Source organism: Schistocerca gregaria, chromosome 5 (assembly GCF_023897955.1).
Source record: "Schistocerca gregaria isolate iqSchGreg1 chromosome 5, iqSchGreg1.2, whole genome shotgun sequence".
NCBI lineage: Eukaryota > Metazoa > Arthropoda > Insecta > Orthoptera > Acrididae > Schistocerca > Schistocerca gregaria.
The window spans coordinates 644406113-644694470 of NC_064924.1; the positions used below are offsets into that span (position 1 = coordinate 644406113).

Genomic DNA, 288358 nt, shown 5'->3' on the forward strand with positions numbered 1-288358 from the left:
TCCTGAGTTACCAACGTCGCCTCAGCTCTGTTTACATTCGTAGCCTCACTTCCTTTTGTTTACAAACATCTCCTCTGTTTACCAACAAACGCCACCTCTGGTTACCAACATTAAGCTTTTTATTTACTCACCTTCGTAGCCTCACTTTTTCCTAATATCGAGCTAGCCAAACACTATGCTCATTCTTTCTCCTTTTCTCACATATTTCTCTTCATTTGACAGTCAGTCCTGCTGTACTGTCCCTTTAACTTAACTTCCTTTACCCCTTTGACAGTCAACCTTGTTGCACTGTACCTTTACTCATTTTACCACTAAATCCCCTCCTGAGGCTCTGACTTCATTGAACAGACAGTTTTGCTGTACTGCTCCATTTCCTTTCCTAAACATTAGCTTAATGCTACGTCTTAACATATCGTTCTGTTACTTAACAAACAGCTTCAATGTTCGTCACCATATTTTCTGAGGCTCTTACATTTCTTAGTTATTTTACCTTTCTAAGGGCATTACTCACACCTTAGGCCAAACATTTACTTTACTGAGACTTATTACTTATCTGAGGTATCTTAATCCTTTTTGATTTTCTCTTACACTCATTCCTTACGCTTAACCTATACTGCACTGAAGTTCTTTCCTACTCATTACTTAAACACTTTATCACTTAAAAACTACGATAGAGAAGAAGGAAAGACGATAGAATTTTAGTTCTGAATGAAAGAAGAGGTAGGTTGACAATACGGAAAAGAAAGTGGAAGAAATATTGTCAAACGACTCGAGACCTAGTGCTCGTCACGCACTTAGCTCTGCAAAGAGTGCAAAGCTCTCTGAGGTATCTACTCACTCCTGGCCACGTCTCTCTTTTGAACATATCTTTTCAAATCCACAATGTTCCTAAGCCCTAACACCTTATGTGATTTCACAAACTCCAGTCTATAAGCATTTGGGTGAAGCTTCTCTACGATTCTAAATGGGCCCACGTACTCATCGGTAAACTTCTTTGTTTCTGACGTAAGTTTCTTAGATCTTTCCCTAGTTTTCACTAGCACTAGATCCCCTACCTGAAAACTAGTGGGATCAGCTCTTGCGTCATGCCTTCTCTTTCTTTCCAGGGCCTTCTTTCTTATATTAATACGTGCCAGTCTCTCCTTCTCTTCGATGGCTATGTCTGTGAGATTTGGAAACTCGACCAGGTCGAATAAAATATTATTCGGCCTAATGTCACACATTAGCTCTACTGGTGCATATCCTGTGGCTTCATGCTTCAGATGGTTTATTACTTCTTCGAAGTATTCAATATAATTGGCCCAAGCGGAGTGTTTTTTATGACAATATGTTCTACACAATCTGTTTAACTCCTTCATAATTCGCTCACACATGTTCCCTTGAGGAAAGTACGCGGAGATTTTTATGTGATCGATACCTCTCTGTTGTAAACATTCACTAAATTTCTTAGAGATAAACTGGGGCCCATTGTCTGACAATATTGCCTTTGGCACTCCTATCTTCCCAAAATAGTCCTTCTCCAACTTATTCACTAATACTTTAGAGTTGGCTTTCTTAATTGGGTAAAATTTTACGTACTTAGTAAACCCATCCACCATCACAAACACATATTCACATCCCCCTCTAGACACTGGTAGTGGACCAAATAAATCTACAGCTACTAAATCCAGCCGATTTTGTGGTTCTACTGAATACATCTGTCCTTGGATAGTTCTATTGTTGGCCCTAACTTTCTGGCAACGATCACAGGATTCTAATCGCTGTTGCACCCTTCTCCACATATTATCAAAAATTACCACTTCACTTAACTTAGCTATACATTTACGAGCGCCATAATGCCCATACTTACAATGTACGTAGTCTATAAGTGCATCTACATGTTGCTCCGGAAAACATATTTTCCAATTCTCCTCACTGTCTTTCCTGCGCCTAAATAAGACATCTTTATGCACTTTATAGTAGACCAGTAATTTTGGGTAGTCTGGATGACCTAATCTACTCTTTACTAATTTAATGTTGTCATCCTGGTTCTGTTCCCTCCGTAGGTTCTTACAAATGCGCTTAATTAAGCCATCGTCCTGGAGCTGCATGATGGCCAACATTACTTCATTATTATCGGTATTTCTTAAAGATTTCCCTTCTTGTCCTGTATCTTTCACACTTCTTGATAAGGCGTCCGCCACGATGTTCTCGGAACCCTTAATGTATATCATCTTATAATTAAATTGCTGTAAATACAGGGACCACCTTCTTAATCTAGCATGTTTTAGCTGACATGAGTCTAAATATGTAAGGGCACTATGGTCTGTGTAGATCCAAATTTCATGTCCTAAAAGGTACTTTTCAAATTTTTGCAGGCCGAAAATAACAGCTAATGCTTCAAGTTCAGATATACTATAATTTTTCTCGGATTGTTGCAATGACCTGCTCGCAAAGGCTATGGTCTTGTGGACTTCCTCTTCTCCTTCTTTTTCCAACTGAAATAGTTCAACTCCTAACCCGTAACCACAAGCATCAGATCCCAGACAAAATGGTTTCGAAAAATCGGGATGGTTCAAAATCTTACTATTAATAAGAGCTTCTTTCAATTCTTCAAACGCCTTCTGACACTCAGAAGTCCATTTATAAACTACATTTTTCTTTAAGAGTTCTCGCAGGCATTGTGCATTGAATAATTGTCCAGACACAAATTTTCTATAAAACCCAAACAAACCAAACATCCCCTTTAATGCTTTACGTGTTGTAGATGCAGCATAATCCCTTATTGCTCTAATCTTTTCTGGATCCGGCATGATACCATCGCCACTCACTATGTGCCCCAAGAATTTAATTTCTTTCTTCACAAATTCAGTTTTGTCTAGCTTCAATTTCATACCCCCCAATTTTATGGCCCTCAATACTTCATCCAATAACATACAGTGTTCCTCCCACGTTGGTGTCGATATCAAAACGTCGTCTACATACACTGTAATTCTTCTTAGTAGATGGTCCCCTAATACCTGCGACGTAGCTCTTACAAAGGCACATACACTTATATTTAAACCAAACGGCACCACCTTATACTGATAACATCTACCTTCGAATAAGAATGCCGTGTACTTTCTTGATTCCTTTGCTAACGGTAGGTTCCAATATCCACAGGTCACATCCATGGATGTAAAGAACTTAGCACCTTTAAACTTTTGTAGCAGTTCTTCAATATTCTCCGGACGGTCACTCTCAGGTAGTACTATTTTGTTTAATGCTCGAGCATCCAACACTAGTCTAATTGAGCCATCCTTCTTAGGAACTATGACTAGCGGGTTATTGTACACACTAACAGCCCTTTCAATAATTCCCCACTCTAACATATTTTGAATTAAGTCACGTACTGCCTCCTTATGTACTTCTGGGATTGCAAATGGTTTTTTGAAGAAATGAGCGTCTTTCTGCACTGTCAAAAAACACTCATAATCCTTTACTAGCCCTGGTTGATCTGAGAAAACCTCGGCATGTTTGACTAGTATTTGTCTTAAATCGTTTTTCCTTGCTTCATCAATATCAATTAATTCTAGTAATTTCTCCTCGATCCTATTTCTGACACTCACAAGCTCAGACGGATCCTCTACTTTTTTGCCACCGTACTCATTATAGCCCTCCAAGAATTTCTCTGTTTTACAAATACATATAGGAAAATCATTCTGCTCAGGATCCTCACATAGCTGATTACCGATGAAAGGTATAGTAATTAGTTTACCCTTAATTTTTACCATAACATCATTGGTAGAAAAATTCACCCATCCTTCATATTTATTCAAAAAGTCAGCCCCCACCAATATGTCTACACTCAGTCCATTTATAACTAAGAAGTTCTGTCTTATTTCTACTTCCTTAAATGCTATGGGTAGAAACACTTCCTGTTTTACTGTCTTCTTAGTCTTACCGGTTGCTACTACAATGTTCAAGCCACTTACTGGCATCTTAACAATCTGTTTACTGTTAGGGAGTTCATTTACCAAGTTCTGGGATACTGCACAGACTTCCGATCCAGTATCTATCAAACATTTAACTGGTTCATTTAATACTCTTAGCTCTACTATCGGTTGCCCTAAGTACTCTTTATTTATTTTGGGTTCTGCTTCCTCCAATAAATCTTGCACAATTTCTCTCCTTTCGAAGCCTGTCTTTTGGATGGCAATCACATTCACACTTACAGGGTTTATTTCATGCTTATTATCACCCTCAATTCTAGTGGCAGCTCCTATTAGCCTATCCACTATTGCTAAGTCAAAACATTTTTCCAATGTTTCCCCCTCTTTCTCATTAACCTCCTTTTCTACGACCCTATCCAAGGCGTCGTCATTAACCTCTACCTCCTCCTCTAATCTATCCTCTTCTTCGTAACTATCTACAACATCAATTATCTTATCAAGCACAGTCACAACCCTGCCATTATTACTGTTCTCACCCCTATCCGACAGCTCTTCATTAGTTTTACTGTGCATAATGTCTTTCTGATTATTACCCTTATAACTAGTACTTAGTTCTTCAATAAGTGGCTTCTTATGATTATTCTTACAGTTAATTGGTTCATTAACCTCCACTTGACTTAAAGCTACTATCTCTGTCTGTTTTACGTTATCCTCCCTAAATTTTGTAGCAACAACATTTATGTTAGGTGGTCGTTCAGGCTGCTTTCTTATGAATGGTTTTGCCAGCGGATTTAACTTTAAACGCTGTTGCCTACGATCGCCAGCACACTCGTAGACAATTAATGGTTTTCCGAGCGCGGTGCGTCATCACTATGCCTCCAGCTGACCGCCTCACCTCCTGACATCTGTCGGCCGCTGTCATACTGCTCGCGTTCATTGAACCTGTTAACATATGTTCTTCCTCTACCACGTGAACTGCCACGGTATCCGCCGCCTCTCTGAACACCCATCCTATTAATGTTTACATCCGCGCGATTGTCATTCTGCCTAGCAGGCGGGCGATGCTCCCTCCTCATGTTTTCTTCTTCTTTTTGGACGGATTCAACCCTTTCTAAATACTGTACGAACTTGTCAATGTTATCTCGGGGCGCAGATATGATCTTAGTTTTCCAGTTCCACGGTAGCTTATTTTCTACCCCTAATATGATCTGTTCTGTTTCTAACTTATTACTAAGGTAGGACAGAGTTGTTACCCACCTTTGAACAAATCGTTTGATGCCCTCTCTCTTGGGGTCATACTTCTCTCCCGACCAGAACCGATTAAGAACATCCATCTGCTTTCTCTTTCCCCAGTATTCCTCAAAGAACGCTAATTTAAATTCTGACAATTTCGCGTATTTTTCAGAGGCTAAATTCCCCCATACTCTGGCCTCTCCCATCAAATTTGAAGTGATAAAGCCTATCTTTTGTTTATCGCTCCATACTTTCGGCAAAACGTCTTCAAAATCGTTCCAAAATTCTCTGGGGTGCATGTTCTTACTTGGGTCAAATTTTAAAAACTGTCTGTGGGTAACATACGCAACCTCGGTAGATTCAATTATTCCACTGGAAATTATACTACCACTATGGTTAGAAACACACTGTTCTACTTTGGTTAGTCTGCATTCATGCCCACAAAGTTGCTCATTCACACTTTCACTGAAATGGCTTATGTGAGTCTCTAAATTATTGACCTTATTTACAACTTGCTCTCCAAGTTTCTCACACCGAATTTTGGTATCATTTACTTTACATTCTAAGGCGGCATGATTAATTTCATTGGAATTCTCTACCACTTTTATGTGCTCACATACTTTATCTAATTCTGCATCAACATGGGATTTAAATTGCTGTTGATCCTCAGTAACCTGTTCGATTCGTGTCGTCAATTCACTTTGCACTTGAACAATATTTTCTGTACATTCTAGTTTAACCTGCTGTATTTCAACATTTACTTTACTACTGAGCACTGCTAAATCTTGCTTCCAACAGTCTCTGAGATCGGATATTTTGGAATCTAAATCAGCGCCCATTTTAGTCATCTCATTACTTAAATCAGATCCTAATTTAGACATTTTTGAATCCATTTTACTTGACATATTAGTTTCCAATTTTGATATACTGGAATCCATCTTACTTGACATATTGGAATCCAACACGTTCATCTTAGTTAATAGATTCATCAGCATACTGGCGACATTATCCTTCGCCCCCTCATTTGCTGATACAATGTCCCTATTAACATTAACTACCGGCATGGGTAACTGTAACTCACTGGGCACTGACATATTTGGATCTGACTCCAAACTATAATTAACATAGGATGAATCAGTCAAACTACTACTGAAATTGGGTTGAGACACGTCTAAACTAAAATTCATGGGGTCATTTTCCCCTGTCTCCATCCCACTATCACAACTTAGTTCCGCCTTTTTGTCACTTGGTTGAAACTCAGCCATTTTTCTCAGTTTGACTCCACAAACACACAAAGTTTTCAAAAGCACTGTACTTAACTTTGTGCTTCGGCGTGCTGCGTTGCTGCTAGATGAAACTGCGGGTCCGTTCACCATACACTGCAATGCTGTACCAGTTTCCGGGCCCCCGCTCGAATCAGCGCTGCCAACTGCCACTGCTGTCGTCGCCTCTGCGTAGTCTCCGTAGCTCGTCGTCTGCCAGACGCCGTCGTAGACTGCTATTCCAATCGGCGCGTAGTCACCGAAAAATTCTTCCGTTTCGTACAACACATTACAGTTCACGGACACTTTCACTGTCCTTCCTATTCACGTGGCGATATCAATTTGTACGCTACACAGTTCCTACACATAGCGAGCACTTCTGTATTGTCCGGTGATTGTCACTACTGCTTTTTTTTGAAATTCACTGGAATTTACTATTTTTATTTCCCGGCCGATGCACCACTTGCGACGGGTCAGGCTCTTATCGCGCAGTTTCCTTTCCCTGTAAGAAAATCCACCTACCTCGTTTCTTAGGTAGTTGCTGCACTTGCCTCTCCTGATAGCAGCTACTGGAAAAATTGCAGAAAAGCAGTGTTGAAGAAACTGCAATTTAATAGCCGCTCACCGGAGGCCGCGATACATGTTTGCTGAAATACAATCTATGAGCAATCTTCCTAAATAAATTGAGTTATTGGAATGGTAGTAATTGTTTACTCAAACGAGAACGCGAAGTTGGTAATTCTATTTAAGCTCTTTATTGTCTTTAAGCCTGATCATCAGCCCGCTAATCTACGTTTGAAGAAAGTTCAGTTCACAATTCTATCCACACTCAAACCCCGCCAGAATTAGCTTTCAAAGTTACGGAATTTACTTAACTGCAACACAGACGATTTTCTAACATACACGTTTGCAGTCGATGTTCAATAATAGTTCGTTTTTTAACGTTAATGCTCGCCATAAGCACTTAGTAAAAGTTTACGAAGTACCGCCACGCTTTTAATTATTAAAGTTACTCGCGTCTTTCGCGGAACGAAAAGTCACAACTCGCTCAAACTCACACTACGCGTTACTGGACTCTTCCAGTCTCAAATCGCACAGTACCGAACCGATGAAGCCGCTTTATGACTTCATTTTACACATTATTCGCGAGGACACATCAAGCATGTCTCTTCTCGATCACAGTTCCTTCGCGACCCCTCATCCACTCGCGACTCCCTCTCCTAGTCTGCTAACCGTCCTCGCATCTCATTGGCTCACACATCACACAGCCAATCAGAATTAACTCTTTGGGTGCGCCTCGCGCCAAAATCTAGCACGCACCAGTCATGACTTCTGAATCATTTACGTCATGATTTCTTGTTACACAAAATTTACTGTATAATTTAACAAACCGAAAGGAAAACTAGACTTTACTTTATTTCCAGAAATTATTTAAATACTCGCGAACGTTCTGGCTGCTTGTACAATACCATACACTCTTGGACATCCGACATTCACTAAGATGGGGAACCACTGGCGACTCTGTTCCCACGGTTACATCGTCTGAACACTTGCGAGTTCCAACCTAGATTTTATACACTTGCAAAGAATGGCGAATGTCCCTCTTTCATTCACTCAGGCACACTCATTCACTCTCACCTACTCATATAAAATAACTGTTCACAAAAATTCAAAACATTTATGGTTTTAACAAAGTTATAGGTGAATTTCTAAAAGTAAAATTCTCAAAATAAATACAAAAGCACGGAAGGTGATTTTGTTTCATAGTTGGATGGTCACTGAAGGTGATCTATACATAATGGTATTTATTTAGACTCGAAAATTGTAGAAATTTGCGTTTTCTGTAAGATTTTTCTAATTTCCAAAATATGCAGGTTTCAAAGCTCAAATTTGGATGACTTATTTTTATTCATAACAGAAACTAGTATATTAACTTTTAATTTCCTCAGGTTCCTCAGTTAGAAGTTATTAAAGATGAAAGTTCCACGTTATACACGCGGCTAGTTAGCGCACAGGTCTTACATTCTCACGGTACAGACATGCCATATGGTCGTGACGTCAGACGAACGGACACCGGTAATCTGCCCGCTACAGCACATATGCTAATCTGATGGCTACTTTACAGTCTGTCTACATTTCACAGTAAATATTTGATAGAAAACTGTGCGCTCGCACTAGTTGCGACGCCACAAGTGTAGTACTCCATGCTCTAATTTAGAACAACCAAAATCAAGGGGGTGACTATTAATGCATTTTTTTATCGTCATCACTTCGCTCACTGGGAATCCCAGAGAAATATTCGTACTGATGACTAGTTATGACTTTATATTTTAACTACTGTAGAAGAATTAATTTCTGAGATCTAAGAGAAGACATATGCTCTAGCAAACGGCACTGTGTTTGGCTGCTGGTGGCTGTAGAACGGTGTTGTGCATTACGGAAATCTCCCCAACAGAGAGTATATTGCAGCTGGAATTTTTGCCGACAGCTAAGATCTGTATTGGCCACAGTCTAAGAAAAATGACCTACAACACGTCATCACACATTGATGTTATACGATAACGCATGTAACCTCCCCACAGAGGAAACATAATAACCTCCCAACAGTAAAATATAATTATTTATATCATTCACCCCCCACCCCCCCATTGGAACCATGGACCTTGCCGTTGGTGGGGAGGCTTGCGTGCTTCTCGATACAGATGGCCGTACTGTAGGTGCAACCACAATGGAGGGGTATCTGTTGAGAGGCCAGACAAACATGTGGTTCCTGAAGAGGGGCAGCAGCCTTTTCAGTAGTTGCAGGGGCAACAGTCTGGATGATTGACTGATCTGGCCTTGTAACATTAACCAAAACAGACTTGCTGTGCTGGTACTGCAAACGACTGAAAGCAAGGGGAAACTACAGCTGTAATTTTTCCCAAGGACATGCAGCTTAACTGTATGGTTAAATGATGATGGCGTCCTCTTGGGTAAAATATTCCAGAGGTAAAATAGTCCCCCATTCGGATCTCCGGGCGGGGACTACTCAAGAGGATGTCGTTATCAGGAGAAAGAAACTGGCGTTCTACGGATTGGAGCGTGGAATGTCAGATCCCTTAATCGGGCAGGTAGGTTAGAAAATTTAAAAAGGGAAATGGATAGGTTAAAGTTAGATATAGTGGGAATTAGTGAAGTTCGGTGGCAGCAGGAACAAGACCTCTGGTCAGGTGACTACAGGGTTATAAACACAAAATCAAATAGGGGTAATGCAGGAGTAGGTTTAATAATGAATAGGATAATAGGAATGCGGGTAAGCTACTACAAACAGCAAAGTGAACGCATTATTGTGGCCAAGATAGATACGAAGCCCACACCTACTACAGTAGTACAAGTTTATATGCCAACCAGCTCTGCAGATGACGAAGAAATTGAAGAAATGTATGATGAGATAAAAGAAATCATTCAAGTAGTGAAGGGAGACGAAAATTTAATAGTCATGGGTGACTGGAATTCGAGAGTAGGAAAAGGGAGAGAATGAAACATAGTAGGTGAATATAGATTGGGGCTAAGAATTGAAAGAGGAAGCCATCTGGTAGAATTTTGCACAGAGCATAACTTAATCATAGCTAACACTTGGTTAAAGAATCATAAAGGAAGGTTGTATACATGGAACAACCCTGGAGATACTAAAAGGTATCAGATAGATTATATAATGGTAAGACAGAGATTTAGGAAGCAGGTTTTAAATTGTAAGACATTTACAGGGGCAGATGTGGACTCTGACGACAATCTATTGGTTATGACCTGTAGATTAAAACTGAAGAAACTGCAAAAGGAGGGAACTTAAGGAGATATGACCTGGATAAACTGAAAGAACCAGAGGTTGTACAGAGTTTCAGGGAGAGCGTAAGGGAACAATTGACAGGAATGGGGGAAAGAAATACAGTAGAAGAAGAATGGGTAGCTTGGAGGGATGAAGTAGTGAAGGCAGCAGATAATCAAGCAGGTAAAAAGACGAGGGCTAGTAGAAATCCTTGGGTAACAGAAGAAATATTGAATTTAATTGATGAAAGGAGAAAATATAAAAATGCAGTAAATGAAGCAGGCAAAAATGAATACAAACGTCTCAAAAATGAGATCGACAGGAAGTGCAAAATGGCTAAGCAGGGATGGCTAGAGGACAAATGTAAGGATGTAGAAGCTTATCTCACTAGGGGTAAGATAGATACTGCCTACAGGAAAATTAAAGAGACCTTTGGAGGGAAGAGAACCACGTGTATGAATATCAAGAGCTCAGATGGAAAACCCAGTTCTAAGCAAAGAAGTGAAGGCAGAAAGGTGGGAGGAGAATATAGACGGTTTATACAAGGGCGATGTACTTGAAGACAATATTATGGAAATGGAAGAGGATGTAGATGAAGACGAAATGGGAGATAAGATACTGCGTGAAGAGTTTGACAGAGCACTGAAAGACCTGAGTCGAAACAAGGCCTCCGGAGTAGACAACATTCCATTAGAACTACTGCCGGCCTTGGGAGAGCCAGTCATGACAAAACTCTACCAGCTGGTGAGCAAGATGTATGAGACAGGCGAAATACCCTCAGACTTCAAGAGGAATGTAATAATTCCAATCGCAAAGAAGCAGGTGCTGACAGATGTGAAAATTACCTAACTATCAGTTTAATAAGTCACAGCTGCAAAATACTAACACGAATTCTTTACAGACGAATGGAAAAACTGGTAGATGCGGACCTCGGGGAGGATCAGTTTGGATTCCATCGAAATGTTGGAACACGTGAGGCAATACTGACCTTACGACTTATCTTAGAAGAAAGATTAAGGAAAGGCAAACCTACGTTTCTAGCATTTGTAGACTTAGAGAAAGCTTTCGACAGTGTTGACTGGAAAACTCTCTTTCAAATTCTAAAGGTGGCAGGGGTAAAATACCGGGAGCGAAAGGCTATTTACAATTTGTACAGAAACCAGATGGCAGTTATAAGAGTCGAGAGACATGAAAGGGAAGCAGTGGTTGGGAAGGGAGTGAGACAGGGTTGCAGCCTCTGCCCTATGTTATTCAATCTGTATATTGAGCAAGCAGTAAAGGAAACAAAAGAAAAATTCGGAGTAGGTATTAAAATCCATGGAGAAGAAATAAAAACTTTGAGGTTCGCCGATGACATTGTAATTCTGTCAGAGACAGCAAAGGACTTGGAAGAGCAGTTGAACGGAATGGATAGTGCCTTGAAAGGAGGATATAAGATGAACATCAACAAAAGCAAAACGAGGATAATGGAATGTAATCATATTAAATCGGGTAATGCTGAGGGAATTAGATTAGGAAATGAGAGACTTAAAGTAGTAAAGGAATTTTGCTATTTAGGAAGTAAAATAACTGATGATGGTCGAAGTAGAGAGGATATAAAATGTAGACTGGCAATGGCAAGGAAAGCGTTTCTGAAGAAGAGAAATTTGTTAACATCAAATATAGATTTATGTATCAGGAAGCTGTTTCTGAAAGTATTTGTTTGGAGTGTAGCCATGTATGGAAGTGAAACATGGACGATAAATAGTTTGGACAAGAAGAGAATAGAAGCTTTCGAAATGTGGTGCTACAGAAGAATGCTGAAGATAAGGTGGATAGATCATGTAACTAATGAGGAGGTATTGAATAGGATTGGGGAGAAGAGAAGTTTGTGGCACAACTTGACTAGAATTAGGGATCGGTTGGTAGGACATGTTTTGAGGCATCAAGGGATCACAAATTTAGCATTGGAGGGCAGCGTGGAGGGTAAAAATCGTAGAGGGAGACCAAGAGATGAATACACTAAGCAGATTCAGAAGGATGTAGGTTGCAGTAGGTACTGGGAGATGAAGAAGCTTGCATATGATAGAGTAGCATGGAGAGCTGCATCAAACTAGTCTCAGTACTGAAGACAACAACAACAACATATCATTCACATTCAGCGTAACCTCCCAATGAATAAATTCTGTAGCCTACCAATAATACAATGTGAGTAACCTCCAGATAAAAGAATGTGAGTCATAGATAACCTTTCGAAAATTGACTCTGAATTTAAACTGGTAAATTTTCGACGTCATCAGTGCTGCGTCGTGTCCCTGAAAGATCATACTCTATAAACTGAAAATTCTTACCTCAGTCAAGTCGCCAGATAACGAATATATCTGCTCCTATATGAAACTAAACTTTTCTGGGACAGCCCTGTGCAATGCTGGACGTTGGATTTGTCATGTATAAAAAGAAACAACTGATTTTTCTTTACAATCATCAGGATGACCATGGGTTGGAGAGATTAGTAAATTCTTTAAATTGAAATGAATAATTGTCAAAAGTTAATTTTTTATGAGAAAGATTATTATTAAGAATTTTTTTAAAACATGTTACATGGGATCTGATATAACAATAGTACATATGCGTGAGGCTGCTTTTACCTTATACTACAATGCTCAGGCACCGCCATCACTCCACACGACCGGCCCGGCCAACTCCATACACCAGACTGCTAGCTACTACTTACTCCAGTTGACACAGTTCCTACTGCATACAACACTGTTCTCTGGTCTGAGATTCTGTTATAGCTTACATATCGCAGGCAGCGCGTGAGCAATCCATCGAAATTACATCTGCTCGAGTGCGCTAGCAACAAATTCCTTAATCATGGCCCTCTTAAACGCAGTCCACCGATTTCATGAAGAAAACTACCCACGAATCTGGAAAGATATCAGTGACATACTTATTCTTCTGACGTTAGCCCCTTAAATGTTTACCTTTCACTTAGAACATTTCAGCTCCTCAACACCAAATTAAAACGTTCCACTTCAATTTGTTTGCACTTATAGCGATCCCAGCTTCCTCAACCAAATTACAACGTTGCATTAGGAGGTGTCTGCTTCGTGCAAAAGATCTTGAGTTCATATTGACGACAACAAGTAATTCTTCATTACAGGCGTTTATTTACAAACAGAACTGACAGACTTCACAGACTCAACAACTGACTCTCAGAGCTAACCGCACTGCATATCCGAACTGGCAACTGACAACTCCTAGGTGTATTAATATCTTTCTAAACAATGAGAGTCTTTGTCAATGTTTTGTTTACAATACGATAGCAATTCACGACTTAAAACTAAATTAGACATTACAGAATTTTAGTACAGATTAAAGTAAGTAAAAGGATCAGTACATATAAATTCTTACAAGCATAATTTTCATATAGATATTATAACATTTTTCTACCAGCTTCTGGATAACCTTCAGCAGATTTGTACCGATGTTTCCAGAAATATCTTGACATTTGATTCTGGATATTTCTTGAGTGATTTAGAACAACTATTTATATGTAAAATGATTTAAATCGTGTTTCAAAACGTAAATAAATCTTTTTAGCAATATTTCTTGATACAAATCGTCTTTCGAAATTAGGTTATGAAACAGTTTTCACAAGTTTTCGTATTTTTGCGATCATAATATAGAATTTCTCCATAGAAAGTTCCAGAAGTGTGCATTAAACGTTCATTTACAGACTTTCTCTTTATCTGGTGAGTTTTTAAAAGTATCTTGTCCATATTATACGAAACAATTTAGCTCAAAACTGATAATTTTTACAATTAATCAGAGCTACAGCAAACAGTGAGTCTTTCTTTTATAAAATGAAATATAATTACAAAATTGAATGAAAATAGGTTACTAACACTAATATATATTTACATTAATTCTATTTTTGTTCTTTTTGTGCAAAATGTCCTAATATTGACACAGTACAATATTTAAACATCACCAAAGCTTCCCTTTACATTTTGCATATCTGTATCGACATCCCCTAAAAGTCTACAGTATGAAATACTTCAATATGTCCCAATATGTCCTGTAATGTTACACACTCCTTATCGAAAATCAGTCAAGAAAATCGCTCTATGGAAGACAATGCACTTCAAACCTGGTTTGACGACATCTTTAACTCAGATCCAGTAGGTTTGAACAGGTATGAAACTGGTAAACTACCTGACCTTTGTCAGACTGTTTAGGATAATAAAAGATAAAAACTGTTGATGATCAATTGCCCTTTAATGTTTACTGTCGTGTTCAATAAAATAATAGACAATACTTTTAAAATAGGCACTGTAATCAAATTCAGATTTCCACGATATCCTTTCGATGAAAGTGTATTTTAATGAAACAAAGTATCTGTAACAGAAGCGTGCCTGTATCAACGTGAATTAGTAAGATGTTACTCATACTGGACTACAGAATGGTCTCTGTTTACCTGCCGTCCTGTGTCACACTGAAGTAGTATGGAAATGTGGCATTTCATAAATAAAATGAATAAAATATCCTTGCTGATTTTCAGCCTGACTGCTTGCAGCTCTGTCACAAAATGGCTAGAAATGTACCCTTCAGCAAGATTGGAACGGGAACCACGGCAGCCCACACATGGCAGGTAAGCTCGCAACATAAAAGACAAGATCAGTTTCAGTTTCCACATTAAATAACTTTTCTGGACTCAAAGCCATAAACAGATAACCTTATTTCACATGTTATGTGAAAATCACTCAGATTATTTAATGGAAATGATTCGAATACATCAAGTGAATTTTATAGGATAATCGCGTGTCATCCAGGAAGTAACTCATCGCTCACAGGGTTGCCACACATATCCCGCAGGGTTGCCAAGATTCTGTTGTTCTTCCAGCAGGAAGAATACTAGCCTTGAGCGGTCTGGGAGGTGACTACAGTTCGTGTCTCAAAGACGTGTCGGCTGAGACCCAATATACTCAAAGTGAGTGTCAACGAGTCTTATTTGAGTTTCTGTAATGGGGTTTAGGGACTATAGCGTTGTAATTAATAATACTCCAATGCGCTACTGCAAACTAAACGACACGAATCTTTAACTGTTACATTAGAGTTTTTCTGCCTTAAGCAAGCTGAAACTAAAAAACTCATCACCAGATATGTTTAACACATTTAGAATATTTGCAGTAGTGATATTGAAAACTTTATGGGTAGGTAACACATCTTTTAATAATAGTGGACTTGGAAAACATTTTTTCTTGAGATCAAAGTCAATGGCACTATCGATGAAAGACAAGCATCGATTGCAAAACGTAACATCCACAGGGAGACTTCGTAAGCTGCGAGAAACATGAAATTCCAAAGCAAGAAGGGCTATATGCAGGAAAGCATAAGAAATGACAGAAAATTCAGGCTCTAAATTCCGTTGATAATTAAACTAGTGGATATACGCAGCGTAATTTCGATTCTAGATTACGCTAACGTGAAAGGAAAAGCAGTTGCCGTCAGAAAGCGGAACAAGGAACAGAAAACGCTATCAGTAATGCCTTAAGTAAAACTGTCATTCACTCCATAAATACTAAGAGGAAGATACGTATCATCTATTCGTTACGATTCAAATGAATTGGCTATTGACGTTGTGTCAATCAAAGTGAAAAGCGCCGATGTTGAAAAGCTATTCAACGTGCAGTATACTCAAGACAAAAAGAATCCGAAATAACAACTCAGCTTCACCAAGCTGAGTGCGGTGGTGAGATTCTACGCATCTCTTCCGAAGAGTATTTTTAATTTACCTCTAACATCTTAATATTAACGACATCCCTAAGGTACCACAATAGTCGCATGAGAAATATTGAGTTCTGTTGTAGCGGCACAGATGGGCAGCTACTTTTATTTATTTAATCGCGTCTAGCTACACTTGTAATTCATTAATAGGCTATATACACTAGGTTACAAATACAACTAAATAACAGCAATACATTCATATGTATATTCATGATCTTCACATATCGTAAGTAGTCATTATTGTCTATAGCAAGGCTCATTCCTCTCTCCAGTGTTCGGCACATTTCACTGCAGCGTCGTTGGCCAACCACAGTTGAGACTATCCATATCCCTGCTGAATCATAACTCCAAATTACCACTATATTAGACTACAGGACAAGAATTGGTCAATAGTCGGTGAATAGTATCAGCACTTCTAACCGCTCACCCTGAACACAACACAGTTCCTGTGCCAATTAATCTCTGAAAAATGCTCTCTGCTCTGCTCTGCCAACGACTGATTTCTATCCCAGGATTATCACCATCGTTCACATCCACCCCCCCCCCTCTCCCACTACACCCACTGTGGATGTCTCATGAATTATGACATCAAACCTAAATTAATCAGCTTCTTATCAACTTTTTTTGACTGACTGTTCCGCCTTTGTTCTGAAGAGAAATACTTAAGGTAAATACGATAATTCTGTATGGCGATGATCCAGTGTTTCCATTCTTCCAGGTCCATTATTCGAAAAATTGTGAAAATGAGCGACAGAAAAGGACCTGTGAATTAAAAAATAATGATCAGTGAAATTTGGCATACTCTATCAGTCATCTGATTATTATAAAAAATTCCTTTTTGGCCTACACAACACCGAAGTACAAACTTAAGGTTTTCGTAGGAATCTGTTACTTAAATTCGTTGCGGTCTTTAAGATAGAGGATGAGAGAAAAGTCAGACTTTTAATATACTATTCCAGCGGGGTTTGAGCCTGTGACAACAGTTTTAGTAGCATTCAGCGACTGAGAAATCAAGAATGTCAACAGTCTTCCATTGGTGTAGCTCACAGTAAGACAGCAGTTTATTTCGTTTATGTTTAATTTAACTTATTTAAACATGTTTCAAACATGTTTAGCTCATTATCAGGCGCTTATGCATACAGAAAACTGTTATATAAAGATAAATTATCCTAATTTATCTTAACGTAGAACATGTCTAGCTCTTATGTGGAAACTGCCTGCCCAAAACCCGACAGTTTGGCTAATTTTTTATGGTGTTCTGTTCTCAACGGACCCTACTGACATTTAAGTCAGTGAATTTCTGAAGCATGAGTAGTGCTTGATGATGCAACTGCAACTAACAGATACTCACATTTTACTCCTCCGACATCACGTTTAATATTTCGCTGTGCCATATCTATTTTTCTTACAATCGTATGTTCTCAGTATCTCTATTTGTTTGTTTCATACTTTATGATTTATTCCGTTGACATTTTCTGTTAATTTAAATCCAAAGCAGTCTATGGTGCTGCCTTTCTACCTCATTCTTAAGTTTGTTATTTTTTTTCCTTTCATCCACAAACACGTGCACTTCTTGACTCATACATGGCTTCTTCACATCTGCTTTAGCTGTATGTAGATCGACCTGTATTGCCTTAAAGATTTTCTTCTTTTGGTTTGGCAATTTTTTACTGGAGCAGAGGCTTTCCACATCGCCTCATTCAGTTCAAAGTTCTCAGTATTATTTGTCATTGTATACCACCTTTTCTTTACCTTCTGGAATTTCAACAAACAGTTCATTACTACTAGATCTATGTCGGCTGCTGGATATGATTTGCACTCCAGAATTTATATTCTAAGCCACACTCTTAACTAAGACGTAGTTCAATTGATGTGTGTCCTTGTAACGTAACACGTGATTTGTTACATCAAGAAACGGCTAATTGAGGACACATGAAATCGAATAGTTCGGTCGTAACCTGTATTTTGTCCAACAATGCCTTCTTCTCTTGAGATTTTTGAAGAGGTTGTAACTTACAGCAGATTGTAACTTACAGCAGGTTGTAACTTACAGCAGGTTGTAACTTATAGCAGAACCTTAGAATCCTCTTTTCATTCCTATTCCTCCTACTCCCTCCCCCCCCCCTCTCCTCCCATCAGCCCACATATCCCATCTCACCTATTTTCCGTTCCCTCTCCTACAATAACATTATACAACTATTAAATTTCTGTCTTCTTTCCAATATTTCATCAACCCCTTTATTTCCTGATCAATGATGAAGTCGGATGCAGTTTTAAAAATTATTTGTTTCTAAGGCTCCCCTATAGTTGTAAAAATCTTTTACTTCTGAAAAGAGAACACAAACCGGTTTCAAGGCATGTATCCAATCTCTAGTTGCATCTGGAAAATTATAAAGCAATAATGACATATGTTCATACAGTTAAGATAATTGAATCTAAACGGACCCGACAGAAATACTTAGAAAAAAAGAACCCTGTATGTACATTAAAATGTGAGTTCACAAAGGAAGCATAACTAAGGCTAAAATTTATATTACAATATGCTAAAACAGTGCATCGCTGGTACATGGCATGCACGGAATATCCTCTTCCATCCTCTGCCTGACAGAAAGCCCCTCGCAGAGAAGGACCTTCATAAAAAGAACAAACCAGTAAATGGAACGGCCCGACGTCTCAAATTCCCATTACAATACTCACAACGCTCCGGTCTTAGAGGCGTGCCACACACGGATACGCGTACAGAAAGGCGATCACTCGAACACCAAAAGAGCAAAAAAAAGGGTTATATTTACTGTACACCTGCAGGCATGTGGGGAAACGATGTAAACTCCGGAATAAAGTTCGCGAATCACCCGTGCTGGAGAGACAGCATCAGACCCGCACGAAGCGCAAGGCGGGGCATCGTAACTTCCATTCAGTACATTGTAGGAGTGAGCGGTGGTATCTGTTTTGGAAATAGAAAGGCTTAGAAAAGTTTCCAAGGGGCATTGATGGCAGTAATTTGTGTGTTGTTTGACATTTGGGGAATCATCAGTAGAGCCAAACGTTAGGGAAGCAATGAACATCCTGGAGTAAATCTGCAGGTGAAAAATTTATGGAATAACAGAAATGCACCCTTCTTGATATCTGAACAGCGTTTGCATCAGAAGAGACACATTTTCCATATAAATACAAATTTTGATTACTGTGTGATATACTTGAATTATTTCACAACTGTCACTGAAACAAGTTTTTTTCATCACATCAAATTTTTCACCGTAAGATAAGCGTATAATTCAACTGCATTTTCTGGTACATTTCAATCATAGTGATAGAATATATGCTTCAAAGATTCTGAAGCCATTTTCTGCATGAGCAATTGCTACATGAGTAACTTTGCCGTACTCTATCGAAATTTTATGACACCTGCATTAGCAGCTATTAAGTTCCCGCACTCTCTCACACACGGCATCTCCAAAACAAGCAGCTCTGAACAAAACTTGAGGAATACCTAATGTGTCACTTTCAATTATCCTGTGTTCTTCATAGCTCCGTTCATGGAATTCAAAGTCAAGACTGTCTGCATTTCCGTCGAAGACGCACTGTGTCGCTTTCACTCGCTGCAGCATTTCTTTTTCATGGAAAAATTGTAGCATCACAGAATATGATACCATTCTGTAAGTGTTGCGTATGCGATTGGTAGAATGGCATATTGGTTAAGGCGGCCACTTTCTAATCTGCAGGTAAGGGGTTTGAAGCCTGCAGTTTCATAAATTTTGATTCGTACTATTATTTGCGTAGGAGAACAACGAAAATTATTAAGTAGAGTGTTTTTAATTTTAAAGTATTCTGCAGTACATAACTGAGGATGTAGTGGACCCAAAGATCTGACTTTACGTGTGCACCGCTAATCATGCAACACTTTTTCTCTTTACGTGTCTTTATTTCTGTTTCGCATTTAAATAAATCGTATCTCCTTCCTGCTTTCGTCGCCGTTCTGCTTGCGAGTTGTTAACATAAGTTTAGTATACTTCTCTAGAATATAAAGTTCTCAAGATTGAGAAAACATAAGCTTAGATTGTAGCTGTAAATAAAGAGAACACAAATTAATATGATGCTTGTTCTCAACGTAAAATAACTAAATGCTTTCTCTTTGATACCTTCATTGGCACTGACGTCATGTGCCATGTGACAAATAATCCCAATCTTTGAGAGGTGGCACAAGCCCCTTCTCATATTTCTGTCTTACTCTGAATAATTCGATCTCCCTCTCTAATTGCATGCTGTGAAAAGTCGCTATTCCTTCACACGCGGACTTCCCACGCAGCGTCTCTCGTCAGCCGGATGGTCCGGTGACAGGCGGGCTCTGCTGATCTTGGAAGGGTTAAGCCGATGGGCGTGAGGAAGTCGAGTGAATGCTTTCCCAGACGCCGACATTGTCATAAGAGCGGCGGCGACACGCCCAGAGGGGCCAGAAGGAGCAGCTGGGCTAGAGATTCCGTTACTTCGGAGAAACTTAGTGAAAACCGTTTCTTGCGGGGTACCAGCGAGGCGTGGGAAAGACTTGTGTTCCCAGGCAGTCTTGGCGGGCAAATTCCCGCGTTTTCTGCAAAATCGTAACTGTGATTGGCTTGCTTAGGGCATAGCTCCGTGACGTAGCAAAATCGGCGCAGAAATTGGCGCCAAGAATCTCCATTGGTGGAAAGGTAGTGCTTCGGCAATAGAGTGGAATTTTCTGCCGGTTTTCGAGTTGCTGATTGGAACGTTTCACCACGACCACTGTCGTGGGGGAGGGAATGTTCTGTGTTCGGCTTGTACGGGTGCTCTTGAGAGGCTCGGCTCTCGCCTTTCGGTCGGGATAGTTTACAAGGCTGAGCTCTCGCTGCTCTGCACAGCCTGCCTTTCGTTGGCTGTCTAATATACTTTTGTTTAACTGTAACTGTTTGACGAAGTTGCTGAAGTTCCGACTTCAGTGTAGCTTTCCGAGTACAGTTGGCAATTGAGCGGCCTATGTTGTCTGTCTTGAGCAGTTTTGGCTAAACTTGACTGTATCAGAGTTACTATGTGACTTCGCTTGTTAAAATCAATCACTGTACCGTCAGTAATTGGGTGGCGAGCCTTCTTTGTCTCCCTCAGAGGCACATTTGTATTGCTAGGAAATCTTTAGTCTGGAACAACCAGACCAGAATAATTTGTTTCGGGTCTAAGCAACCAGCCATCGCCTCCAGTAAGCCAGATGGTGTTCTTGCAGTTAAGAAGACAGCTTGGTAATGTATGTCCGCAGCACCAGCACCTTAGGGATTTTCCTAGGTGATAATCAGAGCTCAGCAGAGCTCGCCTGTTCGTCTTTTTCTAACTTTGTTCTGTCTTGGGTGTTCATTGTCTGAGTTATCACTACTGTAGCAGCAATTAATGTTGGGTTGGCTGTGTGTTTCTCTTAAGATTTGAGTTGCAAGGAATTGGCTCCACATACCACTTCATCATAAATGTCACAATCTAGTTTAGCGACAACTTCACCTTCACAGCATTTATTTGAGTATCCAATTTGAGCCAATTTGATGTATTGTAAATGTTTCATGTGTTTTGTTTATTATTTTGAGTTTAGTCATAATAAATCATATTGTTATTTTGGACAGAACTTTCATTCTGTTAATCGGTAGAGCAACCCTTTCATTTCTCACTACTTTAATGAAACTTTCCTTTATTTCACTTATTTAGCAAATTAAATTATTGCAGGTGCCAAAATCCTTTCTGCTCCACTTGCAGGGTCGATTGCAGTCAGTTCGCATTTCTTTTTAATCCATGGGCAACAGCAAAAGTAGGAGTTAGGGTAGGGGGGGCTTAGAGCATGATTTATGCATGAAGATTCTAGAAGAATTTAGTGTTAAATACACTGACAGCCCCGGCACCTTGCATCTTTTTGATCAAAGGTCGTTTAATAGATATCCAGTCTCCGCTTTTATGTGTAATCTGTTTCTCCTCTCTTCTTTTTTTTAAAAAGAAGAGCGGGAAGAAAGGAACGAATAATCCTCTTCTTTAAGGGAAAACAAAATGTTCATTTGTCACAAACAAATACCATAAACAAAATTTTCTTCCGAATGACGCAATAATTCAGTACCGTGTCCTGTTTCCGTCCTCCTCTACAACTGCAATTTTGCCACCCGTGAATATAGGCAAAAATCTTCTCGAAGAACCTGTCATTCTGTGACAACTCTTCCCAAGAGTCATGAACTGCTTCGGACATCGCTGGCTTGCTTGTCAGTGCTGGTCTTTTACACCTAATAATTTTCTCCACCTCTTCCCATACATGCTCTATGGGACTGAGATCAGCACATTTGGGAGGTCAGTCGACCAGCTCAGCTCTCCGTTCATTTTCAACCAGTGTTTTACACATGAGAAGGTCATGCTAGAAGATTATTCTGCCTCCCAGACACCTCTGGCGAACAGAAGGAACCAATGCGTTCTCCAGCATTTCGCAGTAGTAATGACGGTCCAGTTGCCACTGAAAGCCGCAACCACTTCCTCACATCCACCTGCAAACTGTGACAGCAGTTCTGTGACAGCAGTTCGTCCTCACCTTTGCCCCTCTTTTGTAGAATTTTAGAACATGTTTTTGCTCGCGTATCATGTCGTTTTTGAAAACCCAGAATCTACTCTGTAGGAATCAACATGGATTCTGGAAACAGCGATCGTGTGTGACCCAACTCGCTTTATTTGTTCATGAGACCCAGAAAATATCAGATACAGGCTCCCAGGTAGATGCTATTTTCCTTGACTTCTGGAAGGCGTTCGATACAGTTCTGCACTGTCGCATGATAAACAAAGTAAGAGCCTACAGAATATCAGAATGGCTGGATTGAAGAGTTTTTAGCAAACAGAACACAGCATATTGTTATCGATGGAGAGACGTCTGCAGACGTTAAAGTAACCTCTGGCGTGCCACATGGGAGTGTTATGGCACCATTGCTTTTCACAATATATATAAATGACCTAGTAGATAGTGTCGGAAGTTCCATGCGGCTTTTTGCCGATGATGCTGTAGTATACAGAGAAGTTGCAGCATTAGAAAATTGTAGCGAAATGCAGAAAGATCTGCAGCGGATAGGCACTTGGTACAGGGAGTGGCAACTGACCCTTAACATAGGCAAATGTAATGTATTGCGAATACATAGAAAGAAGGATCCTTTATTGTATGATTATATGATAGCGGAAGAAAAAATAGTAGCAGTTACTTCTGTTAAATATCTGGGAGTATGCGTGCGGAACGATTTGAAGTGGAATGATCATATAAAATTAATTGTTGGTAAGGCGAGTACCAGCTTGAGATTCTTTGGGAGAGTCCTTAGAAAATGTAGTCCATCAACAAAGGAGGTGGCTTACAAAACACTCATTCGATCTATACTTGAGCATTGCTCATCAGTGTGGGATCCGTACCAGATCGGGTTGATGGAGGAGTTAGAGAAGATCCAAAGAAGAGCGGAGCGTTTCGTCACAGGGTTATTTGGTAACCGTGACAGCGTTACGGAGATGTTTAGCAGACTCAAGCGGCAGACTCTGTAAAGAGAGGCACTCTGCATCGCGGTGTAGCTTGCTCACCAGGTTTCGAGAGAGTGCAAGAGGTATCGAGTATATTGCTTCCCCCTACTTATATCTCCCGAGGAGATCACGAATGTAAAATTAGAGAGATTCGAGCGCGCACGGAGGCTTTCAGACAGTCGTTCTTCCTGCGAACCATACACGACTGGAACAGGAAAGGGAGGTAATGACAGTGGCACGTAAAGTCCCCTCCGCCACACACCGTTGGATGGCTTGCGGAGTATAAATGTTGATGTAGATGAAGATGGACATGTGTGCTGTAGAATCTTGTCTTGGTCGATATACAAGGACTGAAGTATTTGGTGTTGTATAAAACACCTTCCAGTCCGGAAACATAACTTTCTCCCAGCAAGTAAGCGGTTTAATTCTGTACGCCATTGCGAAGTTTAATCTGGTAGCCTTATGTTGCTCCTTGCGATGCCAGTATCCGAATGTACTGTAATATTTTTAGACCATGCGGTATGGGACGTCTGGAAAGCAGCTACCGCGTGTAATAAGGCTGAATAGCTTTGCTATGTAGTTCAGACTACTACACGGAATTACTGAATAAATATTGGCGATGGCGTACACGAAATCGAATGTTAAATAAATTCTGATTTTCATTAACAAAAATAACCTCTTTGACGTGACTGGACAGAATGTACTAACTGGTGTATGTTAATCATGCCTAGCCTGGGAACAACATTTACTTAACACAATATACACACACATATGATAAACACTTGAACTTGCTGTAAGTTACATTGATCTACACCAACTGTCAGCAATGATTTTAATGTTACTGAATTTGCATTGTACTGAAGGTACAATCAGTACTGTGGTGGCAATAAATTCTTTAATTTAATAATCAATGAAGGTTATAGAACTGATGGTTACTAGAGATGTTAAAAACATTACTTTAGAATCTTTTTGTTCTAATGAAACTGTATGAGTTTTTACATTGATAATGTACTGAAAAACCACCACATCTAGTTGAACTGTAATTAATGTGGCACAGTACCTGGCGTCTTCTGTCAGTTGTATAATCCGGCGTTTGTTGGAAATTTTCGGCTTTAACTCCGATTGTATCCTCTTGTTGCATTAATACGCCGATACTCACCTAATATAGCCTTTTTACTGGTAGTGCTGCACACACAGTGATGGATTTGGGATAATAACGAACTATTTTCTGTAAATAATTGATGACACTCATGGAATGCACTTTGAATCACAAACTTACTATTTCACTCAAACATTACACTGTAGAGAACTTGACTTGATAAATACATAAACTGGTTCTCTACAGATAAATGTACTTGTTATGGCGGCAGCGGTATAAAATGCAGTGTTAATAAAAACACTGTCGTACGATAACCACTAGTTCGTTGCTTGTGCTGGTGTGAGCTCATCAATGGATCTCATATGGTGGTAAGATCACATTGCAACATTAGCTGCAGAGACTGGTCACTCCACTGGTCGCTGCAGTCCGTTACGCAGACTTCCACAAGGCGTGCCATGTGCTCTTTGAGCGGGAACAGCAACTATATCGCTCACAAGCCGTCGCCGTCGAAATGTCGCATCCTGCAAGCCTTATTGTCCATTTGACTTGCTGACACACCATAAATCCAGTTCGTGTTTGTTGTAAGCTCACTTTTAACTGTCTATAAGCAACGTTACCGTACCGTACTTAAACCGTCACTTTCGCGCCGCGTAATCTCTGTTCTGCATCTGGACAGTTCCAGAACACATCTCTCTCTACTGCGAAATTCACGCGCCAACCTGCATTGTCCGCGTTCTCGGGGATTTCCCTCACATTTAAACATTAATTTACACTATGCCAAGTTCTCTATTTACAAATGGACATACCATAACAAATTCAATTGCAGCCATTATATATATATATATATATATATATATATATATATAATATTAAATCGCAGCACTGTTCAGATACTGTCTTACTTGTAGCGCTATTTCATTTGACTGCCGCCAGGCGGAAGCACCTGTGCTTTCGTTTGCCCAACTATGCAACAGATGGCATGAGCGTTCACTTATTCAACTGCTGCGCCTTGGCTATGCTTCGTTGTGGCATTACATCCTTCAACATATACTTAACCCCTAGTTTCCGCTGTACCTTTCATTCTCATTGACACGACAACGAATGGTCGACCTGCTTTCACTTAGCTAGAGAATGTTCGTAATTTCTGTGCTAGTCCTGAAAGGGTCTTCATCTCTGTAGTGGATCATGCAGTTGTCTTGATGTTCTGTGTTAAGCCGTGAACGTCCAGGGCGATGACGACGTTTGACATGGCCATTCTCCGCCATGCAGAGCTGTATCTTAAATTTGTTGTATATCCTAGGGCACAGGAAATGGCGCTGATATACTACCCACCTTCCTACAGCGCAATAATGCGACCTTTATCAAGTTCCTCAAGTTGTGACATTTCGCAAATAAGAACCACTGACAAGGCAGGAGGAAACGAAGTGCTATACAAGGTGGAGAGCACTCCCGTCGCCTCAGAAGTCAAATTCATTACCGATTACATGTTTTGAAAAAAGATTGGATAAGTTAGTTTCTTCTGAGTTTTGCTTAGAGTAGCATGTAAATTAATTTGTCTGAAACCATCATATGCAATAATGATAATCGCACCGTTTTCAGAGAGTACAGGTAAATTTTAGAGGCACTTTGTGATGCACGTCATGTTGCTCCGGCTATAGTTTTTTAGACAACTGTGTTATCTCACATATTACGCTACACTAGTCTGCAACAGCGCATAATAGAAATGGTAGTATAGTGCAGTTGATAAAGCGTTGAGTTTGTAATCACTTGTTATTGGGTTCGAATCCTGCCACTTCGGTGTAAACAAAGAATTGTTATGTTAGGAGGACAATGTCAATTATAGCTGTCAAAGTGCTCGTAGTTTTGTAAACATTTGTGTATTTGGCTTCCAATGCTCGTTGGAGGAAGGCAGTGACAAGCAGTCTTCCCTGGTTTCCCTATTATAAATACATCTCAGTTTGAGGATTAATGTAACTCATCTACATCACATTCCGCAAGCCACCTAATGGTGTGTGGCAGAAGGTACTTTTTACACCACTGATTGAGCCCACCGATCCTGTTCCACTCGCGAAGGGCGCGTGGGAATAATGATTGTCAGTAAGCTCTGTATTGGCTCGAATTTCTCGAATTTTCTCGTCATGGTCGTGTCCGATTCTTCCCGGAAAGGGCACTCTCTCGAAATTTCGATAGTAAATCTCTCCGTGATGCACAACGCCTCTCCTGTAACGTCTGCCAGTGGCGTTTGTTGAGCATCTCCGTAACGCTCTCGTACCGACTAAACGATCCACATATTGCGTGACGAAACGTGCAGCTCTTGATTGGATGCTTCTACATCTTCTATCAATCCTGTCTGGTAGGAATCCCAGAGAGATGGACAGTACTCAAGAATCAGTCGGACAAGCGCCTTTCTTCGTGGATTACTTTCATTTCCTTAAGATTCTTCCTATGAATATGAGTCTCACGTCTCCTTTTCCCACTATTTTCTTCTTTCGTTTCACCCTCTTTGGGGTACGTTGGATCAATCATTTCTTTGTGCGTTGTTCTTTTCTTAGGGCCCAGTATTTCTTCATTCTTTCTGATCTTCTCCTCTCTTCTTCCGAGATGAAGGATTTGGACTTTTGTGTGGATTTGTCTTGGAACCTTATGTTTTCATCTTTTAGTAATTAATTTAGCAGTTCGTTCAATTAGTGAATTTTCTGAAATATTTGATTCCACTAGGTCTTTCCCACTTTCTTTAAACCAGTTGGGATTCGTTTTTCGGTTACGGCAGGAGCCAAAGATTTGTTTAGTTAATCTGTTGGAATTCATTCTGAGAAGATTACCATAAAAATTTATTCTCCTTTTTCGCACAGAATCTGAAAGTTTTTCAATTTTCTTGTAAAGAGTTTCATTTTTGACGTGTATAATCTTATTGTCTTGAAATTTTGGCCCAATGATTTTTCTTTCCTTTACCTCAAGTTTCTCCATTTGGCCTTTGAAATTCATGTTAAGTGTTTCTGCTGCATACAGTGCTTCTGGCTTAATCACTGTCTTGTAATGTGTAATTTTGGACCTCCATGAAAGGGATTTTTTATTGTATGTATTTTTTGTTAGTTGGAAGGCCAATTCAAGTTTATTTTTTCTGGATTCCATTGCTTTGCTTTCCCCAGCATTCCAACTAATCCATTCTCTGAGATATTGGAATTCTTTTACTATTTCAATCTTCTGCTCTTGAACTTTGAGGTATTTACATGAGTGCTTGATGTTTGTCAATATCTTAGTTTTTTCAGAGGAGATGTGAAGACCAATTTTAGCTGCTTGTTTCTTTAGTTCAAGGATTTGCTCCCGTGCGTCTTCCATTGTTTCAGCAAACAGGGCCATATCATCTGCAAAAGCAATGCAATTTACTTTAAGGTTCTTGTTTTTGCAACCCAGTCTTATACCACTTTTAATATTTGTGTTTCATTCTCTGACTACTTTCTCAAGCGCACAATTGAACAGCAACGGTGAGAGCCCATCGCCCTGTCGCACTCCCGTTTTTATTTCAAAGGGTTCCGATAGTTCGCCCATAAATTTAACTTTCAAAAATGTATTTGTAAAGGTCGCTTTTATAGTATTAGTTGTTTACTTATCCAAACCCAATTCTTCCAGGACTGATATCAGATATTCTCTATCAATCGAATCATATCCTTTTTTGAAATCAATGAAGGAGATTACGTATGTCTTTGCCCTTGATTTTTGGTATGCCATAATGTTTTCGAGGTTTAGTATTTGTTCCGAACATGGATCTGCCCTTTCTAAAACCTCCCTGGTATTCCCCGATTTGCGGATCCAATTGAGGCTCTGCCCTGTTCAAAAGGACTTTAGAAAGAATCTTGTACGTTATATCCAGCAGTGATATTCCTCTGTAATTGTTGGGGTCTGTCTTCAAACCTTTCTTGTGGATAGCTGTTCTCCATTCTGCGGGGATCTCTTCTTAACTCCAGATTTGATCGAAAACACACTTTAGGGATGTAACTGCATTTTTGTCAGCCTTTTTCCATAGTTCGGCCATTATTCGATTTTCTCCGGACGCCTTGTTGTTTTTAAGTTCTGAAATGACCTTCTGTAGTTCTTCAGTCGTCGGTGGTTCTGAATCCGGCTTCTCACGGTTGTTTGGGATGGATTCAAATTTTTCAAGGATAGGTTCGCAATTCTAGAGTTTCTCAAAGTAGCCTGATAGTACTTTACAGTTTTCCGTGTTGTTGTGAGCGATGGTCACATTTACATCTCGAAACTGGAGGGTGGGTGCTTTGTATCTTGATAACCTTTGTTTGAAAGTTCTGTAAAAGCTCCTTGTGTTGTTTTTAGCAAATTCATCAATTTCGAGGAGAGTTTTGTTTTCGTGTGTCTTCTTAATCTTTTTTATATTTTTCTCTACCAGTTTTCTAACTGGTTTCCCACTATTTGTTATACAGGGTGTTACAAAAAGGTACGGCCAAACTTTCAGGAAACATTCCTCACACACAAATAAAGAAAAGATGTTATGTGGACATGTGTCCGGAAACGCTTAATTTCCATGTCAGTATGTACTGTACTTCCTCGATTCACCGCCAGTTGGCCCAATTGAAGGAAGGTAATGTTGACTTCGGTGCTTGTGTTGGCATGCGACTCATTGCTCTACAGTACTAGCATCATGCACATCAGTACGCAGCATCAACAGGTTAGTGTTCATCACGAACCTGGTTTTGCAGTCAGCGCAATGTTTACAATTGCGGAGTTGGCAGATGCCCATTTGATGTATGGATTAGCACGGGGCAATAGCCGTGGCGCGGTACGTTTGTATCGAGACAGATTTCCAGAACGAAGGTGTTCCGACAGGAAGACGTTCGAAGCAATTGATCGGCGTCATAGTGAGCACGGAACATTCCAGCCTATGACCCGCAACTGGGGAAGACCTACAACGACGAGGACACCTGCAATGGACGAGGCAATTCTTCGTGCAGTTGACGATAACCCTAATGTCAGCATCAGAGAAGTTGCTGCTTTACAAGGTAACGTTGACCACTTCACTGTATGGAGAGTGCTACGGGAGAACCAGTTGTTTCCGTACCATGTACAGCGTATGCAGGCACTAGCAGCAGTTGATTGGCCTCCACGGGTACACTTCTGCGAATGGTTCATCCAACAATGGTACGTTCTGTTGCTGTGTGTTTCCATTCCATGATTAATGTGATTTGAAGAGAAGTAATAAAATGAGATCTAACATGGAAAGTAACCGTTTCCGGACACATGTCCACATAACATATTTTCTTTCTTTGTGTGTGTGGAATGTTTCCTGAAAGTTTGGCCATACCTTTTTGTAACACCCTGCATGTGCTCATTCCATTTAAGGTCACTCTGGACAGTTACTCCTACATGTCACCAATAGTGTAGTTATACAGCAGTGGATTTCTTTTTATATGTATGTGCAATATGTTACATTTATTTACCTTCTGGGCTAACTGCCAGAGCCTGCACCATTCATCAATTCTTTGGAGGTCATTCTGCAAATCGTTACTATCATCTAGCGTTGCTACTCTGTTATAGACAACAGCATCATCTGCGTAAGAGAGTTTTCTACAAGAGCATTTATATACATCGTAAACAGTGGTGGTCTATCACACTCCCTTGGGGTACTCCGGAAACTGCCTTTATATCTGTCGATTTTGACAGGTTAAGACCGACGTATTGAGTTCTGTCTGCAAGGAAGTCTTGAAACCAGTCGCCAATCTGCTCCTTGTCAAACACCGTTCTGAAGTCAAGGAACACAGAATCAACTTAAGCGCCATTTTCTATTGCTCTGTCGATCTCACAGATGAACAAAGCGAGCTGAGTTTCACTGGATCTCTGTTTGCGGGATCCTTATTAATTTTTATAGAGGAGATTTTCCTTCTCCAAGAACGTCACGATTCTTGAGCATAAAACATACTCCATAATTCTACAACAGATTGATCAACAATATAGGTCTACAATTGTGTGCATCTGTCCTAGGATCCTTCTTAAAAACGGGAATCACCCTCACTTTCTCGCCAGTCGCTTGGTACCCTTCGTTACTCAAGTGATCTATGATAAATTACTGCTAGAAGGGGAGCAAGTTCTTTCGAATAACCTTTGTAGGATCTTACAGGTATTGAGCCGCGCGTGGCTCCTGTTCGCCCCATCATGTATATATACCCAGTTTTTAACGTACTTGTACCTCACCACGTTAATTTAAATTACTACTGTCACTGAGTTGTTGCTTTGCCTGACCGTGAGCGGTGATAGCAGCGCGTATCGATGTATCCCCTTTCATAGTATTGGAGGGTGACTTTCTATTGGGGTAGTGGCCGGTATTAAACAAGAATAAAATATGTTATTAATATGACAGTGACGGCTAACTACCACCTACTACTGAATCAAAAACGATATTGTAAATGACTTGTATTTATTGTAAATTATGTCACGATAGAAATTAGATCATATTGAACAAATCATGAATGAAAACAAATTAAACAAATTGTACACTGTTCATAGACATACTACACTGGTAAGATTGACTCTCAGCTCTTAATGTTAAGTTGATGCGAAGTTAGATTTAATTATGCCCCTGGATGAGCAAATTGTAAATGCGATCTGACTGCATTCCTATAATCTCAATGTTAAGTTGATGCGAAATTAGATTTAATTATGCCCCTGGATAAGCCAATGGTAAATGCGATCTGACTGCGTTCCTATAATCTCTTTTGTGTCTGAAATAATACGCACTTCGGACACCACCACCAAGGAACAAACCAAACAACATGTAAAAAGACAAATAACCAATAACGAATCGTAAGCAAAACTGCACGGATGCTCAGTGGATGGCCAGAACACGATCCAACAACTATTTCTGAACTTTACTGCCGCCGATGCAAGTTTTACAATACCGTCTGCCAGCGTGCTGGCTCCCTCGATACTGCTGGGGCGACGACTGCAGCTGCGAAGTCGCTGAATTAAGACAAGTCTCTCAAATATCTTGAGCAGAATAAACAACTCAGAAACTGCTAATACCACAAGCCCTATATTTCCTGTAAATGGCATACAACGGTTTCAAGACTGACTCAACAACCTTTAAGGTGTGTCTTGTACTAACGTGCAATACCAGTATGATAGCTCTGTGCGCTGGTTGACTACGTTCAATGGTGACTGCCAGCCTATAAGATGGAATCAACTGCAAATATACTAGTAGTCAATGCAATGCCTATCGTGGACGCTGATGTCCTACTGTAGCTGCAGACTCTAGATAATACACAGCACAGTATTCAAAATCTAAGTCCCTATGTCAGAGCTACCGAACTTTGCGACTGTCCACTTTCACGGCACAAGAGGCTCTCCTCTTGCCTCACTCTCCACGATGCTCTTGCGACAATCTTGCCACCAAACTCTAATCAGCCAATCGCGACGCTGCAAAGGCCTCTCACATCTCCCTTGTGGAGTGATACAATTTCTCCACCTATCCAAAATTTTCTCAGTCCAAAAAGCGGGCGTTGACCCTCAGCGTTTCCCCCACTTTCGTATGAACTGACCAACCAGGGCTCAGCCCATTTGCCGCTAAAGCAGCGCGCGACCGGGCGGCGGCAGCGCGTACGTTGCACGCTCTCTGTCTGCTCAACATTTCCCTCTCTCTCTCACCTGGCAACCGGCGGCGTTCCTTTTGATGGTTGCAGGTCAGTGGCCTCATCCCCTGGGACCCCCGGCCCCTGCACAAAGCTCTTCTGGCGCTCACCGGCCTTCGCCTCCCCGCCTCCAGTGGCAAATCCACTTTGCTTACACCTACAGCACGCAACTAAATATTGCCATTACCAAAGCCCGTATTATTTCAGGCATGTGTTTAATCATCACGTATCTCTCTTTCTAACCCACCTAATAAGACTAATTAACCATTATATGGGTTGATTTACTCCAAATATGCAGAATAATTTGGGAAATGAATGTCACAAATGAAAGCCACCTTTCAGCATCTTTGATCGACTGCTATTACGTCCCGGTCGTTGTCTGTCGTAGTTGAGTTCGGTAGGCGAATTTGGGTCGCCACTTCGGGCGGCCAATCAGTCGGAACTTGCGAGGAGGAGAGCTCACGGCGGCAGCTCGGGTCGTGAGCTGGGCCCTGGCAGTCAGTTGCAACGAGTCTGCAGCGCAGCCGGCTTGCAGCAGCAGTGAGCCCTGCGTGGGCGTCGCCCGCCTGCCCGTTACCGCCACGCATCGCTTATGCCAGGCCTGACTTTTGGTGGATTGTTGGTCGGTCGGTTGGTCCGAGGACATCTCCGTGCGGCGTCGTCCACTGGCCAGCTGGCGGTCTCTGCGCAGTGTCGGAGTCTGCCTGGAGCTGTCCGATCGGTACGAGCATCGTCGCTCGCGTGACGTGAAGGTTGAGTGGTTTTGGGCATTACGTTGTTGGTTCCGGCGTTGCTGTTGTGGAGGTTTTCCTGTGAGCAACGACGAGTGAAGTGCTCGAGATCTACATCTACATCCATACTCCGCAAGCCACCTGACGGTGTGTGGCGGAGGGTACCTTGAGTACCTCTATCGGTTCTCCCCTCTTCCCCTCTATTCCAATCTCTTATTGTTCGTGGAAAGAAGGATTGTCAGTATGCTTCTGTGTGGGCTCTAATCTCTCTGACTTTATCCTCATGGTCTCTTTGCGAGATATACGTAGGAGGGAGCAATATACTGCTTCACTCCTCGGTGAAGATATGTTCTCGAAATATCAACAAAAGCCCGTACCGAGCTACTGAGCGTCTCTACCGCAGAGTCTTCCACTGGAGTTTATCTATCATCTCCGTAACGCTTTCGCGATTACTAAATGAACCTGTAACGAAGCGCGCTGCTCTCCGTTGGATCTTCTCTATCTCTTCAATCAACCCAATCTCGTACGGATCCCACACTGCTGAGCAGTATTCAAACAGTGGGAGAACATGCGAACTGTAACCTACTTCCTTTGTTTTCGGATTCCATTTCCTTAGGATTCTTCCAATGAATCTCAGTCTGGCATCTGCTCCACCGACGACCAACCCTATATGATAATTCCATTTTAAATCACTCCTAATGCGTACTCCCAGATAACTTATGGAATTAACTGCTTCCAGTTGCTGACCTGCTATATTGTAGCTAAGTGATAAGGGATCTTTCTTTCTATGTATTCGCAGCACATTATACTTGTCTATACTGAGACTCAATTGCCATTACCTGCACCATGCGTCAATTCGCTGCAGATCCCCCTGCATTTCAGTACAATTTTACATTGTCACAACCTCTCGATATACCACAGCATCATCCACAAAAAGCCTCAGTGAACTTCCGATGTCATCCACCAGGTCATTTATGTATATTGTGAATAGCAACGGTCCTACGACACTCCCCTGTGGCACACCTGAAATCACTCTTACTTCGGAAGTCTTCTCTCCAATGAGAATGACATGCTGCTTTCTGTTATCTCGGAACTCTTCAATCCAATCACACAATTGGTCTGATAGTCCATATGCTCTTACGTTGTTCGTTAAACGACTGTGGGGAATTGTATCGAACGCCTTGCAGAAGTCAAGAAACACGGCATCTACCTGTGAACCCGTGTCTATGGCCCTCTGAGTCTCGTGGACGAATAGCGCGAGCTGGGTTTCACACGATCGTCTTTTTCGAAACCCATGCTGATTCCTACAGAGTAGATTTCTAGACTCCAGAAAAGTCATTATGCTAGAACATAATACGTGTTCCAAAATTCTACAGCTGATCGACGTTAGAGATATAGGTCTATAGTTCTGCACATCCGTTCGACGTCCCTTCTTGAAAACTGGGATATTCGCCGCCAGGTGGAATTGATCAAATTAATTTATCCATAGTCACTTGCACCAGCGGAATTTTCTGCCTTGTGGCCGTTAGTGTTCTGGTTACCTGCCCTGGCCGCTAACGTAGTTTTTAGGCAGTGTCTTTTCCTCACCTGTTGTTGCTGCCCAACATGGTGTGTAGTTTTGGCAGCTCAGTGCACATACGCGTTTGTTTGGGGATAGTGATACTTGTAATGTTTTTTTTTTTTTTTGTGGGGGGAAGGTGGGCTTGAATTCTCGGGTACTCCGTCGTGGCAAGCAAGCGGTTGGTCGGTCGGTCCGTGACTGTCCCTTGGTTGGGTACACACGAATTGAGTGTAGTTCGACTCACCACCTGTCTGGCCTAAGTGAACGAAGGCAGACAGATCCACTGGACTCTCCTCAGTGTCGTTCTCTTAATTATCCTTTTGACAGTGTTAATGTTGTTGTAAGTTAACTGTATTTTATATTTTTAATTTGGCGAGGTTAGCTGTGGGCCTTCAGCCGTGGAAACGTGTTCTCACACTTTCCTTCAAGTCCAAGCATTATCACCTTCTGCTTTTGAAAGGTTATTGTAATTTCTTCTGAAAGATTTTAGAAATTATTGTAGGCCTTCCGCCGTTTGTGTTGCAAAAAGGAAATTTTAAAACTTAATGTATTGTTTTGCCGATTGTTGCAATATATATTTCCTTGACTTTCATAATTTAACTTTGCGGCCTTCAGCCATCTTATTGCGTTTGTTTATCTCTTTCTGTGCGACTTGTTGCTATCAGCCCTGTTAGCGTCTTAAAACACTGTGGACTTCTGCCTTCAGTAATCATCGTAGTATATTTGGAATTTTGAAGATTTCATCCGGCAGCCTTCAGCCGCTCCGCATGCTGATCTCATGTATGTGTACGGTTTATCTTATTCGCAAATTTAACTGTGTGTCATGTCTTCTCAAAATTGACCTTATTCTAAAACATCTGTTTGGAGGTCTTCTGCGGCAAAGCAAATTTAATTCTTTCAAACGTGTATTTGTAAACTAAATAATAATAAATTAAAATTGTGAAATGAATCCGACCGCAACTCCCTTGGCCCTTTCCATAGTCCTAATTACCTGTTGTCCCTGCGTGATTTAGCGGGCGTTTCAGGTATCTCATCTCGTCTCATCTCGTCCTGACGCCTTTCCACCACTGTGGAAATTGTAGTGGTATCTCATCTCGTCTCATCTCGTCCTGACGCCTTTCCACCACTGTGGAAATTGTAGTGGTTTCTGTTCCCTGATCGGTTACCTCACTACCTGCCATTTTGAAGTTCGTACGACAACTGAAAGAAGGGGCCGTGTTACAGTCTTCCACCGTGAAACCATTTCGGGAGACAGAATTCAGTATTTCGGCCCTCTCTCTGTTAACTTCCGTTTCGGTGTTGATCCATTTACGGGTTTTACATACGACCAAAACCTCTTACGGTTTTTACTCAGATCGGTTAACAAAGTTTTACTTTCAAAGTCAATGAACGCCTCCCTAATTGCTTTCCTTACGCTCATTTTCGCTTCGTTCAGCTTTTGTTTGTCAGCTGGTTTTTACTCCCCTTTAATCGTTTTGTATTTTTATAAATACCATACCCTTAGATGTTAAGCTATGTTTCCACTAATGATTTTCACAGCTACAGGAACACAACGTGTGATACCTCCTAGGCAAACTGTAATTCAGTGCTATCAGGCGAAAAGGTCAACCTGGCGCAAACTGTGGAGACTTTGTTTTTAAACCTTTTTCTACATGGACAACAAGCTTTGCTTGTTCGGCAAATTTGTGAACGCTGCTGCCTAAGACGTCTTAAGATTCAACTAAATTCCTTCGCCCGTCACAACGTTAAAAGAAATAGTAACAACACTAAATAGCTGTTTGTGAATCTAGTACTAGCCGTATTTTGCCGCATTTCGACGGTTAGAAGGGAAAAATTTTACTGACCAGGAATCTCCCGGAAGGCGAAATGACACCTCTCATCTTCGGAGGTCACATGACTTTTAGTTACAAGGGAACCTCCACAACCCCCCCGCCCCCCTCACAGATTTAGTTATAAGCTGGCACAGTGGATAGGCCTTGAGAAACTGAACACAGATCAATCGAGAAAATAGGAAGAAGTTGTGTGTAACTATGAAAATAAAGTAAAATATACAAACTGAGTAGTCCATGCGCAAGATAGGCAACATCAAGGACAATGTAAGATCAGGAGCGACGTGGTCCAGTGTCCGCCGGCACGGTAACTCAGCGTGTTCGGTCAGAGGGCTAGCTGCCCTCTGTAATAAAACAACTGAGTTAATAGATCAACCATGAACGGAATCGGGTGTCTTCCGACGTCCGCCCCGAGCAGATACAAACAACGAACTAAAAAAAAAAAAAAAAAAAAAGGAGTTTAGCGTGAGCAGATGCGGAACGAGAGGTCCATGGTTCAAGTCTTTCCTCCAGTGAATAGTTAATTTTTTTTATTTTCAGTCTACACATGGAAAAACTTGAAAACGTTAAAAACATAAGTTTTGACAGAGCACAGGGTAAACTGTGCGAGTGTGAAACTGTTGTATTAATTTGCTGCAGTTTATGTGACAAACTCTTATGTTTTCATCACTTTCTTCGGAGTGGCTATCACATCCACAAGAAAACCTAAATCGGGCGAGGCAGAAGAATCGTTTTACCCATTCGCCCAAGTGTACAAGTTAGCTGGGTCGACAACATATTCCTGTCATGTGACGCCCATGCCGTCACCAGTGTGCTGTAGAATATATCAGACGTGTTTTCCTGTGGAGGAATCGGTTGGCCTATGACCTTGCGATCAAATGTTTTCTGTTCCCATTGGAGAGGCAAGTCCTTTCGTCTACTAATCGCACGGTTTTGCGGTGCGGTTGCAAAACACAGACACTAAACTTACTACAGTGAACAGAGACGTCAATGAACGAACGGACAGATCATAACTTTGCGAAAACAAAAAAATTAAACTTTTAACTTGAGGGAAGACTTAAACCAAGGACCTCTCGTTCCACAGCTGCTCACGCTAACCACGGGACCACGGCGCTCCTGATCCTACATTGTTCTTGATGTTGCCCATCTAGCTCATGGACTACTCAGTTTGTATATTTTGCTTATTTTTTTTCATAGTTCCACACAACTTCTTCCTGTTTTTTCGATTGATCTGTGTTCAGTTTTTCAAGGCCTATCCACTGTGCCAACTTATAACTAAATCTGAGGGGGATGCTATGGGGAGGTTCCCTTGTTAGTGATTACACAATCATGTGGAACGAACACCAAAGTTTGCATTACGAGCACATTGTTGGTGTCAGTATGACGTTGCAGTACCTGGGGGCTAAAATGACGCAGAGCCAGTTTAGGTCTGAATACACAGGCCTGGAAGCCACGACACTATAAAATTCTGCAATTCGTATGCATTGTATGTACATGCAGTTGCTGTCGCAGTTTAGCTACAGAAGCCAAGTGAACTGCATATTTCCAGGTGAGAAAGAGCAGTGACAAATAGTCTACACTACATCAGTTTACTTAAACTGATTTCCACAGAGTTAGAATTCCTGGCTGGCGACTAAGGCGGACTCTGAGGCGGACGTGAATTATGCAACATAAATATTTTTGTACACTACTGAAGTGGATACTACAGTTACAGTAATTCCCAAAAATATGAACTTGGGCCATGTAGAATGAGTTTATTGCGACAGGAAATAGTTGATTTTCTGCTGTATCTTCTTCCTCATACTACTTAAAATAGTTAAGCCGACCATGTCATCTGGAGAGAAGGATCGTAACGTTAAACGAAAGACATAAACATCCTCTGGTTTTGAAAATGGCATTCACCACCAGTTTTAGCATTTTACAAGCGTCGCAGCTAAACGCAAGTAAATGAAGTAATGCAACACAATGTCTGTTATAAACTAACGTCTTTATCAGTTATTTAGTTTCAATGTAATCTATGAATAATTGGAAATGTCCGATATTAATTTGAAAAGTGTTCCCCAGGCATGGAATAATAACTGTTACGTTTCAACTGTCACGGAACGCCGCAACCATTTGCTGCGAACTAAATATTTACCTATCTTCGGACAATTGCTTCTAAAAACTACCAGAAGGAATTTAATGCTTCCTTGAGGCATGCATGCAGCAGCAGCGGAATGAAGTTAATAGCAATAATGGAAGTAATAATCGACGTAATTGTTAACTTTATACCGTGCAATGGTATTTCTCGAGAAATTTTTGGAAACAGTGAACATTTATAAATGGCTTCAAACCCAGGTTATGGTGGCTAAAAGCGTCTTTACATCCCGCTGACATGGGACTAGCGTAATCAGAAGCGTGCTGGTAATATTTTACACCGTGTCTAATTTGTAAGCTAAGCGCATCGTGCCTTACGACACCATCAAAGTCTTCTTCACATTTAGTAATGCAAAGTGAAGAACGTCAGAGAGCCCCGTAGTAAAGAATCGGCATTAAAAACATCACACCCCTTCGTCACCAACTGCGACAGAGCCTGTTTAGGTAGGGCCACAGCAGAGTCAGAAGTCGCGGCAATTATAAATTCTATCGCCAGTGAGCTTCCTTACACTAGAAACTTTATTTTATCTAATGAGCCAATGGTCATTTAATGTCACCGGGCCCTTATTTTATATGAAATAGAGACGTTAAAAAATTTGGTGCTGGACTGGGATCCAAATTCGGGACTTATCTTTCGTGGTATCTGATCTACGCGGAATGATATACAGTATAACCTCGTTAGCGCGAACTCGCATAAGACGAACTCGCGGTTAACGCGAAAAAAAAATATTGGTCCCGCCAGGAATACATTAGTTCTCATAGTATGTTTTATCGGTTAACACGAATTTTGGTTAAGGCGAATTACGAACTCTGTTTCAGTTCCTAGCGTAATTAAATTTCACTGTAACACAAACTTCCGACCTCAGAGTATTCTGAAGCGTAATTTTTTTCCGAAATGAGTGTAGGAAATGTAGCTACAAAGCTAATTATACTTAATGTTTACTCGTTTTTAACGTATTGTAGGTCGGTATCCGCGATTATCACCTCAACAATCAGCGTGTGCTGTACATTGTAAGACATTCAATAACGTGTGCAGCAGCATTTAGGAATGTACTCAGTGCCAGATTTGACAGGTGTTCTGTTAGTCGTAGCCGTATCGAGTTCGGATAGTGAATAAAAACTACAGTTCAACCAGTACCGTAGCACGCGAAAGTGGCAAAGACGAAACAGACAGCTCGAAATGTACAGTTAAAGCTTAAGATTCTAGGTGAAGTGGACCGTGATATCAAGAAAACAGCAACTGCAGAGCAGTTTAGAACACCTAAATTTACTTTATCTACGATTATTAAGAATCGAGAAAAAATTATTAATTCTGCGGCATCAGGTTCTGGAAACAAATCTAAACGACTTCGTACCGCCAAGTATGAAGTCATCGAGACGTTACTGCTAGAATGTTTCAATCATGTGCGTGCATCTAACATACCTTTAACTGGCTCTGTGATTCAGTTAAAAGCAAATGATACTGCTAAAGATATGGGCATCGAAGAGTTCCGTTGTTCTGCTGGTTGGTTGTATCGGTTCTAAAAGGGACTTTTAATTTCATCTGTACACATTTGTGGTGGAGCAAATAAAGTTGATGAAGGAAGTGCGAACAGCTGGTTTCATGAATTCAAGTAAGTGAGGGAAAAGTATGCCTCATGTGATGTGTTTAACATGGATGGAACTGGATTTTTCTACAATCTTTTTCCAAATCACACTCTGATGAGAAGAGGTGATAAGTGTGACGGTGGAGCACGAAGCAAACCTGTGGCTGTTGTACTGTGCTGTAATGCTGACGCAGTGAGAAGTTTCGTCCCTGGGTTATGTTTTAAAAACATAAATATGGACACTTTACCTTGCATCTACTCTCACCACAAGAAAGCTTGGATCGATGGCACATCATTTCGCAAGTGGCGTCTTCGTTTCACCAGTCGAATGCTTGCTCAAAATAGACGTTTTCTTCTTACATTGGACAGATGTACTGCCTATAACGTTCATGATCTGAACCCATCCAACATAAATGTTCAGTTTTTTCCACCCAAGGCCACAAGCTGCCTTCAGCCTTTGGACAAAGGCATAATCCCTCTCATATAGAGAGCCTATCGTAAACGACTTGTAAGAGCTGTAACTCGTGCTGCTGAAAACAGTAGTGCAACCCCAAATTGGCATCTGCTTAACGCAATAAAAGCCATCGCAGCAGCCTGGAACTCAGTATCGGCACACCATATAGGGAAGTGCTTTAACAGAGCTTGGAGAAATAGCAACACTGAAGATGTCCACGAGTTAGAAGATGCCACTTCACCTGATGAATGGACAGTTCTGCAGGACGTTGCGAACCCTGGCATTAGTTTCGAAGAATTCATTAGTGTAGACGACGGTGTTGCCATGTGTGCTTCTGTGGAAACGGATGTGCTAAAAGCTGTGAACGAGGTGCAAGAAGGGCCAGCAGAAGAAAGTGAAGAAGAAGAGAACAAAGATACCATTCCACCTACCCGTCAGGAGATGTTTACAGCCTTGGATTCTTTAGAACGGTTCGCTTCAACATCCGACGTCACTGCTGGGTTTACGGACGCTGTCATTACAGTTGGTTGTGAAATTACAAAATATTATCGTTCGCATGAACGTCAGCGAACCATGACCGAATTTTTTCCAAGAACGTAACGTACATAATTTGTGAGTACTTGGATTTTAGAATCACTTTATAGTGTTAAAGTCTACAATAATGTGATTGATAGTGTAGTGTATTACACATTAGTGTACTGCTGTACATGTATACTTATTAAAATCTGTATTTTTCACTTAACACTAATTTTTTTAACACGAACTCCTGATTTTTCGGTCCCTTCGGATTAGTGTTAACGAAGTTTTACTGTAGTTCGATCACGTCGATGTTTTTCCGAACACCGCATACTCATCTCGGTCTCCACGAAAGTCACGTAAGTGGTTTCGAATCCTGGTCCAGCACAAAAATATTCTTGGTTTCATTTCAAGCCCTAACACATGCACCCTGAATTACTAGTGGTAAATAATTTTCATTTCTAATGTATTTTCATGTGATGTAAATAATTTCCCTGTCAAGCAAAAAAATTGTATCGTGATTTTGGTTTCTAACATCTCGCTGCTGATGAAAAACAGAGGTATCTAACATCTGATTTTACTTAGTTATCGGTCTGATTACGTACTGGTTTCGAGCCCCCGACACAAAACTTTACGTCATGCCATCTCGTTATAAAGATGTGCAAACATTGTTACTTGAAATTATATTAAACTTTTTCGTGGTTAGTTAATAGGGTGATAAGGAACTTGACAGGATTTCAGGCAAACTACTACGATTTTGAAGTTCAGGTCTGCTAACTGACACTGGTGAAAATCTCGGTATTTCACGATTCTTAATGCCCAGTCAGCAGTGACGAATGTTGCTGTGATCGAGCCTCGGTCACACACGAAAGCTGAGTTACAATGGCTATAGCTGGTTGGTTAAAATCAAGCTACAAAACAAAAAAGTTCATTATGTCGTTGAAAGTTAGAACATGAGCACAATAACTGTTCGGTCATGAATAAAGAGAAATTACTGGTGATGCAATGTTAATTTTGAGGTTTCCATAGAACGCTTGCGGTTGTTAATCGAGTTGCTTTTAACTGATTAATTCAACATCCAGTGCATGACAAACCACTCATATCCTGCAGGAAGTTTCGCAGGTGTGGGGAAATCTTTTAAAGAGCAAAACTACTTCCAATTTTCATAGTACTTTAGGAATACAGATATTGTCTCTAAATATCTTCTCGACAAAAATATTTAATTTTGCATAAAGATGACTTACGTGACAGTGTTAATTAACTCAATTTCTAATGGGTGCTGCTATGAGACGAAAAGGTCGGCACAGGATAGAAATTCGTTGTCGGCCACATCAAATCAGTCAGAAGACTGATGACTCAAAAAAATAAAGAAAATAAAAAAATAAAGAAAATAAAAAAATCTGATTGTCTTCGGAGGAATGGCAGCCCACTCTTCCTGCGGAGTCGAGAGAAGAAAGTGATGTCCGATGCTTTTCTAACTCATCCCAAACGTGTTCCATTGAGTTCATCTTGGACTCTAGCCAGGCCAATCGATTTCAGAGATGTTATTGTCCACAAGCGTTTGCTCCAAAACTGCTGCTTTATGACAAGCTGCGTTGTCATGCTGATAAAAACTACCATCGTTTGCGAAGTGTTCTTCTGTTAATGAGATTTTCACTCTGAAGCGGAGTGTGCGATATGAAACTTTCTGGCAGATTAAAACTGTGTCCCGGACCGAGACTCGAGCTCGGGACCTTTGCCTTTCGTGGGCAAGCGCTCTACCATCTGAGCAACCCAAAAGCACGACTCAGGAGACGAGCTACTGGCAGAATTGAAGCTCTGAGGACGGGGTGTGTGACCGTGCTTGGGGTGGCTCAGATGGTTGAGCACTTTCCCGCGAAAGGCAAAGGTCCCGCATTCGAGTCTCGGTCCGCACACAGTTTTAATCTATTGTTCGCAGCATACAATGCTACAAAATGTGTTCACACAGTTTCGCATTTAGAGTTTTCTTAAGCACAATAATGGGACCACAACGTGACAATGAAGAGTATCCCCATAACGTAACACCACCTCTATCATACTTCACTGCTGACATTACACATGATGCAGGTAATGTACTCCTCATATCGGACTGTGACAGGGTACAGCGTGACACGTCATTACACTCACTCGTTGCCAGTTATCCACAGTGTAGATGCGTCGCTCATTACACCATCTCTACATTTACATCCACCTCTACATCTACACACACACTTCGCCAGCCGGTGCGTGGCGGAGGGTACCCTGTACCGCTACTTGTCGTTTCCTTTCCTGTCCCACTCGCAGATACAGCTAGGAAAAAACGCCTATCTAAATGTTTCCACGTGAAACCTGCCCTAATCTGTCGTATCTTCGAGGTCCTTACGCGAAATGTATGTTGACGGCAGAAGATTCGTTTTGCAGTCAGCTTCAAATGCTGGTTCTCTAAATCTTTTTAGTAGTATTCCTTGGAAAGAACGTCGCTTCCGCTCCAAGGATACTCGCTTGGGCACATGAGGCAGACCCGTAACACTTGCATGTTCTTCGAACCTACTAGCAACAAATCTAGTTGTATGCCTCTTAACTGACTTGATGTCTTCCTTTAATCCGACCAGGTGCGTATCTCAAGCACTCGAGCAGTACTTAAGAACAGATCGCATTAGCGTCGTATCTGTCGTCTCGTTTACAGATGAACCACACTTACGTAAAATTCTCCCAATAAACGGAAATCTTCCATTCGCCTTCCCTAACACATTCCTCACATGCTCATTCCATTTCATATCGCTTGCAACGTAACTTCTAGACATTTAAACCAAGTACTGTGTCAAGAGTTACACTGCTAATGCTGTATCAGAACATTGAGGGTTTGTTTTTCATACTCATCAGCATTAACTACCATTATTCTGCATTAAGAGCCAGTTGTCATTCATCACACACACTAAAAATGTGGTCTAAGTGTTCTGGTATCATACTACAATCCCTCATCTCCTCCGACATCTTCCCGTGCACCACAACGTCTTCAGGAAACAACAGAAGATGGCTCCCCACTCAGTCTGCCAGATCATTTATGTTCATAGAAAATAGTGGCGTTCTTCACACACTCCCTGGGGCACTCTTGACAATACCATTGTCTCTGAGGATCATTCGCCTTATGGGACAACATACTGGATTTTATTACTTAAGAAGTCAGCAAAGGCCTTGGAAGAGCAGTTGAACGGAATGGACAGTGTCTTGAAAGGAGGGTATAAGATGAACATCAACAAAAGCAAAACGAGGATAATGGAATGTAGTCGAATTAAGTCGGGTGATGCTGAGGGAATTAGATTACGAAATGAGACACTTAAAGTAGTAAAGGCGTTTTGTTATTTGGGGAGCAAAATAACTGATGATGGTCGAAGTAGAGAGGATATAAAATGGAGACTGGCAGTGGCAACGAAAGCGTTTCTGAAGAAGAGAAATTTGTTAACATCGAGTATTGATTTAAGTGTCAGGAAATCGTTTCTGAAATTATTTGCATGGAGTATAGCCATGTATGGAAGTGAAACATGGATGATAAATAGTTTAGGCAAGAAGACACAGAAGCTTTCGAAATGTGGTGGTACAGAAGAATGCTGAACATTAGATGGGTAGATCACATAACTAATGAGCTGGTATTGAATGGAACTGGGAAGAAGAGCAGCTTGTGACACAACTTGACTAGAAGAAGGGATCGGTTGGTAGGACAGGTTCTGAGACGTCAAGGGATCACCAATTTGGTATTGGAGGGCAGCGTGGAGGGTAAAAATCGTAGAGGGAGACCAAGAGATGAATACACTAAGCAGATTCAGAAGGATGTAGGTTTCAGTAGGTACTGGGAGATGAAGCAGCTTGCACAGGATACAGTTGCATGGAGAGCTGCATCAAACCAGTCTCAGGACTGAAGACGACAACAACAAAAACAACAATAAGAAGTCTTGTAGCCGTTCGCACACCTGGTAACCTATTGCGTTTGCTCATACCTTCGTTAGTAGTCTGCTGAGGGCTACCACGTCAAATGCTTCTCGGAAATCGAGGAATATGGAATCCGTCTTTTGCCCATCTGCCATAGTTCGCAGCACAAGTGAGAAACGCCAAGCTGAGATTCTTACGTGCATGGCATTCTAAAACCATGCTAGACTGCGGACATACGCCGTACAGTCTTTATGACGTTTATTGTATTCGAACCCAGGATGTGTTCCAGAATTCTTCAGCAAAGTCGCGTTAAGGGTATTGGTCACTCGTCGTTTAGCACTGACTACGAAAACGTGTGATGAGCTGTTCGAGTACTGTACTCCATTGTCTTAACGCCCTACGCTCGGTCAGTGTGCTAGCTGGTACCAATTTGGAGCTCACGTGTCATTCTTTCCGGCGATTTCACGTGATTTTTTTTGCAAACATCCTCCGCAATGGTCTATGATGCCTGTAAGTCAATACATGAGACCTGTGACTCTGACTGGTCTGGTTTAGCTGCGTGCTCAGGTGAAATCCAGTGACTAGTCCACATTCGAAGCCCGTGAACTATCCTGAGCGACCAAATATTGTGATAACGCTTCTTTCTTGACAACGCGGTAATTCACGCCTATTTTTATACTGATGGGTCTGCCTCTCATGACATCTAATAGTCCATAAGGGAGGAGAGGCACACAGCTAGCAGTCGCAATCCCATTAGGTTTTATTACTCAAGTGTATCTCGATTTCGGCACTTACAATGTGCTTGCTCGTATCATACGAACAAGCACGTTGTAAGTTGTCATTTCTTGAATATTAAAAGTGATATGCAGATATGCTCGTTGATTTTGAATGTTATAGAAAAGAAGGGGTTTTAAAGGACTGTATTGAAATGAAACTCTGTTAGTTAATTTGTAAGAGAGGGCGTTACGTGCACTACTTGACGCAAACTAAAGCTGCTGTGCTTGCTGTAAAAAAACTATCTCAGTTTCCATCTGCCTATTATTATTGTTATCATTACTATTATTATTATTATGTTATTCTCATGTCAGTAACATACAGGCACGTGTACATATATTTTACCCAGTTATGATAAAATTACTTTCGACCAAAACTTGGCGACGTCCAGTGCATTTTCTGTTGCTTGTTGAGGATCAGCTTCTGCACAGGAGACTGGGCACAATCGAGACAAAAAGAAGGGCCTAACTGTCTGTTCTTCTCTACAGTCGCTCCGAAAATCATTTGCATCAGTGTATCCCCATCTTGCCAAGTTGACTGTTGATCTTCCAACTCCGGATCTCTGTCTATTCAGGGACTTACAAGTTGTCCATTCCCCGTCATGGCCTGGAGGTAAAGCTTCAACAACTCTTTCGCAACGAGGGGGAAGGCAGGTCATAGCCGTCCACCGTTGTAACCCAGCTTTTTCGGCAGTGGTTTTAGGTTCCTTTGATGTCCTGAGGAAACTCTTCCTTGACCTCTGTCGTTGCGGGTGCGGTTCATGCTCATACAGAGGACGGTTAGTTTCCTGTTCCACTGTGTTTCTCTCCTTGTTCGCAGCTATCTCTCTTCGAACAGATTGTGGTGCTATTTGCGGTATCGACAGCTACGATGCCACGGCATAGGTGCAAGTTCGCAGGTTGGCACTACGACACCGATGCCGACGGCAGCGCCCTCTAGCCGGCAATGTCCAGCTCTACGAGCGCCGCTGCAGATTCTACGCATTTTGATCAAGCTTCGCTTCAGCTTCGCTACATATAGAGACTTTGCTCTACTTATGACGGGTCTAAGATTTCGCACCTACGTGCTCGTCTGTAGAAAGTTATGTATGCCTCTGTATATATTCATGCACCAGGAAACCACTTTTACTTCACTTGCTCCTTCTCGCTTCCTTCATTCGGCCAACCTTTCAGGTTTCAGGAGCAGACCCACCCGCCGCCTTCCTGGCGTGATACAAAACTATTCCTGCGAGGTGGTAAAGCCATTCGACTGAAGTGGATTTCAGGCAAAACCTGTCACAATTCTGCAAGCTTCGTTGAGAGCTAATCCACCTGTTTGACATGAGCTGAATTATACCAAACAGGACAGGCATACTCTTCCGCTCCTTCTGCCTATACTCTGCCTATGGTGTGGTGTGATGTACTGCCGCGACTTCCTTGGATTGTAACTCAAATGGTGTGTTGACCAGAATGGGTAGTTGCTGTTGGCTAATATCGTGTTTTAATTATCGTTCTACAAAATAAATTAATTCTGATTCTGTAATTTCCTTGTATATCAGCAGTAAAGATAGCTATTTATAACCGAAATCTAGATACGCAGGAGTAAATAGAAATATTAAAAAAAAGGTAGGAACATTTTTCTGTTTAGCAAAAGTGACAAAAAGCAGATTTCTGAGTACTTGACGGCTCAACACAAAAGTTTTGTTTTAAGTACAGATAGTGTTGTGGACCGCCCCCCATGAACCATGGACCTTGCCCTTGGTGGGGAGGCTTGCGTGCCTCAGCGATACAGATGGCCGTACCGTAGGTGCAACCACAACGGAGGGGTATCTGTTGAGAGGCCAGACAAACGTGTCGTTCCTGAAGAGGGGCAGCAGCCTTTTCAGTAGTTGCAGGGGCAACAGTCTGGATGATTGACTGATCTGGCCTTGCAACATTAACCAAAACGGCCTTGCTGTGCTGGTACTGCGAACGGCTGAAAGCAACGGGAAACTACAGCCGTAATTTTTCCCGAGGACATGCAGCTTTACTGTATGATTAAATGATGATGGCATCCTCTTGGGTAAAATATTCCGGAGGTAAAATAGTCCCCCATTCGGATCTCCGGGCGGGGACTACTCAGGAGGATGTCGTTATCAGGAGAAAGAAAACTGGCGTTCTACGGGTCGGAGCGTGGAATGTCAGATCCCTTAATCGGGCAGGTAGGTTAGAAAATTTAAAAAGGGAAATGGATAGGTTAAAGTTAGATATAGTGGGAATTAGTGAAGTTCGGTGGCAGGAGGAACAAGACTTCTGGTCAGGTGACTACAGGGTTATAAACACAAAATCAAATAGGGGTAATGCAGGAGTAGGTTTAATAATGAATAGGAAAATAGGAATGCGGGTAAGCTACTACAAACAGCATAGTGAACGCATTATTGTGGCCAAGATAGATACGAAGCTCACACCTACTACAGTAGTACAAGTTTATATGCCAACTAGCTCTGCAGATGATGAAGAAATTGAAGAAATGTACGATGAAATAAAAGAAATTATTCAGATAGTGAAGGGAGACCAAAATTTAATAGTAATGGGTGACTGGAATTCGAGTGTAGGAAAAGGGAGGGAAGGAAACATAATAGCTGAATATGGATTGGTGCTAAGAAATGAAAGAGGAAGCCGCCTAGTAGAATTTTGCACAGAGCACAACTTAATCATAGCTAACACTTGGTTTAAGAATCATGCAAGAAGGTTGTATACGTGGAAGAACCCTGGAGATACTAAAAGGTATCAGATAGATTATATAATGGTAAGACAGAGATTTAGGAACCAGGTTTTAAGTTGTAAGACATTTCCAGGGGCAGATGTGGACTCTGACCACAATCTATTGGTTATGACCTGTAGATTAAAACTGAAGAAACTGCAAAAATGTGGGAAATTAAGGAGATGGGACCTGGATAAACTGAAAGAACCGGAGGTTGTACAGAGTTTCAGGGAGAGCATAAGGGAACAATTGACAGGAATAGGGGAAAGAAATACAGTAGAAGAAGAATGGGTAGCTCTGAGGGATGTAGTAGTGAAGGCAGCAGAGGATAAAGTAGGTACAAAGACGAGGGCTGCTAGAAATCCTTGGGTAACAGAAGAAATATTGAATTTAATTGATGAAAGGAGAAAATATAAAAATGCAGTAAATGAAGCAGGCAAAAAGGAATACAAACGTCTCAAAAATGAGATCGACAGGAAGTGCAAAATGGCTAAACAGGGATGGCTAGAGGACAAATGTAAGGATGTAGAAGCTTATCTCACTAGGGGTAAGATAGATACTGCCTACAGGAAAATTAAAGAGACCTTTGGAGAAAGGAGAACCACGTGTATGAATATCAAGAGCTCAGATGGCAGCCCAGTTCTAAGCAAAGAAGGGAAGGCAGAAAGGTGGAAGGAGTATATAGAAGGTTTATACAAGGGCGATGTACTTGAGGACAATATTATGGAAATGGAAGAGGATGTAGATGAAGACGAAATGGGAGATACGATACTGCGTGAAGAGTTTGACAGAGCACTGAAAGACCTGAGTCGAAACAAGGCCCCCGGAGTAGACAACATTCCATTAGAACTACTGACGGCCTTGGGACAACCAGTCCTGACAAAACTCTACCAGCTGGTGAGCAAGATGTATGAGACAGGCGAAATACCCTCAGACTTCAAGAAGAATATAATAATTCCAATCCCAAAGAAAGCAGGTGCTGACAGATGTGAAAATTACCGAACTATCAGTTTAATAAGCCACGGCTGCAAAATACTAACGCGAATTCTTTACAGACGAATGGAAAAGCTGGTAGATGCAGACCTCGGGGAGGATCAGTTTGGATTCCGTCGAAATGTTGGAACACGTGAGGCAATACTGACCTTACGACTTATCTTAGAAAATAGATTAAGAAAAGGCAAACCTACGTTTCTAGCATTTGTAGACTTAGAGAAAGCTTTTGACAATGTTGACTGGAATACTCTTTTTCAAATTCTAAAGGTGGCAGGGGTAAAATACAGGGAGCGAAAGGCTATTTATAATTTGTACAGAAACCAGATGGCAGTCATAAGAGTCGAGGGGCATGAAAGGGAAGCAGTGGTTGGGAAAGGAGTGAGACAGGGTTGTAGCCTCTCCCCGATGTTATTCAATCTGTATATTGAGCAAGCAGTAAAGGAAACAAAAGAAAAATTTGGAGTAGGTATTAAAATTCATGGAGACGAAGTAAAAACTTTGAGGTTCACCGATGACATTGTAATTCTGTCAGAGACGGCAAAGGACTTGGAAGAGCAGTTGAACGGAATGGACAGTGTCTTGAAAGGAGGATATAAGATGAACATTAACAAAAGCAAAACGAGGATAATGGAATGTAGTCAAATTAAATCGGGTGATGCTGAGGGAATTAGACTAGGAAATGAGACACTTAAAGTAGTAAAGGAGTTTTGCTATTTAGGAAGTAAAATAACTGATGATGGTCGAAGTAGAGAGGATATAAAATGTAGACTGGCAATGGCAAGGAAAGCGTTTCTGAAGAAGAGAAAATTGTTAACATCGAATATAGATTTATGTATCAGGAAGTCGTTTCTGAAAGTATTTGTTTGCAGTGTAGCCATGTATGGAAGTGAAACATGGACGATAACTAGTTTGGACAAGAAGAGAATAGAAGCTTTCGAAATGTGGTGCTACAGAAGAATACTGAAGATAAGGTGGATAGAGCACGTAACTAATGAGGAGGTATTGAATAGGATTGGGGAGAAGAGAAGTTTGTGGCACAACTTGACTAGAAGAAGGGATCGGTTGGTAGGACATGTTTTGTGGCATCAAGGGATCACAAATTTAGCATTGGAGGGCAGCGTGGAGGGTAAAAATCGTAGAGGGAGACCGAGAGATGAGTACACTAAGCAGATTCAGAAGGATGTAGGTTGCAGTAGGTACTGGGAGATGAAGCAGCTTGCACAGGATAGAGTAGCATGGAGAGCTGCATCAAACCAGTCTCAGGACTGAAGACAGCAACAACAGTGTTGTGGATCAGTGGACAAAGTTCAAAACCATCGTACAATATGCGTTAGATGAGTATGTGCCAAGCAATATCGTAAGAGATGGAAAAGAGTCACCGTGGCACAACAACCAAGTTAGAAAATTGCTGCAGAAGCAAAGGGAACTTCACAGCAAACATAAACATAGCCAACACCTTGCAGACAAAGAAAAATTACGCGAAGCGAAATGTAATGTGAGGAGGACCCTGCAAGACGCGTTCAATGAATTCGAAACTGGAGTTCTATGTACTGACTTGGCAGAAAATCATAAGAAATTTTGGTATTTTGTCAAAGCGGTAGGTGGATCAAAACAAAATGTCCAGACACTCTGTGACCAAAATGGTACAGGAACAGAGGATGACAGACTAAAGGCAGAAGTACTACATGTGTTTTTCCAAAGCTGTTTCACAGAGGAAGGTTGCACAGTAGTTCCTTCTCTAGATGACAAAATGGTAGATATCGAAATATACGACAGAGGTATAGAGATACAATTAAAATCGCTCAAAAGAGAAAAGGCCGTTGGACCTGATGGGATATCAGTTCCATTTTACACAGAGTACGCGAAGGAACTTGCCCCCTTCTTGCAGCTGTGAACCGTAGGTCTCTAGAAGAGCGTAGCGTTCCAAAGGATTGGAAAAGGGCACAGGTCATCCCCGTTTTCAAGATGGGACGTCGAACAGATGTGCAGAACTATAGACCTATATCTCTAACGTCGATCAGTTGTAGAATTTTGGAACACGTATTATGTTCTAGCATAATGACTTTTCTGGAGTCCAGAAATCTACTCTGTAGGAATCAGCATGGGTTTCGAAAAAGACGATCGTGTGAAACCCAGCTCGCGCTATTCGTCCACGAGACTCAGAGGGCCATAGGCACGGGTTCCCAGGTAAATGCCGTGTTTCTTGACTTCCGCAAGGCGTTCGATACAGTTCCCCACAGTCTTTTAATGAACAAAGTACGAGCATATGGACTATCAGACCAATTGTGTGATCGGATTGAAGAGTTCCTAGATAACAGAACGCAGCATGTCATTCTAAATGGTGAGAAGTGTTCCGAAGTAAGAGTGATTTCAGGTGTGCCACAGGGGAGTGTCGTAGGACCGTTGCTATTCACATTATACATAAAGGACCTTGTGGATGACATCGGAAGGTCACTGAGGCTTTTTGCGGATGATGCTGTGGGTATATCTAGAGGTTGTAACAATGGAAAATTGTACTGAAATGCAGGAGGGTCTGCAGCGAATTGACGCATGGTGCAGGGAATGGAAATTGAATCTCAGTGTAGACAAGTGTAATGTGCTGCGAATACATAGAAAGAAAGATCCCATATCATTTAGCTACAATACAGCAAGTCAGCAACTGGAAGCAGTTAATTCCATAAATTATCTTTGAGTACGCATTAGGAGTGATTTAAAATGGAATGATCATATAGGGTTGATCGTCGGTGGAGCAGATGCCAGACTGAGATTCATTGGAAGAATCCTAAGCAAATGGAATCCGAAAACAAAGGAAGTAGGTTACAGTTCGCATGTTCTCCCACTGTTTGAATACTGCTCAGCAGTGTGGGATCCGCACCAGATAGGGTTGATAGAAGAGATAGAGAAGATCCAACGGAGAGCAGCGCGCTTCGTTACAGGATCATTTAGTAATCGCGAAAGCGTTACCGAGATGATAGATAAACTCCAGTGGAAGACTCTACGGTAGAGACGCTCAGTAGCTCGGTACGGGCTTTTGTTGAAATTTCGAGAACATACCTTGACCGAGGAGTGAAGCAGTATATTGCTCCCTCCTACGTATATCTCGCGAAGAGACCACGAGGAAAAAATCAGAGAGATTAGAGCCCACACAGAGGCAATCCTTCTTTCCACGAACAATACGAGACTGGAGTAGAAGGGAGAACCGGTAGAGGTACTCAAGGTACCTCCGCCACACACCGTCAGGTGGCTTGCGGAGTATGGATGTTGATGCAGATGTAATAAAAGGTAACCTGATTGCGACAGATTGTTGTGTGCCTCTTCTTCCTTATAGTCTAGGATCGCTGTGCGTGACAGTTATTACGGAATCAAAAGTGATCTAGTAGTCCACTCTGCTCTGCATAAGGGTGACCGGATATTTTTGGTCAGGTATTGAGGGCTGCAGGTGCGACGTATCTGGGGATCCTGCACGCTGAGAATTCCCGTGCTGCCGGACACGGCAGCTCTTGGTGGCAGCGCGTGGTCGTCGGTAATCTGCGGCGCGATCTCTGGGGGCGGTGCCGTGCCGCGCTGAGCCGTATCACGGGGGCCGCCGCCGCCTCCGCCCCCGCAGGCAGTCTGACGGCGGCCATGGCTTCGGCGGGTGCTCTCCTGCTGCTGCTGCTACCGCCGTTGCTGCTGCTGGCTTCTGCTGGGGCGGACATCCAGCCAGGTCCGTAGCCCAGTGACTGCTCCGCATCTGCACCTTTGTATACAGAGCGCAGCCGATGTGCAGTGCGTGGCGTAGCGTACTTCGTGCTAGTAATATCGATATTCTGTTCACTCCACTCGTGTACTGAACGAGGGAACAATGACTGCCTACAGCAGGGGTCTCCAAACTACGGCCCGCGGGCAGAAACCGGACCGCGACGGCCGTGGAAACCGGCACTCGTAAGGCTGTCCGGACATCCCCCATATCCGGCCCGCCAACAATTGAGTTTCTATGCCTATCGCGAACAATACACCGCGACATTGGCTCTGCTATTCGCTACAAGACTACATAAGTAAACTTGTTGCGCCGCTGGAAATAACAATGCGTTGACATACTCTACCTCTGTTACGTCTTGCAGTAATAGCGTTGCTAACAATGATTTTGAGGTTTTGTTAACTTTGCAGGACGCTTGCGTGAAGAATGTGCAGTGGCATACTTTTTTGTCGACGAAATTCGCCAGAACAAAATACGCCAGAATTTCGGTCTGGTACGTCCACCAAGGAAAATTATCTAATTAAATAAAAATCGTAGTTCGTTTCAGTGCTAGCTATTCCCACAACCTAAGATTTTTGCGATTTCATCTTTCCTTTAGCCTTACATTACGGTAATCGTGGAGTGCTAGGGTGCTTTAGTCCCACTAGGTACATCTTGGCCCTTATGACTTCGTGGAGGAGTCAATGTGGACCGCGGAATAAAAAGTTTGGAGACCCCTGGCCTACAGCATCAACCCGAGCTTCATCGGCAAAATCTCATTTTAGTATGAGAGACACTGGCCTCTGGTTCGCGTCAAAAATGAATTGAAAATCGGCCTGATTTTTATCTTCATTTATGTTTGTACCAGTTGTGGTGTTGTGATCTTCAGTGGTTCGATACAGCTCTCTATGCTACTCTATTGTGGTGTGCGTACTGTAAGACCTTGAGTATACACACCATCAGATTATTTGACTTGTCGCTCTAACGAAGTAGGCGAGTGTCAGCAATAGGTCTCGTGGTCTTATCGTGGCGTGCTTATCTTCTGCCGTTAGGTCAAACGATATAAATGCCACTTGCACGCCTAGAGTGGCAGATTGACGCTGACCAACTTTAAACAGAACTTGAATAATTTTCACACACATTTATTAAAATAAAAACAAGCATAAAAATTACTTAACTTGGTTCTGGATGCTATTCACAATTGACAATCTGAAGTTCTTTTGGTATTGGTACGTTAATCTTATTCTCGCATGTATCTCTGATACTTGACAAAAGTGTCTATACACTTATCTTCGTGGCTATGTACAGGAATATGGTAATCTTATTAGGTGCAGACTGAAACTTGACTATAGACTGGTGCAGACAAATGCAGACTGGTACAGACTGGTTCATGCTGGTGCAGACAAATGCAGACTGACTAATCGGAGGTCTGTACACTCGTTCATGTATCACTGCGCCAGTGTGATCCGCGAGGAGAAAAGTTTCTACGTTAACAGCAATCTCATTGGCTGCGTTTCATACTAGTACGCCGATCGGTGGAAGCAGCATTTGGTCCGTCTCTAAGACAGCGCCACCTCGTAGTGCGGAGACGGACGAGCGCTGCGCCTGCGCTGTTGTGCTTAGCGGGGCGCACTCTAGTGGGAAAGTCGTGTACGCACTGACTACTTGGAACTATGTACACAACATGTATCCTATGCAAGCATTTTCATCTTCAAATTACTACTGCAACTACATCCTTCTGTGTTCATCTCTGTTTTCCCCCTCTACAATTTTCACTCCCACTGCCCCACTACCACTTCCCACTAATACTAGCCTCATGATACCTTCATGTCTCAGAGTGTATCGTATCAACCGATCCCTCCTTCTAGTCGTGTTGTGCCACAAAATTATTCTCTCACTAATTATATTCAGTACATCCCCACTGATTTTGAGATCTACCCAACGAATCTCCAGTATTCTTATGCAGCACCGTCTTTAAAAAGCACGTATTCTCTTCTTGTGTAAACTGTTAGTTGTCCATGTTTCACTTCCACACATTGCTACACTCTAGACCAATACCTCCAGAAAAGGTTCTCTTACACTTAAATGTATATTAGATGTTAACAAACTTCTCTTCACCAGAAACACTTTTCTTGCCATTTCCACTATTCATTTTATATCCTCTCTACGTCGGCCATCTTCAGATATTTTGCTGCACAAACAGAAAAATTTATCTACTACTTTTAGCATCTCTTTTCCTAATCAAATTCCCTATGCATGACTCACATTCCATTCCACACTCCATTATCCTTTTTGCTTTTGTTGATGTTCATCTTTTCATCTTACATCCTCCTTTCAAGACATTCCCCATTCCATTCAACTGCTCTTGGAACTATTTTGCTGTCGCTAACAGACTTACAATCTCATTGGCAAATCAACAAGTTTTAATTACTTCCCCTTGGACTTTAATTCCTACTCCAACTTTTTCTTTACTTTCCTTCACAACGTGCTGTATGTACAGCTTGAATCATGTCATGGATGGGCTACAACCCTGTCTCACTCTGTTCTCAACCAATGCTTCCCTTTGATGGTCCTCGTCTCGTACAACTGCCTTCTTGTTTCTGCACAAACTGTAAATAGCCTTTCGCTCCTTGTATTTTACCCTTGCTACTTTCAGAATGCCAAAGAAAGTACTCCAGTCAAGATTGACAAAAGCTTTCTGTGAGTCTACAAGTGATATAAACGTAGGCTTGCGTTTCCTTAACCCATTTTCTAAGAGATGTTGTAGGGTCAGTATTGCCTACATTTCTCCGGAATACAAACCAGCCTTCCCCGACTTCTATAATTTTTTTATTTCTTCTGTAAGAAATTCTTCTTCTTTTTATTATTATTATTATTTCGCAATCATGTGTTATTAAACTGATAGCTCGGTAATATTCACACCTGTCAGCTCTTAGGATCTTTGGAATTGGAATCATTATCCCTACCAGTACTTCGGTGAAAATATCGGCACAACGACTCAAGCATCAACGGTACGCACCGTGTGTCGTTTATTGATAGGAGACGTGTTCCATTCCTTCGCAATGCTTTATGTAAGCAGTAATCCCACCGTGTTCTTCTCCCTCTAGTTCGCATTCGGCACTGCTCGGTTCTATCTCGAGTTAGTTTCTCCAGCAGTGTTAGTTGTACCTTAACAGTGATATACACAGTATTGATAGGTTTCCTGACCGAGTGGCTGTACCCCTCTGATTGTTGTTGCATTATTCAGTGTTGTGCGCTGTATATTGCAGGCTTGTAGCGTTTATCTCTTTTGAGAATGCAAATTAAACCTGGGACATTTACCGATGTCGCTTCTTCTTGCACTGCTACTTAAGTAAAATTTCGGATCGCGGAAGATAATTCAGTTATTCTGTTGCTAACATATTTTCAGAGAAGGACGTAAATGGGATACCAAACCGAATATAGTACACTACCTGATCAAAACTGTCCGGACATCCCTGCGCAGAGCGGAATTGAGCACTAGATGACACGAAAGGCGGACCCGCCAGTATTAAAGGAGACGGGTACCACTCTATTGTCAGTAGAGAAACAGGAGCAGCACAATCGATCAGGAAATCTCAGTGGCTTCGAATGTGAATTAGTCACTGGATGTCACCAGAGTAACAAATCCGTTAAAGACACTTCAACACTTCTAACGCTGTCCAAATTGACTGTTGATGACGTGAAGTGGAAACGCGAAGGTACAAGGTGTCACTACTCACTTCCAAAGTGTTACTACCACTCCATCTGGCACAGTGACTGTGCGTAGGGACTTAAAAATAATGGAATACAAGGCTCGAGCAGCTCTTGACAAGTTAAAGGACGTTGTGGTGGTGTAAACTGTGGCACCATTCGATAGTGGATGACTGGAAGCAAGTGGTTTGGGTTGAAGAATCTCGCTTTATCCTGTGTCAGTCCGATGGAAGGGTTTAGGTTTGGCGAATGCCTGAAGGACGTAACTTGACATCGTGTGTAGTGCCAACAGTGAAGTACGGAGAAGGCAGTCTTACGGTGTGGATGTTTTTTCCGTGGTGAGATTGTGGCCCCCTCATTGCGCTTAAGGAAGCGCTAAATGTGGAAAGATACGAAAACATTTTACAGCATTGTGGACTGTGTCTTCCCTGTACAGTAGAAGACTTGTTCGTAGACGATGTTTGTATCAGCATGACAGTCCATCCTATAATAAAGCAGAGAGAGGCAATGGTTTGTGGCCAGTAACATTCCCTGAAATGACCTGGCCTTTCCAGAGGCCTAACATGAATCCAATGGAACACCTCTGGGATGAATCAGAACGTCGACTTCGCTCTAGACTCCAGCGTCCTGCACCACTACCTTCTCAGGTCTCAGTTCTTCAGGAACAGTGGTTTGCCGTTCCTCCATAGACATTCAGACACCTGTCTGGAAGCGTCCCCAACAGAGTTCAATCCGCCATACAGGCAAAGGGTGGACATACCTACACTGATGTCCACTAATAAGTGTTCTGATACTTTTGATCAGAGACTGTACATTATTGTTGTTGTTGTTGTGGTCTTCAGTCTAGAGACTGGTTTCCTACAGTGTATAAAACCAGAAGTCCAGTTGTGTTTCACAACCACGAAATTTTCCGAGCCCGTGATCAAAATTATCCATACACCCTCAAAACATACATTTTTCATATTAGGTGCAGCGTCATACCACCTACTGTCAGGTACTTCATATCAGTGACCTCAGTAGTCATTAGACATCGTGAGACAGCAGAATGGGGCGTTCTGCGGAACTCACGGATTTCGAACGTGGTCAGGTGATTGGGTGTCACTTGTGTCATATGTTTGTATGCGAGATTTCCACACTCCTAAACATTCCTAGGTCCACTGTTTCCCATGTGATGGTGAAGTGGAAACGTGGAGGGACACGTACAGCACAAAAGCATACAGGCCGACCTCATCTGTTGAATGACGGATATCGCTGACAATTGAAGAGGGTCGTAATGTGTAATAGGCAGGCATCTGTCCAGAACATCACACATGAATCCCAAACTGCATCAGTATCCACTGCAAGTACTGTGACAGTTAGGCAGGAGTTGAGGAAGCTTGGATATCATGATCGAGCGGCTGCTCATAAGCCACTCATCACGCCGGAAAATGCCAAACGACGCCTCGCTTGGTGTAAGGAGCGTGAACATTAGACGATTGAATGGTGGAAAAACGTTGCGTGGAGTGACGAATGACGGTACACAATGTGGCGATCCGATGGCAGGGTGTGGGTTGGCGAAGGCCCGGTGAACGTCATCTTACAGCGTATGTAGTGCCGACAATAAAACTTAGAGGCGGTGGTGTTATGGTGTGGTCGTGTTTTCACGGAGGGAGCTTGCACCCCTTGTTGTTTTGCGTGGCACTATCACAGCACAGGCCTACACTCCTGGAAATTGAAATAAGAACACCGTGAATTCATTGTCCCAGGAAGGGGAAACTTTATTGACACATTCCTGGGGTCAGATACACCACATGATCACACTGACAGAACCACAGGTACATAGACACAGGCAACAGAGCATGCACAATGTCGGCACTAGTACAGTGTATATCCACCTTTCGCAGCAATGCAGGCTGCTATTCTCCCATGGAGACGATCGTAGAGATGCTGGATGTAGTCCTGTGGAACGGCTTGCCATGCCATTTCCACCTGGCGCCTCAGTTGGACCAGCGTTCGTGCTGGACGTGCAGATTGCGTGAGACAACGCTTCATCCAGTCCCAAACATGCTCAATGGGGGGACAGATCCAGAGATCTTGCTGGCCAGGGTAGTTGACTTACACCTTCTAGAGCACGTTGGGTGGCACGGGATACATGCGGACGTGCATTGTCCTGTTGGAACAGCAAGTTCCCTTGCCGGTCTAGGAATGGTAGAACGATGGGTTCGATGACGGTTTGGATGTACCGTGCACTATTCAGTGTCCCCTCGACGATCACCAGAGGTGTACGGCCAGTGTAGGAGATCGCTCCCCACACCATGATGCCGGGTATGGGCCCTGTGTGCCTCGGTCGTATGCAGTCCTGATTGTGGCGCTCACCTGCACGGCGCCAAACACGCATACGACCATCATTGGCACCAAGGCAGTAGCGACTCTCATTGCTGAAGACGACACGTCTCCATTCGTCCCTCCATTCACGCCTGTCGCGACACCACTGAAGGCGGGCTATACGATGTTGGGGCGTGAGCAGAAGACGGCCTAACGGTGTGCGGGACCGTAGCCCAGCTTCATGGAGACGGTTGCGAATGGTCCTCGCCGATACCCCAGGAGCAACAGTGTCCCTAATTTGCTGGGAAGTGGCGGTGCGGTCCCCTACGGCACTGCGTAGGATCCTACGGTCTTGGCGTGCATCTGTGCGTCGCTGCGGTCCGGTCCCAGGTCGACGGGCACGTGCACCTTCCGCCGACCACTGGCGACAACATCGATGTACTGTGGAGACCTCACGCCCCACGTGTTGAGCAATTCGGCGGTACGTCCACCCGGCCTCCCACATGGCCACTATACGCCCTCGCTCAAAGTCCGTCAACTGCACATACGGTTCACGTCCACGCTGTCGCGGCATGCTACCAGTGTTAAAGACTGCGATGGAGCTTCGTATGCCACGGCAAACTGGCTGACACTGACGGCGGCGGTGCACAAATGCTGCGCAGCTAGCGCCATTCGACGGCCAACACCGCGGTTCCTGGTGTGACCGCTGTGCCGTGCGTGTGATCATTGCTTGTACAGCCCTCTCGCAGTGTCCGGAGCAAGTATGGTGGGTCTGACACACCGGTGTCAATGTGTTCTTTTTTCCATTTCCAGGAGTGTATATTGATGTTTTTAGCACCTTCTTGCTTCCCATTGTTGAAGAGCAAATCGGGGATGGCGATTGCATCTTTCAACACGATCGTGAACCTGTTCATAATGCACGGCCTGGAGCGGAGTGGTTACACGACAATAACATCCTCGTAATGGACTGGCCTGCACAGAGTCCTGACTTGAATCCTATAGAACACCTTTGGGACGTTTTGGAATCCGACTTCATGCCAAGCCTCACCGACCGACATCGATACCTCTCCACAGGGCTGCACTCCGTGAAGAATGGGCTACCATTCCCCAGGAAACCTTCCAGAACCTGAGTGAACGTATGCCTGCGAGAGTGCAAGTTGACATCAACTCTAAGGGTGGGCCAACACCATATTGAATTCCAGCATTACCGATGGAGGACACTACGATCTTGTAAGTCATTTTCAGCCTCGTGTCCGGACACTTTTGTTCACAATGTGTAGTATTGTGTCAATAAATCGTCTTCTTCGGTCTACTTCATAATGCTCCAAAGCAGTGTCTGTGTGTTACAAAATCGTCAAATTGATATCGATCATATTAGTTATAATTCGTGGGATGACTTCCAGTTCATTTCCTGTGCATTTGTGTGACCTGTACAGCCTTCCACGCTCTAGGTATGGGTTTCTCTTCCCGTGAGTTTGTTAAAAGTTGAGCCGTTTCATCAGCATACTCAGAAAGGAATCGAAATCGTTTATAGCCTGGATTGAAAGATCTTCCTTTGTATGTGACTTACGTTGCTTCGCTACACTGCGGATATATGCTTCTAAATTACTCATGTTGTCAACTGTTCTTCAGTAGAATTCGGGAATGCGTACTACATCCTCCTCGGTGAATGTATTTCGAAAAACTGTGTTTAGTAACGCCACTGCAGCGGTTGGTGAAATGTACCAGTCTCTAATTTAGTACATTTTGTTACCGAGTACGTTTCTTTTCATTTTTTTTTAAATTTCAATTTAACGCAACGTAAACCCAACACACCACACGGGTTAAGCTTCATGAATCCCTTCGGTAAATACCTGCTTGATATAGCAAGCGGGTATTGCCGTTGTGTTATTTCAGAGAAATATCTCAAGAGTGCTAATTAATGGTCAAGTTTTAACTGTCTGTTTCTTTCTTTGCTCGACAGTGTACGTTTAATTTAAGAGTGTAATTATATTACATGCGCCAACGATGATATTGCGTCTGCTACAGTACAGCAGCTACAATAGAAGGTCAGCAACTGGAAGCAGTTAATTTCATAAATTATCTGAGGGTACGCATTAGGAGTGATTTAAAATGGAATGATCCTATAAAGTTGATCGTCGGTAAAGCAGATGCCAGACTGACATTCATTGGAAGAATACTAAGGAGATGCAATCAGAAAACTAAGGAAATAGGTTACAGTACGCTTGTTCGCCCACTGCTTGAATACTGCTCAGCAGTGTGGGATCCGTACCAGAAAGGGTTGATAGAAGAGATAGAGAAGATCCAACGGAGAGCAGCGCGCTTCGTTTCAGGATCATTTAGTAAAAGCGAAAGCGTTACGGAGATGATAGATAAACTCCAGTGGAAGACTCTGTAGGAGAGACGCTCAGTAGCTACGTGTATCTCGCGAAGAGACCATGAGGATAAAATCAGAGAAATTAGAGCCCACACAGAGGCATACCGACAATCCTTCTTTCCACGAACAATACGAGACTGGAATAGAAGGGAGAACTGATAGAGGTACTCAAGGTACCCTCCACCACACACCGTCAGGTGGCTTGCGGAGTATGGATGTAGATGTAGATGTAGATGCTGATAAGTGACCTCACGATAAAATATTTTAAATCGCGGTGCTCTTGTTTCTGCAGTTCTGCCCCAACCATCCACTCGGACCTTACTTTTCTGCTCGTAACAAATTTAAAAAAGAAACTAAATCCACTCAGCCGAAAAATTACACATCTGACTACTATTGACTTAAATTTATTGCATGAATTTCATTAACAACCTGAAAAATTTTGGGAGCTTCTCCTACCAAAGACGGTCTTTATCATGAACAGCTGCCTTCACAATTGAACTATGTCCTCATGCTTCAACAAAATCTTCTCAAGTTTACAAGCAGAGTCACTTTGAGTAAAACACTCGAGGTTTCGTTCGCTGCCTCCAGCATCGTCATCATGAGTTAAAATCACGGACTGTTGAGGTTGACACGGTGTTTGCTTATATAGATGTAATGGCAGCATCTGAAATCTTCCAGAGAGGGCAGGAATGGCGCATGTGCGGAAGGGAAATTCGACAGCTGCTAGTAGTTCTGTTACGCCTCGGGACCGAGTGACGTGTCTCATAGGGCGAGGGCCGCCGCCATGTTTGAAGCCGCCATTATCGCGTCCCTACAATCGTCAAAACTACGTCCGTGCTGGCGCTCAATGTCCATAGCCCGCCCCCATTCCATACTAAGTGTGTAAAAAAAACTGGTCTCTGTTAAAGTTGTTTCTGATTATTCTACGTAATGAAATACTTTAGCATCATTATGACAATTTTTTTCGTTATGAGCATAGCTTTCTATGACGTCTTTGAGTTTTTAAAAACATTTTAACTGTGGAAGGCTTGCAAGGAGACCACTCGGTCATGGGATTTTTGTGATTTCTTTCATTTAGAATACGTGACGTTCAAAACTCAAAAAACGCTGTCTCACAGCTGTTCTATACAACTCTCAAAACTTCCCGAGAAAATCGACTTTGAAGATTCGCGAGGGACTTGAAGCTAAGGTGGTATTTCACGACAAACTGCGTAGCTTACTCGATAGTGTCGGAGAGCTGTAATTTGGTAATCAGTGGCTCGCTCGTTCGAAATTTACTATCGTCTTTCTTTCTTGTTTTGGTATTTTTCCTTCAGTTCGAGTACTTGCATCATTTAAATATAAAATTCGTGAAATATATGTTAATTAATACAAATATAATCATTTTTAATGAAAATGTGCATCTCGTTTATAATTACATATCCAAGCATTGTAAATATAAATTCTTAATCATCGATATTTTGTAAGAGATTGTTAACAAAGACGGTTTAAATTTAAAAGGTTACAATTTAGTAACAATCTACTGTAGACTACCGAGTTAAGAATTTATGTTTGCAATGAAAACTAGAATTTTGCATCTGATATGTAATTACAATCAAGAAGCCCTAGATTTCTCATTAAAAAATTAGGGTTGGATCTGTATAAATGTTCGAGCTGAACGAAAAATAATGAAACAAAAAAATGACCATAGCGAGATTTGAGCCACCACTCTATTAGGTTATCCAGTTATCATTCTGCAGAGATTCGGGTTGCGTTATTAGCTATTCTGAGTTAGTGATACAGTACAGATATGTTACTGAAAAAAAAGAGGCTGCTTATTTACCTTCTCCCCCAGCAAATATTTATCAAAAATCTCTTCCGCAGCGAATATTCCGATGTGACTGGGAAAGAACACAAGTTAATTCTTATTCCGAAAACGATAAAAGATCGGACGCTCAGAATAACATAACAGTATCACTGAAGTGCGTGTGTTGCATGATCGAACATTCACACGTTCTTGCAGGTCAACAAGCTACTCTCTAACAATCAGCATAGATTCAGGGAAATCCGCCTTACCGCGGGGTCTCAAGCATCTTGTCACGCTCCGCGCGGCTCCCTTCTTCGGAGGTTCGAGTTCTCCCTCGGGCATGGGTGTGTGTGTTTTACCTTAGCGTAAGTTAGTTTAAGTTAGGGACTGATGACGTTAGCAGTTTGGTCCCGTAAGTCCTTACCACAAGTTTCCAAATCCTCCTGGGTGAGACACAGCCTGCTTTATTCGGACACGGTGTCTTAAAAGATACAGGTGGGCAGGTAGATGGCGTCTTCCTGGATTTCAGTCAGACGGTCACCATTGTGTCACGTCATAGGCTACCAATCAAGGTCCATCTTGACAGTTACTCTACTGGCTCGGTGAACATCTGCCCAGTTCGTTATGCTGGACGACAAATGACCGGAAGAAACGAAAGTATTTGCTCCATGGAATCGATATGTAACCCCTAATGTTGTCAAAATAAATAAAATATTAATGGGTAGGATCAGCAGCACTATGTACAGAGTTGCCTATAAGAAACTGTCTTTGTTGAACGACAGTCAAGGACGAAAAAGTTTTCACTTTGCATAATGGAAGTTGATAAATGTCTCCAATAAATACAAAGAACCTGACTGTAGAAGATTACAACACACAAACACACACACACACACACACACACACACACACACACACACACAATCGCATGCACGTACACGCATACACACACACATAAACAAAAGAAAAGCCGATGCACTGCGAACGAATTCTCCGAATGGGACGGAAATCAGTAGAAGTGATGTACACGTACAGACAAACAAATGATTACAATTTCAGAAAAGGAGAAGAAGCCTTACTAAATAGAGCTTGTCGAGAACACTTTGGTCCACATCTGTCATAGTGCAAGCAGTTATTCCGTTTATCGTTGGTTAACGGAGTTGTTAGAAGTTTTCCTAAGGGATACCGTGCCAAATTGTGTCCAATTGACGCGCCAGATCATAAAAAACCGCAGATGGTAGACGAGTCTTGCCCATAACGCTCCAAACGTTCTCAGTTAAGGGGAGAGATGCGGCGACCTTGCTGTCCAAGGTGGAGTTTGGGAAGCGTGGAGACGAGCTGTAGAAACTCTCACAGTGTGTGGGTGGGCATTATCTTCTTGCAATGTAGCCCAGCATGGCTTGCCATGACGGGCAACAAAACGGAATGTAGAGTATTGCTGTAAGGATTCTGCGGATGACAACCAAAGGGTCCTGAGATGAAATGAAATGACATCCCAGACCATGATTCATCGTTGTCGGGCCGTATGGCGTGCGAAAGTCTGGTTGGTACCGTCCCGACGTCCGGGTTATCTCCAGACAAGTCGTTGCTGTTCGTCGGAGCTCAGTTCGAAGCTGGGTTCATCGCTGAACACCATCAAAACGTACTCGAGTCAATGAGATTCCAGGGCGAATGTGCTCGACACCACTGCAAAAGGCTTTTTGTATAGAAGTTGAAAGTTTACCGTCCAACCTCCTTGCCTAGGGAAGCCAGATGAAAGTTGGTGTCGTCAAGCCCTGAATGAAAATTGCACAACGGATAACTGGGGAGGAGCTTGAGAGCGCTACCTAGAGAGCGTGCCCTTTCTGTACGATACTAGGCAAGGGGCTGGAGGGCTCACACGCTGATGTGTGGGTCCCTGCATTCTGTAGCTTTTATTTTAAATAAATTCCTTTAACTTGACTTCTTTGTGATTTTTATGTTATGTTAAAGATTGATGACAGTTGATTACCTATTTATTTTAAACACTATCACTCGACTTTACAGCGATTGCAGCAATTGTTTCGGTTTACAGATATTACAATTTTACAACTTATAGCTAGGGTATATTATATGCTAATCTGCACGAACATTTATACGGGTGAGACGGAATTGCGTTGGCCAAATGTATACCACCAAAGTCTCCCAATATTTTACATGGGACATCCACTACATGAGGAGGATGACGGGCAAACTGAGGACCAGATACTTTAACACAGGGGGTCAAATTTCCGGAATTAAACGAGCACATTCATTTCCTTACACAATCCGAAGCTGGAAATAAAAGAATTAGTATAAATATTCAAATACCTTTCTTCCATGCGTGAACATTGAGACAGACGCACTGAGGGCACGTCTGCTCACTTACCCGTCTTATGTAACACTCCAAGAATGTGACGGGCACCCGGAGGTCTTCCTGGGCCCCGGTGGAGGGGGTGGTCGAACCACTTGGCCGGGACCAACCTCTCCACCCCAAATCTTGTCACACTGGAACGTCTTTGACTTTTACCTGCCTGTGCTGTCTCTTTGATGGCCTACCCTGGAGTAAGGTTGGCACTACTGTACTACAGAACTACTTCCCAACAAAGATTTGGCCACGCTTTACGGAAACGTGTGAGGAGGATTAGGAAAGTTCATGTGCAGATTCACATCCACGTACAAGAAATGCATAATACACGACATATATAAATACGTATTATGAAGCCTGACACGTTTCTTTCCACCCGTCCACATGGGTTCTGTTGCACCCGCGGCCGGCCGCGTCGTGTAATAAAATTGGCTGCGGAGCCGCCTCTGTTTCTATTTGCGGTGCGAGCGAACAGCGAAACCTGTTGCTTATAGAGCGGAAACTACTGTACCGTTTCAAAGTCAATGGCAATCGGCGCAATGAAAAAAAAAAATGTAATTTGTGGTAAGGTCTTATGGGACCAAACTGCTGAGGTCATCGGTCCCCAAGCTTACTCACTGCTTAATCTCTTAATCTAACTTAAACTGGCTTACGCTAAGGACGACACACACAGCCATGCCTGTGGGGGGAGACCTCCGAGGGGGAGGTGGGGTGAGGCGCGCGGCTCGGCCCAATGAAAACCGTGATGAGCTCCCCGGTACATTGAGCCGCCTATTAATGGTCCTTGTGACCACCAGTTAAGGCGTCAGATATATCATAACGAAGAATCCGAGGCTCTGGTGATTTTTCGACCCTCTCGTTCTTCGTCTCTCTAGGTCAATCGCTTCCTTCTTGAATTTGTGTCCCATTCCTGTCAACATCGTCGAATAATGGTATCCCACCAGTTCAAATGTCGAGTTATTCACCGATTACACCAACCAGCTTTTTTGAACCCCATATACACGTCCTTTCTCAAACTATATGACATGTGCGTTTATTGATCACTTGCCAGTCTGCGAGGCATAGTTACTGTCCAACTGAGTACACGGAGTTAAGCTTACAGAGAATTTATGCCCCGGTTTTCTTCTTAGATAAGCGAGTAATTTTGTTATTTATTTATTTGTTTATTTTCCTAGAGTGTATTTCAGTTTTATACCGAAACTCGATATAAAATTGCAACAGAATCAAGGAAGACTAATGGAAGACTTAGATTTCTCAGAAAGATTTCTGGGGAAGTACAGTATCTACATCTACATGATTATTCTGCAATTCACATTTAAGTGCTTGGCAGAGCGTTCATCGAACCACAATCTTACTATCTCTCTACCATTCCATTCCCGAACAGCGCGCGGGAAAAACGAACACCTGAACCTTTCTGTTAGAGCTCTGATTTATCTTATTTTATTTTGATGATCATTCCTACATATGTAGGTTGGGCTCAACAAAATATTTTCGCATTCGGAAGAGAAAGTTGGTGACAAATTTCGTAAATAGATCTCGCCGCGACGAAAAACGTCTTTGCTTTAATGACTTCCATCCCAACTCGCGTATCATATCTGCCAGACTCTCTCCCCTATTACGTGACAATACAAAACGAGCTGCCCTTTTTTGCACCGTTTCAATGTCCTCCGTCAATCCCATCTGGTAAGGATCCCACACTGCGCAGCAATATTCTAAAGGAAATCGACTACAGAACGCAAATGAAACCGATTTTAGAGTATTATTTCTCTGTTTGGGCTGCTTATCTCGAGGGCGTGACTACATAGTCACGCAGCTAGGACAGTGACGGGTTGGTATACTTTGCTGTAGTAATTCGGTGCGAACGGAAACAGTCGCAACGCTGACTTTTGCGGTAAATCATTGTAACTAGAGGCACTTTGCTCACTTTGCTATTCGTTCGCCTACAGTAACTGACCAAAATTCGTGTTGCAAATAAAACTACCGCCAAGTATTAAATCTATTTTTTATTGCAAAAATCTTAAAGCTAATAGCGTTAAGAGCAAAATTTAAAACTGATGAAACGGATTGTGAAAACAGACTTTTACAGTATCTCAGCAAAAAATGGTTCAAATGGCTCTGAGCACTATGGGACTTAACATCTGTGGTCATCAGTCCCCTAGAACTTAGAACTACTTAAACCTAACTAACCTAAGGACATCACACACATCCATGCCCGAGGCAGGATTCGAACCTTGGACCGTAGCGGTCACACGGTTCCAGACTGAAGCGCCTAGAACCGCACGGCCATACCGGCCGGCATTATCTCAGCTGTCGCACAAAATTCCGTATATTTCTACGGTCGTTGTGCATAAGACCGTGACTGAAAAAATAATGGCACCATAAATTTTATACTCATTCGATTCCAAAGCTCCTTCCGAGGTCAATAATTGTCAACTGATGGCTCCTTCATTGGTCTTCCTTTTACGATAGGGAAGGAGAAGGCCTACTGAGCAGAAATGTAAAAGTTATGCACGTCACCAAACGAAAAAGCATAGTATCCTATGATTAGAAATCAAAGTGTGGTGTCACCGCGAGACACCACACTTGCTCGGTGGTAGCCTTTAAATCGGCCGCGGTCCGGTAGTATACGTCGGACCCGCGTGTCGCCACTATGAGTGATTGCAGACCGAGCGCCGCCACACGGCAGGTCTAGAGAGGCTTCCTAGCACTCGCCCCAGCTGTACAGCCGACTTTGATAGCGATGGTTCACTGCCTACATACGCTCTCATTTGCCAAGACGATAGTTTAGCATAGCCTTCAGCTACGAAATTTGCTACGACCTAGCAAGGCGCCATATTCAGTTACTATTGATATTGTGAATCATGTACCGTCAAGACCGACGTTCATCATTAATGGAATAAAGTTAACTATCAAACTAATTACGTCCGCTTTCTGAATTCTAATTCCTTGTCATATTCCAGACGTCAGTATAGATCTTCCCTCCTCACGCCAGCCTGCGTGAGCTAAACGCGTGCATAGTAACACGGTGTTGGCTCTTCAGCCAACACAACACAATGAGTCTCAGCTGTAATCGGTCAACTCATGCTGGGTGTAACAATTTGTAGCGATAATATTGGAACGACCACTTAGGGTCGCCGTAGGTAAAGGAGGTGACAGATTGCGTTTCATTGAGTAGTCTACCAAGAAGGCTGCATGCGGAACACTCATGCGATCCAACCTAGAATACTGCTCAAGTTCGTGGGACCCGTACCAAACAGGAGCGAACACTGAACGGATACAAAGAAGGGCAAAACGAATGGTCACAGGTTCGTTCGACCTATGGAAGAGTGTAATGAAAATCCTGAAAGAACTGAAATGGCAGACGTTTGGAGATAGACGCAAACTGTTCTGTGAACACCGCCTCAGAAAATTCCTAGATGAACCTAGGAATGTACTACACACTCATACGTATCGCTACCAAAGGTGGCGCGAAGATAAGGTTAGATTAATTGCAGAACTTAGAGGGGCATTTTGAAACGTCCCCTTCGAAAAATTTATGAATTACTGTGCTGATACAACTCTTACGCCACTTGATTTTCAAACAGTTCTTTACCTATTCTGATCAACACTAAACTGACACACAATATTTTTAGCGCAACGCAGTCTGACTTTCAATAATCCCTACAGAAGAATGGCCCTGACTAACATTAACCTATACCTTTCACAAATCACTTACCTCACAAAAACATTCGTTACTCGAACTACTACAATACAGCGAGCGCCACAACTGCCAGCTAAATAAAAGATACAAACTACTGAAGGCACTAACTACTGACAGGCATAGTTAGCAAATGAAAGATTTTGATAGAGAACAAACAATGTATTTACCTTAATAGTGTTCAAATGACATCCAGTCTTACAAATTTACAGTCTCTGATGGACACACGTCCAGATCATCCGCTCTCAAAACTCCGCCACTTCTCTCCCCACATCCACCACTGCTGGCGGCTCACCTCCAACTGCGCAATGCTACGCGCTGTTAACAGCCAACTGCCCAACACTACAATAGCAACCAACAATGAAAATCAGTCACAGACTGCACACAGCACAGCCAGTGATATTCGTACAGAGCGCTACGTGGCGTTACCAACATAAAAACCTAAACAGCCTACTTACAATTTAAACAATGACGCTTCCCGCGATCCATGCTTGAATGGAATGAGGGAAAGCTCTAATAGCTTGTACAGTGGGACGGACCCTCTGTCACACATTTCACAGTGATTTATAGAGCATACACTGAGGTGACAAAAGCCACAGGATACTTCTTAATATCGCATAGAACTTCCTTTTTCCAGGCGTAGTGCAGCAACTCGACGGTGCTGGGGTGGGTGCATGAACTGACGTCCCGATTATGTCCCGCAGATGTTAGACGGGTCGCCAAATTGTTCGCTCGAACTGCCCATGATGTCTTCCAAACAAGTTGAAAAATGTGCAGTTGTCATCTATAAACATTCCGTCGTTGTTTGGCTGCAAATGGTCTTCAAGATTGGACTAGATTAGATTAGTTTTTCGTTCCATAGATCCGTGCTGAGGAGATCCTCGTGGATGTAGAACATGTCATTTTTTTAAAAAGCTGAAATAACAATACTAATAGTATGAATATATACAATACATCATTTGTTTCTATTAAAAAATTCGTCAATGGAGTAGGAGTTGGCTCCAAGTAAGTCCTTCAGACTCCTTTTAAGAAGATCTTTATTTGTAACTAAATTTTTTATGTTTGCTGGCAAATTATTGAAGGTGAGTGTTTCTGAGTAGTGGACCCCTTTTTGAACTAAAGTGCTTTTAAGTCCTTGTGCAGATCATTTTTGTTCCTGGTATTGTATGTATAAACTGAGCTGTTTGTAGGAAAAAGAGATATATTATTTAGGGCAAATTTCATTAAGGATTAAATATACTGAGAGGCAGTAGTTAGTATACCCAGTTCTTTGAAGAGGTTTCTACATGACACCCATGAGTTTACTCCACAAATAATACGTATTACACGCTTTTGGACTCTGAAAACTTCTGTTTGACTTGAAAAGTTACCCCAAAATATTATACCATATGGCATTATGGAATGAAAGTAGGCAAAGTATGCAAGCTTTTTCATTTTTATGTCGCCTATGTCAGCTAACACTCGAATTCCAAATACAATTTTGTTAAGGCGTTTCTGCGGTTCTGTGGTGTGTTCCTCCCAACTGAATTTATTATCAAGTTGTAATCCCAGGAATTTAAGACTGTCAACCTCTTCTATCTGCTCTTCTTCATACTTTATACATATGCTGGGTGGAAACCTCTTACAGGTTCTGAATTGCATATAGTTAGTCTTTTCGAAGTTTAATGTCAGTGAGTTGGCTTTAAACCATTTATTAATATCCATAAAAATATCATTAGCAGATCTTTCTAGAACTACACTCGACATACTATTTATTGCAATACTTGTGTCATCTGCAAACAAAACGAACTCTGCTTCTGGCAGTGTAACTGATGAAAGATCATTAATGTACACAAGAAAAAGCAATGGCCCTAAGGTGGATCCTTGTGGGACACCACATGTAATTTCTTCCCATTCTGATGATGACTGATAACTTAATTCATTATTACCTTGCACTGACACCCTTTGTTTCCTGTTAGTGAGGTATGACTTGAACCATTTTGAGGCACTGCCTGTGACACCATAGAATTCTAATTTATTTAAAAGGATGTTGTGGTTCACACAATCAAATGCCTTTGACAAATCACAGGAAATATCAGCTGCTTGTAATTTGTTATTTAATGAATTAAGTGAATTTTCACTGTAGGTGTAAATAGCATTCTCGATGTCAGAACCCTTCAGAAATCCAAACTGTGTTCTTGGTAATAAGTTATTTGTGTCAGATGGTTGAGAAGTTGCCTGTTCATTACGTTTTCTAAAATTTTTGAGAATGCTGGCAAAAGTGAAATCGGTCTGTAGTTTGATGGTATCTCTTTATCCCCTTTCTTGAATAGAGGCTTAATGTGTGCATATTTTAGCCAGTCAGGAAATGTCACAGTTACAACTGACTGGTTACACAAGTAACTTAGAATTGTACTAAATTCACAAGAACATGCCTTAATTAACTTTGCTGATATTTCATCATAACCACTAGAATGCTTTGTTTTCAAAGATTTTATTATGGAAGTTATTTCTTTTGCTGAAGGTATTTGTAAAGTGTAGTTTCAGATATTTAAGGGCATTATTTACTGATGCTGACAATCCCATTCTGTCTGTGACGGATATAAAGTACTTGTTAAATAGATTTGCCACACTATGCCCATCGGTTAACAATGTGTCGCCTACCCTCAGTGATATTTGCTCCTGTTCCTTTCTGGTTCTACCAGTCTCCTCTTTCACTATATCCCATATTGTTTTTATTTTGTTCCCTGACATTGCTATCTTCTTCTCGTAGTGCATTTGTTTAGATGCATGAATTACTTTTTTAAATAATTTACAGTATTCTTTCTATTTAGCTAAATCATCAGCGTTGGAGCTATTCTTGGTCGACAGATACAGAAGGCGAGCATATCCATTTCCAGTCGCTGATCTGTTCAGTTGGACCAGACAACCCAGAGTATTCCATGGTAACACAGCCCACAGCATCATGAAGCCACCAATAGCAAGCACAGTGCCTTGTTGATAACATGGATCCATGGCTTCGCGGGTCTGGGTAACACTCGAACCCTACGATCAGCTTTTACCAACCGAAATCGGCACTCATCTGAACAAGCCACTGTTTTCCAATCGTCTAGGGTTCAACCGCCATGGTCACCGATCCAGGAGAGGCGCTGCAGGCGATGTCGTGCTGTTAGCAAAGGCACTCGCTTCTTTCGTCTGCTGACATAGCCCATTAACGTGAAATTTCCCTACACTGCCCTAACGGATACGTTGCTTTGCGACGGATTTTTTTTTACGTGCGTGCGTGCGATGTACCAATTGCAACGGATTATACGTTGCTGCTGCAATGCAATTTCGTTTATAATTTTTGTTCACCTACCTCTTTACAGCGGTAGATCTTCGCACGTAAACTCCTGACTGCAGCTACTTACAAGATCACAGGGAAGCACTGTTGAGGAAACTGTAACCTCATAGCTACACGCCGGAGGCCGCTATAAGTAAAATTTGTTGAACATTTTCTATATAATTTAAAGAAATGATTCGGAAAGGGGATGTCACTCGTACTTTAAACATGAAGTTCAAATTTAAACCTTCAATAGATCTTTATTGCCGTTCAGCAAGATCATCAGCCCAAATTTACGAAAATTACTAACGTTTCTGCTCACAGTTATCACCATACCTAAAACAGCCAGAAATTTTACCTTCCCAAATTCCTAAACCAATTACTTGAAACACAGTCAATGATCGGCCAATTAATTCTGCACAAGATATTCAGTGGTTGTCTTTAGTAAAAGTTTATGCTCGCCATAAAACACTCATTAAGAATATACTCAATACCGCCACGCTATATAATTCAAAGTTCACTCGCGATTTTCGTCGGAACGAATTATCGCAACACTCTAAAGTTTTCATAAATAGTTTCTGGTCACTACCAGATACCATTAACACTGGACCATAACGCAGAAGTCATCCCAAGACTTCATCTTACACATAATGCGAAAAGTCACATCCAACATAACCGCCTCCAATCAAAGCTAGCTCGCGACTCTCCTCTGACTCTCCCTCACGCAAAACTATATCTCCTCGCTAGGCGGACAACCGTCTCGCTTCTCATTGGCTGTCAGCACTTGCGACCAATGAGAACTCCCTTCTAGGGCGCTGCTCGCGCCAAAATCTAGCAAGCACCAACCACTTCTCTAGGCTCATTGACGTCATCAAATTAAGTAACGCAAAACTCTCTAATTAAATAAACAAAACATACTGAATTATAAGCTTTACTCTACATCTGGAAATTTATTATGTAGTCGCGAATGTTTTGGCTGTCTTATACATAAGCATACATACTTGGACATCCGACATTCTCTAGTAGGGGAGCCACTAGTGGATTCGTCCCCACGTTACAGAGTTGGAACACTTGCCAGTTCCTGTACAGAATTACATGAACGATTTTTAATAATTGCGAATGTCCCACATACTCTCACGCACGCATTCTCATTCACACGCACCCTAACACACAATACACATATTTACTTAGAATTCTTGAAATTATTATTACAGAAAAGTCACAGAGGTTTTCCGAAACTAAAACCTTTCCAAATTTATATATGAACACTTAAATTATTATCAGATCATCGTACATAGTCACTGAAGGTGAACTATTACATCACTGTATTTATTTAAATTCTTGACTGTCGGAAAATTACGTTTTTTTATGGAATTTTGCTAACTTCCAAAATACAACTATTTTGATCTCAGACTTTGACATATTGTTTGTTTTCACAACAGAAGGTTGTACATAAAAAATGACGTTCCTCAGGTTATTCCTTTATTAGTTGTTAATATTTTTAGTTTCGTGTAATGTAAGTGGCCTGCCAGCGCTACTCCACTGCTGTCACACGTGCAGCTGCAACAGATGGTCGTGACGTCAGTCTGCAGGACACAACTCGTCCGTTACTGGCCGTATAATACTCTACCGGCTTACATTGCAGCCCACATACATTCTGAAGTAAAGCTTTTAATAGACAAATGGGTGATCGCGCACTGGTTGCGACGCCACAGGTTGTACGTCCCATATTGGTTTCTGCGGTCATTTCACACAGTGTTGCTTGTATGTTAGCACTGACAACGCTACGCAAACGCCACTATTCTTGATAGTTAAGTGGAGGCCGTCGGCCACTGCTTTATCCCTGGTAAGAGGGAATGCCTGAAATTTTGTATTTTCGGCCAAACGTAGATCTCAGAATATGCAATTCTCTAACAATTTCCGAAATGGATTGTCCATTGCGTGTAGCTCCAACTGCGATTCCTTATTCAAATTTTCTTGAATATCAGACAGCTCCGCCAGTTCACTGCCCTTTTATACTTTGTGCAGACAACACTACTACCATATTAAGACGTGCACATCGCTATCCGATGACTTCTGTCACCTCTGTCTTGATGTGCATCTAAATGTAGACAGAATACACTCCTGGAAATGGAAAAAAGAACACATTGACGCCGGTGTGTCAGACCCACCATACTTGCTCCGCACACTGCGAGAGGGCTGTACAAGCAATGATCACACGCACGGCACAGTGGACAGACCAGGAACCACGGTGTTGGCCGTCGAATGGCGCTAGCTGCGCAGCATTTGTGCACCGCCGCCGTCAGTGTCAGCCAGTTTGCCGTGGCATACGAAGCTCCATCGCAGTCTTTAACACTGGTAGCATGCCGCGACAGCGTGGACGTGAACCGTATGTGCAGTTGACGGACTTTGAGCGAGGGCGTATAGTGGGCAAGCGGGAGGCCGGGTGGACGTACCGCCGAATTGCTCAACACGTGGGGCGTGAGGTCTCCACAGTACATCGATGTTGCCGCCAGTGGTCGGCGGAAGGTGCACGTGCCCGTCGACCTGGGACCGGACCGCAGCGACGCACGGATGCACGCCAAGACCGTAGGATCCTACGCAGTGCCGTAGGGGACCGCACCGCCACTTCCCAGCAAATTAGGGACACTGTTGCTCCTGGGGTATCGGCGAGGACGATTCGCAACCGTCTTCATGAAGCTGGACTACGGTCCCGCACACCGTTAGGCCGTCTTCCGCTCACGCCCCAACATCGTGCAGCCCGCCTCCAGTGGTGTCGCGACAAGCGTGAATGGAGGGACGAATGGAGACGTGTCGTCTTCAGCGATGAGAGTCGCTTCTGCCTTGGTGCCAATGATGGTCGTATGCGTGTTTGGCGCCGTGCAGGTGAGCGCCACAATCAGGACTGCATACGACCGAGGCACACAGGGCCAACACCCGGCATCATGGTGTGTGGAGCGATCTCCTACACTGGCCGTACACCTCTGGTGATCGTCGAGAGGACACTGAATAGTGCACGGTACATCCAAACCGTCATCGAACCCATCGTTCTACCATTCCTAGACCGGCAAGGGAACTTGCTGTTCCAACAGGAAAATGCACGTCCGCATGTATCCCGTGCCACCCAACGTGCTCTAGAAGGTGTAAGTCAACTACCCTGGCCAGCAAGATCTCCGGATCTGTCCCCCATTGAGCATGTTTGGGACTGGATGAAGCGTCGTCTCACGCGGTCTGCACGTCCAGCACGAACGCTGGTCCAACTGAGGCGCCAGGTGGAAATGGCATGGCAAGCCGTTCCACAGGACTACATCCAGCATCTCTACGATCGTCTCCATGGGAGAATAGCAGCCTGCATTGCTGCGAAAGGTGGGTATACACTGTACTAGTGCCGACATTGTGCATGCTCTGTTGCCTGTGCCTATGTGCCTGTGGTTCTGTCAGTGTGATCATGTGATGTATCTGACCCCAGGAATGTGTCAATAAAGTTTCCCCTTCCTGGGACAATGAATTCACGGTGTTCTTATTTCAATTTCCAGGAGTGTAATAACTGCTGACGAGACGTGGGTTTAACGTGGACACAAAAGCGCAGTCAATGGAGGAAGTACGTGGAAACACTGAAAAGAACAAGGGATAGGATGAAAGGGAACTGTCTCGCGAAAAAAAACACGAAAAAGCCCGCTAACCTCCGTCAGTCGGAAGTTTTATGGAACGTGGAATCAATTGTGAAGTCTACTGTGCGACATAAATAAAACTGTGGAGAGCCATTCTAAACAAGCGACGTAGTTTCTTGATTGCGGGCGTCGTGTTTTTGCACGACAGTGTTCGTCCATACCCTGCCTGATGAACACTAAACTTGTTTCGGCAGTTCAGATGAGATGTTTTTGAACATCTTTTCTACAGCCCAGGACTGGATCCAAGTGATTTTCACGTCTTCATGGCCACGAAAATAATGTTGTGAGTAATTTCTTTGTAGCCTAATAGAGACTATTTTACAATAGCCCTCTTATGTATACGAGATGTCTGTATCCCCTTACAGCATTTTCCCTCGACGGTTCCCTCTAGTACCATGGAAGCCATTCTTCGAACTCAGTCCCTTTCATCCTATCCCTCCATCTTGTCAGTGTTTCCACGTACTCACTTCCTTGGTGATTTTGTGGAGCACCTCCTAATTTCATATGTTACCAGGTTACTTAATTTTCAGTTCCTATTGTAACATCACAACTCAAACGCTTTGAGTCTTTCCTTCTACTGTTTTCCATTAGGCTATAGCTCAATTCTATTCAATGTTTTTTTCCAAGAGTACATCCTCACAAATTTTATTGTCAAATTAAGAGTTGTATTTTATGCGAATAGATATCTTTTCGCGAGGAATGCTTGTGTACTGTGTCACTTTAATAATAAAATACGATTTATAACTTACTTGAATAACCCTGCACAGCTAAGTACGTTCAGTTTGATTGTCACTGTATGGTGAACGTTTTATGCAAGTGAATATAGATTCTACAGCACAGTGGAGTTGTTATACTTGTAAGCATTGTTAACGCATTTGACTTTCTGTACTATCATAAAGATTATCTAATTCTTAAAGTAGAACTAGTACTCGAAAGTTATCACAATTAAATATTGGGTTTAGAAACCACGTTGGAACTGAATTACCTGTATAACAAAACTGTTTCCAGGTTTTCTCGGCGTGGTTAATTAACAGTGAACTCCCAAGTGTTCAGCCGAATTGTTTCCATTTCCGGCACAATATTTCGACAACAACCCAGCCAACTTCTTCAGCAGTTGTGAGTTTTGCTGTTATGTGTACTCACTGCATGGACTGTGAGCTATCGTTAGTCTCACACCACTGCTTATAGCCGAGTTCAATTTCACTACGCCCTTTGATGCTCTTCTGTTTCACAGAGCACGCTGTGGTACTCTGTGAAACGCAAATTCTCTCAGCGTTTTCCAGCTCTGATGGATGTCATGGTCGGCGAGATTTTAATAAATTGAGTGCCGGACTCCAAGCGTTATTTAAATTGAAACTTCCATTCCTATTTATTAGGCTTGCTGACATTTTCATGTCGATAGGCTCCTTCATTATACTGTCACAGAAACTTGGCGTTTGCACCGCAATGCTGGTCTCATCTTATTTCATTTCGTGATTACAAGCTCAGCGGCAGCTGATTTGCTTGGTAGTTTTAGTCTGGTATGTTGCTGATGTTTCTTGCATCTCTCCTCGCCTGTTCTGATAATCTGCTCAACGTAAAATATGCCTTGGCTTTCGGAGATCTAGACCGTCTTTAGGACACAAAGAAAAGTTTTTATGTTAGCTCAAGGGACTGAAATACACTGGATTCCATGTTTCTGTAGGAATCAGTGAGTGATTTGCAAAACAAAAGAGCATCAATGGGCGCCGTGAAAGTCGGTAGTCGAACCCAGCTATAAACAGCGGTGTGAGACCAACAATAGCTCACAGTGTGGCAGGAGTCCAGGCAACACGGGGGTGAAACTCATACAGGGACTTCCGCGGCTGCCAGACCATTTGGAGTGCTGCAAGTTTATTAGTCCACCTTCTCACTTTCGTGTTGGCTGATTATTAGTCTTCCATGTTTGTTTTCGTTTCGTAGTTAAGCTCCTTTCACCGTATTGGGCTTCTGGTTACGACTTCTTATGTGTACTGCACTCTTTGAATTGCGTTGTAAATATGTTACTCGTATTTTGATTGATTCTACTCGCATCTGTTAATATTGGGTAGGTTAATTGATTTCATATTGGGTTTTGTTTCACACAAAACAGAAACTGGTTTCATCAAATGATATTCTGTGGACTTTTGTGTATTTGTTATTGCCTTCAAATCCCTGTGTCAACTGGCCGATTTAAGTGAATGCAAAGAATATAGCTTTTATTCTGCTTTATTTTGGTTGCATCTGTTTTCCATACTTTCTCGCATTTAATGGAGAACTCCATGTCAGCAGGTTTTGAAAGTAATGGTATTCAACTTTATTACATTTTGCAAGAAATGACTTTGCAATTGCGCTTTGGATGGTGTTACTTCTTGCCACTGAGTGTCATGCATTTCTCGGTGTTTTACTGAATATGAATGTAGATGTAGATGAGTATGCTTTGTAATCTTGGTGATTAGTGCATTCTTCCTTGCAAACGCTAAAAATGTGTCAGTAATCAGGTAAATGTTTCCATATGATATTAACCTTTTCAGAGATTAAACTACAGACCAAGTCAGCGATATATCTTGCTACCTATACCGTTTTTCTTTTAATATTTGCCTGCCATTGTGGCCGAGTGGTTCTAGGCGCTTCAGTCCGGAACCACGCTGCTGCTATGGTCGCAGGTTCGAATCCTGCCTCGAGCATGGATGTGTGTGATGTCTTTAGGTTAGTTAGGTTTAAGTAGTTCTAAGTCTAGGGGACTGATGACTTCTGATGTTAAGTCCCATAGTGCTCAGGGCCATTTTATTTTTTTTATGTTTGTTTTTATGAAAGTAAATCTGATTTCCTCTGCTTTTCTGTCTTTGCTGTAGGCGGTTAGTTTGTAGTATTAATGATTTGAAAGGAATATATGAATCAATGCTTCTTAGTTAATCTCCTTTAGTAATAGTTAGACGTAATATAATTAAACTCTTCGGCACAATTTTATCGCAATTACGGCCAACCAAACGAATATTGAATATCTTTGTTTTATTTGTTAGGACTTACTCAAGTTATAATTTGTAAACAATTTTTTGTCTTGGTTTCATGAAATAAGTCGTTGAAGGGCAATTTACTTTGAACCAAATTTCTTTTTAGTTACTTTGCTTTGTTTTGTCTCCTTTATTTGAGATTTCGACGCCGCCAATACGACGTAAGTGAACGATTATCAGCAAGAAATACAAGTCCCCAGTGAAGGAAAACATTCATCAACAAAAAGGAAAACAAAAGGCGGCCGCTGTGGCCGAGCGGTTCTAGGCGCTTCAGTCCGGAACTGCGATGCTGCTATGGTCGCAGGTTCGAACCCTGCCTCGGGCATGGATGTGTGTGATGTCCTTAGGTTAGTAAGGTTTAAGTATATCTAAGTTCTCAGATGTTAAGTCCCATAGTGCTTAGAGCCATTTTTTTTTTTTTTTTGACAAGCCTAGGTCGAACTGATAGTACAATTGTCCTCGTCCTTATCTGCCTTTGCTATCTTCGAAATTGTGTGGATAATGTTTTCTGCAAGTCTGGCTATGACACCAGTCTCTTAGACTCTACACGCCAACTTGAACAGTCATTTTGTTACCACTTCTCTCACAGAGTATAGAAATTCTAATAGAGGGTTGTCTATTCTTTCTGCCATATTCGGTCCCACATCTTCCAGAGCACTTATAAATACTGACTCTTATACTGGGTCCCCTATTTATAACACAGAGTGTTACAAAAAGGTACGGCCAAACTTTCAGGAAACATTCCTCACACACAAACAAAGAAAAGATGTTATGTGGACATGTGTCCGGAGACACGCTTAATTTCCATGTTAGAGCTCATTTTAGTTTCGTCAGTATGTACTGCACTTCCTCGATTCACCGCCAGTTGGCCAAATTGAAGGAAGGTAATGTTGACTTTGGTGCTTGTGTTGGCATGCGACTCATTGCTCTACAGTACTAGCATCAAGCACATCAGTACGTAGCATCAACAGGTTAGTGTTCATCACGAACGTGGTTTTGCAGTCAGTGCAATATTTACAAATGCGGAGTTGGCAGATGCCCATTTGATGTATAGATTAGCACGGGGTAATAGCCATGGCGCGGTACGTTTGTATCGAGACAGATTTCCAGAACGAAAGTGTCCCGACAGGAAGACGTTCGAAGCAATTGATCCGCGTCTTAGGGAGCACGGAACATTCCAGCCTATACTCAAGACTGGGGAAGACCTAGATTGACGAGGACACCTGCAATGGACGAGGCAGTTCTTCGGGCAGTTGACGACAACCCTAACGTCAGCGTTAGAGAAGTTGCTGCTGTACAAGGTAACGTTGACCACGACAGTGTATGGAGAGTGCTACGGGAGAACCAGTTGTTTCCGTACCATGTACAGCGTGTGCAGGCACTCTCAGCAGCTGATTGGCCTCCACGGGTACACTTCTGCGAATGGTTCTTCCAACAATGTGTCAATCCTCATTTCAGTGCAAATGTTCTCTTTGCGGATGAGGCTTCATACCAACGTGATCAAATTGTAAATTTTCACAATCAACATGTGTGGGCTGACGAGAATCCGCACGCAATTGTGCAATCACGTCATCAACACAGATTTTCTGTGAACGTTTGGGCAGGCATTGTTGATGATGTCTTGATTGGGCCCTATGTTTTCCACCAACGCTCAATGGAGCACGTTATCATGATTTCATACAGGATACTCTACCTGTGGTGCTAGAACATGTGCCTTTACAAGTACGACACAACATGTGGTTCGTGCACGATGGAGCTCCTGCACATTTCAGTCGAAGTGTTCGTACGCTTCTGAACAACAGATTCGGTGACCGATGGATTGGTAGAGGCGGACCAATTCCATGGCCTCCACGCTCTCCTGACCTCAACCCTCTTGAATTTCATTTATGGGGGCATTTGAAAGCTCTTGTCTACAAAACCCCGGTACCAAATGTAGAGACTCTTCGTGCTCGTATTGTGGACGGCTGTGATACAATACGCCATTCTCGAGGGCTGCATCAGCGCATCAGGGATTCCATGCGACGGAGGGTGTATGCATGTATCCTCGCTAACGGAGGACATTTTGAACATTTCCTGTAAGAAAGTGTTTGAAGTCACGCCGGTACGTTCTGTTGCTGTGTGTTTCCATTCCATGATTAATGTGATTTGAAGAGAAGTAATAAAATGAGCTCTAACATGGAAAGTAAGCGTTTCCGGACACATGTCTACGTAACATATTTTCTTTCTTTGTGTGTGAGGAATGTTTTCTGAAAGTTTGGCCGTAACTCTTTGTAACGCCCTGTATATCGACTACAATTTATTCCTATATGACGTCAATGGACAAGTGCTCGTCGTCGTAGACGCTGTCAGTGTACTCTTTCCGTCCATTTGCGCCCTACTCTGCGCTTTAATTTCAGTGACACTTGTCTCGACTTTCTACATTCTGAGTCAGTTCTCCCGTTTCTACATTCTGAGTCAGTTCTCCCGACGGTCATTTATTTCCGATTCCTTCACATTTTTCCTGCAGCTTTTCCGCCTTGACTGAGCTGCACTTCTGTTTATTTCACTGCCAAGGGAATTATATTGCTATATTCCTGTCTTACCCCGAACATTTTTTACGTTTCTTTCTTTCCTCGAGCAACTGAAGTATTTCTTCTGTTACCGAAAGTTTGCAGTTACCTTTCTTGCGCTTACGTTTGACTATCCAACGTCTGTGATTGCTCTTTTAGGGATGTCCACTCCACTTCAACTGAATTACCTAGTCTGGTATTCCTTAGCGCAACATTCACATACTTACAGGGAGACGGCACGAGCGTGGGGTCCGAGATTTGTCAGAAATTTTGTGTGGTGAAAGAGGACCCCTAACAACTCACGGGGTTAAAATATTAGGACCGCACTACCCGGAAAATCCCGGGAAAAATCGATCCAAAGTTTCTTAGGTGCCTTATGAGTATAAAATGATAGTCCATTGCCGAGCCACTGTCTGGCCTAGATGTTCAGGGCTTGGATTATTTCCCCACTAGTCTCGGGTTCCATTCCTCCTCTGGCACTTTTTTTCTTCTATTTCATTTTCTTTTGTTATTCCACCAATTATTCCGAACGTTTGCCAAACCTACATTATCTTTAACAAATTAGTTACATTATTGAATAAAAATTATTTTCGTTTTGTCCAACAACAGAATTCATGGCGGTGGGTTTTCCATTTTTCATTGTAAAATATATACGGAGAATCACTGGGTTTTTAATCAGAATAACAAATTCTGATTGGGAAACGTTCAATCTTTATACATATAATAATAATAAACAAGAACCGCAGGGGTAATTACCGTAAAAACAAACAAAGCAATAATTTTTGCGACTTCTTGCACAACATATAGAAGCTGATTTTCTACAATCACAGGGCGTTTGCAATAAATCTGTACAAAAATATGCCCCATTGACATTTACGAAAATGTTTTGAGTTTCTGATAATTTTGAGGCAAACCAGGCATATTGAATCATGTCTTGGAACATTGGTGACGATAACTGATGGTGAATAATAGAATGAATTTTTATACAGTCTTCGCGGGAATTAATTTGACGATTCTCCTGTAACAATGCGCTGTAATTTTGCAAGCAACAGAAGGAAAAAGAAGCGCCGGAGTAGGAATCGAACCCGAGACCTCCGGCGTAAGGGTCCGACCGCTAACCATATAGGCGGCTCGGTAATGGACTAATATTTTATACTCATAAGGCATCTAAGAAACTCTGGATCGATTTTTCTCGGGATTTTCCGAGTAGTGCGTCCTAATATTTTAATCACGTGAGGTGTTAGGGGTCCTCTTCGACGACACAAAACATCGGATAAATCCCCGACCCCACGGTCGTGCTGTCTCCTTGTTAGCGAACTTCAAGCGTGTCTCATCGTTCCTCAGTATTTCACTTCCCTCGACACTATTTTACTGGACGGTTCTCTTACATTTCAGACTACTCTTTATCACTATTAAATTGTGAACCGAGTCTATACGTGCTCCTGGGTCTGCCTCACAATCAAATATCTGATTTTCGAATCTCTGTCTGACCATGACGTAGTCCAGCTGGAATCTTCCCGTGTCTCCGTGTCTTTTACAAGTAAATTTCCTCCTCTTTTGATTCTTGAACAGATTATTCATTACCATTCGAAATTTATTGCAGAACTTAGTCTTTCTTCTCCATTGTTACTACTGCCAAGGCCATATTCGCCCGTCACCCTTTCTTCTATTGCTTCCCTTACTACTACGTACGAATCCCCATGATTATTTGGTTGTCCCCTCTCTTAACATACTGAGCCACTAGATCAATATCATCATATATTTTCTCTGTCGCCCCATCTTCTGCATATGATGGTGGCATATATTCTTGATCTATCGTTTGGTCTGCTGTCGAATGTGATGAGACAACCCTATCACTGAACTGTTCGCGGTAGGTCACCTCCATCCCAATTCCTATTCATATCGAATGTTACATCCGTTATATCGTTTTGTGTAGCTGTTAATATCACCCTTTACTCGTCTTTCCATTTCACTTCACCGACCACTACTATATCTACATTGAGCCGTTGCATTCCTTTTTCAGATTTTCATACTATCCTACTTCGTTAAAACTTCTGACATTCAGAGTTCCGAGCTACACTATCGTTGGTTATGCGATCTTTTTCTCGCCTCCCCCTTGGCAGTCTCGTGCCGAAGATCCGAGTGAGTGACTAGTCTGTAATCTGTTGGCAAAGGGGTGATCATCATGATACTTTTTCAATTATATGTGCTGCGGACACACATTGTGTGTCCTTAGTGCAGTGTTTTCCATTGCCTTCTGCATCTTTATGCCGTTGGTCACTGCTGATTCTTCGGCCTTTAACAGGTGGTTTGCCACACCAAGGTCAAGCGAATGTCTTGAACCTCGGTCCTTTCTTCTTTCCTGTCCGACAAGGGCATTGGCAGAACGAAGGTGACTTCTTATGCCGTAAGTATTCGGGCTCCATAGCCAACTTGCTGAAGACTTTTACTCAAAACTTAAGCAATGGCTTGGTTAAAAAGACGCTATCCTTAGTTTCGTTTCTTTTTTTGTGTGCCTTCATGATATGTTTAGCACAGTATTTGGAAATATTTTGAATTCAGCCCATACAAGTGTTGTATAATATACTGAAGCTATTTGGCAGATACCGTTAATTTTTAAAACTAGCTATAAAACTTGTTGACAGTTAAGCCCTACTTCGTCGCTTGTGCGCCATCTTGTATCTTGAAACAGAAGAAAGTATTCTAACATGGAACACGTGCTATTTGCAAATAAACTGAGTTTCTTTAATGTTTCAACGATTTAACCTTTCTTGAAAATGGAAATTTGTGTTGGTCTCCAGTAGCTGCTGTTTCAAAATGTTTTTAAATCTGATTTTTAGCTAATGTTTCTACTTAATATGGTTTCACTTACTGAATATTAGCCTATTCTTGATTAACTATGCAACAAATAGTCTGCTAAATACAGTGTTGACAGTATTTTCGCGACTGCAACACTTTTCAATTGCAATAGAAATCGTTTTCTGCCGTATATGACAATTTTTTCACACTTGGAAAAATTTTTCTTTTCCAAAGTAACTTTTGTAACTTCAGAAAAAGACTAAAGCACACAGAAAGCGAATGTTGCAATTTAATAATGGATTAGAAAATGATTAAACTTCTGTTACAGAATTGGCTAGAAGGGAAAGCCTAAAATGTGTTCGATGGTACATCAGTGTCCACTACAGGGTACTAATCTGACTATTTTGAGATGAGGAAAAAAGATTGGAGTTGTATATGTAAGGACTTACGGTATCTTGAATGAACTGAGTGTGTCACACTCTTGTTTCCAAACGGCTTATATTTCATTAAAAGTAACGTCCTATCGGTGGCACTGCTTTGAAAAGCAATACGCAATCTACTGGAGTGTGGCTGCAGGTGGAGCACTTCTCGTTACATAAAATTGCAGACAGGAGTATAACCTCCACTGTTACATGGTGTGGTGTGCGTACTGTAAGACTTTCGGTACACACACCATCCGATTATTTGACTTGTCACTCTAACGAAGTACGCGAGTGTCAGCAATATGTCTTGTGGTGTTATCGTGGAGTGTTAATCTTTTGACGTTATGTCAGACGATAGAAATGCCACTTGCACGCTTAGAGTAGCAGATTGGAGGTGACCAACTTTAAACAGAACTTGATTAATTTTCACACACATTTATTAAAATAATAAAAAGCGTAGGCATTACGTAAATTGATTCTGAATGCTGTTTACAATTGACAATCTGAAGTTCCTTCGGTCTTGGTACGTTAATCTTATTCTCACATATCTCTAATACTTGACAAAGTATTGGAGTATGGTAATTTTATTAGGTGCAGACTGAAACTTGACTATAGACTGGTACAAACTAATGCAGATTGGTACAGACTGGTGCAGACAAATGCAGACTGACTAATCGGAGTTCTGTACACTCGTTATAATACTTCGCAAGTTTAGGTATCACCGTGCGAGTGTGATCCGTGAGGAGAAAAGGTTCTACATTAGCAGCAATCTTATTGGCTGCGTTACATATTAATATGCGGATCGGCGGAAGCAGAATTTGGTCCGTCTCTAAGGCAGCGCCATCTCGTAGTGCGGAGACGGACGAGCGCTGTGCCTGTGCTGTTGTGCCTAGCGAGGCGCGCTCTACTGGGAAAGTTGTGTATGCACTGACTACGCAGAACTATGTACACAACACATGGTGTACTGTAGTGCTCAGAGCTGAACGGATGTAAGTTTCACGACATGCTTCATCCTAATTGAAAGAAATTTATCGCTGGGCATACAATATACAAGAAACCAACGTTGAGGTTGTTAAGGTTCTCGATAAAATAGCTGTACATGCAGTGAAATATGAGGAGGCGATGTTGGAGAATATCCATCAAAAAGTACACATTCAGGGGCCCTTGAATCGCACACTGCGAAGAATACGGTATGGAGACGATGCAGAGGACAGCCATGACACTCCCATAGTAATCGACGAATGAAAGAAATGGGGTAAATGGTTTTTAACTCATAAATCAGTTACCGCGCAGTACTGAACTGCTTACCGTTTATATTTTTCACTTATGGTGTCTCTCTCAACAATAGAGGTGTTTTCAATTGCCGCAGTACCCACGTATAGAGTGTTTAGATCTCTTATATCACTCTCGTCTCATATCAGCACCAACGATTTTCGAACAGTTAGTTAGAATTGTACCACATCAGCTAGTATGATGTAACTTGCTGCAAAACCGTTCGTACAGCACACGTCACTAAGTGCTCAGTCAGCGTGTGTTGTTAGATTGGTTGAAGACTGTACATCTTGTCCTCTGCGGGAGTATGTGGTTCCAACACGTCCGTGCGCCGGCCAGAGTGGCCGAGCGGTTCTAGGCGTTAACAGTCTAGAACCGCGCGACCGCTACGATCGCAGGTTCGAATCCTGCGAATCCTGCCTCGGGCATGGATGTGTATGATGTCTTTAGGTTAGTTAGGTTTAAGTAGTTGTAAGTTCTAGGGGACTGATGACCTCAGAAGTTGAGTCATATAGTGCTCAGAGCCATTTGAACCAAGTCCGTGCACTACGCCACTTCGACATTAACGTCATTGCGCACCTGCACATCAGATATCGTTATCGTTCCACTTGAAGTGGAGGTCCAGTCCCATGATCAGAATTGTCTCCGCATCTCATTTCTACAAATGTAGGAAATCCAAATAGAAATATACTATATTCTTTCTTCTCGTCTGTACAGCTGGAATCACGGCTGGAAAACGACGCAGGAATGTATGCCTAGTAGCTCTACAGCGGATCTAACTTATTAACGAAATTAAAGATCAGAGTTGCCATTTCAGGTCTCACTAACATCAATAACGTGCAACTCTTTGCGGATACGACTACAAATAATGCACATTGTGTGCAGGCCGTGCCGCTACACGCATTATCGATGAATCAGTTCATAGGGAAAGTGCACGAATCGGAGTTTGGAGACGCAGTTCTAACCTAGCGCGAAAATAACACACCCGGGCACCGACTCAACTCTGACTGAATTTTGCACAGGTTAGCTTCAAAAAGGGCAAGGTTTCTCCCTCTTAAATTATCGGAAATGTTCGGGGGATTCCTGGTAGCAATGCCAGTTGTTTCGAAAATTTAAATGTTTACCTCCTTGTTTCATATATAGTGAGCTATCAAAAACTTTCCGTTAGACGGCGCTGCTACAGCGTACATGCAACCCAGTACGATTCCGATGCCGGTACTTAAGTGCCGACAAGTGATAACTTTCCTTTTGCCCTCTTAATTCATCATCATAGTCTTTCTGTTTAAAAGAAAAATTTCTGGTGGGGTGCTCCTTTACTGAAACGCGTCTGCCTCTTATCCCACAAGAAAAACTTTCCGGCTTAATTTTTCCCTTCTGTAAAGAAACTGAAGTACGTGTGACGTGACCAGAAATACCACGGAGTGGTGAGGTACTAAGTGGCTGGATCGCAGCTGTCTGTATCACTGTACATCATACTCGTACATCAGGAACATCTGTCAGCCTCCGGAAGCTGAATGGTCAGCGTGACGGATTGTCAATCCTCTGAGCCCGGGTTTGATTCCCGGCGGAGTCGGAGAATTTTCTCCGCCCAGGGACTGGGTGTTGCGCTGTCATCATCGTCATCGTCCTATCATCCTCATCGACTGCAGGTCGCCGAAGTGGCGTTAAATTGAAAGACCGGCACCTGGCGAACGGCTTGCCCAATGGGGGGCCCTAGCCATGCGATTAAATAAATAAATCAGGAATATCTCAAAGCTTGGAGGACTGTCGCCATTTTGAACAGCTGCCGTGGACTTACGTCTCTGCTGTATCATTTGAGTTGATTATATAAACGAAATACAAAGTATTTATTCCCGAGTTCCAGTTCTAAACGTCAAATTCTTGAGCTTAGGCAACACACGACGTAGGCTTCTAGAATAATGTAATTGTTCGTGCTACACTTGTAAACCTGTCTGCCGAATACCACATTATAAACCACAAAACATTACTTGCAAAGCTGTACAGAACTTTCATAGGTTACCGTTTGATTCACTTTATTCATACGGTGCTTTCTAACAGACGATACAATATTTGATTTGATGACAAAAAAACCCAATCCATAAATCAGAAGAACTGTATGCGACAGGATAAAATACCAGGATCAGCAAAGAATGTTCAAGACGTATGCAAATAATCAGCAAATTGCTCACGATGCCAGACATTTTCTTCATGCAGATTTTCTTTCACTCTGTTTACGACATTGTACATTTCAATAGGTTGAACACTTACACTTTACAGAAATTATACACTGACAGTCAGGCTAAATTCTTTAAGGAGTGAAGTGTGTGTGAGCGTTCGATATCGGCATGACGATAACGTAATGAGTTGCTAAAACGTACTTTTCCAGATAATGGCGTTATCTTAAACGATCTCTACCACGAAAGTAACTTTGTGAGTATACTATTAAGAAAGTCGCAACAAGCAACAGTGCCTGTAGAGTACTGTTGTTTAGCAAATGGACCTAAGCAATCTTTATCTCAAACGAGCATTCACTGGCTTGCGTTTCTCTGTATCCAAATATATCTGGCAAACGTGAACACATTCGCTGACAAGGAAACTGGATGTCGTCTTTAACAAAACATGTCGCATAATAATTGTTGCATGAAGGTCCTACCTTGGACAATCTCTACAAGTTAGCGGGCGACAATGAGTTCGAGAAAACAATGAGAAATTCAAGCAGACCTTTGATTAAAAGCGTGTCTCGTTTGGAACTAAGAAGGGCATAACTAAATTTAAGGAGGGCTCTCACGTAACAAACAGTTCACCATAAAACCTCCAAGGTGGTACCTATTTGGAAGGAGTGAGGGTCCTGTCCTTTTAAACTTCCATTAAAGCCGTGAAGAATGCTCAGTTGGCTACGAGCAAGTACAGTGACAGTGAAGGCCAGTCTACCAACGTGGATCAGAAGGACGACGACATGCGTAGAGATTGCGATCAGGTCCAATAGATGCTGTATACGAGGGATATTCAAAACGTAAGTTCTGGTCAGTCAAGAAATGGAACCACGTTGGGAAATCTAATGAAACTTTGCACATACGTGTTCAACACTCTCTGTAGTACCGCTGTCGGTTGTATCAGTTCGCTGTTTTCAGTTCTGAGTGCATGGTGATCACATAAAGATGCGGAGAAAATAGTGTCTGCCGCCCAGTATGAGGTCCTGGTGAGAGATTTCGCCTGATGTTATGCAGCTCAAATTGCTGAACTGTCATATGGTTCCTACTTCGTGACAATTCTCGGTCGCAATCTGCAGAGGCAATGAAAATGCTCCAGCAGAGTTTCCGATGGGAAGTGTTGCGGCGCGGCACGTTGCTTTTTACCGCCCTGCCAGTGTCCAGCAAATGTTCATTTGTCTAGCTAAAAGCTGTAGTAGAAAATACTAGACCACTACTGTCTACTGCAGGTCGCAACATACATAGAATTGTCCGGTAAACGGGATATGGCTAGGTACTGAAATAAAAGTTTTAACTTGGCAAATGTAAATTTGCAGGTGTATTTTTACGATAAAGATCACAGTTAATACTGCCAAGTCCGTACCAAGTGGCAACACAATGTAAAGTTCACACGCACACCACAAACACACACACAGCCTGTTTATGGTATTTACACCTATTACCGGAGTTAATAGAGTTCGCCGGATCGTTTAGTTATGAAAATGCTCGCTCAGATGTTGTGCACTCTGCTCTACACGTAATACCTGTTCCGGTCTTAGCTCGCACAACACGTCACGCGGTTTTAACTAACAGTCAAAAGCAATAATTTTGATATTCCGTCCGAAATTCCACACGACTTCCACTATACCGTTCACTTAAGTACGCTTTGTACTGCTTCGCGAACTCGTAATTAGCATTTTTCCACGATTTTACAGAACTTTCGTCGGAGCTGCTTTCAATGAGATGTTACTAGTTCGAACACTCAGCCCCGACTCCCCTAGATCACACCAAAGGCTTTGTTCCCAGCATAGATTGGCGCGAGCCTGCATTTTTCTGATTGGCTGGTATCACAAGCAGCAAATCAAGTTGCAGTATTATCCCACGCTAACCCGCGCTTTACTTCAGTGACCAATCATAGTAAAACATTTCTTTCTGTGGCATTTGCTAAATAAATAAATTTAGAAAAGTATCAAATATAAAATTACTCCTTCTGAAATTACCGATTTATTTGTGTTCTGCTCACGGTTTATTAGTACCATAAACTGAGTGCATATTTAATTATAGTAAATCTCCTGTGTAATATAACTGGTACTTCGTGAATAAACAAAACAATTTTCATTTACTTCTGTTCTTCTTCACTCATACAACACACACACTGCTAATTACTACACATATAAAACAATTATAATTATGCAAATACATTAAATATTAATCAAACGTAGCTTTACAACATTGTTTTGACTATGACTGCTAGCACTGTCCGTCAACTGCTGACATCTGCCGCCTACTAGTACAACTACGTGCAGCTCTGTAACTCAGGTCCATGTCAGCTGGTGACATCTGTCGATGACTCATGCCTATAACGATATCGTCCTAACAAGTGACAGGAGCGATGCGAAGGCGCTACGCCTCAGTGATTTGATCACCTGCACTACAGCCGGTAATTGGCTCCCTCTGTGTTTCATCTCTGCTCACATTAATTACTGGCTATGAAGACAACATTTTCGCACAGACAACGAGCTACAGACGACCGTAAAAAATTGGCGGGAAGCACAGGCGGCTACCTTTTATGACGAGGTTATTGGAAAGTTGGTATAACTGTGCGACAGATGTCTTAGCGGCGACTATGTAGAGAAAAGTAGCTGGAAGGTGGAGCCAACTGTCGCAAATAAAACATTCCTGATTTTCGATGTAGTTTCCATTTCGCTACTGATCGGAACTTACTTTCTGGACAAGCCTTGTATTCTGGCCTTTGATAATCTACGGGAAGCAAAAAAATATGCAAATGAGGTAGCCGAATAATGCATCGAAAAACTTTAAAAAAGGAAAAAGAGTTTGATCCTTTTCTATTTTGACTCCAAAGGTCAGAGTTTATGGAGAGGTATCGAGAAGGAGGCCCTGGAGACGGGACTTCCGCCTACATCGACTGTCTCCCGCTTGTTGGCTGACCTACGACTCCTGACCTTGCTTATCTCGGCAGGTGGCCAGCAGCCCTCGTGTCCAGCAGCTCCCGGACCAGGCGGACGCAGTGCGGCGCAGCGCCTGCACCACGACCTCTTCTGTGGCTACGAGACGGCCGTGCTGCCCATCGCGGACGTCAACAAGAACATAGAAGTCTCCATCAACGTCTGGCTGCACAGCATCGATATCGTACGTACTCTCCCCACGTATAACTGCTCACCACTCTAGCATTTCGTACTTTGTTGGGAAAGGGATTATACAGCCTTTGAGGGTATGACGCTGAGCCTGAATAATGTATTGAGCCTTGTACCCCACCAGCCATTTCAGTGGGTGCTGGGCTCCAGGTCGCAGAAGGTAAGGTAACAGTCATATCCAAACTTATTATAATGATGGACTGTCGCATATACACTTAGGTGGCAAAAGTCATGGGTTACCTCCTAATATCGTGTCGGACATCCTTTTTCCTGGCGTAGTGCAGTAACTCTACGTGGCGTGGACCCGACAAGTCGTTGGAATTCCCCAGCAGAAATACTGAGCCACACTGTGTCTACACCTGTCCATAATGCGTCCACTTCAAAGGTCAGTCTGGAACAACCGACAAGAGGTGCACAAGTCACACACAATCCTAGAAACGGATTGCACCTTATATGTAAATAGTTAACAGCACCTCCATGTCTAATAAGAGTACCTCTTCAAGGGACCTACGCCTCCTGGTAAGAGGCAGCGCACGGCCTGGATGGAAGGATCTTAATTGTGGTTCCTCTCTTTTGAGCCCAACCCGACGGATACCTATGGTAGATCGGGGAAAACCACCGTTCAGGTCGTGTTGTCGGCGGGGCTTGCGCCTGATGTACTCTACTAGGAGCCTTGTAGGCTCAACACAAACCGTTAGCGTCATTACCTTTATTACTATTACCACAAGAACCCTTTCATTAGCAGACACGAAATCAGATACCTCTGTATTGTATATCGTAAATAGTTTAGCACGCTGGACATGGAGGTCTTAATCTTCGTTTCTAGCTTTAACGTACCCTAATCTCTTCTAGTTAAGTTAGTTTTTAGGATGGTAGATATTAAAAGCATGGTGAGCTATGGCCAGCGTCTTGAGGGTCATTCCAAGACCAGGGCCGCCGCCCACAACCAAGTGACGTGCAATACTATACCTATCTGTCTTCTATTCAATTCTCTTCCTTCCTTCATTCTAAATATTTAATTTCGTTTTATTTATTAATATCTCACTTGATTTTGTATTAGTTATAAGTTTTTCTTATGCTGCACAAAAAAGATATCAAATGGATGTAAACAAATAGAGCCCATAATTGCGAAGGCGTTACCAGTGTAAGATTTTCTGCACGAACTGATCTCTCGATTACCTCCCATAAATGCTCGATGTCGGGCGATCTGATCAGCCAAGTCATTCACTCGAACTGTCTAGAATGTTCATCAACCCAGTCGTGAACAATTGTGTCCCAGTGACAATTTTGTAGGTGTTTGGGAACACGTTGTTTGGGAACTCGAAGCCCATGGTCTCCAGGTAGCCGAATATAGCCATTTCCAGTCAATGAACAGCTCAGCTGGACCAAAGGACACAGTCCATTCAGTCTAAACACAATCAATAGTGTTAACGATCCACCACCAGCCTTGTTGACAATTTGTGTCCATGGCTTCGTGGGGTCTGCGCCACCCTCGAACCTTACCACCTGCTCTTACCAATTGTAAGCGGAGCGCACTTGACCGATCCACAACTTCCAAGTCGCCTAGCGTCGAACCGATATAGTCACGAACCCAGAAGAGGCGCCGGAGGTGACAAAGGCATTTGTGTCGGTCGTCTGCTACCGTAGCCCAGTAACGCCCACGTTTGGCGCACTGTCCTGGAGAAAACGTTCATCGTAAGACCCACATTGATGTCCACGTTTATTTCACGCTGTCTTGCTTGTCTGTTATCACTGACAGCCCCATGTAAACGACGCTGATGTCGGCCGTTAAGTGAAGCCCGTCGGCCACTGATTTGTCCGTTGTGAGAGATAGCGCCTGATGCACACTCTCGGAATACCGAATTCCGTAACGATTCCCGGAACTGAATCTCTTATGTATCTAGCTCCAACTACCATTCCGCATTCAAATTCTATTAATTGACGTCGTGCGACCATATTCATGTCGGACGCCCTTTTACATGAATTACCTGAGTACAAATGACAGCTCCGCTAATACACTGCCCTTTTATATCTTTTGTACGCGTTACTGTCACCATCTTCATGTATGCATTTCGCTGTCTCTTGACTTTTTCACTTCAGTGAATACTGTGTAGCGGTTGAAACGTCCCCTTAGAAAAATTATAAATGACTGTGCTTAAACTGACACACAATATTTTTAGCGCAAGGCAATCTGACTTTGAATAATCCCTACAAAAGAATGGCCATGACTAACATTAACCTATACCTTTCACAAATCACTTACCTCACAAAAATCTTCGTTACTCGAACTACTGCACTACAGCGAGCGCCACTACTGCCAGCTAAATAAAAGATTCAAACTACTGAAGGCACTAACTACTGATAGGCACAGTTAGCAAATGAAAGATTTTCATAAAGAACCATCAATGTATGTACCTTAATAGTGTTCAAACGTCATAATATATATATATATCAGTTCATGACATCCAGTCTTATAAATTTACTGTCTCTGATGACACACGTCCAGATCATCCGCTCTCAAAAATCCGCCATCTCTCTCCCCACATCCACCACTGCTGGCGGCTCACCTCCATCTGCGCAACGCTATGCGCTGTTAACAGCCAACTGCGCAACACTACAATAGAGAATATTCCCTCAATGCCCACCAGCCACAGACTGCACACAGCACAGCCAGTGATTTTCATACAGAGCGCTACGTGGCGTTACCAACATAATAACCTAAACAGCCTACTTACGCGGTTTGTGAAGATGACGCTGAGCCTCAGTTTATGTACTGACCTTCTTACCTGGCAGCCATTTCAATCACTGCTGGGCCCCTGCTCGCTGAAGGTAAGATGGTTCAAATGGCTCTGATCACTATGGGACTTAACTTCTGAGGTCATCAGTCCCCTAGAACTTAAAATTACTTAAACCCAACTAACCTAAGCACATCACACACACTCATGCCCGAGGCAGGATTCTAACCTGCGTCCGTAGCGGTCGCGCGGTTCCAGACTATAGCGCCTAGAACCGCTTGGCCAGCCCGGCCGGCGCTGAAGGTAAGAATGATATCCATAAGTATTCTAAATATGAATGTACGTATACAGGATGGCCCACTTAAACGTTTCAGTGCCATTATCTCTGGAACAACAATAGACAGCGAAAAACGACTTTCACAGGTATGAAAAATAAGGCAGCGGATCGTGAAAGGAAATACTGTGAAACATTCTAAAACGTAAGCATTTTCAATGCAAATTTATGTATTTTTATGAACAGCCCGTATTATTCGTTACACAATCAATAAAATCACAATACGAATCGCGTTGGTTGCATCGCAATACGTCAGTTATATCACAAGAAATTGCAAAGCGAGTTGACGCTTGAAATAAAAGAAACGCGCCGCTATTACACTTCCAGAGATACAAGCATGAACCACACATTGCTCGTAGTCGCGATGTGGCTGATGTACTATAATGCAACGAACGCTATACTTATTGCTGTTTACACTTTTATTACGTGGAATGGAAACAATTGAGATATCCAGTCACTCAAATGCATACAACTACCGTTTACACTTCTGTTAGATGCTTGGTCAGTCACAAATTATGTTTACCTGGTCGGTGGTATCAGGTTTTTCGTTACCGTAGTGTCCAGTTTGTATTGTAGTAAAGATCAGTAAAGCACGAACGAGCGAACCCTTTTCATTAAATTTCATTGTGTGCGCTGAAACGTTTTAATGGACCGCACTGTATAAGTATGTATGTGTATATATTCCACGTTTTCTCTTAAATCACTGGACCGAATAGATTCAGGCTTGTTTCACATATCACTTACTGTCTGGAAATCATCGCTGCGGGGTAAGAACCACCTATCTCGAAATGGGTGAGGGTGAAGAGCATTGTAGACGCGCGAATATCCGTTCTTTAGTCATCCACTGTTAAAGAATGAGAGCGCTTAGAAACTTACAAGAAACTTTATACATAATTTCAAAGCCTTTACGAAACTGATCCTCTTTGAAGGTCCTCACATAATTATGAAAGTAGAAATTACTACATTTTCGGTGTTCATGCTGTAAAACTGCGGCACGAAACATAACGTTTTAATTTATTTTTTCGTTACTAACACCTCTATTTATAACACATTTCGCTGACAGTAACCTTTTGTATGTCACTGGATGTATCTGCAAAATTAGATTATTTTACAGCATATGGTTCAGGAGAAGCGTCGTCATAAGCTTTGAGCCGTGCAAAAATGTAACTGCAGGGCGAAATTCGCCTGAGATTCAGGTGAAATATGAGTACAAACAATTGTGAAAAATCGTACAATTTAAGTTTTCACGGCCGCTATTGTGAGTGCTATACGGTCTCTCACTCTCGAATTAGCTAGGCACGTTGCCTCGTTGCTGCAACCTTTCATATTGATCGAACTATCATTTCATATCATTTCGTCGAAAAATTAAAAGAAATGCACGTGGGTCCAGGTGATATCCTTGTTAGTTTTGATGTTGTGTTATTATTTACCATGATTCCGATGAATGAAACTGCTCATGTACAGCGGATATTTTTCCAGCAGATATTGTGGAGTTATTCAGACACTGCCTCGCCACAATCTATTTTCAGGACATTAATGATTGTTATGAACAGACTGACAGGGTGTAAAGGGGCAGTCCTCTTATTCCGGCTGTGGCCAATTTGCTTATGGAGGTCTTTGATAGGGACCGATGACCTCAGTAGTTTGGTCCCTTAGGAATTCACACACATTTTTGAGGTCATGGACATTGCAGACTGCCAGCCAGGTAGATTCGCTATGTCTATGATACCTTCGTAGTATGGACAAATGATGCAGCGGAGTTGAATACCCTCCTGAGACATTTCAATAGTATCAATCTGAAAGTACAGTTTACGATGGAGAGGGAGAATAACGGCCAACTGAATTTATTTGAATGTGTCTGTTATCAAGCGAGGAGTCGGAACTTTGCGCCATATATAGAAAAGTCACTCTTACTGATCGTTACCTTTTTAAAGAGTCTAACTGTGGTGTCACCGCCAGACACCATACTTGCTAGGTGGTAGCCTTTAAATCGGCCCGGGCCGTTAGTATACGTCGGACCCGCGTGTCTCCACTATCAGTGATTGCAGACCGAGCGCCGCCACACGGCAGGTCTGGAGAGACTTCCTAGCATTCGTCAGTTTTACAGCCGACTTTGCTAGCGATGGTTCACTGCCTACTTACGTTCTCATTTGCCGAGAAGATAGTTTAGCATAGCCTTAAGCTACGTCATTTGCTACGACCTAGCAAGGCGCCATTATCAGTTACTATTGATATTGTGAACTATGTACCGTCAAGAGCGACGTTCGTCATTAATGGATTAAAGTTAAGTATTCCACCAGATACGTCCGTTGTTCTAAATTCTAATTTCCTTGTCCTGTTCCAGACCTCACGCCAGCCTGTGTGAGCTAAAACGCGTGCCTTTCGGCCTCCTTTAACCATACGGTTGGCTCTCCTGCCATCCACAAAACTAACCACCACTCCCAACAAAGAAGGGGTGCCATTAAAACCTTGGTAGACAGAGCGTACAAAATTTGTGAGCTTATTTAAAAGATGAGGCTGAACATCTACGGTGGACGTTCAAGAAGAATGGTTGTTCTACAAGAAGATAGGTGGGGCACTTCGCTCTGGGAAGAGCATCAGGATCGACGAGTAACAAAGGCTGCTCAAGGGGAAAGCTTTCCTTCCTTTCATCAGTAAGACTACAGATCGTATTAGGAAATTGTTGAACAAGTAGGTGTGGAAACTACCTCCACACTTACAAGGAAGATAAAAGAATGTTTAAGATTGGCGAAAGATATACTACATCTTTTGGCTACACGGGTGTATATAAAATTCCTTTTAGTTGTGGACAGGTTTATTTTGGTATCAGGAAAAAGAGTGTGAACACCAGTCTGGTTGAACACAGGAAGAATTGCCGCCTGGGACGTAGAGATAAATCTGTCGTAGCGGAACATGTTTACCAAGAGAGTGATCATGACATACAATTCAGTGAGACGAGCGTCATATCGCAAACATCGCATTATCATGCACTTATGTATAGAGAGACTATTGAAATTTATAAATACCTAACGATTTGAAAAGAAAAGAGGAAAGTGTTAAGTAAGATAAAATTTGGATGTTAGCGTTGCAACATAAGAGTGACGATCGATTACTTTCAGTCGAGAATGTTGGCATTACTGAAGCTAAATTCGTAGCCGACATCACGTGATGGAGAGTAGGGCCCTCTACTTTGTCCATATATTTGGGATCTCGCGAATTGTGGTTGCTGTTCGCCGCTTTAGCTCTGAAACTGTCTCCTGCAGTCGGAGAGGGAACGTTACGAGAAAGTTTTATATACCGATCTCGGCCTGTTAGCAGAGGTTTTAAACATGACATGCGAAATATGTTAAACATATGTGAGTACGGAGACAAAGCCAAGAGTAAAAAGCTCATCCAAAATCACTGGAACGATATGGAGTAGCTGACAGTAGGTGGCAGCACAATGCACCTAATATAAAAACGTATGTTTTTTTGGGATGCCCGGATACTTTTGATCACATTGTGTTTGGTTTGGAATATTCAGTGTTATTTACGATCCGTCTGATTTGAGAATGAAGGTTGAAATTAATATTTAGTGATTTCCAAATGTGTGGTTAGGCAGGAACCAAAGGGGAAAGCTTTAATCTGCTGCGTGTGAATCGCGGAGCAATAACATTCATATTCGTTGTCACGAAGTCGATATCCGATCATGCGGTCGTCGATATTGCGTGTGAATCAAAATGACGTCACGTTTGCGGGAACTAATGTGAAACGAGCGTTACCCATATTGATATCCCATGGAATAAGTGTCCCTAGCTACCAGAGAGTACATAGCTAACACACTGCAGCCACTTCTGTATCATCGCTGCGCGCTCGGCCGCGTAGCAAAGCTTCACACACACACATATCGAGAAACTCATAGAGGGATGGATATGGTATAACAGTGTCTCTGGGAGCTTCACCTTATTTTAAAACGCAGTCTGGCTCTCCTTAAGTACCTCTTGAAATTTCCTTTCATCCTCTCCAACACTATTCTAATCTGTGTGGGGTGTTAGATTATTTGTTCATTTTTTAACATTTTTTTCAGTCTTGCCTTCGTTAGCAGCGTGACACACATTCCACTAAATGTCGTTGTTAGTTATCCACCTCATAGACACTTCCTAGTGATTTTTGTAGCTCCAATTATCGATTCCTGCTGACGTTATTCACTGCTCTATATAACTGTGCCCCTTTGTGTTTATATTAGTTATTTAAGGTAGCGAATTAGTGTTTGTTAGTTATTGTAAAACAATTTTGTTTTCAATCGCAATAGCAAATTGCCAACGATTGTGACTGAAAATAAAACTGTCTCCCATGTTTATGTTTTCTGTGTCTATCATCCATTTCTTCCAGATCAAACTCATACCCACTTTTGACCCACTTTTCCGTGACACAAATGTCGTAGAAGCTCCTGCCATCTGCCCGGCGCACCCTCAACAAAATTTGAGTTCTACTGCCACCTGATACCTCATCATACCAAGGAAATGGTTTCAGAGTCGCCGATGTAGCATTTGAGCTCAGTGTTAATTGAGTAAGGATCGAAAAAGGTAATCGGATGATACTTAATTGCAAAATTAATTCCGGTAATATATTTTCCATGGCCAACAAGCTGTTAAAAAAAAGAGTTTTGTATCGCCGGCACATCTGCGAACACGTGTGTGTATAGGCTATAGCGTTTTAGGGAATGAAACAATAAGCCTACTGAAAAGTTACCTTTACTGTGAAATAAAACAGAAAACAATAATCGAAATATAGGCAGACAGTCGGAAAGCGTGTAAGCTGCCCGGGGGCTTCAAACGGATAAAAATTCACTGCTGCTACACACAATGTCACGTAACACAGGGGCACGCCGATCGGATACTTTATGACCGTGAGCCTAAATCGGCTGTACTTTGTATCCCCCGACGCTTGTTCTCCTACAGCTGCCACAGCCAAGCAAAGTTAATGCTGCAATGTTAATTACCTGCATGTGGGATTATTTAAACAACGAGTACCACACATATTGGCACGAAAGACTTAAAGGGAGGTACCGGTGAAATTTTGATCCGATAGTAAAAAAATCACAAGGAGCTGAAAATTTGTTTATAACATATCTTGGCAGGCTGAATAAAGCTAATTTGCTAAACAAAACTTTTTTCGTATTTTTGGATTTTTGAGTGTAGAAAAAATCATTATTTTTTTCAGTCCCATACGTGAAGCTATTGGTTATCACTGATTGTCTTCACAAAAAGAATTTGAACCAAAATTGTGTAGAAGTGACGGAGCAGTAAAATATTTTGTTTTGGCATTTTGATTTTTTTGTGAGAAACTGAAGTATTGTGACCTTTTTTAACACTATATACAAACAAAAATTGTAGATAAATTACAAAACTTTCTTTTTATGATACATGATAAGAATTTAGCGTAAAATAGATTTACTACGACAGTATACCATGTTTGGCCAGTATGAATGAAAAAGAAAAAAAGGCGACTCGATACGTTTGAAAATTGTTTTCTATATTTTCAGTTTATATATCACATGGCATTTGCACCGCATATTAGTGAACAATACGCCATTACATCAAAGCAATGCGGCACCGTAGGTTTAGCATCACATTCGGATACTGCTTCTTCTCCTTGATGTTTGGCAAAATTAATTTTTCGACGAATTTTTTTGTATTTTCACTTCATCGTGCTGCGATGCTACTTTGTGCCTTCTTTCTGATGCTTGTGATGCTACATAATCGCATTTAAGTTCAAATTTTGTCATTATTTCTGAAAGAACTCTGTCAGATCCAACATTATATTCACAAAACTGATAGAAGCCCCTACTTTTACTCTCACTGCAAAAACATAGGTCTCTTTGAGATGCCTATTCCATATAATACCATGTAAACTCTCATTAACGTTTTGAGTTAGACATCCAGCATATCGTGTTAATAGTGGATCGTCAGTTAAACAGGTATAAAGCGGTAGTATATTGTCTAAACAAAGTTGATTTACTGGTGTTTTTATATTAGAAGCATGAGATCCATACTCAATTTCTTTTGCCAATACTGACTGATAAAAGCACTATGTTGACTGTCCTTTCGAGTAGCGTGAATATTGAGGATTTTTGTCAGCAGAAGCAAAATGACATAGTGCATCTTTAGTACTCTGTAAATAATAAATTATCTGACGCTATTGCAGCTGTAAAATGTCAATCATATCGAAAAGTATGGTTGTACGTACCTTTATAACACCTCTATACCTATATATTGCTGCTTTAAAAATACTCTGGCATTTTTTTTCCGTAGTGTCCTTCAGTTGTCCCGTGACACTTGCCACCAAACGTATCAAATCGTCTTTTACTGATTTTTCCTTCATACTGGGCCAGGCATTGTATAACTTCGTAGTAATTCAATTGTAGCTAAATTCCTCTCCGGTATTATACACTCCTGGAAATGGAAAAAAGAACACATTGACACCGGTGTGTCAAAACTACCATACTTGCTCGGGACACTGCGAGAGGGCTGTACAAGCAATGATCACACGCACGGCATAGCGGACACACCAGGAACAGCGGTGTTGGCCGTCGAATGGCGCTAGCTGCGCAGCATTTGTGCACCGCCGCCGCCAGAGTCAGCCATTTTTTCTTGGCATACGGAGCTCCATCGCAGTCTTTAACACTGGTAGCATGCCGCGACAGCGTGGACGTGAACCGTATGTGCAGTTGACGGACTTTGAGCGAGGGCGTATAGTGGGCATGCGGGAGGCCGGGTGGACGCACCGCCGAATTGCTCAACACGTGGGGCGTGAGGTCTCCACAGTACATCGATGTTGTCGCCAGTGGTCGGCGGAAGGTGCACGTGCCCGTCGACCTGGGACCGGACCGCAGCGACGCACGGATGCACGCCAAGACCGTAGGATCCTACACAGTGCCGTAGGGGACCGCACCGCCACTTCCCAGCAAATTAGGGACACTGTTGCTCCTGGGGTATCGGCGAGGACCATTCGCAACCGTCTCCATGAAGCTGGGCTACGGTCCCGCACACCGTTAGGCCGTCTTCCGCTCACGCCCCAACATCGTGCAGCCCGCCTCCAGTGGTGTCGCGACAGGCGTGAATGGAGGGACGAATGAAGACGTGTCGTCTTCAGCGATGAGAGTCGCTTCTGCCTTGGTGCCAATGATGGTCGTATGCGTGTTTGGCGCCGTGCAGGTGAGCGCCACAATCAGGACTGCATACGACCGAGGCACACAGGGCCAACACCCGGCATCATGGTGTGGGGAGCGATCTCCTACACTGGTCGTACACCTCTGGTGATCGTCGAGGGGACACTGAATAGTGCACGGTACATCCAAACCGTCATCGAACCCATCGTTCTACCATTCCTAGACCGGCAAGGGAACTTGCTGTTCCAACAGGACAATGCACGGCCGCATGTATCCCGTGCCACCCAACGTGCTCTACAAGGTGTAAGTCAACTACCCTGGCCAGCAAGATCTCCGGATCTGTCCCCCATTGAGCATGTTTGGGACTGGATGAAGCGTCGTCTCAGGCGGTGTGCGCGTCCAGCACGAACGCTGGTCCAACTGAGGCGCCAGGTAGAAATGGCATGGCAAGCGGTTCCACAGGACTACATCCAGCATCTCTACGATCGTCTCCATGGGAGAATAGCAGCCTGCATTGCTGCGAAAGGTGGATATACACTGTACTAGTGCCAACATTGACATGCTCTGTTGCCTGTGTCTATGTGCCTGTGGTTCTGTCTGTGTGATCATGTGATGTATCTGACCCCAGGAATGTGTCAATAAAGTTTCCCCTTCCTGGGACAATGAATTCACGGTGTTCTTATTTCAATTTCCAGGAGTGTAGAAACCAAATTTTTATACTTCATCTACACTTTTCGTTTGTATATAATGTTAAAAATGTCACAATTAATTTCTTAGAAAAAATAAAATGACTGAAACGAAAAAATACTGCTCCTCCATTAATTTTAAACATTTTTGGCTCAAACTTTCTTGGGAATACATTCCGTGATAACCAACAACTCCACATAAGAGTGTGAAAAAATAATTTTATTTCATAACTCAAAAATCGAAAAGTGTAAAAATAAATTGTTTAGCAAATTGGATTTACCCACTTAATTCAAGATGCCAAGATATATCATTAAGCAAATTTTCAGCCCCCTGTGATTTTTTATGATTGGCTTGAAATTTCACTGGTACTTCCCTTTAAGGACAAAGTAACTTTCGTATGATGTGACACTATCAGGTAACATAGCTCGTTGAAACTTCGACCGAAAATAGAAAGAACTGCTACTTGGTGTTTGCATACAAGATGGCCGCCGAGTGAGATCGCAGGTATTTTCTTTGTCCACCAAAAGAACTTATTTAAGAGGAAATAGTGTCAAATTTAAATTTTCCTTGTTTCGTATACTTGCTGTAGTGTCTGTTCTTGTCATACAACTAAATATTTGCGTCCCAGCGGAGCTTGTTCTTGAAAAAACTTCGTGTTATCTGAAGTCCCGATAATCGCGACATTACCCAAAATTTTGCGTGACAAACACAAGAAATTCTATTCAAGTTTTCTTGATAGCGTGAAATTCGTTAAAAAAAGACAGCTACTAGTTTCATCAGTGTCTATTCCCGCAATAGTGTCTAATTAAACGTTTCTAGATCGTATGTAACTAACACATTCAGTACTGTTTACTTGTTAGATAGATGCGATCTAGGCCTAAATTTTCCGAGCTATAAACGTTTAAAAATTGACCAAACACGCTTCATAACGTAAATTATCTAAACGCAAAGTAATTACTACTTCATTCTTCTGTCATTGTATCTCTAAATCAGTACAAAACCAACAACAACCACACATAAGACCCTTGTGTCGTTTTTTGTGTTTACATACAGCCAATCTCCCGTCCTTGACACATTTAAAACATCATTTAAACTTAATTATTCTTTAGAAACTGACCGTGATTGAGAAATGTGGGAGCTGTTGTAGGGTAGTGTGTAGAGGGATTGGTTGCCAATCTTGGAAATATTTTCACTGTGGAAGATGCAGCGGGGAGAATATTCGGAGAAGAGGCTCTCTCCTGATACAGCAGTGTATGCAGTAGGAACATTTTGCTTTGGGAACAGGAAACGAAAATCTGTGCCCTTCAGGCGCAATTGGAGGAAGCAACTCATAACGATCAAGGGAGATGGGGAGAGGGGGTGGTTGGGAACTGGCATCTGGTAGCAGGATAGGAAGAAAGGGAACGCGATCTTTACAGTTTTATCATCAACACCAAAAACAGGTATCTACAACTGCCAGTGTTAAGTGGAGAAGAGCCTCAGGTGTGACGAGGAGGAAATGTGCAGCACACTTCACCTGAGGCCAAGAAGCCTAGTGTTATGAAGAATAATGTGTTGCTGCTAGGTAGTAGCCATGGGCGAAGTGTAGCCCTCTGTTACAGGAAAATTTAGGGGCAGCGTACCAGGTGACCAGTATCTTCAAGTCAAATGCAGGACTAAGTCATGTGATAGAGGATCTAGAGTCTTTATGTAAGGAATTTACAAAAGAGGACCATGTAGTGATAGTGAGTGGGGCAGGAAACAATTTGGACAGGGATGGGGCTTATGACATAGGTGGTGGCCTGCACAAGATAGCTTCCCTGACTCATGGCACCAACGTACACTTTGTTCATCCGTTCCGAGATCGACCACACCTTGATGGAGCTGTGAGGCAAATCAATGTGGGGTTAGGGATGCCTCTGAGGGCAGTCAACTTTTCTCATGTTTCTCTGGTGGCCGTCGTGATTATCAACGGATGGGGTTTCACTAGACATGGCCTACACCTAAACAAGACTGGGAAGGGCTGATTGGTACAGCTGATTCATGAAAGTATAGGGGGTGGGTCTTGGGCCACACATGTTCAAATACCTGTTGTCATTGGTAGGAAAAGTAAGTCTTTTTAGGATAAATCCAGACAACAAGTTCTCCTGCTTAAAAAGTATCTCCAGCAGTTTAAAAAATACTAAAACAATCACTCACAAGACAGATTTTAGCACTCTGAATATCACACATACCAGATGTCACAAAGAAAAACAAACAGTTGGAAAGGGTAACATGGAGCATTTCACAGATTTAACAGTCCTTCATCAATACATGCAATAAATAAAAAATAAAACAGCTACTGAAATTTGAGGGCAAATCTTTGAACTGCACAGTAGTTTGTGTTACTGAGCACTGGTGTAGAGACACAGAAATTCTATATGGAGAATTACCATTGTATGAAAGGGCAAACTCTTACTGCAGAACTGCTTCAAGGGGTGGAGGAACATGCATTTATATCAGAAAAGGAACACAGTTCAAATCAAGACATGACCTCTGTACATGAAGTGAAGACAGATATATTGAAATATCGTCTATTTTATTAATGAGGCTTGATATCACAAAAAAATTAATCATTTTATGTGTGTATAGATCTCCCAGTGTTAGTGTGGACACGTTTCAATAAATTAACAGAAGTTCTAGCTAAAGTCTCATGTAACAAGAGCAAGACTCAACTTACATTTACCATGAAAAAATAAACATAAAACTCAAAACAGCATTTTCTACTGAGGAATAAAACTGTACAATAAATTATCAAAAGTCATTAAAGAAATTGCAAAAATACACTTATTTAAAAAGGCAGCTAAAAAGTACCTGTTACACGGTACATTTTATATATTGAAGGATTACTTTGACAAAACAGAGTAGGGGTCTGGTTAAAAAAATTTATACAAATAAATAATAATGATTATAAGACATCCAGCATTCCACATAACGCCTTCACACTATGTTTTTCCCTTATTTTTTCCTTTTCTAGAAAAACTTAGCCCCAACCTATGTATATACCTCTTCCTCTTTCTGAGATCAACATCTCACTCATTACAAAGGGATGCTGACTCAGTTTTTCAGGATTGCAAATGGGAAGCTGCAGTACAGAAAATGGCCCAGAGATCACCAGTGTGTGTGTGTGTGTGTGTGTGTGTGTGTGTGTGTGTGTGTATACACAGCACAGAGATCTACGGATGAATAAAGATGCTACTAGAATAGTATGTACAGTATTATGTAGTACATTATAGAAGGTAATTGAAAGACTCAATGAGACGAACAGAAATGAGATATTTCGTTAAAACACAGTGATTACACTGAAATCACCGTAATTTATGATGGTCCCCTGGACATTATAAAGGAGGGTTGTGGTTCTTAATAGGGCGTGTGGTCACCACAGACAGAAATTCATGCTATGTAATGCGCTCCGATGCTCGCTATAAGGTTGGTAAGGAGTGCTTGTGGCAGGAAGTTCCTTTCTACGACCATCGCGGTTGACAGCTGGTGAAAGGTCGTCTGTGGATGTGGACGTGCTGGAATGCGTCTCTCCAACGCACCCGACATGTACTCGACGGGATATGAGTCGGGGGAATGTGAAGGCCAGTCAGTTCGCGAAATATCCTTGCGTTCCAAAGGTTCTTCACCAGCGTTGGTCGACGCTATCGCGAGTTATCATCTATAAAAATGAAGTCAGGGCCAAATGCACCCCTGAAAAGATGCACATTTGACAGGAGGACAGTTTTAACAACAACGTTAAATGCCGAGTGCGCCGCATTCAGAGATGTGGGAGTCGGGATGCCAATGAAACCTCATACCTCCCCATACCACAACACCTGGACCTCGTAAAAGATCATTTTCGACAAAGTTTCTGGGAGTATCATGTGTACCCACCTCTCACCATATGAAGGTTCGTCCAGAACCACGACTCACAAGGAAACAGTCCAATCCAGGATATCGAAACCTACCCTGAATTTTATTTCTATACGGGAATAATACACCGAAGGAAACACAATGTCGAAATTGTAGGTGCTAAGACAGACTGCAAGTCTTTTTTTTTTTTTTTTAAACGTTGTAATTTGCCGAATTCTTAGCTCGCCAGGCGGCTTGAGAAATTTACACCTCAATCGTAGTTGTAGCAGACAGTCCATGTGCAACACGCGGGCACATGTCCTCGCTTGACGGCACGTTGGTAAACATATCACAGTACAAGGTGGTTGTAGTTTGTAAACCGAATTTAAGTTTCCTGTGATAATTTCTCTGACAATTGTTCACAGTTAGGCTACTATTCGACTGAATTTGCAAGTCATTTAATATCGATAATAATTAGCAGTTGCCTCTGTCGTGTCACTGAGCAATAATGGAAATAAAACTGAATTGATTGTCTTTGTGATTGCTTGGAATACACTTGCTAATAGCATCTGTCTTTGTGCAAGTTTCATAATTCCACAGTAACGTGGAATCCAATTAATGTTTTCAACCTTGCAAAGATGAAATGTGAAGAGCGTGTTACAGACGTGAAATCTGTTGTGTACATAGTACCGCGTAGTCAGCGCGTACACAAATTTCCTTCTAGAGCGCGCCCCACTAAGCAGAACAGAGCAGGCGCATCGCTCGTCCGTCTCCGCACTACAAGATGGCGCTGCCATAGAGATGTACCAAATTCTGCTTCCGCCGACCCGCGTATTAATATGTAACTCAGGCAATGAGATTGCTGCTAATGTAGAACCTTTTCTCCTCGCGAATCACATCGCGCAGTGATACAAAAACGCGCGTGGTATTATAACGAGTGTACAGACCTCCGATTAGTCAGTCTGCACTTATCTGCACCAGTCTGTACGAGTCTGTACCAGTCTGTACGAGTCTGTACCAGTCTGTACGAGTTCTACATTTGTCTGTACCAGTATATTGTCAAGTTTCAGTCTACGCCCAATACGATTACCATATTCCTGTACATAGCCATGAAGATAAATGTATCCAGACACTTTCGTCAAGTATCAGAGATATATGTGAGAATAAGATTAACGTACCAATACCAAAGGAACTTCAGATAGTCAATTGTAAATAGCATCCAGAACCATGTTAAGTAATTTTTATGCTTGTTATTATTTTAATGAATGTGTGTGAAAAATAATCAAGTTCTGTTTAAAGTTGGTCATCATCAATCTGCTGCTCTAAGCGTGCAAGTGGCATATCTATCGTCTGACCTAACGGCAGAAGATAAACACGCCACGATAAGACCACGAGACATATTGCTGAGACTCGCCTACTTAGTTATAATCTGATGGTGTGTGTACTGACGGTCTTACAGTACGCACACCACAAAATCGAAATCAATAACTTCTCCTGAGCGTCTTTGATGTGTCAGCATAGTACGGAATTCAACTTTTACACAAAGACACAAGCTCAGCACAATAGGCTGTGGGGTGGTATGACTGGACCACGTGACACATCAGGCAATCAGTTGCATTGAACATTTATTTGGCACATTTAAACAAGACAAATAACGAATAAAACATCAACACATTTTTAAAATTACCAGTTAGGAGAGAGCAAGTAACTACAAAATTTAAACATTAATAAACCTCGCTATTTATGGCCTATTACATATTTAGCGAAATGAGTTAAAAATTATTTACTCAAAAACTATGATCAACTTGAAGAACAATTTACTAAAATTTAACGAGGGAAATGTAGTCTTTCGTTACTGCTGTGATTGGTATTACCAAAGTAATGCAGAGTACAGGCAACAACAAATCAGATACAATGGCATACAACCACGTCACTTTAATGGCAGCCACCCTACAATGTAGGACATAAAATATAAAATTTCGAGCGACCACGAAACCTCGTGGGATTCAACAAACTATGCCCAGAAGCGGACGCCCGCTCACTCAGCTGTTTCCAATACAGGCTCAGCATGGACCCCCAAACGGGAGCAGCAACGGTCACAAATAGGCACGAAAAATCCCAGAACTAGTGGGTATTACAACAGACTAACATCTGCCTTAAGTAACGAGAAACACAATAATTCATTACAGCACATCAGCTAAGCAGTACAAAGCTATTATCTTATGTGTGTAAGGCTACTTATATATTAAGCCGCGAGTGAACTAGATACACTACCAGCCGGGAGGCGCTGGCAGAGGGGGGGGGGGGGGGGGGATGCACAAGCAGGACGCAACCAAGGACCCCACACCCACTACCAAAACAAACAGCAGAAGTCCCGATAAAACGAAATCAAATGCAAGTAACTAGCGTGCAATCTAATGGAGAGAAGTCTTCCGAAGTAAGAGTGATTTTAGGTGTGCCGCAGGGGAGTGTCGTAGGACCGTTGCTATCCACAATATACATAAATGACCTTGTGAATGACATCGGAAGTTCACTGAGGCATTTTGCGGATGATGCTGTGCTATATCGAGAGGTTGTAACAATGGAAAATTGTACTGAAATGCAGGAGGATGTGCAGCGAATTGACGCATGGTGCACGGAATGGCAATTGAATCTCAATGTAGACAAGTGTAATGTGCTGCGAATACATAGAGAGATAGATTCCGTATCACTTAGCTACGAAATAGCAGGTCAGCAACTGGAAGCAGTTAATTCCATAAATTATCTGGGAGTACGGATTAGGAGTGATTTAAAATGCAATGATCATATAAAGATGATCGTCGGTAAAGCAGATGCCAGACTGAGATTCATTGGAAGCCTAAGGAAATTCAATCCGAAAACAAAGGAAGTAGGTTACAGTACGCTTGTTCGCCCACTGCTTAAATACTGCTCAGCAGTGTTGGATCTGTACCAGATAGGGTTGATAGAAGAGATAGAGAAGATCCAACGGAGAGCAGCGCGCTTCGTTACAGGATCATGTAATAATCGCGAAAGCGTTATGGAGATGATAGATAAACTGCAGTAGAAGACTGCAGGAGAGACGCTCGGTAGCTCGGTACGGGCTTTTGTTGAAGTTTCGAGAACATAGCTTCACCGAGAAATCAAGCAGTATATTGCTCCCTCCTACGTATATCTCGCGAAGAGACCATGAGGATAAAATGAGAGAGATTAGAGCCCACACAGAAGCATACCGACAATCCTTCTTTCCACGAATACGAGACTGGAATAGAAGGGAGAATTGATAGAGGTACTCAAGGTACCCTCCGCCACACGCCACCAGGAGGCTTGCGGAGTATGGATGTAGATATCGTTCGCGACCGCCCCCCCTCCCCCCCCCCCCCCCCGACGCAATACACAAGGCGACTTAACAACAAATAATCACACTTAAATCTGTGATTGAATCAGAATTAATTACCATATCCACATATTGTCATTGAAGGAATTCTTGTACTTTCATTAACATAAGCAGTTTCCAACTGTTTAAACACACAATGACAACTGGCCTCTCAGTAAGTTGTAAGAATTTATGAAACTACTCATTTGGAGTGAGACACGTGTCTCTCAGACATACTAAGACTTCAGATAGAAACGTAACAGTAATGTTATTACAACTCGCTGCAAAATACACCCAGGGAAAAATTTTATACATGTACATCTATAGCAATTGGCCAGCTTAACTCCCTCGTGTGATTTAAATAAAAAAACCAGCAGGCACTTATACAAGGACCAGCCAAACTGTTTTCACTGGTGGTTAACACTGACAGTAGCAATCTACAAACAGAATGTATCAGCACTCCAGGCTCTAGTAAATGTTAATCATCCCATCACATACAGCTCTCACTAGAACCTTGCGTACTCGTCGTCGTCGGCTGATACTCATATCCGAGGTTTCATTTCTCCCCTGAGATTTCCTTTGTCACTGTTCAGGCGTGGAAGTGTCGTTGATGGCTTAGCAATCCAATCCTAGCGTCGAACAGGCGGCCACAGACATTACAGCTGATTGAAGGTGGAGCACGTGGCTGAGCCTGGAGGAGTTTACGTCTCCGGCGTTTGTCATTCTCCATTCTTCGACGTTCCAGCTCAAAGTTTTGAAGAGCATTTGAGGTAACTCAGCGCCAGCGACTTCGATCTTCTGCTTTTGTGGACCAGTTACTCGGAACGATATTCAAGTTCTTCAGAATTTTCTCGTAGTGATCCTTATAACGTTTGAGAGGGGCACCTCGTGGCCTTTTACCTGTGCTCACTTCGCTGTACAGCATTTGGCGTGGAAGTCTGGCATTTTTCATCCGCTGGACATGTCCGACCCATCTGAATTGATGCCCAATGATAAGAGCTTCCATGCTATACATTTTGGCTTTCTAAAGAACAGCTGTGTTGGATATGAAGTCATCCCATTTCAGGTTCATGATATATCTTAGCTTCTGTTGGTTGAGGCGTTCTAGTTGCTTCAGATCACAGCAATATAACGTCCAGGTTTCGCAACCATATAGCAGGGTGGAAATGACTACATCTTTGTACACCACGGTTTGGTGTACAGTGTTAGATCTTTATTCAGGAAGACACGCTTTCTAAGACGTCCAAATTATACATAGGCAGCACATAATCTATTCTCCACATCTTTTCCAGATGAGCAGTTAGATAACAATATACTTCCTAGGTAGAGGAAATGGTCCACTTGTTCCAAGGGTGTATCATAAATGGATATGCTGAAATCAGGAACGGAGGAGCTAGGAGTTGGCTGCGCCATCACCTTTGTCTTTGGAATATTGATGGAGAGACCAAATCGTTCGTATGCCCTGCTGAAGGAATCAACTGACAGCTGCAACTCTGCAGGTGAATGAGCTGGAGAAGCATTGTCATTAGTGTACTGCATCTCTGTCACACGAGTGGTACTGGTGAACATTTTTGAATGGAGTCTGGACTGGTTGAATAATCCTCCATCGAACCTGTACTTTAGTTCTATTCCTGCATTGTTTACGGACGTCTCGTAAAGCATAGCTGCCAGATAGAATGCAAATAATGTTGGTACCAGAACGCATCCTTGTTTAAGCCCACTTGTTATTGGGAATTCACCAGTTGTTTCGTTCTGGCAGAGGACCTGTCCATTCACATCGTCGTGGAGAGCTTCAATTAAGTCAACAAAATGTTCAGGGCAGCCGAAGCGTTTTAAGACCAGCCACATGGCTTCTCTGGGAACTCTATCAAAGGCCTTTTCTAGATCGTAGAAAACAAGTAGTAAAGGCTTTTGCTGTTCCTTGCACTTCTCCTGTAGTTGTCGTGCACAGAAAATCATGTCAATTGTCCCTCTTGATGGTCGAAACCCGGATTGAGACTCAGGTAGTATAGTCTCTGAAAGTGTCTGGAGGCGATTTAAAAGGATTCTTGCAAAAATTTTGCCAGTGACAGAGAGTAGAGATATTCCCCGTTAGTTACCACAGACGCTTCTGTCGCCCTTCTTGCGTACTAAGCAAGTTGAAATTAACACATTCGAGGACATACTCAGTAGGAGCAGCAACGGCCGGCCAAGAAAATGAAGTCAACAGCACAGAACCCAGTAGTCGATTCCGGCCACCATTTACAGCACAAGCAAGGCCCTTACCCTCTTGCTTGTTCGACGAAGCCAGCCGCCGCAGATCCCGTTGCCAGGAGACACGCAGGAAGTGAAATACACCAACGGCTTCCCAGTAACGTGACTGCTTCCACTCCGGTGATATTTGCTACGGCGCCGTCACCCGGGTAAACAGCCCCTTTTAGATGTGCTCTTCCTGCTGCCTCTCATGGCACCTGTACTGTCTGCCACACTTCCCAAACGACGTTACTGCTGTAGTTCCATTCTTTTATCTTAGCGGCTCGCGCATGCCCGCCCAGACGTGGGAGATTGCTGCGTTGCCAGTTGTACGCGCCAAGAGAAACAGCGCGATAGTATAGTTTAGTTCGCAAACTTACGTTTAGGGGGGAGCGCGTAGTTTATGAAGTAAAGCCACCATGGCCGCATTAACCCTTTCGCTGCTACAAAGACGTGCTCCCCGCATTCCGCGCTGTGTGCCATTTTGTCATCATTGCACTGCTCGCCTGTGCAGACACATTTTGTTTCGACTGCTTTATCTCACTTTATCATTCGATTCCACAAAAACTATTTGGCACAAAAATTTGATTTTTACACATCTTCTTGACTGATACCTTCCCCCCCATAAATGACTTAATTTTGTTTCGATGTTCAACGCAGTTATTGTGCAGCATTAGATGTAATAAAGCATTTCACGAAATTTTGAAGAGTTTGCAGAGGTAAAAGTCCAAAGCGTATACTTTCCATATAGTCGATTTTAGTTGCTACTAGAAATTTAAAAAAAAAAGACATTCAAATGAATAAAATTCATGAAGCAAGACACTTCGATATTGTTTTTAAATAAAGAAAATATTAAGCACAAATTAAGGTTTGAACTTAGAACCTTTCATTTAGCAGCCACATACTTTAACCATTACGCTAACGCAGCTCGCAAATAAGTAGAACTCCCGGAGGACTTTAACATGTCATGCAAAATACTAACAAACACTGTTGGTATGACAATGAAGTACGTTTTGTCGAAGTACAATAGGAAATTGCGAAAAAGCGGTTAGTCAGAATGATACAAACACCTTTCCTTGCTATCTCCTGAATTAGGAGGCTTATTGCTTGTTTGATTTAATTAATTAATAGAATATGAAGCAATTGGTATAAAGAATGCTTTTTCCAAACTTTCTATAAAAGAAAGTCTGCTATGAAGACATTACTTTTGTTCAGTTATTTTATTTATGACTGAACGTTTCTAAAAATGAAGACAATCGTCCGTGCTCTGCATTGCAGTCGAGCTCTGGCAACGTCGCTCTCTGTTCATTGGCTGACTGTGCTTTGTGACGTCAGATGCGCAGAACGAACCTAAACTCGGCCGTCGTCGTAAATGACGCGCACTTAAGGCGTTGCTTGCTACAGCTTACCCCTCGCTCCCCGAACGGCCCAGTATATGGCGCTACCGCGCGCTGTGCTCAGACAAGCGGAAAGGTGACCCATCCTGGCGGCGGTAACATCGCTGCTGCACACGGCTCGATCTTATTAGTTATTTTCTTGGACATTCATTCAAATCATAATCAATACATCGTTAGAAATTGTGGAAACTTTAGAAGAAATCTACATCTACATCTACATGACTACACTGCAATTCACATTTAAGTGCTTGGCAGAGGGTTCATCGAACCACAATCATACTATCTCTCTACTATTCCACTCCCGAACAGCGAGCGGGAAAAACGAACACCTAAAACTTTCTGTTCCAGCTCTGATTTCTCTTATTTTATTTTGATGATCATTCCTACCTATGTAGGTTGGGCTCAACAAAATATTTTCGTATTCGGAAGAGAAAGTTGGTGACTGAAATTTCGTAAAAAGGTCTCGCCGCGACGAAAAACGTCTATGCTGTAATGACTTCCATCCCAACTCGTGTATCATATCTGCCACACTCTCTCCCCTATAACGTGATAATACAAAACGAGCTGCCCTTTTTTGCACCCTTTCGATGTCCTCCGTCAGTTCCACCTGGTAAGGATCCCACACCGCGCAGCAATATTCTAACAGAGGACGAACGAGTGTAGTGTAAGCTGTCTCTTTAGTGGACTTGTTGCATCTTCTAAGTGTCCTGCCAATGAAACGCAACCTTTGGCTCGCCTTCCCGACAATATTATCCATGTGGTCCTTCCAACTGAAGTTGTTCGTAATTTTAACACCCAGGTACTTAGTTGAATTGACAGCCTTGAGAATTGTACTATTTATCGAGTAATCGAATTCCAACGGATTTCTTTTGGAACTCATGTGGATCATCTCACACTTTTCGTTATTTAGCGTCAACTGCCACCTGACACACCATACAGCAATCTTTTCTAAATCGCTTTGCAACTGATACTGGTCTTCGGATGACCTTACTAGACGGTAAATTACAGCATCATCTGCGAACAATCTAAGAGAACTGCTCAGATTGTCACCCAGGTCATTTATATAGATCAGGAACAGCAGAGGTCCCAGGACACTTCCCTGGGGAACACCTGATATCACTTCAGTTTTACTCGACGATTTGCCGTCTATTACTACGAACTGCGACCTTCCTGACAGGAAATCACGAATCCAGTCGCACAACTGAGACGATACCCCATAGCTCCGCAGCTTGATTAGAAGTCGCTTATGAGGAACGGTGTCAAAAGCTTTCCGGAAATCTAGAAATACGGAATCAACTTGAGATCCCCTGTCGATAGCGGCCATTACTTCGTGCGAGTAAAGAGCTAGCTGCGTTGCACATGAGCGATGTTTTCTGAAGCCATGCTGATTACGTGTCAATAGATCGTTCCCTTCGAGGTAATTCATAATGTTTCAATACAGTATATGCTCCAAAACCCTACTGCAAACCGACGTCAATGATATAGGTCTGTAGTTAAATGGATTACTCCTACTACCCTTCTTGAACACTGGTGCGACCTGCGCAATTTTCCAATCTGTAGGTACAGATCTATCGGTGAGCGAGCGGTTGTATATGAGTGATAAGTAGGGAGCTATAGTATCAGCGTAATCTGAAAGGAACCTAATCGGTATACAATCTGGACCTGAAGACTTGCCCGTATGAAGCGATTTGAGTTGCTTCGCAACCCCTAAGGTATCTACTTCTAAGAAACTCATGCTAGCAGATGTTCGTGTTTCAAATTCTGGAATATTCCATTCGTCTTCCCTGGTGAAGGAATTTCGGAAAACTGCGTTCAAGAACTCCGCTTTAGCGGCACAGTCGTCGATAACAGTACCATCGACACTGCGCAGCGAAGGTATTGACTGCGTCTTGCCGCTTGTGTACTTTACATACGACCAGAATTTCTTCTGATTTTCTACCAAATTTCGAGACAATGTTTCGTTGTGGAACCTATTAAAGGCATCTCGCATCGAAGTACGTGCCAAATTTCGCGCGTCTGTAAATTTTAGCCCATCTTCGGTATTTCGCGTTCTTCTGAACTTCGCATGCTTTTTCCGTTGCCTCTGCAACAGCGTTCGGACCTTTTTTGTGTACCACGGGGGAAATAACTCTGTCGATTCCGTGAATTGCGGCTCGAACGACGATTCAATAACTGCAGTTCAATGTAACGCTCTTACGCCACCTTACTGGACGAACGTGCATGCCCGCTTGGTACCACTCCACTGGTAAACGTCAGACGTAACGTCTTGCTACATCGATAACCTTCCCATCAGCCACGTACTGTCTTCAGCGGAGTGCATATTTCATTAGATGGCTGTAGGAAGGTGCCAGATCCGGCCTGCAGGGTGGACGAGGAATAACATGCCAATGAAGTTTTGTGAGATATCGGATGTGCAGACTTGTGTGAGGTATTGCTTTCTCACAGAGAGGTTCGTTTGCATTTTTGTGGCGACGAACACGTTGGAGACGTTTCTTCAATTTCCAAAGGGTAGCACAACACACTTCAGAGTTGATCGTTGGACCATGTGGGCGGACCATCAAATAGAGTGCAAAACACTGTCGCATGGCCTTAAGCCGCCGGCACACGGACCGTGCATCCGAACGTTGAGCGTGCCGAGTTTCTGACGTCATGGCGTGGAATAGCACGTTCGGGAGTCTTTCCGAACGTGCAGAGCAATATCTGGCATGTCAGATGTTCTGAGCGTGCGCCTGAGCGTTGACCAATGAGATGGCACAACGCCACATACGTCACAAGCACGCCATCTTCCTTCAGTACAGAGTTTTGAGACGCCATATTGGCATTAATTTCAAGCCTACATCTATGTATGGCATTCCGAGCACCAGAAAATTGAGAATCACTGCGAACCCCGTTGTTAACTGTGTGATTCGTTCCAATAAAATAATGAGACACATCATATTCGTGTCAAAAGAATTATTGTAACTTGCGTATAATGAGAGTAGGCTATTTGAAGGCAGCAACACAGTGGAGATCGACCCAAAATGAATTGTTCTTGGAACAATTTATTATAATTACCTTTCCGTTAGTAACATATCTACGATTACGGTTTTTACGAAGCAGTAAGATACTATGATCTGCAACAAAAATGTTAGAAGTTGGTTTAGCGTATGCCGCCATGGTAGCTCAGCGTGTTTGGACAGAGGGTTAGCACCCCTCTACAATAAAAAAAAAAAAATGAGTGGCTCAAGAATAAACTTCAACGGGCGTCAGGGGACGTCCGCCACGAACAATTACAACGAACTATAATGAACAAAATGAGATTACAAAAAAAAAAAAAAAAAAAAAAAAAAAAAAAAACGTAATGAGCAGAGCCTCTGTCCGGTATAGAGTCCTGTCACAATTACATTTTTTTCCTAACATTCGCGTTTTTATTGCGTTCTGATACTTTATTATTAGTTTAATATAAGTATAGACTATAATATTTGATGTTATGTAAACACAAGTTCACCTTTTTTTGAGGGGTGACTTTGTTCGATTGGCTTGATCTACAAGACACCTTGCGCTACTTGTGTAAAGCTATTTTGCTCCTTTCTCTTTTACGCTTCGTAGTTCACGCGTTGCAAAGATTCTGCTACTGGGTAGGAACAGTGATCAAGTAAGATTGACGTTGGGGTTTTACTAAAATGTGGGAATGATGAAGTAATGTTTATCTTATGCGGAGAAGTATTCAAATTTGTACCGCACTGTTTGTAATGGAACTATTATATGTCTCTGTCATTACTGATTGGACGTGGTACTTTCCCTTTCGTGGACGATGGAGGAAATATGCGTTTTAATAGAGCTAACGTGGGAATTTTACGCGCGCCCGTTGAGTAAACAGCGTGGTATACGAACTAGAAGCATCCCTCAACTGTCGCTGGAGTGCGTTGCGATCGCATATACTCAGTTGTGGCCCACGTACCGTGTGCACAAGTCGCATCGTTCCTGAGCGTTCAGCAGCACGCTGAACTTGGCTCGCTCAACGTTAACGTTCGACAGCACGGTCCGTGTGGCGACGGCTTTAGGAACTGAGGGTGCGGCTCTGAACTTTCTCTTCGGAGTAGAGGTGGTGTGGCGCCACTCAATGGACTGCTGCTTTGTTTCCGGTTCGAAGTGATCAACCCATGTTTTATGGCCTGTGACAGCGTACGACAAAAAGTTGTCACAATTAGTCTGGTAACGCGCAAGCAACTCCACACAGATGGTCCTTCATTGCTGTCTTCTGTATGGCGGTGTGGAACCCAGCGGGTCCACACTTTTAAGTATCCCAGCGGGTGTACGAAAGTGTGTGAGCACTACCGACAGAGACGTCCAGTTGTGCAGCAAGATCATTGATTGTGATCCGTCGATAACCTCGATTGAGTGTGGTCACAGAACTGCAGAAACGCCTTAACAAATCTGTATTTGCAATTCGAGTGTTAGCAGACACTGGCGACATAAAAATGAAAAAGCTTGCATACTTTGCCTGCTTTCATTCCATAATGTCATATGGTATAACATTTTGGGTTAACTCTTCAAGTCAAACAAAAGTTTTCAGAGTCCGAAAGCGTGGAATACGTATTATTTGTGGAGTAAATTCACGGACGTCCTGTAGAAACCTCTTCAAAGAACTGGGTATACTAACTATTGCCTCTCAGTATATTTACTCCTTAATGAAATTTGTCCTAAATAATATATCTCTTTTTCCAGCAAACAGCTCAGTCCATACATACAATACCAGGAACAAAAATGATTTGCACAAGGACTTAAAAGCACTTACTTTAGTTCAAAAAGGGGTCCACTACTCAGGAACACTCATCTTCAATAATTTTCCAGCAAACGTAAAAAAATTTAGTTACAAATCAAGATCAGTTTAAAAGGAGCCTGAAAGACTTACTAGTGGCCAACTCCTTCTACTCCATTGAGGAATTTTTTAATAGAAACAAATGATGTATATATTCATCCTATTAGTATTGTTATTTCAGCTTAAAAAAATTGACATGTTTCACATCCACGAGCATCTCGTCAGCACGGATCTATGGAACGAAAAACTAATCTAATCTAATCTAATCTTATCACATGTTCCAACATTACTGGAGTCACAACTTTGTGCGGCCGACCGACTCGCGGGGGATCGGACACGTTTGCGCGACGTTCAGACGATGATGACAGACACATCGTCCAGCGACTCACCGTGCTTTTGTTCACTGGCAGGTCTCCGTAGAAATTCTTCAAGCGCCTATGAATATCTGCGATGCTCTGGTGTTCCGCCAACAGGAACTCAGTGGCAGCTCTCTGCTTAGAAGACACCTCTGTTACAGAGCCCATTTTGACGGAGGCATATAGCACCGTCTCCTGCCGGAACTACAGGGGTTGAAGCGGGAATATTCCACGATGTCCCACCATAAATTCCACCGAAACTGGCCGAGAAAAGAATGTGTTGCGTTACTTATTGAAGTTCCTCGTAGTTGATTCCAGGTTCCACGAACTGGGCACGATGAGTCTGTGCGTTATCGTCTGGGAAGGCGAACACATCGCCGAAATGACGACTGTACGTCTGGACAGTAGGTTGGTGGACCCTGTAACTGTTCTGCGCAGCCCTCAAATTACCCTCGACAGCGATGAGACGCTCCAGGCATTTGTATGTGATGCCAGCCTAACCTAAAAAATTACTCATCTACTTGTGACTGCATGCTTAAGATGTGAAATTAAATATTGTCATGTATGTACTTAAATGCCATATTTTAATTAAGACTTTTATTTTTTTACAGAACGAGTATTACCACGAATCGTTGCAAGTGAATACGTGGATACTGATGGTAAGTTCAAAAATGGTTCCTTGCCATTATTACTCTATACTTAGCCAATAGAGACCAAGTGCCTCTTATACCAAGGTATTCAGAAACCATCCCTGAAAAGCCTCCGGACTACTATTGGTGGATTTCAATGTCGCTCTTTATACTACGCAAGGCACTGCACACTCCGTGGCGGAAGTTTACTGAAAATATTAACGATGTTCTATCCCTTTCGTATTGTGCGAGGGAAAAGTTGCCGTCTATATGTTTGTGGCCACGCGCTAACCTCATGTACCTTTTGTTCACGGTCCGTATCCGATAAATGCAGTGGTGGTAGCTACATTGCTGCACAGTGTTCAAATGGTTCAAAAGGCTCTGAGCACTATGGGACTTAACATCTGAGTTCATCAGTGCCCTAGAACTTAGAACTATTTAGACCTAACTAACCTAAGGACATCACACACATCCATGCCCGAGGCAGCATTCGAACCTGCGACCGTAGCGGTCGCGCGGTTCCAGACAAGCACCTAGAACCGCTCGGCCACTCTGGCCGACTGATGGTAAGTGTACCATAGTGTTATGCCTATAAGTTTCAGTTCACGAAATTCATTATTCCGAAGGGACTTCAAGAAGACCACTGCATGACGAGAGTGTCAGAAACGAGTACATGTTCTGTGTTTCACGCTGTCACAGTTCTACTGTGGTACGGGTAACAGATGCACCACTGTTTTGGAATGAAATGGTGCAGCAACTGGAAACGTACGTCAAAGTTGAAGTGTGGAGGGTAGTACGATTATTTTGGGATAAACATCTAAATTGCACATAGATTAACCTTAAAATTCTGGCAGAATTAATTTAGTTTTATTTTTACGCGATCAAGCCCAACACAGTGGTCGCTGCTACAGGTTTCCTTCTGCATTGTCTTCTACACATCGCTACCACCCGCCAACCGCCCACATCAGTCGCAGGTATTCATAGAGGCCATACCGCGACCTTTTCCTTGGTCTTCCTGGGATTCTCCTGCGTGTGGGGATGAAATCCAAACGCTTCCGTGGCCAATTGTATCTTTCCATCCGAGCCACATGTCCAGGCCACTCTAGTCACTTGCATCTTATGACTTCTGTATACTGGCATCTCGGTACAGTTACTCTAGTTCATAGTTGTGTCTGATTCTCCATTCATACTGTTTGTGTCGAACAGTGGACCGACGATCTTCCGCAGCAATTTCTCACTCAACTATGAGAAGTATTGGCAGTTTATTGGACTCCACTGAAGCAGCCCAGGACTGTAGAACACTTATGAACAGAATTGGGTCGTGATAATGTGATGAGTTCGCGAGAATAGGCAGTTGGCAGCTTACAGTTAGTCATATATCATCAAAAGGCAAGGTATTTCATTGGCACTTACTTGACTAAACAGGTATGAGATAATTTTAAAATAAGGGCAGCCACAACTACCGTAATTATACACAGCTGACTGATCATTCATATAGTATAACACAGAATTTTACAGACAGTTGCCATAACTTTTAAAACACACAACTGAATTAAAAGCACAACAGGTCACAATACCTGCATTTACTGAAGTCAATTAGAGACACACACAACCGGTTTCGCAACTTTTAAGTTGCATCTTCTGCTGTACATCTGTGCAAAATTTTTTATTAATTAATGCTGTGCCAATGGGGAAATGAAGTTATCTGAGATACTTTCAAACTGCACAGTGAATAGATTTAAATAAGGAAGAAAGTATTATGCATCTGCTTAGGAAACCAGCTGTGGATCACATTCCCTCAATAAGGAAGGGGTCTGTTCGTATACAATAAGATCTGTGATTTCATGCCGGAAGATGGTTGCTTACAATGCTATGTCGTTTGCTATTGCGAGCTGTTACAGAATAACTGTTGGCGTAGCTAGGAAAAGTTCTCATCCTTCGTCGTCATCAATGATAAATGTACAGTCTACAATAAAGAAGGAATGGAATACCCCCTATAAGGAAGGGGTCTGTTCGTATATAATAAGTAAGATCTGTGATTCCATACCGGAAGATGGTTAGTTACAGTGATATGTCGTATGGTATAGCGAGCTTTTACAGAACGCCAGAGAGTAAGAGTTGGTGTAGCTAGGCAAAGTTCTCAGCCTTCTTCGTCATAAATGATAAATGTACAGTCTATAAAAACCCAGGATTGGAATTGGTAAAGAGAAACTGATGGTGGCTAAAAACAGTGTAGTAACTAAAACAAAACGGAGATGGGGACATTCTACTGCAACGTCAAACAACTGACGAAAACGGAACAGACCTGTGTTAAAATTACGTTGAACTGTCATCGCTTGACCGATTTCAACACCATGCTGAGGGCTTATGTTAGGCCTCGGACGGGGTGCCTCGTAAATGTTATCAGAGAAATTGTTGGGTCTGGAGTGATTGAAGAATAAAAAATAGGTAAAGTTCATTATGGAAACTAACCAAATTAATATATGAAAATACACTGAACAAAATTACAGTACTGGCCATTAAAACTGCTACACCACGAAAATGACTTGCTACAGACGCGAAATTCAACCGACAGGAAGAAGATGCTGTGATATGCAAATGATTAGCTTTTCAGAGCATTGACACAAGGCTGGCGCCGGTGGCGACACCTACAACGTGCTAGCATGACGAAAGTTTCCAACCGATTCCTCACACACAAACAGCAGTTGACGGCGTTGCCTGGTGAAACGTTGTTGTGATGCTTCGTGTAGGGAAGAGAAATGCGTACCATCACGTCTCCGACTTTGATAAAGGTCGGATGGTAGCGTATCGCGATTGCGGTTTACCGTATCGCGACATTGCTGCTCGCGATGTTCGAGATCCAATGACTGTTAGCAGAATATGGAATCGGTGGGTTCAGGAGGGTAATACGGAACGCCGTGCTGGATCCCAACGGCCTCGTATCACTAGCAGTCGAGATGACAGGCATCTTATCCGCATGGATGTAACGGATCATGCAGCCACGTCTCGATCCCTGAGTCATCAGATGGGGACGTATGCAAGACAACAACCATCTGCACGAACACCAACTGAAAACGTCTTGTCAATGGTGGCCGAGCAACTGGCTCGTCACAATACACCAGTCAGTAGTCTTGATGAACTGTGGTATCGTGTTGAAGCTGCATTGGCAGCTGTACCTGTACATGCCACCCAAGCTCTGTTTGACGCAATGCCCAGCCCTATCAAGGCCTTTATTACGGCCAGAGGTGATTTCTCAGAATCTCTGCACCCAAATTGCATGAAAATGTAATCACATGTCAGTTTTAGCATGACATATTTGTCCAATGAATACCCGTTTATCACTTGCATTTCTTCTTGGTGTAGCAATTTTAATGGCCAGTAGTGTATTACTAAAACCTTTTGGGGGCCATCAGTGAAGCAAAGGAAGAAGATTATGCTGAGGGTCAGATTTACCTGAAGACGACAGGGTTATGTGTGTGTGTCACCAGCACAATAGTAATCGTAACGGATGACAACACAAGCTACGAGGGGTCCACATGATGTTGCCGGGGTGTGTGCAGTGACCACCAGCTTGCACAGTGCTTTGTTGATAACTCGGGTCCATGGCTTTGTGGGAGCTGCTCCTCACTTGCACCCTACCGTCGGCTATTAGCAACTGAAATCGGGATTCACATGACGACGCCACGGTCTACCAGTCGTCTAGAGTCCAATGTATGTGGTCAGGAGTCCAGGAGAGGCGCTGCAGACGATGTCGTGCTGTTATCAAGGACTCTCGCACTGGTCGTATGCTGTCGTAGCCCATTAACACCAAATTTTACCGCACTGTCCTAACTGATACGTTCGTCGTACGACCCACATTGATTTCTTGCTTGTCTCTTAGCACTGACGACACTACAAAAACGCCACTGCTCTCGGTCGTTAAGCGAACGCCGTCGGGCGCTGCGTTGTCCGTGATGGCAGGTAATGTCTGTAATTTAGTAATCTCGGCACACTCTTGACACTGTTGATATCGGGTTGTTGAATTTCCCAACGATTACCGAAATGGTATGTCCCACGTGTCTACCTCCAATTACCATTCCGCGTTCGTAGTCCGCCAATTTCCGTCGTGCGGCCATAATCACATCGGAAACCATTTCACACTAATCACCTGACTATAAACGACGGCTCCGTCAGTGCCGTGCCATTTATGCCTGGTGTAAACGACACTACCTCCATCTGTAGGCGTGCATATCGCTACCACGTCACTTTGATCACTTCAGTCTACATTGTGCACTATAATTTATTGGTTTTAAAAAGCTTTTTCTCGTAAAATTAAGACTAAATTTCAGGGACCAAGCAGTAATTACAAATATCAGAGCATTGCGTCTTATTTACAGTTCACATTTTGCTTTAAAAATTAATATTGGTGAGCTCTAACAGGATCAAGTCCAACATAAGCAAACGTATCTAGATAAGATATTCACTACCGCAATGCCGTTACGCTGGTTCAGCGTACATCACTTTCAGGGACACCCGAACAGTAGTTACGCCGACCGAGTTCATTCGTCACTCATCTATTATAATTGCATTGTTTCTGGTAGTCATGTCAACGCGTTAGGTGGAGCAAAACAAAATGTCCAGATACTCTGTGACCAAAATGGTACTGAAACAGAGGATGACAGACTAAGGGCCGAAATACTAAGTGTCTTCTTCCAAAGCTGTTTCACAGAGGAAGACAGCACTGTAGCTCACTCTCTAGATTGTCGCACAGATGACAAAATGGTAGATATCGAAATAGAGGACAGAGGGATAGAGAAACAATTAAAATCGCTCAAAAGATGAAAGGCCGCTGGACCTGATGGGATACCAGTTCGATTTTACACAGAGTACGCGAAGGAACTTACCCCCCTTCTTGCAGCGGTGTACCGTAGGTCTCTAGAAGAGCGTAGCGTTCCAAAGGATTGGAAAAGGGCACAGGTCATCCCCGTTTTCAAGGAGGGACGTCGAACAGATGTGCAGAACTATAGACCTATATCTCTAACGTCGATCAGTTGTAGAATTTTGGAACACGTATTATGTTCGAGTATAATGACTTTTTTGGACACTAGAAATCTACTCTGTAGGAATCAGCATGGGTTTCGAAAAAGACAATCGTATGAAACCCAGCTCGCGCTATTCGTCCACGAGACTCAGAGGTCCATAGACACGGGTTCCCAGGTAGATGCCGTGTTTCTTGACTTCCGAAAGGCGTTCGGTACAGTTCCCAACAGTCGTTTAATGAACAACGTAAGAGAACATGGACTATCAGACCAATTGTGTGATTGAATTGAAGAGTTCCTTGATAACAGAACGCACCATGTTATTCTCAATGGAGAGAAGTCTTCCGAAATAAGAGTGATTTAAGGTGTGCCGCAGGGGAGTGTCATAGGACCGTTGCTATTCACAATATACATAAATGACCTTGTGGATAACATCGGAAGTTCACTGAGGCTTTTTGCGGATGATGCTGTGGTATATCGAGAGGTTGTAACCATGGGAAATTGTACTGAAATGCAGGAGGATCTGCAACGAATTGACGCATGGTGCAGGGAATGGCAATTGAAACTCATATGTAATGTGCTGCGAATACATAGAAAGAAAGATCCTTTATAATTTAGCTACAATATAACAGGTCATCAACTGGAAGCAGTTAATTCCATAAATTATCTGGGAGTACGCATTAGGAGTGATTTAAAATGGAATAAGCATATAAAGTTGATCGTCGGTAAAGCAGATGCCAGACTGAGATTCATTGGAAGAACCCTAAGGAAATAAATCCGAAAACAAAGGAAGTAGGTCACAGGACACTTGTTCGCCCACTGCTTGAGTTTTGCCTACTATTGTGTGATCCGTACCAGATAGGGTTCATAGAACAGATAGAGAAGATCCAACAGAGAGCAGCGCGCTTCGTTACAGCAGCATTTAGTAATTGCGAAAGCGTTACGGAGATGACAGATAAACTCCAGTGGAAGACTCTGCAGGAGAGACGCTCAGCTCCTCGGTGCGGGCTTTTGTTGAAGTTTCTAGAACATTCCTTCACCGAGGAGTCAAGCAGTATACTGCTCCCTCTTACGTATATCTCGCGAAGAGACGACGAGGATAAAATCAGAGAGATTAGAGCCCACACAGAGGCATACCGACAATCTTCCTTTCCTGGAACAATACGAGACTGGAATAGAAGGGAGAACCGATAGAGGTACTCAAGGTACCCTCCGCTACACACCGTCAGGTGGCTTGCGGGGTATGGAGTAGATGTAGATGTTAACTGCACATATTCTCTCGATATTGTCCACCGTTAACCAGTAAGATTCTGTTATCAAATTGTGGTATTATTAGTTGGGCAAACACCTAGGATTATACATATGGCTTCACTTGTGGTTAAACTGAAGGCTCCGTTCACCCCTTTTCATAATCACCGTAAGATTATTCCGCATAAAGCATAACAAAGCTGATGGGCCGATATGCCTTCTCTGAACAGATCAGCCAACTAGAACAGGGGCCTCCAAACTACGGCCCGCGGGCCGAAACTAGCCCGCGAGAGCCGGCAAACCGTCCCGCGTTATCTGGCCGGACATCCCCGGTATCCGGCCCGCCAGATATTTGAGGTGGTACCAATACTGCCAACAACTGAGTTTCGAGGCCTATCGCGACCAGTACACCGCGACATTGTCGGAGCTCTATCATAACAAAGCGGAAGATCATGGTTAAACACAATAAACAGACAGACCATTCTCCATGCGATAGGAAAAAAAGAACGGTTAACAGACTAGTTTGTCGAAAACATTTTGCATTTTATTCTACTCACGAGTCTGGTGTAAGTCTTTCAAATGGATACCACTTCGGCGACTATCCTTAGTAATCAATCATTATGGAAGATGCTCCTTAAGCGAGTTTCACTTTCTTTTGATTACGTTGTAAAATACATATGGCAAGTAAATCGTTCAAAATATTTTTATTTAAAGGCAATTTAAAGAAAATACTATAGCTGGTGTACATAATGATATTGGATATTTTAGTTGTAATTGATGTATAAAAGTAACTGTCATTGATTTATATCTTGAAAACTCACAGTGTTAGAGTATTCATGTAAAGCAATTTAACATCTTAGTGATAATTAGTGACTTTAATGTAGCTGTAGCTTTCCTTTCATAATTACCTCCAGTTGTAGATCAAGTCCACTGGTACAGATAATCATTGGCGACTTAAAATGCTCATCACTTAATTTTGATCTGTAAATACCTTTTGCATGTTTCATTTTTGAGAAAGTTATTTCACACAAATAAGTAGTGCCAAAAGCGGAAAAAAAGCCACGGGCAAATTTGGAAACTGTGGATGGAAGATACCTGTAAAATTCCAGTAATGTTGACTTTGAATGTTTTTCTTTAAAACAGTTGCTACATTGCAAATCAGTAATTTCAAACTGAAGTTCTGCGGGTAACGCTTCTACAGTCCTGGAAATTGAAATAAGAATACCGTGAATTGATTGTCCCAGGAAGGGGAAACTTTATTGACACATTCCTGGGGTCAGATACATCACATGATCACACTGACAGAACCACAGGCACATAGACACAGGCAACAGAGCATGCACAATGTCGGCACTAGTACAGTGTATATCCACCTTTCGCAGCAATGCAGGCTGCTATTATCCCATGGAGACGATCGTAGAGATGCTGGATGTAGTCCTGTGGAACGGCTTGCCATGCCATTTCCACCTGGCGCCTCAGTTGGACCAGCGTTCGTGCTGGACGTGCAAACCGCGTGAGACACCGCTTCATCCAGTCCCAAACATGCTCAATGGGGGACAGATCCGGAGATCTTGCTGGCCAGGGTAGTTGACTTACACTTTCTAGAGCACGTTGGGTGGCACGGGATACATGCGGACGTGCATTGTCATGTTGGAACAGCAAGTTCCCTTGCCGGTCTAGGAATGGTAGAACGATGGGTTCGATGACGGTTTGGATGTACCGTGCACTATTCAGTGTCCCCTTGACGATCACCAGAGGTGTATGGCCAGTGTAGGAGATCGCTCCCCACACCATGATGCCGGGTGTTGGCCCTGTGTGCCTCGGTCATATGCAGTCCTGATTGTGGCGCTCACCTGCACGGCGCCAAACACGCATACGACCATCATTGGCACCAAGGCAGAAGCGACTCTCATCGCTGAAGACGACACGTCTCCATTCGTCCCTCCATTCACACCTGTCGCGACACCACTGGAGGCGGGCTGCACGATGTTGGGGCGTGAGCGGAAGACGGCCTAACGGTGTGCGGGACCGTAGCCCAGCTTCATGGAGACGGTTGCGAATGGTCCTCGCTGATACCCCAGGAGTAACAGTGTCCCTAATTTGCTGGGAAGTGGCGGTGCGGTCCCCTACGGCACTGCGTAGGATCCTACGGTCTTGGCGTGCATCCGTGCGTCGCTGCGGTCCGGTCCCAGGTCGACGGGCACGTGCACCTTCCGCCGACCACTGGCGACAACATCGATGTACTGTGGAGACCTCACGCCCCACGTGTTGAGCAATTCAGCGGTACGTCCACCCGGCCTCCCGCATGCCCACTATACGCCCTCGCTCAAAGTCCGTCAACTGCACATACGGTTCACGTCCACGCTGTCGCGGCATGCTACCAGTGTTAAAGACTGCGATGGAGCTCCGTATGCCACGGCAAACTGGCTGACACTGATGGCGGCGGTGCACAAATGCTGTGCAGCTAGCGCCATTCGACGGCCAACACCGCGGTTCCTGGTGTGTCCGCTGTGCCGTGCGTGTGATCATTGCTTGTACAGCCCTCTCTCAGTGTCCGGAGCAAGTATGGTGGGTCTGACACACCGGTGTCAATGTGTTCATTTTTCCATTTGCAGGAGTGTATATCGACGTCAAAGGGATTTTGAAATATCTTGATATCGCTTGAATTAGCATCTATATCTGAAAAACGTGATTCAAAATTAATTTTTAAAGCCCCCAAAACTTCAATTAGGAAAGTTACAGGAAACAAAATCTCAGTTTGCTGACTGAATGTTTTGCATGTATTAAAATGCGTGATGCATATTTTGTTCACCTGAGACTGAAACAAATCTCTCTTTTGTCGAAAGGACTTAACATGCGTGTATAAATCAAGCAGAGGCTGGTTTTCAATTTAGCAATTTTAAATTAAGGTCATTCATATGTTTGGTTAAGTCTGTATAAAACATAACCACTAACCGTTCCGTAACTAAGCCAGAAGGCGATTCCTTTCGTTCAAAAAAATTTCAGTTACTGTTCGGAGTTCAAAAAAACGGGTCAGAACTTTACCGCAGCTAAGCCAGCGCACTGCAGTATAATATGGCAAGTCCCTTTCCTCAAGATCTTCAAGAAACTTGCGGAACTGGCGATGACTGAGTACATGGGAGCTGATATATTTAACAATTGAAATAACTGGCTTTAAAACTTCTGACATATCTAAATGCTTTCCACACAAAGACTGTTGGTGAATAATACAATGCACTACTAATGGTTTTGAGCCACCGTCATTTTCTACGGCCATAGAAAGGAGAGCAACAACACCTTTATTTTTCCCACTGGGTAGATCTTGGCTCTTATGACTTCGTGGACGAATCAACATGGCCCGCGGGCTAAAAAGTTTGGAGACTCCTGAACTAGAAGATCGCATTGCCCTCTTAGCAATGGGGATATTTTTAATCAGTGTTGACCGTTTGTGCTTTACGATCATTATGTGATTTCCAATTTCGATTCTTTTAATTCCGCAGCATATATTTACTTAATTAAACTTCTTCCAGGAGCACATGTTTCGCAGGATAGATTCTGGGAAGTTTGGTACGTAGGAGACGATGTACTGTTGGAAGTACATCTGTGAGGATGTACATCTGGTCAGATGTGCTTGGGTAGCTCAGTCGATAGAATACTTGCCTACCAAAGGCAAAGGTCCCGAGTTCGAGTCTCTGTCCAGCACACCGGTTTAATCTGCCAGGAAGATTCATATCAGTGCACGCTCCGCAGCAGAGTGAGAATTTCATTCTGGAGAATTAAATTTATTTGCACGCTTTATTATTATCCTTACCTTATTAAGCCTCCGAACCTTATCAAGCCCCCTATTTCCGCCAAATCCGAAACGGAAAAAAATACAAATGAAGAAATCTGCAGAACGTATTCTGGGATCGAACACGTGTCGCTGCTCTGCAGCCAGATGCTTTGATCGCCACACCAGCACTTCCATCAAACAGCAGTTGAAACTTCCTGGCCGATTAAAACTGTGTGCCGGACCGAGACTCGAACACAGGACCTTTGCGTTTTCGCGGGCAGGTGCTCTACCAACTGAGCTACCCAAGCACGACTCACGCCCCGTCCTCACACCTTCACTTCTGCCAGTACCTCGTCTCCTACCTTCCAAACGTGCCCGTGAAAGGCAAAGGTCGTGAGTTCGAGTCTCGGTCCGGCACACAGTTTCAATCTGCCAGAAAGTTTCATATCAGCGCACCCTCAGCCACACACCGTCAGGTGGTTTGCGGAGTATGGATGTAGATGTAGAGTGAAAATCTCATTCTGGAAACATCCCCAAGGGTGTGGCTAAGCCATGTCTCCGCAATATCCTTTCTTTCAGGAGTGCTAATTCTGCAAGGTTCGCAGGAGAGCTTCTGTAAAGTTTGGAAGGTAGGAGACTAGGTACTGGCAGAAGTGAAGTTGTGAGGACGGGGCGTGAGTCGTGCTTGGGTAGCTCAGTTGGTAGAGCACTTGCCCGCGAAAGGCAAAGGTCACGAGTTCGAGTCTCGGTCCGGCACACAGTTTCAATCTGCCAGGAAGTTTCATATCAGCGCACACTCCGCTGCAGAGTGAAAATTGCATTCTGTAAACAGTGGTTGCTTTACAGTTATATAGGCAGAAGTCGCAAAAATTTCTTTCCTTAATTTCTACGACAATATGCGTTTGTGGACCCCATATATCACGAGGAAGAATGCTCCGTTTTCAATTACCAATAAAACCAAGCAATTTTTGGGTTGTTTTTCACATAAACTGGGGTGATTGACCCAAAATATCTTAATCTTTCACTTTAGGTTTTACGCAAACTATCCCCAACATATAAGTCGAATCTGTCGGCTACATCTGAGGCCTTTCCCTTTAAAGTTGCGGGCGTTCACCATATAAAATATTTCGTGGAAAGAAGGTATAATATGCATACATTATCATTTACTGACATATTACGGCAGTGAAACAGAATGTATCACAATCTGTCGTATTTTACAGGACTGGAATGATGATTACCTTCCGTGGGATCCTAACGTGTATGATGGCATCCAGGATGTGAGGCCAACACCCGACGAAATATGGACACCTTCCTTCATTGTGACTGACCAGTGAGTTACATCATTACACAGTTCTACTGACTGCTAGCAATGTAAATCAAAAGATAATGTCTACAAAATTGTCTGTTTTCAGAAATGATATTGATAGTGTCATTTATGTTGAAAACACCCCAACAGCATAGATTATGCAACTGCATACTCCTCAGGCTGCTGTTTGAGTTAAGAAAATGTTTCGTTCAGTTTTAATTTCACGTTAATTTATTCAACACATTTGTCGTCTAATACACTTTGAGAATAGTTTTGCTGACATTCGACTACCGAGTAATATCAACATCAACGCGTTATAGCTTCTTCCAGTTATGAGATCTGCAAGTAAAAAATACGCCGCCACTGTGACTGATCATTTCTGCATCCAATGATACATTAAAAAACATTAATCGTTGGTTAATATGGATGTGTTTTTACGCGTTCACCCAGTCCCAGTTGCACATTTTATTCATCAAATTCAAAAATTTCAAATGTTGTCGTAATATACTCATTAAGAGCCAAGCAGTGGGCGAACAAGTGTACTGTAACCTACTTCCTTTGTTTTCGGATTGCATTTCCTTAGGATTCTTCCAATGAATCTCAGTCTGGCATCAGCTTTACCGACGATCAACTTCATATGATCATTCCATTTTAAGTCACTCCTAATGCCTACTCCCAGATAATTTATTGAATTAACTGCTTCCAGTTGCGCTGAGCTGGTATATTGTAGCTAAATGATAAGGGATCTCCTTTATGTTAAACTTTTAAAATAATAAGTACTGAAGTCAGAGACTGTTTATATGTCTTCAGACAGTGAAGCTCAAGGTGCGCAAATCATCCGGTATTTGAAAAGAGAGCGCTTAGCGACTTCCAACAGACTCTACAAATAATTTCAAACATTCTGGAAACCCTTTATTGATGACAAAGCTTACAAAATAATAACAGGAAAAAAACTTCAACGATTGCTACATTCTCGCCGTTTATGCAGTAAAACTTCAGCATCAGGCATGATGTTTTAATTGAACTTTAAAAGCAAGGGTGCTAACATTAAGAGTCCACACTGAAAGCCTCGATGAGGGGGATATAGAAGAACAAGAGTCGATTTAGAGGAGATTGGGATCCAGTATTAGAATCAGAATTTGAAAGAGCTTTGGAGGACTTACGATCAAATAAGGCAGAAGGGATAGATAACATTCCATCAGAATTTCTACTATCATTGGGGGAAGTGGCAACAAAACGACTATTCACGTTGGTGTGTAGAATATATGAGTCTGGCGACATACCATCTGACTTCCGGAAAAGCATCATCCACACCTCACAGTTCCGAAGACTGCAAGAGCTGACAAGTGCGAGATTTACCGCACAAACAGCTTAACAGCTCATGCATCCAAGTTGTTTACAAGAATAATATACAGAAGAATGGAAAAGAAAATTGAGGATGGGCTAGATGACGATTAGTTTGCCTTTAGGAAAGATAAAGGCACCAGGGAGGTAATTCTAACGTTGCGGTTGATAATCAAAACAAGACTAAAGAAAAATCAAGACACGTTCATAAGATTTGTCGACCTGTAAAAAGCGTTCGACAATGTGAAATGGTGCAAGATGTTCGAAATTCTGAAAAAAGTATGGGTAAGCTATAGGGAGAGACGGCTCATATACGATATGAACAATAGACAAAAAATGTTCAAATGAGTGTGAAATCTTATGTGACTTAACTGCTGAGGTCATCAGTCCCTAAGCTTACACACTACTTAACCTAAATTATCCTAAGGACAAACAAACACGCCCATGCCCGAGGGGGGACTCGAACCTCTACCGGGACCAGCCGCACAGTCCATGACTGCAGCGCCTCAGGCCGCTCGGTTAACCCCACGCGGCGTACAACAGCCAAGAGGGCATAATAAGAGTGGACTATCAAGAACAAAGCGCTCGTATTAAAAAGGGTGTAAAACAAGGATGTAGCCTTTCGCCCCTAGTGTTCAATCTGTACGTCGATGAAGAAAGGTTTAGTAGTGGAATTACACTACTGTTCATTAAAATTGCTACACCAAGAATAAATGCAAATGATAAACGGGTATTCATTGGAAAAATACATTATGCTAGAACTGACATGTGATTACATTTTCACGCAATTTGGGTGGATTGATCCAGAGAAATCAGTACCCAGAACAACCACCTCTGGCCGTAATAACGGCCTTGATACACCTGGGCATTGAGTCAAACAGAACTTGGATGGCGTGTACAGGTACAGCTGCCCATGCAGCTTCAACACGATACCACAGTTCATCAAGAGTAGTGACTGGCGTATTGTGACAGCCAGTTGCTTGGCCACCATTGACCAGACGTTTTGAGTTGGTCAGAGATCTGGAGAATGTGCTGGCCAGGGCAGCATTCGAATATCTTCTGTATCCAGGAAAGCCCGTACAGGACCTGAAACATGCGGTCGTGCATTATCCTGCTGAAATGAAGGGTTTCGCAGGATCGAATGAAGGGTAGAGCCACGGGTCGTAACACATCTGAAATGTAACGTCCACTGTTCAAAGTGCCGTCAATGCGAACAAGAGTTGACCGAGACGTGTAACCAATGGCACCCCATACCACCACGACGAGTGATACGCAAGTACGACGATAACGAATACACGCTTCCAATATGCGATCACCGCGATGTCGCCAAACACGGATGCGACCATCATGATGCAGTAAACAGAACCTGGATTCATCCGAAAAAATGACGTTTTGCCATTCGTGCACCCAGGTTCGTCGTTGAGTACACCATCGCAGGCGCTCCTGTCTGTGATCCAGCGTCAAGGGTAAGCGCAGCCGTGGTCCCCGAGCTGCTGCAAATGTCGTCGAACTGTTCGTGCAGATGGTTGTTGTCTTGACGCAGGGATCGGGACGTGGCTGCACGATCCGTTACAGCCATGCGGATAAGATGCCTGTCATCTCGACTGCTAGTGATACGAGGCCGTTGGGATGCAGCACGGCGTTCCGTATTACCCTCCTGAACCCACCGATTACATATTCTGCTAACAGTCATTGGATCCTGAACAACGCGAGCAGCAATGTCGCAATACGATAAACCGCAATCGTTATAGGCTTCAATTCGACCTTTATCAAAGTCGGAAACGTCATGGTACGCATTTCTCCTCCTTACACGAGACATCACAAGGTTTCACCAGGCAACGCCGGTCAGCTGCTGTTTGTGTATGAGAAATCGGTTGGAAACTTTCCTCATGTCAGCACGTTGTAGGTGTCGTCACCGGCGCCAACCTTGTGTGAATGCTTTGAAAAGCTAATCATTTGCATATCACAGCATCTTCTTCCTGTCGGTTAAGTTCGCGTCTGTAGTACGTCATCTTCGTGGTGTAGCAGTTTTAATGGCCAGTAGTGTAACATACAGGTACTGTCAAATGGGTACTCCGTGCGTTTTTTAAAGCATAAGTCATCAGTGTAGCTTTAACAGTGCATTAAGCAGAAGAGAAAATTTGCATAGAAGTATCTGAAAGATAAATTTGTTGCCACACGCAACCAGTACACATGGCCAGTAGTGTAAAATTCAAGGTGAAAGGATATCGGTGATACGATTCGCTGATGACATTGCTATTTTGTGTGAAAGTGAAGAAGAATTACATGATCTGCTGAACGTAGTGAACAATCTAATGAGTACAGATTATGCACTGAGAGTAAATCGAAGAAAGACGGAGGTAATGAGAAGAAGTAGAAATGAGAACAGCGAGATACTTAACATGGGGATTGATGGTCACGAAGGAGATGAAGTTAAGGAATAATGCTACATAGGCAGTAAAATAACCAATGACGGACGGAGCAAGGCAACATCAAAAGCAGACTCGCTATGGCAAAAAAGGCATTCCTGACCAAGTTTACTAATATCAAATATCGGCCTTAATTTGAGGAAGAAATTTCTGGGGATGTACGTCTGGAGTACAGCTTTGTATGGTAGTGAAACATGAATTGAGGGAAAACCGGAACAGAAGAGAATCGAATCATTTGAGATGTGGTGCTATAGACGAATGTTGAAAATTAGTTGGAATAAAAAGGTAAGGAATGAGAAGTTGTGCGCAGAATGGGAGAGGAAAGGAACATGTGGAGAACACTGACAAGGAGATGGAATAGGAAGCAAGGACATTTGTTTAAACGTAAGGGATCGACTTCCACGGTACTAGTGGGTGCCGTAGAGGGAAAAAACTCTAGAGGAAAAGAGAGACTGGAATACAGCCTGCAAATAATTGAGAACGCAGTTTGCAAGCACTACAAAAAAAACCACTAATTCTATTCGCAACACATTTCACTCACAGTATCCGGAAGAGCCAAAAAAATAAAAAATAAAAAGTTACTGGTATAGGCAAACATATTCAAATGCAGAGATATGTAAACAGGCAGAATATTGCGCTTCGGGGTCGACAACGCCTATGTAAGTAACGAGCGTCTGGCGGAGTTGTTAGATCGATCACTGCTAAGACAATGGCAGGTTATCAAGACTTACGTGAGTTTGAACGTGGTGTTATAGTCGGCGAACGAGCGATGGGACACATCGTCTCCGATGTAGTGATGAAGTTCGGATTTTCGCGTACGACCATTTCACGAGTGTACCGTGAATATCAGGAGTCCGGTAAAACATCAAATATCCGACATCGCTGCCGCCGGAAAAAGATCCTGCTATAACGGGACCAACGACGACTGAAGTGAATCGTTCAACGTGACAGAGGTGCAGCCCTTCCGCAAATTTCAATGCTGGGCCATCAACAAGTGTCAGCATGGGAACCATTCGACGAAACGCCACCGATATGGACTATCGGAACCGAAGGCCTGCTCGTGTGCCCTTGGTGACCGTACGACACAAAGCCTTACGCCTCACCTGGGCCCGTCAACACCGACATTGGCCTGTTGATGACCAGAAACATGTAATTCTTCATGCTTTCCCGGCGATCTGTTGACATCTTCGATATTAGGGAATCCAACCGGATGTTCGCGTCGTTGTCGCACGATATTTCAACAGTGTGCCTCGCTGTCTTCTTCAGGTGCTACCTGAGACTGGTCCTTGGGTTTATCGAGTCCAGTATTTATGCCTGGGAGGAGTTGGGCGTTCCATAATCGGCCCGCGTCGAGTCGAGTGTTCCATCTGTGGTCCGCGCGCGCCAGACTCGGCTTCAACGGACCCCTCCAGCCGCGGATGTTCCGACTGCCGTCGGCGCCCGTTTTGGCCGTCCTCAACGGTTGTGGTTGTCATCTGAGGTGTGTCAGACCCAATATGATATGTTGGGTCCTCTATCTCATGACTGTTACTATGATTTCCACGTCTGTTTCCTGCTGGGCGCTCCCTAATCGGTCCGCGCCGCGTCGTGTGTTCCATCTGAGGCCCGCGCCCGCCAGACGCGGCTACATTGTCCCTCTCTGGTGGCCGGTGTTCCCTCCGCCGTCCGCGCCCGGCCTGGCCGTCTTCTGAAGCCGAGTTCATGATCTGGGGTGTGTCAGATTTGGTCTCCAATGTCCGACACCTTGTCTCACGGCTGTTCCCTCGGTCTCCACTTCTATTTCTTGCAGAACGCCGAAGTGTCCTGCGCTGAGTTTTCACAAGCTCAAGCGCTGGATTCCAGGCAGTGCTGATTTGGTATCCCGAGTCACGGTTGATTAGATTGTCTGTGACCTTAATCTCAATGGCTTCTTTAATGACACTGTCCCAAAATCTTGAGGTCTGTGTCACAATCTTGGTGTCATTGTAATCCATTGAATGACCAAGTTCCAGACAATGCTCTGCTATGGCTGATTTAGTTGCCTGCCTGAGTCTGGTATGTCTCTGGTGTTCTTTACACCTGATGTCCACAGTTCTGGTTGTCTGGCCAATGCATGACATCTAACACTGGCATGGTATGTTGTAAATACCTGGCTTGCGTAGGACCAGGTCTTCTTTTACATTCCCCAGCATAGCCCCAATTTTGGTGGTTGGGCAATATTTCTGGATGTCATATTTGTGGAAAATCCTGCTGATCTTGGCAGAGATAGGTCCGGCGTATGGCAGGTATGCAATCTTCTTTGCCTCTTCTGGTTCTTCTTCTGGATCCTTTGGCCGGTTGGCAGGTTGAAGTGCTTCTGGATATCTCTAGAGGAGTACCCTGTCCTCCTGAACACTGATTATAAGTATTCTATTTCTGTGGCCAGACTATCAGGATCTGACAGAGTTGGTGCTCTGTGGACCAGTGTTTTGAGCACTCCATTCTTCTGTGCCAGATGGTGGCAACTGCTGGCTTGTAGGTATAAGTCAGTATGCATAGGTTTGCGGTACACACTGTGTCCAAATGTGCCATCTGCCTTTCTCTTCACCAGAACATCCAAGAACGGAACTAGTCCATCCTTCTCCATTTCCATTGTGAACTGAATGTTTGGATGGCAAGAGTTCAGATGTAGCAGGAACTCATCTAACTTCTACCATGGGGCCAGATGACAAATGTATTATCCAAATACCTAAAAAAAGCACTTGGGTTTATATGTGGCTGAAGGAAGATGTTGCCTGGTCGGACGAGTCTCGTTTCAAATTGTATCGAGCGGATGGTCGTGTGTGGGTGTGGAGACAACCTCATGAGTCCATGGAACCTGCATGTTAGCAGGAGACTGTTCAAGCTGGTGGAAGCTCTGTAATGGTGTGGGGCGTGTGCAGTTGTGGTGATATGGGACTCATGATACTTCTAGATAAGACATTGACATGTGACACGTACTCAAGCATCCTGTCTGATCACCTGCACTCCTTCACGTCCACTGTCCATTCCGACAGACTTGGGCTAATCCAGGAGGACAATGCGACACCCCACACGTCCAGAATTGCTACAGAGTGGCTCCAGGAATACTCTTCTGAGTTTGAACACTTCCGCTGGCCACCAAACTCCCCAAACATGAACGTTATCGAGACTATCTGAGTTGCTGCTCCGAAAAGATCTCCACTCCCTCATACTCTTACGAATTTATTGATAGTTCTGCAGGATTCATGGTTTCAGCTCCCTCCAGCACTACTTCAGACATAGTCGAGTCCATGCCACGTTGTGCTGCGGCACTTCTGCGTGCTCTCGGGCGCCCTACATGATATTAGACAGTTGTACCAGTTTCCTTGGCTCTTCAGTGTTTGTCACCAAATATACAAACAAAATTACAGGGTGCTACAAAAAGGAAGGGCCAAACTTTCAGGAAACATTCCTCACACACAAATAAAGAAAAGATGTTACGTGGATATGTATCCGGAAACGCTTAATTTCCATGTTAGAGCTCATTTAATTTGGTCATTATGTACTGTACTTCCTCGATTCACCGCCAGTTGGCCCAATTGAAGGAAGGTAATGTTGACTTCGGTGCTTGTGTTAAAATGCGACTCATTGCTCTACAGCACTAGCATCTAGCACATAAATACGTAGCATCAACAGGTTAGTGTTCATCACGATCGTGGTTTTGCACCCAGTGCAATGTTTACAAATGCGGAGTTGGTAGATGCGCATTTGATGTATGGACTAGCACGGGGCAATAGCCGTGGCACGGTACGTTTGTATCGAGACAGATTTCCAGAACGTAGGTGTCCCGACAGGAAGACGTTCGAAGCAATTGATCGCCGGCTTAGGGGGCACGGAACATTCCAGCCTATGACTCGCGACTGGGGAAGACCTAGAACGACAAGGACACCTGCAATGGACGAGGCAATTCTTCGTGCAGTTGACGATAACCCTAATGTCAGCGTCAGAGAAGTTGCTGTTGTACAAGGTAACGTTGACCACGTCAGTGTATGGAGAGTGCTACGGGAGAACCAGTTGTTTCCGTACCATGTACAGCGTGTGCAGGCACTATCAGCAGCAGATAGGCCTCCACGGATACACTTCTGCGAATGGTTCTTCCAACAATGTGTCAATCCTCATTTCAGTGCAGATGTTCTCTTTACGGATGAGGCTTCGAACGTAATCAAACTGTAAATTTTCACAATCAACATGTGTGGGCTGTCGAGAATCCGCACGCAATTGTGCAGTCACGTCATCAACACAGATTTTCTGTGAACGTTTGGGCAGGCATTGTTGGTGATGTCTTGATTGGGCCCCATGTTCTTCCACCTACGCTCAATGGAGCACGTTATCATGATTTCATACGGGATACTCTACCTGTACTGCTAGAACATGTGTCATTACACGCACGACACAACATGTGGTTCATGCACGATGGAGCTCCTGCACATTTGAGTGGAAGTGTTCGTACGCTTCTTAACAACAGATTCGGTGACCGATGAATTGATAGAGGCGGACCAATTCCATGACCTTCACGCTCTCCTGACCTCAACCCTCTTGACTTTCATTTATGGGGGCATTTGAAAGCTCTTGTCTACGCAACCTCGGTACCAAATGTAGAGACTCTTCGTGGTGTATATCGTTGTACAACACATAGTTCAAGAGATAGGTCTTTTCTTAAAATTGACTGCAAATTACTCACACTATACTCACCCTGTCTTATGTCTTATTCATAGCCTCATTGAAGATTGGGGGAGGGTGGCGTTACATGTCTATTCGAAGCGCCCTGAACATAACACTTTCATGCTCTAGCCTTAACCACATAGTTGACTGATTTAACAAATATATATTGTACCGCGAAAATACCAAGGGAATTTGCCAGTTTTGGTTATTTCTATTGTTAAGAGAAATTTATGGCCTTTATGTTAACCTTAACTGTTAGAATTCCCTAAGAAGTCATTGTGAACGGATTCAAACTCATAATGGTTAATGTTACCCACTTTTTCCTTTTATTGCTACCTGATTCTACTGCTTTCCTCATTAACCCAGTTGAATTTTCCTAGGCCACACAGATCCTACACAGCTTCTTCGGCAGAGAACTATGTTTCGTGAATGTTCTCCACACAACTAAATTTCTATGATTATTATCAATAATTTATGAAATAGGTGTATGTTCTCCTTCTACCAATTTAATTGTGAAAGCCGCGCGGGATAGCCGCGCGGTCCACGCCGCACCCCCGTCGGAGGTTCGAGTCCTCCCTCGGGCATGGGTGTGTGTATTGTCCATAGCTAAGTTAGTTTAAGTTAGATTAAGTAGTGTGTAAGCTTAGGAACCAATTACCTAAAATATTACCACAAATTTACAAAATTTTTACAGCTGTGTAAATATTCCCAATACGCCATATTTGTCGAGTCATTTTCGCTTTGTATTTCTGGATCCTGGAGTCTTAATTTCTAAATTACCGTCAAACGCTTATGAACTTATTTTCCTTGGAACTCTCCACCTCTACAAGAGTAATACTTCTATCCTCCATTAGACGATTTATATCATGTTAATGACTTGTCACACCATCTTTGCTAACAAGGATGATTCACATTATTCCCTCTTCACAACAGCAATATGTCAGATTCGGCTTTTGTGACCAAGCAGCACGTTCCTGTCAATGCCACCCTTCCTTTTCAATCTCATTTACAACTTTTCCTTCCCCTTCAATACTTGTAAATTTAGTTTCATCAACTTTTCGCGTACACAATATTCGTGACTGCTTGCATTTATATCGTCTATTATCATTTGCGTACTCTGTAGCACGTCATTATCTTTCTGATTTGGTTCAAATGGCTCTAAGCACTTCGGGACTTAACATCTGAGGTTATCAGTCCCCTAGATTTAGAACTAACTAAACCTAATTAACCTAAGAATATCACACACATCCATGCCCGAGGCAGGATTCCAACCTGCGACCGTAGCAGTAGTGCAGTTCCGGACTCAAGCGCCTAGAACCGCTCGGCTACAGCGGCTGGCCTTTCTGATATCACGTCATCCACTGTATGCTGTCTGACTGAATTTACCGCTCTCACAATCTTTTAAACAGAAATCCTTGACATTTAAAGAATTTTCATAATCTTTAAATTTACTACACGTTGTTCCGCGTCAGCCTGCAACACGGTATTCAGTCCAAATCCACATGATTTACTTGCAAGTTTGTGCTCTGAACTACCCATATTTTCCACCCCACGCATGTTTTCTCCACCTGGAACATGTATCAGCTTCCCATACGAGTTACAGATTTGAATAATCTTTCATCTTTTTCCCCAGGACCCTTCAGATAATTATTTCCATAGCTAACTGATAACCTACTCCCCCAATGAACCATGGACCTTGCCGTTGGTGGGGAGGCTTGCGTGCCTCAGCGATACAGATAGCCGTACCGTAGGTGCAACCACAACGGAGGGGTATCTGTTGAGAGGCCAGACAAACGTGTGGTTCCTGAAGAGGGGCAGCAGCCTTTTCACTAGTTGCAGGGGCAACAGTCTGGATGATTGACTGATCTGGCCTTGCAACATTAACCAAAACGGCCTTGCTGTGCTGGTACTGCGAACGGCTGCAAGCAAGGGGAAACTACGGCCGTAATTTTTCCCGAGAGCATGCAGCTTTACTGTATGATTAAATGATGATGGCGTCCTCTAGGGTAAAATATTCCGGAGCGTGGAATGTCAGATCCCTTAATCGGGCGGGTAGGTTAGAAAATTTAAAAAGGGAAATGGATAGGTTAAAGTTAGATATAGTGGGAATTAGTGAAGTTCGGTGGCAGGAGGAACAAGACTTCTGGTCAGGTGACTACAGAGTTATAAACACAAAATCAAATAGGGGTAATGCAGGAGTAGGTTTAATAATGAATAGGAAAATAGGAATGCGGGTAAGCTACTACAAACAGCATAGTGAACGCATTATTGTGGCCAAGATAGATACGAAGCCCACACCTACTACAGTAGTACAAGTTTATATGCCAACTAGCTCTGCAGATGACGAAGAAATTGAAGAAATGTATGATGAAATAACAGAAATTATTCAGATAGTAAAGGGTAATGAAAATTTAATTGTCATGGGTGACTGGAATTCGGCAGTAGGAAAAGGGAGAGGAGGAAACATAGTAGGTGAATATGGATTGGGGGGAAGAAATGAAAGAGGAACCCGACTGGTAGAATTTTGCACAGAGCACAACTTAATCATAGCTAACACTTGGTTTAAGAAACATGAAATAAGGTTGTATACATGGAAGAACCCTGGAGATACTAAAAGGTATCTGATAGATTATATAATGGTAAGACAGAGATTTAGGAACCAGGGGCAGATGTGGACTCTGACCACAATCTATTGGTTATGACCTGTAGATTAAAACTGAAGAAACATTTCCAGGGGCAGATGTGGACTCTGACCACAATTTATTGGTTATGACCTGTAGATTAAAACTGAAGAAACTGCAAAAAGGAGGGAACTTAAGGAGATATGACCTGGATAAACTGAAAGATCCAGAGGTTGAACAGAGATTCAGGGAGATCGTAAGGGAACAATTGACAGGAATGGGGGAAACAAATACAGTAGAAGAAGAATGGGTAGCTTTGAGGGATGAAGTAGTGAAGGCACCAGATAATCAAGCAGGTAAAAAGACGAGGGCTAGTAGAAATCCTTGGGTAACAGAAGAAACATTGAATTTAATTGATGAAAGGAGAAAATATAAAAATGCAGTAAATGAAACAGGCAAAAAGGAATACAAACGTCTCAAAAATGAGATCGACAGGAAGTGCACAATGGCTAAGCAGGGATGGCTAGAGGACAAATGTAAGGATGTAGAGGCTTATCTCACTAGGGGTAAGATAGATACTGCCTACAGGAAAATTAGAGAGACCTTTGGAGATAAGGGAACCACTTGTATGAACATCAAGAGCTCAGATGGAAACCCAATTCTAAGCAAAGAAGCGAAAGCAGAAAGGTGGAAGGAGTATATAGAGGGTCTATACAAGGGCGAAGTACTTGAGGACAATATTATGGAATTGGAAGAGGATGTGGATGAAGATGAAATGGGTGATACGATACTGCGTGTAGAGTTTAACAGAGCACTGAAAGACCTGAATCGAAACAAGGCCCCCGGAGTAGACAATATTCCATTGGAACTACTGACGGCCTTGGGAGAGCCAGTCCTGACAAAACTCTACCATCTGGTGAACAAGATGTATGAAACAGGCGAAATACCCGCAGACTTCAAGAAGAATATAATAATTCCAATCCCAAAGAAAGCGGGTGTTGACAGATGTGTAAATTACCGAACAATCTGTTTAATAAGTCACAGCTGCAAAATACTAACACAAATTCTTTACAGACGAATGAAAAAACTAGTAGAAGTCGACCTCGGGGAACATCAGTTTCGATTCCGTAGAAATGTTGGAACAAGTGAGGCAATACTGACCTTACGACTTATCTTAGAAGAAAGATTAAGGAAAGGCAAACCTACGTTTCTAGCATTTGTAGACTTAGAAAAAGCTTTTGACAATGTTGACTGGAATACTCTCTTTCAAATTCTAAAGGTGGCAGGGGTAAAATACAGGGAGCGAAAGGCTATTTACAATTTGTACAGAAACCAGATGGCAGTTGTAAGAGTCGAGGGATATGAAAGGGAAGCAGTTATTGGGAAGGGAGTAAGACAGGGTTGTAGCCTCTCCCCGATGTTATTCAATCTATATATTGACCAAGCAGTAACGGAAACAAAAGAAAAATTCGGGGTAAGTATAAAAATCCATGGAGAAGAATTAAGAACTTTGAGGTTCGCCGATGACATCGTAATTCTGTCAGAGACAGCAAAGGACTTGGAAGAGCAGTTGAATGGAATGGATAGTGTCTTGAAAGAAGGATATAAGATGAACATCAACAAAAGCAAAACGGCGATAATGGAATGTAGTCGAATTAAGTCTGGTGCTGCTGAGGGCATTAGATTAGGAAATGAGACACTTAAAGTAGTAAAGGAGTTTTGCTATTTGGGGAGCAAAATAACTGACGATGGTCGAAGTAGAGAGGATATAAAATGTAGACTGGCAATGGGAAGGAAAGAGTTTCTGAAGAAGAAAATTTGTTAACATCGAATATAGATTTAAGTGTCAGGAAGTCATTTCTGAAAGTATTTGTGTGGAGTGTAGCTATGTATGGAAGTGAAACATGGGCGATAAATAGTTTGGACAAGAAGAGAATAGAAGCTTTCGAAATGTGGTGCTACAGAAGAATGCTGAAGATTAGATGGGTAGATCACATAACTAATGAGGAAGTATTGAATAGGATTGGGGCACAACTTGACCAGAAGAAGGGATCGATTGGTAGGATATGTTCTGAGCATCAAGGGATCACCAATTTTGTATTGGAGGGCAGTGTGGAGGGTAAAAATCGTAGAGGGAGATCAAGAGATGAATACACTAAGCGGATTCAGAAGGATGTAGGTTGCATTAGGTACTGGTAGATGAAGAAGCTTGCACAGGATAGAGTAGCTGGAGAGCTGCATCTCAGGACTGAAGACCACAACAACAACAACAATAAATGAACGTAAAGTGTTATTTCAAGGACAAATCATTGAAATAATTATTACTGAAACTCTTAAAACATTTTTAGGGAAAGATCGCGGTAGATATATAAAACGAAAAAGAATACTGAGTCCTTTAAATCTATCAGCACCAACTGACAGATTTCTCTTCTAATAACAAATAGTCGGTGGTGTTCGTACTGTTGTAGGCGAGATTTCCAAGTTATGTGTTTGGAAGTGAAAATGTGCTGGACAAACATTCGTTTCAGTACTTTAAACAGCCCCATCACATTTAAACCGATTCTCTCTCTGTTCCACAAAGAACCGTTTACGATATATAATCAAAAAAATTTACAATTGCACAGTAACGATTACAATGGATTCTTCCGAGTTTTTATAAAAACGATACCTCCATGTCAGATTACTATTTAGATTACATAGCATTACAAAATCCTAGCAGTACCATCTAGCGGACTTCTTCAGTATATGCGGTATTAGGGAGCCTCTGCAGACTCCATTTTTTTATGTGTAGTGTGGACTGAAGAGATCATCCTTGATGACTTATTCTTCTAGGATGGGATGTAAGGATAAAAGGAAAACACTTTATTTATTACAAATTCAGTTAGGTTTGGGCACGCAATGGGTCATTTAGCCTGCTGTCTTTGGTGATGTCTGTCTCCTGTGGAGGGTGAAATGTGTCAAGGCTGTTATGTGTGACTGCTCCCTCGTGTTAGACTGCCTATGGGGGATGAAACGTCATTGACTTCGGTACTCTATACTTGTGCCGTATTGCAGGGTTTACCGTTCCTACCGATTCTAATTGTCGAACTTCGTCCATAATTGCATCGATCTTGTCAAAAACTCGTAGAGCCTTGCCATGGACCTTCTCTTGCATAGTGGTCTCGTGGAGTGCCGTGCGGATGTCGACGTTTCTTGTCCACCATGGAGCTCCTATGATCCATCGATAGCAAATGTTTTGCAGCGCTTGGAGTTTGTTGTAGTTGGAGACGCACGTTGTTCCCCATGAGGTGGAGCCATACAACATTGTGGGTTCCACCGTTGCCTTATACAGTTGGAGTTTAGTCTTAGGGTTGAGATCCTTACTCTTCAGGAACGGAATCAATGACCTGGCCATCTTCTGGGCTGCTGCCTTCTTGTCGTCAATATGCTGCGTAAAGAATAATTTTTGTCAAGGTAGACTCCGAGATGCTTCACTCCCGCCGACCATGGGATAAATTGGTCAGCTATTTGGAGTCTGTCGCTCAGAACTGGTTTCCTCCGTGTGAATAGAACGGCTGCCGTCTTCGTCGGGTTGATGGTTATCTTATTTTGCAGCGCCCAGCGTTCCATTACAGCAAGTCGCCGTTGCATCCTAGTGACTAGCTCTTCCAAGTGTCGTCCAGTTGTTAGAAAGGCCGTATCGTCCGCATAAAAAGTCGCCGTAACAAAGGGGACTGTTGGGATGTCATTTATACACTCCTGGAAATTGAAATAAGAACACCGTGAATTCATTGTCCCAGGAAGGGGAAACTTTATTGACACAGTCCTGGGGTCAGATACATCACATGATCACACTGACAGAACCACAGGCACATAGACACAGGCAACAGACCATGCACAATGTCGGCACTAGTACAGTGTATATCCACCTTTCGCAGCAATGCAGGCTGCTATTCTCCCATGGAGACGATCGTAGAGATGCTGGATGTAGTCCTGTGGAACGGCTTGCCATGCCATTTCCACCTGGCGCCTCAGTTGGACCAGCGTACGTGCTGGACGTGCAGACCGCGTGAGACGACGCTTCATCCAGTCCCAAACATGCTCAGTGGAAGACAGATCCGGAGATCTTGCTGGCCAGGGTAGTTGACTTACACCTTCTAGAGCACTTTGGGTGGCACGGGATACATGCGGACGTGCATTGTCCTGTTGGAACAGCAAGTTCCTTGTCGGTCTAGGAATGGTAGAACGATGGGTTCGATGACGGTTTGGATGTACCGTGCACTATTCAGTGTACCGTCGACGATCACCAGAGGTGTACGGCCAGTGTAGGAGATCGCTCCCCACACCATGATGCCGGATGTTGGCCCTGTGTGCCTCGGTCGTATGCAGTCTTGATTGTGGCGCTCACCTGCACGGTGCCAAACACGCATACGACCATCATTGGCACCAAGGCAGAAGCGTCTGTCATCGCTGAAGACGACACGTCTTCATTCGTCCCTCCATTCACGCCTGTCGCGACACCACTGGAGGAGGGCTGCACGATGTTGGGGCGTGAGCGGAAGACGGCCTAACGGTGTGCGGGACCGTAGCCCAGCTTCATGGAGACGGTTGCGAATGGTCCTCGCCGATACCCCAGGAGCAACAGTGTCCCTAATTTGCTGGGAAGTGGCGGTGCGGTCCCCTACGGCACTGCGTAGGATCCTACGGTCTTGGCGTGCATCCGTGCGTCGCTGCGGTCCGGTCCCAGGTCGACGGGCACGTGCGCCTTCCGCCGACCACTGGCAACAACATCGATGTACTGTGGAGACCTCACGCCCCACGTGTTGAGCAATTCGGCGGTACGTCCAACCGGCCTCCCGCATGCCCACTATACGCCCTCGCTCAAAGTCCGTCAACTGCACATACGGTTCACGTCCACGCTGTCGCGGCATGCTACCAGTGTTAAAGACTGCGATGGAGCTCCGTATGCCAAGAAAAAATGGCTGACACTGACGGCGGCGGTGCACAAATGCTGCGCAGCTAGCGCCATTCGACGGCCAACACCGCGGTTCCTGGTGTGTCCGCTGTGCCGTGCGTGTGATCATTGCTTGTACAGCCCTCTCGCAGTGTCCGGAGCAAGTGTGGTGGGTCTGACACACCGGTGTCAATGTGTTCTTTTTTCTATTTCCAGGAGTGTATATAAGTTGAAAAGCAGAGGCGAAATGACAGAGCCCTGCGGAATTCCTGCGGAGATCAGTTTGATTTCGGAGTTTTTGCCGTCGACTCGGTCATACAGTTTCCTCTCCTGCAGAAAGCTACCTGTGAGTCTAATGTCACAATCCGCAACAGGGGTAGTGCGATGCATTTTGACGATAAGGTTGGGCCGCCACACCTTATCGTAAGCTTTTTCGATGTCAAGGAAGACACCAGTCGTGAAGTGCTGCTTGTTCTATCCGTCTTGTATCCGTTCGGTGATCCGTAGAAGTTGAAGTTCGGCAAATAACTTGTCCTTGAAACCGAATTGTTCGGGTCCGATAACATCATGCGCTGTAAGCGTGTCATGGAGCTTCTTCAACAGCACTCTCTCTAGAACCTTGCCAAGGGTCGGCAAGAGGTTAATTGGCCGGTAACTGTTGGATTCTGCTGGGTCTTTATCTGGCTTGGGTATTGGAACTATTCGAGCCGTCTTCCATGCCGTAGGAAAATATCCCTGCAGGAGACAGCTGTTGAGAATTCGGGTAACTGGGCAACTGTTTCAAATCGGTGTTGCTTATGGAGTCGTTGCCCAGCGCATTATTCCGAGTCTTCAGGATAATTTTACGGATCTCTGCTGGTGTGGTGAGTTGTGGGCGGCTCTGCACAGGCGCAGTACGAAAAGCAATCCATTCTGCTGTAACGACGGCTTCCTGTTCTTGCAGGCGGACGTCGTTCACGGGGGCCGCTGGTGTAGACATCTGTTCTTGGTAAGTCGTAGCATATAGCTCCACCTGGGCGAGTTCGTCATAGAGGAGGCCATCTGGTCCTCTGATGGCTCGTTTAGGTGGCCGCTGGTGTCGTATGTTCTTGACTACATGCCATTCGTTCTTGGTTCGAAGTAAGAACTCATCCATCTTATCTTCCCAGACCTGCTGACGCCACTCGGCTACTCTCCTGTGCAGTACTCGTGTTAAGACGTGTGTTTCTCGTCGATCGATCGGGTTTCTATAGAGGAGCCAACGTCGCCTGCTCCTGTTTCTCTGTGTCTTCAGTTCTTGGAGTAGAGGCGGGAACTCGTCGAAAGCTACTACAGGGTAGACTGTGTGAGTAGTTGCCCTCAGTTTGGCTACCTTTATCTTCTGCGTCAAAGTTTGTATCGCGATGTCGATGGCTTCTGGTGTTGAAACGTCCTGCGTCGGGCAGATATTGTTGTCAAGATATCTCCGAAATTGACCCCAGTTTAGAGTTTGTGAGGTTGGGGGCGGAAGATTAGGCGTTGCGTTTTCCACTATGCTGATAACAGGTCGGTGGTCAGACGAAAGATTGTCGACGGTGCGGAGCTGGAGGTTCGTCTCAATATTTTTGATGATAGCAATATCTAGGATGTCTGCTTCTTGCCGATCGACGTAAGCAATCCGCGTGGGCTCTCGTGGGCCATGGACTGTGATGCCCAATTCTTCTTCCATAGCAATCAAAGTTCGTCCACGAGGGTTCGTACGCCGGGAATTCCACGCGACGTGCTTGCTGTAAAGGTCACCTCCTAGCAAGATTTTGTCAAAATTGGTGAAGATACTCCTTAGGTCGTCTGGCACCAGGTTTTTACCGGGCTGTTGTACCCCGCAATGAAAGTGATGTTGCCTGCCTCCGACCGAACCGTTACTGCTGTTGCCTCCATATGTTGGAGGTGTGGTAGATTTTCATGATGGTGCCGCAGTTCCCTTTTAACCAGAACTGCGGTCCCTCCACCTCATTGGCCTTGTCTGTCCGTTCTATAGACGTACATGTTACGAAATCTGAGCTCAGTTGTTGGACGAAGGTGCGTCTCCGATACAAGTGCGATGTCGATTTTGTAACGTTGTAAAAATTCGGCGAATACTGTTTTCTTGTGTTTCATTCCATTGGCGTTCCATATACAGATTTTCAGGTTTCCCGTGGTCCCAGGGCGATCCATCTTAAGGTGTTCCAAAGCCTTCAGTACACTTTCGATTAAAGAAAGTATTCCTACTAGTTGTTGCTGCACGGCGGTGAGACGTTTCGCGACATCAGAGAGCGCTGGAGCTATAGATTACATCAAATGAGCTGTTGAGACGTAGGTTTCCAGTTCCGGTCGGCGTGGTGATGCTGCGTGGGCGTATGAATAATGCTGGCGGTGCTGTCGGGGTGGGCGTGCTTCAGGAGGAGGCTGTGCTACTGGCTGCCGTGTCGCCGCCGGCTGTTCTTGCGGCGTTTGCTGGCGGTGCGGCGGAGGGTGTGTCGTCAGGCTGGAGTTCCGTATTATACGAGTCGTCCGCTGAGAGGGCTGCGGGGAAGACCGTTGTCTGTATTTCCTGAGAAGGTCCTGGTACTTCTGGCAGCCACGCCACGTGGCAGGATGGTCCTTTTCACAGTTAGCACATTTCGGCGGAGCGCCTCGGGGATGAGTACATGCTGAAGATCGGTGTTGCTCTCCACATCGAACGCAGCGAGCAGGCAAGCTGCCATAATTAGCCGTACGTTCAAACCGCTGGCAGTGGCGACATTGAACAGGTCCTTCTTGTCTGTTGTTGGTTTCAATAACGACTTTAGTATATATAAGGTATTTGATGTCGTAAATCTTGTAGTTTTCCTTTTAGGCTGGGAACGTGACACGGTTAGCATCTTGAGGTCGTACTTCCTTCGTGTGGTCGTCTCGATTTTTAAACTGGTTGACGCTGATGACAGGGAAACCCTTCTCTATCAGAGCGGTTTTCAGTTCTTCCTCCGTAACTTGTCCTCCGCCGCCTGATGTGTAAAAAAGTGGATGTCATTCGACACAAAGAAATTGACGGCCCGCCGTTGATCTTCATAGGAGTCAAAGTGATATTTGATCCTGTCTCGTTGGTAGATGGCCTTAAGACTGCCGTCAATGTTCGCTTTCAGCGCCTTGTTGAGTTCCGTGTGGTTCTTGGTATGGTAAATGTAACGGGCGGGACTTTTCGTAGTAAGTTCCGGCCAGAGCCATCTGTCCCCTCTTTATCTGCTTCGAGATTGACATCACTCGTCTGGTGCATACGTTCTGGAGCATCCGTATTATCTTCCGTCGCAATAGACGCATAACGGTTGGAAGTTTTCAGTTCTTCTGGACGTTGTCGCTTCCGAGAGTTGTTCTGCTTAGGAGAAGCGTTGAGTCGTTTCCTTTGGCGAACTAGTGTAAAATCGCCCTCTCCGTCGGTGGGCTGCATGGTCCAACTTCTTCAGAGGAGACCCACTCCATTTCGTCGTCTTCTGGAGGAGAAAAGTGTTCCACGTCGTCTACTTGTTCTTCAGGCGGTGAAGTATGAACTGTACTAGTGCGGTTGTCGTATACTTCCTGACTTTGCAGAATCACGTGTTGTATTTCACGTCTTAGTTCCCGTTGTTGCCGATCGTTCTGTGTTAGCTGACGTCGCTCGTCAGAGGGGTTCGATGTACGTTGTCCTCCGCTCTGCATTCACCCCAGGACCCGGGAGTAGACAACATTCCAATTAGAACTACTGACGGCCTTGGGAGAGCCAGTCCTGACAAAACTCTACCATCTGGTGAGCAAAATGTAGCAGACAGGCGAAATACCCTCAGGTTTCAAGAAGAATATAATAACTCCAATCCCACAGAAAGCAGGTGTTGACAGGTGTGAAAATTACCGAACTATCAGTTTAATAAGTCACAGCTGCATAATACTAACACGAATTCTTTACAGACGAATGGAAAAACTAGTAGAAGCTGACCTCGGAGAAGATCAGTATGGTTTCCACAGAAGTGTTGGAACACGTGAGGCAATACTGACCCTACGACTTATCTTAGAAAATAGATTAAGGAAAGGCAAACCTATGTTTCTAGCATTTGTATACTTAGAGAAACGTTTTGACAATGTTGATTGGAATCCTCTCTTTCAAACTCTCAAGGTAAAATACAGGGAGCGAAAGGCTATTTACAATTAGTACAGAAACCAGATGGCACTTATAAGAGTCGAGGGGCATGAAAGGGAAGCAGTCGTTGGGAAGGGAGTGAGACAGGGTTGTAGCCTCTCCCCAATGTTATTCAATCTGTATATTGAGCAAGCAGTAAAGCAAACAAAATAAAAATTTGGGTAGGTATTAAAATCTATGGTGAAGAAATAAAAACTTTGAGGTTCGCCGATGACATCGTCATTCTGTCAGAGACAGCAAAGGACTTGGAAGAGCAGTTGAACGGAATGGATAGTGTCTTTAAAGGAGGATATAAGATGAACATCAACAAAAGCAAAACGATGATAATGGAATGTAGTCGAATTAAGTCGGGTGATGCTGAGGAAATTAGATTAGGAAATGAGACACTTAAAGTAGTAAAGGAGTATTGCTATTTGGGGAGCAAAATAACTGATGATGATCGAAGTAGAGAAGATATAACATGCAGACTGGCAATGGCAAGGAAAGCGTTTCTGAAGAAGGGAAATTTGTTAACATCGAGTATAGATTTAAGTGTCAGGAAATCGTTTCTCAAAGTATTTGTATGGAGTGTAGCCATGTATGGAAGTGAAACATGGACGATAAATAGTTTGGATAGGAAGAGAATAGAAGCTTTCGCAATGTGGTGCTACAGAAGAATGCTGAAGATTAGATGGGTTGATCACATAAGTAACGAGGAGGTATTGAATAGGATTGAGCAGAAGAGGAGTTTGTGGCACACTACACAGATTCAGAAGGATGTAGGTTGCAGTAGGTATTGGGAGATGAAGAAACTTGCACAGGATAGGGTAGCACGGAGAGCTACATCAAACCTGTCTCAGGACTGAAGACTATAACAACAGCAGCTTTTGGTCTCGGAAGCCCTTGAAATGCAACCGCTTTTGACCAAGCCATCATGTAGGGAGTATGTTGGTTGTGGTCAGCAACAGTGGCTCAGAGTGACGTTCTCCGATGAATCCTGCTCCACAATGGCTACTGATGCTGGTCACCAGTTAGCGTGGAGAGAGAGGGATACGCGCTACACATCACAGAACGTTCACCAACGACATCGGTATGGCCGAGGCTTTATGGTATGGGCTGGCATTATGGATGACTGCGGAACACCGCTGCATACCTTTGCGGTACTTACCGTTACGTCACAGTGGTGTTGCAGGGAGATTATTCTCCATCTAATCCGTCTGTTTAAGGGAACGCTCGACCCAGACATTTTGTTTAATGGACGAAAATGCCCGCTCACACATGAGCGCTGAAGTGTTGGAAATACTGAGAGGCGAAGGTCAATGTGTGGAATGGCGTGTGTACTTCCCGGACCTAAACCGTCGAAGGTGTACCTCTCCCTGGACCGTGGAAGAACTGAAAATGGCATCGAGAGAAATGTGGAACAATATATCCCAAGGACTCCTCAACATATTGGTAGCCAATACGAGTAACAGATGCACAATACAGGGTGTTACAAAAAGGTACGGCCAAACATTCAGGAAACATTCCTCACATACAAAGAAAGAAAATATGTTAGGCGGACATGTGTCTGGAAACGCTCACTTTCCATGTTAGAGCTCATTTTATTACTTCTCTTCAAATCACATAAATCATGGAATGGAAACACATAGCAACAGAATGTACCATCGCGATTTCAAACACTTTGTTACAGGAAATTTTCAAAATGTCCTCCGTTAGCGAGGATACATGCATCCACCCTCCTTCGCATGGAATCCCTGATGCGCTGATGCAGCCCTGGTGTGTGGCGTATTGTATCACAGCCGTCCACAATACCTGCATGAAGAGTCTCTACATTTGGTAACGGGGTTGCATAGGCAATAGCTTTCAAATGCCCCCATAAATGAAAGTCAGGAGGGTTGAGGTCGGGAGAGCGTGGAGGGCATCGAATTGGTCCGCCTCTACCAATCCATGGGTCAGCGAATGAGTTGTTGAGAAGCGTACGAATACTTTGACTGAAATGTGCAGGAGCTCCATCGTGCGTGAACCACATGTTCTGTCGTACTTGTAAAGGCACATGTTCTAGCAGCACAGGTAGAGTATCCCGTATGAAATCATGATAACGTGCTCCATTGAGCGTAGGTGGAAGAACATGTGGCCCAATCAAGACATCATCAACAATGCCTGCCCAAACGTTCACAGAAAATATGTGTTGATGACGTAATTGCACAATTGCATGCGGATTCTCGTCAGCCCACACATGTTGATTGTGAAAATTTACAATTTGATCACGTTGGAATGAAGCCTCATCTGTAAAGAAAACATTTGCACTGAAATGAGGATTGACACATTGTTGGGTGAACCATTCGCAGAAGTATATCCGTGGTGGCCAATCAGCTGCTGATAGTGCCTGCACATGCTGTACATGGTATGAAAACAACTGATTCTCCCGTAGCACTCTCCATACAGTGACGTGGTCAACGTTACCTTGTAGAGCAGCAACGTCTCTGACGCTGACATTAGGGTTATCGTCAACTGCACGAAGAATTGCCTCATCCATTGCAGGTGTCCTAGTCATTCTAGGTCTTCCCCAGTCGCGAGTCATTGGCTGGAATGTTCCGTGCTCCCTAAGACGCCGATCAATTGCTTCGAACGTCTTCCTGTCGGGACACTTTCGTTTTGGAAATCTGTCTCGATACAAACGTACCGCGCCATGGCTATTTCCCCGTGCTAATCCCTACATCAAATGGGCATCTGCCAACTCCGCATTTGTAAACATTGCACTGACTGCAAAACCACGATCGTGATGAACACTAACCTGTTGATGCTACGTACTGATGTGCTTGATGCTAGTACTGTAGAGCAATGAGTCGCATGTCAACTGGAGATGGGCAAAACTGTTCTTTTCAAAGATCGGAGCAGAACTGTTCACTCCCTGAAATGAACTAGCTCTTTTTCATGACTCACCACTCATTCACAATAGAAAATAAATGGAAGGCACATTGCCCTTTAAACTTGGTTTATTCCAGTACTATACCTGTATTTTGATCTTATTTGATCTTATTTTGAAGTAACACAGATAATGAGTAAGAATTTTGTATTGTTTATTGAAATTTCCACGATATGACAAAGTTTTTGATTATTGATTTATTTTGCGCTATCGTGGTTTTTTGGGTGATCGGGAAATGTTGTAACTTGAGATTTACATTAACAATATATTTGGCTATAACGTATTAAAATTTCATTAACCTCATACAAATACATCACAAGCCATATATTTTTAAAGTGCACGTTTCCTTCCGAAGACGCCAAAAATCACAATATCTGTACCAGAATAAGAAAAAAATATAAATATGACTGTAAGACTAAAGTGCTGTATGTAGCCTTACGCAGAATAAAACAAGGAAAATATTGGTGTATCACATTTTGCGATACGTTTTTTGGTTGACTCGTAATTAAAGAGTAAATTCGAGTGTCCATAATAAAAATCCTATAGGAAGAGGAGTCGTCAGGAACATAATCTGATCAGTTTAAACAAATAAAAATAAATTAAAAACAAATGATGTATACATAACATAATAATGTAATATACATAGCAGTATTACTACGAAGAACAATATGCAGTAGAGACAAACTCTGATGCACAGGCGCTGAGTCAAGCAGATCGAGCCGCGAGCTGTATTTCTGCGTGAGCTAAGACTGCAGAGACCAGAGTGACACCTGAGCTGCTTTGCTCAACGCTCTGGCTAGAGTCGAGAACGGTGGGGTGAGCGCTGAGCGGGCGAGTTCCGAGGGTGGGGGGAGCGGTGAACGGCCACCAGTCACCCGCTCCAAGACAAATCGTCCGTTCTCTTGCGAGCAGGGTGTTGCAAGTAGTTCTCCGCTAGGAGGCTCTCTGTCCTGTTGCTCGCATCAACTGCCCAGAGGGCAGGACGTGCGACTGAAACGATCGCCGACGGAGTGCGATGCTAAGTAAGCTACGCCAGACACTGCACGTGGCAGAGGAAGCACAGAGACGGCATGGCATATGTGAAACACAAAATCTAATGGGGCACTGCACAATGCAGGCAGAGGCAGAGGCCGGCGCTGGCTGTGTTGTGTGGCATGTAGTGTGCTCTGACCAGCAGAGGCCCCGCTGATATGCTCCGTCTCTCTCTCTCTCTCTCTCTCTCTCTCTCTCTCTCTCTGTGCTGTGGGAAACGTTTGGAGCTACCGTTCTTTTTTTCTGAATCACTGATTGTTCACTCCTTTGGAAGATTCAACTCTATGAATCAGTTCAGGAGCGGATTCCCCGTCTCTAATGTCAACACAAGCACCAAAGTCAACATTACCTTCCTTCAATTGGGCCAACTGGCGGTGAATCGAGGAAGTACAGTACATACTGACGAAACTAAAATGAGCTCTAACATGGAAATTAAACGTTTCCGGGCACATGTCCACATAACGTACCTTTTTGTAACACCCTGTACAGTGTGTCTACACGAATGGAGTTACCTGACCATTGTTAAAGCGCTAGGGCTAACTCGACTTCACTGTTTTTGGCAGGAACACCTCACAGTTATTGAACGTGACTGGACAGGCATAAAACGTAGTATGTAGGGTCAGGACTGTAATAATATAAGAAGGAAACGATCAAAGGTATCTGACACCACACATGACTCAACAAAACATAGATTTTTTGCAAATATCAGGGAAAACAATCGTTTTGGGAAAAACGTATCTGAATATCCAACAATCAGAGTTGTGGCAGCTCTGAGTGTATGCAAGACACACCTGTGTTCAGTTTCCTAAACTACTTGTTCGCAAGACTGTTGGAGACTGCCGCAGCTCAGCGCACGATACCGATGAGTGCGGACAACGGAACGCGCGCGTCCGAGCCAGCCGGCTGGATCGCGCCGGGGCCGGGCGCTGGCCTGCCTGCGCCGCCTGCCGGCCGTCCCTGCGGCAGCTCCCAACAGGGCGGATACAACGGTGACGACCCCTGCCACGGCAACGGATTGTGAAAGGCAACATCATGAGGACAGGACCCCAGGTCTTTGAGGGCTCTGTCAAACTCTTCACACAGTATGCTATCTTCCATTTCACCTTCATCTACATTCTCTTCCATTTCTATAATATTGACCTCAAGTACATCGACCTTGTATAGACCCTCTATATACTCTTTCCACCTTTCTGCTTTCCCTTCTTTGATTAGAGCAAGGTTTGCATCTGAGCTGTCTTATTTAATAGCCTCGAGCTGGTTCTGTCAGAGGGACGTGCACAGGTAGCGGTTGCTAGGTCTGTAACGATATGTCTAGGAGTGAGAAGGCTAATCACTTTCGCCACTAGGGCCACACATCGATCCTCTTGCGGTGCGGTAGTCCGTCTACGTCCATCAGCATGCCTTCATACACCATTTCCAGCACTTTTTAGTCGCACAGTGATACGTTTGGATACAGCCACTACTGTGACCACAGTAGTGGCACTTTGGCCGACTTCAAGCCGTCCAGCTACTCATCCACGATCGAAAGGACTCAAATGACCTCTTCCAGAAATGTTGCCGTACCACACGGAATGACGCACAAACCCCTTCCATAACCTTCCTCAAATGATGTACTGTACGGAGTGTCGAAGGCATGTAGATTGTTACTGCACAGTCTTCGCTGCAGTTAAAATGGCCCGGCCTCCCCCTGAAGCAATTATCGGCCTCTGCGTAGTGGCTGTTCTTCCTTATCAAGTGTTACTAGTTCCTCAGCAGTTGTCAGTCAGTTTAATATAGGAAAAAAAAAACTTAATGTCTGATAGGAGAGCAGCAATCACTGATTTTACAATGTTACTTGTAATCCGTCTTGATTGCAAAATTTTTGTTCATTAGGAACCATCTTCAGATCTGCAAAATACTAACACGAATTCTTTACAGACGAATGGAAAAACTGGTAGAAGCGGACCTTGCGGAAGATCAGTTTGGATTCCGCAGAAATGTTGGAACACGTGAGGCAATACTAACCTTACGACTTATCTTAGAAGAAAGATTAAGGAAAGTCAAACCTACGTTTCTAGCATTTGTAGAGAAAGGTTTTCACAATGTTGATTCGAATACTCTCTTTCAAATTCTGAAGGGAGCAGGGGTAAAATACATGGAGCGAAAGGCTATTTACAATTTGTACAGAAACAGGATGGCAGTTATAAGAGTTGAGGGACATGAAAGGGAAGCAGTGGTTGGGAAGGGAGTGAGACAGTGTTGTAGCCTCTCCCCGATGCTATTCAATCTGTATATTCTGCAAGCAGTAAAGGAAATAAAATAAAAGTTCGGAGTAGGTATTAAAATCCATGGAGAAGAAATAAAAACTTTAAGGTTCGCCGATGACATTGTAGTTCTGTCAGAGACAGCAAAGGACTTGGAAGAGCAGTTGAACGGAATGGACAGTGTCTTGAAAGGAGGATACAAGATGAACACCAACAAAAGCAAAACGAGGATAATGGAATGTAGTCCAATTAAGTCGGGTGATGCCGAGGGAAGTAGATTAGAAAATGAGGCACTTAAATTAGTAAACTAGTTTTGCTATTTGGGGAGCATACTAACTGATGAAGGTCGATGTAGAGAGGATATAAAATGTAGACTGGCAATGGCAAGGAAAGTGTTTCCGAAGAAGTGAAATTTGTTAACATCGAGTATAGATTTAAGTGTCAGGAAGTCTTTTCTGAAAGTATTTGTATGGAGTGTAGGCATGTATGGAAGTGAAACATGGACGAGAAATAGTTTGGACAAGAAGAGAATAGAAGCTTTCGAAATGTGGTGCTACAGAAGAATGCTGAAGATTAGATTGGTAGATCACATAACTAATGAGGAGGTATTGAATAGGATTGGGGAGAAGAGAAGTTTGTGGCACAACTTGACCACAAGAAGGGATCGGTTGGTAGGACATATTCTGAGGCATCAAGGGATCACCAATTTGGTATTAGAGGGCAGCGTGGAGGGTAAAAATCGTAGAGGGAGACCAAGAGATGAATACACTAAGAAGATTCAGAAGGATGTAGGTTGCAGTAGGTACTGGGAGATGAAGAAGCTTGCACAGAAAAGAGTAGCATGTCTCAGGACTGAAGACCACAACAACAACAAAAATAATACTATTACCCATAGGTGGTGTCTGGTACATTTGTTACATTACACATGCACATACTGTACTCAGTAGATTTTTATGATTAACTTTTATCTCCAAAAAAACTTAATTAAAATATGTAGGTTAAAATCTGTGTTAAAACACACAGTAAAATTATAATTATTATACGATCTAAAAACGTAGGGCGATTTCTATATCTATGGCGGTGGTGCAGACTTGTTTTCCTCCACGGTCTGCTTGTGTGGTTCCCGCCATTTCGTTGTTGTGCCGCAGTCCACTCAGTTGTCTGATGTCCACCGCCGTCGGCAAGAGGCCGTGCAGAATGGTCCCGTCAACGACGCCAGGCGCTGCACGCATCTTCCAGCTTCTCTATCACGCACCATGTTTCATCCCTCGGCCTGGACCCCCACACGCAATAGTTGTCATCTTAGTAAGTCGTGGTAAATAATAAAAGAGGCGTTGTGATTGAAGGGTGAGAGATGGTGCGTGGTAGAGAAGCTGGAAGACGCGTGCAGCGTGTGGCATCCTTCACGAGGCCCTCCTTCGCGGATCTCTTGCCCACGGCGATGGACTTCAGACAACTGAGCGGATCGCGGCACAACACCGAAATGTCGGGAACCACGGAAGAAGACCATGGAGGAAAACAAGTCTACACTAGTGCCATAGATATAGGATTCGACCTATGTTTTTAGTATGTATAAAAATTATAATTTTACTGTGTTTTGCCGACAATGTGGACACGCGGTTCTAGGCGCTGCAGTCCGGGATTCGCGGTACTGGTACGGTCGCAGGTTCGAATCCTGCCTCGGGCATGGATGTGTGTGATGTCCTTAGGTTAGTTAGGTTTAAGTAGTTCTAAGTTCTAAGGGGACTGATGACCTCAGAAGTTAAGTACCATAGTGCTCAGAGCCTTTTGAACCATTTTTACTGTCTTTTTTAATTTTGATATGTATAGATTTTAATTTTGAAGTCTACAGATTTTATTTTTGGAGATAAAAGTTAATCACAAAAATCTACTGAATACAGTATGTGCATCTGTGATGTAACAAATGCACTAGACGCCACCTGTCGGTAATTGTATTATAATTAATATAAATGACGTGCACTTTGCCAACCAATTTTATATGGCGCAGCATGTGAAAGTTGCTGGATTTGGACGTGTTACTCCTGTAACCGAAATATCAGGTACGTTCTGGTAGATTTGATGATGATTAGGTAGGACGAAAAGGATTCGCATTTGTGAAATAGTAAATTAGTACCATTATCGTTACAGATCTGAAGATTGTTCTAGATGAACCGAAACCGGTCATATGAATAAAAATTTTGCAATCTACAGCTACACCTACATGATTACTCTGCAAATCACATTTAAGTGCTTGGCAGAGCGTTAATCGAATCACAATCATACTATTTCCCTATCCTCAATACCATTCCACTCCGGAACAGCGTCCGGGAAAAACGAACACCTAAACCTTTCTGTTTGAGCTCTGATTTCTCATATTTTATTTTGATGATCATTGCTACCTATGTAGGTTGTGCTCAGCAAAATATTTTTGCATTCGGAAGAGAAAGTTGGTGACTGAAATTTCGTAAGTAGATCTCGCCGCGGCGAAAAACGTCTTTGCTTTAATGACTTCCATTCCAACTCGCGTATCATATCTGCGACACTCTCTCCCCTATTACGTGATAATACATAACGAGCTGCCCTTTCTTGCACCCTTTCGATGTCCTCCGTCAATCCCACCTGGTAAGGATCCCACACCGCGCAGCAATATTCTAACAGAGGACGAACGAGTGTAGTGTAAGCTGCGTCTTTAGTAGAGTTGTTGCGTCTTGTAAGTGTCCTCTAAATGAAACGCAACCTTTGGCTCTCCTTCCCCACAATATTATCTGTGTGGTCTTTCCAACTGAAGCTGTATGTAATTTTAACACCCAGGTACTTAGTTGAATTGACAGTCTTGAGAATTGTACTATTTATCGAGTAATCGAATTCCAACGGATTTCTTTTGGAACTCATGTGGATCACCTCACACTTTTTGTTATTTAGCGTCAACTGCCACTTGCCACACCACACAGCAATCTTTTCTAAAACACTTTGCAGCTGATACTGGTCTTCGGATGACCTTACTAGACGGTAAATTACAGTATCATCTGCGAACAACCTACGAGAACTGCTCAGATTGTCACCCAAGTCATTTATATAGATCAGGAAGAGCAGAGGTCCCTGGACGATTCCCTGGGGAACACCTGATATCACTTCAGTTTTATTCGATGATTTGCCGTCTATTACTACGAACCTGCAGCCTTCCTGACAGGAGATCACGAATCCAGTCGCACAACTGAGACGATACCCCATAGGCCCGCAGCTTGATTAGAAGTCGCTTGTGACGAACGTTGTCAAAAATTTTCCGGAAATCTAGAAATACAGAATCAACTTGAGATCTCCTGTCGATAGCGGCCATTACTTCGTGCGAGTAAAGAGCTAGCTGCGTTGCACCAGAACGATGTTTTCTGAAACCATGCTGATTGCGTGTCAATAGATCGTTCCCTTCGAGGTGATTCATAATGTTTGAATATAGTATATGCTCCAAAACCCTACTGCAAACCGATGTCAATGATATAGGTCTGTAGTTCGATGGATTACTCCTACTACCCTTCTTAAACACTGGTGCGACCTGCGCAATTTTCCAATCTGTAGGTACAGATCTACCGGTGAGCGAGCGGTTGTATATGATTGCTAAGTAGGCAGCTATTGTATCAGCGTAATCAGAAATGAACCTAATCGGTATACAATCTGGACCTGAAGACTTGCCCGTATCAAGCGGTTTGAGTTGCTTCGCACCCCCTAAGGTATCTACTTCTGAGAAACTCATGCTAGCTGCAGTTCGTGTTTCAAATTCTGGAATATTCTATTCGTCTTCCCTGGTGAAGGAATTTCGGAAAACTGCGCTCAATAACTCCGCTTTAGCGGCACAGTCGTTGGTAACAGTACCATCGGCACTGCGTAGCGAAGGTATTGACTGCGTCCTGCCGCTTGTGTACTTTACATGCGATTAACGTAACCGTGAAGTCACACCACACGGGAAACTACATGCACAGTGACTGGAGGTGCAGATCCCCACACTCGGCAATTCTGAGTGTTGACCTCACGCATCAGGGAAAAATGAGCTTCGTCTGTCCACAGGATGGCTCAGGGCCAGCCCTCGTCAACTGCCGTCCTTGTGAGAAGTGGAGCGCGAAGCTTACACGCCATTGTGCGTCCCGTGATGGAAATAGCTTCACATTTGAGGAAGTGGAGAAAATGGCCAATAGATTGCAATGCAGTAAAGCAGCTGGGGTGGATGAAATTAAGTCGGAACTCATCAAATACAGTGGAATGTCAGCTCTTAAATGGCTACACAGGATAACTGAAATGGCCTGGCAGTCGGGACAGGTTCCATCAGACTGGACAAAAGCAGTAATCACACCAATCTTTAAACATGGAAACAGAAAAGATTGTAACAACTACAGAGGTAACTCTTTAATCAGCGTTGTGGGTAAAATCTTCTCAGGTATTGTTGAAAGGAAAGTGTGAGTATTAGTTGAAGGCCAATTGGATGAAAATCAGTGTGGGTTTAGGCCTCTTAGAGATTGTCAAAACCAGGTCTTTAGCTTACGGCAAATAATGGAGAAGTGTTATGAGTGCAACAGGGAACTGTATCTATGCTTTATAGATCTAGAAAAGGCATATGACCGTGTTCCTAGGAGAAAGTTATTGTCAGTTCTACGAGATTATGGAATAGGAGGCAAACTTTTGCAAGCAATTAAAGGTCTTTACATGGATAGTGTAGGCAGCAGTTAGAGTTGACGGTAAATTGAGTTCATGGTTCAGAGTAGTTTCAGGGGTAAGACAAGGCTGCAACCTGTCTCCACTGTTGTTCATATTATTTATGGATCATATGTTGAAAACAATAGACTGGCGGGGTGAGATTAACATATGTGAACACAAAATAAGCAGTCTTGCATATGCAGATGACTTAGTTGTGATGGCAGATTCGATTGAAAGTTTGCCAAGTGATATTTCAGAGCTAGATCAGAAATGTAAGGACTATGGTATGAAGATTAGTATCTCCAAAACAAAAGTAATGTCAGTGGGAATCAAATATATACGGATTGAGTGCCAAATATGAGGAACAAACTTAGAACAGGTGGACGGTTTCAAGTACTTAGGATGCATATTCTCACAGGATGGCAACATAGTGAAAGAACTGGAAGCGAGGTGTAGCAAAGCTAATGCAGTGAGCGTTCAGCTACGATCTACTCTCTTCTGCAAGAAGGAAGTCAGTTATCTGTGCACCGTTCAATCTTTCGACCAACTTTGTTGTATGGGGGGGGCGAAAGCTGGGTGGATTCAGGTTACCTTATCAACAAGGTTGATGTTATGGAAATGAAAGTAGCTAGGATGATTGCAGGTACTAGTAGATGGGAACAATGGCAGGAGGGTGTGCACAATGAGGAAATCAAAGAAAAACTGGGAATCAACTCTATAGGTGTAGCAGTCAGGGCGAACAGGCTTAGATGGTGGGGTCATGTTACACGCATGGGAGAAGCAAGGTTACCCAAGAGACTCATGGGTTCAGCAGTAGAGGGTAGGAGGAGTCGGGGCAGACCAAGAAGAAGGGACCTGGCTTCGGTTAAGAGTGATTTTGAAGTAATAGGTTTAACATCAGAAGAGGCACCAATGTTAGCACTGAATAGGGGAACATGGAGGAATTTTATAAGGGGGCTATGCTCCTGACTGAACGCTGAAAGGCATAATCAGTCTTAAATGATGATGATGAAACGAAGTTCCTGTGTGTACGTCAGACGGACGAAGAGGACTCAGAGGGTTGTGGTGCGCAGGTGGCAGGGGCCCTTGCTGCAGGCGCAGCGACCGACGGAGGAGTGCGTGGCCACCCACTCCGGCGAGGTGGAGTGCATGTGGCCCGCCTCGTTCAGCCTCGCGTGCCAGCTCGAGTACGCCCTCTGGCCCTTCGACTCGCAGCTCTGCGAGTTCTCGCTCATCTCCATCAGCGACAACTCCAGCAAGCTGACGCTGCACGTCAACAATCAGGCGAGTGTCTGACTTCGATTTGACTCTTGCTTGTGGACCGTCATTTACTTTCAAAGAAAATTCTTAATTACAATGAAATGAACACCCTGAGCTGCTTACAGGCGTTGAAATACGTCAACGGGGACAGCTGAATATGTGTGCCCCGACCGGGACTCGAACCTGGGATCTACTGCTTACATGCAGACGCTCTATCCATCTGAGCCACCGAGGGCACAGAGGATAACGTAGTGCCCTCGCCCAATGTAGCGCGGGACAGTACGTTGAGAAAGTGGGTTTCGCGGGAGGCGTGCCAGAGACAAATCCCTGCTGTCGCGCTATCCTTTGTGTCCTCGGTGGCTCAGATGGATAGAGCGTCTGCGATGTAAGCAGGAGAGCCCGGGTTCGAGTCCCGTCGGGGCAGACATTTTCATCTGTCCCCTTTGACGTATGTCAACGCCTGTCAGCAGATGAGAGTGTTCATTTCATTGTAATTTCATTCTAACGATCTGCATGGTCACCGATGGTATCTGTTCTTTCGGACATGTCCGAAAGAAGAGATACCATCTTAGTATATAAATATTCTTAATAATTTATTTTATTTACTAGCAATTCATCAAGAACATTAACACATTTAATCGTTCTATGTAAGTATGGAAGTAGTTGCCAGGGAGTAACTGATGAAATCATAACCAAATTCCTTTTAACGAATATGAATTTTATTCACTTTGATAGTACAGCCTTTTCAGTAGTTGCAGGGCAAACAGTCTGGATGAATGACTGATCTGGCCTTGTAACACTAACCAAAACGGCCTTGCTGTGCTGGTACTGCGAACGGCTCAAAGCAAGGAGAAACTATCGCCGTAATTTTTTCCCGAGCACCTTTACAGGCGAAATACCCTCAGACTTCAAGAAAAATATAATAATTCCAATCCCAAATAAAGTAGGCGTTGACAGATGTGAAAATTACCGAACTATCAGTTTAATAAGTCACGGCTGGAAAATACTAACGCAAATTCTTTACAGACGAATGGAAAAACTGGTAGAAGCCGAACTCCGGGAAGATCAGTTTGGATTCCGTAGAAATATTGGATCACGTGAGGCAATACTGACCTTGCGACTTATCTTAGAGGAAAGATTAAGGAAACGCAAACCTACGTTTGTAGCATTTGTAGACTTAGAGAAAGCTTTTGACAATGTTGACTGGAATGCTCTGTTTCAAATTCTAAAGGTGGCAGGGGTTAAATACAGGGAGTGAAAAGTTCGGAGTAGGTATTAAAGTCCATGGAGAGCAAATAAAAATTTTGAGGTTCACCGATGACATTGTAATTCTGCCAGAGACAGCAAAGGACTTGGGAGAGCAGTTGAACGGAATGGAGAGTGTCTTGAAAGGAGGGTATAAGATGAACATCAACAAAACCAAAACGAGGGTAATGGAATGTAGTCGAATTAAGTCGAGTGATGCTGAGGGAATTAGACTGGGAAATGAGCCACTTAAAGTAGTAAATGAGTTTTTGCTATTTGGGAAGCAAAATAACTGATGATGGTCGAAGTAGAGAGGATATAAAATGTAGACTGGCAATGCCAAGGAAAGCGTTTCTGAAGAAGAGAAATTTGTTAACATCGAGTACCGATTTAAGTGTCAGGAAGTCGTATCTGAAAGTATTTGTATGGAGTGTAGCCATGTATGGAAGTGAAACATGGACGACAAATAGCTTGGACAAGAAAAAAATAGCAGCTTTCGAAATGTGGTGCTACAGATGAATGCTGAAGATTAGATGAGGAGGAGGAGGAGATTAGTGTTAAACGTCCCGTCGACAACGAGGTCATTAGAGACGGAGCGCAAGCTCGGGTGTTGGAAGAATGGGGAAGGAAATCGGCCGTGCCCTTAGAAAGCAACCATCCCGGCATTTGCCTGAAGCGATTTAGGGAAATCACGGAAACCTAAATCAGGATGGCCGGACACGGGATTGAACCGTCGTCCTCCCGAAGATTAGATGGGTAGATCACATAACTAATGAGGAGGTACTGAATAGGATTGGGGAGAAGAGGAGTTTGTGGCACAACTTGACTAGAAGAAAGGATCGGTTGGTAGGACATTTTCTGAGGCATCAAGGGATCACCAATTTAGTATTGGAGGGCATTGTGGAGGGTAAAAATGGTAGAGGAAGACCAAGGGATGAATATACTAAGCAGATTCAGAAGGATGTAGGTTGCAGTAAGTACTGGGAGATGAAGAAGCTTGCACAGGAAAGAGTAGCATGTAGAGCTGCATCAAACCAGTCTCAGGACCGAAGACCACAACAACAACAGCAGTGCCTAAAACATTTTTTAAAAGAAACAGATTTAAATTATAGTCAGAAAGCACCCTCTAAATATCCAAGTTACAATTTATTCAGAGGCAGTAAGAAACAAGTTTGACTGTATGAGCTTTCGGGCAGAGAACCTTGCCGCTCCCTTTTGACACGGCCGTAGTTACGTCTGCTCACAACAGCCTCTGAAAGACTACACTGGTGCAAATCTGCAAGACACCAGTTTACTTTAAACTAAGAGTTTTAACAATTTACTCAAGCACACAAACTATGCACCCCCCGTAGGAGGGATGGAAATGGTACAAAACACTAACAATTAAAATATTAACCTTGCTACCGAAGGTGCAACTTGTTTTTATCATCTAGGAAACGTCTTATGGTGAAAGGGTGGCAACTTTATATACTAAAATGATCATTTAAATAAAAGCCCATGAAATGGAATCTTATATAAAATTCTATAAGGTTGGCCAAACAATAGTTAAGATGCTCTACAGTACACAGATACCGCCTCTCGAGATCATAGGCAATAATAACAAAATTTCAAAAGATCAAAACATATTTCAGGTATTAGGCCGTTACACTCCAAGTAATAAATTCGTTAACACACCAAATCCGACAAACATGACAGAGGCAGCTACTAATAACGTAAGGTAGATTGATAGGGAGATTACCGAACAACCCGAACCGCAGGTTGCTCTAACCCGTCCCTACTCCACAAGGGAAAAACGGACCACCCAATTTATAAACAACCAACTTCCCGTGGGTGCACAAACGGAGAAGAATAGTGGGACGACCGCAAAGCAAGACGGCTGGTGACCTAACCAAGAAAACAAGCAGAATTTAACAAGAGTATATCGAACAACATATCACCAATCACTTTCCTAATAAACTGCGATTTCTCGAGAAGACTTGGCGCAGCACCCTCAAATCGCTCTCCCGAACCGTCCACTGCCAGCCGCTTCAACGGACGCAGGAAGGCGCACCGATCTCCCGCCCCACGGCGTTGCAGCTCGCACGAGCCAGACTGATTTCGTGGTTTGACGCCTGTTGCTCTTGTGTCGACCGCAAAGTCACTACCCCTCGCTATACGCCGCGGCCCACTGGACTCACGTGGCGACCTCAAATGAGCCGACGCTCAAGACGGACAAGTCATCTTGTGTCTCAGTGCGCGACCGACCAACCGATCGATCCAACCGCCAATGACCATTGCCTGAGCAAACTAGAGCAGACTGGCGGCCTAACGCGCAGACTCATGTAGGAGCTAAGCCCCGACCGGGCGATCACTCGCTGAGTTCTCTTACTGGCGGAGTGGAAAGACTCTCATTTTGCCGGCTTTAATGGTTGATCCGAACGACAGACATACTAGCACTCCGAACGACCGACAGGCACTAACTGCCTAACAAATGTGGACGAGAGACAGACTAGCAAGTTGGGGACGAGAGTCTGACCTCCTGCCGAGCTCATAGCGCCCCTTAAATGCACGTGAACAGGCAACCTTTGCCCTTACCCACCAGAGGGAGAGACCAAAGCTGCGATTGCCACAGCGGCGCCACCGCCAGAAACGGAGGGCGACTGCTTCGCACTAAACGCTGCGGCGTACCCTTCAAAACAGCAATTTTTACCACGGCTCAGCTTGCAGCGGTACACAGCTTCTCGTTGTAGTTATGTAGTGTGGTCATCAGAAAATTCAAAAGTGGCCGTGTGAGTAAAAAAAAAAGAAAAAAAGGGAGTCACTCAGAAGGGGAGGAAAAAACGAAACTAAACTTCACGGGTCAAGAGTACGTCATGAAATTTTTGTGATTCCAAAGTCCAATGAAAGAGTTACAAAGAACTTGGCTGTATGAACCCTTTCATCAGTACGACATTATACCCCCCTCTAGCCAGGATGCATACGGTCATCCGATTGTGAGGGTGTCATAAAGACATTGTTTCATCTCCTCCAGCAAGCTACACCACAGCTATTGTAACACGTCCATGATATCCTAAACTCTGGCGCTGGGACAGAACTTATGTCCGAGCTGGTCGCACACACGTTCTATTGGGGACAGATCTGGCGATCTTGTTGAGCAGACTTCAACGTCGAGCAGACTTTTCATTGACACGCATGAACATTGCGATGTTAAAAAATGGCACCTCGATACTGTCACATAAGAGGTAATACAGAAAGTTTACCGACATACCGCCTTGCCTAGGGAAGCCAGATGAAAGTTGATGTCGTCAAGCCCTGAATCAAAATTGCGCAACGGATAACTGGGGAGTGGAGCTTGAGAGCGCTACCTAGAGAACGTGACCTATCTGTACGATACTAGGCGAGGAGCTGGAGGTAACACACGCTGATGTGTGGGTCCCTGCATTCTATAGCTTTTATTTTAAATAAATTCCTTTAACTTGACTTCTTTGCGATTTTTAAGATATGTTAAAGATTGAGGATAGTTGATTACCTATTTATTTTAAACATTATCACTCGACTTTACAGCGATTGCAGCAATTGTTTCAGTTTACAGATATTACAATTTTACAACTTATAACTCGGGTATATTATATACTAATCTGCACGCACATTTCTACGACTAAGACCAAATTTCATTGGCCAAATGTATACCACCAAAGTCTCCCAATATTTTACATAAGACATTCACTATGTGAGGAGGATAACGGGCAAACTGGGGACCAGACACATTAACACAGAGCGTCAAATTTCCGGAATTAAACGAGCACATTCAGTTCCTTACACAATCCGAAGCTGGAAATAAAAGAATTAGTACAAATATTCAAATACCTCTCTTCCATGCGTGAACATTGAGACAGACGCACTGAGGGCACGTCTGCTCACTTACCCGTCTTCTGTAACACCCCAAGAATATGGCGGGCACCCCGAGGTCTTCCTGGGCCCCGGTTGAGGGGATGGTCGAACCACTTGGCCGTGACCAACCTCTCCACCCCAAATCTTGTGACACTGGAAAGTCTTTGACTTTTACCTGCCTGTGCTGTCTCTCTGATCCCCTAACCAGGAGTAAGGTTGGCACTACTATACTACAGAACTACTTCCCAACAAAGATTTGGTCACGCTTTACGGAAAGATGTGAGGAGGATTAGGAAAGTTCATGTGCAGATCCACATTCACGTACAAGAAATGCATAATACACGACACATATAAATACGTATTATGAAGCGTGACACATTTCTTTCCACCCGTCCACATGGGTTCTGTTGCACCCGCGGCCGCCCGCGTCGTGTAATAAAATTGGCTGCGGAGCCGCCTCTGTTTCTATTTCCCGGTGCCAGCGAGCAGCGAAACCTGCTGCTTATAGAGCTTATAGACTTATCTTAGAAAATAGATTAAGGAAAGGCAAATCTACATTTCTAGCATTCGTAGACTTAGAGAAAACTTTTGACAATGTTGACTGGAATATTCTCTTTCAAATTCTAAAGGTGGCAGGGGTAAAATACAGGGAGCGAAAGGCTATTTATAATTTGTACAGAAACCAGATGTTGGTAAGGGAGTGAGAGAGGCTTGTAGCCTATCCCCGATGTTATTAAATCTGTATATTGAGCAAGCAGTAAAGGAAACATGAGAAAAATTTCGAGTAGGTATTAAAGTTCACGGAGAAGTAGTGAAAACTTTGACGTTCGCCGAAGACATTGTAATTCTGTCAGAGACAGCAAAGGACTTTGAAGAGCAGTTGAACGGAATGGTCGGTGTCTTGAAAGTAGGATATAAGATGAAAATCAACAAAAGCAATACGAGGGTAATGGAGTGTATTCGAATTAAGTCGGGTGATGCTGAGGGAACTAGATTAGGAAATGAGACACTTAAAGTAGTGAAGGAGTTTTGCTATGTGGGTAGCAAAATAACTGATGATAGTCGAAGTAGAGAGGATATAAAATGTAGACTGGCAATAGCAAGAAAAGCGCTTCTGAAGAAGAGAAATTTGTTAACACCGAATATAGATTTAAGTGTCAGGAAGTCATTTCTGAAAGTATTTGTATGGAGTGTAGCCATGTATGAAAGTGATACATGGACGACAAATAGTTTGGACAAGAAGAGAATAGAAGCTTTCGCAATGTGGTGCTACAGAAAAATACTGAAAATTAGATGGGTAGATCACATATCTAATGAGGAGGTATTGAACAGAATTTGGGAGAAGAGGAGTTTGTGGCACAACTTGACAAGAAGAAGGGACCGGTTGGTAGGACACTTTCTGAGGCATCAAGGGATCACAAATTTAGCATTGGAGGGCTGCGTGGAGGGTAAAAATCGTAGATGGAGACCAAGAGATGAATACACTAAGCAGATTCAGAAGGATGTAGGTTGCAGTAGGTACTGGGAGATGAAGGAGCTTGCACAGGATAGAGTAGCATGGAGAGCTGCATCAAACCAGTCTCAGGACTGAAGTCAACAACAACAAGAACAACAACCTCTCATCACGGACACCGTGGCCAACAGCCTTCACTTAACGACCGAGAGCATCGGCATTGGCGTAGAGTTGTCAGCGCTAACAGACAAGTAACAATGCGTGAAATAACTGTAATCAATGTCGGACGAACGACGAACACATCCGTAAGAACACTGCAGCCAAATTTGGCGTTAATGGGCTACGGCAGCAGACGAATGACCCGAGTGCCTTTGCCAACAGCACATTCTCGTGACCATAACAGTTGATCTCTAGACGACGTTAAATCAGTGGCTTCGTCAGATGAATCCCGATTTCATTTGGTAAGAGTTGACTGCAGGTTTCAAGTGTGGCGCAGACCCTTCGAAAACATGGACCCAAATTGTCAACAAGACACTGTGCAAGCTGGTGGTGGTCCCATGATGGTGTGGGCTGTCTTTACATGGATCAACTGGGTCTTCTAGTCCAACTGAACCGACCGTTGACTGGAAATGGTTCAGTTCGGCTATTTGAAGACCAGTTTCAGCCACTTATGGACATGTTCCCAAAGTACTATGGAATTTTTGTGGATGGCAATTCGGCTTTTCACTGGGGCACAGTTATTCGCCACTAGTTTGGAGAACTTTCTGAATAAATCGAGCGAATTATTTGACCACCTGGATCCCCCGACATGAACCCCGTCAACATGTGTGGGACATAATCGAGAGGTCAACTCATACACAGCATCTACATCTACATTCATATTCTGCAAGCCACCTGACGGTGTGTGGTGGAGGGTGCCTTGAGTACCTGTATCGGTTCTCCCTTCTATTCCAGTCTCGTATTGTTCGTGGAAAGAAAGATTGTCGGTATGCCTCTGTGTGGGCTCTAATCTCTCTGATTTTATCTTCATGATCTCTTCGCGAGATATACGTAGGAGGGAGCAATATACTGCTTGACTCCTCTGTGAAGGTAGGTTCTCGAAACATCAACAAAAGCCCGTAACGACCTACTGAGCGTCTCTCCTGCAGAGTCTTCCACTGGAGGTTATGTATCATCTCCGTAACAAAAGCATTCCCAAAATAACTTTTTTGCTGACGTCCACCTGTGGAACAAGCTACCCTGCACTCCACACAAAATTAAATGGTCTGTCGCTTTTGGGAAATACTGAGACACTCCTGTTCCCTTCATAAACTTTCCTCAATAATTAACACGTGTGGCCAGTTGTCTCTCTGTCAAGCAGAAAAGAAAAGAAGAGGTGGTGAGTTGCTGGGCCGAAAGTACATTACGCATTTAGCTTAAAATATTTCATTACACAGAAATTGAAACTGCCGTAATAAAACCTAAAAACATTGTTTAACTTTCACTAAACGGATAATACATGCTCTGTACGTCGTAATATAAGGAAGAACAGTTTAGCAGTCTGATGGTGATACACGTGAAATCAAGTTGTAACCACAAATTTTACACAATGTCTGTTGTTGTGGTCTTCAGTCCAGAGACTGATTTGATGGAGCTCTCCATGCTACTCTATGCAAGCTTCTTCATCTCCAAATAGCTACTACAACCTACATCCTTCTGGATCTGCTTAGTGTATTCATCCCTTGGTCTCCCTCTACCATTTTTACCCTCCTTGCTTCCGTCCATCACTAAACTGGTGATCCCTTGATGCCGTAGAACGTGTCCTACTAACCGATCATTCTTCTAGTCAAGTTGTGCCACAAATTCCTCTTCTCCTCGAATCTATTCAGTACTTCATCATTAGTTGTATGATCTACCCTCTAATATTCAGCATTCTTCTGTATCACCACATTTCGAAAGCTTCCATTCTCTTCTTGTCTGAACTACTAATCGTCCATGTTTTACATCTGTACATGGCTTCACTCAATGCAATTACCTTTAGAAAAGACTTCCTGACACTTAAATCTATACCCGACGTTAACAAATTTCTCTTCTTCAGAAACGCTTTTCTTGCCATTGCTGCCCTACATTTTATATCCTCTCTACTTCGACAATCATCATTCATTTTGCTCCCCAAGCAGCAGAACTCATCTAATACTTTATTTGTCTCATTTCCTAATCTAATTCCCTTAGCATTACCTGATTTAATTAGACTACATTTCATTATCCTCGTTTTGCTTTTGTTGATGTTTATTTTATATCCGCCATTCAAGACACGGTCCATTCCGTTCAACTGCTCTTCCAGGTCCTTTGCTGTCTCTGACAGAATTAAAATGTCATCGGCAAACCTCAAAGTTCTTATTTCTTCTCCATTCCTACTCCAAATTTTCTTTTGTTTCCTTTACTGCTTGATCAATAGCGCTGACTACATCTCACGAAAAGAGAAGGTGTCAAAACTGAAATGAGTTTCAAAGACTTTAGATAAAACTATAAAATGACAAATGCGCTTGACGTACAAGTTAAACACTTAGTTGAGCAACGTAACTGTGCTTGCGAAATTTTGAAGCAATCCAGTTATAATACTTCTGCTTGATCAAGCTAATATGAATTTGTACAATATAATATAAATTATTAAATTATTAAAATTATAGAACTTTGTAAATGGTGTTATGTCCAAGTTCAGTGCATGGTACATATACTATAGAAAAGCAGTAATTACATAACGTCAGTTAGTGAAAAACTCTTAAAATTTAAATCGTCAGTACACAAATACGAAATAACATTAATAACAGACGTACAGCCTCTTCAAAATGGAATGCACCTCCAGGAGACAACAAGGCACTCAGATCAGGCAGTTCAAAATCCAGTAACGGTAGCTCGCAACTAAATAGCAGACTTTTGTAACGAACTGTTCCCACAGTACACAGAACATGAATAGTGAAGGAATAATTGCAATTGACTAAATCACAGTAGGATGACAAATTTTTAAAAAGAAGAAAGAAACACATTAAGAGCCTAGCTCTAAATAATTCACTATTGGCCATTAAAAATGCTACACCAAGAAGAAAAAGAAAAAATGCAGATGATAAACGGGTATTCGTTGTACAAATATATTATACTAGAACTGACATGTGATTACATTTTCATTCAATTTGGGGGCATAGATCCTGAGAAATCAGTAACCAGAACAATCACCTCTGGCCGTAATAACGGCCTTGATACGCCTGGGCATTGAGCCAAACAGAGCTTGGATGGCGTGTACAGGTACAGCTGCCCATGCAGCTTCAGCACGATACCACAGTTCATCAAGAGTAGTGACTGGCGTATTGTGACGAGCCAGTTGCTCGGCTACCATTGACCAGACGTTTCCAATTGATGAGAGATCTGGAGAATGTGCTGGCCAGGGCAGCAGTCGAACATTTTCCGTATCCAGAAAGGCCCGTACAGGACCTGCAGCATGCAGTCGTGCATTATCCAGCTGAAATGTATGGTTTCGCAAGGGATCGAATGAAGGTAGAGCCACGGGTCGTAACACATCTGAAATGTAACGTCCACTGTTCAAAGTGCCGTCAATGCGAACAAGAGGTGACCGACACGTGTAACCAATGGCACCCCATACCACCACGACGAGTGATACGCAAGTACGACGATGACGAATACACGCTTCCAATGTGCGATCACCGCGATGTCGCCAACGACGGATGCGACCATCATGATGCAGTAAACAGAACCTGGATTCATCCGAAAAAATGACGTTTTGCCATTCGTGCACCCAGGTTCGTCGTTGAGTACACCATCGCAGCGTCAAGGGTAACCGCTGCCATGGTATCCGAGCTGATAGTGCATGCTGCTGCAAACGTCGTCGAACTGTTCGTGCAGATGGTTGTTGTCTTGCAAACGTCCCCATCCGTTGACTCAGGGGTCGAGACGTGGCTGCACGATGCGTTGAAGCCATGGGGATAAGATGCCTGTCATCTCGACTGCTAGTGACACGAGGCCGTTGGGATGCAGCACGGCGTTCCGTGTTACCCTCCTTAACGCACCGATTCCATATTCTGCTAACAGTCATTGGATCTCGACCAACGCGAGCAGCAATGTTGCGATACGATAAACCGCAATCGCGATAGGCTACAATCCGATATTTATCAAAGTTGGAAACATGATGGTACGCATTTGTCCTCCTTACACGAGGCGTCACAACAACGTTTCGCCAGGCAACGCCGTCAACTGCTGTTTGTGTGTGAGAAATCGGTTGGAAACTTTCCTCATGTCAGCACGTTGTAGGTGTCGCCACCGGCTCCAACCTTGTGTGAATGCTCTGAAATGCTAATCATTTGCATATCAGATCATCTTCTTCCTGTCGGTTAATTTCGCGTCTGTAGTACGTCATCTTAGTGGTGTAGCAATTTTAATGGCCAGTAGTGTAACATACAGGTACGAGCCTCACTGTCAAATGGGTAGGTACTCCGTGTGTTTTTTAAAGCATAAGTCATCAGTGTAGCTTTAACAGTGAATTAAGAAGAACAGAAAATTTGCATAGAAGTATCTGAAAGATAAATTTGTTGCCACACGCAACCAGTACACATAAAACATAAGGGAAGGGCCGGCCGGAGTGGCCGTGCGCTTCTAGGCGCTACAGTCTGGAGCCGGGCGACCGCTACTGTCGCAGGTTCGAAACCTGCCTCGGGCATGGATGTGTGTGATGTCCTTAGGTTAGTTAGGTTTAATTAGTTCTAAGTTCTAGGCGACTGATGACCTCAGAAGTTAAGTCGCATAGTGCTCAGAGCCATTTGAACCATTTAAGGGAAGGCACTTGTACGCTAAACAAGGGTCGATTTGGTTGTATCTGTGGCACAAAATGGCTACCGATCTAAAAAGTAACAAAACGTGACCAACTTGTTGTCACCGATACTGTTAAAAACTTAACAGGAAATTAAACATATTACTCTAACTTTAGGTGTAACCAGAGCGCGGGAACGGTACATAAGCACAATAATTCTCACCAGCTTTTGGAAAAGCCGGGAAAAGAGAGCCACCACACAATAGCTTAGTTCTTAAGAGCAACTAGAGATAGCATGGTGGCCAAAGGCTACCAAGTGAAGAAGAACTGACAAGTCTCCCGTAATAGTGCGCCAGCTTGTTACCAACGCACTGCGGGTTCCACAAGACTCCAAGTCACAGAATTCTGTGTTACCACGCAGCACCTTAACTTGTTCTTCAGGGTGCTGAAAGAGCCCTTCGAGACACACCTGCCTCTAGCAGTCGTGAAAGCTGCCGACGCTATTACCCAAGTGACCGCCGCGCTTGGCACACAACAGTGGACCGCTCCTGTCCGGCCCCTGTCGACACACTCCGCGTTACTCGAAGCACCCCGCTTGGAGCCGCCAGACAAACCAGCCGCTGCAATCCAAGACTCTCCAACGGCAAAAGCGCACGCGCCGGCGGGGAAGTTTCGAGAGAACAATCGGATCAACAAAGGAGGTGGAAGGCTGTGATGTAACAAAATGAAAGTGATGATGTTATTCCATGGAAAAGTTGGAATTTGAGATTTCTCTTACTGTTTTATCAATCACAATTGGCGTAAGAATCACGGATTGACCATTGTCATAAAATAAGGCATTATGAAATGTGAATAGTTTTTACTTGCAGTTTCGCGTGGCTTGAAGCAGTTACAGCTAGCATGCTATTGATTAAGAAATTGCATTATCGTCTTTCTAATTACTTCATGATCGTAGGTACGATCATACCCGGTTGTGAAGTTATTGTTATGACAAAACAATTTCCTAAGGGACCAGAAAGTTCTCAAGGGCGCAAAAACAACTGTAACGTCACACAAAAGGGAAATTCAATATTGAAGCTGATGCAAAAAGACGATAAAACAGTATTGTTTTTATCAATGTAACACGCACATTGGACTGCTGATCTTGGTGTCTGTAATCTTAACAAAATGCATAATTAAAATGAAACTAATACTGAGGAGATGATAAGAATGAGCACTGCTAAATGATTCAGTATTCCCAGAACAAATATTTATTATAACTAAAATATATATCGTACCTTAAGCTTAGTACTGCAATGACTGTAGATTTTTATGTCCGTTTCATGTCCATTGAGCGCTCTTTTATATAGCCATTGTCCTCTTGAGTCACTCGTGGGTCGTCAAGGTAAGTTAAAACAGTTCTTCTTTTTTTACACTTCACTCAAATTTAGACGTAACAAGTTTTTATACATTTAGTAAAAGTGCGATCAGACTGCTACAAATCTACGTCCGTCTTGCTTAAGAAAAACAGTACAACTCTTAAGCGCTGAAGGCTTCATTTGTTCTCCAGCGAACAAAATAGTGAAGGATCGCATATCTATCCGAATGTTGCTGCCTAAAGACGACGAATTACATTATGTAGGTAATTCCACCGTCACTATGCGACGCCTTATTATACATTAATCATTCTTTATAAACAATATTTGCCTTCTGGCTGAAAGTTTTAACTATTTGCTGCTTTAATGAAGTCAAAAATAGCGACTATCCCAAGGCGCAGTCAGACCATCGCAAAAACGATTTGCTACAAGCTAGCCACGGATGGCTTAGCTCTCACCCTCCCTTTCACGTTTCTTGCTCTTTTTATTTCTCAATCAGTCTTTTCGTTTTTTTTTCTATGTTAATAAACTGTTTTAACATGTTCCTCATTTTCTCTTCTTTTATGTCCATTGCTACAACTACTTCCCTCTAAATGGTCTCTGTTGTTGTACTCATGAACGAAAGTAGACTGGGTTATTTCTCTTTCTATGTCAGAGATAAACTTACGGCAGGTCTTGTCATGGGGAAGCCTCGTCAGAGAGGTCCACCGCATGAGCGTCTAGGGAAGTGATTCCAGTGGTGGGTTCCCGTTGCCTTTCATTGGTGATAATGAAATGAAAATGAGGACAACACCCAGTCTCTGAGCGGAGAAAATCTCCGACCCATCCGGGAATCGAACCCGGGCCCTTGACGTGACAGAGCGCCGCGCTGACCACTCAGTTACCGGGGCGGACATGTCTGACATAACTTATCGTATAGAATGTAGTCCAAAATACACCACCGAAAACAAATCGCAACATCAAAAAACAATTAAATGAAATTTCGGGAATGCATTTATGTAGACAACATATTTAAGTGATTAATATTGTAAGATCAGATGTTAATGTAAGCGCGGTATAAGCCATTGCAAATGTGAAATGCTGATACATTAATAACCGGTGCAACTGCCGGAATGTCGAATAGAAGCATGCAGACGTGTGTGCATCGTTTTGTACAGGTACCAGATGTCAGTATGTGGGATGGAATTTCATGCCTGGTGCAGGAGGAAACCCAAAGAGATTCTGGTCGTATGTCAAGTACACCAGTGGCAAAAGCAGCCAATACCGTCACTGCGCGATAGCGATGAAATTGTTACCGACGATAGTGCCACTAAAGCGGAGTTACTAAATACAGCTTTCCGTAATTCCTTCACGAAAGAAGATGAAGTAAATATACCAGAACAGCCTTCAGCATTAGTGACATAAAAGTAGATATCTTAGGTGTTGCGAAACAACTCGAATCACTTAAGAAATGCAAGTCTTCCGGTCCAAATGGTATACCAATCAGGTTCTTCTCAGAGTATGCAGACATAATAGCGCCTTTCTTATAAGGCTACCTCTCCATCGCACACCCCTCAGATTTAGTTATAAGTTGGCACAGTGGATAGGCCTTGTAAAACTGAACACAGATCAATCGAGAGAACAGGAAGAAGTTGTGTGGAACTATGAAAAAATAGGAAAAATATACAAACTGAGTAGTCCATGTGAAAGATATGCAACATGAAGGAGTGTGTGATCTCAGCAGCGCCGTGGTCCCGTGGTTAGCTTGAGCAGCTGCGGAGCGAGAGGTCCTTGGTTCAATTCTCCCCTCGAGTGAAAAGCTTAATTTTTTATTTTCAGGCAATTATTACCTGTCCGTCCGTCCGTCCGATGCGAGGTAACTGCGCCGTAGTATGGAGACGCTACACCTAAACGGAAAAATTTGAAAACGTTAAAAACATATGTTTTGACAGAGCACAGGAAAAACTGTGCGACTGTGAAACTGTTGCATTCATTTGTTGCAGTTTATGTGACAAACTCTTATGTTTTCATCACTTTTTTGAGAGTGATTATCACATCCTCAAGAAAACCTACATCGGGCAAGGTACAAGAATCTTTTTACCCATTTGCCAAGTGTACAAGTTAGCTGGGTCGACAACATACACTCCTGGAAATGGAAAAAAGAACACATTGACACCGGTGTGTCAGACCCACCATAGTTGCTCCGGACACTGCGAGAGGGCTGTACAAGCAATGATCACACGCACGGCACAGCGGACACACCAGGAACCGCGGTGTTGGCCGTCGAATGGCGCTAGCTGCGCAGCATTTGTGCACCGCCGCCGTCAGTGTCAGCCAGTTTGCCGTGGCATACGGAGCTCCATCGCAGTCTTTAACACTGGTAGCATGCCGCGACAGCGTGGACGTGAACCGTATGTGCAGTTGACGGACTTTGAGCGAGGGCGTATAGTGGGCATGCGGGAGGCCGGGTAGACGTACCGCCGAATTGCTTAACACGTGGGGCCTGAGGTCTCCACAGTAAATCGATGTTGTCGCCAGTGGTCGGCGGAAGGTGCACGTGCCCGTCGACCTGGGACCGGACCGCAGCGACGCACGGATGCACGCCAAGACCGTAGGATCCTCAGCAGTGCCGTAGGGGACCTCACCGCCACTTCCCAGCAAATTAGGGACATTGTTGGTCCTGGGGTATCGGCGAGGACCATTCGCAACCGTCTCCATGAAGCTGGGCTACGGTCCCGCACACCGTTAGGCCGTCTTCCGCTCACGCCCCAACATCGTGCAGCCCGCCTCCAATGGTGTCGCGACAGGCGTGAATGGAGGGACGAATGGAGACGTGTCGTCTTCAGCGATGAGAGTCGCTTCTGCCTTGGTGCCAATGATGGTCGTATGCGTGTTTGGCGCCGTGCAGGCGAGCGCCACAATCAGGACTGCATACGACCGAGGCACATAGGACCAACACCCGGCATCATGGTGTGGGGAGTGATCTCCTACACTGGCCGTACACCTCTGGTGATCGTTGAGGGGACACTGAATAGTGCACGGTACATCCAAACCGTCATCGAACCCATCGTTCTACCATTCCTAGACCGGCAAGGGAACTTGCTGTTCCAACAGGACAATGCACGTCCGCATGTATCCCGTGCCACCAAACGTGCTCTAGAAGGTGTAAGTCAACTACCCTGGCCAGCAAGATCTCCGGATCTGTCCCCCATTGAGCATGTTTGGGACTGGATGAAGCGTCGTCTCACGCGGTCTGCACGTCCAGCACGAACGCTGGTCCTACCGCATGGCAAGCCGTTCCACAGGACTACATCCAGCATCTCTACGATCGTCTCCATGGGAGAATAGCAGCCTGCATTGCTGCGAAAGGTGGATATACACTGTACTAGTGCCGACATTGTGCATGCTCTGTTGCCTGTGTCTATGTGCCTGTGGTTCTGTCAGTGTGATCATGTGATGTATCTGACCCCAGGAATGTGTCAATAAAGTTTCCCCTTCCTGGGACAATGAATTCACGGTGTTCTTATTTCAATTTCCAGGAGTGTATTCCTCTCATGTGACGCACATGCCGCCATCAGTGTCGTATAGAATATATCAGACGTGTTTTCCTGTGGAGGAATCGGTTGATCTATGACCTTGCTATCAAATGTTTTCGGTTCCCATTGGAGAGGCACGTCCTTTCGTCTACTAATCGCACGGTTTTGCGGCGCGGTCGCAAAATACTGACACTAAACTTATTTCAGTGAACAGAGACGTCAATGAACGAATAGACAGATCATAAGTTAAAGAAAGTAAACTTTTCACTCGAGGGAAGACTTGAACCAAGGACGTGTCGTTCCGCAGCTGCTCACGCTAACCATGGCGCTCCTGAGCTCAGACTATCCTTGATGTTGCCTATCTTGCGCATGGACTACTCAGTTTGTATATTTTGCTTATTTTTTCATAGTTCCACACAACTTTTTCCTGTTTTCTCGATTGACCTGTGTTCAGTTTTTCAAGGCCTATCGACTGTGCCAACTTACAACTAAGTCTGAGATGGGTGCGATGGGGAGGTTCCCTTGTTAGAAGTCATATACAGCCGCTCACTTGACGAAAGGTCTGTTCCTAAAGAGGGGAAAGTAGCACAGGTGACACCAATATTCCAGAAGGGAAATAGGAGTAAACCATTGAATTACAGCCATATATCACTGAACTCAATTTGCAGCAGGATTTTGGAGCATATACTGTACTAGAACATTATGAATCACCTTGAAGAAAATGACTTATTGATACATAACCAACACGGATTCAGAAAATATCGTTCTTGTGCACCTTTGTACGTCAGTCTGGTGATTCGACCCATCCTGGTACCATTTATGAACAGCACTCCAGGGGGCAAGCATTCACTTGAGCACGAACAACTGCTACAATTCCGCACTGGTATGTAATGTTAACATTAAAAGACAACGATGTGATGGACTATTAAATTTTGTAAATCATATTGTAATATATACTCTCGTATTTGTTTTAGCATTGGTAATAACCTCCCACAGGTCGAAATCTGATCTGCGTTGTGACTATAAATGTCATATTAAAGCAACTTAATTCTACGACTGATTGCTGCTCTAGCTAACCCAGCGTAACCACAGTCGTTGCGTGCAGCCACCCCATGGAGGGCAACCTGATGAATTTCATACTACTTCTCTACCATTCCATTCTCGAACAGCGCGTGGGAAAAAGGAACAACTAAATATTTCCGTTCGACCTCTTATTTCTCTTATTTTATTATGATGATCATTTCTCCCTACGTAGGTGGGTGTCGACAAAATATTTACCCATTCATAGGAGAAAGCTGGTGATTGAAATTTCGTAAATAGATCTCGCCGGAAAGAAAACCGCCTTTGTTCCAGTGACTGCCACCCCAACTAGCGTATCATATCAGTGACACTCTCACCCCTATGGCGCGATAACACGAAACGAGCTGCCCTTCTTTGCACATTTTCGATGTCCTCCGTCAATCCTACTAGGTTAGGATCCCATACCGCGTAGCACAGCAGAGGACGGACAAGTGTAATGTAGGCTGTCTCTTTTGTGGGTTTGTCGCATCTTCTCAGTGTTCTGCCAACAAAGCGCAGTCTTTGTTTCGCCTTCCCCACAATATTATCTATGTGGTATTTCCAATTTAAGTTGCTCGTAATTGTAATTCCTTGGTATTTAGTCGAATTGACAGTCCTTATATTTGTGCGATTTATCGTATACCCAAAAATTATCGGATTTATGTTAGTGTCCATGTTGATGGCATCGCATTTTTTTAGTCGCGCCATACAGAAATTCTCCCTAGATCATTTTGTAATTGGAACTGATCGTCTGATGATTTTACTAGACAGTAAATTACAGCGTCATCTGCAAACGATCTAAGGGGGCTGCTCAGATTATCACCTACATTATTTATGTAAATCAGCAGAGGGCCTATGGCACTACCTTGGGGAACACCAGATACCACTTCTGTTCTACTTGCTGATTTACCGTCTATCACTATGAACTGTGACCTCTCTGAGAGGAAATCACGAATCCAATCACACAACTTAGACGATACTCCAAATGCACGCAATTTGATTAATAGTGGCTTGCAAGGAACGGTATCAAAAGTCTTCTGGAAATCTAGGAATATGGAATCGATCTGAGATTCCTCGTCGACAGCACTCATTCACTCATTACTTAATGGGAATAAAGAAGAGACAGCTGTGGTGATCGAGCAGGTCAAGGCAACATGTCGACACTCTGTAGAGCACTTCTGCTTACAACAGCGGCATGTGGGTGCACGTTATCCTGTCGGGAAACGCCTCCTGGAGTGCTGTTCATGAATGGAAGCATGGCAGGTCGAATCACCGGAGTGACGTACAAATGTGCAGTCAGCGTGCGTGGGACAACGATGAGAGTGCACCTGCTGTCTTACGAAATAGCACCCTCTACCACACACCAGGTTTTGGTCCAGTGTGTCTAGCATGCAAACAGGGTGGTTGCAAGCTCTCAACTGGCTGGCCATCACTGGCATCGAGGCAGAACCAGCTTTCATCAGGGAACACAACAGACCTCCATTCTGCCCTCCAATGAGTTCTCGCTTGACACGACTGAAGTAGCAAATGGCCCTGGTTTGGGGTCAGTGGAATGCACGGTACATGGCGTCTGGCTCAGAGATATCCTTGAAGTAATAGATTTGTAACAGTTCTTTGTCACTGTGGTGCCAACTGCCGCTCGTACTGCTCGTGTACACGCAGTACGATGCATCAGAGCCATTCGCCAAACATGATTTTCATCCATCTCTTTACTGCCACTTGGCGGTCCGGAGCCCAGTGTTCTTACGACCGTACATTCTCTTGACCGCCGATACCAGTAATCATCTACACTGTGCTATATGACTGCTCGGTGGCTGTCTGCTGGTTCTTTATATATTTTTAATTTATATTGAACCTTTGTGATCATCTCCTCGCGTTACCTTAGAGAATTATACTCGACTTTGCGTCCTGGCTGCTAATATACCAGGCCCATAAAAAATGGTATCTATATTTTGACCCTTATTTGATTAATTTGGTTGCCGGCCGCGGTGGTCTAGCGGTTAAGGCGCTCAGTCCGGAACCGCGCGACTGCTACGGTCGCAGGTTCGAATCCTGCCTCGGGCATGGATGTGTGTGATGTCCTTAGGTTAGTTAGGTTTAAGTAGTTCTAAGTTCTAGGGGACTGATGACCACAGAAGTTAAGTCCCATAGTGCTCAGAGCCATTTTTTATTAATTTGGTAAAGAAATTATTTTAGAAATGCGCGCAACGGAAACTGGTGCGAGTTTCTCTAAGATAACACGTTCTGGGGCGGTTCAACTTAAAGCCGTCACTATAGCAGCTGGTAGCCTATCTAAATTCACATTGCAGATTATTTCTGTCTTTCATTAACTTTTAGAAAATCGAACTGAATAAGATACATCCTACCCATTTCATGTGTCGGGTGACTGAGGGAATACTTCTTAACTGAAATGCTGACTCTCATTTAATACATTTATTTTCTACTTAGATGAAAACTTTAGAAGCCGACACATTACAATTTTTCTTTAGTTACAGAACTTATGTCTGAATCAGCGTTACCTCTCATGGGTAGGACAATGACAAAACAAAAACACTATACGAATAATTTGATATATGACACATAATTTCATAATAACACAAAAAATATGACACATAATTTCGTAATAACACAAAAATACATAAGTGGGCCACTCCGTCTTTAGCGGGAAAATCGTCATTCATTCTTTAAGACTCGCTTATCTACATCTACATCTACATCTACATCCATACTCCGCAACCCACCTGACGGTGTGTGGCGGAGGGTACCCTGAGTACCTCTATCGGTTCTCCCTTCTATTCCAGTCTCGTATTGTACGTGGAAAGAAGGATTGTCGGTATGCTTCTGTGTGGGCTCTAATCTCTCTGATTTTATCCTCATGGTCTCTTCGCTAGATATACGTAGGAGGGAGCAATATACTGCTTGAATCTTCGGTGAAGGTATGTTCTCGGAGATTTAACAAAAGCCCGTACCGAGCTACTGAGCGTCTCTCCTGCAGAGTCTTCCACTGGAGTTTATCTATCATCTCCGTAACGCTTTCGCGATTACTAAATCATCCTGTAACGAAGCGCGCTGCTCTCCGTTGGATCTTCTCTATCTCTTCTATCAACCCTATCTGGTGCGGATGCCACACTGCTGAGCAGTATTCAAGCAGTGGGCGAACAAGCGTACTGTAACCTACTTTATTTGTTGTCGGATTGCATTTCCTTAGGATTCTTCCAATGAATCTCAGTCTGGCATCTGCTTTACCGACGATCAACTTTATATGATGATTCCATTTTAAATCACTCCTAATGCGTTCTCCCAGATAATTTATGGACTTAACTGCTTCCAGTTGCTGACCTGCTATTTTGTAGCTAAATGATAAGGGACCTATCTTTCTATGTATTCGCAGCACATTACACTTGTCTACATTGAGATTCAATTGCCATTCCCTGCACCATGCGTCAATTCGCTGCAGATCCTCCTGCATTTCAGTACAATTTTCCATTGTTGCAACCTCTCGATACACCACAGCGTCATCTGCAAAAAGCCTCAGTGAACTTCCGATGTCATCCACCAGGTTATTTATGTATATTGTGAATAGCAACGGTCATGAATGAATTACACCACTAGAAATTTAAGGTAGGCCACTGCTGAAGGTAGATAACCTCTATCAGAGAAAAGATTCTGGGCAAAAATGATGTACTATTGGCGCCAAAATGAAGTGCGAACTGAACTCACAAAGAAAGTACCAAAAATAATTAACTTCAGCGACAGAAATTTCTCGATCTACCATCCGATACGCAATCTGCACTCATTGAGCTAAAAGTGAAGCTTATAACTCGGGAAATAGCTACGTGAACTGATGGTTCCTGTTGCATGCTCACTACCATAAAGCAAAATTTCACACATTTCAGAGAAAACTATTGCAAATAAATTAAAACCGTAACCTGTACCGATGAAGGTATGTTTAATGCGTGCTATGAGCAAACCCTGTCGTGAATTTTTAGCCATATTACCTCATTTCTATCTCACCAAATCTGCGAGCTGCTGTGCTCACACGTCAGGTGCGTCTCATGGCTGGCCCCACAGTGGTCTCGACGCTCCAAAATCCGACCAGCGTTCCTATTCAAACGTGGTGGTGGCGAGACTCACCTCACCCCCGCACCAACTTTGTAACCTACCCTCGTGGCTGTTTCCATCTTTGCCTGCTGCTCTGGCCCACCTGCCGTTATTCTTGTAATGTTGGCAATGACTGTTATTCCCTTAAACTGTTCCCTTTGGTCCATGCTCCCGCTACATTTGACTTCCATTCATACCCATGCACACTCATACAGGATGGAACAAGGAGTATACATACAAACGGCGTGTGACCCCTTTGTGAAATGATGAAAAGAAATAAACAAATGCGTCAAATATTCCTTTCACCCAGCCAGGTATTGAAGATGCTAGCAATCAAAGAAAAACTTACATCTCGATGTGGAAAACATAAATACTTCCTACTGTAACCTGAGGTAAAACGGAAATAACGCCTCAGCTGACGTAATCCCCTCGTTGGTGAGTGGTCAGCGCGACGGAATGCCATGCCTAACGGCCCGGGTTCGGTTCCCGGCTGGGTCGGAGATTTTCTCCGCTCAGAGACTGGGTGTTGTGTTGTCCTTATCATCATCATTTCATCCCTATCGACACGCAAGTCGCCGAAGTGGCGTCAACTCGAAATACTTGCTCCAGGCGAACGACCTACCCGACGGGAGGCCCTAGTCACATGACATTTCCATCTACAATGGCTACATTCCTGCCTTCACTTTCTGCAATATCGCAAAAGGAACAAGTTTCTCGCATCCCTATAACACGACCTCGTTCGAACTCAGAAAGGTGTTGGTAATGGCGTCTTTGTCGCCTTAAAGGCATGTCGTTGTTGTTATAGTGGTCTTCATTCCTGAGACTGGTTTGATGCAGCTCCCCATGCTACTCTGTCCTGTGCAAGCTTCTCCCCAGTATCTACTGCAGCCTACATCCTTCTGAATCTGCTTAGTGTATTCATCTCTTGGTCTCCCTCTACGATTTTTACCCTCCACGCTGCCATCCAATACTAAATTGGTGATACCTTGATGCCTCAGAACATGTCCTACCAACCGATCCCTTCTTCTGGTCAAGTTGTGCCACAAACTTCTCTTCTCCCCAAACCTATTCAATACTTCCTCATTAGTTATGTGATCTACCCATCTAATCTTCAGCATTCTTCTGTAGCACCACATTTCGAAAGCTTCTATTCACTTCTTGTCCAAACTATTTGTCGCCCATGTTTCACTTCCATACATGGCTACACTCCATACAAATACTTTCAGAAATGTCTTCCTGACACTTGAATCTATACTCGATGTTAACAAATTTCTCTTCTTCAGAAACGCTTCCCTTGCCATTGCCAGTCTACATTTTATATCCTCTCTACTTCGACCATCATCAGTTACTTTGCTCCCCAAATAGCAAAACTCCTTTACTACTTTAAGTGTCTCATTTCCTAATCTAATACCCTCAGAATCACCCGATTTAAGTCGACTACATTCGATTGTCCTCGTTTTGCTTTTGCTGATGTTCATCTTATACCCTCCTTTCAAGACACTGTCCATTCAGTTGCTCTTCCAAGACGTTTCTGTCTCTGACAGAATTACAATGTCATCGGCGAACCTTGAAGTTTTTATTTCTTCTCCATGGATTTCAATAACTACTCCGAACTTTTCTTTTGTTTTCTTTATTGCTTGCTCAATATACAGATTGAATAACATCGGGGAGAGGCTACAACCCTGTCTCACTCCCTTCCCAACCACTGCTTCCCTTTTATGTCCCTCGACTCTTATAACCGACATACTTTCGGTACAAATTGTAAATAGCCTTCCGCTCCCTGTATTTTACCCCTGCCACCTTCAGAATTTGAAAGAGAGTATTCCAATCAACATTGTCATTACCTTTCTCTAAGTCCACAAATGCTAGAAACGTAGGTTTGCCTTTCCTTAATCTTTCTTCTAAGATAAGTCGCAGGGTCAGTATTGCCTCACGTGTTCCAACATTTCTACTGAATCCAAACTGATTTTCCCCGAGGTCAGCTTCTGTCAGTTTTTTCATTCGTCTGTAAAGAATTCGTGTTAGTATTTTGCAGCTGTGACTTACTTACTTACTAAATTCACTTACTTGACTAAATTCAACCAGTAACTGACGCTCACTAGAATTAGAACGTTTATTTAAAGCAAATCAGATTTACATCTTCCTAGAGACGCTTGGAGCACCATCTTATGCGACTGGCGCGAAATTTGAATAGACATCATGTTGCGTACGTAGAAACACGGCTACTAACTTTTGTTTATGTCGCACCTCTCCTTTTTGGTACTGAGCATTTTTTCCATCAGTGTGTGTAGACTATTGGGTTAGATGTAAGAAATCTGATGGCTCTAATGTCCTCAGTTTTTTTTTTTTTTTTTTTTTTTTTTTTTTTTTTTTTTTTTTTTTTTTACAGTTGCGACTAGTTTCGGTATTAAATTATCAGGCTGACAAATGTTGCCACTATAGCAAGTGGGTAAAGTCCGCAGATATCAAGAGAACAGGTCGAATACAAGAAGTGAATGTATCAACCATCATGGCTTTATCAGTATAGATCAGTTTGTTGATTTCTGGTTAACATGATAGGAGTGCCTACTGCACCACGGAAAAATGGCTTTGAATTTTTAATTAACACTGAAATTAGTCCAAATCATAGTAATTATTTTCGTATCAGCATTTCGTGGTTTTATGACATCTTTTCTGAGTTATTCTACTGCACAAGTATCAATATTGAGCCGTGAAGTATGGATGAGATGGGGCGTGGAACACCCGACTGGTTGCATCGGAACTGTTTGTCTCTAGGACTGGCGTACGTCTCCCTCTTCTCTGCAAACCTTTTATGACACCAGCCTTGGGACATACTCTGGCAGATTCCTCGTTTGGCCACTCGCGAACGAGTTTTTTTCGAAGTGACAGGAAAATTCACCTGCTGCTGCAGGCGTGTTATCCAGGCCGCTACATTTACATATTACTCGGCACGGCGAAGTAGTAACTTCAACATGGGGGCAGCGTTGGCATGTTTATGCCCGGAAAACAGGGAGGGGGACGCAGTACTGGCGTACACACCAGTAACCTTACAAGTGGAGCACTGTCACACGCTGTCCTTCTGTAACCACGTTTACACGCGACGCAATCTGCGGAGGCGAATGTTTTTTTTTTTTCCTTTTTTTAATAAAAGGAGGAGATTGTTCAAGAAGACATTTTTAAAAATCTAAGCCTGGGAGAGTTTATTACTTCCACCAGAACACACACATTACTGAAAATATTGCGAATTGGTCACTGGTCGAACATTATTATGATCAAACATTCTGAACACTTAAAAATAGCTGTAAATATTCTGAATGGATAAAGACTCTGGGAGTAATGGCTGAAAAAGAATTTTGTTTCATGGCTTGACCCTTAAAATTAATAGTATTGTAGACACTGGCGGAAAATCACTCCTTAGAAGTTATTATTTTTAAATCTTTATCAAAATCACTTTGACCATTATTTTTAAGCTATTAACTGTATTTATTTTATTTCTAATCATTTGTAACATCATTTTTCGAATGATTTGTCACCCGCACAAGATGATGGACGAGAACGCTCTTCAGTAAGCGAGAGTGGAATAATGGTCACAAACTAGTCTCCTACTGTTGCCACCGATTAGTTTAGTTTTCTTAATTCATAAAATAGTTCAGTATTTGTAGATCTTCCTTTGTCAAAGAAAGGTAGAATATGATTCTCCTCAGATACGTGGAAAAAGACGTCATGGTCAGCACAATACCTTTTTCCCTTCACTCCAGAAAAATCATTTCATCCAAATAATAAACACGGAGAAACCAATAATAACTGAAATAATAAACAGTTTGAAAGACAAGTAGCAACCTGGTAACTGTCAAATTGTGCGCGCTCTGCTGCACATTTGCAATCAGTGAATCCATGTTTTATATAAGTAAATCATTGGCCGCTTTGATTCTGAGCCACAGTATACTCCTAGATAAATTGAGGTTTTATGGGGTTGATGATATAGCCAACGAATGGATAATGCCGTACCTAGCCAAAGGAATGCAAAACGTTGTACTTCGTTATACCATGGAAGTAATTCTTACTACAGAGAAATCATGTATGGGTTCAACCTTACGACCGCTACTGTTTCTTCTACATGTAAACGATCTTCCGAATTGTATATAAAATTCAGAATTTATTCTTTTTTAGTATTGTAATAAATCCAAGCATTCGTACAGAAACAGAAGAAACGGTAAGAAGAGTTCTTATAACTATCTTTGATTGGTTTTCTGAGAATGGTCTCATTCTCGATTTTAAAAAGACGTAACATATTTCAGTTCTGCATATCTAGATGTACTACACAAATGATAAGTGTAACACATGCCGAGAAAATTATAAATAGGGTGGAAACTTCAAAATTCTTAAGGGTCCATATTGACGAGAATTTAAATTGGAAAAAATACATTTTGGAATTCCTTAAACAACTTAGTTCAGCCACATTTGCGGTTAGAAACATTGTAAATCTTGTGGAGGGGCAAATCAGTGAGTTGACATATTTTCCATATTTTCATTCATTAATGTCATACGGAATAATGTTCTGGGATAACTAATTTTTAAGAAAGAAAGTCTTCATTGCGCAAAAACGTACTGTGAGAACAGTATATGGCACTCACCTACGATAATCTTGTAGACAACTGTTTAAGTAACTGGACATTCTGACTACTGCTTCACAGTATATTTATTTCCTTATGCAGTTGGTTGTAAATAATCGATTACACTCCAAAAAGAAAAATGACATACGGTACCAGAAGGAACAATGACATTAAGGTTGCCTTTAGCACAAAAAGGGGTGTACAATGCTGCAACAAAAATCTTTGATCGCTTAGCCAGTGATACAAAATTTGTGACAGACAGCAAAGTGACATTTAATCACGAACAGAGATAGTGTTCCCAAGACAACACCTTCTGTTGTTCGATATATATATACTCCTGGAAATGGAAAAAAGAACACATTGACACCGGTGTGTCAGACCCACCATACTTGCTCCGAACACTGCGAGAGGGCTGTACAAGCAATGATCACACGCACAGCACAGCGGACACACCAGGAACCGCGGTGTTGGCCGTCGAATGGCGCTAGCTGCGCAGAAGTTGTGCACCGCCGCCGTCAGTGTCAGCCAGTTTGCCGTGGCATACGGAGCTCCATCGCAGTCTTTAACACTGGTAGCATGCCGCGACCGCGTGGACGTGAACCGTATGTGCAGTTGACGGACTTTGAGCGTAGGATCCTACGCAGTGCCGTAGGGGACCGCACCGCCACTTCCCAGCAAATTAGGGACACTGTTGCTCCTGGGGTATCGGCGAGGACCATTCGCAACCGTCTCCATGAAGCTGGGCTACGGTCCCGCACACCGTTAGGCCGTCTTCCGCTCACGCCCCAACATCGTGCAGCTCGCCTCCAGTGGTGTCGCGACAGGCGTGAATGGAGGGACGAATGGAGACGTGTCGTCTTCAGCGATGAGAGTCGCTTCTGCCTTGGTGCCAATGATGGTCGTATGCGTGTTTGGCGCCGTGCAGGTGAGCGCCACTATCAGGACTGCATACGACCGAGGCACACAGGGCCAACAACCGGCATCATGGTGTGGGGAGCGATCTCCTACACTGGCCGTACACCTCTGGTGATCGTGGAGGGGACACTGAATAGTGCACGGTACATCCAAACCGTCATCGAACCCATCGTTCTACCATTCCTAGACCGGCAAGGGAACTTGCTGTTCCAACAGGACAATGCACGTCCGCATGTATCCCGTGCCACCCAACGTGCTCTAGAAGGTGTAAGTCAACTACCCTGGCCAGCAAGATCTCCGGATCTGTCCCCCATTGAGCATGTTTGGGACTGGATGAAGCGTCGTCTCACGCGGTCTGTACGTCCAGCACGAACGCGGGTCCAACTGAGGCGCCAGGTGGAAATGGCATGGCAAGCCGTTCCACAGGACTACATCCAGCATCTCTACGATCGTCTCCATGGGAGAATAGCAGCCTGCATTGCTGCGAAAGGTGGATATACACTGTACTAGTGCCGACATTGTGCATGCTCTGTTGCCTGTGTCTATGTGCCTGTGGTTCTGTCAATGTGATCATGTGATGTATCTGACCCCAGGAATGTGTCAATAAAGTTTCCCCTTCGTGGGACAATGAATTCACGGTGTTCTTATTTCAATTTTCAGGAGTGTAGGAGGATATGCATCTGCAGCGTTACAAGATGATCCTCTTGTTAGGCTACCTTTAATGTATTAGAGCTAACACAGGCACCAACTATTCCAGCTGCCCTTCACAGTAAGAACGAGGTGTACCGTTCTGCCGCAGACGTTGACGATGTGGATGCTGGAGAACCCTGAGTGGGGAGTGGAGTGGTCGCGGGTTGAACCGCGGCGTATACCGTGTCCACTGTGCGGACCCGGGCAGACGACGCCGGTCATCCACTTCCAGGTGGCTCTGCGCAGGCGCGCCGCCCTCTACCTGGCCGCCATCACCGTACCAGCGTTCGGTGAGTCACCCGCACTGGGCACCCGACTGTCTGCGTCCGCTGTGTTCTCTCTCGCACGGAGGCGCAGCGTATCAGTTAGTTTGCAATTGGCAGCCGCGGCCTCAAGTGCCAAATTCTGTAGGATTGGCCCGTTGTTGTTGTTGTCGTTGTTGTTGTCGTTGATGTTGTTGTTGTGGCCTTCAGTCCTGAGACTGGTTTGATGCAGCTCTCCATGCTACTCTATCCTGTGCAAGCCTCTTCATCTCCCAGTACCTACTGCAACCTACATCCTTCTGAATCTGCTTGGTGTATTCATCTCTCGGGCTCCCTCTACAATCTTTACCCTCCACGCAGCCCTCCAATGCTAAATTTGTGATCCCTTGATGCCTCAGAACATGTCCCACTAACCGATCCCTTCTTCTAGTCACGCTGTGCCACACATTTCTCCTCTCCCCAATCCTATCCAATACCTCGTCATTAGTTACGTGATCTACCCACCTAATCTTCAGCATTCTTCAGTAGCACCACATTCTATTCTCTTATTGTCAAAACTATTTATCGTCCACGTTTCACTTCCATACATGGCTACACTCCGTACAAATACTTTCAGAAACGACTTGCTGTCACTTAAATCTATACTCGATGTCAACAAATTTCTCTTTTCAGAAACGCTTTCCTTGCCATTGCCAGTCTACATTTTATATCATCTCTACTTCGACCATCATCAGTTATTTTACTCCCCAAATAGCAAAACTCCTTTACTACTTTAAGTGTCTCATTTCCTAATCTAATTCCCTCAGCTTCACCAGAATTAACTCGACTATATTGCTTTTGTTGATGTTCATCTTATATCCTCCTTTCAAGACACTTTCCATTCCGTTCAACTGCTCTTCCAAGTCCTTTGCTGTCTCTGACAGAAGTACAATGTCATCGGCGAATCTCAAAGTTTTCATTTCTTCTCCATAGATTTTAATACCTACTCCGAAATTTTCTTGTGTTTCCTTTACTGCTTGCTCTATATACAGGCTACAACCCTGTCTCACTCCCTTCCCAACCACTGCTTCCCTTTCATGCCCCTCGACTCTTATAACTGCCATCTGGTTTCTGTGCAAATTGTAAATAGCCTTTCGCTCCCTGTCTTTTACCCCTGCCACCCCAGAATTTGAAAGAGAGTATTCCAGTCAACATTGTCAAAAGCTTTATCCTTCCCAAGGTCGGCTTCTACCAGTTTTTCTTTTCGTCTGTAAAGAATTCGCGTTAGTTCGTCAAAATCCGGAGCTGAAAAAAGGGCCCTACCCATAATTCTCCAAACGTATTCAACTGGGCAGAGACCCGGCGACCGTGCTGGCCAGATTGAGCGTAAACATAAAAATATTTACAAATCAACCAATTAAACATATATATATATATATATATATATATATATATATATATATATATATATATATATATATTACACAAATAGTGGAAGAATTGCAATATACAGGGTGATTCAAATAGAATATCACAACTATAAAAATGTGTATTTAATGAAAGAAACATAATATAACCTTCTGTTATACATCATTAGAAAGAGTATTTAAAAAGGTTTTTTCACTCTAAAAAAAGTTCAGAGATGTTCAATATGGCCCCCTCCAGACACTCGAGCAATATCAACCAGATACTCCAACTCGTTCCACACTCTCTGTAGCATATCAGACGTAACAGTTTGGATAGCTGCTGTTATTTCTCGTTTCAAATCATCAATGGTGGCTGGGAGAGGTGGCCGAAACACCATATCCTTAACATACCCCCATAAGAAAAAATCGCAGGGAGTAAGATCAGAGCTTCTTAGAGGCCAGTGATGAAGTGCTCTGTCACGGGCTGCCTGGCGGCCGATCCATCGCCTCGGGTAGTTAACGTTCAGGTAGTTACGGACCGATAAGTGCCACTGTGGTGGCGCTCCATCCTGCTGAAATATGAATTGTTGTGCTTCTTGTTCGAGCTGAGGGAACAGCCAATTCTCTAACATCTCCAGATACTGGATGCGTGCTACATTTTCATCACTCGTTCTCGTCTGTGCAGAACTTTTCCCTTTGCACAAACACCCATTCTCTGTAAACTGTTTATACCAACGTTTAATACACCACCTATCAGGAGGTTTAAAACCATACTTCGTTCGAAATGCACGCTGAACAACTGTCGTCGATTCACTTTTGCCGTACTCAATAACACAAAAAGCTTTCTGTTGAGCGGTCGCCATCTTAGCATCAACTGACGCTGACGCCTAGTCAACAGCGCCTCAAGCGAACAAATGTACAACTAAATGAAACTTTCTAGCTCCCTTAATTCGCCGACAGATAGTGCTTAGCTCTGCCCTTTGTCGTTGCAGAGTTTTAAATTCCTAAAGTTGTGGTATTCTTTTTGAATCACCCAGTATAAAGACACAGAAATGTCATATCTTCAGGTAACAAAATCAGCAAAAAAGTTTATAGTACAATGGAAATAGGAGGATTTGCATTTCCGGCGTTACAGTATGACAACCAAAGTAGAAAATAAATGGCATCTTAGACCATCACTTCTGGTTATCAGGCTGTAAGGGGTGGGTGGGAGGGTGGGAGTTTGGGGCTGCAGTCAGGTCGATATTCCTATGCTGTCGGGGCGTCCCCAGACACGACGTTGCTGGTCACTGGGGCTCAGTCCAAAGCAGAACTGCCCGCCAGAGTGGCCGAGCGGTTCTAGGCGCTTCAGTCCGTAACCGTGCGACCGTTACGGTCGCAGGTTCGAATACTGCCTCGGGCATGGATGTGTGTGATGTCCTTAGGTTAGTTAGGTTTAAGTAGTTCTAAGTTCTAGGGGACTGATGACCTCATATGTTAATACCCATAGTGCTCAGAGCCATTTCGCCAAAGCGGAACTCAGTAATGAAGATAATTCCACTGCGGCCAATGAGATTCTGTCCCGATGACCAGTGAATACGTGTCAGCAGTGGCCCCAGACAGTGGTGGGATAGGAACCACGTTTTCGCCCTCTGTATGGTCCACCAACAAGCAACGATAATCTTGGGTGACGTTTCTTTTTCATAGCAGGACCCCTTTGGTTGTCATCCGTAGAACCTCTATAGCACTATGGTACGACGACGATATTTTGCTTCCAGTTTTGTGCTCTTCGTGGCAAGCCATTCGGGGCTCACATTTCAGCAAGAGTATTGCCGCCTTTTCGCGGCGAGAGTTTCTACTACTTATCTTCGTGCTTGCCAAACTCTATCTCTTCCAGCAGAGTACGCGAAAGAACTTGCCCCCCTTCTAACAGCCGTGTACCGCAAGTCACTAGAGGAACGAAAGGTTCCAAATGATAGGAAAAGAGCACAGGTAGTCCCAGTCTTCAAGAAGGGTCGTCGAGCAGATGCGCAAAACTATAGACCTATATCTCTGACGTAGATCTGTTGTAGAATTTTAGAACATGTTTTTTGCTCGCGTATCATGTCATTTCTGGAAACCCAGAATCTACTCTGTAGGAATCAACATGGATTCCGGAAACAGCGATCGTGTGTAACCCAACTCGTTTTATTTGTTCATGAGACCCAGAAAATAGTAGATATAGGCTCCTAGGTAGATGCTATTTTCCTTGACTTCCGGAAGGCGTTCGATACAGTTCCGCACTGTCGCCTGATAAACAAAGTAAGAGCCTACGGAATATCAGACCAGCTGTGTGGCTGAATTGAAGAGCTTTTAGCAAACAGAACACAGCATGTTGTTCTCAATGGAGAGACGTCTACAGACGTTAAAGTAACCTCTGGCGTACCACAGGGGCGTGTTATGGGACCATTGCTTTTCACAATATATATAAATGACCTAGTAGATAGTGTCGAAAGTTCCATGCAGCTTTTCGCGGATGATGCTGTAGAGAAGTCCAGGCATTAGAAAATTGCAGCGAAATGCAGGAAGATCTGCAGCGGATAGGCACTTGGTGCAGGGAGTGGCAACTGACCCTTAACATAGACAAATATAACGTATTGCGAATACATAGAAGGAAGGACCGTTTATTGTATGATTATATGATAGCGGAACAAACACTGGTAGCAGTTACTTCTGTAAAATGTCTGGGAGTATGCGTGCGGAACGATTTGAAGTGGAATAATGATCATATAAAATTAATTGTTGGTAAGGCGGATAACAGTTTGAGATTCATTGGGAGAGTCCTTAGAAAATGTAGTCCATCAACAAAGGAGGTGGCTTACAAAACACTCGTTCGACATATACTTGAGTATTGCTCATCAGTTTGGGATCCGTAACAGATCGGGTTGACGGAGGAGATAGAGAAGATCCAAAGAAGAGCGGCGCGTTTCGTCACAGGGTTATTTGGTAAGCGTGATAGCGTTTCGGAGATGTTTAGCAAACTGAAGTGGCAGACTCTGCAAGAGAGGCGCTCTGCATCGCGGTGTAGCTTGGTGTCCAGTTTTCGAGAGGGTGCGTTTCTGGATGAGGCATCGAATATATTGCTTCCCCCTACTTATACCTCCCGAGGAGATCACGAATGTAAAATTAGAGAGATTCGAGCGCGCACGGAGGCTTTCCGGCAGTCGTTCTTATCGCGAACCATACGCGACTGGAACCGGAAAGGGAGGTAATGACAGTGGCACGTAAAGTACCCTCCGCCACAAACCGTTGGGTGGCTTTTGGAGTATAAATGTAGATGTAGATATAGAAGGTCGCCCGATTTCTCCCCAGTTGAGAAAATTTGGAGCATTTTGTATAGGCAGGGCCCTCCAATCAGCTCGGGATTTTGATGATATAATGCATGGACATAACCTGGAATGATATCCCTCAGGATAACACTGAAGAAATCATTCATTTAATGCTAAGCTAAATAATTACTTGAGTAAGGACCAAAGTTGGACCTATGCGTTATTGACTTGCTCAATTTGTGAAGCTCTTTCTCTTTTGTAAATCATCCAATTGTTCTGAAACTGTAATTATTTAGTTTCTCTATTCATGTATATCACACCTAACTATATTATGTAACGTCCCCATAGAAAAATTAATGAATTACTGTGCTGATAATCCTCTTACATTATTTGATTTTCAAACAGCTGAGCAGAACTGAACGTACTCAGACATTTCGATTTTTGCTTATTCTGATCAACACTAAATTGTCACACAATATTTTTAGCGCAACGCAATCTGATTTTCAAAAATCCCTACAAAGGAATGGCCATGACTAACAATAATCTATACCTTTCTCGAGTCACTTACCTCACAAAAATCTTCGTTACTCGAACTACTGCAATACAGCGAGCGCTACTAAATAAAAGAAGGCACTAACTACTTATAGCCATAGTTAGCAAATGAAAGATTTTGATAGAGAACAAACAATGTATTTACCTTAATAGTGTTCAAAAGGCATAATACACTCCTGGAAATTGAAATACGAACACCTTGAATTCATTGTCCCAGGAAGGGGAAACTTTATTGACACATTCCTGGGGTCAGATACATCACATGATCACACTGACAGAACCACAGGCACATAGACACAGGCAACAGAGCATGCACAATGTCGGCACTAGTACAGTGTATATCCACCTTTCGCAGCAATGCAGGTTGCTATTCTCCCATGCAGACGATCGTAGAGATGCTGGATGTAGTCCTGTGGAACGGCTTGCCATGCCATTTCCACCTGGCGCCTCAGTTGGACCAGCGTTCGTGCTGGACGTGCAGACCGCGTGAGACGACGCTTCATCCAGTCCCAAACATGCTCAATTGGGGACAGATCCGGAGATCTTGCTGGCAAGGGTAGTTGACTTACACCTTCTCGAGCACGTTGGGTGGCACGGGATACATGCCGACGTGCATTGTCCTGTTGGAACAGGAAGTTCCCTTGCCGGTCTAGGAATGGTAGAACGATGGGTTCGATGACGGTTTGGATGTACCGTGCACTATTCAGTGTCCCCTCGACGATCACCAGAGGTGTACGGCCAGTGTAGGAGATCGCTCCCCACACCATGATGCCGGGTGTTGGCCCTGTGTGCCTCGGTCGTATGCAGTTCTGATTGTGGCGCTCACCTGCACGGTGCCAAACACGCATACGACCATCATTGGCACCAAGGCAGAAGCGACTCTCATCGCTGAAGACGACACGTCTCCATTCGTCCCTTCATTCACGCCTGTCGCGACACCACTGGAGGCGGGCTGCACGATGTTGTGGGAGCAACAGTGTCCCTAATTTGTTGGGAAGTGGCGGTGCGGTCCCCTACGGCACTGCGTAGGATCCTACGGTCTTGGCGTGCATCCGTGCGTCGCTGCGGTCCGGTCCCAGGTCGATGGGCACGTGCACCTTCCGCCGACCACTGGCGACAACATCGATGTACTGTGGAGACCTCACGCCCCACATGTTGAGCAATTCAGCGGTACGTCCACCCGGCCTCCCGCATGCCCACTATACGCCCTCGCTCAAAGTCCGTCAACTGCACATACGGTTCACGTCCACGCTGTCGCGGCATGCTACCAGTGTTAAAGACTGCGATGGAGCTCCGTATGCCACGGCAAACTGGCTGACACTGACGGCGGCGGTGCACAAATGCTGCGCAGCTAGCGCCATTCGACGGCCAACACCGCGGTTCCTGGTGTGTCCGCTGTGCCGTGCGTGTGATCATTGCTTGTACAGCCCTCTCGCAGTGTCCGGAGCAAGTATGGTGGGTCTGACACACCGGTGTCAATGTGTTCTTTTTTCCATTTTCAGGAGTGTATATATAGCAGTTAATGACATCCCGTCCTACAAATTTACTGTCTCTGATGGACACACGTCCAGATCATCCGCTCTCAAAACTCCGCCATTTTTCCCCCCACATCCACGACTGCTGGCGGCTCACCTCCAACTGCGCAACATTACGCGCTCTTAACATCCAACTGCCCAACACTACAATAGCAACAACAATGCAAACCACCCACAAACTGCATACAGCACAGCCAATGATTTTCATACAGACCGCTAGGTGGCGTTACCAATCAGAAAACCTAAACAGCCTACTTACAATATCCGTCCATTCGGATAATTCTTCGTAGTGCGTCGTTTTTTCTTTGTTTCTTCGAGTGCATACGATTATGTTTTACCCTCAGTTTATCCTTAATTTACTAATTCCTATTTGGTGACACACTCGTTTTAGATGAATATCAACGAAAGTGAAGCAAGGACGATGGAATGTAGTAGAATGAAGTCAGGCAACGCGGCGGGAACAAGATTAGGAAATGAGACACTAAAATTGTTAAGTGAATTTTGCTATTTGAGCAGAAAATAAATGACAATGTTCAAAGCAGAGATGATATAAAATTCAGACTCGCAATAGCAAGAGAAGTGTTTCCGTGAAAGAAAAATTTATTCTCATCGAATAGAAATAAAAAGGGTTAGTTTGTCTTTCCTACAGGTGCTTACTGTATAGCCTTGCGCAGAAGAGAAACATGGACGATAATCAGTTCAGGTATCAAGAAAGTAGCAGCTTTTGAAATATTGTACTACAGAGGAGTGCTGAAGATTAGGTGAACAGATCTGACAACTAATGGACAGGTACCGAATAGACTTGTGGAGAAAAGAGATTTATGACACAAGTTGACCGAAAGAAGAGCGATGTTCATAGGGCATATCCTAAGGCATCAAGGAATTACGAACTTGGCAATGGGGTGAAGCCTGAGGGGGGGGGGGGGGGGGAATGTGCGGGGGCTGGTAAATATTGTAGCTACAAAGAGATCAAAAGGCGAATGCACCATGGATTAGCGTGAAAAGCTGTATCAAATCAGCGCTTCGTCTAAAATCAATAACAGTAACAATTATCACAAACACGCACTCGTGATAATACAGGATGTGGTAAAAAGAATTATCCTAATTGGCAGTCCATATTTCTGAACCTAATAAACATGTACAACGAATTTTGTTTTCTGATGAACTAGAAACTCAAAATTTTTTTTTTCATACCTTTTAATAGGTGTTAATTATGACCCCATTGAGGGGCACGGCATATATTAATGCGGTATTCATATTGTTCCCACACTGCAGTGAGCATGTCTCTAGTTACAGTTTCCACAGCGGCTGTTATGCTGTGTCTTAGTTCATTCATTGTTCTTGGTAACGGAGACACATAGTATTTTATAAACACCCACAAGAAGTAATCACATAGTTAGGTCCGGTGACCTTGAAGGCCAGTAATGTAAGGCTGAATCATTTGGTCCAGTGATACCGATCCATCGTTCAGTAATCCGTTGCTTTAAAAATTCCCACACTTCCAGATGGCAGTGTGTCGGTGCCCCATCCTGTTGGTAAATGAAGTCGTTCGAATCAGTCTCTAACTGTGGGAAAAGAAAATTCTCAAGTATATCGAGATATGAGCTTCCTGTAACAGTGTTCGCGGAAAGGAAAAATGGACCATACACATTTTCCCGTGAAATTGCACAAAACGTATAAAATTTAGGAGAGTCCCTGTAATGTACAACTACATGTGGTTGTTCCGTACCCCATATTCGCACATTACAACGATTCCCCTTTCCATTTAAATGGAAAGTTGCTTCTTCACTAAACACTAAGTGTAGAAGAAAACTGTTATCCTTCATCATTCCGAGAACGAAATTACAGGACACACGTTGTTGATTGTCACCTTCACAAAGAGCTTGCAATAGCTGAATTTTTTACGCTTTCGTGTGTAAACGTCTACGCAACACACGCCAGACAGACATCGGGGGCACGTTGAGCTGACGAGCTGCACGCCATGCAAAACTAGAGAGTTTTCTCTTCCCAACAGAACGTTGTTCATGCACATATCTCAAATAACATAATAGTTAGGCTTTTTTAAAATCGGATGATTCTTTTTGATACACTCTTTATTACATATTCACAAATTCGTCTGTGGATTAAAAGAACTGCTTAAGAAAATATATAGTTTCAATTTGTGTGTCATGCTAAGTTTTTAACATCACTGAGTACGTATTCGGATAGATTTTTTTTAAATACCTCAATCCTTTCTGTGTCAAACTAAGCAAAACCTTTTCCAGTTTTGTACTTATGAATGGGACTTTTGTTTTAAAATCATAGTTGAACATAAGTTTCTAAATGTACTCTGAGGCATTAGCTGTATGTTCATCTGCATAGTGTTGTCAACAAGAGGTTCTACCGTGGACATAACATTATATGGTGCCGGCTGCGTTTGTATCTTTGGTACCATGGATTGATCTGATAGTAAACTAGTGATCTTAATCTGTATTTCTGGCTAAAATAGGCAAAAATGTGAGAGTAATATCCTCCATCACTGATTCTTATTGGACTTTTAACATATCCACTGATGATGCTATCGTTCCCCAATAAGTGCAACGGCACGCTGTGTTTCATTAAAGTAGGAGGAATTCGTGTCCTGGCTCTGAGAACTATGGGACTTAACATCTACGGTCATCAGTGCCCTAGAACTTAGAACTACTTAATCCTAACTAACCTAAGGACATCACACAACACCCAGCCATCACGAGGCAGAGAAAATCCCTACCCCGCCGGGAATCGAACCCGGGAACCCGGCGTGGGAAGCGAGAACGCTACCGCACAACCACGAGATGCGGCCGTAGAACAAGTAGAAAACAGGTTCTTTAACCTAACGCAACGGAAACAAGCAGCACAGTATGGCCTTATGGATACAAACACAATCTTTAGCCCTACCTCATTTACTTCTTACTCTATTGCCTGATACATCTGAGAATGACATGGGGGACTTAAAGTAAAAGATCGAAATTCAAACTAGATTTATTAAAAGTTATTTTTACATGATGGGAATTTGAACGTTCTTAAATGCTACTGTTCCTTACGAAATAAAGACTTGAAAATAACTTAGCATACAAAGATACCAGTTTGAGGGAATCCTTCTATGGGAACAAAGGAAAGGATTTTATAGGCTTGTGTACGATATAACATGCTGTAACAGAGATAAGCGCTGCTGAGGGCAAAGGACAAGAGAGAATGTTGCTATTACTCATTCACAGAGATTCGAGCGGCTGATAAACTTACAAGTTCGCCAACCGATTTTGCGCTGGACGAGAGCAGAGCGATAGAAACACGGATATTACCTACAGTTATTGGAGCAAGAGAATGATCATACTAATCAACCTAAAAGAGGGCCATGTAAAAAATTTAGTTCACTATGCTCGTGGTAAAGGTTTCAGCAATTCGGAGACTTTGGAACGATGATCTGTGACTACGAAGAAGCTCCGATCGCGACCTGACTATCAGTACTTGGATTGCGTCTCACCATCGCTGTTTCGTGGAACAGCGGCACATCTACATCTGCATTCACATCTGCATACAGGGTGTTACAAAAAGGTACGGCCAAACTTTCAAGAAATATTCCCCACACACAAATAAAGAAAAGATGTTATGTGGACATGTGTCCGGATACGCTTAATTTCCATGTGAGAGCTGATTTTAGTTTCGTCAGTATGTACTGTACTTCCCCGATTCACCGCCAGTTGGCCCAATTGAAGGAAGGTAATGTTGACTTCGGTGCTTGTGTTGACGTGAGACTCACTGCTCTACAGTACTAGCATCAAGCACTTCAGTACGTAGCATCAACAGGTTAGTGTTAATCACGGACGTGGTTTTTCAGTCAGTGCAATGTTTACAAATGCGGAGTTGGCAGATGGCCATTTCATCTATGGGTTAGCACGGGGGAATAGCCGTGGCGCGGTACGTTTGTATCGAGACAGATTTCCAGAACGAAAGTGTCCCGACAGGAAGAAACGTTCGATGCAATTGATCGGCGTCTTAGGGAGCACGGAACATTCCAGCCTATGACTCGCGACTGGGGAAGACCTAGAACGACGAGGACACTTGCAATGGACGAGGCAATTCTTCGTGCAGTTGACGATAACCCTAATGTCAGTGTCAGAGAAGTTGCTGCTGTACAAGGTAACGTTTACCACGTCACTGTATGGAGAGTGCTACGGGAGAACCAGTTGTTTCCGTACCATGTACAGCGTATACAGGCACTATCAGCACCTGATTGTCCTCCACGGGTACACTTCTGCGAATGGTTCATCCAACAATGCGTCAATCCTCATTTCAGTACAAATGTTCTCTTTACGGATGAGGCTTCATTCCAACGTGATCAAATTGTAAATTTTCACAAGCAACATGTGTGAGCTGACGAGAATCCGCACCCAATTGTGCAATCACGTCATCAACACAGATTTTCTGTGAACGTTTGGGCAGGCATTGTCGGTGATGTCTTTACTGGGCCCCATGTTCTTCCACCAATGGAGCACGTTATCATGATTTCATACGGGATACTCTACCTGTGCTGCTAGAACATGTGCCTTTACAAGTACGACACAACATGTGGTTCATGCACGATGGAGCTCCTGCACATTTCAGTCGAAGTGTTCGTAGGCTTCTCAACAACAGATTCGGTGACCGATGGACTGGCAGAGGCGGACCAATTCCATGGCCTCCACGCTCTCCTGAGCTCAACCCTCTTGACTTTCATTTATGGGGGCATTTGAAAGCTCTTGTCTACGCAACCCCGGTACCAAATGTAGAGTTCAGGTAACAAGAAAGTAGCAGCTTTTGAAATATTGTACTGCAGAGGAGTGCTGAAGATTAGGTGAACAGATCTGACAACTAATGAACAGGTACCGAATAGTTGCAATACGCCATTCTCCAGGGCTGCATCAGCGCATCAGGGATTCCATGCGACCGATGGTGGATGCATGTATCCTCGCTAATGGAGGACATTTTGAACATTTCCTGTAACAGAGTGTTTGAAGTCACGCTTGTAAGTTGTGTTGCTGTGTGTTTCCATTCCATGATTAATGTGATTTGAAGAGAAATAATAAAATTAGCTATAACATGGAAAGTAAGCGTTTCCGGACACATGTCCACATAACATATTTTCTTTCTTTGTGTGTGAGTAATGTTTCCTGAAAGTTTTGGCCGTACCTTTTTGTAACACCCTGTATAACAACTGACAGCAGAGCTGTGTGGCGGAGCGATCGGGAGGTAAGGCCGGCACGAACCAAGAAAGGTCCAACGCTGGTAATAAATAAGTTGACATCGCATTTACAGTCGAAATTTGGCTAAAAGAGTAGGGGAAAAGATGTTCTGATTTGCCCTCGTATCAATAAACATTAATTTTCGGTACTTATTTAGTCGTGGTGCTGCACTAGTCGTAAATGTTTTGTAGCGTTTGTGGGTGTGCTCTGTTGTAGGATGGGTTGGGGTGAGTCAGTGGCCGTTTGAAGGCAGTACAATCCTGTTGTTACGCCAATATTTCGTGTTACAGAATCAGGCCGGCGTATGGGGGGCTGGAAGGTGGGCCTTGACCCAAGGGCCCAGCATCAAAGTGCTATAGTAGAGCACTGGCAACTGCCATGTTCAGAGTGGCCCATGTGTGGCGTGAATCTGCACGAATCAAGAAAGGTCCAACGTTGGGAATGTATATGTTGACTTCGCGTTTACGGCAGTAATTTGGCTAAAAGAGTAGGGGCAAAGATTTTCTGATTTGCCCTCGTATCAATAAACATTAACTTTCGTTACTCATTTAGTCGTGGCGTTGCACTAGTGGCCAAGCTACGTTAGGGCTGATGTGACTGTCTGACGTGACTCGCCGTGTATGAGTCAGCTGGATGTCACTGGCAGGCGCCCCAGCGGCTCGGAGGCTACGAGGACCTCAGTTCGACCCTCGGCTCATCAGGTGGCTATTGGACCCTGTGTCAAAATGGCGATGGAGTGGAGGGGCTTCATGGTGGATGCTTCTCTGTGGAACAGGCCGGACTGATGACTCACCAGTTCGATGACCTGCCTTTCTGGGCAGTCAGTATTTACATGTGCAGTGTTGCTGCTGATGAAAATGTCACACATGCCGCTTTATTATCGCCCTGGGCCTGACAACACCATAGAATCGTCACTGGTGGCAGGAAAGTAACCATGCTAGCTTATGGTATCTGGAGTACAATATGGGGAGCTGAACACTAGAATAGGTAACGAATCTCAACCAGTGAATTAATCTACAGTAGCGTAGAGGACGAGCACGAAGGTAAACACAAGACGCGATCAGCTTGACGCTGCATGAGGCTAAGGCTTGGTAAGCAGCTGTTTAAATCAGAATTGGAACTGCCGACCACGCCCATCGCTACCAGTAGGTAAACATGTGGCCTAGTGGCACTGCACTTTTCTGCAGCAGTACGTCTGCCAGCTCCACTGTATCCATCTCGATGTCTACTGGAGGGGTTAGTGAAGCCGAGTAGAGAAGTGTCCCTGATTTCAGTAACTAGCCAGGCTGCAGTGATGCCCAACTGGTGCGATGGCACAATGGTGTGCCAGCACGCTGCTGCATTGGATCCTCTTTACAGATGTCGACCGAGCGAGGTGGCGCAGTGGTTAGCACACTGCACTCGCATTCGGGAGGACGACGGTTCAATCCCGCGTCCGGCCATCCAGATTTAGGTTTTCCGTGATTTCCCGAAATCGCTCGACGTAAATGCAGGGATGGTTCCTTCCCTAAGGAGACCGATGACGTCACTGTTTGGTCTCCTCCCAGAAACAACCCACCCCTCAACCCAACAGGTGTCGAGCCCTCTTGCATATTATACGAGGCTGTGCAGTGTTGCTGCTTCATGGCCCAGTAGGTAAGTGCCTGATTCAATGATGTGCATTTTAATTCCTGGTCTAAAATTGTTTTTTCTCTCAGTAAACGCTTCTTCCATCTCTGGTACTAATTCGTTAATAAGCTTCTTCGCATTCAAGTTCACTGAGTCACAGGCATTTCACCACAATACCATCACCATGATGAATGGTAAAAGTGATGTTTTTAGGGTACAGTGCCTCAATCTGTAAAAACGGAACCCTCATGGCGTCGCTCTGTTGTCAGCTAGTCAGCCAGTTTGTCTGTATGTCCGTCCGACTATTAAGAACCCTTTCTCTCAGGAACTGGTAGACGCACCGAGCTCAAGTTTCTATCACGATCCATGGTGTGTTTGAGGTAGAACCATTTGAAGCTTCTGAATCATTTCAGTCAAAGATGCGGCCATTTATGTTAGCTATTCAGATACTCGAAAACTCACTCATGAAAAGTTAAAATCAACAGTAGAGATCGCAATAATATTTGTTTATTTACCGGTTACGGCTCCCTTCGTCAAGACTCTTGTGACGTAAAAAGCCGCTCAAGGCACCTATCTAACAGAGGTAAAAATAAATCTGCATTGCCACTTCAGGAGCGCGCCCTGTGTCTCCAGTCATGAACTCGACAATCTGGCGTATGGTCGCAATATGACGCAGAGAACTGTGCCCACATTATCTCTTTATACCAAGAACACTCGTCATAATGGTAAGCTGCCCTACAGTGGCTTACATCACTTGTGCGTCATTTGACGCTAATTCATTTTCACAAGCCGCAAACTGTAGGTCTTTCCTGTAATGGTTGGCTGCAGTCAACGGCACAAGATGATGATTGATCCTTGCAAGTTATGGTCTACAGGTAATCCGAGAATGACCAACACAACTGAGCACTGAACTGTTGGAGGCGATTGGGAGTGTTATGTTGACACACACAGTACAGAATGGTCTCCACATGATCAATCTGCATTCCAGTCTTCCATAATGAACAATAATCCAAATCATCCAGTACCATTGTGTGCAAAGAGAGTGGGCAAGGGAGTACCTGGAACAGAAACTGGATCAATGGCGTCGGGTTCTCGAAACTGTCGCACTGCTCAGACCAACAGAGTTGCGGGATGGCGGCTTCAGACTCCAAAGTGACATTCGTTGGAAGCTGGGGGATGGGATTTCCAGCGGCGAGCGCAGAGTCAAGAATTCCTGGGCAACGCCAACATTCTTTACTACTCGATGCTTCCACACATAAGTGACTGCATCCTAGGAGCCGATCGCAGTGGGCGTGCAGCAAGTGAGAAATCTGAGGCAGTGGAATACTGTGGCAGCGTAACGGTGGCTGGATCGAGCGTGTAGAGTTCAACCGAGGAGCCTCAGGGACTAGCTGGGCGGCATCGCCTCGGAGGATCCAATTCGAGACTCGGAACCATCAGAGCTCTCTGACGGCTTGTAGAGCATAGTTGATGCTACTGGATGAGGATGTAGCTGCTCGGCTGCACATCCAACCAACGACTGGAGAGGAGACTTGTATGCACAGGCTTCATGGAATACTGGTGTAGCTGAGCTGGAAGCATATACATTCGCTGTGGCCGAGGGTGTTATAGTATTGTAAGAGGAGCTTGGTTCCTTTCGTGTAGTCGGCAGTGGAGCTGCTGCTTGTTGGCACAGCGTGTAGCAGTCTCATCAACTGGTAGTGTTAGAAAGCCGTACTGCAGAGCACTGTGGTAGCATATCGCAATGCCCAGCTGCAGGACTACGTGGTTGCAGGCCCACATACATCATGGTTGTTCCTGTTGGCCTGCCGGCGGCTGATCCCACAACAACACCAATCAGTGTGAGATTTATCTGAAGTCTGATTAACAGAAAAAGAGGTAACAATGCACAGCTCAGATACGCAATCCTATGGGTTCAGAAGGGAGAAATCTCAACTATGTTTTGGGCTAATATCAAGTACTTATGTCAGACGAAAGTGAGTAGCTCAGACACGCAATTCTATGGGTTCAGAAGTAAGGAATCACAACCATGTTTTGGGATAGTGTCAGGCATGTATGTCGGACGTCAAGGCCCAGCACAATCATGCAGTCCTTTTGGTTGAGATTGGAGGAAACTAACCACGTTTTGGGACAGTCTCAAATATTTATCTAGGGCGGAAATAAGCAACACAGACACGTAACCCTTTGCTTTCAGAAGGGAGGAATCTCAACCATGGTTTGGGGTAGTATCAAGTATTTACGTCAGATGCCAGTGCACAGCTCAGACATACTTTCCTATGGGTTCAGAAGGGAGAAATCTCAACCATAGTTTGGGCAACTACCAAGGACTTATGTCAGACACCTTTCACTATAGACGGCTGTGCAATACTGTAATAGGTTCTCCCAACCTATTGTCCATCAAATGGTTCAAATGGGTCTGAGCACTATGGGACAACTTCTGAGGTCATCAGTCCACTAGGACTTAGAACTACTTAAACCTAACTAACCTAAGGATATCATACACATCCATGACCGAGGCAGGATTCGAACCTGCGATCGTAGCGGTCGCGCGGTCCCACACTGTTATTGTCCATCCCTACAGTCAATACACCAACTATGAGTAGTCGTTCAAGGCGAAAATGTGTACACACATTGCGCCCACCTAGTGAACATATTCCTCCAGAAGGCAAACTTCAACCGAATGCAATGATCTGCAGTATATGATGACACGAACCCAATCTAGCGTGACTACTACCAGTCAACACTTACAGTACGTCGTCGTACCATCACAGGAACTCACCTCCCGCACAAGATGACTTCAGGAGGACCAGTTTCGAACAGGCATCAGCAGCAATGTTTTGACCATCATCTGGATGGCCAAGGAGAATCTAAGTGCTTCATAATACATGGAGGGGAGCAAATGGTACTGAACATTACCCAGAAGCAGATTTTGATTTCACAGACGTGTGCAGAGGTACACTTTCGAGCAGACTTCCTTTATTTTGATTCTTTTTTGTTTTTATTTCACACTAAATACTTACTTAAGTTTCATAAGGCTTATTCTTTCATTCCATGCTCCCCTTGAATGTAATTCCAAACTCGTTTTCAAATACACAACTGGTTAAAAATGATTTTTTTTTGTTTTTGTTTTGAGCATCAATCCCAAGTTTCATCATTACTCAGAATCCACACTAAACTGTTAATCCTCTACAAATAATTGGTTAAGTAAGTTTAAAGATCGGAGGAACTCAGAGTAACCTGCCTCAGGTAGGACAATGCCTATGAAAACACCGTGGTGCTGAAATCAGATATCGGATTGTCTACGAGTTACTCTTCTACGCTGTTGTTATCTCCGTCGTTCATTTTTCGGGTTTAAACATATCAGTTAGCCTGTTGCTAATGCATACTTAAGATTGATTCAGTTTTCAAAACAAAGCTACACATTTCCTAGCCTAATTGTTTAAGCACTATCAGTATCTCTCTTCATCACTGCAGTTACCAGTACGTCCGCAGCTCGTGGTCATGCGGTAGCGTTCTCGCTTCCCGCGCCCGGATTCCCGGGTTCGATTCCCGGCGGGGTCAGGGATTTTCTCTGCCTCATGATGACTGGGTCTTGTGTGATGTCCTTAGGTCAGCTAGGTTTAAGTAGTTCTAAGTTCTAGGGGACTGATGATCATAGATGTTAAGTACCATAGTGCTCAGAGCCATTTTTGAAGTTACCAGTACATCAAATTCTGCTATGGAGGTATCATCGAGTTGTATGACTGCCGTCACAGCTTCCTCGTGTAAGACGTGTGATATCAGGCGAACAGTACCAGCTTCAAGTGCATGCGCAGACTTGGCTTACGTATCATTTCATTTACTATGCTGTGCTTCCCTAGTACTGGCGCAGTATGTGATGAATGTGCTGTTCGGTGCTGTTCTGTAGGTCTGGCGCTGCTGACACTGCTGCCATACTTACTGCCGCCATCCACGCCGCAGCGTCCCTTGCTGGCGGCCGCCGGAGTATTGGCACACCTGTTTATCCTGCAAGTCATAGCCAGCGTCATCTATGGTCCAGCCGGCATCTCTGTGCCACCTATCGGTGAGTGTTTCACTGCTTCGCAATTGCTGACATCAAAACGTCCAACCATACCGGTTGATACGCCAGTATGACTATGACGAATACAAGCTTCTAATGTGCGTTCACCGCGATGTCACCAAACACGAAGGCCACCATCATGATGCTGTAAACAGAACCTGGATTCATCCGAAAAAATGACGTTTTGCCATTCGTGCACCCAGGTTCGTCGTTGAGTACACCATCGCAGGCGCTTCTGTCTGTGATGCAGCGTCAAGGGTAACCGCAACCATGGTCTCCGAGGTGATAGTCCATGCTGCTGCAAACGTCGTCGAGCTGTTCGTGCAGATGGTTGTTGTCTTGCAATCTGTTGACTCAGGGATCGAGATGTGGCTGCACGATTCGGTACAGCCATGCGGATAAGATGCCTGTCATCTCGACTGCTAGTGATACGAGGCCGTTGGGATCCAGCACGGCGTTCCGCATTACCCTCCTGAACACACCGATCCCATATTCTGCTAACAGTCATTGGATCTCGACCAACGCGAGCAGCAATGTCGTGATACGATAAACCGCAATCGCGATAGGCTACAATCCGACGTTTATAAAGGTCGGAAACATGATGGTACGCATTTCTCCTCTTTACACGAGGTATCACAACAACGTTTCACCAGGCAACGCCGTTCAACTGCTGTTTGTGTATGAGAAATCGGTTGGAAACTTTCCTAATGTCAGCACGTTGTAGGTGTCGCCACCGGCGCCAATCTTGTGTGAATGCTCTGAAAAGTAATAATTTGCATATCACAGCATCTTCTTCCTGTCGGTTAAATTTCGCGTTTGTAGCACGTCATCTTCGTGGTGTAGCAATTTTAATGGCCAGTAGTATATATACGGGGCTATTATAATTAAACTTCCCTATTTACACGTTATAACACGGAAGTTAGTTACCAAACGAGTATCAAACTTGGTAGCATTAATGTCTAGATTATGGGGTGCACAATTTCCGTGCGTCACAGCGCCACCGTCCAGTTACAACTATGGCAACCACGTGCCGTGATCAGTCATCGTGATTCGTAGTCTCACACCGTGACCAGTCACAGTGCACTTGTTGACCTGTCAACATGAGCTTGGACAAAAGGAACACCGCATTACTGTTGAAGCTCTATTATCAACACAACAGTAATGCTGCAGATGCACTTCTCGAATATCACCAGCTGAAAGGCTTGCACCACGGGACGCAGAATGGCGTGTTGACTTCGCCCTCCACTTTCTCGCAAGGACTGAAGTTGACGAGGACTGGCTCTGAGCCATCCTATAGACAAGCGAAGCTCATTTTCCTCTGATGGGTGATGTGAACACTCAGAATTGTCGAGTGCTGGTATCTTCACCTTCAGTCACTCTGCATGTAGTTTCCCTGTATACGTGTTACCGTATATGACTTCACGGTTACGTTCATCATTGGCCCATTCTTTTTTGAGCAGGTTTGTCACTTAGGGACCAAAGATACGCAGTTTGACTGTCCAGCGGTATTGCGATACGCTTCTCTAGCATGTCATACCCACCGTACAGGAGAGAGTCGCATTGAATTAAACAATTTTCACGCAAGATGGGGTGCCACCGCACGATCGAATTATCAGGTGCTCGTTTCCAATGGCTGGGTTGGCACGATCACCTGATGTCACTCCCTGTGATTTGTGGCTATGGGGCTACCTAAAGGACAGGGTTTACCAGGGGAACTTGTTGATCGGCTGATCTGAAGAGCAGCATATCAAGAGAGGAAACATTCCTCACACACAAATAAAGAAAATATGTTATGTGGATATGTGTCCGGAAACGCTTAATTTCCATGTTATAGCTCATTTTAGTTTCGAATGTATGTACTGTACTTCCTCGATTCACCGCCAGTTGGCCCAATTGAAGGAAGGTAATGTTGACTTCGGTGCTTGACTTGACATGCGACTCATTGCTCTACAGTACTAGCACAAGCATATCAGTACGTAGCATCAACAGGTTAGTGTTCATCGCGAACGTGGTTTAGCAGTCAGTGCAATGTTTACAAGTGTGGAGTTCGCAGATGCCCATTTGCTGTATGGATTAGCAAGGGGAATAGCCGTGGCGCGGTACGTTCGTATCGAGACAGATTTCCAGAACGAAAGTGTCCCGACAGGAAAACGTTCGAAGCAATTGATCGGCGACTTAGGGAGCACGAAACATTCCACCCTATGACTTGCGACTGGGGAAGAGCTAGGACGACGAGGACACCTGCAATGGACGAGGCAATTCTTTGTGTAGTTGACAATAACCCTGATGTCAACGTCAGAGAAGTTGCTGCTGTACAAGGTAACGTTGACCACGTCACTGTATGGGGAGTGCTACGGGAGAACCAGTTGTTTCTGTACCATGTACAGCGTGTGCAGACACTATCAGCAGCTGATTGGCCTCCACGAGTGCACTTCTGCGTATGGCTCATCCAAAAATGTGTCAATCCTCATTTCAGTGCAAATGTTCTCTCTACGGATGAGCCTTCATTCCAACGTGATCAAATTGTAAATTTTCACAATCAACATGTGTGGACTGACGAGAACCGCACGCAATTGTGCAATCACGTCATCAACATATATTTTCTGTAAACGTTTGGGCAGGCATTCTTGGTGATGTCTTGATTGGGCCCCATGTTCTTCCACCTATGCTCAGCGGAGCACTTTATCGTGATTTTATACGGGGTACTCTATCTGTGGTGCTAGAACATGTGCCTTTACAAGTACGACACAACATGTGGTTCATGCACGATGGAGCTCCTGCACATTTGAGTCGAAGTGTTCGTACGCTTCTCAACAACAGATTCGCTGACCAGTGGATTGGTAGAGGCGGACCAGTTCTATGGCCTCGACGCTCTCCTGAGCTCAACCCTCTTGACTTTCATTTATGGGGGCATTTGAAAGCTCTTGTCTACGCAACCCCGGTACCAAATGTAGAGACTCTTCATGCTCGTATTGTGGACGGCTGTGATACAATACGACATTCTCCAGGGCTGCATCAGCGCATCAGGGATTCCATGCGACGGAGGGTGGATGCATGTATCCTCGCTAACGGAGGACATTTTGAACATTTCCTGTAACAAAGTGTTTGAAGTCACGCTGGTACGTTCTGTTGCTGTGTGTTTCCATTCTGTGATTAATGTGATTTGAAGAAAAGTAATAAAATGAGCTCTAACATGGAAAGTAAGCGTTTCCGGACACGTGTCCACATAACATATTTTCTGTCTTTGTGTGTGAGGTATGTTTCCTGAACGTTTGGCCGTACCTTTTTGTAACACCCTATACACATGCTTCGTTCTACTGTGCAGAATGCAATCCTTCGGTTTCAGACTCTTCTGAACACTGATGGGCGCCATATTAAGCCCCTTCTGTAGCATAATGGTAGCGTTATGTAATGGTATGATTTACCGTAGCAGGACATTAAAAGTGTTCCAATTAAATACATTCTGCATTATTTCTCTTCCCCATGTCCTTGACATTAATGCTACCAAATTTGGTCCTCATACTGTAATTAATTTCCGTGTTACAACGTGTTAAACAGGGAATATTCAATTATAATCTTCCGGCATATAGAGGGTGAGTCACCTAGCATTACCGCTGGATATATTTCGTAAACCGCATCAAATACTGACGAATCGGTTCCACAGACCGAACGTGAGGAGAGGGGCTAGTTTAATTGGTTAATACAAACCATAAAAAAATGCACGGAAGTATGTTTTTTAACACAAACCTAAGTTTTTTTTAAATGGAACCCCGTTAGTTTTCATGTTTTTCATGTTTTTGTAGCTGATGTCATCTGTGAATTGCATGCTGATTGAAGTGCTTCACTAAGTGGATGGTTTGGTCCAAATCCCTCATACTGCGATATAATAATAGAGAGAGAGAGAGAGAGAGAGAGAGAGAGAGAGAGAGAGAGAGAGAGAGAAAGAGAGAGAGAAACTATCTCTATGAAATCACAGTTCCCTTAAGAGCCATAGAGGTCCACATCCAAGGAGCCAGTCGGAACAAATAGCTCGTACCATGTGATGTAAACATTCAAGATGGCTGCCATAATGCAACGAAATAGTGAAATAATAACAAAAACAAGAAAACGGGTGCAAAATTGTGATCAGTGAATGAAAAACACCGGAAAAAGGAAAATAAATGTGTGCCAAGCGTATGTTAATTCAAGTGGGAAATGTGTATCTGCGAATAGATAAAAATATTGTAAATGTGGCTTGTGACACAAATGCTGTGAATGTGCTTTATGATACAAATATTGAAAAGGCGGCATGTGATGTTTCGAACGTTTGGGCGATACAAATGATGGAGCATGTGATCATGACACGTCGAGGTCCATTAGTGATTTGGACGAGCAAAATGTACATATTTCAGGAATGGTTCATATAATGAATATCAAGAAACCCTCGTGGGTATACTAATTCCTAAGACAGTCATAAAAACAATCACACGTTTATTTCATCAGATTTAAGGTGTATACCATATCATTGATTTTAACAAGCTGAGCACTGGTTTACAGTCATAATTCATTTGTAATTTTATTAAATGGTATTAGCTGTATATTTTTTCTTATAGGATAATAGTAACGTTAAAGTATGCAAAACCAAATTCCTCAACTTTCATGGCGTTAGTAATGAGAAGTTATCACGAATTCTATTGAAGCAACTGAGTTCTGTTTCGCCAGTTGTTCTGCAGGATGAGGTGGGAAACATGAGTCAAAAGACAACGTATCTGATAGCGCCATCGAATTTAATGTGGAACGTATTTAAAGTTTTCCGACCGAGACAAGTCATTACAATAGTGTAGATAATGGTAAGAGCCAGCATTTATCGCAAGACCTATCAATGAGCAAAATGGATGAACTGCATAATAAGTTACGCAAGGAAAAAGTTAATCCTGTTAGAGAATAGTATTACAGAAATTTATTTAGTACTAAGTTCAGTTTATTTTTAAAGAAACCTAAAAGTTATACAGGTTCTGTTAGTGATCGAATGAGAGTCACAGTAAGGCAGGAGGGATAACTTCTCTAAAGGTTCAATAGGAGTTGTATAAGCACCGTGCAGAGAAAACACGAAGGGACTTGACAGCACATATTAAAAATTCCAAAAACAATAGATTGTGCATGACATGGAGAAAACATTATCTCTGCCTCTTCTTACTACAAATGTTTATTTTTTATAAAAGAAAGTTGGGAGTGTGTAATCTAGACGTGCATGGCTTTGAACATGATTCAGGATGCAAGTATTTGTGGAGGGAAAACACTGCACAGAATGATGTTAATGAAGTGGGATCGTGTCCATTATCTACCTCAAATCAGTAAATACGAAAGCAGACCGTTTAATAACACATTCTGCACATTCTGACACGTGTGCGGGACAAAAGAGAAACAAGAATATAGTTTTGCTGTGGGGCTGTGTTGTCCACCACACTACGCTTGAGAAAACAAATCAAAAATTTCTAGAATCAGGTCATTTTTTTCTCCCTAACGAAAGGGACTGCAGTAGCAATGTATCTGCTAAACTCAAAGATAAATATCTATTCCCAGTAGATGATTATGCGATCTCATAAAACAATGAAGGAGAAAGAACCCGTTTGAAGTTTAAACCGGATCAGTCAGACTTTTTTAAAATCAAACATAGTACAAAATGTATATTTTCAATGCCCAAGGAACCTGTAGATGTTGAAAAGGTGCAATGGTTGAAACTTAAATTCATGGGGTCTGAAGCAACGGAACCCATGAAAAGTAATGTTGCTATTCATGAGATGGAATAGAAAGCTGGAAACTTATTGAGATTTCACCAGTGAAAAGGGGTAGCAACACTGTGAGGGTTACGTCTGCTGTTCCTTCCCCATGGTCTTTGCTAACAGTTCATGTTGTTGTTGTTGTGGTCTTCAGTCCTGAGACTCCCGATTAACACGAAAAAACGCGCTAGCAGTATTTAACTTCTGACCTACACTCACCACACTTCGTCCTTCTTCCAGTTTCCCAATGATCATTCCGCAGGAAAAGTCATCCAGATGTTGTCCCTGGGCCATGCTCTGAGAAAGAACACTACCACAGTGCACTGTAACAGCTTGCTCACTGACACTCATTGTCTTTTCCTGTTCGTTCAACTCACTCGTGTTGCTTGGCCTGTCCCCTTTGACACAATAGTCAATGCGAACTCACGCCGTTTGACGTCCACCTTCCCGTCCACGACTTGGTGACCTCCGGCAACATGTTCCTGCACTTACTTTCATTTCCTCCGGGTTTTTAATATGGTATGTTCCTTTATCTCTTTTTTCCTTAAGTTTCGTAACGTTAAGTATTTGTCAGAATGCAGCATTACATAGGAGTTAAATTGGGCAGTAATCCGAATGGACGATGAGAGAACCGAGTCCACGTTGCTACACAAGAATGGAAGAAACGAGTTACATTAGAGGACTTGACTAAAAGGAGGTGAAAGGTGATGGGACATGGAAGCATGGAAGGAGAAAGTAATCGGGTAGTGGACGCCAGACTGGGGGAGCGGGAGGTACAAGGAGTACGAAATTGTAAAGGGAAGCCAAGGATTGACTACAGATAAAAACTGGCACAGGGTGATATATCGTGTCTTCAGAACTGTAGATTATCCCAAAGAAACAGGCAAAAGAAGTGATTACACTTTTGAAACCTCGTGGTATTGTTTATGCCATTGCATATCTAGCCCTTTAACGAAGGAAACAAAAGAAAAATTCGGAGTAGGTATTAAAATCGATGGAGAAGAAATAAAAACTTTGAGGTTCCCCGATGACATTGTAAATCTGTCAGAGACAGCAAAGGACTTGGAAGAACTGTTGAACGGAATGGATAGTGTCTTGAAACGAGGGTATAAGATGAACATCAACAAAAGAAAAACGAGGATAATGGAATGTAGTCGAATTAAGACGGGTGATGCTGAGGGAATTAGACTAGGAAATGAGACACTTAAAGTAGTAAAGGAGTTTTGCTATTTGGGGAGCAAAATAACTGATGATGGTCGAAGTAGAGAGGATATAAAAATGTAGACTCCCAATGGCAAGGAAAGCGTTTCTGAAGAAGAGACATTTGTTAACATCGAGTATAGATTTAAGTGTCAGGAAGTCGTTTCGGAAAGTACTTGTATGGAGCGTAGCTATGTATGGAAGTGAAACATGGAGGATAGCTTGTTTAGACAACAAGATAATAGCTTTCGAAATGTGGTGTACATAAGAATGCTGAAGATTAGATGGGTAGATCACATAACTAATGAGGAGGTACTGAATATAATTGGCGAGGAGTTTGTGGCACAACTTGGCTAGAAGAAGGGATCGGTTGTTAGGACGTGTTCTGAGGCATCAAGGGATCACCAATTTAGTATTGGAGGGTAGCTTGGAGGGTACAAATCGTAGAGGGAGACCAAGAGATGAATACACTAAACAGATTCAGAAGGATGTAGGTTGCAGTAGGTACTGGGAGATGAAGGAGCTTGGACAGCATAGAGTAGCATGGAGAGCTGCATCAAACCAGTCTCAGGACTGAAGACCACAACAACAACAGCTGCTCTGGACGTGTTACCCCTCGTGCAATGTACCTGACCCTGTAGATACGTTCAGAGTACCAGGTAGAAGGGCTGGTGGCGCGCATAAAGACGTTCAGAGCACACAGGGACAGGTACATCGGCACGCAGGTTAATACGACCGGAGCAGTTAAAGGGCTAGGTGCTGTTCATGGAGAGAGACATCGGCATGATGCTCCTGCATGAAGCCTTTCTTTCCGCAACCCTAACTACTCATAGACACATTTTCCTTGTCCAGAGGGACACTGTACGCTGTGGACGCCGCGTCTCTTGCAGTTCTCCTGGTCCGGGACTCCCTGGGCCTGTGCACGCTGTCGCTGGTGACGGCAGTGGCGCACCGCAGGCTGGTCGCCACCTGCCCGGAGCCGCCGGCCATCCTCAGGGCGTCCTCCACCAGGCTGCTCGACCTCTGGGCTGCCAGTCTCTCCTTCATCCGCTTGCAGGTAACTGTCAGATGGGATACCCAGCGGCGGACCCGATCAGCTGGATTTGCAAGGGGATTGGCTAAGGACCGCATTGCTGCTATAGAAGAAAAACCACTCGAGCATATAAGCCCTACCTGTTTTATAAACACTACATCTACATCTGCATGATTACTCTGCAATTCACATTTAAGTGCTTGGCAGAGGGTTCATCGAACCACAATCATACCATCTCTCTACCATTCCACTCCCGAACAGCGCGCGGGAAAAACGAACACCTAAACCTTTCTGTTCGAGCTCTGATTTCTCTTATTTTATTTTGATGATCATTCCTACCTATGTAGGTTGGGCTCAACAAAATATTTTCGCATTCGGAAGAGAAAGTTGGTGACTGAAATTTCGCAAATAGATCTCGCCGCGACGAAAAATGTCTTTGCTTTAATGACTTCCATCCCAACTCGCGTATCATATCTGCCACACTCTCTCCCCTATTAGGTGATAATACAAAACGAGCTGCCCTTTTTTGCACCCTTTCGATATCCTCCGTCAATCCCACCTCGTAAGGATACCACACCGCGCAGAAATATTCTAACAGAGGACGAACGAGTGTAGTGTAAGCTGTCTCTTTAGTGGACTTGTTGCATCTTCTAAGTGTCCTGCCAATGAAATGCAACCTTTGGCTCGCCTTCCCCACAATATTATCTATGTGGTATTTCCAACTGAAGTTGTTCGTAATTTTCACACCCAGGTACTTAGTTGAATTGACAGCCTTGAGAATAGTACTATTTATCGAATAATCGAATTCCAACGGATTTCTAATGGAACTCGTGTGGATCACCTCACACGTTTCGTTATTTAGCGTCAACTGCCACCTGACACACCATACAGCAATCTTTTCTAAATCGCTTTGCAGCTGATACTGGTCTTCGGATGACCTTACTAGACGGTAAATTACAGCATCATCTGTGAACAACATAAGAGGACTGCTCAGATTGTCACCTAGGTCATTTATATAGATCAGGAACAGCAGAGGTCCCAGGACGCTTCCCTGGGTACCTGATATCACTTCAGTTTTACTCGATGATTTGCCGTCTATTACTACGAACTGCGACCTTCCTGACAGGAAATCACGAATCCAGTCGCACAACTGAGACGATACCCCATAGCTCCGCAGCTTGATTAGAAGTCGCTTGTGAGGAACGGTGTCAAAAGCTTTCCGGAAATCTAGAAATACGGAATCAACTTGAGATCCCCTGTCGATAGCGGCCATTACTTCGTGCGAATAAAGAGCTAGCTGCGTTCCACAAGAACGATGTTTTCTGAAGCCATGCTGATTACGTATCAATAGATCATTCCCTTCGAGGTGATTCATAATGTTTGAATACAGTATATGCTCCAAAACCCTACTGAAAACCGACGTCAATGATATAGGTCTGTAGTTAAATGGATTACTCCTACTACCCTTCTTGAACACTGGTGCGACCTGCGCAATTTTCCAATCTGTAGGTACAGATCTATCGGTGAGCGAGCGGTTGTATATGATTGCTAAGTAGGGAGCTATTGTATCAGCGTAACCTGAAAGGAACCTAATCGGTATACAATCTGGACCTGAAGACTTGCCCTTATCAAGTGATTTGAGTTGCTTCGCAACCCCTAAGATATCTACTTCTAAGAAACTCATGCTAGCAGCTGTTCGTGTTTCAAATTCTGGAATATTCCATGCGTCTTCCCTGGTGAAAGAATTTCGGAAAACTGCGTTCAATAACTCCGCTTTAGCGGCACAGTCGTCGGTAACAATACCATCGGCACTGCGCAGCGAAGGTATTGACTGCGTCTTGCCGCTTGTGCACTTTACATACGACCAGAATTTCTTCGGATTTTCACTATCTGATCGAAAGTATCCAGACGCCTATTGGTGAACATTAATATGAGGTGCATCCACCCTTCTCCTTTATGACCGATTGAACGCTGCCTGAGATAATTTAATTGAGATGTCTGACAGTCTGTGGAGGCATGGAGATCCATTCTTTCTCAAAAGCCGAAACTGGGGAAGAAAGTGGTGTTGGACGCTAGGTTTCACAGGGAGGTTGATATTCTAATCCATCTCGAAGGTGTTCCACGGTGTTCAGGTCCGGACTCTGACCTCGCTAGTCCATTTCAGGGATGTTGTTCATAAACCACTGCCCCACAAATGCTGTTTATCATAGGGTGCACTGTCCTCTAGCATGCACAGTATGCAATGCTATGAAATGTGTTTGTATCTTTCCATGTTCAGTGTTTCCTTAAAGGAAATAGAAGGATCACATCCTAACCTTGGAAAACACCTCACACCACAACACCACCTTCTCTGTACTTGACTGCTAGCATTACATCTGATGGCAGGTAACGTTCTCCAGGCGTTCACTGAACCAGAATCCATCTATCCGTTTGCCACAGGTTATAATGTGATTCATCACTCAGAATCACTCGTTTCCAGTCATCCACTGCCAGTAGCGTCGCTCTTTACACCACCTCAAGCATCACTCAGTACTTTGTACATTAATGTGTGGCTTATGAGTAACTGGTACCTCCATTCCTTTGACGTCCCTATGCACGGTCATTGTACTAGCTGGATTCCTTGTAGCTCTTTGGAGCTTCTGTTGATTTCATGCGATGTTTTACAGCCACTCTCTGTCAGTCACTACATGAGGTCTGTCTGGTCTTGCTTTAGCTGTAGTTGTTCCTTCACGTTTCCATTTCGCAGTCACATCACCAACAGTCTACTTGTGGTGCTTTAGAAGGGTTCACATGTCTCTGATGTACTCATTTCACATACAATGACTAGTCCACGTACGAAGTCACCGAGGCTTCCTTACTGGCGGGTAACGCTCGCTGTTTCTATGGCATTCGACAAGCCACACGTGCATGGCAGCTCGTTTCAAATGTCACGCACCTCAGGAAGTTCAGTCTTTGTAACTGAATATGGGCTTGGCGATCCCAGGTTTTCTTAACTGGGGGTCGTTAAGCGCCACCTGGCATCTGTAGCTGTGAGGTCTGGGCATGTGTCAGCAATCACTGCTTGGCTTAGTGGTGGAACGTTGTACGTCCAATGAACAGGGATCTTGGCTAAAATGCCTGGTTCGCGAGCACATAACAAACCCCTATAAAAGAACATCAGTCTTAAGGTGTACTGCGAGCCAATAAGATGCATGGTTGTGGAGGAAGAACAGTAATTAGCGAAATTACACCTCAAGTTGTAAATGTTTTACCTAGGCATTCGGAGCTTTGTCTAGTTGGACGATCGATTTCCTATTGTGTCTTCGGGCCAGAATGGCTCGTAAAATCCAAACTCTCAATGAAACCCTTGTGCCACTGGAGCATTTACCTGCCCACTCCACAAAGAAAAGTCGGGTCGACAGCCCACCTGACAATGCATTTCAATGGTGAATAACAGTAACATAACAATACCAATGCGCAATAATATATTCCATGTTAAGAAGAGCGTGCATTCGAGAGAACATCCCCGTTCCACGTACAGAAGGCAGGAGATGTTGGAGCTCCTAAGTCAATTAAAAGGTTGCGAATGGCATTCTGCTAACAGAGACAATGGTGTCCAGTCAAGCCCCTAAGTTAATGCAAAGCAAACATCGTGGGGAATATTCTATAGTTGTTGCCGTGCACACCACTGTCAATTACAGCAGAGTTCTTGTATCAAGTAGTGTCCTCATGCATCTGGACCCAAATGAACTTTTAGTGGATTGCCAAAACGAAGGTATAAGAGGTGAAAAACTTGTTGAAACTGGTGGATGGTCAGTTAGAATAAACAACCACCTTTCTACTCACCCTTAGTTTACCCACGTTATTTGAATACGTCAACTTTGGTTTCCTATATCTTAGAGCCTATCCATATGGCCCTAATCCAGCGCACTGCTCTCATTGCCAAAGAAAGGTGAACCAATAGGCAGAAAGATCAGACCTAAAAAGCACGACGTCAGAATCGCTAACCGCACTGCTTCAGAAACGTCTGATGGGGAAGACTGTCAAATGGAAATAGAATTACGTTTGGGCGATCGTCAAGCCCATCTACTCCTCCTCTAAACCTTCTTAAATTCTTTCCTTACCAATAGTTAAAATAAGTGGTTAAAATACCTCCCATCCTTCAATAGAAGCGGTGTGCCACTGCCGTCACCAGCGACAGCGTGCACAGGCCCAGGGAGTCCCGGACCAGGAGAACTGCATGAGACGCACTTCAAGGCCACAGATTTTCCTGTGATGCCAGGATTTAATCTTCACAGAAACAGTGACCTAAGTCGTGAGTGAGACAACGGTAGTGCAGCCATGTTCATCAACGAAGCACACCACTACGCACCCAGCATTCTCAATATTAAATAAAATAAATGTCTTGTGACAGCATGACCTGGTGCAAGTCTTTCAGTTGAGTGACATTTTGGTGACTTTCATTTACTTTTTATTTACCCTCACCACTGACCTATGAGCAGCTGCAGTAACAGTGGTAGCAGTAGCCATATCGCCCTATGGTATGCCCTGTATACATGAAACTCTTGCTGGCACAGCACTTACTGATCTCGTGCGACAACTCCCCTACTCATTCCTGTTATAAGGAGACACCAATACATATCATGTGCTCTCGTGCTGTTCTACTGCCTGCCCAGGTGTTCGTAATTGGCTGTTAGTTGTCAGAGGATATCTGCATCCTTAATACCGGGGCAATGACGCAGTTCTACATGTCCACTGGGCTGTTGCCTGCCCTACATCTGACCCTATCCTCTCCTGTCATCGCCGATGCCATTCTGTGGAAAGCGGTAACCGACTGACACTCAAGTCACTACTTTCCCATCCACCTTCACCTAGCCGCCGCTACAAAGCCTGAACGGAGGCATCCTAAGTGGATGTTGAGCAAATCGAATTGGGCACTGTCTGTATTCCAACAATTTGACGGTACTCAGAGTTGGTGGATCATATCACAGATGTGATGCACCATGCTGCTGATTCCCCCTTTTCTACATCTTCCAGCCAGCCCAGACGAAAAGCCTTCAATTGGTGAACGAGGAACGTCGATTGGCAATTCAGGACAGGCGAACTGCTTTACACTGCTTTACATTGGTTCAGGAGTACACCAAGTGAAGACAATCTCGTAGCCTTTCGGCAAGAGAGGACTAAAACGGTAAGTAACATCAGGGAACGAAAACAGAGTGCTAGGAGAGAAGTGTTAACATCCCTTAACCATTTCACGCCAGTAACGAAACTGTCGGAGTCCATTCGTAAGATGTCATGACTAAAACTCCAGGCTCGAAACCAGTGATACTTAACAATCTTCTACTCCAAGTAGCACCTACAAAATTAGTGCAGACGATGGTGAAACACTTTTGTGATTTGACCTCCGCCTATTACGTTAATTATCGATTCCACTAGCATATGGGACACATGGAGAAACAGGGCGTAGACTTTTCGTCGAACAACTCTTTATGTGTAAACTCCAGTCTGCGCTAACCACTAGACGTGACACTACGCCAGGACATGATAGGAGTCGATATGGCATGCAACTACACATGGAGACAAAATATGAGCCGAAGGCTGTTATCCGGATCCATGGCGGAAGGCTATTCTGATGCCACAGGGAAGGACCAGTTGTCTCCAGACAGGAGGGCTGCGCTCGCTAGCTCGGTAGAAGCGATTCTTTATCTGCTGGTGAACAGACGTATGGTGTGGTGTCTCGAAACCTCGAGAGTGGTCAGCTGTTTCCAGTATGAGTTGCGGAAGTACCTCCATACTTGACAATTTCCTCCAATCAGAGGGTGTGCCTCTATCATTCCTACGCAATGTACTAGCTTTCTGAGAGTCAGCATCTTTATTATTGCTGGATCACTTTAATAGTAAGGTATCCCGTCAGACATTCATTATTTCTGGAATATTTTTCTGTAGAGTGCTCTCCATCCAATCTCATCAATAACAGACATCAACTAGAGCCGACCCTAAAGAGGTTGGGAGATTGGGCTGAAGCAACTTACTTTAATTTCTGTATAGGATGAACTGTTTGTGTGTATTTAATCGTTTATGTGGGTTCTTTCCTTACTTAGGGCTCTGGCTGAGAGGGACCATCTTGGATTTTAAATCCTCAATGTGATTCTTTGGTCTCATCCTTTTGACAAGTGGTTAACATGGCTGAATCACCTGCATGATGGGAAATGTCGATGTCCGAAGGCACTAAATATACCAAAATGCCTTAGCACTACGTCGTTTTCTCACATTCTACAGAACCTTTGTCTGCACATGTCTTGACTATAGCAGCATAGTGTATGACTCAGCTAGACCTTCCTATTTAAAGATGTTCGATGCTGTCTACCACTACCGCTACAACAGGAGCCTACCGAACCTTTCGTAGCCTCTGTGTAGAGGCTGGCGAGCTGCCGCTTATCCGGAGGGAACTCGTCTTGTAGCGACATGTATACAAAATGATGACCATGTCTGGACATATTTTTGTCGGTACGGGGCTGAACAACCCGTACACTGAAGTTTCATCAGCCACTGGGCAACTAAGCCTTTCTCTGTCCGTGCAAAAGACTATCTTGAGCAACTTAATGTAGTAAACCCACCAATTATTAAGTAGGGTTAAAGCCAATATCCTCCCTGGATGATTCACAGGCCCACTCTTAACGTGTACATGCTGAAGTATAACGAGGTCACGGCTCAACCTACTGTTTTAAAAAGGATTTTTAAAGGCGTTTTATCGGAGTATCGCGGGCACGTGATGATTTTTACTGATTATTCGAAGCAAGTGGACAATATAGGCGTTTGGGTGAGTGTTGTCTGAGTGGAAAAGATAATGGCTGAAAGTGACAACAGGCTGCAGTCGATCAAATTAACTTTTAAGGCGCATTTCCTTTCGACCTGCGAGAAGGAACGAAATGGTCCTGAGTCGCCTTCGTATTGGACACTGCCCAATGATGCTTGCTAATGTAGCATGGACTCCACCGGAATGCAGTGCTTACAAGGTCCCAGCCATGGTGTATCACGTTTTAACGCCGTCTGTTTTGTATGCAGGTTAGAGGTAGGCCTGTGGTCTACTGAGGGACTTATCCTCAATCTTATGCGAAACAATAGCAAGTAATTTGTTGACATTTTATATGGTGGTCAAGAATCCTGCATAATTTAATTGGGTGGAGATTTTAATGTGTTTTGGGGTGTCTGGCTCATCTTATTAGATTCGCAGTCAACGAGCCATCCGAATTTCTTCCATTGTTTTATTAATACCATAAACGTATGTCAACTCTATGAGTAGATGCGGAGACTATACAAAATTTTTTATTACTGTGGCCGTAGTTATATAACCTATGCTTTTCATTTTGACAAGAGTAACTACTTATGCACCACTTCCGCGACATTCAGAAAGGGTGCCGATGACAATATTTTAGAGCACCAAAGGATTATGAATCTATTCGACCCACTCCACTGTTACCGCTTCTATAATGGCAACTAACGGTTCCTTTGTACTGACGTCCCTGCTTCTCGCGACATCTAGTGGTCAACACCGCATTACGTCATGGTGTCCGGATACTTTCGATCAGGTAGTGTACAGAGGGCCCCTAAATTTTAGGCTCGAAATCGTGCACGTCGTAGAGAATGTCAAACTAATTTTTTTCCGATTAGGAACTAATGTTCAAAAATGAATATTTACTTGAAACTTCCTGGCAGATTAAAACTGTGTGTCCGACCGAGACTCGAACTCGGGACCTTTGCCTTTCGCGGGCAAGTGCTCTACCAACTGAGCTACCGAAGCACGACTCACGACCGGTACCCACAGCTTTACTTCTGCCAGTACCTCGTCTCCTACCTTCCAAACTTTACAGAAGCTCTCCTGCGAAACTTGCAGAACTAGCACTCCTGAAAGAAAGGATATTGCGGAGACATGGCTTAGCCACAGCCTGGGGGATGTTTCCAGAATGAGATTTTCACTCTGCAGCGGAGTGTGCGCTGATATGAAACTTCCTGGCAGATTAAAACTGTGTGCCCGACCGAGACTCGAACTCGGGACCTTTGCCTTTCGCGGGCAAGCGCTCTACCATCTGAGCTACCAAAGCACGACTCACGCCCGGTATTCACAGCTTTACTTTTGCCAGTATCCGTCTCCTACCTTCCAAACTTTACAGAAGCTCTCCTGCGAACCTTGCAGAACTAGCACTCCTGAAAGAAAGGATACTGCGGAGACATGGCTTAGCCACAGCCTGGGGGATGTTTCCAGAATGAGATTTTCACTCTGCAGCGGAGTGTGCGCTGATATGAAAGTTCCTGGCAGATCAAAATGCAAGTTTGATTTCTGCCAAGTATTAACCGAGTGAAAGCCGCTTATTCTTGGGAATAAGCTAATATTGTTAACGAGAAATGACAGTAACCTCGTCTCCTACCTTTCAGACTTCACAGAATCTCTCCTGCGAACCTGGCAGAACTAGCACTCCTGGAAGAAAGGATATTACGGAGACATGGCTTAGCCACAGCCTGGGGGATGTTTCCCGAATGAGATTTTCACTCTGCAGCGGAGTGTGCGCTGATATGAAACTTTCTGGCAGATTAAAACTGTGCAAGTGCTCTACCAAGGTAGGAGACGAGGTACTGGCAGAATAAAAGCTGTTAGGACGGGGCGTGAGTCGTGCTTGGGTAGCTCAGTTGGTGGAGCACTTGCCCGCGAAAGGCAAAGATCCCGAGTTCGAGTCTCGGTCCGGCACACAGTTTTAATCTGCCAGGAAGTTTCACCTTTAGAATTGTTCGGAATGTAACGACCGCCACTGCCTCTGCAGGTTTCGGAGTCGCCGTCCCCGCCCACAACACCCGCGGCGGACTTCTGGCTGCGCTGGACGGGCGCCGTCGACGTCTGCGTGCTCGCCGTCTCGGTGGTGGCCTACGTCATCGTGCTGGCCAGGTTCCTGCCCTGACGAGCGGGCAGGCAGCCGGCTCCCCTGCCGACCGAGGTGGGACGGCTTCAGCGTGGCACCAGCGGCCACCTGTATCTCAGCCCACGGCCCCGACGCTCAGCAGCGAGACCTAACACTGCCTCATTGTATACTTCTACCTCAAGTAAAGTTTCAGTACAAAACTAAACACAATGGTTTTATTTTATCTGGCCCAACACGGAACAATAATTGGACAAAAACTCTACCTGTTAACAAAGGTGAAGCATTCAGGAGTCACAGTCGGGCGCCAATGTTACGTCGTAAATGTACACATCGTCACCGGATATGCAAATGATTAGCCGTAATCGTCTGTGAAAGGTAGAGCGGTCACCAGAGTGCGTTGCTGCTGTTCCTGTTTAGTGTCTACACCTACATCTACATATACATCCAATGTATACACTCCGCAAGCCACCTGATAGTGTGTGGCGGAGGGTACCTTGAGTACCTCTATCGGTACTCCCTTCTATTCCAGTCTCGTATTGTTCGTGGAAAGAAGGATTGTCGGTATGCTTCTGTGTGGGCTCTAATCTCTCTGATTTTATCCTCATGGTCTCTTCGCGAGATATACGTAGGAGGGAGCAATATACAGCTTGACTCTTCGGTGAAGGTATGTTCTCGAAACTTCAACAAAAGCCCGGACCGAGCTACTGAGCGTCTCTCCTGCAGAGTCTTCCACTGGAGTTTATCTATCAACTCCGTAACGCTTTCACGATTGCTAAATGAAGCTGTAACGAAGCGCGCTGCTCTCCGTTGGATCTTCTGTATCTCTTCTATCAACGCTATGTGGTACGGATCCAACACTGCTGAGCAATTTTCAAGCAGCGGGCGAACAAGCGTACTGTAACCTACTTCCTTTGTTTTCGGATTGCATTTCCTTAGGATTCTTCCAATGAATATCAGTCTGGCATCTGCTTTACCTACGATCAACTTTATATGATCATTCCATTTTAAATCTCTACTAATGCATACTCCCAGATAATTTATGCCAGTTGCTGACCTGCTATATTGCAGCTAAATGGTAAGGGATCTTTGTTTCTATGTATTCGCAGCACATTACACTTGTCTACATTGAGATGCAATTGCCATTCCCTGGCACCATGCGTCAATTCCCTGCAGATCCTACTGCATTTCAGTACAATTTTCCATTGTTACAACCTCTCGATATACCACAGCATCATCAGCAAAAAGCCTCAGTGAACTTCTGATGTCATCCACAAGGTCATTTATGTATACTGTGAATAGCAACGGTCCTACGACAGTCCCCTGCGTCACACCTGAAATCACTCTTACTTCGGAAGACTTAACTCCATTGAGAATGACATGTTGCGTTCTATTATCTAGGAACTCTTCAATCCAATCACACAATTGGCCTGATAGTCCGTATGCTCTTACTTTGTTCATTAAACGACTGTGGCGAACTGTATTGAACGCCTTGCCGAAGTCAAGAAACACGGATTCTACCTGGGAACCCGTGTCTATGGCCCTCTGAGTCTCGTGGACGAATAGTGTCGTTACCAGGTCAGATAGGATAAACGATGGGTGTGAACAGAGATGTAGTCATCACTGTGAAAGACACTCGTGTGAGACAGCGTTATCAGCATCTAACCGAATCTGAAAGCTGCTGCATTGTGCATCTCCGTTCGGTCGGCACATAGAATTAAGTAGTATCTAGACTTGTGGGGCATCCTCATGCGACAGTGACCAGATGGTGCACTGCATGGGAACGTGATGGCACGGATGCTCGTCATTAACGTTCCCATCAACTATGTTCAACTACTACAACGGAACCTCATCGCATTGTCCTTCGCAACTGCGCCTGCGATGGAAACTTGGGAGAGGTCACATTTTCAATGTTTTTGGGGAGACAGAGCCGTGTGACTCCTGGCATCATAGTGTTGGAAGTCATAAGTATGACTTGATGGTACGGCTGGTAGCGATTGAGCGAAACTCTGACGAGAGAACGGTAGGTCACCGTCGTCCTGCGTTTTCATGTGTTACCTCTCATGCGACAGTATCACGGTACCATTTTTCAACAGACGCCACGTGTCTCTATGAACTCTCAGCACGATTTTGTGGTACCCTCGTGGCCAGTGTGATCGATGTCTTCGACAGAACATGTATGAGACCAGTTCGGCCGACGGAAGTGGCCGTGTGGTTCTAGGCGCAGCAGTCTGGAACCGCGACACCGCTACGGTCGCAGGTTGAATCCTTCCTCGGGCATGGATGTGTGTGAAGTCCTTAGGTTAGTTAGGTTTAACTAGCTCTAAGTTCTAGGGGACTAATGACCTCAGAAGTTGAGTCCCATAGTGCTCAGAGCCAGCCACACCAGTTCGGATGTCAACTCTGTCCAACTTCCAGTATCCAGAATATCGAGAACGATTTACAAAAGTTGTGGCCAGCTGACCTCAGTAGAGGATCACCGGCTTCATATCAGCTGCCCCAACAGAATCAGCTGGTACATACCTGTCGGGATGGGGGGGGGGAGGGGGGGGGGAGAGGTGCAATATTATACTGATACGTGTGCTGGGCTCATAATTCCAAGACCCTGAGTAATTCATAAATTGATTTGAATCTGTAATCATAATAGTAACATCACTTACCCTCTCAACCAAAAAAGTTTTATTTAGTTCTCACCTCCCATTCTGGGCACTTAATTTTTTATCAGGCAGTGTAATATGATCACCTCGCAAAAAAATGAGCAAGGAGGGCGAGACAGAGACAGGCAGACAGGGAGAAGTGTTTCATTGGAAGGAGACCCCTTCCAAGCTGACAATCCTTACAAACCGTAAGCACTACAGCCACCAATGCATGACGGCCACGCTCCAGACTGGAGGAGAACAGTTATCACAGCCCGATTAAATCGCTTTGGTTACAAGCAATTATTGGAGGCGGAGGAGAAGGACTGTTCAAAACTCCACCAGCTTCAGATGTGACTCACAGTATACTATGGAATATGACCACCTTCAGTAACCAAAACTGCCCAAATTTTCCTTTTTGTCGAAGCAAGCAGATTCCAAATCTGGTTATTTACAGTTCACTGTGCTGTGATGCCAAATTAGATTTGATGGTTCATAGTGTCAAGAAAAAAAGTCTCCATGTGAGCGAACAAGACGTTTGAGGGCAGAGCAAAACAGCAGTGGCTTAATCCGGGTTGATGGCGATGACGACATCAATGGTAGTCACGTTGACATCAGTGCTGGACCATTCGACGGTGAATGCCTTAAATCGACGACTTCTAAGGTTCTTCTTATACTAAGGTTTGGCGATGGTCTTCAGAAAACAAAGACAGTATTAAAGTTCTCACAACTTGTGCCAGTGGCAGCCCCCGCCACTTTCTAACACCCACTGATCCAGCAGATCGTGCACCACTCCTTGTCTGAAGTACGGCGTTCAGTCATGTTGACGACAAGTACCGCACTGAAGACACAAAATTTAATGGACGGCGTTATTGCCGGCTTTATAAAAGGTGGTCCGACTTCCTCACGATATTAAATAGTCAAGTGTTTCAGGAAGATTGTCCTTTTAATAACTTAAGTGATATTACTTGGTTAGCAGTCATCACAGTAAATTTTCAGTGGGAAATAATTTTGTTGTGAAATTTACGTATGGGTATTGCCACACTTCATCACATTAATTTTATCTCTTGACAATGGCAAAGGATATTCCCGCCAAAATATAGGCCGTAATCCTCTGGTTACCCTCCAGCAAGCTTTTCCAGCAATACCTTGCACAATTGTCTGTACTGTTCAGTGGCTATGCACGTCTCTCATTACCTGCTTGCGTCCAGGTTTTCAAGACCAATCATTTATGTGCACGCAATTCTATGCGACCTCGAGACCAGCAGACGTATCGGTATCGGAAAGAAGAAGTGTAGCAGCCTGGCCATTTCCACTAGCTTAGAGCACTCTGTAAGTGGGATCGACGGCGTTCATGTCACTCGCACTCGATTCTCTGGTTATGGCATCTTGTGTGTGACATTGTTCTAGTGTTGGTCTTACACTTGCTGCCTTACGAAAAGATCAGCGAACCTTAGATACAGGTAATGAAGTTCAACACCCAGTAGCGAGATCAGCACAGCAGCCTGCACCGGTAGGCAGTCCTGGGATCTACCAATAACGCTCCAGTCCACGACAGAAGCTGTCCTAAAACCCCAGCGTCGCACAAGTCTGACGGTCTACCATACAGGTGGGTCAGGTTCTGCACTTCTTCCGACATCACGTCATACTACATCGTGGTCCACCTGATGGGGCAACTTGGGCATGATGTGGAACAGACGGGGTACTCCCTGAAACAATGTGTGAACCAAACACACACACCGTGGTCACCATGGTCGAAGCAGGGCTAAGGATGGACTGTGCCTACCTTGTCAGTGGCCGACAAAGCAGCCGCACCAGGTTGTCACCGACTTCCACTCCGAGCTGATGCAGAGTCCTCCACAGACTTGAGTCCGCTGAGTTCAGTGAATTCCTCTCCAGAATGCGCTAGCCACCACCAGTCACAGAAGACGTGACAACGACATATATTCTGAGCAATAAATGGAAAAATATTGATTACTATTTCATTGAAAATAATATCACACAGGTCTTCAGTCTGCATCATGCTTGTCAAAACAGTAGGGGTTTGCAGGTCGCCAGTGGGCGACCCCTAGAAACTGATGGTCAGAAAAGTTTCAGACCATCGCCAATAAGAGTTGAAGGACAATGATCCACCACAGCACCATCAACGACGGTCTCAGAGAGTGAGTCGAGCGGAAGACACTATTATTTGTTCTCAAAAGAAAAACTGTATTCGTTCTATGTCGAGATTAAGACTTAAAGACTTTTAAGTTACCTTCTATACACCGAGAAAACTGGCAGATACACTATGTGTTCAAAAGTATCCGGACACCTGGCTGAAAATGACTTACAAGTTCGTGGCGCCCTCCATCGGTAATGTTGGAATTCAGTATGGTGCTGGCCCACCCTTCGCCTTGATCAAAGCTTCCACTCTCGCAGGCATACGTTCAATCAGGTGCTGGAAGGTTTCTTGTGCAATGGAAGCCCATCCTTCACAGAGTGCTGCACTGAGGAGAGGTATCGATGTCGGTCGACGAGGCCTGGCACGAAGTCGCCGTTCCAAAACATCCTCAGAGGTATTCTATAGGGTTCAGGTCAGGACACTGTGCAGGCCAGTCCATTACAGGGATTTTACTGTCATGTAACCACTCCGCCACAGTCCGTGCATTATGAACAGGTGCTTGATCGTGTTGAAACATGCAATCGCCATCCCTGAATTGCTCTTCAACAGTGGGAAGCAGGAAGGTGCTTCAGACATCAATGTAGGCCTGTGCTGTGAAGGTGCCACGCAAAACAACAAGCAATACAAACCCCTTTCATGGAAAACACGACCACAGCATAATACCACCGCCTCCGAATTTTACTGGACACGCTGGCAGATGACGTTCACGGGCATTCGCCATACGCACACCCTGCCATCATGTCACCACATTGCGTACCGTGATTCGTTTTTCCACTGTTCAATCGTCCAATGTTTAGGCTCCTTATACCAAACGGGGCGTCGATTGGCATTTACCGGCGTGATGTGTGGCTTATGAGCAGCCGCTCGACTATAAAATCTATGTTTTATCACCTACCACCTGTCTGTCATAGTACTTCCAGTGGATCCTGATGGAGTCTAGAATTTCTGTGTGATGGTTTGGACAGATGTCTGCTTATCACACATTACGTCCCTTTTCAACTGTTGGCAGCCTCTGTCAGTCAACAACAGACGAGGTCAGCCTGTGTGCTTTTGTGCAGTACGTGTCCCTTCACGTTTCCATTTCAGTACCACATCGGAAACAGTGGACTTAGGGACTTAGGAGTTTGGAAATCTCGAGTACAGACGTATGACGTCAAAGCACCTGACCATTTGCAAAGTCCTGAGTTCCGCTTAGCGTCCCATTCGGCTCTCCTACTGCGTCTAACGACGTAGCTGATGTGCAATACCTGGCAGCAGGTGTCAGCACAAGGCACCTAATATGAAAGACGTATGTTTTGGGGGTTTTGATCACATAGTGGGTATCGCATTTCGCCGGCCGGAATGGGCGAGCGGTTCTAGGCGCTACAGTCTGGAACCGCGCGACCGCGACGGTCGCCTCGGGCATGGATGTGTGTGATGTCCTTAGGTTAATTAGGATAAGGGGAGTACGTACTGCGGAATTCGTCAAAAAATGACATTTTCGGATTATTATCTCGTATTAATACTTGATCTGTCCTGAATAATTTGATGCATTATTTGTGCAAAAATTCCAATTGGAAGTGTAGTTTTTATCATTTCAGTGTTAATAGTCTATTTATCTATCTACACTCCTGGAAATTGAAATAAGAACACCGTGAATTCATTGTCCCAGGAAGGGGAAACTTTATTGACACATTCCTGGGGTCAGATACATCACATGATCACACTGACAGAACCACAGGCACATAGACACAGGCAACAGAGCATGCACAATTTCGGCACTAGTACAGTGTATATCCACCTTTCGCAGCAATGCAGGCTGCTATTCTCCCATGGAGACGATAGTAGAGATGCTGGAGGTGGTCCTGTGGAACGGCTTGCCATGCCATTTCCACCTGGCGCCTCAGTTGGACCAGCGTTCGTGCTGGACGTGCAGACCGCGTGAGACGACGCTTCATCCAGTCCCAGACATGCTCAATGGGGGCAGATCCGGAGATCTTGCTGGCCAGGGTAGTTGACTTACACCTTCTAGAGCACGTTGTGTGGCACGGGATACATGCGGACGTGCATTGTCCTGTTGGAACAGCAAGTTCCCTTGCCGGTCTAGGAATGGTAGAACGATGGGTTCGATGACGGTTTGGATGTACCGTGCACTATTCAGTGTCCCCTCGACAATCACCAGAGGTGTACGGCCAGTGTAGGAGATCGCTCCCCACACCATGATGCCGGGTGTTGGCCCTGTGTGCCTCGGTCGTATGCAGTCCTGATTGTGGCGCTCACCTGCACGGCGCCAAACATGCATACGACCATCATTGGCACCAAGGCAGAAGCGACTCTCATCGCTGAAGACGACACGTCTCCATTCGTCCCTCCATTCACGCCTGTCGCGACACCACTGGAGGCGGGCTGCACGATGTTGGGGCTGAGCGGAAGACGGCCTAACGGTGTGCGGGACCGTAGCCCAGCTTCATGGAGATGGTTGCGAATGTTCCTCGCCGATACCCCAGGAGCAACAGTGTCCCTAATTTGCTGGGAAGTGGCGGTGCGGTCCCCTACGGCACTGCGTAGGATCCTACGGTCTTGGCGTTCATCCATGGGTCGCTGCGGTCCGGCCCCAGGTCGACGGGCACGTGCACCTTCCGCCGACCACTGACGACAACATCGATGTACTGTGGAGACCTCACGCCCCACGTGTTGAGCAATTCGGCGGTACGTCCACCTGGCCTCTCGCATGCCCACTATACGCCCTCGCTCAAAGTCCGTCAACTGCACATACGGTTCACGTCCACGCTGTCACGGCATGCTACCAGTGATAAAGACTGCGATGGAGCTCCGTATGCCACGGCAAACTGGCTGACACTGACGGCGGCGGTGCACAAATGCTGCGCAGCTAGCGCCATTCGACGGCCAACACCGCGGTTCCTGGTGTGTCCGCTGTGCCGTGCGTGTGATCATTGCTTGTACAGCCCTCTCGCAGTGTCCGGAGCAAGTATGGTGGGTCTGACACACCGGTGTCAATGTGTTCTTTTTTCCATTTCCAGGAGTGTATATCCGAATCTCGCTCCAGCTACTGCCGGGTCTGGATGCTGACGAGTCCTCTCCATTTGGCTCGGTGTTCCCACCTCTTTTCTTCCTCCACTTGCTGCCAGGTCACACCTCTCCTTTAAACAGATATTCTCACTCCCATTTTCCACCGTGATCTTGGGCGACCTCCAGGTCTTTTCCCATCCATCTTTAGTTCTTCCATAATTTTGGGGAGTCTCTGCCCATGCATCCTCTTAACATGCCCATACCATCTTAATCTCTTTCTTTCAATTTCTTCTCTCATACTTCCTTGTTTGAGGTCCTTTCTAATCTCTACATTCTTTACTCTGTCCATTCTTGTTTTTTCCTTAACTGCTCTCAGAAATTTCATTTCCTCTGCTTGCAGTCTGCTCCAGTCCCTTTCTGTCATTGTCCATGTTTCTCCACCATAGGTGACAACAGGCATGTAATAATTCTTATACATAAGGAGTTTTGCTCTTTCTGAAACCTCATTATTCCAAATCAGATGTTTTATTGTTTGGTAGAAATTGCCTCCCTTCTGTAACCTCCTATTAATTTCGTTAGTTATTCTTCCATCCCTAGATATTCCACTCCCTAAGTAAGTGAAACTTTCTACCAATTTGAGGGGTTCTCCATTCAAGGTAATATTTCCATTGATTCCTTTCTCTCTTCCAAATACCATTACTTCACTCTTATCTTTATTTATTTTTAATCCATACCTTATCATTATTTCCTTCCATGCATCAAGCTGTAACTGTACATCTACCTGTTTATCACCCCATATTACCATATCATCTGCAAAAATCATCTTTTTGTCTTTTTCTTTTACTCTATCTTTAACTGCCCTATTCATTCCCTCCATCACAACATTAAAAAGCGCAGGAGATAGAATACTTTCTTGCTTAAGTCCTTGTCTTATTTCGAAGTATTCAGAGTTCCCCAATGGTGTTCTAATTCTACAATTGTGGCCTCTGTACATTGTCTTTATAACATTAATGTATCCATCTTCTATATGTATCTTTTTCAGTTCTTCCCAGAGTCTTTCCCTGTCAACTGAGTCATATGCCTTTTCTATGTATATAAAAACCATTGTCACCCTTTTGTTATACTCCCAACTTTTTTCCATCAGTTGACGGATAGAAAATATCAGGTCGATCGTGGTCCTTCCTTTCCTAAACCCATGCTGCTCTTCACTCAGCTCCTTTTCTATCTTTTCACTTATTCGATTTAGTAAAGTTCTTTCAAAAATCTTGGCTGTATGACTCATGAGGGTTATTCCTCTGTAGTTTTTACAAAGTCTTTTATTGCCTTTCTTGAAGATGGGAACAATGTCTCCTATTCTCCAGTCGTCAGGTATTTTACTATTTCTCCACACGCTTGATAGTACTCTATACAGCCACTGCATTCCCACTGGACCTGCTGCTCTTATCATGTTCACTGATAGTTCATCAGGTCCTGGGGCTTTCCCCCCACTCATCTTCTTCACAGCTTTTTCCATTTCTTCCCGTGTAATTTGTCCTAATTCTGCTTCCCAACTTCTCTCAATTTCTCCATTATTTGTTGTTTCCTCATGTACCTGCTCCTCAGCGTTTAACAGCTTCTTAAAACGTTCTTTCCAGAGATCTTTTATATCCCCTGGATCTTCAATAATGGTACCGTCCTCTGTTTCCATCTTTACTGGTACTTCAGAAGCCTTCTTTTTATTTTTCATCATTTTATAGAACATTTTCTTATTGCTCTGCACATCTTCTTCAAGTTTTTTTTGTAAACTCTTCCCATGGTTTTTTGTTTGTTGTTTCCACTATTTCTTTGCACTTTTTATTTTCCTCTATATATCTTCTATGGTCTTTGTCATTTTTAGTTTTCCACCATTTTCTCCATGCTCCATTTTTTCTTCTAACTGCTTGGATTGTGGTATCATACCACCAACTTGTCTGTCTTATTTTTTCCTTTCCAGGTGTTCTGCCACATACTTTTTGTGCTGCTTCGACTAAAGTGTCTTTGAATAAACTCCATTCTTTTCCTACATCGCCGAAAACTTCTTTTGGAAATTTTTGTGTTATTAATTCTCTGTACTTCTCAGCACATTTACTCTCCTTCAATTTCCAATACCGTACCCTCATCACTTTCTTCTGTTTTCTATTTTTCACACACTGATTCATTCTCCATTGCCCCACCTGTAATCTATGGTCTCCATCTGCATTCACACTTGAAATTACCTTCACATTTGTTACTTTCTCTCCCCATTCCATATCTACTAGAATATAATCAATTACACTCCTCGTTCTTCCATCCCAACTGTATCTAGTGATAATATGACTTTCTCTCTTCATAAACCAGCTGTTTGCTATTTTCATGCCATTCCTCTGGCACAAATCCAGGAGTCTTTCCCCTTCTTCATTTCTGCCTCCATATCCAAAACATCCCAATACTTGCTGAAATCCCTTTCTGTCTTTGCCTACCTGTGCATTAAAATCTCCCATCACTATATTAGCACTCTCTATATGGTTTTCTAACAAATTTTCAAAGTCCATCTTCTCTTCTTCGCTACATCCGACTTGAGGTGCATAAATCTGGATTACTTTTAGTGTTTCTTTTCGGAATCTCAGGTTTAAGATTATGATCCTGTCTGATATATATCTCACATTTTCAATACAGCTTTGTACATTCTGATTCACCATCACTGCCACACCATTTCTTCCAGACCTGATATTCCCACTCCAGTACAGTTTTCCTCCTCCTCTCAAATTCTTCTCACCTTTTCCCTTCCACGTTGTTTCGCTTAATCCCAATATATCTAACTTCCTCTCTGTTAGTATATCTCTCATTTCTTCCATTTTTCCATTGAGGTTTAATATGTCAGGGTGCCAATACTTGGTTTATTTTTTAGTCCAGTTGGTTTCATCTTCTTGTACTGATGAATATCATCAGGTCTCCCATCATTTGCACTAGTACTTGAAGAAGCAGTGGGGTCAAATCCTGAGTGGTTCGTTCCGAGGCTCGTCTGTGGTTTGAAAGCAATATATGAAGACTTTCCTACTGGCTTGCTAGGCCTAACACAAGGAAGGATTTTCTGTTGGGGTTGTCTCCCTTAGCCTTTGGAGTTTATCCTCCACCACAAGGCAGTGGTTCCCTTCTCACTTAATCCCCAGAAAGGAGGGTTGCCTCATCTGCCAGCTACGCCGTTCCGAAGTCTTCCTTCTCCGCCGTCGCTGCCATTAAGGTTAATAGTCCGTGTGTAAAATTATCTGATCGTTCTGCACTGACTTGCCTAAGTATCTCTGTCTCTTGAACTATTCAGTCAGAGCTATTTATTCCTTGAAATCATGTTAATATTCGTGTTAAGAGGTTGGGTGCACTGTGTAAACAGAAATGGCGGTATAGCACATGTATTTTGTTTATTTACTTTGTGGTTGTCGTGTCTCATAAGTTTTGAACTGAAAACATTGTGGTTTGGTGTGTTGTTATACGCTCTTATACCTCTTTTCAACATGACGAAAAGAAAGGGTTGTTTTAAAAAGCGAAGTTTCCATGGAAATCGGCATATCACAAAATTTGAATCCAGTGTTGATCCTGAAACAGATTTTTCACAGACCCGTGATAAGGACACGCCTACTAGTGCTTCAAAGAGGAAACTTGGAGACCATGAGGATTCATTTATTGGCAAAGATCAAAATAGTTTAGGTTATGTTCTTTTAGATTTGAGTGTGTTAGGACAAGTATTGCAAGATGCTGTGTCGTGTAAGGTTTGTGGTGGGCAAATTAGCGTCTCTGAGGACTCATCTGCAAGGATTGGACTGGCTAACAAACTTGATATTCAGTGCGAAGTTTGCAGGCTCTCGACATCATTTTAGACTTCTGAAAAGTGCAAGAATGACTTGTTTGAGAGCAATGTTAGATTCCTGTGTGTTATGAGGTGCATTGGGAAAGGATTGACTGCAGCTGAAGTATTATGTGCAACGTTGAACTTGCCAAACTCACCAACCAGATCAAGTAAGTACACAGAAATAATTGGTGAATGTGTCAAATCTGTTCCTGTTGCTTCTATGAAAGCTGCTACTAAAGAAGCAGTAGAATTAAATATCACAACAGATTTATCTGTGGAAGTTGATGGCACTTGGCAGAAGAGAGGTCACACATCAAAAAACTGTCACTAGTGTTGACACGGGTAAAGTTTTAGACATTGAAGCGCTAACTAAATACTGTCATCAGTGTAAATCAGTTGATGAAACAAGTGAAAGCCATAAAACAAATTGTGGTAAGAATTATGAGGGAACTACTGGGGGTACGGAGGCTACTGGAGTTGTTTCTATGTTCAGACGTTCACAACAAGAGAGAGGTGTGTGTTACACTGAGTACTTGGGGGGATGGTGATTCAAAAGCTTACAAATCAGTAGTGGAAAGCCAACCTTATGATAATAATCAGATTGTTAAGACTGAATGTGCGGGCCACCTTCAAAAACGGATGGGAACACGTCTTCGTAAATTTTAGCAGACAAAAGGAAAAGAGAAGTTATCAGATGGAAAGACTCTAAATGGTAAAAGAAAACTTACAGACAAAAACATTGATGAACTTCAGCATTATTATGGAACGGCAATAAGAAACAATACACATGACCTACAAGGGATGAAAGGAGCAGTGTGGGCTACATTCTTCCACAAATCGTCCACTGATGATACACTCATACATGGTCTTTGTCCACCTGGTGCTGATTCATGGTTCAAGTACCGCAAAGCTCAGGCAGCGGGTAGCGAGGAACAATTTAGGCACAAAAATAGCACACCATCTGCAGTGATGGAAGCTATTAAACCAATATATGGAGAATTAGCTCATCCAGACTTTCTTTCCAAATGTCTCCAAGGTCGAACACAAAACCTGAATGAGTCTTTCAATAATGTAACTTGGACCAGCATACAAAAAAATGTCGTTGTAGGAAGAAAAACTCTATGCTTGGGTGTTTCTGATGCTGTGATAACGTTTAATGATGGTATAAAGGGAAGAATTGGGTTACTACAGGAACTTGGTATCACTCCAGGTGCCAACACACTGCAAGCCTTTCAGCGAATGGATCGACTTAGGATCATGAAAGCCCAGCGTGCAGCAGAGGAAATGACTAAAGAAGCAAGAGGCAGGAAAAGAAGGAAGCTTCTAGGTTTGCAGGATAGTCAAGAACAGGATCCAGATAATGTTGACCATGGGCCTGGCTGTTTCTAGAAGCTGGCATGCCTCCATGTGTAAGTTAACATCAAATAAAATATTTGAACTTGATTTGCCGGAAACGACATTTTTTAAATTATTTGATCCACTATCTCAGGAACTATTACAGATAAATATATCTCTAATTTTACACTATGTTACCACTTAGTATACTGCAGCTACTGAACCTCCCAAAACATCTCTACCTGTAATAGTTTTTTACTTACGGAAGAAAAAGTGGACTTTTGAAAGAAAATATTGAACAACGTCTTTAAAAAATCATAACTAGCTAATTATTTCTCTGTACATTTTGATTCTTGCTCAGTAATCAGAAAAGGAGTGATACTATTCATCCCAAAAGTTTCAGATCTCTATCTGTCCCAGGTTCTGAGATAATGGGTCATCAATATTGCAAATTTAACACTATGGGTGCAGGACATACACACTCCCCTTAAGCAATTCTAGGGGACTGACGACCTCAGATGTTAAGTCCCATAGTGCTCAGAGCTATTTGAACCATTTGGTATTGCATTTCAAGGGTAACAGTTGTCCTCGTAAAATTTCTATTTCAATGGGACATAGTGTACCATGTGTAATTTTTACTGGCAACATGTATAACGTATAGAAAGTATGGTCACATGGCAGATGATTGTCATGGTATCGTTGGTTAATTATTAGGCTTAGGAATTATATGTAATTGTTCTATTTTTGCAGCTGTGACTATTGAGTTATTGTCAGAAGTATACTAGTTTCATTCGTGTAAAATAGAAAAAGGTAAATTGCTCAAAAATGGTACAGACATGGTTAGTGGATATATACACAGCGATAGGGAAGCTCCCACGCAGCAAGTTTACAAATTGTCAGAGAAAAATGAGCAACAGAAAGCTCTTAATGGACATCTAAGACAGTTAAAAGTTTTATTGGCGGAACAGAAGCCGCAATCAGGTTTAGGGTGGATCTGATAACCCTCTTCTCCGGGGAAACAACACAGGACGTTCATATGTTTGTAGACTATGCATTAGCCACCTATTTGTTAAGTAGCTAGTCAGTTGAAACATATTTGCGGATGGCCAAGTTACGTATCATGGGAGAGGCAAAACACTATATGTCGTCTCATGAAGTGCTTAATAATGTATCCAGATCTAGTGAGTTTGGAGAGATTTGTATCAGATATGAATAAAACAGAACATAACAAGGCTTTTTAGGGAGAAACTCAATAGGTTCACACAGAAGGAGAATAAAACAGCGTAATTAATTTCCAGAGAATGTGTGCTCCCTGCCGCCGTTGGATAAGCAGCTGCAGCAGCAAGTCGTATAACCCTAGCTTACTTATTTGTTAGATAGTTTAATTAATTTCTTTGCGTGTTTTTGGGTACTTGCATTGTTTAATTCATATATTTCGGGCGTATTATAGTATTTGACAGTTGTAGCATCGCGCTTTAGTGTTTACTTCGTAGATTCTTATTTAAATTGCGTGTGAGTTTCGTATAGGAGGTGCAATTTCGAGTTTTAGTTACTGTAATCGTAAATTCAGCAGATTGTAGCGCAGTCGTAAGGCATTTGTACATGTTAGTTGATACATTCTTTGCGTGTTCCGCTTGCGTTATCTAGGCACTGACTCGTGTTTCGGTAACAGTTGTTAAACATCGATTAGAATGGACAGGGACTGCGATTGCTGTGTTCGGATGAGGGCTGACTTGGCATCCCTTCGCTCACAGCTGCAATCGGCGCTGACTTCGGTCGTGCAGCTTGAGGCTGTTGCCAATGGGCACCACTGTGGGGAGCCGGACTCGGGTATCACGGGGATGTCAACCTCGTCCCGTCTGTCCCCAGATCGGTCTGCCGCTGTGGTTGCCCCGGTTGCGGCCCGCAGTGGGGCTGAGCCCTCGCCTGTGGTTGATTGGGAGGTCGTTCCAAGACGTGGCAGGCAGCGAAAGGCGTCCCCGGAGGCTGATCAGAAAGCCTCCCCGGTGCGTCTGACAAACCGGTTTCAGGCACTGTCTCTGGCTGAGCCAGATGCAGCCGCCTGCCCTGTTTCAGAGGATCATTCTCAGCCTTCAAGGTCCGGGCAAGCGCAGAGGGTGGGCTTACTGGTAGTTGGGAGCTCCAATGTTAGGCGCGTAATGGGGCCCCTTAGGGATACGGCGGCCAAGGAGGGGAAGAAATCCAGTGTGCACTCCGTGTGCATTCCGGGAGGAGTCATTCCTGATGTGGAAAGGGTCCTTCCGGATGCCATGAAGAGCACAGGGTGCAACCAGCTGCAGGTGGTGGCACATGTCGGCACTAATGACGTGTGTCGCTTTGGATCTGAGGAAATTCTCTATGGATTCCAGTGGCTATCTGATTTGGTGAAGGCTGCCGGTCTTGCTTACGAGATGAAGGCAGAGCTCACCCATCTGCAGCATCGTTGACAGAACCGACTGCGGACCTTTGGTGCAGAGCCGGGTGGAGGGTCTGAATCAGAGGCTCAGACGGTTTTGCGACCGTATTGGCTGCAGATTCCTAGACTTGCGCCATAGGGTGGTGGGGTTTCGGGTTCCGCTGAATAGGTCAGGAGTTCACTACACTCAGCTGGCGGCTACACGGGTAGCGGAGGCTGTGTGGCGTGGACTGGGCGGTTTTTTAGGTTAGAAGGCCTCGGGAAAGTGCGGGATGGGCTGCAATGTCAAAGGGTGCTTGGCAATTACAGGACGTGCTTGGATCAAGGAACAGTCGGAATTTTAGTTGTAAATTGTTGTAGTTGCGCTGGAAAAGTCCCTGAGCTTCAAGCGCTAACAGAAAGCACAGAAGCTGATATCGTTATAGGTACAGAAAGCTGGCTAAAGCCTGAAATAAGTTCTGCAGAAATTTTTACGAAGTCTCAGACGGTGTTCAGGAAAGATAGATTAGGCAGAATTGGTGGTGGAGTGTTTGTGTCTGTCAGTAGTGGTTTATCTTGTAGTGAAGTCGAAGTAGATACTCCGTGCGAATTGGTGTGGGTGGAGGTTATACTTAACAGCCGAATTAAGTTAATAATTGGCTCCTTCTACCGACCCCCAGACTCCGATGATACAGTTGCGGAACAGTTCAGAGAAAGTTTGAGTCTCGTAACAAATAAATACCCCACTCATACGGTTATAGTTGGTGGGGACTTCAACCTACCCTCGGTATGTTGGCAAAAATACTTGTTCAAAACCGGTGGTAGGCAGAAAATATCTTCCGAGATTGTCCTAAATGCTTTCTCCGAAAATTATTTCGAGCAGTTAGTCCACGAACCCACGCGAATTGTAAATGGTTGCGAAAACACACTTGACCTCTTGGCCACAAACAATCCAGAGCTGATAGAGAGCATCATGACTGATACAGGGATTAGTGATCACAAGGTCATTGTAGCTAGGCTCAATACCATTTCTTCCAAATCCATCAGAAACAAACGCAAAATAATTCTATTTAAAAAAGCGGATAAAGTGCCACTAGAAGCCTTCCTAAAAGACAATTTCCATTCCTTCCGAACTGACTATGCGAATGTAGACGAGATGTGGCTCAAATTCAAAGATATAGTAGCAACAGCAATTGAGATATTCATACCTCATAAATTGGTAAGAGATGGAACGGATCCCCCGTGGTACACAAAAAAGGTCCGAACGCTGTTGCAGAGGCAACGGAAAAAGCATGCGAAGTTCAGAAGAACGCGAAATCCTGAAGATGGGCTAAAATTTACAGACGCGCGAAATTTGGCACGTACTTCGATGCGAGATGCCTTTAATAGGTTCCACAACGAAACATTGTCTCGAAATTTGGTAGAAAATCCGAAGAAATTCTGGTCGTATGTAAAGTACACAAGCGGCAAGACGCAGTCAATACCTTCGCTGCGCAGTGCCGATGGTACTGTTATCGACGACTGTGCCGCTAAAGCGGAGTTATTGAACGCAGTTTTCCGAAATTCCTTCACCAGGGAAGACGAATGGAATATTCCAGAATTTGAAACACGAACATCTGCTGGCATGAGTTTCTTAGAAGTAGATACCTTAGGGGTTGCGAAGCAACTCAAATCGCTTAATACGGGCACGTCTTCAGGTCCAGATTGTATACCGATTAGGTTCCTTTCAGATTACGCTGATACTATAGCTCCCTACTTAGCACTCATATACAACCGCTTGCTCACCGATAGATCTGTACCTCCAGATTGGAAAATTGCGCAGGTCGCACCAGTGTTCAAGAAGGGTAGTAGGAGTAATCCATTTAACTACAGACCTATATCATTGACGTCGGTTTGCAGTAGGGTTTTGGAGCATATACTGTATTCAAACATTATGAATCACCTCGAAGGGAACGATCTATTGACACGTAATCAGCATGGCTTCAGAAAACATCGCTCTTGTGCAACGCAGCTAGCTCTATATTCGCACGAAGTAATGGCCGCTATCGACAGGGGATCTCAAGTTGATTCCGTATTTCTAGATTTCCGGAAAGCTTTTGACACCGTTCCTCACAAGAGACTTCTAATCAAGCTGCGGAGCTATGGGGTATCGTCTCAGTTGTGCGACTGGATTCGTGATTTCCTGTCAGGAAGGTCGCAGTTCGTAGTAATAGACGGCAAATCATCGAGTAAAACTGAAGTGATATCAGGTGTTCCCCAGGGAAGCGTCCTGGGACCTCTACTGTTCCTGATCTATATAAATGACCTGGGTGACAATCTGAGCAGTTCTCTTAGACTTTTCGCAGATGATGCTGTAATTTACCGTCTAGTAAGGTCATCCGAAGACCAGTATCAGCTGCAAAGCGATTTAGAAAAGATTGCTGTATGGTGTGTCAGGTGGCAGTTGACGCTAAATAACGAAAAGTGTGAGATGATCCACATGAGTTCCAAAATAAATCCGTTGGAATTCGATTACTCGATAAATAGTACAATTCTCAAGGCTGTCAATTCAACTAAGTACCTGGGTGTTAAAATTACTAACAACTTCAGTTGGAAGGACCACATAGATAATATTGTCGGGAAGGCGAGCCAAAGGTTGCGTTTCATTGGCAGGACACTTAGAAGATGCAACAAGTCCACTAAAGAGACAGCTTACACTACACTTCTTCGTCCTCTGTTAGAATATTGCTGCGCGGTGTGGGATCCTTACCAGGTGGGATTGACGGAGGACATCGAGAGGGTGCAAAGAAGGGCAGCTCGTTTTGTATTATCGCGTTATAGGGGAGAGAGTGTGGCAGATATGATACACGAGTTGGGATGAAAGTCATTACAGCATAGACGTTTCTCGTCGCGGCGAGACCTTTTTACGAAATTTCAGTCACCAACTTTCTCTTCCGAATGCGAAAATATTTTGTTGAGCCCAACCTACATAGGTAGGAATGATCATCAAAATAAAATAAGAGAAATCAGAGCTCGAACAGAAAGGTTTAGGTGTTCGTTTTTCCCGCTCGCTGTTCGGGAGTGGAATAGTAGAGAGATAGTATGATTGTGGTTCGATGAACCCTCTGCCAAGCACTTAAATGTGAATTGCAGAGTAGTCATGTAGATGTATATGTAGATGAATAAGCAAATTAAATGCACAGACTTATGAACTGATGTACAAGCCAGAGAAGTGGAAAATAGAGCGTAGGACGAGTTTTATTGAGAGTTTTGACAACAGGTACGTATTTAAAATGCTGAGAATGTAGCCACAGCACTTCACGTTGGTATGCATTTACAGAAAAAGTGGATAGTGCAACCAGGATGCGTACCGAACGGAAGGTATTCAGATCTGGCAAAGAACGTTACCTTAGTAGTCAACATGGACATTTAAAGGCGCAGTATCGCCATCCGCAATACTATAAATGCCAACAGTTCAGGCGTAAGAGTTGGTACTGTGAATTTATAAAACAGGCGAAGTAGAAACGAAACAGTTAAACGTCAGCAGGAATGCTCCTTCAGTCGGGAAGCATTCCCAGAAAATCTCAGTACTGCAGAAACGTGAGGAGAAATGGACAACTGCTTGAATGCCTGGATAAATGAAAGGGACCATAAGTTGGTAGCACGTACTGGGGCACATTAATCGGTTCTGAGTCTGGACCTCTTGGACAAGATGAGACTGAAAGTGCTGTGATACAGATTTTGTACAATAGAGAATAACGAAATAGACTCAGTGGTGACTACACAGATCACGTTTAGGCTAGGAAATAAATGGTTTCAGGAGCAAACGGAAGTGTTACCAACTGTGAGCTAGGAATATGGTTCAAATGGCTCTGAGCACTATGCGACTTAACTTGTGAGGTCATCAGTCGCCTAGAACCTAGAACTAATTAAACATAACTAACCTAAGGACATCACACACATCCAAGCTCGAGGAAGGATTCGAACCTACGACCGTAGAGGTCGCTCGGCTCCAGACTGTAGCGCCTAGAACCGCTACGAATATTTAGCTATACTCGGATTAGACTTCTTGGTGAGGCATCATGCTAAAATCGATCTTTGGAAACAAAACAGTTGAACCCATCGGGGATTCATTTTCAACAGATACAAACGTTTTTGTGTCACAAGGTACACACACTGCTAATGTAGTACCAACTAAACTGTGTACAAGTATATGAAAAGCTGTTTTGTATGACAAAGTACCAGCAGGTACAGGTAAGTTAATTTGTTATGACAGATGTTTACGTTCCTCAAAAAGCTATATACTTAATAGAAACTGTCAAATAATGACGTTGAGAGAATAGCATTGTTCTATGTGAAGAAGTATAGCACACGCTAGGGAAATAAACAGACAGGTGATGGTCCTGGTAACCTTGGATAATTTCGAAGTGAAGGACTTAAGTCTTCGAAAGGGATTGATAACTACATTGAAGGTGCACAGTGAAGAAACAACGGTGGTCAAAGATAGAGCACAGTGTCAAGGCAACCGTCGGCTCATCTGTGTTACATAATAATGTTAGTCACTTAAAAGGGTAATGACTGGTCGGTCATGGAGTCACTGTCAGTTTGGTACAAAGATTTGTTTGATTCGGAAGGTCCTTTACCAGCCACTCCCATAACACACCATTGTATTCCAACAGGTAGTCATGTACTAGCGCATTTAAGCAGTATGCGTTACAAAACATTTCTAGCCATAATGGAACAGTTCATACAGCAACAGGTTATATGAGGCGTAATACAGCACAGTGAAAATTTTTGGTCAGCAACTACAGTAATTCGCCAAAGACAGTAAAAGAAAATATAAATTCTGTTATTGTTATAGAATTTTAAAGAAATCTGCAGTAAATGTTGCAAATCAAATTCCAAATAAAACTGAAACTATGGATAACCTGAGAGTGTAAAACTTTTTTCTGCGATAGGTTTTAGGAGTGGGTGTCACCAGATTTAAGTGCGTCCAGAAGTAGGTAGAACCCAGCTTTTACAATATTTACAATAACAGTTGAAACGACCCCTTAGAAAAATTTATGAATTACCGTGCTGATAAACCTCTTACATTATTTGATTTTCAAACAGCTGAGCAGAACTGAAAGTACTCTGACATTTCGCTCTTTACCTATTGTGATCAACACTAAACTGCCACACAATATTTTTTAGCGCAACGCAATCTGACTTTCAATAATCCCTACAAAAGAATGGCCCTGACTAACAGTAACCTATACCTTTCACAAATCACTTACCTCACAAAAATCTTCGTTACTCGAACTACTGCAATACAGCGAGCGCCACTACTGCCAGCTAAATAAAAGATTCAAACTACTGAAGGCACCACCTACTGATAGGCATAGTTAGCAAATGAAAGATTTTGGTAGAGAGCAATCAATGTATTTACCTTAATAGTGTTCAAAAGTCATAATATATATAGCAGTTAATGACATCCAGTCCCACAAATTTACTGTCTCTGAGGGACACACGTCCAGATCATCCGCTCTCAATACTCCGCCATTTCTCTCCCCACGTCCACGACTGCTGGCGGCTCACCTCCAACTGCGCAACGCTACGCGCTGTTTACATCCAACTGCGCAACGCTACAATGGCGAGTATTACAACAATGCCAACCAGCCACAGTTTTCACACAGCACAGTCAGTGATTTTCATACAGAGCGCCACGCAACGCCACCAGCATAAAAACTCAAACAGCATACTAACATAACCCCCATTACTCCCCACAAAAAAATTTACAGATTGTTTTGGGCAGTGGCCAATACAGATTTGAAAAGAAATTTTGTAATTACAATAACAAAGATATAAAATGCACACACTTATTGATACACTGTTGGTCAAAAGCAAAAATTGTTCTCATAAAGAAAGTCCTGATCATTCATCACAATAGTAACTACAGTTTTCTTTTTTTTCCCTCAAACTCTGAGCAGTAAAAGAGAATGCACAGGGAAGTAGTGGATTTCCATGCAGTCTTGAAGAATTAGTGTTGTCCTTCCAACAGAAAGACATGCAGACAGGTAATGGGCCACAACAGAACAAACCCACCGCATAGTCAGTCGAAGGTTTGAAGAATATTGGTAGGTAGGTCATCACAGAGCAGACCCACTGTAGTCCTAGTAGAGATTATGGTGTTGGTGGGCCACCAGAGGTGCAGACCCACTGCAGTCCTTGTAGAAATAATGGTATAGGGGGTCATCAAAGGTGCAGACCCACTGTAGTCCTAGAGACGGCCAGCAGCCATCTGTTGCGACTGTGCAGGTGCACAATCACCATGGAAGACTCTTTCGGAGAATATAGCAAGTGCATAGACCACCACTTGTACACTCACAAAGCTTTTGGAATTGTCCTTAGAACTAGCAGTGCTGTTAATCAGTCCCTTGCTGAGTTATTAAAACACGTCCAAACACTAACAGTCCTCTTTTTTCACATATTGTGAATATAGTATGACCAACAGAAACGTGTGCAGTGAAATCTAGCTTAATTTGATGAACTGGTGTCTATACAATAATAAATTTACAGCCAGCCACAGACTTCAACCAGCACAGTCAGTGATTTTCATATAGAGCCCCACGCAACGCCACCAGCATAAAAACTGAAACAGCCTACTTACACGCTATCGCAAATTGCCTTTTGGGTTATAAAATTCATCTGAAACATTTCAGCGCTTCCTGGATGAGTCCTTGGAGTGTTAAAACCAAAAACTACATGATCTTTTTGGAAGAAGGCATAATTTTTTTCAAAAGGCCTAGATGAACATTCATAGTGTCTAAGTGAAGCATTTGCTAGACGCAAAATAGCTCGTCTCACATTAAGCACTGACAAATATCATTTTGCCCAATCGCAAGTCCTTACGTTCAACATATTATCAGCAGAGATGGATTCAGAACACAGAGCCTAACCTTACTTCAACTGTATGTGATTTTTCAGTTCCACACACACTTAAATCATTACAATCATTTCTTGGATTCGCAAATTATTACCGAAAATTTATCAAATGCTTTGCAGAATTTGCACAACAGTTTATTAGATATTGAAGAAACGGGTCATGTTCCAGTGTACATCACAATCTCAAGTAGCATTTCAAAATTTGAAAAAGTATTGACTTCAGATCCTATATTAATTTTTCCTGAACTTACTACTTACTTACTCCTTGGCACTGCAACCTGTTTGGGGCCTTGTCCTTGTGGACAATCTCCGCCCTCTCTTCTCTGCTGTCTGCCTTGGCACTCCATCTTTTAACTCCTCTTCTTCTCAAGTCCTCCTCTACGTTGTCTAGGGATCTGGCCCTTGGTCTGCTCCTCATACGGCGTCTAGGTGGTTTTCCTTTGAAAGCTTTCCTGATTGTGCTGCTCTCCACCATTCTTTATATATGTCCCAACCAATGTAGTCTATTACTCTTTATTTCTGTGACGGTATCTGGTTTGCTGTGCAGTTATCTGATCTCATTGTTTCTGATTCGCCAAAACCCTCTATATCATTCACTGGTTCAAAGATTTTTATAAGTGACAGTTAATTGATACCCTCAGCTGCCGACAGGTGTTGTTGATATACCTCGATGTGGACAGCTGAAAATGTGTGCCCCGACTGGGACTCGAACCCGGGATCTCCTGCTTACATGGCAGACGCTATATCCATCTGAGCCACCGAGGACAGAGATGAATGGCGCGACTGCAGGGACTTATCCCTTGCACGCTTCCCATGAGACTCACATTCCCAACTGTCCACAATTCTACATACGTATTGTACCTTATAGATTTGCCCACCCACTCATTACTCACGAACGCTTTGGCGATTCTCATAAGAGTGAGTCTCACGGGAAGCGTGCATTGGATAAGTTCCTGCAGTCGCGCTATTCATCTGTATCCTCTGTGGCTCAGATGGATACAGCGTATGCCATGTAAGCAGGAGATCCCGGGTTCGAGTCCCGGTCGGGGCACACATTTTCAGCTGTCCACATCGAGGTATATCAACAACACCTGTCGACAGCTGAGGGTTTCAGTTTGTCATCATTTATTCCAGGGAAAAGCTGCTCGGTCATCTACAGTAACTGTTCTTTCGAAAACAGTTACTGTCTTCCTACATTTTTATTAGTATCTTTCTTTCCCAGCTCTGCAACAACTCTTTATCATTTTTTGTCATTGTCCAAGTCTCCGAATCATACATCACCACAGGTCTCACTACTGTATGATACTCTGTCAGTTTTAGATTCTTACTAAGGATTCTTCCTTTAAATACTTTAATCAGTGCAAAGGAACTCTTATGACCATGTGTAATCCTTCCATGTATTTCTTCTCTCATATCATTATTCTCAGTTACCAGTGACCTAAGATATTTAAAGCTCTCACAAGTTCAAATTCTTTCCCATTCGAGAACATGCTTCTTTCTCCTTCACTATACCTTTCCCTAGATGTTAAGATGTACTTGGTCTTTGACTGATGATTATCAGTCCAATACTCCGTTCCATATCTTTCTAATTTTTCAAGCTTTTCTTCCAGTTCCTGTTTCTTGCTGGATAACAAATCAGTATCCTCTGCATAACCAAGATCCTGCGTCACTGTATTAAAAAGTATTCCCCCGGGGTTACCGCTTTGTGTCTTTCGCATTACTCTCTCTATGGCGACAGTAAACAGAATAGTGGGGAGCACATCACCCTGTCGCAATCCTTGGCTGACTTCAAATGCCTTTGATAAAGTGCCCTCAACATTTACTTTACGTACTGTTCTTCTCAAAGTTCTTTAAACTAGTCTTATTAGTTTGTTGGCTACTCCTGTATATTGTGTTACTTTCCAGAATTGATCCTTTTTGACAATATCATAAGCTTGTTTGAAATCAGTGAACAGCTAGTGGACATTGATGTCATAACATTTTCGAAGGATCTGTCTGATAGTAAAAATCCGATCTGCAGTGGATCTTTTAGTTCTGAAACCACACTGACACTCTTCTGCATATATACTGAGTCACCACGCTGTGATTTTTCCTAATACTTTAGATACTATACAGAGCAGTGCAATTCTTCCGTAATTCTCAGAGTCAGCTATGTCATGTTTCTTGTGTATAGGACAGAGTATAGCTGTATTCCGCTGTTCCGGTGTATTTTCTTTCCGCCATGTTTCCACTATTATCTCATGCAAAACCCTTATTTGTTTTTCTTCACCTTATTTTATCGTTTCTGCTGTAATATCATCTTCTCCTGCAGCTTTATTGTTTTTAAGAATCTTTATACTAGCTTTAACTTCTTCAAATATAGGTTCCTCGACAGTTTCCTGGTATTCCTCTTCTCTGTTTACTTCCTGCTCCATCTCTTCTACTATAGCAGCATCTACTTCACCTTCGTTTTCCTGATTTTACTAAGGAATTGATATTATCGTGTAATGCAAGCAGTTCAACTTTGTATGTCACTTTAACTGTAGATGGACAAGAACATCTGGTAGCTCATGTGTCTCAACACGTAAATAAGGCTGAGCAAAATTAGTCTACTACAGAAAAGAATGGAATCGTGTTCTCACAACAACCAGACAGGATTCTCACGAACCAAAAGTAGTCTTTAAAGGTCGCATTTGACAACTGGGAGGTAACAAATGAAATCCGACGTTTACAGAGCACATTTATAAATGTATCTGCTGGAAGCAGAAAAAGGGGAAATGCTAACAAATGCCAAGAATTGCAGTTTTCTTACGGGAAACTTCAGGCAAAGTTGCAGCAGATGACAGGAATAATTCAGAAATGCTAGTACGAAAGAAAAGTGGGTGGCTAGACGATACTGGGAAGTCATCAAAACAGTATTAGGGAGAGCAGATAACGATGACATCCCAAATTTAAATACTACGCTAGGAATAGTACAACCAATGGAAAAGAACACAGAAACAAACGTTAGTTGCCATACAACATAAATTACAAATATGGAACAGGGGATGTTGAACATAAAGAAAACTATGCACAGAATAAGAACGGAGTTGCAATAGTATACGAAAGGAACGCATTAAAAATTGAATAAAACTTAAGAGAGATACGCAATTAGTTGGTTACATTGTACTGGCAAAATGCCACCACGTCGATGTCCAAATTCCCTTACTTAATTAAAAGTGTCTTGCACTCAGAAGTTAATGTAAATTTACCCCCGTAATACGCTTTCCCAGGATGGCGTCAGTCGACGGAATTAAAGTCTTAGCAAAAGTTATCGTTAAATCTTGCACACGACTGGAGCTCGATTGCTGGAGTGAGGAAATGCCGTATATGATAAGATAACATACACTCCTCGAAATTGAAATAAGAACACCGTGAATTCATTGTCCCAGGAAGGGTACACTTTATTGACACATTCCTGGGGTCAAATACATCACATGATCACACTGACAGAACCACAGGCACATAAACACAGGCAACAGAGCATGCACAATGTCGGCACTAGTACAGTGTATATCCACCTTTCGCAGCAATGCAGGCTGCTATTCTCCCATGGAGACGATCGTAGAGATGCTGGATGTAGTCCCGTGGAACGGCTTGCCATGCCATTTCCACCTGGCGCCTCAGTTGGACTAGCATTCGTGCTGGACGTGCAGACCGCGTGAGACGACGCTTCATCCAGTCCCAAACATGCTCAATGGGGGACAGATCCGGAGATCTTGCTGGCCAGGGTAGTTGACTTACACCTTCTAGAGCACGTTGGGTGGCACGGGATACATGCGGACGTGCATTGTCCTGTTGGAACAGCAAGTTCCCTTGCCGGTCTAGGAATGGTAGAACGATGGGTTCGATGACGGTTTGGATGTACCGTGCACTATTCAGTGTCCCCTCGACCATCACCAGAGGTGTACGGCCATTGTAGGAGGTCGCTCCCCACACCATGATGCCGGGTGTTGGCCCTGTGTGCCTCGGTCGTATGCAGTCCTGATTGTGGCGCTCACCTGCACGGCGCCAAACACGCATACGACCATCATTGGCACCAAGGCAGAAGCGACTCTCATTGCTGAAGACGACACGTCTCCATTCGTCCCTCCATTCACGCCTGTCGCGACACCACTGGAGGCGGGCTGCACGATGTTGGGGCGTGAGCGGAAGACGGCCTAACGGTGTGCGGGACCATAGCCCAGCTTCATGGAGACGGTTGCGAATGGTCCTCGCCGATACCCCAGGGGCAACAGTGTCCCTAATTTGCTGGGAAGTGGCGGTGCGGTCCCCTACGGCACTGCGTAGGATCCTACGGTCTTGGCGTGCATCAGTGCGTCGCTGCGGTCCGGTCCCAGGTCGACGGACACGTGCACCTTCCGCCGACCACTGGCGACAAAATCGATGTACTGTGGAGACCTCACGCCCCACGTGTTGAGCAATTCGGCGGTAAGTCCACCCGGCCTCCCGCATGCCCACTATACGCCCTCGCTCAAAGTCCGTCAACTGCACATACGGTTCACGTCCACGCTGTCGCGGCATGCTACCAGTGTTAAAGACTGCGATGGAGCTCCGTATGCCACGGCGAACTGGCTGACACTGACGGCGGCGGTGCACAAATGCTGCGCAGCTAGCGCCATTCGACGGCCAACACCGCGGTTCCTGGTGAGTCCGCTGTGCCGTGCGTGTGATCATTGCTTGTACAGCCCTCTCGCAGTGTCCGGAGCAAGTATGGTGGGTCTGACACACCGGTGTCAATGTGTTCTTTTTTCCATTCCCAGGAGTGTACATAGGTCGATGGTTCGAATATAGTCTGCAACGGTATTTTAACTTATTTAAAAAATCTGTCGACAGTCCTTTCATATTACAACCAAATCACAATTACAAAAGTTCACCGCACAGATAAAAACAAAGTAGTATTGTGTTTTCCTTGGCGTTCACATGCGCTTACGTTTGCAACAGCTGTTCACACACGTCGCATTCAAACAGCTATTGTTTAGTTAATGTGACCACAGACTTTTTCCCTTATTAGCACCAATCCTTTTTCTATTTTCGTACTGTCGAGCTAGGATCTTTATTGTTTCAGCTTTTAAAATTTCTTTATCTTACGTAAGATGAAGTTAAGTCTGCTTCAGACGCTGACGTTAGTTCACACTCAGAAACAGCGTAGCCCTTACGTTTGTGTTAACTGCATGTTGCACGTGCCTTATACCTCTCCCCAGACAAAACCTCGTCGTCCTATACCTCAATGTACTTTGGGAGTGTGCTTATATAGTCACCGCTACAACAAAATCTTGCTAACGCTGTTTACATATTTCGTATAAAGTTTTAAAAATTTATGAAGTTCCCAGGATTCGAGCCGGTGGTTATTTCACCCGCAGTCACATGCGCTTTCCCTTGCGCAACAGAGCGCTCTCTTCTGACCATCTTGTAGAGCGTAAACCAGCACTAAGATTTGCCAGAATTAAATTTATTGAGTTTTGATCGTATTTCATCGCTGATCGTCGACAACCTAGATGCAAGATAGAGATCCATTTGCAAAAATTCCACAATTCCTTAGGTTTGAGCGGGTTTAATGTTGCAGAAGGGAGTAGGGAAAAGACTTTCCGTCCTTACACATATCGCCGTTCTAAATGGGTGGAGCACAAACGCATCCATTTTCGTAAGCTGTCCACTATCAGCGTTCACGAAATTACTTTCTGTATTTACTTCAAAGCTGTAACTGTGTTCTGCATCTTGAAATAGCTAAACTATTTGCAGAAAATGTGTGTAAAAATCACCCATGTAACTATGTATAGCTTCGTCCTATTCCTAGCCTGTTACGTCACCAGAGAGTCAGCATATAACACAGCGTTTTCGATCAGGTGTCCAAATATTAATATTTAATGATTTTAATTACATAAAAGCAAGAGATATTTTGTAAGAATAATGACTGTAAATGCGATTTAAGTATTATAATCTCTCGGTATAACGACAATCCGAACTAAAGACGGCTGATAACGAAACGCATGGTATGACAATTCAAGATATTTCAGTACTAATTAAGAAAAGCCTCCTACAATAAGACCAGAAAAGAAATTTTCACACAAAAAAGTATTAAGCCGCGAAAAGCAAGTAAACGGAATACACGAAGAGATTTGGGACAGGAATATACTTCTGTCACAGGAAATATAACGGTAAAATACAACAGCTGAACCTGCAGCCTTTTCTAGCGTCTGCATTTGTGTTCAACCTTACACAGCTCTCTGTGTTTCCCCGTCTCTCTGTCCAACCCCTGTACCTTTAACACAGCTGTGGTGATTCTTATCAATATTAATGTGAATCAAATGTAGATCACAAGATGATCAAGAAACTGAAGATGTTGATTTAGAATCTTTATACACTGGCACAGCTCAAACAGTTCTACTAGACTGTGTGAAAGAAAAATTATACAAGAATTTAGTGAAACACCTAAACTACTTCCCACTTATGTCGTATTTGAGGGAAAGATAGTCATGAGAAATTGCGCTTATAAAGAAGACAACTGTACGTCATACGAGTTTTACATAGTTGCAATTACAAGACATGGAAGTCGAAGCACCGGTCAAAAACTTTTTAAAGTCAAGAGCAGATATTTCCTTTTCATCCAAGTTTTCACACACTTCTATCATTCACTTCATAATATTTGCATAACCATTAGTACAAGAAATAGATGATTTGAGCACTGGCCCGTATTCCAGTTATCCATTCTGCAAACTGACCGTAAACATACTACCACACTCTAATTTAGCAATAAATTCGGTGGTATCTACAGGGCGTTACAAAGAGGTACGGCCAAACTTTCAGGAAACATTCCTCACACACAAAGAAAGAAAATATGTTATGTTGACATGTGTCCGGAAACGCTTACTTTCCATGTTAGAGCTAATTTTATTACTTCTCTTCAAATCACATTAGTCATGGAATGGAAACACACAGCAACACAACGTACCAGCGTGACTTCAAACACTTTGTTAAAGGAAATGTTCAAAATGTTGTCCGTTGGCGAGGATACATGCATCCACCCTCCGTCGCATTGCGAATTGCTTCATAGCCGTCCACAATACTAGCACGAAGAGTCTCTACATTTGGCACCGGGATTGAGTAGACAAGAGCTTTCAAAAGCCCCGATAAATGAAACTCAAGAGGGTTGAGGTCAGGAGAGCGTGGAGGCCACGGAATTGGTCCGCCTCTACCAATCCACCGTCACCGAATCTGTTGTTGAGAAGCGTACACTTCGACTGAAATGTGCAGGAGCTCCATCGTGCATGAACCACATGTTGTGTCGTACTTGTAAAGGCACATGTTCTAGCAGCACAGGTAGACTATCCCGTATGAAATCATGATAACGTGCTCCATTCAGCGTAGGTGGAAGAACGAAACTAAAATGAGCTCTAACATGAAAATTAAGCGTTTCCGGACACATGTCCACATAACATCTTTTCTTTATTTGTGTGTGAGGAATGTTTCCTGAAAGTTTGGCCGTACCTTTTTGTAACACCCTGTATAACTTTGCTGATTTCTTCGCACACCATTTCAAAACACTTTTACAGTGATGTTTCTTGCCGTTTTGAGTGCATACATCTTTCATACCGATCGTAAACGTGCTATCACACACAGTCTAAAGCCACATTTATAAATAAAACTGTGACTGTCTTATCTTTATTCAGGTCTACAACATATTCTTTATTATAATTGTATTAACAATAAAATGAATTCCAGTGGAAATCCCTCATACAAAAATTATGAAAGGAAGATACAAAGTCTTGAGCTATTTAACCTAAAAGACATTGCCAGTGTGTTTAATATTGCACATATATAGAAATAAATATTGCAAAATATTAATATTGTGATCATTCTGGTCCGACAGTTCTCTGTGTTTGTACGAGGTTCTACCATGGGTCCTGGTAACTTGTTCCATGTGTGATGACACCGACGCATATAAGAGGTGGATGGCGTTCTGTGATATAGCCATCCACGCTGCACTCACCTGGTTCGAAAGTGCATCTGTGGTGGTTGTCATTGGTTCAGCGGTGCACCCGTCACCTCACCATATCCCACACAGTTTCGGCTGACGAAAAGTCTGGTGATCTGAAGGGCCAGGGCAAAAGGCTGACATCCTGCGGCACCAAGAAGACACGTGTTCATACAGAAACATGTGGTTATGGATTGTTTTTTTGAAAATTGGCGTCTGGGGTGTTGTGCATAAAGGGCATGGCGACGGGTCGCAGGATGTCACTCACTTAGGACACACTGGTCACAGTACCCTGGACAAGCACCAACTGTGTTTTGTCGCTGTACCAAACAGCACCCCACCCCATAAGGCATTGAGTTGACGCCGTATGTCTTCTGCCAATGCAGTCACTGTGATGTCGCTCCCTCTGTCTGCCGCGAAACGAAGTGCGGCCATAATTTTCGAACAAACAGAACCTGGATTCGTCCGAAAACACTACCTGATGCCATCCTGTTTTAACGTGGTTACTTATTCTAGGATTGAGAACAAGTGTGTAAGGTGAAATGACATGTTTAATGTCGCAATTTTGAGCACAAAAATACACGCTTTTAAACAGTTTTCAATTTGACAACCTAATAACAGTTGTGAGGACAACGCATCTCACCAACATCAAAATGTGAAATAATCCTGTACACAACAATATTAAATATTTACTCTCAGAAAGAATATTAATCCTAAACACAACAATATTAAAGTTTAATTTGAAGTTTCCTTACAAAATTGTTCCTACATTTCGTAGTAATTGACGCAAAGTCATCACGTAAAACAGATTACTGGGCCTTTGCTGTTCCTTATCTATATAAACGATACGGGAGACAATCTGAGCAGCCATCTTCGGTTGTTTGCAGATGACGCTGTCGTTTATCGAGTCATCAGAAGATCAAAACAAATTGCAAAACGATTTAGAAAAGATATCTGAATTGTACGAAAAGTGGCCGTGGACCCAAAATAACGAAAAGTGTGAGGTCATCCACATGAGTGCCAAAAGGAACTCGTTAAACTTCGGTTACACGATAAATCAGCCTAATCTAAAAACTGTAAATTCAACTAAATACCTAAGTATTACAATTACGAACAACTTAAATTGGAAAGAACACATAGAAAATGTTGTGAGGAAGGCTAACCACAGTCTGCGTTTTATTGGCAGGACACTTACAAAATGTAACAGACCTATTAAGACGATTGCCTACACTACGCTTGCCTGTCCTCTTTTAGAATACTGCTGCCTAATTTGAGATCCTTACCAGATAGGACTGACGGAGTACATGGAAAAAGTTCCAAGAAAGGCAGCACGTTTTGTATTACAGCAAAATATGGGAGAGAACGTCACAGAAATGATACAGGATTTGAGCTGGACATCATTAAAAGAAAGGCGTTTTTCGTTGCGACGGAGTCTTCTCGCGAAATTCCAATCACCAACTTTCTCCTCCGAATGCGATAATATTTTGTTGACACTGACCTACATAGGCAGGAACGATCACCACGATAAAATAAGGGAAATAAGAGCTCGTACGGAAAGATATAGGTGATCATTAATTCCGCACACTATATAAGATTGGCTAGGCGCTTAAATGTGAGTTGCAGAGTATCCATGTACATGTCGATGTAGATATAGACACATACATTATGATGTTGGTGAGTACTACGAAAATTCCGATTCCGGTTCAAAGTTCGGTACTACTCAGGATGGCAATCAAGTCTACAGTGGATGGTTAGTTATGCGACAAATTGAGCGAAAGATTACCCAAGGCCGCTTGAGCTTACAGCGGACGCAAGCTGGTGAACCAACAAAGTTTATGTTTCTGCACGCGGTGTTTACCTTAACCTCCGACGAGCTGCAGTCTGCTAGGCTGCTCCCTTCCACTGCAATTCCTGTAATACTAATCAAACCTTTGCTGAACTTTCCAGCAGAAACTTTCCCTATGTTTCTCGTTATGCGAGAAAACATGTACTCAGCCCTAGTCTTTGTAGGTGGCGATATACACGCGTGTAGTTGGAGCAGAGTGCATGTTATAGTGCCCTCTCAGTTCTCGCAAGAACAGTTAACTGATTGGCTGTTTCGTTTCTCCACAGTTGGAGCTAAGCGTTGCTAAAGCTAAATTCTAGCTGGATTTCAGCCTCTGTGAACGCAGTCTTCACACAAATTTCTTCTCTGCATCTTACAGAACGTTAAGCGCTCCATTCTGCACTTGACGCCAGTTCAGAGAAGAGTCCACGAAAATTTTTCTCTTGTCTTGCGCATGGCCGAACTGGCTCTCCCACCTGAGTTCATTTATTCTGCACGTCACGTCCTTTTTAGACCAATAGTAGTATTCCTCTCATTTTGTGGCAACTCTCTCTACCAATCGCAATGTCTCTTCTGTTGAACTACATCGAAACTTCAGTATTTTTCTCCTTCCTAGTGCGTTTCCGCCAATTGGACGTTTTGTGCCCATTCTAGACGTCTGAAGTACATTGACCTTCACGTGTGTTGCAGTCGCTGGACACGTGATCGAAATGCGTCACTGGCTTTGTTCGTATCCCTTTGGAATTTTGAAACGCAGCTTCTTAAAGATTTTTCTCTGTGCCTCTGTAGATGTGCCACTACACGCGATTCTCCTATCTGAACCACCTGGTCAGGTCATTGACTTTCCGCCTGCCACCCCTGTAAGTGGTTTGCATGGTAACCCCCACGGCGCGCCTTGTCTTCTGCCCTTGTCCCTCTGGCTTTCAAACTAAAACGATTTGCGCTACTTGCTCCACCTTCCGCTCAAAAACATGCATTATATAGGAACGGTGTGTTAATTACCGTTGAGTGACTGCCATCCCTTTTACATTACATACTAGTAGACAAATTTACTCATAACCGCCGAATTACGTTAGGTTTCATATTCACCTTCTCGCTGCAATATATCTAGCTCTCATTTAAGGTGGGAATCTGACCTTCATTTATTCTGCCATCTTACATATCCTCCTCCTTCCACCTTCAATTTTGTGCTGGGTCAATCAGTGGTTGAGAAATTCATTAAAGTCAGTGCAAAATTGGTTGCAACTGCTGACTGTAACAATTGACATATTTACTGACCAATTTCCTATTTTAATATTTTATATAATTTAAGCAGTGGTTCGGTTCAGCCTCTTTTTTTTACATTGCACTTGATTTTCTGATCTTTTGTGCCATTCTATTGAACTAATCTAAGGATTTCTTTTCTTTTAAATATAGTTGACCACATTTTAAAATTTTGTTGTAATTCAAAGAATGTTAGTATATATTTGTAAATTTGTATCATCTTAAAAAATTCCTTTTTTTATTGTGGAGACTGATCTATGTTGTTTAGCTAATTTATGTTAAATTATGATGGATATGAACTGAAGTTGAGGAAACCTTCATTAAATATTATCCTCCTCTTTTATAATAAATATTAATTTAAATGGACACCCTAGCTGCAAACAGGCGTTGACATACTTCATTGGGGACATGTTGGAAGAGTGTGCCCTGATTGGGACTCGAACCCGGGACCTCCTGCTTACGTGGCAGACGCTCTATCAATCTGAGCCACCGAGGGCACAGAGGATAGTGCGCCTGCAGGGACTTATCCCTTACCCGCTCCCTGTGAGACCCACATTACCAAAATGTCCTCACCACTACATTCGTAGTGCGTTTAATAGATGTTTGCCCATCACACTCATTACTCGTGGCAGATTAATCTACCAAGTCCCGTATGAGTTTGGGCCTAGCGTGTTCATTTGCACAGGAAGGTCAATGGCCGGGAAGCCATATTTTAACTATATATGATGGTAGTATCTGTTCCCGAAAGAATAGTTACCATTGATGACCACGCAGCTTTACTAGAACGAAATGATAATTAAATGGACACCCTAGCTTCAAACAGGTGTTGAAATACTTCATTGCGGAGATGTTGAAAATGTGTGCCCCGATCGGGACTGCCATGTTAGCAGGAGGTCCCGGGTTCGAGTCCCAGTCGGGGCACACATTTTCAACATGTCCCCAATGAAGTATGTCAACGCCTGTTTGAAGCTAGGGTGTCCATTTAAAGTAATATCTATTATAAAAGAGGAGCATAATATTTAATGAAGTAATGAGGAGGTATTGAATAGAATTGGGGAGAAGAGAAATTTGTGGAACAGCTTCACTACAAGAAGGGATCGCTTGGTAGGACATATTCTGAGGCATCAAGGGATCACCAATTTAGTATTGGAAGGCATCGTGGAGGGTAAAAACCGTAGAGGGAGACCAAGAGACGAATACACTAAGTAGAGTCACAAGGATTTAAGTTGCAGTTGTAATGGGAGATGGAGAAGCTTGAACAGGATAGAGTAGCATGGAGAGCTGCATCAAACCAGTCTCTGGACTGAAGACAACAACAGCAACAAGTGGTTATGTCATAACACACTGATATTGCTCAATTTCCAAGTGAAGTGGATGAAGTGTGTTGGGAGTGCGTAACCAGTCTGTTGTATAAATAACTTTGCAGCGACGACAAGAGCCTTTAAACTAACCAGGTACACTGATGTATCTACATCTACATCTACATTTATACTCCGCAAGCCATTCAACAGTGTGTGGCGGAGGGCACTTTACGTGCCACTGTCATTACCTCCTTTTGCCGTTCCAGTCACGTATGGTTCGCGGGAAGAACGACTGCTCGAAAGCCTCCATGCGCGCTCGAATCTCTCTAACTTAACATTCGTGATCTCCTCGGGAGGTATAGGTAGGGGGAAGCAATATATTCGATACCTCATCCAGAAACGCACCCTCTCGAAACCTGGACAACAAGCTACACCGCGATGCTGAGCGCCTCTCTTGCAGAGTCTGCCACTTGAGTTTGTTAAACATCTCGGTAACGCTATCACGGTTACCAAACAACCCTGTGACGAAACGCGCCGCTCTTCTTTGGATCTTTTCTATCTCCTCTGTCAGCCCGAGCTGGTACGGATCCCACACTGATGAGCAATACTCAAGTATAGGTCGAACAAATGTTTTATAAGCCACCTGCTTTGTTGATGGACTATATTTTCTAAGGACTCTCCCAATGAATCTCAACATGGTACCCGCCTTACCAACAATTAATTTTATATGATCATTCCACTTCAAATCGTTCCCCACGCATACTCCTAGATATTTTACAGACGGAACTGCTACCAGTGTTTGTTCCGCTACTATATAATCATACAATAAAGGATCCTTCTTTCTATGTATTCGCAATACATTACATTTGTCTATGTTAAGGGTCAGTTGCCACTCCCTACACCAAGTGCCTATCCGCTACAGATCTTCCTGCATTTCGCTGCAATTTTCTAATGCTGCAACTTCTCTGTACACTACAGCATCATCTGCGAACAGCCGCATGGAACTTCCGACACTATCTACTACTTTATTTATAAACACTATGAAAAGCAATGGTCCCATGACACTCCCCTATACCACGCCAGAGGTTACCTTAACGTCTGTAGACGTCTCTCCATTGAGAACAACATGCTGTGTTCCGTTTGCTAAAAACTCTTCAATCTAGCCACACAGCTGGTCTGACATTCCGTAGGCTCTTACTTTGTTTATCAGGCGACAGTGCGGAACTGTATCGAACGCCTTCCGGAAGTCTAGGAAAATAGCATCTACCTAGGAGCCTGTATCTAATATTTTCTGGGCCTCATGAACAAATAAACCGAGTTGGGTCTCACACGATCGCTGTTTCCGGAATCCATGTTGATTCCTACAGAGTAGATTCTGGTTTTCCAGAAACGACATGATACGCAAGCAAAAAACATGTTCTAAAATTCTACAACAGATCGACGTCAGAGATATAGGTCTATAGTTTTGCGCTTCTGCTCGACGACCCTTCTTGAACACTGGGACTACCTGTGCTCTTTTCCAATCATTTGAAACCTTACGTTCCTCTATAGAGTTGCGGTACACTGCTGTTAGAAGGAGGGCAAGTTCTTTCGCGTACTCTTTGTAGAATCGAACTGGTATCCCATCAGGTCCAATGGACTTTCCTTTGTTGAGTGATTCCAGTTGCTTTTGTATTCCTTGGACACTTATTTCGATGTCAGATGTATAGTGGTAACTACTTATGGGCCATAGGTTTACAGGTTCTGTGAGGTAATGGGCAGTTGCGGCGCCCTGGAAATATTCTAAGTTTAGAGTTGGTGGCCACCAATCGGGCAGCGCGGCAGGGCCGAGATCGTTAGCATCTGCGTGGTAGCTCACAACGGTCGGAGCACGTGGTCCATCGAGAACGTGGCTGGGAATTCCTTGGTGACGCTGCACGCCGGGAGGGCCAAAGATAGCGGACTTCGTGAAACCTTAATGGCAGACATTTCACACTTCGTATAGAAATTAATAGTAGCCACATGAATCATGATACCTCAAAAAGCAGCATGTACATTACTATTATTTGCACGACTATTCTGTTGGATTAATCAGATTTTCAATATCTATATTAGTTTAAAGCTTAGTATCTGATGGTGGAATTGTACAAGTAACACCCAGCAACGAATTTCCAAAATATAAACGCTTCATACGATTTTGTCGATCGCCGTGCCTTTAGAAAGCTAAATTGGTATAAATTACAGGCATGTAACTTGAATTGTACATGAGTTACTGGAGGTCAAAGTGGCCGATTACTGTCGGTCGCATCAGGCCGTAAGTACCAGGTGATCAGAAAGTCAGTAAAATTATTAAAACTGAATAAATCACGGAATAATGTAGATAGAAAGGTACAAATTGACACACATCCTTGGAATGAGATGAGGTTTTATTAGAACCAAAAACTACAAAAATTCAAATAATGTCCGACAGATGGCGGTTCATCTGATCAGAATAGCAATAATTAGCATATGAAAGAAAGACAAAGCAAAGATGCTGTTCTTTACAGGAAATGCTCAATATGTCCACCATCATTCCTCAACAATAGCTGTAATCGAGGAATAATGTTGTGAACAGCACTGTAAAGCATGTCCGGAGTTATGGTGAGGCATTGGTGTCGGATGTTGTCTTTCAGCATTCCTAGATATGTCGGTAGATCATGATGCACTTGCGACTTCAGATAACCCCAAAGCCAATAATCGCACGGACTGAGGTCTGGGGACCTGGGATGCGAAGCATGACGGAAGTGGCGGTTGAACACACGATCATCACCAAACGACGCTCGCAAGAGATCTTTCAAGTGTCTAGCAATATGGGTTGGTTCTAATAAAACCCCATGTGATTACAAGCATGTGTGTCAATTTTTACCTCTCTATCTGCATTATTCCGTGGTTTATTAAGTTTTCAATTTTTTTTATCACCTGGTACTCCACAGTTACACGAAAAAACGGTAGCAGCGTGCTTATAAATATATTTATTCATCTAAGTCTTTGTTTATATCCGATATATATTATTCATGAAGAAGTTGGTTAAATATTCGCTGGGTTTTAGAAAGCACAGAGACATTAGACTACTGGTCTACCTTTTGTTGCTATTCCTTTGATATATGTTTATTTAATTGGTTTATGTATTTAATAATGTGTTAGAGCGTGTTTATGGTCCAGCCACAGAAATATTTATTTAATGTCAGGTATTTAAATGTAAATCCAGTATTTCGTATCTCCTTAAATATGTTTGTGATTGCACGTTGGCTTGGAGACATGAAGGGACCGCTCTAGCCAACCACATCGCTCGTTAATGGTGAGACTGTACGGAATTGGGGAAGGAGGATCGTTTCGAGAGAGGACAGGGGGTAGTTCTGGCAGTGCGGCAGTTCTGGACAGTACGGCACAGGACACGGTAAGTGCTGGACGCGTCGGCGCGACGGGCGCGAAATCGGCGGTTCAAATGGTTCAAATGGCTGTGAGCACTATGTGACTCAACTGCTGTGGTCATTAGTCCCCTAGAACTTAGAACTACTTAAACCTAACTAACCTAAGGACATCACACACATCCGTGCCCGAGGCAGGATTCGAACCTGCGACCGTAGCAGTCGCACGGTTCCGGACTGCGCGCCTAGAACCGCGAGACCACCGCGGCCGGGTGGAATCGGCGGAAAGACTTGGACAGTGGAGCAGTCTGCGCGTGGTCGCGGAGGATAGAAATATTTCGGAGTGCCGACCTGTGCTCTTGTGTGATTTCCGTGGCTTCTGCAGTGAAGTCGGAGTATGCGTTCAGCAGTGAATATCTCGCGAGCTATGCCGGCCGCCGTGGTCTAGCGGTTCTAGGCGCTCAGTCGGGAACCGCGCGACTGCTACAGTCGCAGGTTCGAATCCTGCCTCGGGCATGGATGTGTGTAATGTCCTTAGGTTAGTTAGGTTTAAGTAGTTCTAAGTTCTAGGGGACTGAAGACCACAGCTGTTACGTCCCGTAGTGCTCAGAGCCATTTGAACCAGTGGAACCAATCTCGCGAGCTATGTTGTTGTGCATAACTAATTACGTGAAGTGGGAATCTATAGTTTCCCTGTTATTCAACTTATATTTTATTTAACTGCTGGACCATCGACATCCATAAGTGTTTTGCGGAAATACACTGCATTCTCAAAAGTACTTCTACGATCGTACTCATCATTTAAAGTCGTTAAGATAGTACCTGCAGTAAAAGTAGGATTGCATCAAGGGTCTGCGATTAGTCCCTACCTCTTTGAACTGATTATGTATGTGCTGATGAAAGATATGAAGGAGGAAGCACCGTTGAATATGATGTTTGCGCATGATGTGGTTCTTTGTGAGCAGAGCATCGACAGACTTGAGGAAAAGCTGATTGATTGGACGAAGGCACTAGAAGAAAGAGGGATGAAAATTAGCAGGACAAAGAATATTTAGCACTGAAGGATGAGCAGATGAGGTCTCGCAAGATCCAGGATGATGAGCTTAAATCGGTCTGCAAATTTAAATACCTGGGGGCGTACATACAGAAGGATGGAGGACTGGAAAGCGAGATACAACACCGAATAAATTACGGTTGGAACAACTGGAGGAAAATGAGTGGAGTGTTGTGTGACAAGAAGGTGAGCATTGGGTTGAAAGGGAAAGTGTACAAGTCGGTGGTAAGGCCTGCTATGATATAAGGGGCAGAGACATGGCCAATCACAGTAGCCCAGGAAAGGAAGATGGAAGTGGCGGAAATGAGGATGCTGAAGTGGATGTGTGGGATAACAAGGAAGGACAGGATTAGAAATGAATTTGTTAGAGGCGCTGTGAAAGTGGGTCCCATGGAGAGAAAGATCAAGAGAGCAGACTAAGGTGGTACTCATACTTACAGAGAAAAGGGGAAGAGTATATCGGAAACAGAGTTGAAGATATAAAGATTGAAGGAGCGAGCAGGAGAAGAAGACTGAAGATGAGGTGGAAGGATAAGATATTCGAGGACCTAAGGCAGAAATGATGGAAGAAGGAAGAGGCAATTGATAGAGAACTATGGAGGAGAAGGATCCAGAAGAGCAACGCCGACACTACGTGACGTGGGACAAGGCGACGGTAAAGAAGAAGAAGAAGAAGAAGATAGTACCTGCAGATTTTATTTAATTTGCAATGTTTCATTCATAAATTTATATGTTACATTCATAATTTGCAATTGCCGAGTGATAGAAACCTTCGACCATTCGATTCGTGTGTGGATTGTTATTGCATACTGTAAATTCAGCAGTATTTGGCCTGTCATGTGGTAAGTACGTATCCCAGCCCCTAGACAACGAAACCAGCCGAAACTTTTAATATTTCAAGTCTGGGTCGGAAGGTACGTAGTTGAGTGCCCTTTCGTATCATATTGTCTGAAGCCCGCAATTCGATACGTAAAATTATGTTTATGTTCACCTGTGTTAATGTCTACATCTACATCTACATGATTACTCTGCAATTCACATTTAAGTGCTTGGCAGAGGTTCTTCGAACCACAATCATACTATCTCTGTACCATTCCACTACCAAACAGCACGCTGGAAAAACGAACACTTAAACCTTTCTGTTCCAGCTCTGATTTCTCTTATTTTATTTTGATGATCATTCCTACCTATGTAGGTTAGGCTCAATAAATTATTTTCGCTTTCGGAAGAGAAAGTTGGTGACTGAAATTTCGTAAATAGATCTCGCGGGGACGAAAAACGCCTTTGCTTTAATGACTTCCATCCCAACTCGCGTATCATATCTGCCACTCCCCTTTTACGTGATAATACAAAACGAGCTGTCCTTTTTTGCACCCTTTCGATCTCCTCCGTCAATCGCACCTGGTAAGGATCCCACACCGCGCAGCAATATTCTAACAGAGGACTAACGAGTGTAGTGTAAGCTGCCTGTTTAGTGGACTTGTTGCATCTTCTAAGTGTCCTGCCAATGAAACGCAACCTTTAGCTCGCCTTCCCGACAGTACTATCCATGAGGTCTTTCCACCTGAAGTTGTTCGTAATTTTAACACCCAGGTACTTAGTTGAATTGACAGCCTTGAGAATTGTACCATTTATCGAGTAATCGAATTCCAGCGGATTTCTTTTGGAACTCATGTGGATCACCTCACACTCTTCGTTATTTAGCGTCAGCTGCCACCTGCCACACCATACAGCAATCTTTTCTAAATCGCTTTCCAACTGAAACTGGTCTTCGGATGACCTTACTAGACAGTTGAAACGTCCCCTTAGAAAAATTGTAAATGACTGTGCTTAAATTGACACACAATATTTTTAGCGCAACGCTATCTGACTCTCAATAATCCCTACAAAAGAATGGCCCTGACTAACATTAACCTATACCTTTCACAAATCACTTACCTTACAAAAATCTTCGTTACTCGAACTACTGCAATACAGCGAGCGCCACTACTTCCAGCTAAATAAAAGATTCAAACTACTGAAGGCACTAACTACTGATAGGCATAGTTAGCAAATGAAAGATTTTGATAGAGAACAAACAATGTATTTACCTTAATAGTGTTCAAAAGTCACAATATATATAGCAGTTCATGACATCCAGTCTTACAAATGTACTGTCTCTGATGGACACGTCCAGATCATCCGCTCTCAAAACTCCGCCATTTCTCTCCCCACATTCACCACTGCTGGCGGCTCATCTCCAACTGCGCAAAGCTACGCGCTGTTAACAGCTAACTGCCCAACACTACAATAGCGAATTCCAACAATGCCACTCAACCACAGACTGCACACACAACAGCCAGTGATTTTCATACAAAACGCTACGTGGCTGTGATGTTACCAATATAAGAACCTAAATAGTCTACTTAGAAATCCCCCATGCTCCCCACAAAAATTTTACAAATTGTTTTGTTCAGTGGCCAATAATGATTTGATAAAATGTTTCGTAATTACAATAACAACGATATAAAATGCACACACTTATTGACACAATGTTGGTCGAAAGCTAAAATTTTCTCACAGTCCATAAAGACAGTCCTGATCATTCATCACAGTAAAATTGCTGTGTTTTTTTTTTTTTTCTCAAAGTCTGAGCTCTAACAGAGAATGCACATGGAACTAGTGGATTTCCATGCAGTCTTGAAGAAGTAGTGCTGTCCTTCCAACGGAAAGACAGTGCTGACTCTCGACATGCAGACAGGTAATGGGCAACAACAGAGCAAACCCACAGCAGAGTCTTTCGAGGTTTTGAAGAATATTGGTAGGTAGGTCATTACAGAGCAGACCCACTGTAGTCCTGGTAGAGAGTATGGTATTGGTGGGCCACCAGATGTGCAGACCCACTGCAGTCCTTGTACAAATAATGGTATTGGTGAGTCATCAAAGGTATAGACCCACTGTAGTCCTTGTAGAGATGACTAGCAGCCATCCGTTGCGACTGTTCAGGTGCACAATCACCATAGAAGAGTCTTGTGGACAATATAGCAAGTCCATAAACCACCACTTGTGCACTCACAAATATTTTTTTTTTTTTGAAATGTCCTTAGAACCAGCAATGATGTTATCCAGTCCCTTCCTGAATTCTTAACACACGTGCAAACACTATCAGTACCTACTTCTCACATATTGTCCATATACTATGACCAACAGAAACGTGTGCAGTGAAATGGAACTTACAAGTTACTTAATTTGATGAACTGATGTCAATTACAATTTTATAACATAAGAAGACAATAACAAAGGTACAACAAACATCATTAAAGAACATAACAATACAGATAACATTTGTAATAATAGGGGCTTTACAAAAGAATAGAAATAAACATATACATCAGTATTACAGCAATTATGACATAAGTAAATACATAAAAGAACAGAATAACTTTTGAAAAATCAACTTCACACATGAGCATTAAAACATAACAGAATAAATAATGTCTGAACATCTTTACAAAGTAAATAACATATTATCAGAAAAATTCTACAACGTAACTCTCATCAAATAAACACATAAAGACAGAAAGAACACAAATACTAACACATAGTGGGATAACACAAGGAGAGAACTGGGTTAGTTTTACTACAGTATTTTGCAAACAAAACTTTCTTTACTTCTCGAAGATCTCCCTTCGTTATTCATTATTTCCAAAAGTTCCTATCTATACCTGCTTTCTGTACTTTTTTCATATAACTTCTCAATTTATTTCTTCCAATTCGTCGCAACTCGTTCTCTTATATAGTCTACCTCCTCTGAAGCTAACTTAAATCTACTGAGCTTAGATGCATAAACTAAGGGACAAGACAATGCAACAAAAAACAATTAATACAAACAGCAATGACAAAAAAATGCAAAGTGGCAAAGCAAGCAGCAGTATATCTAAATTAGCAAAGCAAATGCAATATTACAACTAATATAAGGCAATGTGCAGCAAACAAGAAAAATATATCAGTAGTAAAACTGTTGTAACCGCAGAAAAGCCAAGTCTAAATGCAGTTGTTCTCAGACGATACACCAGAAATCATACGGGGAGATAGAGTTAACAGGGGACGCCAGGCGTGTCAGAGGGGTCACAAAAGATAACGACGCAGCCAGATAGCCGAGGCGGCAGTCCAAGCGGCCAGGCTGCTGCGCGTGATAAGCAAGGAAGCAGACTCAGCTATTAAGATAAACAGGGCGCTCTGGGCAGGTCCCTTAATAAGCAATAACTTGCAGTATCAACACTCTTGGCTAGAGGGAGAAGTCTGGGAGCGGAGAGAGAAAGAAAGATGGCCCTAGGTGGGGACCGCACTACGTCGTGAGGAGCCAATGAAGGGCTCAGGACGCAGTGCGTGACCATATAGGGAGAGGCCCCTCTACCCCTCCACCCAGTTTCTGAAGAAAAGTACTGAAGTTAATACTAAAACAATCCCTAATAAGGAAAAGTTGCACTCGACGCTACGTCATGCCAAGCGCTGGCGGGGTCGAAGGGGAAGAGCTAACAAAACTCGGAGGCACGCCGCTCCGGGGATCTCTCTGTCTCTCGGGTTTAGGCAGCGACGGTAGTCAGCGTGAGTAGCAGCCGACTTGGGCTGAGGGCGGGCTGCAGGCAGACAGTTGGAGATAGTCGCCGATGAGCGTTTAGGCAGCGACCGCGGGACTCTGACGTAGGGTGCTAGTGTGGGCAGCAAAGTGCTGGAAAGTTCTATCAGGCAGCCAGAACGGTGGAAGTCAGTCACCGTCTCTGTAATGGGCTTGGCTATTCTGTAGGTACAATCACTACGCAGTTAGGGTGATCTGTATTCTTTATGAATAAATTAGAACTTTTATAACGTCCATACGAGTTTACTTCTACCAACATCCTAGCCTTGTACCTTCACACCAGGGAATTTAACATCTTAGCCAGATCAAAAGTCTCCCTCTCAATTAGGTCAACCGGCTAATTCCCGTTTACGAACCGTGTCGCTCAATCCCTCGCAAAACCCACGCTTGGGACGCGACAAAACTGGCTTAACAGAGTAATACAAAGTGAAATTTAGTAGCACTATGCCTGGAAAACAGCAGCAGAAAATGCAATAACTAATATCTAAACATTACAAAGCTCAAGCAGAAAAAATAGTACACTAAAGACAACAACGCAGATAAGGAAAATGTCTATTCACATTTTAATGTCTATGTCATTAAAGTGGTGCAAAACAACTTATTCTACCATAAAAATTACCACGTACTTGAAAAGAAAATTATGTATGCAGTTACTGTTACTAGTCCCTTCTTAGTGTTCTTTCCTTTCCAAGTGCTCCTTTTTTTTGAAGAATGTGGATCATAAAATTATTATCTAACAGATCTGTTGGCAGAAAGTGTACACATTAGCAAATGCATTTACTTTTATTTTATACAACCATTGATGCAACACACCTGGAAAACAGATATCAAATAAAATAAGGAACTACGTACAAAGTAAAGCATACAAATATCACTCAGTAGTCATGAGGTATTTCATAAGTTAGTAGAAATAATCTCAATTCTCATAGAAAGACACTTGTCATAATCATGTGTGCTGATGTACGAATATTTCCCATCAATTGATAAGCATTTCAGTAAGTAGCACAAAGTACGAGTAATCATATGTTTCCAAGTAAGGAGCGTGTCGCATTTGCCATGATTTCTACAAAGGAATGTCAATAGCGAGGTTAGTGGTCTGTTTTTTCTCCACCTAATGGCTGTTTCTCCAGGTGTCTGGCACAGCTGGCCGCTCACGATGCATTACGTCAAGGTCACTTGGCTTTCTTACCGAAATATTTACGATAGCGGTTTGCGCTACAGTCACAGTCTCATATAAAAAATTTCACAGGTCGAGAATTTGCGTTACAGATGTGTAGAAACAAAATCCTATAAATATAACAGTGTCCAAAAAATTTTCGACAGCATTGTAATACATTCACACATGTACACGCATTTCATAATTCTTAAAGTACGAGTCTTGGTTTGCAACATCCTTTTCCACAAATCAGAGTCCCTAACCACTATTCATTATTCCTTACCTTATTATGCATGTACATATTCGTCGACACTTCTTCAATATTTCATCATGAGAAATATGTAGCATAATCAAATTCCTCATATACAGTAGCATAATACACATCGTCGTCATAATAATATCATAACATCTCAGTCAATTCTCAAAATCGTCGTAGCTTCCTCCAATGATATCAAAACCTAAAACAAATTCTCTGCTCATTTCAATAGTGTCATCTACCTCAAACGTAGTTTAAAATCATGATTCCATACCAAATACACGATTCAGAGCTCTCATAATATCACAATGGTTCCGAAAAAATTTGAACAGTTCACAAAGTGTGAAGTTATCCAACTGTGTAATTGCGTAAATATCTGTCACTGATGTAGTAAAAAAAAGAAGTTTGTTTCTCTGTTAAATAATCAGATAGCTGTGTAATTCTGTGTCAGAGGAATATAGTACCGATGTGTAAAGTTGTATAAGCAAATACCATATTAGCTAGGGCTCCTTGTGCTTGCCAAACACATGGTACACAAAGTAAGCGTGCACCCCCCTGAGGATGTGTAATTATACCCTCAGGTGTTACAGATTACAGAAATGGGATGAAATGTATCACGGAAAACTTTCTTTGCAAATTCAAAAATCTTTAAAAATAAGTGTTTTAAGTACAAAATTAATCACTCAAATACGTGTACTGCGGCGCTAAATTGTGCGTATTGTAACATAATCTCTGCCATTACTTGAGGGTAAAAAATGTGCCAAGTGTCGTAATTATCGTCGTCCGTAAGCAAAGTTCTGTAGAAGTCAATGTACTTACCTCGTAATAAACGAAGTGAATTGCTATGCGTATAGATATCGTAGTTGTTACGCTTATTGCCGTGATGAAGTAAGTACTGTACTGTAACATACTGTTGTGCTACAGAAAATGCTGTCTCACTGTAGCTATACCACAAAAGTTACTACTAAAACATGTTTTCCTTTCCAGAAGAATTCAGAAAAACTGTGCAGATATAAAACAGATACAGCGCAAAAGCAGTAATATAAATTGTGTCACTCAGTAGCGTCGTTATATAATCATGTAGCTGTCAAACAAACTAACCACTGTGTCATCTGATATCTCTCAGAAAGTACTTTAAATCCAGAATGTATTTTCAAGTAAACCAAAATGTTGCATTAAAATCTCATTATCAGTACTGGTACATGTTCTAAGTATGATAGCCTTAAGGTCGTTACGTAATCGTGCAACTAACAAGCAAGAATGTATACACACAATAAGACTGTGTCGTCTGTTCACTATAACAATGCACTTGTAAATACTGTCTAAATATGTTCCCTAGGTTCTAGACTGGATAGTTAACTTCAAACATTGTTGCATGTTAACAGTTTCTAAGCGTGACACATTGTACGAGTAGCGTGAAGTGAAAAATTTTATGGCAAAGACTAAGTTAAAAAGCAGATTATCTTTCAATAAACGGTTTTACATGTGAAATGTGGTGCAAGCCCTTACTCTTCCTGGTGCTCAGTGTTAACTTCAAAGCAATTGTCATGTTGTATACATTGGTAAGGGATGCTAAAATTTCTCCCAAGGTTAGCGTCTATGTTATTTTTCTCTGAGCCAGCCGGCGCACGAGGCTGCCTGCGGTGTAAGTCATTGTCTGCCTCTTTGTTGGCGCGCGTCGTTATTAGGATTAGGAGACCTAACTTCTACAAATTCACCTTGTCGAAAGAGCCCTCCTCCGTTTGAATCTCGCCCGTTCTGATGCAATTCAAGTCTGTCGTTACGATTATATCGTCTGTCGTCATGTCGGTAATTTCTGTAATTATTTTCTTGTCTGTCACGTGGTGGAGAACTTCTCCCTGAATCGTAACTGCGCGGAGGACCGTTGCGTCTGAAGTTGATAATAATTATTTTGGTTCCCATATTATCTGTTTCTCTGATTGCCTCTGTGATAATCATTTCCGCGGAGAGGTGATCTTTCCCTGTAATTATTACTACTCTGCCAACGGTTGTCATACGGGTGGTGTCTGTTTTGGTCACGCTTTACGTTGTAAGAATAGCCTTGTCTTGCCCATTTATTATTTCTGCCATCGCGGAATTGTGACAGGTGTGACCTGTAGTTGTTGTGCTCCTGTTTTCGCGTTCCGCGACTGTCTGTGTCAATTTCCAATTCTTGTAACAGTCCCTGAAAAGCTTCAATGTCGTCTTTGCAACGTCCTGCCAAAATAATGTGTCGTAAATGTTCAGGCAATTTGACTAAGCAAATGCGGATGAGTTCTCAAGGACTATATCGGATTGATAGGTACTGATTCTAGTGCAACATGTCTTCAAAATATTTCATAAGACTGGAAAATTCAGATTGTTCGAAATGTTTCATAATTATGATGCTATGTTTTACTCGATCTTGTGTAGCTTGAGACCAATATGCTGAGAGGAAGGCATGATAAAATTCTCCTTCACTGTGGCAATCGTGAATGACCGATCGCATTCTTACAGCTGGTTCATTCTCTAAATAGCCACACATAAATTCTAATCTGTTGGTAGGAAAACAATGAGAGAACTGATGAAGTCAAGCTTATGGATGAATGTCGTTGCCAGAATTCTTAAATGTTTTGGATTTATATGTAGTAATGAACAAGTTATAGTCAAAATCATCGTGTCGGCGAGTCGCATGTCGGTCATTATTACGTCGTTTCGGCGGTTACATTTCAAAATTAGGTGCACCTTGCCAATTTCTTTCATAATTTCCGAAATGCGCTGTGTTATTATTTTGTGGCTGTCCCTCTTCCCGTATTGGAGCGCGAGTGTCCTCTGAAATATGTAATTCTTGTATTACTTGTGCCAACTGATCTTGTACTTCCCGGATTTCTCTTTTGTGTTGCGTATTAATTTGATTTTGATTTAGTTTGAATTTCTTAATTTGTTCATACTCTTCTGTGTCAGTGAAGGCTACAGATCTCCTGGCATTCAGATCATCATCCACCTTTGTAGATAAGTTAGTGAACTGAACCGAAAGTTCGGCTACTTTCTCCGATAGTGAACTTATTTCCTCAGTGTGTTTTTCTGAAGCAAGTTTCAGAGTGTCCATTTGTGTTGACATCGTATCTACTGTGTCCTTTAAGTATTCCTGAGTTTTTGCAAGTTGCGTAACCGAATCGGTAGATGCAACTCAGTCAATTTTAGCTTGCAAAGTGTGATTTTCATCAACAATCGTTGGCAGTTCCTTTCTGGCTGCTTCGTGTTTCTGTAATGCATTCTCATGACGCGAAAAAATAGGTTGGAAATGCTGAAAAATTTGTGTTTTTACGTCATTACAGACTTTTTGACATTTCTATTCGATTTTATGTAACTCAGTAGTTAAATCTTCACGTGTTTGTTCAAGCGTGGTGTCTAACTTTTGAAGATTTTGATCCATTGCGTCTAACTGTTGCTGTGTGTGTCTCTGGTGTTGTTCCATTGTGTCTAACGTTTGAAGATTTTGTTCCATTGTGTATAACTTTTGAAGATTTTGTCCCATTTGTTTCTGATTTTGTTCAAGCATTGTGTCTAACATTTGTAGCCTTTGTCCCATTTGTTGCATTAACTGTAATAACAATGCAGTGGTGTCTGAAACATGTTCCTCAGTGCTATTCGGCAGTGCATTTGAACTGGCAATATTCGCATTTTGAAAAGCAGAAAATCTGTCTTGACTTATTTGAGAAAACGGTGAGGACGCAAAACTTGAATCTACAGTATTTGAAAGATTATGTCCTGTCATTTCGGATTCCTGAGGCGAGCTGTTGCCGACCGATCGATCGATAATGCTTCCCTGTTCACTAATTGTTTCACTGTCTACACCATTATTTGCAGCCTGCTCCATTTCGCTATGCACAATTACCAAATTACTACTTTGAACATTAGTTAATTCATTACACGGTGGCGCTAACACACTGCTTTCGTCTTCAGTCATTTATCAGTTTACTTTGGAGCCTAGTGTTACGTTTTTCACACGCCATGATTATCACGTATTTCATTCGATAACAAGAAAAGCACAAGTTGAAAAGCAAAAGTAAGAAAACACATTAACATACCACTGAAAATAATATCTAGTTAATTGCAAGCGCAGCTGCGAAATACTTGGTGCAAATCTACATGCAGGCAACAACTGTTTTACTGTACAACAATGAAAAAATACAACTACAAAGGAAATTCTCTCTATAATTACGCACTAGCAATAAACAATAGTTAAACTAATTGCAGAGACTACAAGGAAAAAAATCAGAGGATTCAAGTGTGCGTAAGGAAACGCGTTTGATGTGCTAACAGGAAAGCTACGAGGTGAGTGGCTTAGGTGCAAAAACGTAACCTCGGAATACAAGAGAAAATTGTGAATAAAATCATTCATTCCTAAGATATGTATGTGAGGCACGTACACAATCCCTGATAACATTAATTCCTAAAACATTAAAGAAAACCACCGATACATACACCGTTATAATCTACACCTAAAATCATTGGTGTGAATCATACATACGACTACTGTTGCCTGATAACTGATCGTAATAACTCGTGAAACGGTACATGTTTCGCAGTAAACCCGCGTGCCCACGTGGTTTGTCGAGACGCAGTTTCCAGGTATCGTGGCCAAGTTGCAACAATATCACATCACACAATCATGAACAGTTAACATTCTTTAAAACAAACATGACACCGGACAGTTAGTGATGACGGTAGCGCAACAAGTCTAAAGTTCATCCACGTGGTCGGCTCCCCATGGACGAAAGATACATAAAGCAAGGAACTTTACGAGAAGGAAAAGCTATTAATGTTTAGAAAAATGAAAGCTTATACAAGCACAGCTGAAGGCAAACAGACATTCATACAGAAGCGAGTGCTCACTTTTTATCGACACCTTTGTGTGGCGCCCTTCCGGTGGTTCCAAGTCTGCTGTAGAAATTTACTAAAAGAAAAATCTGCCAAAGTTTTGCATTCCTTGCTGCGACAAGGCAACGCAATCTTTCAGAGCTGAAAAGCGAGACCAAAAGCTAGCAGCTCTCCCCTCGCCAAGTAACAACGCGCCACGCGGTCAGTCTAACTCAGCCTTCTTCGACTGGAGCTCAGCTGTGGACACTTACCGTACCGGCGGCAGACTGCTTCCCTTTTTCATCTCCAACCTCCTCCACGCTCCGCGTGGCCCGGAAAACCCAAGGATACCATTTCCGTCCCCAACCTAAAGCAGCTGGATTTCTCACAAGTAGCGCAAACCTCTTTGCCTACTTGACCACTACGAGAGTTGGCTATTCTGTACAACTGCTGCTGAATCTGTATCATTATCGCAGACTTTCTGCAACAGACTACGCCACCGTGTAGCAGCGTGACACACAACCACATTCATTCAATCATACCACTATGAGAGTTATGAGAAAAGATAAACAAGGAAAGGAAAGAGAAATGCTAGTGAAATTGGGCTACCGGACTAATGAAAGGTGGCTACAGGAGCCTTTCAAGGTTTCGTTTACAGGCTCCCACACCTGAGCCAATTAAAAACGGAACCATTATAGGATAACTTTGTCGCCCGTCTGTCTGTCTGTGCGTCCATCAGGTGAAACTCCGTTTTCTCAGGAACGTTCAGAGATATCAAGTACAAATTTGTGTCAAATGCTGAGGCCTAGAGACCGCTGACGCTGTAAAAGATTTAACCCTCGCAGTCTATGGAATGAAAAGATACTGCCATTTATATGCATACACTCACTCATCGAAACCTATAAGATACTTACTGTATGAATATCAATAGCTCAGATGGTAAACCAGTCCTAAGCAAAGTAGCGAAAGCCGAAAGATGGAAGGAGTATATAGAGGGTCTATACAAGGCAGAGATACTTGAGGGCAATATTATGGAAATGAGAGAGATGAAGATGAGGTGGGTGATATGATACTGCGTGAAGAATTAGACAGAGCACTGAAAGACCTAAGTAGAAACAAGGCCCCTGGAGTAGACAACATTCCGTTACAACTACTGATAGCCTTGGGAGAAGGAGCCAGGACAAAACGCTTCCATCTGGTGCGCAAGAAGTAAAAGGCAGGCTAAATACCACCAGACTTCAAGAAGAACTTAATAATATAATACTACCAATTCCAAAAGAAGCAGGTGCTGACAGAAGTGAAAATTACCGAACTATCAAGTTTAATATGTCACGGTTGCAAAATACAAACTCGAATTCTTTATAGACGAATGGAAAAATAGTCAGGGGCCGACCTTAGGGAAGATCACTCTGGATTCTGTAGAAATGTAGGAACAAGCGAGACAGTACGGACACTACGACTCATCTTAGAAGCTAGGTTAAGGAAACACAAATTTCTAGGATTTGGAGACTTAGAGAACGTTTTTGACAATATTGACTGGAATGGTCTCTTTCAAATTCTGAAGGTGCAGGGGTGAAATACAGGGAGCGAAAGGCTATTTACAATTTGTACAAAAAACAGACCGCAGTTAATAGGGAAGCAATGGTTGAGAAAGGAGTGAGACAGGGTTCTTCCCTATACCCGACGTTATTCAATACGTACATCGAACAGGTAATAAAGAAAACCAAAGAAAGTTTTAGAGTAGTAATTAAAATCGAAGAAGAAGAAATGAAAACCTTGAGGTTTGCCGACGACAATGTAACTCTGTCAGAGACAGAAAAGGACTTGGAAGAACAGTTGAACGGAATGGACAGTATCTTGAAAGGCAGATCTAAGATCTAAGATGAACACCAGGAAAAAAAAAACGAGGATAATGGAATATAGTCGAATTAAATCAGGTGTTGCTGGGGGAATTAGATTAGGAAATGAGATGAGTTTTGCTATTTGGGCAGCAAAAAAAAAAAAAAAAAAAAAAAAAAAAACTAAGGAGGGTCGAAGTAGAGAGCCTATAAAATGTAGATTGGCTCTGGCAAGGAAAGCGTTTCTGAAGAAGAGAAATTTGTTAACATCGAGTATACATTTAAGTGTCACGAAGCCTTTTCTGAAAGTAAACATGGTCTATGAACAGTTTAGACAAGAAGAGAATAGAAGCTTTTAAAATGTGGTGCTACAGAAGAATGTTGAAGATTAGATTGGTAGGTCACGCAACTAATGAGGAGGTATCGAACAGAACTGGGGAGAAGAGTTTGTGGAACATCTTGACTAGAAGAAAGGATCGGTTGGTAGGACACGTTCGGAGGCATCAGGGCATCACTGGAGAAAAGCGTGGAGGATAAAAGTCGTCGAGTGTGACCGAGAGATGAATACACTAAACAGATTCAGAAGGATGTAGGCTGCAGTAGTTACTAGGAGATGCAGAGGCTTGCCCAGGACAGAGTAGCATGGAGAGCTGCATCAAACCAGTCTCAGGACTGAAGACCACAACAGCACCAAGGTACTTCCCCGTGACCTAGGCAAGAAGCAAGGTTCCACAGTACAAACAAAGAAAAATAGTACAAATAAAGAAAAATCTGAATATCTTTAATTTGTAATTACATCACATTAAAAATGAATTTTTTGTCTTTTGATGTCCGTCAGTTAACGCCTATTTTTCTCAGCAACGGGTGGAGATATGAAGATGAAATTTACGTCAAATACTAAGGTCAACGGTCCCTTGGAGCCGTAAAACATTTAAGCTTTTAAGTCAATGCAATCAAAAGAAGAGGCCGTCTGTTAAGACTTCTTTTTCTCAGGAACGAGTAGAGATATCAAGCTGAAATGTATGTCAAGTCCTAAGGTCTACGCTTCCTCGACGGTGTACAAACTTTAAGCTTATAAGGCAATGCAGTCGAAAGATACGGCCATTTATGTCACACGTTTTGGAACACGCATACTCACTCATTAATACTTGTTGATAAAGTATGTACACTGCGCAACTCAATTAAAGTATCACTATTCGCAACTCTGTAATTCTCTCCCATTGTGGCTCGTAAGTTTTAAATTTGCCTCAAGGTGCAACGAACTATGGCGCACCACGACGTCAGCCTCGACGCTTGAAACAGCGAGGTATCGGCACACTGGAAAAAAATGGCCAGGGCTCAGAAATTCGCGTTAGGTTAGTGATGTAACACTGGCACCAAGGTTCACCACAGTTCTGCCCAACGCCACCGTGAACGTGTCGCACGATAGGCAAGTTGTCACATCCCCTCTTTATACACATTTCACCCCTTTTTTCACGCCTCTGCGATGGAGGTCAGCACCGTGACCCCCAGCGCTCCAATAACACGGTTATCTAACGGATGGCCGAGGAGGGGCGATTGAAACCTACTCTAAAGCCGTCGGCACTCGGACCGTGCTGTCGAACGTTAACGTTCAGCGTGCCAAGTTCAACGTGCTGCTGAACGCTCAGGAACGATGCTACTTGTACATACGATAGGTGGGGCCAAACTTAGTACATGCGATCGCAACGCACTTCGCGGCCGTTTCAGCGGTGTTTCTAGTTCGTAAATCACACTGTTTACTCAATGGGCGCTCGAAAATTACCACGTTAGCTCTATTAAAACGCACATTTCCTCCATCGTCCACGAAAAGGAAAGTACCATGTCCAATCAATAAAGACACAGGCTTATAATACACTTCTGGAAATTGAAATAAGAACACCGTGAATTCATTGTCCCAGGAAGGGGAAACTTTATTGACACATTCCTGGGGTCAGACACATCACATGATCACACTGACAGAACCACAGGGACATACACACAGGCAACAGAGCATGCGCAATGTCGGCACTAGTACAGTGTATATCCACCTTTCGCAGCAACGCAGGCTGCTATTCTCCCACGGAGACGATCGTAGAGATGCTGGATGTAGTCCTGTGGAACGGCTTGCCATGCCATTTCCACCTGGCACCTCAGTTGGACCAGCGTTCGTGCTGGACGTGCAGACCGCGTGAGACGACGCTTCATCCAGTCCCAAACATGCTCAATGGGGGACAGAACCGGAGATCTTGCTGGCCAGGGTAGTTGACTTACACCTTCTAGAGCACGTTGGGTGGCACGGGGTACATGCGGACGTGCATTGTCCTGTTGGAACAGCAAGTTCCCTTGCCGGTCTAGGAATGGTAGAACGATGGGTTCGATGACGGTTTGAATGTACCGTGCACTATTCAGTGTCCCCTCGACGATCACCAGAGGTGTACGGCCAGTGTAGGAGATCGCTCCCCACACCATGATGCCGGGTGTTGGCCCTGTGTGCCTCAGTCGTATGCAGTCCTGATTGTGGCGCTCACCTGCACGGCGCCAAACACGCATACGACCATCATTGGCACCAAGGCAGAAGCGACTCTCATCGCTGAAGACGACACGTCTCCATTCGTCCCTCCATTCACGCCTGTCGCGACACCACTGGAGGCGGGCTGCACGATGTTGGGACGTGAGCGGAAGACGGCCTAACTGTGTGCGGGACCGTAGCCCAGCTTCATGGAGACGGTTGCGAACGGTCCTCGCCGATACCCCAGGAGCAACAGTGTCCCTAATTTGCTGAGAAGTGGCGGTGCGGTCCCCTACGGCACTGCGTAGCATCCTACGGTCTTGGCGTGCATCAGTGCGTCGCTGCGGTCCGGTCCCAGGTCGACGGGCACGTGCACCTTCCGCCGACCACTGACGACAACATCGATGTACTGTGGAGACCTCACGCCCCACGTGTTGTGCAATTCGGCGGTACGTCCACCCGGCCTCCCGCATGCCCACTATACGCCCTCGCTCAAAGTCCGTCAACTGCACATACGGTTCACGTCCACGCTGTCGCGCCATGCTACCAGTGTTAAAGACTGCGATGGAGCTCCGTATGCCACGGCAAACTGGCTGACACTGACGGCGGCGGTGCACAAATGCTGCGCAGCTAGCGCCATTCGACGGCCAACACCGCGGTTCCTGGTGTGTCCTCTGTGCCGTGCGTGTGATCATTGCTTGTACAGCCCTCTCGCAGTGTCCGGAGCAAGTATGGTGGGTCTGACACACCGGTGTCAATGTGTTCTTTTTTCCATTTCCAGGAGTGTAGTTTCCTGACAAACATTGCGGTACAAATTTGGAATACTTCTCCGCATAATATAAACATTATTTCATCATTCCCACATTTTAGTATAACCCTAAGGTCAGTCTTACTTGATCAGTGTTCCTACCCAGTAGCACAATCTTTACAACATATGAATTACGAAGCGTAAAACAAAAAAGGAGCAAAATATCTTTATACAAGTAGCGCAAGCTGTCCTGTAGATTAAGGCAATCGAACAAAGTCACCCTTCAAAAAAAGGTGAACTTATATTTACATAACATCAAATCTTATAGCATGTACTTATATTAAATTAATAATAAAGTATCAGAACCTAATAAAAACGCGAATATTAGGAAAAACATTTGCAAGTGTTAAGTCGCGAACCACTGCCTCAACAAACACTCATTACCCCTCAGAGACACTACTCATTACGCTAAACGAACGACCTTTTCGTTATACTTTGTCATATTAAGTTACCCCTCACTAAAAATGTTAATCGTAGGTAATTATATTACTAATTGAAATTTAATTATAACAAATTGTACCAAGAACAATGCGTATTGGGTGGATCTTCAGTGTGTCACTGTCTTCAATTAGCCTACCCTCACAATACGCAAGTTATAATAATTCTTTTGCCACGAAAATGATGTTTCTCATTATTTTGTTGGAACGGATCACACAACTAACAACGGGTTTTCCAGTGATTCTCAATTTTCTGGTGCTCACAAACGGCACTAAACATATAGGCTTGAAATGGATGCCAAAAATATGGCGCCTCACAACTCTGTACTGAAGGGGGACGGCGTGTCTGTGACGTAGGTGGCGTAGTGGCATCTGAAGTCGACTCTCACACGCACGCTCAGAATATCTGACGTGCCAGATACTGCTCTGCACGTTCGGAAAGACTCCCGAACGTGCTATTCCACGCTATGGCGTCAGAAACTCGGCACGCTCAACGCACAACGTTCGGATGCACGGTCCGTGTGCCGACGGCTTAAGGATAACGTGGGCCAGCCGCCACATAGAACGTGCTGATCTCCCTTTCGAGGGCAGTGCTTTCGCAATTATTCCTCTGGTGTTCTGGATAAAACCACTAGGAGCCGTTAAACCATTCTACGAAATTTGAACGTCATCCGAAGCAGCGAAGTGTGGAATGCTTTTTCTGGCCCCGGTTTTACGTCCTACTGTGACGTGATCACAAAGGGGTGCGACATTAACACATGCGTGAATAAAACAACAAAGGCTCCTTCTAAGACCCTCGGTCGGCAACACTGTCAGTACTACCGTCCAAGTTTGTTGAGCTCTTTGAAAATGCAACTACACTGACAGTTCCGCATTGACTCCTTTCATATATTACTGGCCATTAAAATTGCTACACCAAGTAGAAATTCAGATGATAAACGGGTATTCATTGGACAAATACATTGTACTAGAACTGACATGTGATTATATTTTCATGCAATTTGGGTGCATAGATCCTGAGAGATCAGTACGCACGACAACCAACACTGGCCGTAATAAAGGCCTTGATACGCCTGGGCATTGAGCAAACAGAGCTTGGATGGTGTGTACAGGTACAACTGCCAATGCAGCTTCAACACGACAACACAGCTCATCAAAAGTAGTGACTGGCGCATTGTGACGAGTCATTTGCTCGGCCACCCCTAATCAGACGTTTTCAGTTGGTGAGACATCTGGAGAATGTGCTGGCCAGGGCAGCAGTCGAACATTTTCTGTATCCATAAAGGCCCGTACAGGACCCGCAACATGCGGTCGTGCATTATCCTGCTGAAATGTAGAGTTTCGCCGGGATCGAATGAAGGGTAGAGCCACGGGTCGTTAGACATCTGAAATGTAAAGTCCACTGTTCAAAGTGCCGTCAATGGGAACAAGAGGTGACCGAGACGTGCAACCAATGGCACCCCATACCATCACATCGGGTGATACGCCAGTATGGCGATGACGAATATACGCTTCCAATGTGCGTTAACCGCGATGTCGCCAAACACGGATGCGACCATCATGATGCTGTAAACAGAACCTGGATTCATCCGAAAAAATGACGTATTGCCATTCGTGCACGCAGGTTCGTCGTTGAGTACACCGTCGCAGGAGCTCCTGTCCGTGATGCAGCGTCAAGGGTAACCGCAACCATGGTCTCCGACCTGATAGTCCATGCTGCTGCAAACGTCGTCGAACTGTTCGTGCAGATGGTTGTTGTCTCTCAAACGTACCCAACAGTTGACTCAGGGGTCGAGACGTGGGTGCACGATCCGTTGCAGCCATACGGATAAGATGCCTGTCATCTCGATTGCGACTGATACGAGGCCGTTGGCATCATGCACGGCGTTCCGTATTACCCTCCTGAACCCAACGATTCCATATTCTGCTAACAGTCATTGGATCTCGACCAAAGCGAGCAGCAATGTCGCGATACGATAAACGGCAATCGCGATAGGCTACCATCCGACCGTTATCAAAGTCGAAGACGTGACGGTAAGCACTTCTCCTCCTTACACGAGGTGTCACAACAACGTTTCACCAGGCAACGCCGGTCAACTATTGTTTGTGTATGAGAAATCGATTGGAAACTTTCCTCGTGCCAGCACGTTGTAGGCGTCGCCACCGGCACCAACCTTGTGTCAATGCTCTGAAAAGCTAATCATTTGCATATCACAGCATCTTCTTCCTGTCGGTTAAATGTCGCGTCCGTAGCAAGTCATTTTCGTGGTGTAGCATTTTCAATGGCCAGTAGTGTATCAACCTCTGTGTGTCTGAAAGGTTTACGTCGGCTACATATAAGGGAACTGTGTGATTTCAGCGCCGGGTGTCATGGTCCTAAGGTTCTAAGTCCATCGCGGAGGCGTCAAAGAATGGGTGTATTGTCGATGAGAGGGAGTTGGACGACGTCCCCTTGGTGTGACTCGTTCATGGTTGCATGGGGCAGTAATGAGGTGAAATTTGGTGTCAATATAACGTCACTAACCTCCCTTTTGTCTACATCTTGCTATTCGAAGCGTCGCAGGGCGCCATGCATTTTTGAGACAAATTTCAATCTTGTATGTCGCAATGGGAAATAATTACTGGGTTTCGAGAAATTGATCCTTTAATTCTGTTATGCAGCATATCAGACACAGACAAAGGTAAAGTGCTACGATACGGAAACGAAGTGACTGCATGAAACATTTAGGGCTTTCAACCAGTTTTCCAAATGACAGAAAGTTGTTTGGTTTATAAATATTGAATTAGACGCTGATCTGACACTCGCCGATGATGCCACATTAAAAGGGAAAATTCGTATTGGTGCGTAAATAAATGTTTTTTTAAAAAAACCTAATATGCAGCTCGCAAAAGGCCTTTTTCTTGTAAACTATAGGAAATTATATTTATAACAGCCTGTTCCGAAGACACATAGTAGTTACAGAAAATTAACGATGAAGCATGTAGGGTAAAAGATGCATTTAGGGCAGAGGAGAACAGCAAACACAACCTTATTGTGCTTGCTATGCCAGAACTATAAAGTAGTGTGCTACTTTAGCGTCCAACAGTTAAATTGCAGTACGAATATAGTAGCCACAAAGTGGTTTGTTTCTTCGACAGATGTGCCTGAAAAGTAACACGGATTACTGCAGGGAGATGGGTGAATTGTGGCATTTCTGTTGCCAGAATTTGATAGATAAGCCTACACGCGTGCTGGTATTTACCAGTTATAGCTGGATTGTTTACTATCGCAGGGAGGAACTGCGTAGAAAGATATCTGGTGTCAGTTGATCCGAACAAAGGTCAAGGAAATGTTTTGCCTATGCTGTTAGTATATCAGCCTTTTTTTCATAAAAATACTCAAATACCGACCAGTTCTGCTGAAGCTGGGCATTTATAGACCTAATCACTTCTGACATGAAACCTTCGTATGTCATGGAATTATAAATGGAAAGCAGATTACGCTTGTAGTACAACCTCGGAGTGGGGGGGGGGGGGGGGGGGGGAGGGCAAGGATGGCGAAGGAAATCTACCGCGTACTTTCCAAAGTAAGCACACTGTCGTTTCCCTTTCCCGATTTAGGACTACCATAAGAGTCCTAAATCTTGATCGCCGGACAGAAGTGTTTTCGTCGAGAATATGAATCCAGTGTGCCTGTCACTATATTATTTTTTCTGAAATGTGTATGACCTCAAACTTTACTCCTGAATAATAGTGAACAACACGCTAAGTGTGTACGGAGTAGTTCGCACAGCATAAGAAAGTTTAATGCCTGATGTTCACAGAAGACCTTGATGTTTTTTCCATAAAAATAATAAATGAACTTTTTAAAGACCCAGACTACTGCTAAATCGGTAGCAGAGTAGGCTAGATCATGCTCTGAGAATGTGTGGCTCGCAAAACTTGTAATATAAATATATTGCTTCCCATTCTTATCACTAACTTCAAATAGACATGTTCCCAGACCGTAGAATAAGGCATCAGGCACTAGGCAAAAATCTTTGGTCCTATATCGACGATGTAAAGTATTAGAATTACCTAAAGCATCCTCTATTGCTACAAAATCTTTCTTGCAGTCGCCTGTCCACACCTAAGGTACATGCTTCTTTAATAAACTTAAAAAAACTGTGGTATGTTTGAACTGATTTGGTACGAATGGTCTGAAAAATAAACATGACCCAAAAAGTGCCTCAAGCTGTTTTTTAGTGTGTTGTAAAGAAAATTCTTCATAGCATTCATTTTGTGCAGGTCTCGTATTATCCCTCTGGAAGAAAGTACATGGCCTAGAAATTACATTTTTTCTTTCATAAATGTTGACTTCTGTAAGTTTTCTGTAACCCCTGTATCTGAAAATTTGTGTAGTGTTCTCTGTTACAAATCGACGTGCTCCTCCTATGTACGGGTGAAGATTAATAGATCATCAAGATATAAAGTGATTTTATCTATTAATTCAGGCCCTAAGACCGTATCGATGACTGTAAAGAGCACACCCAAATCAACATTTAGTCTGAAGGGCAGTACACAACATCGGTAACTTCTTCCTCCGAAATTGAAAGCAGTGTATTTTCTGGAACCTATGGACAGGCTAACCTGCTAGTATCAATATCTCAAATCAATGCTTGTAAGGTACATAACTCCATGGAACTTCTGAAACTGGAAAACAAATTCTTGGGCCTGTCTCTTACGGGTATAGTGACTTTGTTGATGGTCTTGTATATAAAGCTATGCGAACATTTCCATTGAGCTTGTAGTAGCTAACAAGGGCTGCAACAATTCATATCGATGGGTCTATTACTCTCCAGCTGGGCTTTTGCTTTATTTTATTAGTGACTGCTGCCCTCTTTTTCCATGGGATGGAGTATGTTTTCTGACACTGTATGTATTGCGGCATATTTCCATTTGATATCGCTACATGTCAATTACGCCAGGTTTGTGTCCAGGTATACTTACATACTATAAGAGTAATTCCTTTAATTCCGCCATTTCGAGGAGTCAATAGTAGGAGTCTCTGCGATCTTATCTTTTACTTGATCTTCAACATTCTCTATCTGACTACTTCGTGAAGGTGATGTATGTTATCTTTGTCTTAAGAAACTTTTTCTTTAAGCGCTTATAGTATTTACAATGCTTTATCTTTGTATTTCCTACGACACTCGAGACATGTCCTCGGCTTGTAATATTATTGGTTGGAGTAGAATTGTCTCCACTGATAAATCCTGCTTCGAATTGAAGCTTTTTGCGTGCTGCACGTCAGTTTTTGTATTGTATTTACGTACAAAGACGAATTTCGCCTTTTTAATAAGGCATCTTCGGTGAGTGCCAAATCAGCGTCTAATTCATTATTTATAAACCAAACAACTTTCCTTCATTAGGAAAACTGTTTGAAAGCCTTGAATGTTTCTTGTAGTCACTGTGTGCCCGTGTCATAGCACTTAAACTGCCATTTTCTGTGTGTAATGTACTGCGTGACCGAATTAAAGGATCACTATCTCGAAACCTCGTAATTATTTCCCATTGCGACATACAAGATTGAAATTTGTCTCAAAAGTGCGTGGCGTCTTGCGACGCTGTGAACAGCAAGATGTCGACAAAAGTGAGTTAGTGACGTCATATCAGCGGCGAACAGTAAAATGTGTGCCATACGCTGAACCAAGGATTCCCTGCCTAATTTATTTTTTAAATAAATTGACCGCCCCTGGACAGGACACGGAAACTACAAAAAAAATCTACTTTCCACCGCCACTTGTGTCCTAAGAAAAAAAAATTACACCTCTTTAGGCGTTGACGTCTATCTACGCCTATCCTAAAACAACTGACCTGTTACTACAAGGGTGTAGGAAAGAAAGAAAGTAGGGTGGAAGAGCATACACAATATGAAAATGAAAGTAGTTGTGTACGCGCTTTGGTTGTTTCTAGTTTAATTTTTTTATTTTTTGTATGTATATTTCTATTTTTTATCTTTTATTTTCCACTTTTTTTATTAAAGTATTCTATGTATCAGAATTCCAGGAGTCGCTAACGTCTTCCAATTAGCTGAACATCGAAACGCGTCTTCGCGATCTTGTAATGGAGACTCCGTTTGTAGTGCGTTCAGGACATCATGACGGTAAAAAAGCACCAACATCTCATGACTTGGACATTCCAGCTGGATGGCGAGTCATCATAGGCGCTCCATAGAAAACTGGAAAAGAACTGCTTGTATCTGGGATTGAGAAGAAGCGCACAGTGTCGATCAAAAAAAATGGTTCAAATGGCTCTGAGCACTATGGGACTCAACTGCTATGGTCATCAATCACCTAGAACTTAGAACTACTTAAACCTAACTAACCTAAGGACATCACACACATCCATTCCCGAGGCAGGATTCGAACCTGCGACCGTAGCAGCAGCGCGGTTCCGGACTGTAGCGCCTAGAACCGCGAGACCACCGCGGCCGGCCAGTGTCGATCGTTAAGGTACGTCCAATAACCTAGTTCTGATTTCTCGTCAGGGCCAAACAGGTAGCGGACCGTATGACTGCGTATCCAATTCACAGCGTTAGTTTTTGTTGTGGGGTAATGAATCACGTCCGGAAATAAAAGCGTCAGGAAGGTGAACTGAGCAGGTGTCTGTCAGGTAAGGAAAGCCAAGATACGCTGCGCGAGCCTCCAGACGCCAGACGACGGACCACATGAGAACCAATGAGCGTCTCTGTCGTGTGAGCGAGGCGGGTGCGGAGCGAAACCAACGCTCTGACCGAACACACTTTTTTTATTTATTTATTTTCAATAAAGATCACTCTGTTGAAAGGAGCACGTAGATCATTTCATGGTACAATATGTGCATTACATATTGAGTGGTAAGAGAAGCGTGAGGTTCATTATCAGCTGTCAAATGTGCACACCGACTGCACCCGGCACATCCCAACTGCGTGGGGGGTCGGGGAACACTGCCTGAAGATAGTTGGCAAAGGTTTTCCGATAGTGTGACTATCTATGAACCTCAGTGTGGGCTTGCTGCAAAAACTACCAAAAGTTAAGTCGCGACTTGGCAGCATCCCCATAGAGGTACGCGATCGTCCAAACTTTGACCCAGATGATCAACTGTGATTTAGTCGCCGGAAAGTAGTCACTCTCCGGATGTAAGAAGGAAGCAGGTGTAATATGTTGCAGGGTCACACGGAGGTAGCAAGCCACCATCTGTCTTCCTAGGAGCCAGTCGTCGTCCACCGCGATACAAGTTAAGCGGTGATGGTCGTCATCCACTTGGCGACATTTCGGGCATAGTGGAGTGTCCACTAGTCCAGTTTCATGGAGCCGTTGGTTGGTGTTGAGCTTGTCACAGGCGACAGAGAACCACAGTGACCGAACGAAGGTAGGAAGGAATTTTTGGTGCACATGTCTCCAAATCTTCGGCCAATGCAACCT

At 43.3% G+C, this 288358-nt stretch overlaps 1 protein-coding gene and 1 non-coding gene across 2 annotated transcripts; one reads left to right on the forward strand and one right to left on the reverse strand.

The window, feature by feature from the left end:
• Positions 1 to 53073: 53073 nt before the first annotated feature.
• Positions 53074 to 225576, forward strand: LOC126272467 (neuronal acetylcholine receptor subunit alpha-10-like). Its single transcript, XM_049975345.1, has 9 exons — positions 53074 to 53162; positions 91606 to 91775; positions 119309 to 119356; positions 130585 to 130694; positions 162758 to 162968; positions 190668 to 190848; positions 208336 to 208491; positions 216338 to 216504; positions 225276 to 225576. The coding sequence occupies exons 1-9, from the start codon at positions 53081 to 53083 to the stop codon at positions 225408 to 225410; spliced, it is 1260 nt and encodes a 419-aa protein (XP_049831302.1). The 5' UTR covers positions 53074 to 53080; the 3' UTR covers positions 225411 to 225576.
• Positions 224186 to 224260, reverse strand: Trnas-cga (transfer RNA serine (anticodon CGA)). Its single transcript has one exon. It is a non-coding gene; the product is annotated as a tRNA-Ser (tRNA).
• Positions 225577 to 288358: the final 62782 nt, after the last annotated feature.

Excerpts from the sequence above, each read along its gene's own strand:
- LOC126272467 (XM_049975345.1), top strand. The coding sequence starts at position 53,081 with ATGGCTTCGGCGGGTGCTCTCCTGCTGCTGCTGCTACCGCCGTTGCTG. Across the intron at positions 130,695-162,757 it reads TCCTTCATTGTGACTGACCA|GTGGCAGGGGCCCTTGCTGC; the intron begins GTGAGTTACATC and ends TGTGGTGCGCAG. Across the intron at positions 216,505-225,275 it reads TCTCCTTCATCCGCTTGCAG|GTTTCGGAGTCGCCGTCCCC; the intron begins GTAACTGTCAGA and ends CTGCCTCTGCAG.